The 288,358-nt window shown below is 31.3% G+C and overlaps 7 protein-coding genes across 7 annotated transcripts; all 7 read left to right on the top strand.

Moving 5' to 3' along the window:
- The first annotated feature begins 160,731 nt into the window (after positions 1-160,731).
- Positions 160,732-176,298, top strand: LOC139063877 (uncharacterized). The gene is made up of 54 exons (XM_070546797.1): positions 160,732-160,754; positions 160,997-161,128; positions 161,243-161,271; positions 161,355-161,370; positions 161,461-161,488; positions 161,664-161,736; positions 161,898-162,032; positions 162,248-162,438; positions 163,224-163,327; positions 163,420-163,538; positions 163,641-163,808; positions 164,042-164,241; positions 164,321-164,433; positions 164,910-165,016; positions 165,159-165,335; positions 165,643-165,851; positions 165,933-166,027; positions 166,155-166,180; positions 166,332-166,353; positions 166,447-166,474; positions 166,569-166,653; positions 166,775-166,918; positions 167,005-167,213; positions 167,306-167,409; positions 167,502-167,620; positions 167,716-167,883; positions 168,117-168,316; positions 168,396-168,508; positions 168,982-169,088; positions 169,231-169,407; positions 169,707-169,915; positions 169,997-170,091; positions 170,219-170,244; positions 170,396-170,417; positions 170,511-170,538; positions 170,633-170,717; positions 170,839-171,278; positions 171,371-171,474; positions 171,567-171,685; positions 171,779-171,946; positions 172,180-172,379; positions 172,459-172,571; positions 173,045-173,151; positions 173,294-173,470; positions 173,778-173,986; positions 174,068-174,162; positions 174,290-174,315; positions 174,467-174,488; positions 174,582-174,609; positions 174,704-174,788; positions 174,910-175,349; positions 175,442-175,545; positions 175,638-175,756; positions 175,850-176,298. Exons 2-54 carry the CDS (start codon positions 161,077-161,079, stop codon positions 176,156-176,158), a joined length of 6,648 nt encoding a protein of 2,215 aa, XP_070402898.1. The 5' UTR covers positions 160,732-160,754; positions 160,997-161,076; the 3' UTR covers positions 176,159-176,298.
- LOC139063846 (uncharacterized) lies at positions 176,061-180,369 on the top strand. Its single transcript, XM_070546746.1, has 15 exons — positions 176,061-176,450; positions 176,530-176,642; positions 177,116-177,222; positions 177,365-177,541; positions 177,849-178,057; positions 178,139-178,233; positions 178,361-178,386; positions 178,538-178,559; positions 178,653-178,680; positions 178,775-178,859; positions 178,981-179,124; positions 179,212-179,420; positions 179,513-179,616; positions 179,709-179,827; positions 179,921-180,369. The coding sequence occupies exons 1-15, from the start codon at positions 176,284-176,286 to the stop codon at positions 180,227-180,229; spliced, it is 1,914 nt and encodes a 637-aa protein (XP_070402847.1). The 5' UTR covers positions 176,061-176,283; the 3' UTR covers positions 180,230-180,369.
- Positions 180,132-222,566, top strand: LOC139063876 (uncharacterized). Its single transcript, XM_070546796.1, has 147 exons — positions 180,132-180,521; positions 180,601-180,713; positions 181,187-181,293; positions 181,436-181,612; positions 181,920-182,128; positions 182,210-182,304; positions 182,432-182,457; positions 182,609-182,630; positions 182,724-182,751; positions 182,846-182,930; positions 183,052-183,491; positions 183,584-183,687; positions 183,780-183,898; positions 183,994-184,161; positions 184,395-184,594; positions 184,674-184,786; positions 185,260-185,366; positions 185,509-185,685; positions 185,985-186,193; positions 186,275-186,369; positions 186,497-186,522; positions 186,673-186,694; positions 186,788-186,815; positions 186,910-186,994; positions 187,116-187,555; positions 187,648-187,751; positions 187,844-187,962; positions 188,058-188,225; positions 188,459-188,658; positions 188,738-188,850; positions 189,324-189,430; positions 189,573-189,749; positions 190,057-190,265; positions 190,347-190,441; positions 190,569-190,594; positions 190,745-190,766; positions 190,860-190,887; positions 190,982-191,066; positions 191,188-191,627; positions 191,720-191,823; positions 191,916-192,034; positions 192,130-192,297; positions 192,531-192,730; positions 192,810-192,922; positions 193,399-193,505; positions 193,648-193,824; positions 194,132-194,340; positions 194,422-194,516; positions 194,644-194,669; positions 194,820-194,841; positions 194,935-194,962; positions 195,057-195,141; positions 195,263-195,406; positions 195,494-195,702; positions 195,795-195,898; positions 195,991-196,109; positions 196,205-196,372; positions 196,606-196,805; positions 196,885-196,997; positions 197,473-197,579; positions 197,722-197,898; positions 198,206-198,414; positions 198,496-198,590; positions 198,718-198,743; positions 198,895-198,916; positions 199,010-199,037; positions 199,132-199,216; positions 199,338-199,481; positions 199,569-199,777; positions 199,870-199,973; positions 200,066-200,184; positions 200,280-200,447; positions 200,681-200,880; positions 200,960-201,072; positions 201,549-201,655; positions 201,798-201,974; positions 202,282-202,490; positions 202,572-202,666; positions 202,794-202,819; positions 202,971-202,992; positions 203,086-203,113; positions 203,208-203,292; positions 203,414-203,853; positions 203,946-204,049; positions 204,142-204,260; positions 204,356-204,523; positions 204,757-204,956; positions 205,036-205,148; positions 205,622-205,728; positions 205,871-206,047; positions 206,355-206,563; positions 206,645-206,739; positions 206,867-206,892; positions 207,043-207,064; positions 207,158-207,185; positions 207,280-207,364; positions 207,486-207,629; positions 207,717-207,925; positions 208,018-208,121; positions 208,214-208,332; positions 208,428-208,595; positions 208,829-209,028; positions 209,108-209,220; positions 209,694-209,800; positions 209,943-210,119; positions 210,427-210,635; positions 210,717-210,811; positions 210,939-210,964; positions 211,115-211,136; positions 211,230-211,257; positions 211,352-211,436; positions 211,558-211,997; positions 212,090-212,193; positions 212,286-212,404; positions 212,500-212,667; positions 212,901-213,100; positions 213,180-213,292; positions 213,770-213,876; positions 214,019-214,195; positions 214,503-214,711; positions 214,793-214,887; positions 215,015-215,040; positions 215,191-215,212; positions 215,306-215,333; positions 215,428-215,512; positions 215,634-216,073; positions 216,166-216,269; positions 216,362-216,480; positions 216,576-216,743; positions 216,977-217,176; positions 217,256-217,368; positions 217,844-217,950; positions 218,093-218,269; positions 218,576-218,784; positions 218,866-218,960; positions 219,088-219,113; positions 219,264-219,285; positions 219,379-219,406; positions 219,501-219,585; positions 219,707-220,146; positions 220,239-220,342; positions 220,435-220,553; positions 220,649-220,816; positions 221,050-221,249; positions 221,329-221,441; positions 221,917-222,023; positions 222,166-222,566. The coding sequence occupies exons 1-147, from the start codon at positions 180,355-180,357 to the stop codon at positions 222,352-222,354; spliced, it is 19,245 nt and encodes a 6,414-aa protein (XP_070402897.1). The 5' UTR covers positions 180,132-180,354; the 3' UTR covers positions 222,355-222,566.
- On the top strand, positions 222,499-227,501 carry LOC139063875 (uncharacterized). The gene is made up of 19 exons (XM_070546795.1): positions 222,499-222,537; positions 222,650-222,858; positions 222,940-223,034; positions 223,162-223,187; positions 223,339-223,360; positions 223,454-223,481; positions 223,576-223,660; positions 223,782-223,925; positions 224,013-224,221; positions 224,314-224,417; positions 224,510-224,628; positions 224,724-224,891; positions 225,125-225,324; positions 225,404-225,516; positions 225,990-226,096; positions 226,238-226,414; positions 226,722-226,930; positions 227,012-227,106; positions 227,234-227,501. Exons 1-19 carry the CDS (start codon positions 222,499-222,501, stop codon positions 227,284-227,286), a joined length of 2,202 nt encoding a protein of 733 aa, XP_070402896.1. The 3' UTR covers positions 227,287-227,501.
- LOC139063874 (uncharacterized) lies at positions 227,387-231,573 on the top strand. Its single transcript, XM_070546794.1, has 15 exons — positions 227,387-227,432; positions 227,526-227,553; positions 227,648-227,732; positions 227,854-227,997; positions 228,085-228,293; positions 228,386-228,489; positions 228,582-228,700; positions 228,796-228,963; positions 229,197-229,396; positions 229,476-229,588; positions 230,062-230,168; positions 230,310-230,486; positions 230,794-231,002; positions 231,084-231,178; positions 231,306-231,573. Exons 1-15 carry the CDS (start codon positions 227,387-227,389, stop codon positions 231,356-231,358), a joined length of 1,857 nt encoding a protein of 618 aa, XP_070402895.1. The 3' UTR covers positions 231,359-231,573.
- LOC139063873 (uncharacterized) lies at positions 231,459-239,728 on the top strand. The gene is made up of 30 exons (XM_070546793.1): positions 231,459-231,504; positions 231,598-231,625; positions 231,720-231,804; positions 231,926-232,069; positions 232,157-232,365; positions 232,458-232,561; positions 232,654-232,772; positions 232,868-233,035; positions 233,269-233,468; positions 233,548-233,660; positions 234,134-234,240; positions 234,383-234,559; positions 234,867-235,075; positions 235,157-235,251; positions 235,379-235,404; positions 235,556-235,577; positions 235,671-235,698; positions 235,793-235,877; positions 235,999-236,142; positions 236,230-236,438; positions 236,531-236,634; positions 236,727-236,845; positions 236,941-237,108; positions 237,342-237,541; positions 237,621-237,733; positions 238,207-238,313; positions 238,455-238,631; positions 238,939-239,147; positions 239,229-239,323; positions 239,451-239,728. The coding sequence occupies exons 1-30, from the start codon at positions 231,459-231,461 to the stop codon at positions 239,501-239,503; spliced, it is 3,663 nt and encodes a 1,220-aa protein (XP_070402894.1). The 3' UTR covers positions 239,504-239,728.
- LOC139063872 (uncharacterized) lies at positions 239,604-264,961 on the top strand. The gene is made up of 43 exons (XM_070546792.1): positions 239,604-239,649; positions 239,743-239,770; positions 239,865-239,949; positions 240,071-240,214; positions 240,302-240,510; positions 240,603-240,706; positions 240,799-240,917; positions 241,013-241,180; positions 241,415-241,614; positions 242,044-242,156; positions 242,302-242,408; positions 242,501-242,671; positions 242,750-242,955; positions 243,033-243,133; positions 243,242-243,360; positions 245,168-245,323; positions 246,501-246,715; positions 246,833-246,918; positions 247,072-247,199; positions 247,323-247,445; positions 247,826-248,016; positions 248,101-248,192; positions 248,342-248,472; positions 248,913-249,037; positions 249,129-249,255; positions 249,864-250,076; positions 250,213-250,383; positions 254,372-254,518; positions 255,113-255,162; positions 255,246-255,378; positions 256,914-256,996; positions 257,087-257,213; positions 257,853-258,043; positions 258,141-258,231; positions 258,306-258,426; positions 258,560-258,741; positions 258,875-259,030; positions 259,126-259,259; positions 260,135-260,268; positions 260,350-260,444; positions 260,722-261,235; positions 264,359-264,397; positions 264,562-264,961. Exons 1-43 carry the CDS (start codon positions 239,604-239,606, stop codon positions 264,663-264,665), a joined length of 5,979 nt encoding a protein of 1,992 aa, XP_070402893.1. The 3' UTR covers positions 264,666-264,961.
- Positions 264,962-288,358: the final 23,397 nt, after the last annotated feature.

The following is a 288,358-nucleotide window of genomic DNA, read 5'->3' as shown; positions in this document are numbered from 1 at the left end:
TATTTATACATTTTTAGGACACATACCTTAGTATGATTTTATTTATACATTTTTAGGACACATACTATAGTATGATATTATTTATACATTTTTAGGACACATACCTTAGTATGATATTATTTATACATTTTTAGGACACATACTGTAGTATGATATAATTTATACATTTTTAGGACACATACTATAGTATGAAATTATTTTTTACATTTTTCAGGACACATACTATAGTATGATATAATTTATAAATTTTTAGGACACATACTATAGTATGATATTATTTTTACATTTTTTGGACACATACTAAAGTATGATATTATTTATACATTTTTAGGACACATAATATAGTATGATATTATTTATACGTTTTTAGGACACATACCTTAGTATGATATTATTTATACATTTTTAGGACACATACCTTAGTATGATATTATTTATACATTTTTAGGACACATACTGTAGTATGATATTATTTATACATTTTTAGGACACATACTATAGTAGGTAATTATTGTTACATTTTTAGGACACATACTATAGTATTAAATAATTTATACATTTTTAGGACACATACTATAGCATGATATTATTTTTACATTTTTTGGACACATACTAAAGTATGATTTTATTTATACATTTTTAGGACACATAATATAGTATGATATTATTCATAATTTTTAAGACACATACCTTAGTATGATATTATTCATACATTTTTACGACACATACCTTAGTATTATATTATTTATACATTTTTAGGACAAATACTATAGTATGATATTATTTATACATTTTTAGGACACATACTATAGTATGATATTATTTTTACATTTTTAGGACACATACTATAGTTTGCAATTATTTTTACATTTTTTAGGACACATACTATAGTATGATATTATTTATAAATTTTTAGGACACATTCTGTAGTATGATATTATTTTTACATTTTTTGACACATACTAAAGTATGATATTATTTATACATTTTTAGGACACATACTATAGTATGATATTATTTATACATTTTTAGGACAAATACCTTAGTATGATATTATTTATACATTTTTAGGACACATAATATAGTATGATATTATTTATACATTTTACGGACACATACCTGAGAATGATATTATTTATACATTTTTAGGACGCATACCTTAGTATGATATTATTTATACATTTTTAGGACACATACTGTAGTATGATATCATTTATACATTTTTAGGACACATACTATAGTATGCAATTAGTTTTACATTTTTAGGACACATACTATAGTATTAAATAATTTATACATTTTTAGGACACATACTAAAGTATGATATTATTTACACATTTTTAGGACACATAATATAGTATGATATTATTTACAAATTTTTAGGACACATACTCTAGTAGGATATAATTTATACATTATAAGGACACATACTATAGTATGATATTATTTTTACATTTTTTGGACACATACTAAAGTATGATATTATTTATACATTTTTAGGACACATACTATAGTATGATATTATTTTTACATTTTAGGACACATAATATAGTATGCAATTATTTTTACATTTTTTAGGACACATACTATAGTATGATATTATTTATAAATTTTTAGGACACATTCTGTAGTATGATATTATTTTTACATTTTTTGACACATACTAAAGTATGATATTATTTATACATTTTTAGGACACATACTATAGTATGATATTATTTATACATTTTTAGGACACATACCTTAGTATGATATTATTTATACATTTTTAGGACACATAATCTAGTATGATATTATTTATACATTTTACGGACACATACCTTAGTATGATATTATTTATACATTTTTAGGACACATACCTTAGTATGATATTATTTATACATTTTTAGGACACATACTATAGTATGCAATTAGTTTTACATTTTTAGGACACATACTATAGTATTAAATAATTTATACATTTTTAGGACACATACTAAAGTATGATATTATTTACACATTTTTAGGACACATAATATAGTATGATATTATTTATACATTTTTAGGACACATACCTTAGTATTATATTATTTATACATTTTTAGGACAAATACTATAGTATGCAATTATTTTTACATTTTTTAGGACACATACTATAGTATGATATTATTTATACATTTTTAGGACACATAGTATAGTTTGATATTATTTTTACATTTTTTTGGACACTTACTAAAGTATGATATTATTTATAAATGTTTAGGACACATACTACAGTATGATATTATTTATACATTTTTAGGACACACACCTTAGTATGATATTATTTATACATTTTTAGGACACATACTATAGTATGATATTATTTTTACATTTTTTGGACACATACTAAAGTATGATATTATTTATACATTTTTAGGACACATACTATAGTATGATATTATTTATACATTTTTAGGACACATACCTTAGTATGATATTATTTATACATTTTAGGACACATACTGTAGTATGACATTATTTATACATTTTTAGGACACATACTATAGTATGCAATTATTTTTACATTTTTTAGGACACATACTATAGTATGATATTATTTATAAATTTTGAGGACACATACTATAGTATGATATTATTTTTACATTTTTTGGACACATACTAAAGTATGATATTATTTATACATTTTTAGGACACATACTATAGTTTGATATTATTTATACATTTTTAGGACACATACCTTAGTATGATATTATTTATACATTTTTAAGACACATACTATAGTATGATATTATTTATACATTTTTAGGACACATACCTTAGTATGATATTCTTTAAACATTTTTAGGACACATACCTTAGTATTATATTATTTATACATTTTTAGGACAAATACCATAGTATGCAATTATTTTTACATTTTTTAGGACACATACTATAGTATTATATTATTTATAAATTTTAAGGACACATAGTATAGTTTTATATTATTTTTACATTTTTGGACACATACTAAAGTAGGATATTATTTATACATTTTTAGGACACATACTATAGTATGATATTATTTATACATTTTTAGGACACATAATCTAGTATGATATTATTTATACATTTTACGGACACATACCTTAGTATGATATTATTTATACATTTTTAGGACACATACCTTAGTATGATATTATTTATACATTTTTAGGACACATACTATAGTATGCAATTAGTTTTACATTTTTAGGACACATACTATAGTATTAAATAATTTATACATTTTTAGGACACATACTAAAGTATGATATTATTTACACATTTTTAGGACACATAATATAGTATGATATTATTTATACATTTTTAGGACACATACCTTAGTATGATATTATTTATACATTTTTAGGACACATACCTTAATATTATATTATTTATACATTTTTAGGACAAATACTATAGTATGCAATTATTTTTACATTTTTTAGGACACATACTATAGTATGATATTATTTATACATTTTTAGGACACATACTATAGTATGATATTATTTATACATTTTTAGGACACATACCTTAGTATGATATTATTTATACATTTTTAGGACACATACTGTAGTATGATATTATTTATACATTTTTAGGACACATACTATAGTATGATATTATTTATACATTTTTTGGACACATAATATAGTATGATATTATTTATACGTTTTTAGGACACATACCTTAGTACGATATTATTTATACATTTTTAGGACACATACCTTAGTATGATATTATTTATACATTTTTAGGACACATATTGTAGTATGATATTATTTATAAATTTTTAGGACACATACTATAGTATGCAATTATTTTTACATTTTTAGGACACATACTATAGTATTAAATAATTTATACATTTTTAGGACACATACTATAGCATGATATTATTTTTACATTTTTCGGACACATACTAAAGTATGATTTTATTTATACATTTTTAGGACACATAATTTAGTATGATATTATTTATAATTTTTAAGACACATACCTTAGTATGATATTATTTATACATTTTTAGGACACATACCTTAGTATTATATTATTTATACATTTTTAGGACAAATACTATAGAATGCAATAATTTTTACATTTTTAGGACACATACTATAGTATGATATTATTTATACATTTTTAGGACACATACTATAGTATGATATTATTTTTACATTTTTTGGACACATACTAAAGTATGATATTATTTATACATTTTTAGGACACATACCTTAGTATGATATTATTTATACATTTGTAGGACACATACTGTAGTATGATATTATTTATACATTTTTAGGACATATACTATAGTATGCAATTATTTTTACATTTTAGGACACATACTATAGTATGATATTATTTATAAATTTTTAGGACACATTCTGTAGTATGATATTATTTTTACATTTTTCTGGACACATACTAAAGTATGATATTATTTATACATTTTTAGGACACATACTGTAGTATGATATTATTTATACATTTTTAGGACACATACCTTAGTATTATATTATTTATACATTTTTAGGACACATACCTTAGTATGATATTATTTATACATTTTTAGGACACATAGTATAGTATGCAATTATTTTTACATTTTTAGGACAAATACTACAGTATGATATTATTTATACATTTTTAGGACACATACTATAGTATGATATTATTTTTACATTTTTTAGACACATACTAAAGTATGATATTATTTATACATTTTTAGGACACATACTATAGTATGATATTTATAAATTTTTAGGACACATACCTTAGTATGATATTATTTATACATTTTTAGGACACAAACTGTAGTATGATATTATTTATACATTTTTAGGTCACATACTATAGTAGGATATAATTTATACATTTTTAGGACACATACTATAGTATGATATTATTTTTACATTTTTTGGACACATACTAAAGTGTGATATTATTTATACATTTTTAGGACACATACTATAGTATGAAATTATTTGTACATTTTTAGGACACATACCTTAGTATGATATTATTTATACATTTTTAGGACACATACCTTAGTATTATATTATTTATACATTTTTAGGACAAATACTATAGTATGCAATTATTTTTACATTTTTAGGACACATACTATAGTATGTTATTATTTATACATTTTTTGGACACATAGTATAGTTTGATATTATTTTTACATTTTTTGGACACATACTAAAGTATGATATTATTTATACATTTTTAGGACACATACTACAGTATGATATTATTTATACATTTTTAGGACACATACCTTAGTATGATTTTATTTATACATTTTTAGGACACATACTATAGTATGATATTATTTATACATTTTTAGGACACATACCTTAGTATGATATTATTTATACATTTTTAGGACACATACTGTAGTATGATATAATTTATACATTTTTAGGACACATACTATAGTATGAAATTATTTTTTACATTTTTCAGGACACATACTATAGTATGATATAATTTATAAATTTTTAGGACACATACTATAGTATGATATTATTTTTACATTTTTTGGACACATACTAAAGTATGATATTATTTATACATTTTTAGGACACATAATATAGTATGATATTATTTATACGTTTTTAGGACACATACCTTAGTATGATATTATTTATACATTTTTAGGACACATACCTTAGTATGATATTATTTATACATTTTTAGGACACATACTGTAGTATGATATTATTTATACATTTTTAGGACACATACTATAGTAGGTAATTATTGTTACATTTTTAGGACACATACTATAGTATTAAATAATTTATACATTTTTAGGACACATACTATAGCATGATATTATTTTTACATTTTTTGGACACATACTAAAGTATGATTTTATTTATACATTTTTAGGACACATAATATAGTATGATATTATTCATAATTTTTAAGACACATACCTTAGTATGATATTATTCATACATTTTTACGACACATACCTTAGTATTATATTATTTATACATTTTTAGGACAAATACTATAGTATGATATTATTTATACATTTTTAGGACACATACTATAGTATGATATTATTTTTACATTTTTAGGACACATACTATAGTATGCAATTATTTTTACATTTTTTAGGACACATACTATAGTATGATATTATTTATAAATTTTTAGGACACATTCTGTAGTATGATATTATTTTTACATTTTTTGACACATACTAAAGTATGATATTATTTATACATTTTTAGGACACATACTATAGTATGATATTATTTATACATTTTTAGGACAAATACCTTAGTATGATATTATTTATACATTTTTAGGACACATAATATAGTATGATATTATTTATACATTTTACGGACACATACCTGAGTATGATATTATTTATACATTTTTAGGACGCATACCTTAGTATGATATTATTTATACATTTTTAGGACACATACTGTAGTATGATATCATTTATACATTTTTAGGACACATACTATAGTATGCAATTAGTTTTACATTTTTAGGACACATACTATAGTAATAAATAATTTATACATTTTTAGGACACATACTAAAGTATGATATTATTTACACATTTTTAGGACACATAATATAGTATGATATTATTTACAAATTTTTAGGACACATACTCTAGTAGGATATAATTTATACATTATAAGGACACATACTATAGTATGATATTATTTTTACATTTTTTGGACACATACTAAAGTATGATATTATTTATACATTTTTAGGACACATACTATAGTATGATATTATTTTTACATTTTTAGGACACATAATATAGTATGCAATTATTTTTACATTTTTTAGGACACATACTATAGTATGATATTATTTATAAATTTTTAGGACACATTCTGTAGTATGATATTATTTTTACATTTTTTGACACATACTAAAGTATGATATTATTTATACATTTTTAGGACACATACTATAGTATGATATTATTTATACATTTTTAGGACACATACCTTAGTATGATATTATTTATACATTTTTAGGACACATAATCTAGTATGATATTATTTATACATTTTACGGACACATACCTTAGTATGATATTATTTATACATTTTTAGGACACATACCTTAGTATGATATTATTTATACATTTTTAGGACACATACTATAGTATGCAATTAGTTTTACATTTTTAGGACACATACTATAGTATTAAATAATTTATACATTTTTAGGACACATACTAAAGTATGATATTATTTACACATTTTTAGGACACATAATATAGTATGATATTATTTATACATTTTTAGGACACATACCTTAGTATGATATTATTTATACATTTTTAGGACACATACCTTAATATTATATTATTTATACATTTTTAGGACAAATACTATAGTATGCAATTATTTTTACATTTTTTAGGACACATACTATAGTATGATATTATTTATACATTTTTAGGACACATACTATAGTATGATATTATTTATACATTTTTAGGACACATACCTTAGTATGATATTATTTATACATTTTTAGGACACATACTGTAGTATGATATTATTTATACATTTTTAGGACACATATATAGTATGATATTATTTATACATTTTTTGGACACATACTAAAGTATGATATTATTTATACATTTTTAGGACACATACTATAGTATGATATGATTTATACATTTTTAGGGCACATACTATAGTATGCAATTATTTTTACATTTTTTAGGACATATACTATAGTATGATATTATTTATACATTTTTAGGACACATACTATAGTATGATATTATTTTTACATTTTTTGGACACATACTAAAGTATGATATTATTTATACATTTTTAGGACACATACTACAGTATGATATTATTTATACATTTTTAGGACACATACCTTAGTATGATATTATTTATACATTTTTAGGACACATACCATAGTATGATATTATTTATACATTTTTAGGATACATACCTTAGTATGATATTATTTATACATTTTTAGGACACATACTGTAGTATGATATTATTTATATATTTTTAGGACACATACTATAGTATGCAATTATTTTTACATTTTTTAGGACACATACTATAGTATGATATTATTTATACATTTTTAGGACACATACTATAGTATGATATTATTTTTACATTTTTGGACACATACTAAAGTAGGATATTATTTATACATTTTTAGGACACATACCTTAGTATGATATTATTTATACATTTTTAGGACACATACCTTAGTATGATATTATTTATACATTTTTAGGACACATACCTTAGTATGATATTATTTATACATTTTTAGGACACATACCTTAGTATGATATTATTTATACATTTTTAGGACACATACTGTAGTATGATATTATTTATACATTTTTAGGACACATACTATAGTAGGCAATTATTGTTACATTTTTAGGACACATACTATAGTTTTAAATAATTTATACATTTTTAGGACACATACTATAGCATGATATTATTTTTACATTTTTAGGACACATACTGTAGTATGACATTATTTATACATTTTTAGGACACATACTACAGTATGATATTATTTATAAATTTTTAGAACACATACCTCAGTATGATATTATTTATACATTTTTAGGACACATACTATAGTATGATATTATTTATACATTTTTAGGACACTTACCTTAGTATGATATTATTTATATATTTTTAGGACACATATTGTAGTATGATATTATTTATACATTTTTAGGACACATACTGTAGTATGATATTATTTGTACATTTTTAGGACACATACTATAGTATGCAATTATTTTTACATTTTTAGTACACATACTATAGTATTAAATAATTTATAAATTTTTAGGACACATACTATAGTATGCAATTATTTTTACATTTTTTAGGACACATACTATAGTATGATATTATTTATACATTTTGAGGACACATACTATAGTATGATATTATTTTTACATTTTTTGGACACATACTAAAGTATGATATTATTTATACATTTTTAGGACACATACTATAGTTTGATATTATTTATACATTTTTAGGACACATACCTTAGTATGATATTATTTATACATTTTTAGGACACATACCTTAGTATTATATTATTTATACATTTTTAGGACAAATACTATAGTATGCAATTATTTTTACATTTTTTAGGACACATACTATAGTATGATATTATTTATACATTTTTAGGACACATAGTATAGTTTGATATTATTTTTACATTTTTTTGGACACATACTAAAGTATGATATTATTTATAAATGTTTAGGACACATACTACAGTATGATATTATTTATACATTTTTAGGACACACACCTTAGTATGATATTATTTATACATTTTTAGGACACATACTATAGTATGATATTATTTTTACATTTTTTGGACACATACTAAAGTATGATATTATTTATACATTTTTAGGACACATACTATAGTGTGATATTATTTATACATTTTTAGGACACATACCTTAGTATGATATTATTTATACATTTTAGGACACATACTGTAGTATGACATTATTTATACATTTTTAGGACACATACTATAGTATGCAATTATTTTTACATTTTTTAGGACACATACTATAGTATGATATTATTTATAAATTTTGAGGACACATACTATAGTATGATATTATTTTTACATTTTTTGGACACATACTAAAGTATGATATTATTTATACATTTTTAGGACACATACTATAGTTTGATATTATTTATACATTTTTAGGACACATACCTTAGTATGATATTATTTATACATTTTTAAGACACATACTATAGTATGATATTATTTATACATTTTTAGGACACATACCTTAGTATGATATTCTTTAAACATTTTTAGGACACATACCTTAGTATTATATTATTTATACATTTTTAGGACAAATACCATAGTATGCAATTATTTTTACATTTTTTAGGACACATACTATAGTATTATATTATTTATAAATTTTAAGGACACATAGTATAGTTTTATATTATTTTTACATTTTTGGACACATACTAAAGTAGGATATTATTTATACATTTTTAGGACACATACTATAGTATGATATTATTTATACATTTTTAGGACACATACCTTAGTATGATATTATTTATACATTTTTAGGACACATACCTTAGTATGATATTATTTATACATTTTTAGGACACATACCTTAGTATGATATTATTTATACATTTTTAGGACACATACCTTAGTATGATATTACTTATACATTTTTAGGACACATACTGTAGTATGATATTATTTATACATTTTTAGGACACATACTATAGTAGGCAATTATTGTTACATTTTTAGGACACATACTATAGTATTAAATAATTTATACATTTTTAGGACACATACTATAGCATGATATTATTTTTACATTTTTAGGACACATACTGTAGTATGACATTATTTATACATTTTTAGGACACATACTACAGTATGATATTATTTATAAATTTTTAGAACACATACCTTAGTATGATATTATTTATACATTTTTAGGACACATACCTTAGTATGATATTATTTATACATTTTTAGGACACATACCTTAGTATGATATTATTTATACATTTTTAGGACACATACTGTAGTATGATATTATTTATACATTTTTAGGACACATACTATAGTAGGCAATTATTGTTACATTTTTAGGACACATACTATAGTTTTAAATAATTTATACATTTTTAGGACACATACTATAGCATGATATTATTTTTACATTTTTAGGACACATACTGTAGTATGACATTATTTATACATTTTTAGGACACATACTACAGTATGATATTATTTATAAATTTTTAGAACACATACCTCAGTATGATATTATTTATACATTTTTAGGACACATACAATAGTATGATATTATTTATACATTTTTAGGACACTTACCTTAGTATGATATTATTTATATATTTTTAGGACACATATTGTAGTATGATATTATTTATACATTTTTAGGACACATACTGTAGTATGATATTATTTGTACATTTTTAGGACACATACTATAGTATGCAATTATTTTTACATTTTTAGTACACATACTATAGTATTAAATAATTTATAAATTTTTAGGACACATACTATAGTATGCAATTATTTTTACATTTTTTAGGACACATACTATAGTATGATATTATTTATACATTTTGAGGACACATACTATAGTATGATATTATTTTTACATTTTTTGGACACATACTAAAGTATGATATTATTTATACATTTTTAGGACACATACTATAGTTTGATATTATTTATACATTTTTAGGACACATACCTTAGTATGATATTATTTATACATTTTTAGGACACATACCTTAGTATTATATTATTTATACATTTTTAGGACAAATACTATAGTATGCAATTATTTTTACATTTTTTAGGACACATACTATAGTATGATATTATTTATACATTTTTAGGACACATAGTATAGTTTGATATTATTTTTACATTTTTTTGGACACATACTAAAGTATGATATTATTTATAAATGTTTAGGACACATACTACAGTATGATATTATTTATACATTTTTAGGACACACACCTTAGTATGATATTATTTATACATTTTTAGGACACATACTATAGTATGATATTATTTTTACATTTTTTGGACACATACTAAAGTATGATATTATTTATACATTTTTAGGACACATACTATAGTATGATATTATTTATACATTTTTAGGACACATACCTTAGTATGATATTATTTATACATTTTAGGACACATACTGTAGTATGACATTATTTATACATTTTTAGGACACATACTATAGTATGCAATTATTTTTACATTTTTTAGGACACATACTATAGTATGATATTATTTATAAATTTTGAGGACACATACTATAGTATGATATTATTTTTACATTTTTTGGACACATACTAAAGTATGATATTATTTATACATTTTTAGGACACATACTATAGTTTGATATTATTTATACATTTTTAGGACACATACCTTAGTATGATATTATTTATACATTTTTAAGACACATACTATAGTATGATATTATTTATACATTTTTAGGACACATACCTTAGTATGATATTCTTTAAACATTTTTAGGACACATACCTTAGTATTATATTATTTATACATTTTTAGGACAAATACCATAGTATGCAATTATTTTTACATTTTTTAGGACACATACTATAGTATTATATTATTTATAAATTTTAAGGACACATAGTATAGTTTTAAATTATTTTTACATTTTTGGACACATACTAAAGTAGGATATTATTTATACATTTTTAGGACACATACTATAGTATGATATTATTTATACATTTTTAGGACACATACCTTAGTATGATATTATTTATACATTTTTAGGACACATACCTTAGTATGATATTATTTATACATTTTTAGGACACATACCTTAGTATGATATTATTTATACATTTTAGGACACATACCTTAGTATGATATTATTTATACATTTTTAGGACACATACTGTAGTATGATATTATTTATACATTTTTAGGACACATACTATAGTAGGCAATTATTGTTACATTTTTAGGACACATACTATAGTATTAAATAATTTATACATTTTTAGGACACATACTGTAGTATGATATTATTTATACATTTTTAGGACACATACTATAGTAGGTAATTATTGTTACATTTTTAGGACACATACTATAGTATTAAATAATTTATACATTTTTAGGACACATACTATAGCATGATATTATTTTTACATTTTTTGGACACATACTAAAGTATGATTTTATTTATACATTTTTAGGACACATAATATAGTATGATATTATTCATAATTTTTAAGACACATACCTTAGTATGATATTATTCATACATTTTTACGACACATACCTTAGTATTATATTATTTATACATTTTTAGGACAAATACTATAGTATGATATTATTTATACATTTTTAGGACACATACTATAGTATGATATTATTTTTACATTTTTAGGACACATACTATAGTATGCAATTATTTTTACATTTTTTAGGACACATACTATAGTATGATATTATTTATAAATTTTTAGGACACATTCTGTAGTATGATATTATTTTTACATTTTTTGACACATACTAAAGTATGATATTATTTATACATTTTTAGGACACATACTATAGTATGATATTATTTATACATTTTTAGGACAAATACCTTAGTATGATATTATTTATACATTTTTAGGACACATAATATAGTATGATATTATTTATACATTTTACGGACACATACCTGAGTATGATATTATTTATACATTTTTAGGACGCATACCTTAGTATGATATTATTTATACATTTTTAGGACACATACTGTAGTATGATATCATTTATACATTTTTAGGACACATACTATAGTATGCAATTAGTTTTACATTTTTAGGACACATACTATAGTATTAAATAATTTATACATTTTTAGGACACATACTAAAGTATGATATTATTTACACATTTTTAGGACACATAATATAGTATGATATTATTTACAAATTTTTAGGACACATACTCTAGTAGGATATAATTTATACATTATAAGGACACATACTATAGTATGATATTATTTTTACATTTTTTGGACACATACTAAAGTATGATATTATTTATACATTTTTAGGACACATACTATAGTATGATATTATTTTTACATTTTTAGGACACATAATATAGTATGCAATTATTTTTACATTTTTTAGGACACATACTATAGTATGATATTATTTATAAATTTTTAGGACACATTCTGTAGTATGATATTATTTTTACATTTTTTGACACATACTAAAGTATGATATTATTTATACATTTTTAGGACACATACTATAGTATGATATTATTTATACATTTTTAGGACACATACCTTAGTATGATATTATTTATACATTTTTAGGACACATAATCTAGTATGATATTATTTATACATTTTACGGACACATACCTTAGTATGATATTATTTATACATTTTTAGGACACATACCTTAGTATGATATTATTTATACATTTTTAGGACACATACTATAGTATGCAATTAGTTTTACATTTTTAGGACACATACTATAGTATTAAATAATTTATACATTTTTAGGACACATACTAAAGTATGATATTATTTACACATTTTTAGGACACATAATATAGTATGATATTATTTATACATTTTTAGGACACATACCTTAGTATGATATTATTTATACATTTTTAGGACACATACCTTAATATTATATTATTTATACATTTTTAGGACAAATACTATAGTATGCAATTATTTTTACATTTTTTAGGACACATACTATAGTATGATATTATTTATACATTTTTAGGACACATACTATAGTATGATATTATTTATACATTTTTAGGACACATACCTTAGTATGATATTATTTATACATTTTTAGGACACATACTGTAGTATGATATTATTTATACATTTTTAGGACACATATATAGTATGATATTATTTATACATTTTTTGGACACATACTAAAGTATGATATTATTTATACATTTTTAGGACACATACTATAGTATGATATGATTTATACATTTTTAGGGCACATACTATAGTATGCAATTATTTTTACATTTTTTAGGACATATACTATAGTATGATATTATTTATACATTTTTAGGACACATACTATAGTATGATATTATTTTTACATTTTTTGGACACATACTAAAGTATGATATTATTTATACATTTTTAGGACACATACTACAGTATGATATTATTTATACATTTTTAGGACACATACCTTAGTATGATATTATTTATACATTTTTAGGACACATACCATAGTATGATATTATTTATACATTTTTAGGATACATACCTTAGTATGATATTATTTATACATTTTTAGGACACATACTGTAGTATGATATTATTTATATATTTTTAGGACACATACTATAGTATGCAATTATTTTTACATTTTTTAGGACACATACTATAGTATGATATTATTTATACATTTTTAGGACACATACTATAGTATGATATTATTTTTACATTTTTGGACACATACTAAAGTAGGATATTATTTATACATTTTTAGGACACATACCTTAGTATGATATTATTTATACATTTTTAGGACACATACCTTAGTATGATATTATTTATACATTTTTAGGACACATACCTTAGTATGATATTATTTATACATTTTTAGGACACATACCTTAGTATGATATTATTTATACATTTTTAGGACACATACTGTAGTATGATATTATTTATACATTTTTAGGACACATACTATAGTAGGCAATTATTGTTACATTTTTAGGACACATACTATAGTTTTAAATAATTTATACATTTTTAGGACACATACTATAGCATGATATTATTTTTACATTTTTAGGACACATACTGTAGTATGACATTATTTATACATTTTTAGGACACATACTACAGTATGATATTATTTATAAATTTTTAGAACACATACCTCAGTATGATATTATTTATACATTTTTAGGACACATACTATAGTATGATATTATTTATACATTTTTAGGACACTTACCTTAGTATGATATTATTTATATATTTTTAGGACACATATTGTAGTATGATATTATTTATACATTTTTAGGACACATACTGTAGTATGATATTATTTGTACATTTTTAGGACACATACTATAGTATGCAATTATTTTTACATTTTTAGTACACATACTATAGTATTAAATAATTTATAAATTTTTAGGACACATACTATAGTATGCAATTATTTTTACATTTTTTAGGACACATACTATAGTATGATATTATTTATACATTTTGAGGACACATACTATAGTATGATATTATTTTTACATTTTTTGGACACATACTAAAGTATGATATTATTTATACATTTTTAGGACACATACTATAGTTTGATATTATTTATACATTTTTAGGACACATACCTTAGTATGATATTATTTATACATTTTTAGGACACATACCTTAGTATTATATTATTTATACATTTTTAGGACAAATACTATAGTATGCAATTATTTTTACATTTTTTAGGACACATACTATAGTATGATATTATTTATACATTTTTAGGACACATAGTATAGTTTGATATTATTTTTACATTTTTTTGGACACATACTAAAGTATGATATTATTTATAAATGTTTAGGACACATACTACAGTATGATATTATTTATACATTTTTAGGACACACACCTTAGTATGATATTATTTATACATTTTTAGGACACATACTATAGTATGATATTATTTTTACATTTTTTGGACACATACTAAAGTATGATATTATTTATACATTTTTAGGACACATACTATAGTATGATATTATTTATACATTTTTAGGACACATACCTTAGTATGATATTATTTATACATTTTAGGACACATACTGTAGTATGACATTATTTATACATTTTTAGGACACATACTATAGTATGCAATTATTTTTACATTTTTTAGGACACATACTATAGTATGATATTATTTATAAATTTTGAGGACACATACTATAGTATGATATTATTTTTACATTTTTTGGACACATACTAAAGTATGATATTATTTATACATTTTTAGGACACATACTATAGTTTGATATTATTTATACATTTTTAGGACACATACCTTAGTATGATATTATTTATACATTTTTAAGACACATACTATAGTATGATATTATTTATACATTTTTAGGACACATACCTTAGTATGATATTCTTTAAACATTTTTAGGACACATACCTTAGTATTATATTATTTATACATTTTTAGGACAAATACCATAGTATGCAATTATTTTTACATTTTTTAGGACACATACTATAGTATTATATTATTTATAAATTTTAAGGACACATAGTATAGTTTTATATTATTTTTACATTTTTGGACACATACTAAAGTAGGATATTATTTATACATTTTTAGGACACATACTATAGTATGATATTATTTATACATTTTTAGGACACATACCTTAGTATGATATTATTTATACATTTTTAGGACACATACCTTAGTATGATATTATTTATACATTTTTAGGACACATACCTTAGTATGATATTATTTATACATTTTTAGGACACATACCTTAGTATGATATTATTTATACATTTTTAGGACACATACTGTAGTATGATATTATTTATACATTTTTAGGACACATACTATAGTAGGCAATTATTGTTACATTTTTAGGACACATACTATAGTATTAAATAATTTATACATTTTTAGGACACATACTATAGCATGATATTATTTTTACATTTTTAGGACACATACTGTAGTATGACATTATTTATACATTTTTAGGACACATACTACAGTATGATATTATTTATAAATTTTTAGAACACATACCTTAGTATGATATTATTTATACATTTTTAGGACACATACTATAGTATGATATTATTTATACATTTTTAGGACACTTACCTTAGTATGATATTATTTATATAATTTTAGGACACATATTGTAGTATGATATTATTTATACATTTTTAGGACACATACTGTAGTATGATATTATTTGTACATTTTTAGGACACATACTATAGTATGCAATTATTTTTACATTTTTAGTACACATACTATAGTATTAAATAATTTATAAATTTTTAGGACACATACTATAGTATGCAATTATTTTTACATTTTTTAGGACACATACTATAGTATGATATTATTTATACATTTTTAGGACACATACTATAGTTTGATATTATTTATACATTTTTAGGACACATACCTTAGTATGATATTATTTATACATTTTTAAGACACATACTATAGTATGATATTATTTATACATTTTTAGGACACATACCTTAGTATGATATTCTTTAAACATTTTTAGGACACATACCTTAGTATTATATTATTTATACATTTTTAGGACAAATACCATAGTATGCAATTATTTTTACATTTTTTAGGACACATACTATAGTATGATATTATTTATAAATTTTAAGGACACATAGTATAGTTTTATATTATTTTTACATTTTTGGACACATACTAAAGTAGGATATTATTTATACATTTTTAGGACACATACTATAGTATGATATTATTTATACATTTTTAGGACACATACCTTAGTATGATATTATTTATACATTTTTAGGACACATACCTTAGTATGATATTATTTATACATTTTTAGGACACATACCTTAGTATGATATTATTTATACATTTTTAGGACACATACCTTAGTATGATATTATTTATACATTTTTAGGACACATACTGTAGTATGATATTATTTATACATTTTTAGGACACATACTATAGTAGGCAATTATTGTTACATTTTTAGGACACATACTATAGTATTAAATAATTTATACATTTTTAGGACACATACTATAGCATGATATTATTTTTACATTTTTAGGACACATACTGTAGTATGACATTATTTATACATTTTTAGGACACATACTACAGTATGATATTATTTATAAATTTTTAGAACACATACCTTAGTATGATATTATTTATACATTTTTAGGACACATACTATAGTATGATATTATTTATACATTTTTAGGACACTTACCTTAGTATGATATTATTTATATATTTTTAGGACACATATTGTAGTATGATATTATTTATACATTTTTAGGACACATACTGTAGTATGATATTATTTGTACATTTTTAGGACACATACTATAGTATGCAATTATTTTTACATTTTTAGTACACATACTATAGTATTAAATAATTTATAAATTTTTAGGACACATACTATAGTATGCAATTATTTTTACATTTTTTAGGACACATACTATAGTATGATATTATTTATACATTTTGAGGACACATACTATAGTATGATATTATTTTTACATTTTTTGGACACATACTAAAGTATGATATTATTTATACATTTTTAGGACACATACTATAGTTTGATATTATTTATACATTTTTAGGACACATACCTTAGTATGATATTATTTATACATTTTTAGGACACATACCTTAGTATTATATTATTTATACATTTTTAGGACAAATACTATAGTATGCAATTATTTTTACATTTTTAGGACACATACTATAGTATGATATTATTTATACATTTTTAGGACACATAGTATAGTTTGATATTATTTTTACATTTTTTTGGACACATACTAAAGTATGATATTATTTATAAATGTTTAGGACACATACTACAGTATGATATTATTTATACATTTTTAGGACACACACCTTAGTATGATATTATTTATACATTTTTAGGACACATACTATAGTATGATATTATTTTTACATTTTTTGGACACATACTAAAGTATGATATTATTTATACATTTTTAGGACACATACTATAGTATGATATTATTTATACATTTTTAGGACACATACCTTAGTATGATATTATTTATACATTTTAGGACACATACTGTAGTATGACATTATTTATACATTTTTAGGACACATACTATAGTATGCAATTATTTTTACATTTTTTAGGACACATACTATAGTATGATATTATTTATAAATTTTGAGGACACATACTATAGTATGATATTATTTTTACATTTTTTGGACACATACTAAAGTATGATATTATTTATACATTTTTAGGACACATACTATAGTTTGATATTATTTATACATTTTTAGGACACATACCTTAGTATGATATTATTTATACATTTTTAAGACACATACTATAGTATGATATTATTTATACATTTTTAGGACACATACCTTAGTATGATATTCTTTAAACATTTTTAGGACACATACCTTAGTATTATATTATTTATACATTTTTAGGACAAATACTATAGTATGCAATTATTTTTACATTTTTTAGGACACATACTATAGTATGATATTATTTATAAATTTTTAGGACACATAGTATAGTTTGATATTATTTTTACATTTTTTTGGACACATAATAAAGTATGATATTATTTATACATTTTTAAGACACATACTATAGTATGATATTATTTATACATTTTTAGGACACATACCTTAGTATGATATTATTTATACATTTTTAGGACACATACCTTAGTATTATATTATTTATACATTTTTAGGACAAATACTATAGTATGCAATTATTTTTACATTTTTTAGGACACATAGTATAGTTTGATATTATTTTTACATTTTTTTGGACACATACTAAAGTATGATATTATTTATAAATTTTTAGGACACATACTACAGTATGATATTATTTATACATTTTTAGGACACACACCTTAGTATGCTATTATTTATACGTTTTTAGGACACATACTATAGTATGATATTATTTTTACATTTTTTGGACACATACTAAAGTATGATATTATTTATACATTTTTAGGACACATACTATAGTATGATATTATTTATACATTTTTAGGACACATACCTTAGTATGATATTATTTATACATTTTAGAACACATACTGTAGTATGACATTATTAATACATTTTTAGGACACATACTATAGTATGCAATTATTTTTACATTTTTTAGGACACATACTATAGTATGATATTATTTATAAATTTTGAGGACACATACTATAGTATGATATTATTTTTACATTTTTTGGACACATACTAAAGTATGATATTATTTATACATTTTTAGGACACATACTATAGTTTGATATTATTTATACATTTTTAGGACACATACCATAGTATGATATTATTTATACATTTTTAGGATACATACCTTAGTATGATATTATTTATACATTTTTAGGACACATACTGTAGTATGATATTATTTATACATTTTTAGGAAACATACTATAGTATGCAATTATTTTTACATTTTTTAGGACACATACTATAGTATGATATTATTTATACATTTTTAGGACACATACTATAGTATGATATTATTTTTACATTTTTGGACACATACTAAAGTAGGATATTATTTATACATTTTTAGGACACATACTATAGTATGATATTATTTATACATTTTTAGGACACATACCTTAGTATGATATTATTTATACATTTTTAGGACACATACCTTAGTATGATATTATTTATACATTTTTAGGACACATACCTTAGTATGATATTATTTATACATTTTTAGGACACATACTATAGTATGATATTATTTTTACATTTTTTGGACACATACTAAAATATGATATTATTTATACATTTTTAGGACACAAACTATAGTATGATATTATTTATACATTTTTAGGACACATACCTTAGTATGATATTATTTATACATTTTTAGGACACATACTGTAGTATGACATTATTTATACATTTTTAGGACACATACTCCAGTATGATATTATTTATAAATTTTTAGAACACATACCTTAGTATGATATTATTTATACATTTTTAGGACACATACTATAGTATGATATTATTTATACATTTTTAGGACACTTACCTTAGTATGATATTATTTATATATTTTTAGGACACATATTGTAGTATGATATTATTTATACATTTTTAGGACACATACTGTAGTATGATATTATTTGTACATTTTTAGGACACATACTATAGTATGCAATTATTTTTACATTTTTAGTACACATACTATAGTATTAAATAATTTATAAATTTTTAGGACTCATACTATAGTATGCAATTATTTTTACATTTTTTAGGACACATACTATAGAATGATATTATTTATACATTTTGAGGACACATACTATAGTATGATATTATTTTTACATTTTTTGGACACATACTAAAGTATGATATTATTTATACATTTTTAGGACACAAACTATAGTATGATATTATTTATACATTTTTAGGACACATACTACAGTATGATATTATTTATACATTTTTAGGACACACACCTTAGTATGATATTATTTATACATTTTTAGGACACATACTATAGTATGATATTATTTTACATTTTTTGGACACATACTAAAGTATGATATTATTTATACATTTTTAGGACACATACTATAGTATGATATTATTTATACATTTTTAGGACACATACCTTAGTATGACATTATTTATACATTTTAGGACACATACTGTAGTATGACATTATTTATACATTTTTAGGACACATACTATAGTATGCAATTATTTTTACATTTTTTAGGACACATACTATAGTATGATATTATTTATAAATTTTGAGGACACATACTATAGTATGATATTATTTTTACATGTTTTGGACACATACTAAAGTATGATATTATTTATACATTTTTAGGACACATACTATAGTTTGATATTATTTATACATTTTTAGGACACATACCTTAGTATGATATTATTTATACATTTTTAAGACACATACTATAGTATGATATTATTTATACATTTTTAGGACACATACCTTAGTATGATATTCTTTAAACATTTTTAGGACACATACCTTAGTATTATATTATTTATACATTTTTAGGACAAATACTATAGTATGCAATTATTTTTACATTTTTTAGGACACATACTATAGTATGATATTATTTATACATTTTTAGGACACATACTATAGTATGATATTATTTTTACATTTTTGGACACATACTAAAGTAGGATATTATTTATACATTTTTAGGACACATACTATAGTATGATATTATTTATACATTTTTAGGACACTTACCTTAGTATGATATTATTTATACATTTTTAGGACACATACCTTAGTATGATATTATTTATACATTTTTAGGACACATACCTTAGTATGATATTATGCATACATTTTTAGGACACATACTATAGTATGATATTATTTATACATTTTTAGGACACATACCTTAGTATGATATTATTTATACATTTTTAGGACACATACCTTAGTATGATATTATTTATACATTTTTAGGACACATACTGTAGTATGATATTATTTATACATTTTTAGGACACATACCTTAGTATGATATTATTTATATATTTTTAGGACACATATTGTAGTATGATATTATTTATACATTTTTAGGACACATACTGTAGTATGATATTATTTATACATTTTTAGGACACATACCTTAGTATGATATTATTTATATATTTTTAGGACACATATTGTAGTATGATATTATTTATACATTTTTAGGACACATACTGTAGTATGATATTATTTATACATTTTTAGGACACATACTATAGTATGATATTATTTTTACATTTTTGGACACATACTAAAGTAGGATATTATTTATACATTTTTAGGACACATACCTTAGTATGATATTATTTATACATTTTTAGGACACATACCTTAGTATGATATTATTTATACATTTTTAGGACACATACCTTAGTATGATATTATTTATACATTTTTAGGACACATACCTTAGTATGATATTATGCATACATTTTTAGGACACATACTATAGTATGATATTATTTATACATTTTTAGGACACATACCTTAGTATGATATTATTTATACATTTTTAGGACACATACCTTAGTATGATATTATTTATACATTTTTAGGACACATACTGTAGTATGATATTATTTATACATTTTTAGGACACATACCTTAGTATGATATTATTTATATATTTTTAGGACACATATTGTAGTATGATATTATTTATACATTTTTAGGACACATACTGTAGTATGATATTATTTATACATTTTTAGGACACATACCTTAGTATGATATTATTTATATATTTTTAGGACACATATTGTAGTATGATATTATTTATACATTTTTAGGACACATACTGTAGTATGATATTATTTGTACATTTTTAGGACACATACTATAGTATGCAATTATTTTTACATTTTTAGTACACATACTATAGTATTAAATAATTTATAAATTTTTAGGACACATACTATAGTATGCAATTATTTTTACATTTTTTAGGACACATACTATAGTATGATATTATTTATACATTTTGAGGACACATACTATAGTATGATATTATTTTTACATTTTTTGGACACATACTAAAGTATGATATTATTTATACATTTTTAGGACACATACTATAGTTTGATATTATTTATACATTTTTAGGACACATACCTTAGTATGATATTATTTATACATTTTTAGGACACATACCTTAGTATTATATTATTTATACATTTTTAGGACAAATACTATAGTATGCAATTATTTTTACATTTTTTAGGACACATACTATAGTATGATATTATTTATACATTTTTAGGACACATAGTATAGTTTGATATTATTTTTACATTTTTTTGGACACATACTAAAGTATGATATTATTTATAAATGTTTAGGACACATACTACAGTATGATATTATTTATACATTTTTTGGACACACACCTTAGTATGATATTATTTATACATTTTTAGGACACATACTATAGTATGATATTATTTTTACATTTTTTGGACACATACTAAAGTATGATATTATTTATACATTTTTAGGACACATACTATAGTATGATATTATTTATACATTTTTAGGACACATACCTTAGTATGATATTATTTATACATTTTAGGACACATACTGTAGTATGACATTATTTATACATTTTTAGGACACATACTATAGTATGCAATTATTTTTACATTTTTTAGGACACATACTATAGTATGATATTATTTATAAATTTTGAGGACACATATTATAGTATGATATTATTTTTACATTTTTTGGACACATACTAAAGTATGATATTATTTATACATTTTTAGGACACATACTATAGTTTGATATTATTTATACATTTTTAGGACACATACCTTAGTATGATATTATTTATACATTTTTAAGACACATACTATAGTATGATATTATTTATACATTTTTAGGACACATACCTTAGTATGATATTCTTTAAACATTTTTAGGACACATACCTTAGTATTATATTATTTATACATTTTTAGGACAAATACCATAGTATGCAATTATTTTTACATTTTTTAGGACACATACTATAGTATGATATTATTTATAAATTTTAAGGACACATAGTATAGTTTTATATTATTTTTACATTTTTGGACACATACTAAAGTAGGATATTATTTATACATTTTTAGGACACATACTATAGTATGATATTATTTATACATTTTTAGGACACATACCTTAGTATGATATTATTTATACATTTTTAGGACACATACCTTAGTATGATATTATTTATACATTTTTAGGACACATACCTTAGTATGATATTATTTATACATTTTTAGGACACATACTGTAGTATGATATTATTTATACATTTTTAGGACACATACTATAGTAGGCAATTATTGTTACATTTTTAGGACACATACTATAGTATTAAATAATTTATACATTTTTAGGACACATACTATAGCATGATATTATTTTTACATTTTTAGGACACATACTGTAGTATGACATTATTTATACATTTTTAGGACACATACTACAGTATGATATTATTTATAAATTTTTAGAACACATACCTTAGTATGATATTATTTATACATTTTTAGGACACATACTATAGTATGATATTATTTATACATTTTTAGGACACTTACCTTAGTATGATATTATTTATATATTTTTAGGACACATATTGTAGTATGATATTATTTATACATTTTTAAGACACATACTATAGTATGATATTATTTATACATTTTTAGGACACATACCTTAGTATGATATTATTTATACATTTTTAGGACACATACCTTAGTATTATATTATTTATACATTTTTAGGACAAATACTATAGTATGCAATTATTTTTACATTTTTTAGGACACATACTATAGTATGATATTATTTATACATTTTTAGGACACATAGTATAGTTTGATATTATTTTTACATTTTTTTGGACACATACTAAAGTATGATATTATTCATAAATTTTTAGGACACATACTACAGTATGATATTATTTATACATTTTTAGGACACACACCTTAGTATGCTATTATTTATACATTTTTAGGACACATACTATAGTATGATATTATTTTTACATTTTTTGGACACATACTAAAGTATGATATTATTTATACATTTTTAGGACACATACTATAGTATGATATTATTTATACATTTTTAGGACACATACCTTAGTATGATATTATTTATACATTTTAGGACACATACTGTAGTATGACATTATTTATACATTTTTAGGACACATACTATAGTATGCAATTATTTTTACATTTTTTAGGACACATACTATAGTATGATATTATTTATAAATTTTGAGGACACATACTATAGTATGATATTATTTTTACATTTTTTGGACACATACTAAAGTATGATATTATTTATACATTTTTAGGACACATACTATAGTTTGATATTATTTATACATTTTTAGGACACATACCTTAGTATGATATTATTTATACATATTTAGGACACATACCATAGTATGATATTATTTATACATTTTTAGGATACATACCTTAGTATGATATTATTTATACATTTTTAGGACACATACTGTAGTATGATATTATTTATACATTTTTAGGACACATACTATAGTATGCAATTATTTTTACATTTTTTAGGACACATACTATAGTATGATATTATTTATACATTTTTAGGACACATACTATAGTATGATATTATTTTTACATTTTTGGACACATACTAAAGTAGGATATTATTTATACATTTTTAGGACACATACTATAGTATGATATTATTTATACATTTTTAGGACACATACCTTAGTATGATATTATTTATACATTTTTAGGACACATACCTTAGTATGATATTATTTATACATTTTTAGGACACATACCTTAGTATGATATTATGTATACATTTTTAGGACACATACTATAGTATGATATTATTTATACATTTTTAGGACACATACCTTAGTATGATATTATTTATACATTTTTAGGACACATACCTTAGTATGATATTATTTATACATTTTTAGGACACATACTGTAGTATGATATTATTTATACATTTTTAGGACACATACCTTAGTATGATATTATTTATATATTTTTAGGACACATATTGTAGTATGATATTATTTATACATTTTTAGGACACATACTGTAGTATGATATTATTTATACATTTTTAGGACACATACCTTAGTATGATATTATTTATATATTTTTAGGACACATATTGTAGTATGATATTATTTATACATTTTTAGGACACATACTGTAGTATGATATTATTTATACATTTTTAGGACACATACCTTAGTATGATATTATTTATATATTTTTAGGACACATATTGTAGTATGATATTATTTATACATTTTTAGGACACATACTGTAGTATGATATTATTTGTACATTTTTAGGACACATACTATAGTATGCAATTATTTTTACATTTTTAGTACACATACTATAGTATTAAATAATTTATAAATTTTTAGGACACATACTATAGTATGCAATTATTTTTACATTTTTTAGGACACATACTATAGTATGATATTATTTATACATTTTGAGGACACATACTATAGTATGATATTATTTTTACATTTTTTGGACACATACTAAAGTATGATATTATTTATACATTTTTAGGACACATACTATAGTTTGATATTATTTATACATTTTTAGGACACATACCTTAGTATGATATTATTTATACATTTTTAGGACACATACCTTAGTATTATATTATTTATACATTTTTAGGACAAATACTATAGTATGCAATTATTTTTACATTTTTTAGGACACATACTATAGTATGATATTATTTATACATTTTTAGGACACATAGTATAGTTTGATATTATTTTTACATTTTTTTGGACACATACTAAAGTATGATATTATTTATAAATGTTTAGGACACATACTACAGTATGATATTATTTATACATTTTTAGGACACACACCTTAGTATGATATTATTTATACATTTTTAGGACACATACTATAGTATGATATTATTTTTACATTTTTTGGACACATACTAAAGTATGATATTATTTATACATTTTTAGGACACATACTATAGTATGATATTATTTATACATTTTTAGGACACATACCTTAGTATGATATTATTTATACATTTTAGGACACATACTGTAGTATGACATTATTTATACATTTTTAGGACACATACTATAGTATGCAATTATTTTTACATTTTTTAGGACACATACTATAGTATGATATTATTTATAAATTTTGAGGACACATACTATAGTATGATATTATTTTTACATTTTTTGGACACATACTAAAGTATGATATTATTTATACATTTTTAGGACACATACTATAGTTTGATATTATTTATACATTTTTAGGACACATACCTTAGTATGATATTATTTATACATTTTTAAGACACATACTATAGTATGATATTATTTATACATTTTTAGGACACATACCTTAGTATGATATTCTTTAAACATTTTTAGGACACATACCTTAGTATTATATTATTTATACATTTTTAGGACAAATACCATAGTATGCAATTATTTTTACATTTTTTAGGACACATACTATAGTATGATATTATTTATAAATTTTAAGGACACATAGTATAGTTTTATATTATTTTTACATTTTTGGACACATACTAAAGTAGGATATTATTTATACATTTTTAGGACACATACTATAGTATGATATTATTTATACATTTTTAGGACACATACCTTAGTATGATATTATTTATACATTTTTAGGACACATACCTTAGTATGATATTATTTATACATTTTTAGGACACATACCTTAGTATGATATTATTTATACATTTTTAGGACACATACTGTAGTATGATATTATTTATACATTTTTAGGACACATACTATAGTAGGCAATTATTGTTACATTTTTAGGACACATACTATAGTATTAAATAATTTATACATTTTTAGGACACATACTATAGCATGATATTATTTTTACATTTTTAGGACACATACTGTAGTATGACATTATTTATACATTTTTAGGACACATACTACAGTATGATATTATTTATAAATTTTTAGAACACATACCTTAGTATGATATTATTTATACATTTTTAGGACACATACTATAGTATGACATTATTTATACATTTTTAGGACACTTACCTTAGTATGATATTATTTATATATTTTTAGGACACATATTGTAGTATGATATTATTTATACATTTTTAGGACACATACTGTAGTATGATATTATTTGTACATTTTTAGGACACATACTATAGTATGCAATTATTTTTACATTTTTAGTACACATACTATAGTATTAAATAATTTATAAATTTTTAGGACACATACTATAGTATGCAATTATTTTTACATTTTTTAGGACACATACTATAGTATGATATTATTTATACATTTTTAGGACACATACTATAGTTTGATATTATTTATACATTTTTAGGACACATACCTTAGTATGATATTATTTATACATTTTTAAGACACATACTATAGTATGATATTATTTATACATTTTTAGGACACATACCTTAGTATGATATTCTTTAAACATTTTTAGGACACATACCTTAGTATTATATTATTTATACATTTTTAGGACAAATACCATAGTATGCAATTATTTTTACATTTTTTAGGACACATACTATAGTATGATATTTTTTATAAATTTTAAGGACACATAGTATAGTTTTATATTATTTTTACATTTTTGGACACATACTAAAGTAGGATATTATTTATACATTTTTAGGACACATACTATAGTATGATATTATTTATACATTTTTAGGACACATACCTTAGTATGATATTATTTATACATTTTTAGGACACATACCTTAGTATGATATTATTTATACATTTTTAGGACACATACCTTAGTATGATATTATTTATACATTTTTAGGACACATACCTTAGTATGATATTATTTATACATTTTTAGGACACATACTGTAGTATGATATTATTTATACATTTTTAGGACACATACTATAGTAGGCAATTATTGTTACATTTTTAGGACACATACTATAGTATTAAATAATTTATACATTTTTAGGACACATACTATAGCATGATATTATTTATAAATTTTTAGAACACATACCTTAGTATGATATTATTTATACATTTTTAGGACACATACTATAGTATGATATTATTTTTACATTTTTAGGACACATACTGTAGTATGACATTATTTATACATTTTTAGGACACATACTACAGTATGATATTATTTATAAATTTTTAGAACACATACCTTAGTATGATATTATTTATACATTTTTAGGACACATACTATAGTATGATATTATTTATACATTTTTAGGACACTTACCTTAGTATGATATTATTTATATATTTTTAGGACACATATTGTAGTATGATATTATTTATACATTTTTAGGACACATACTGTAGTATGATATTATTTGTACATTTTTAGGACACATACTATAGTATGCAATTATTTTTACATTTTTAGTACACATACTATAGTATTAAATAATTTATAAATTTTTAGGACACATACTATAGTATGCAATTATTTTTACATTTTTTAGGACACATACTATAGTATGATATTATTTATACATTTTGAGGACACATACTATAGTATGATATTATTTTTACATTTTTTGGACACATACTAAAGTATGATATTATTTATACATTTTTAGGACACATACTATAGTTTGATATTATTTATACATTTTTAGAACACATACCTTAGTATGATATTATTTATACATTTTTAGGACACATACCTTAGTATTATATTATTTATACATTTTTAGGACAAATACTATAGTATGATATTATTTATACATTTTTAGGACACATACCTTAGTATGATATTATTTATACATTTTTAAGACACATACTATAGTATGATATTATTTATACATTTTTAGGACACATACCTTAGTATGATATTCTTTAAACATTTTTAGGACACATACCTTAGTATTATATTATTTATACATTTTTAGGACAAATACTATAGTATGCAATTATTTTTACATTTTTTAGGACACATACTATAGTATGATATTTTTTATAAATTTTTCGGACACATAGTATAGTTTGATATTATTTTTACATTTTTTTGGACACATAATAAAGTATGATATTATTTATACATTTTTAAGACACATACCTTAGTATTATATTATTTATACATTTTTAGGACAAATACTATAGTATGCAATTATTTTTACATTTTTTAGGACACATACTATAGTATGATATTATTTATACATTTTTAGGACACATAGTATAGTTTGATATTATTTTTACATTTTTTTGGACACATACTAAAGTATGATATTATTCATAAATTTTTAGGACACATACTACAGTATGATATTATTTATACATTTTTAGGACACACACCTTAGTATGCTATTATTTATACATTTTTAGGACACATACTATAGTATGATATTATTTTTACATTTTTTGGACACATACTAAAGTATGATATTATTTATACATTTTTAGGACACATACTATAGTATGATATTATTTATACATTTTTAGGACACATACCTTAGTATGATATTATTTATACATTTTAGGACACATACTGTAGTATGACATTATTTATACATTTTTAGGACACATACTATAGTATGCAATTATTTTTACATTTTTTAGGACACATACTATAGTATGATATTATTTATAAATTTTGAGGACACATACTATAGTATGATATTATTTTTACATTTTTTGGACACATACTAAAGTATGATATTATTTATACATTTTTAGGACACATACTATAGTTTGATATTATTTATACATTTTTAGGACACATACCTTAGTATGATATTATTTATACATTTTTAGGACACATACCATAGTATGATATTATTTATACATTTTTAGGATACATACCTTAGTATGATATTATTTATACATTTTTAGGACACATACTGTAGTATGATATTATTTATACATTTTTAGGACACATACTATAGTATGCAATTATTTTTACATTTTTTAGGACACATACTATAGTATGATATTATTTATACATTTTTAGGACACATACTATAGTATGATATTATTTTTACATTTTTGGACACATACTAAAGTAGGATATTATTTATACATTTTTAGGACACATACTATAGTATGATATTATTTATACATTTTTAGGACACATACCTTAGTATGATATTATTTATACATTTTTAGGACACATACCTTAGTATGATATTATTTATACATTTTTAGGACACATACCTTAGTATGATATTATGTATACATTTTTAGGACACATACTATAGTATGATATTATTTATACATTTTTAGGACACATACCTTAGTATGATATTATTTATACATTTTTAGGACACATACCTTAGTATGATATTATTTATACATTTTTAGGACACATACTGTAGTATGATATTATTTATACATTTTTAGGACACATACCTTAGTATGATATTATTTATACATTTTTAGGACACATACTGTAGTATGATATTATTTATACATTTTTAGGACACATACCTTAGTATGATATTATTTATATATTTTTAGGACACATATTGTAGTATGATATTATTTATACATTTTTAGGACACATACTGTAGTATGATATTATTTGAACATTTTTAGGACACATACTGTAGTATGATATTATTTATACATTTTTAGGACACATACCTTAGTATGATATTATTTATATATTTTTAGGACACATATTGTAGTATGATATTATTTATACATTTTTAGGACACATACTGTAGTATGATATTATTTATACATTTTTAGGACACATACCTTAGTATGATATTATTTATATATTTTTAGGACACATATTGTAGTATGATATTATTTATACATTTTTAGGACACATACTGTAGTATGATATTATTTGTACATTTTTAGGACACATACTATAGTATGCAATTATTTTTACATTTTTAGTACACATACTATAGTATTAAATAATTTATAAATTTTTAGGACACATACTATAGTATGCAATTATTTTTACATTTTTTAGGACACATACTATAGTATGATATTATTTATACATTTTGAGGACACATACTATAGTATGATATTATTTTTACATTTTTTGGACACATACTAAAGTATGATATTATTTATACATTTTTAGGACACATACTATAGTTTGATATTATTTATACATTTTTAGGACACATACCTTAGTATGATATTATTTATACATTTTTAGGACACATACCTTAGTATTATATTATTTATACATTTTTAGGACAAATACTATAGTATGCAATTATTTTTACATTTTTTAGGACACATACTATAGTATGATATTATTTATACATTTTTAGGACACATAGTATAGTTTGATATTATTTTTACATTTTTTTGGACACATACTAAAGTATGATATTATTTATAAATGTTTAGGACACATACTACAGTATGATATTATTTATACATTTTTAGGACACACACCTTAGTATGATATTATTTATACATTTTTAGGACACATACTATAGTATGATATTATTTTTACATTTTTTGGACACATACTAAAGTATGATATTATTTATACATTTTTAGGACACATACTATAGTATGATATTATTTATACATTTTTAGGACACATACCTTAGTATGATATTATTTATACATTTTAGGACACATACTGTAGTATGACATTATTTATACATTTTTAGGACACATACTATAGTATGCAATTATTTTTACATTTTTTAGGACACATACTATAGTATGATATTATTTATAAATTTTGAGGACACATACTATAGTATGATATTATTTTTACATTTTTTGGACACATACTAAAGTATGATATTATTTATACATTTTTAGGACACATACTATAGTTTGATATTATTTATACATTTTTAGGACACATACCTTAGTATGATATTATTTATACATTTTTAAGACACATACTATAGTATGATATTATTTATACATTTTTAGGACACATACCTTAGTATGATATTCTTTAAACATTTTTAGGACACATACCTTAGTATTATATTATTTATACATTTTTAAGACAAATACCATAGTATGCAATTATTTTTACATTTTTTAGGACACATACTATAGTATGATATTATTTATAAATTTTAAGGACACATAGTATAGTTTTATATTATTTTTACATTTTTGGACACATACTAAAGTAGGATATTATTTATACATTTTTAGGACACATACTATAGTATGATATTATTTATACATTTTTAGGACACATACCTTAGTATGATATTATTTATACATTTTTAGGACACATACCTTAGTATGATATTATTTATACATTTTTAGGACACATACCTTAGTATGATATTATTTATACATTTTTAGGACACATACCTTAGTATGATATTATTTATACATTTTTAGGACACATACTGTAGTATGATATTATTTATACATTTTTAGGACACATACTATAGTAGGCAATTATTGTTACATTTTTAGGACACATACTATAGTATTAAATAATTTATACATTTTTAGGACACATACTATAGCATGATATTATTTTTACATTTTTAGGACACATACTGTAGTATGACATTATTTATACATTTTTAGGACACATACTACAGTATGATATTATTTATAAATTTTTAGAACACATACCTTAGTATGATATTATTTATACATTTTTAGGACACATACTATAGTATGATATTATTTATACATTTTTAGGACACTTACCTTAGTATGATATTATTTATATATTTTTAGGACACATATTGTAGTATGATATTATTTATACATTTTTAGGACACATACTGTAGTATGATATTATTTGTACATTTTTAGGACACATACTATAGTATGCAATTATTTTTACATTTTTAGTACACATACTATAGTATTAAATAATTTATAAATTTTTAGGACACATACTATAGTATGCAATTATTTTTACATTTTTTAGGACACATACTATAGTATGATATTATTTATACATTTTGAGGACACATACTATAGTATGATATTATTTTTACATTTTTTGGACACATACTAAAGTATGATATTATTTATACATTTTTAGGACACATACTATAGTTTGATATTATTTATACATTTTTAGGACACATACCTTAGTATGATATTATTTATACATTTTTAGGACACATACCTTAGTATTATATTATTTATACATTTTTAGGACAAATACTATAGTATGCAATTATTTTTACATTTTTAGGACACATACTATAGTATGATATTATTTATACATTTTTAGGACACATAGTATAGTTTGATATTATTTTTACATTTTTTTGGACACATACTAAAGTATGATATTATTTATAAATGTTTAGGACACATACTACAGTATGATATTATTTATACATTTTTAGGACACACACCTTAGTATGATATTATTTATACATTTTTAGGACACATACTATAGTATGATATTATTTATACATTTTTAGGACACATACCTTAGTATGATATTCTTTAAACATTTTTAGGACACATACCTTAGTATTATATTATTTATACATTTTTAGGACAAATACTATAGTATGCAATTATTTTTACATTTTTTAGGACACATACTATAGTATGATATTATTTATAAATTTTTAGGACACATAGTATAGTTTGATATTATTTTTACATTTTTTTGGACACATAATGAAGTATGATATTATTTATACATTTTTAAGACACATACTATAGTATGATATTATTTATACATTTTTAGGACACATACCTTAGTATGATATTATTTATACATTTTTAGGACACATACCTTAGTATTATATTATTTATACATTTTTAGGACAAATACTATAGTATGCAATTATTTTTACATTTTTTAGGACACATAGTATAGTTTGATATTATTTTTACATTTTTTTGGACACATAATAAAGTATGATATTATTTATAAATTTTTAGGACACATACTACAGTATGATATTATTTATACATTTTTAGGACACACACCTTAGTATGCTATTATTTATACGTTTTTAGGACACATACTATAGTATGATATTATTTTTACATTTTTTGGACACATACTAAAGTATGATATTATTTATACATTTTTAGGACACATACTATAGTATGATATTATTTATACATTTTTAGGCCACATACCTTAGTATGATATTATTTATACATTTTAGGACACATACTGTAGTATGACATTATTTATACATTTTTAGGACACATACTATAGTATGCAATTATTTTTACATTTTTTAGGACACATACTATAGTATGATATTATTTATAAATTTTGAGGACACATACTATAGTATGATATTATTTATACATATTTAGGACACATACCTTAGTATGATATTATTTATACATTTTAGGACACATACTGTAGTATGACATTATTTATACATTTTTAGGACACATACTATAGTATGCAATTATTTTTACATTTTTTAGGACACATACTATAGTATGATATTATTTATAAATTTTGAGGACACATACTATAGTATGATATTATTTTTACATTTTTTGGACACATACTAAAGTATGATATTATTTATACATTTTTAGGACACATACTATAGTTTGATATTATTTATACATTTTTAGGACACATACCATAGTATGATATTATTTATACATTTTTAGGATACATACCTTAGTATGATATTATTTATACATTTTTAGGACACATACTGTAGTATGATATTATTTATACATTTTTAGGAAACATACTATAGTATGCAATTATTTTTACATTTTTTAGGACACATACTATAGTATGATATTATTTATACATTTTTAGGACACATACTATAGTATGATATTATTTTTACATTTTTGGACACATACTAAAGTAGGATATTATTTATACATTTTTAGGACACATACTATAGTATGATATTATTTATACATTTTTAGGACACATACCTTAGTATGATATTATTTATACATTTTTAGGACACATACCTTAGTATGATATTATTTATACATTTTTAGGACACATACCTTAGTATGATATTATTTATACATTTTTAGGACACATACTATAGTATGATATTATTTTTACATTTTTTGGACACATACTAAAATATGATATTATTTATACATTTTTAGGACACATACTATAGTATGATATTATTTATACATTTTTAGGACACATACCTTAGTATGATATTATTTATACATTTTTAGGACACATACTGTAGTATGACATTATTTATACATTTTTAGGACACATACTCCAGTATGATATTATTTATAAATTTTTAGAACACATACCTTAGTATGATATTATTTATACATTTTTAGGACACATACTATAGTATGATATTATTTATACATTTTTAGGACACTTACCTTAGTATGATATTATTTATATATTTTTAGGACACATATTGTAGTATGATATTATTTATACATTTTTAGGACACATACTGTAGTATGATATTATTTGTACATTTTTAGGACACATACTATAGTATGCAATTATTTTTACATTTTTAGTACACATACTATAGTATTAAATAATTTATAAATTTTTAGGACTCATACTATAGTATGCAATTATTTTTACATTTTTTAGGACACATACTATAGAATGATATTATTTATACATTTTGAGGACACATACTATAGTATGATATTATTTTTACATTTTTTGGACACATACTAAAGTATGATATTATTTATACATTTTTAGGACACAAACTATAGTATGATATTATTTATATATTTTTAGGACACATACTACAGTATGATATTATTTATACATTTTTAGGACACACACCTTAGTATGATATTATTTATACATTTTTAGGACACATACTATAGTATGATATTATTTTACATTTTTTGGACACATACTAAAGTATGATATTATTTATACATTTTTAGGACACATACTATAGTATGATATTATTTATACATTTTTAGGACACATACCTTAGTATGACATTATTTATACATTTTAGGACACATACTGTAGTATGACATTATTTATACATTTTTAGGACACATACTATAGTATGCAATTATTTTTACATTTTTTAGGACACATACTATAGTATGATATTATTTATAAATTTTGAGGACACATACTATAGTATGATATTATTTTTACATGTTTTGGACATATACTAAAGTATGATATTATTTATACATTTTTAGGACACATACTATAGTTTGATATTATTTATACATTTTTAGGACACATACCTTAGTATGATATTATTTATACATTTTTAAGACACATACTATAGTATGATATTATTTATACATTTTTAGGACACATACCTTAGTATGATATTCTTTAAACATTTTTAGGACACATACCTTAGTATTATATTATTTATACATTTTTAGGACAAATACTATAGTATGCAATTATTTTTACATTTTTTAGGACACATACTATAGTATGATATTTTTTATAAATTTTTCGGACACATAGTATAGTTTGATATTATTTTTACATTTTTTTGGACACATAATAAAGTATGATATTATTTATACATTTTTAAGACACATACTATAGTATGATATTATTTATACATTTTTAGGACACATACCTTAGTATGATATTATTTATACATTTTTAGGACACATACCTTAGTATTATATTATTTATACATTTTTAGGACAAATACTATAGTATGCAATTATTTTTACATTTTTTAGGACACATACTATAGTATGATATTATTTATACATTTTTAGGACACATAGTATAGTTTGATATTATTTTTACATTTTTTTGGACACATACTAAAGTATGATATTATTCATAAATTTTTAGGACACATACTACAGTATGATATTATTTATACATTTTTAGGACACACACCTTAGTATGCTATTATTTATACATTTTTAGGACACATACTATAGTATGATATTATTTTTACATTTTTTGGACACATACTAAAGTATGATATTATTTATACATTTTTAGGACACATACTATAGTATGATATTATTTATACATTTTTAGGACACATACCTTAGTATGATATTATTTATACATTTTAGGACACATACTGTAGTATGACATTATTTATACATTTTTAGGACACATACTATAGTATGCAATTATTTTTACATTTTTTAGGACACATACTATAGTATGATATTATTTATAAATTTTGAGGACACATACTATAGTATGATATTATTTTTACATTTTTTGGACACATACTAAAGTATGATATTATTTATACATTTTTAGGACACATACCATAGTATGATATTATTTATACATTTTTAGGACACATACCTTAGTATGATATTATGTATACATTTTTAGGACACATACTATAGTATGATATTATTTATACATTTTTAGGACACATACCTTAGTATGATATTATTTATACATTTTAGGACACATACTGTAGTATGACATTATTTATACATTTTTAGGACACATACTATAGTATGCAATTATTTTTACATTTTTTAGGACACATACTATAGTATGATATTATTTATAAATTTTGAGGACACATACTATAGTATGATATTATTTTTACATTTTTTGGACACATACTAAAGTATGATATTATTTATACATTTTTAGGACACATACCATAGTATGATATTATTTATACATTTTTAGGACACATACCTTAGTATGATATTATGTATACATTTTTAGGACACATACTATAGTATGATATTATTTATACATTTTTAGGACACATACCTTAGTATGATATTATTTATACATTTTTAGGACACATACTGTAGTATGATATTATTTATACATTTTTAGGACACATACTATAGTATGCAATTAGTTTTACATTTTTAGGACACATACTATAGTATTAAATAATTTATACATTTTTAGGACACATACTAAAGTATGATATTATTTACACATTTTTAGGACACATAATATAGTATGATATTATTTATACATTTTTAGGACACATACCTTAGTATGATATTATTTATACATTTTTAGGACACATACCTTAATATTATATTATTTATACATTTTTAGGACAAATACTATAGTATGCAATTATTTTTACATTTTTTAGGACACATACTATAGTATGATATTATTTATACATTTTTAGGACACATACTATAGTATGATATTATTTATACATTTTTAGGACACATACCTTAGTATGATATTATGTATACATTTTTAGGACACATACTATAGTATGATATTATTTATACATTTTTAGGACACATACCTTAGTATGATATTATTTATACATTTTTAGGACACATACTGTAGTATGATATTATTTATACATTTTTAGGACACATACTATAGTATGCAATTAGTTTTACATTTTTAGGACACATACTATAGTATTAAATAATTTATACATTTTTAGGACACATACTAAAGTATGATATTATTTACACATTTTTAGGACACATAATATAGTATGATATTATTTATACATTTTTAGGACACATACCTTAGTATGATATTATTTATACATTTTTAGGACACATACCTTAATATTATATTATTTATACATTTTTAGGACAAATACTATAGTATGCAATTATTTTTACATTTTTTAGGACACATACTATAGTATGATATTATTTATACATTTTTAGGACACATACTATAGTATGATATTATTTATACATTTTTAGGACACATACCTTAGTATGATATTATTTATACATTTTTAGGACACATACTGTAGTATGATATTATTTATACATTTTTGGACACATACTAAAGTATGATATTATTTATACATTTTTAGGACACATACTATAGTATGATATGATTTATACATTTTTAGGACACATACTATAGTATGCAATTATTTTTACATTTTTTAGGACATATACTATAGTATGATATTATTTATACATTTTTAGGACACATACTATAGTATGATATTATTTTTACATTTTTTGGACACATACTAAAGTATGATATTATTTATACATTTTTAGGACACATACTACAGTATGATATTATTTATACATTTTTAGGACACATACCTTAGTATGATATTATTTATACATTTTTAGGACACATACCATAGTATGATATTATTTATACATTTTTAGGATACATACCTTAGTATGATATTATTTATACATTTTTAGGACACATACTGTAGTGAGATATTATTTATATATTTTTAGGACACATACTATAGTATGCAATTATTTTTACATTTTTTAGGACACATACTATAGTATGATATTATTTATACATTTTTAGGACACATACTATAGTATGATATTATTTTTACATTTTTGGACACATACTAAAGTAGGATATTATTTATACATTTTTAGGACACATACTATAGTATGATATTATTTATACATTTTTAGGACACATACCTTAGTATGATATTATTTATACATTTTTAGGACACATACCTTAGTATGATATTATTTATACATTTTTAGGACACATACCTTAGTATGATATTATTTATACATTTTTAGGACACATACCTTAGTATGATATTATTTATACATTTTTAGGACACATACTGTAGTATGATATTATTTATACATTTTTAGGACACATACTATAGTAGGCAATTATTGTTACATTTTTAGGACACATACTATAGTATTAAATAATTTATACATTTTTAGGACACATACTATAGCATGATATTATTTTTACATTTTTAGGACACATACTGTAGTATGACATTATTTATACATTTTTAGGACACATACTACAGTATGATATTATTTATAAATTTTTAGAACACATACCTTAGTATGATATTATTTATACATTTTTAGGACACATACTATAGTATGATATTATTTATACATTTTTAGGACACTTACCTTAGTATGATATTATTTATATATTTTTAGGACACATATTGTAGTATGATATTATTTATACATTTTTAGGACACATACTGTAGTATGATATTATTTGTACATTTTTAGGACACATACTATAGTATGCAATTATTTTTACATTTTTAGTACACATACTATAGTATTAAATAATTTATAAATTTTTAGGACACATACTATAGTATGCAATTATTTTTACATTTTTTAGGACACATACTATAGTATGATATTTTTTATACATTTTGAGGACACATACTATAGTATGATATTATTTTTACATTTTTTGGACACATACTAAAGTATGATATTATTTATACATTTTTAGGACACATACTATAGTTTGATATTATTTATACATTTTTAGGACACATACCTTAGTATGATATTATTTATACATTTTTAGGACACATACCTTAGTATTATATTATTTATACATTTTTAGGACAAATACTATAGTATGCAATTATTTTTACATTTTTTAGGACACATACTATAGTATGATATTATTTATACATTTTTAGGACACATAGTATAGTTTGATATTATTTTTACATTTTTTTGGACACATACTAAAGTATGATATTATTTATAAATGTTTAGGACACATACTACAGTATGATATTATTTATACATTTTTAGGACACACACCTTAGTATGATATTATTTATACATTTTTAGGACACATACTATAGTATGATATTATTTTTACATTTTTTGGACACATACTAAAGTATGATATTATTTATACATTTTTAGGACACATACTATAGTATGATATTATTTATACATTTTTAGGACACATACCTTAGTATGATATTATTTATACATTTTAGGACACATACTGTAGTATGACATTATTTATACATTTTTAGGACACATACTATAGTATGCAATTATTTTTACATTTTTTAGGACACATACTATAGTATGATATTATTTTTACATTTTTTGGACACATACTAAAGTATGATATTATTTATACATTTTTAGGACACATACCTTAGTATGATATTATTTATACATTTTTAGGACACATACCTTAGTATGATATTATGTATACATTTTTAGGACACATACTATAGTATGATATTATTTATACATTTTTAGGACACATACCTTAGTATGATATTATTTATACATTTTTAGGACACATACCTTAGTATGATATTATTTATACATTTTTAGGACACATACTGTAGTATGATATTATTTATACATTTTTAGGACACATACTATAGTATGCAATTAGTTTTACATTTTTAGGACACATACTATAGTATTAAATAATTTATACATTTTTAGGACACATACTAAAGTATGATATTATTTACACATTTTTAGGACACATAATATAGTATGATATTATTTATACATTTTTAGGACACATACCTTAGTATGATATTATTTATACATTTTTAGGACACATACCTTAATATTATATTATTTATACATTTTTAGGACAAATACTATAGTATGCAATTATTTTTACATTTTTTAGGACACATACTATAGTATGATATTATTTATACATTTTTAGGACACATACTATAGTATGATATTATTTATACATTTTTAGGACACATACCTTAGTATGATATTATTTATACATTTTTAGGACACATACTGTAGTATGATATTATTTATACATTTTTAGGACACATACTATAGTATGATATTATTTATACATTTTTTGGACACATACTAAAGTATGATATTATTTATACATTTTTAGGACACATACTATAGTATGATATGATTTATACATTTTTAGGACACATACTATAGTATGCAATTATTTTTACATTTTTTAGGACATATACTATAGTATGATATTATTTATACATTTTTAGGACACATACTATAGTATGATATTATTTTTACATTTTTTGGACACATACTAAAGTATGATATTATTTATACATTTTTAGGACACATACTACAGTATGATATTATTTATACATTTTTAGGACACATACCTTAGTATGATATTATTTATACATTTTTAGGACACATACCATAGTATGATATTATTTATACATTTTTAGGATACATACCTTAGTATGATATTATTTATACATTTTTAGGACACATACTGTAGTATGATATTATTTATATATTTTTAGGACACATACTATAGTATGCAATTATTTTTACATTTTTTAGGACACATACTATAGTATGATATTATTTATACATTTTTAGGACACATACTATAGTATGATATTATTTTTACATTTTTGGACACATACTAAAGTAGGATATTACTTATACATTTTTAGGACACACACTATAGTATGATATTATTTATACATTTTTAGGACACATACCTTAGTATGATATTATTTATACATTTTTAGGACACATACCTTAGTATGATATTATTTATACATTTTTAGGACACATACCTTAGTATGATATTATTTATACATTTTTAGGACACATACCTTAGTATGATATTATTTATACATTTTTAGGACACATACTGTAGTATGATATTATTTATACATTTTTAGGACACATACTATAGTAGGCAATTATTGTTACATTTTTAGGACACATACTATAGTATTAAATAATTTATACATTTTTAGGACACATACTATAGCATGATATTATTTTTACATTTTTAGGACACATACTGTAGTATGACATTATTTATACATTTTTAGGACACATACTACAGTATGATATTATTTATAAATTTTTAGAACACATACCTTAGTATGATATTATTTATACATTTTTAGGACACATACTATAGTATGATATTATTTATACATTTTTAGGACACTTACCTTAGTATGATATTATTTATATATTTTTAGGACACATATTGTAGTATGATATTATTTATACATTTTTAGGACACATACTGTAGTATGATATTATTTGTACATTTTTAGGACACATACTATAGTATGCAATTATTTTTACATTTTTAGTACACATACTATAGTATTAAATAATTTATAAATTTTTAGGACACATACTATAGTATGCAATTATTTTTACATTTTTTAGGACACATACTATAGTATGATATTTTTTATACATTTTGAGGACACATACAATAGTATGATATTATTTTTACATTTTTTGGACACATACTAAAGTATGATATTATTTATACATTTTTAGGACACATACTATAGTTTGATATTATTTATACATTTTTAGGACACATACCTTAGTATGATATTATTTATACATTTTTAGGACACATACCTTAGTATTATATTATTTATACATTTTTAGGACAAATACTATAGTATGCAATTATTTTTACATTTTTTAGGACACATACTATAGTATGATATTATTTATACATTTTTAGGACACATAGTATAGTTTGATATTATTTTTACATTTTTTTGGACACATACTAAAGTATGATATTATTTATAAATGTTTAGGACACATACTACAGTATGATATTATTTATACATTTTTAGGACACACACCTTAGTATGATATTATTTATACATTTTTAGGACACATACTATAGTATGATATTATTTTTACATTTTTTGGACACATACTAAAGTATGATATTATTTATACATTTTTAGGACACATACTATAGTATGATATTATTTATACATTTTTAGGACACATACCTTAGTATGATATTATTTATACATTTTAGGACACATACTGTAGTATGACATTATTTATACATTTTTAGGACACATACTATAGTATGCAATTATTTTTACATTTTTTAGGACACATACTATAGTATGATATTATTTTTACATTTTTTGGACACATACTAAAGTATGATATTATTTATACATTTTTAGGACACATACCTTAGTATGATATTATTTATACATTTTTAGGACACATACCTTAGTATGATATTATGTATACATTTTTAGGACACATACTATAGTATGATATTATTTATACATTTTTAGGACACATACCTTAGTATGATATTATTTATACATTTTTAGGACACATACCTTAGTATGATATTATTTATACATTTTTAGGACACATACTGTAGTATGATATTATTTATACATTTTTAGGACACATACTATAGTATGCAATTAGTTTTACATTTTTAGGACACATACTATAGTATTAAATAATTTATACATTTTTAGGACACATACTAAAGTATGATATTATTTACACATTTTTAGGACACATAATATAGTATGATATTATTTATACATTTTTAGGACACATACCTTAGTATGATATTATTTATACATTTTTAGGACACATACCTTAATATTATATTATTTATACATTTTTAGGACAAATACTATAGTATGCAATTATTTTTACATTTTTTAGGACAAATACTATAGTATGATATTATTTATACATTTTTAGGACACATACTATAGTATGATATTATTTATACATTTTTAGGACACATACCTTAGTATGATATTATTTATACATTTTTAGGACACATACTGTAGTATGATATTATTTATACATTTTTAGGACACATACTATAGTATATTATTTATACATTTTTTGGACACATACTAAAGTATGATATTATTTATACATTTTTAGGACACATACTATAGTATGATATGATTTATACATTTTTAGGACACATACTATAGTATGCAATTATTTTTACATTTTTTAGGACACATACTACAGTATGATATTATTTATACATTTTTAGGACACATACCTTAGTATGATATTATTTATACATTTTTAGGACACATACCATAGTATGATATTATTTATACATTTTTAGGATACATACCTTAGTATGATATTATTTATACATTTTTAGGACACATACTGTAGTATGATATTATTTATATATTTTTAGGACACATACTATAGTATGCAATTATTTTTACATTTTTTAGGACACATACTATAGTATGATATTATTTATACATTTTTAGGACACATACTATAGTATGATATTATTTTTACATTTTTGGACACATACTAAAGTAGGATATTATTTATACATTTTTAGGACACATACTATAGTATGATATTATTTATACATTTTTAGGACACATACCTTAGTATGATATTATTTATACATTTTTAGGACACATACCTTAGTATGATATTATTTATACATTTTTAGGACACATACCTTAGTATGATATTATTTATACATTTTTAGGACACATACCTTAGTATGATATTATTTATACATTTTTAGGACACATACTGTAGTATGATATTATTTATACATTTTTAGGACACATACTATAGTAGGCAATTATTGTTACATTTTTAGGACACATACTATAGTATTAAATAATTTATACATTTTTAGGACACATACTATAGCATGATATTATTTTTACATTTTTAGGACACATACTGTAGTATGACATTATTTATACATTTTTAGGACACATACTACAGTATGATATTATTTATAAATTTTTAGAACACATACCTTAGTATGATATTATTTATACATTTTTAGGACACATACTATAGTATGATATTATTTATACATTTTTAGGACACTTACCTTAGTATGATATTATTTATATATTTTTAGGACACATATTGTAGTATGATATTATTTATACATTTTTAGGACACATACTGTAGTATGATATTATTTGTACATTTTTAGGACACATACTATAGTATGCAATTATTTTTACATTTTTAGTACACATACTATAGTATTAAATAATTTATAAATTTTTAGGACACATACTATAGTATGCAATTATTTTTACATTTTTTAGGACACATACTATAGTATGGTATTTTTTATACATTTTGAGGACACATACTATAGTATGATATTATTTTTACATTTTTTGGACACATACTAAAGTATGATATTATTTATACATTTTTAGGACACATACTATAGTTTGATATTATTTATACATTTTTAGGACACATACCTTAGTATGATATTATTTATACATTTTTAGGACACATACCTTAGTATTATATTATTTATACATTTTTAGGACAAATACTATAGTATGCAATTATTTTTACATTTTTTAGGACACATACTATAGTATGATATTATTTATAAATGTTTAGGACACATACTACAGTATGATATTATTTATACATTTTTAGGGCACACACCTTAGTATGATATTATTTATACATTTTTAGGACACATACTGTAGTATGATATTATTTGTACATTTTTAGGACACATACTATAGTATGCAATTATTTTTACATTTTTAGTACACATACTATAGTATTAAATAATTTATAAATTTTTAGGACACATACTATAGTATGCAATTATTTTTACATTTTTTAGGACACATACTATAGTTTGATATTATTTATACAGTTTGAGGACACATACTATAGTATGATATTATTTTTACATTTTTTGGACACATACTAAAGTATGATATTATTTATACATTTTTAGGACACATACTATAGTTTGATATTATTTATACATTTTTAGGACACATACCTTAGTATGATATTATTTATACATTTTTAGGACACATACCTTAGTATTATATTATTTATACATTTTTAGGACAAATACTATAGTATGCAATTATTTTTACATTTTTAGGACACATACTATAGTATGATATTATTTATACATTTTTAGGACACATAGTATAGTTTGATATTATTTTTACATTTTTTTGGACACATACTAAAGTATGATATTATTTATAAATGTTTAGGACACATACTACAGTATGATATTATTTATACATTTTTAGGACACACACCTTAGTATGATATTATTTATACATTTTTAGGACACATACTATAGTATGATATTATTTTTACATTTTTTGGACACATACTAAAGTATGATATTATTTATACATTTTTAGGACACATACTATAGTATGATATTATTTATACATTTTTAGGACACATACCTTAGTATGATATTATTTATACATTTTAGGACACATACTGTAGTATGACATTATTTATACATTTTTAGGACACATACTATAGTATGCAATTATTTTTACATTTTTTAGGACACATACTATAGTATGATATTATTTATAAATTTTGAGGACACATACTATAGTATGATATTATTTATACATTTTTAGGACACATACTATAGTTTGATATTATTTATACATTTTTAGGACACATACCTTAGTATGATATCATTTATACATTTTTAGGACACATACCTTAGTATTATATTATTTATACATTTTTAGGACAAATACTATAGTATGCAATTATTTTTACATTTTTAGGACACATACTATAGTATGATATTATTTATACATTTTTAGGACACATAGTATAGTTTGATATTATTTTTACATTTTTTTGGACACATACTAAAGTATGATATTATTTATAAATGTTTAGGACACATACTACAGTATGATATTATTTATACATTTTTAGGACACACACCTTAGTATGATATTATTTATACATTTTTAGGACACATACTATAGTATGATATTATTTTTACATTTTTTGGACACATACTAAAGTATGATATTATTTATACATTTTAGGACACATACTATAGTATGATATTATTTATACATTTTTAGGACACATACCTTAGTATGATATTATTTATACATTTTAGGACACATACTGTAGTATGACATTATTTATACATTTTTAGGACACATACTATAGTATGCAATTATTTTTACATTTTTTAGGACACATACTATAGTATGATATTATTTATAAATTTTGAGGACACATACTATAGTATGATATTATTTTTACATTTTTTGGACACATACTAAAGTATGATATTATTTATACATTTTTAGGACACATACTATAGTTTGATATTATTTATACATTTTTAGGACACATACCTTAGTATGATATTATTTATACATTTTTAAGACACATACTATAGTATGATATTATTTATACATTTTTAGGACACATACCTTAGTATGATATTCTTTAAACATTTTTAGGACACATACCTTAGTATTATATTATTTATACATTTTAGGACACATACTGTAGTATGACATTATTTATACATTTTTAGGACACATACTATAGTATGCAATTATTTTTACAGTTTTTAGGACACATACTATAGTATGATATTATTTATAAATTTTGAGGACACATACTATAGTATGATATTATTTATACATTTTTAGGACACATACTATAGTTTGATATTATTTATACATTTTTAGGACACATACCTTAGTATGATATTATTTATACATTTTTAGGACACATACCTTAGTATTATATTATTTATACATTTTTAGGACAAATACTATAGTATGCAATTATTTTTACATTTTTAGGACACATACTATAGTATGATATTATTTATACATTTTTAGGACACATAGTATAGTTTGATATTATTTTTACATTTTTTTGGACACATACTAAAGTATGATATTATTTATAAATGTTTAGGACACATACTACAGTATGATATTATTTATACATTTTTAGGACACACACCTTAGTATGATATTATTTATACATTTTTAGGACACATACTATAGTATGATATTATTTTTACATTTTTTGGACACATACTAAAGTATGATATTATTTATACATTTTTAGGACACATACTATAGTATGATATTATTTATACATTTTTAGGACACATACCTTAGTATGATATTATTTATACATTTTAGGACACATACTGTAGTATGACATTATTTATACATTTTTAGGACACATACTATAGTATGCAATTATTTTTACATTTTTTAGGACACATACTATAGTATGATATTATTTATAAATTTTGAGGACACATACTATAGTATGATATTATTTTTACATTTTTTGGACACATACTAAAGTATGATATTATTTATACATTTTTAGGACACATACTATAGTTTGATATTATTTATACATTTTTAGGACACATACCTTAGTATGATATTATTTATACATTTTTAAGACACATACTATAGTATGATATTATTTATACATTTTTAGGACACATACCTTAGTATGATATTCTTTAAACATTTTTAGGACACATACCTTAGTATTATATTATTTATACATTTTTAGGACAAATACTATAGTATGCAATTATTTTTACATTTTTTAGGACACATACTATAGTATGATATTATTTATAAATTTTAAGGACACATAGTATAGTTTGATATTATTTTTACATTTTTGGACACATACTAAAGTAGGATATTATTTATACATTTTTAGGACACATACCTTAGTATGATATTATTTATACATTTTTAGGACACATACCTTAGTATGATATTATTTATACATTTTTAGGACACATACCTTAGTATGATATCATTTATACATTTTTAGGACACATACCTTAGTATGATATTATTTATACATTTTTAGGACACATACTGTAGTATGATATTATTTATACATTTTTAGGACACATACTATAGTAGGCAATTATTGTTACATTTTTAGGACACATACTATAGTATTAAATAATTTATACATTTTTAGGACACATACTATAGCATGATATTATTTTTACATTTTTAGGACACATACTGTAGTATGACATTATTTATACATTTTTAGGACACATACTACAGTATGATATTATTTATAAATTTTTAGAACACATACCTTAGTATGATATTATTTATACATTTTTAGGACACATACTATAGTATGATATTATTTATACATTTTTAGGACACTTACCTTAGTATGATATTATTTATATATTTTTAGGACACATATTGTAGTATGAAATTATTTATACATTTTTAGGACACATACTGTAGTATGATATTATTTGTACATTTTTAGGACACATACTATAGTATGCAATTATTTTTACATTTTTAGTACACATACTATAGTATTAAATAATTTATAAATTTTTAGGACACATACTATAGTATGCAATTATTTTTACATTTTTTAGGACACATACTATAGTTTGATATTATTTATACAGTTTGAGGACACATACTACAGTATGATATTATTTATACATTTTTAGGGCACACACCTTAGTATGATATTATTTATACATTTTTAGGACACATACTGTAGTATGATATTATTTGTACATTTTTAGGACACATACTATAGTATGCAATTATTTTTACATTTTTAGTACACATACTATAGTATTAAATAATTTATAAATTTTTAGGACACATACTATAGTATGCAATTATTTTTACATTTTTTAGGACACATACTATAGTTTGATATTATTTATACAGTTTGAGGACACATACTATAGTATGATATTATTTTTACATTTTTTGGACACATACTAAAGTATGATATTATTTATACATTTTTAGGACACATACTATAGTTTGATATTATTTATACATTTTTAGGACACATACCTTAGTATGATATTATTTATACATTTTTAGGACACATACCTTAGTATTATATTATTTATACATTTTTAGGACAAATACTATAGTATGCAATTATTTTTACATTTTTAGGACACATACTATAGTATGATATTATTTATACATTTTTAGGACACATAGTATAGTTTGATATTATTTTTACATTTTTTTGGACACATACTAAAGTATGATATTATTTATAAATGTTTAGGACACATACTACAGTATGATATTATTTATACATTTTTAGGACACACACCTTAGTATGATATTATTTATACATTTTTAGGACACATACTATAGTATGATATTATTTTTACATTTTTTGGACACATACTAAAGTATGATATTATTTATACATTTTTAGGACACATACTATAGTATGATATTATTTATACATTTTTAGGACACATACCTTAGTATGATATTATTTATACATTTTAGGACACATACTGTAGTATGACATTATTTATACATTTTTAGGACACATACTATAGTATGCAATTATTTTTACATTTTTTAGGACACATACTATAGTATGATATTATTTATAAATTTTGAGGACACATACTATAGTATGATATTATTTATACATTTTTAGGACACATACTATAGTTTGATATTATTTATACATTTTTAGGACACATACCTTAGTATGATATTATTTATACATTTTTAGGACACATACCGTAGTATTATATTATTTATACATTTTTAGGACAAATACTATAGTATGCAATTATTTTTACATTTTTAGGACACATACTATAGTATGATATTATTTATACATTTTTAGGACACATAGTATAGTTTGATATTATTTTTACATTGTTTTGGACACATACTAAAGTATGATATTATTTATAAATGTTTAGGACACATACTACAGTATGATATTATTTATACATTTTTAGGACACACACCTTAGTATGATATTATTTATACATTTTTAGGACACATACTATAGTATGATATTATTTTTACATTTTTTGGACACATACTAAAGTATGATATTATTTATACATTTTTAGGACACATACTATAGTATGATATTATTTATACATTTTTAGGACACATACCTTAGTATGATATTATTTATACATTTTAGGACACATACTGTAGTATGACATTATTTATACATTTTTAGGACACATACTATAGTATGCAATTATTTTTACATTTTTTAGGACACATACTATAGTATGATATTATTTATAAATTTTGAGGACACATACTATAGTATGATATTATTTTTACATTTTTTGGACACATACTAAAGTATGATATTATTTATACATTTTTAGGACACATACTATAGTTTGATATTATTTATACATTTTTAGGACACATACCTTAGTATGATATTATTTATACATTTTTAAGACACATACTATAGTATGATATTATTTATACATTTTTAGGACACATACCTTAGTATGATATTCTTTAAACATTTTTAGGACACATACCTTAGTATTATATTATTTATACATTTTTAGGACAAATACTATAGTATGCAATTATTTTTACATTTTTTAGGACACATACTATAGTATGATATTATTTATAAATTTTAAGGACACATAGTATAGTTTGATATTATTTTTACATTTTTGGACACATACTAAAGTAGGATATTATTTATACATTTTTAGGACACATACCTTAGTATGATATTATTTATACATTTTTAGGACACATACCTTAGTATGATATTATTTATACATTTTTAGGACACATACCTTAGTATGATATCATTTATACATTTTTAGGACACATACCTTAGTATGATATTATTTATACATTTTTAGGACACATACTGTAGTATGATATTATTTATACATTTTTAGGACACATACTATAGTAGGCAATTATTGTTACATTTTTAGGACACATACTATAGTATTAAATAATTTATACATTTTTAGGACACATACTATAGCATGATATTATTTTTACATTTTTAGGACACATACTGTAGTATGACATTATTTATACATTTTTAGGACACATACTACAGTATGATATTATTTATAAATTTTTAGAACACATACCTTAGTATGATATTATTTATACATTTTTAGGACACATACTATAGTATGATATTATTTATACATTTTTAGGACACTTACCTTAGTATGATATTATTTATATATTTTTAGGACACATATTGTAGTATGAAATTATTTATACATTTTTAGGACACATACTGTAGTATGATATTATTTGTACATTTTTAGGACACATACTATAGTATGCAATTATTTTTACATTTTTAGTACACATACTATAGTATTAAATAATTTATAAATTTTTAGGACACATACTATAGTATGCAATTATTTTTACATTTTTTAGGACACATACTATAGTTTGATATTATTTATACAGTTTGAGGACACATACTATAGTATGATATTATTTTTACATTTTTTGGACACATACTAAAGTATGATATTATTTATACATTTTTAGGGCACATACTATAGTTTGATATTATTTATACATTTTTAGGACACATACCTTAGTATGATATTATTTATACATTTTTAGGACACATACCTTAGTATTATATTATTTATACATTTTTAGGACAAATACTATAGTATGCAATTATTTTTACATTTTTAGGACACATACTATAGTATGATATTATTTATACATTTTTAGGACACATAGTATAGTTTGATATTATTTTTACATTTTTTTGGACACATACTAAAGTATGATATTATTTATAAATGTTTAGGACACATACTACAGTATGATATTATTTATACATTTTTAGGACACACACCTTAGTATGATATTATTTATACATTTTTAGGACACATACTATGGTATGATATTATTTTTACATTTTTTGGACACATACTAAAGTATGATATTATTTATACATTTTTAGGACACATACTATAGTATGATATTATTTATACATTTTTAGGACACATACCTTAGTATGATATTATTTATACATTTTAGGACACATACTGTAGTATGACATTATTTATACATTTTTAGGACACATACTATAGTATGCAATTATTTTTACATTTTTTAGGACACATACTATAGTATGATATTATTTATAAATTTTGAGGACACATACTATAGTATGATATTATTTATACATTTTTAGGACACATACTATAGTTTGATATTATTTATACATTTTTAGGACACATACCTTAGTATGATATTATTTATACATTTTTAAGACACATACTATAGTATGATATTATTTATACATTTTTAGGACACATACCTTAGTATGATATTCTTTAAACATTTTTAGGACACATACCTTAGTATTATATTATTTATACATTTTTAGGACAAATACTATAGTATGCAATTATTTTTACATTTTTTAGGACACATACTATAGTATGATATTATTTATAAATTTTTAGGACACATAGTATAGTTTGATATTATTTTTACATTTTTTTGGACACATAATAAAGTATGATATTATTTATACATTTTTAGGACACATACCTTAGTATGATATTATTTATACATTTTTAAGACACATACTATAGTATGATATTATTTATACATTTTTAGGACACATACCTTAGTATGATATTCTTTAAACATTTTTAGGACACATACCTTAGTATTATATTATTTATATATTTTTAGGACAAATACTATAGTATGCAATTATTTTTACATTTTTTAGGACACATACTATAGTATGATATTATTTATAAATTTTTAGGACACATAGTATAGTTTGATATTATTTTTACATTTTTTTGGACACATAATAAAGTATGATATTATTTATACATTTTTAAGACACATACTATAGTATGATATTATTTATACATTTTTAGGACACATACCTTAGTATGATATTATTTATACATTTTTAGGACACATACCTTAGTATTATATTATTTATACATTTTTAGGACAAATACTATAGTATGCAATTATTTTTACATTTTTTAGGACACATACTATAGTATGATATTATTTATACATTTTTAGGACACATAGTATAGTTTGATATTATTTTTACATTTTTTGGGACACATACTAAAGTATGATATTATTTATAAATTTTTAGGACACATACTACAGTATGATATTATTTATACATTTTTAGGACACACACCTTAGTATGCTATTATTTATACATTTTTAGGACACATACTATAGTATGATATTATTTTTACATTTTTTGGACACATACTAAAGTATGATATTATTTATACATTTTTAGGACACATACTATAGTATGATATTATTTATACATTTTTAGGACACATACCTTAGTATGATATTATTTATACATTTTAGGACACATACTGTAGTATGACATTATTTATACATTTTTAGGACACATACTATAGTATGCAATTATTTTTACATTTTTTAGGACACATACTATAGTATGATATTATTTATAAATTTTGAGGACACATACTATAGTATGATATTATTTTTACATTTTTTGGACACATACTAAAGTATGATATTATTTATACATTTTTAGGGCACATATTATAGTTTGATATTATTTATACATTTTTAGGACACATACCTTAGTATGATATTATTTATACATTTTTAGGACACATACCATAGTATGATATTATTTATACATTTTTAGGATACATACCTTAGTATGATATTATTTATACATTTTTAGGACACATACTGTAGTATGATATTATTTATACATTTTTAGGACACATACTATAGTATGCAATTATTTTTACATTTTTTAGGACACATACTATAGTATGATATTATTTATACATTTTTAGGACACATACTATAGTATGATATTATTTTTACATTTTTGGACACATACTAAAGTAGGATATTATTTATACATTTTTAGGACACATACTATAGTATGATATTATTTATACATTTTTAGGACACATACCTTAGTATGATATTATTTATACATTTTTAGGACACATACCTTAGTATGATATTATTTATACATTTTTAGGACACATACCTTAGTATGATATTATTTATACATTTTTAGGACACATACTATAGTATGATATTATTTTTACATTTTTTGGACACATACTAAAATATGATATTATTTATACATTTTTAGGACACATACTATAGTATGATATTATTTATACATTTTTAGGACACATACCTTAGTATGATATTATTTATACATTTTTAGGACACATACTGTAGTATGACATTATTTATACATTTTTAGGACACATACTACAGTATGATATTATTTATAAATTTTTAGAACACATACCTTAGTATGATATTATTTATACATTTTTAGGACACATACTATAGTATGATATTATTTATACATTTTTAGGACACTTACCTTAGTATGATATTATTTATATATTTTTAGGACACATATTGTAGTATGATATTATTTATACATTTTTAGGACACATACTGTAGTATGATATTATTTGTACATTTTTAGGACACATACTATAGTATGCAATTATTTTTACATTTTTAGTACACATACTATAGTATTAAATAATTTATAAATTTTTAGGACACATACTATAGTATGCAATTATTTTTACATTTTTTAGGACACATACTATAGTATGATATTATTTATACATTTTGAGGACACATACTATAGTATGATATTATTTATACATTTTTTGGACACATACTATAGTTTGATATTATTTATACATTTTTAGGACACATACCTTAGTATGATATTATTTATACATTTTTAGGACACATACCTTAGTATTATATTATTTATACATTTTTAGGACAAATACTATAGTATGCAATTATTTTTACATTTTTTAGGACACATACTATAGTATGATATTATTTACACATTTTTAGGACACCTAGTATAGTTTGATATTATTTTTACATTTTTTGGACACATACTAAAGTATGATATTATTTATAAATGTTTAGGACACATACTACAGTATGATATTATTTATACATTTTTAGGACACACACCTTAGTATGATATTATTTATACATTTTTAGGACACATACTATAGTATGATATTATTTTTACATTTTTTGGACACATACTAAAGTATGATATTATTTATACATTTTTAGGACACATACTATAGTATGATATTATTTATACATTTTTAGGACACATACTATAATAGGATATTATTTATACATTTTTAGGACACATACCATAGTATGATATTATTTATACATTTTTAGGATACATACCTTAGTATGATATTATTTATACATTTTTAGGACACATACTGTAGTATGATATTATTTATACATTTTTAGGACACATACTATAGTATGCAATTATTTTTACATTTTTTAGGACACATACTATAGTATGATATTATTTATACATTTTTAGGACACATACTATAGTATGATATTATTTTTACATTTTTGGACACATACTAAAGTAGGATATTATTTATACATTTTTAGGACACATACTATAGTATGATATTATTTATACATTTTTAGGACACATACCTTAGTATAATATTATTTATACATTTTTAGGACACATACCTTAGTATGATATTATTTATACATTTTTAGGACACATACCTTAGTATGATATTATTTATACATTTTTAGGACACATACTATAGTATGATATTATTTTTACATTTTTTGGACACATACTAAAATATGATATTATTTATACATTTTTAGGACACATACTATAGTATGATATTATTTATACATTTTTAGGACACATACCTTAGTATGATATTATTTATACATTTTTAGGACACATACTGTAGTATGACATTATTTATACATTTTTAGGACACATACTACAGTATGATATTATTTATAAATTTTTAGAACACATACCTTAGTATGATATTATTTATACATTTTTAGGACACATACTATAGTATGATATTATTTATACATTTTTAGGACACTTACCTTAGTATGATATTATTTATATATTTTTAGGACACATATTGTAGTATGATATTATTTATACATTTTTAGGACACATACTGTAGTATGATATTATTTGTACATTTTTAGGACACATACTATAGTATGCAATTATTTTTACATTTTTAGTACACATACTATAGTATTAAATAATTTATAAATTTTTAGGACACATACTATAGTATGCAATTATTTTTACATTTTTTAGGACACATACTATAGTATGATATTATTTATACATTTTGAGGACACATACTATAGTATGATATTATTTTTACATTTTTTGGACACATACTAAAGTATGATATTATTTATACATTTTTAGGACACATACTATAGTTTGATATTATTTATACATTTTTAGGACACATACCTTAGTATGATATTATTTATACATTTTTAGGACACATACCTTAGTATTATATTATTTATACATTTTTAGGACAAATACTATAGTATGCAATTATTTTTACATTTTTTAGGACACATACTATAGTATGATATTATTTACACATTTTTAGGACACATAGTATAGTTTGATATTATTTTTACATTTTTTGGACACATACTAAAGTATGATATTATTTATAAATGTTTAGGACACATACTACAGTATGATATTATTTATACATTTTTAGGACACACACCTTAGTATGATATTATTTATACATTTTTAGGACACATACTATAGTATGATATTATTTTTACATTTTTTGGACACATACTAAAGTATGATATTATTTATACATTTTTAGGACACATACTATAGTATGATATTATTTATACATTTTTAGGACACATACTATAATAGGATATTATTTATACATTTTTAGGACACATACCTTAGTATGATATTATTTATACATTTTTAGGACACATACTATAGTATGATATTATTTATACATTTTTAGGACACATACTATAGTATGATATTATTTATACATTTTTTGGACACATACTAAAGTATGATATTATTTATACATTTTTAGGACACATACTATAGTATGATATGATTTATACATTTTTAGGACACATACTATAGTATGCAATTATTTTTACATTTTTTAGGACATATACTATAGTATGATATTATTTATACATTTTTAGGACACATACTATAGTATGATATTATTTTTACATTTTTTGGACACATACTAAAGTATGATATTATTTATACATTTTTAGGACACATACTACAGTATGATATTATTTATACATTTTTAGGACACATACCTTAGTATGATATTATTTATACATTTTTAGGACACATACCATAGTATGATATTATTTATACATTTTTAGGATACATACCTTAGTATGATATTATTTATACATTTTTAGGACACATACTGTAGTATGATATTATTTATATATTTTTAGGACACATACTATAGTATGCAATTATTTTTACATTTTTTAGGACACATACTATAGTATGATATTATTTATACATTTTTAGGACACATACTATAGTATGATATTATTTTTACATTTTTGGACACATACTAAAGTAGGATATTATTTATACATTTTTAGGACACATACTATAGTATGATATTATTTATACATTTTTAGGACACATACCTTAGTATGATATTATTTATACATTTTTAGGACATATACCTTAGTATGATATTATTTATACATTTTTAGGACACATACCTTAGTATGATATTATTTATACATTTTTAGGACACATACCTTAGTATGATATTATTTATACATTTTTAGGACACATACTGTAGTATGATATTATTTATACATTTTTAGGACACATACTATAGTAGGCAATTATTGTTACATTTTTAGGACACATACTATAGTATTAAATAATTTATACATTTTTAGGACACATACTATAGCATGATATTATTTTTACATTTTTAGGACACATACTGTAGTATGACATTATTTATACATTTTTAGGACACATACTACAGTATGATATTATTTATAAATTTTTAGAACACATACCTTAGTATGATATTATTTATACATTTTTAGGACACATACTATAGTATGATATTATTTATACATTTTTAGGACACTTACCTTAGTATGATATTATTTATATATTTTTAGGACACATATTGTAGTATGATATTATTTATACATTTTTAGGACACATACTGTAGTATGATATTATTTGTACATTTTTAGGACACATACTATAGTATGCAATTATTTTTACATTTTTAGTACACATACTATAGTATTAAATAATTTATAAATTTTTAGGACACATACTATAGTATGCAATTGTTTTTACATTTTTTAGGACACATACTATAGTATGATATTATTTATACATTTTGAGGACACATACTATAGTATGATATTATTTTTACATTTTTTGGACACATACTAAAGTATGATATTATTTATACATTTTTAGGACACATACTATAGTTTGATATTATTTATACATTTTTAGGACACATACCTTAGTATGATATTATTTATACATTTTTAGGACACATACCTTAGTATTATATTATTTATACATTTTTAGGACAAATACTATAGTATGCAATTATTTTTACATTTTTTAGGACACATACTATAGTATGATATTATTTATACATTTTTAGGACACATAGTATAGTTTGATATTATTTTTACATTTTTTTGGACACATACTAAAGTATGATATTATTTATAAATGTTTAGGACACATACTACAGTATGATATTATTTATACATTTTTAGGACACACACCTTAGTATGATATTATTTATACATTTTTAGGACACATACTATAGTATGATATTATTTTTACATTTTTTGGACACATACTAAAGTATGATATTATTTATACATTTTTAGGACACATACCTTAGTATGATATTATTTATACATTTTTAGGACACATACCTTAGTATGATATTATTTATACATTTTAGGACACATACTGTAGTATGACATTATTTATACATTTTTAGGACACATACTATAGTATGCAATTATTTTTACATTTTTTAGGACACATACTATAGTATGATATTATTTATAAATTTTGAGGACACATACTATAGTATGATATTATTTTTACATTTTTTGGACACATACTAAAGTATGATATTATTTATACATTTTTAGGACACATACTATAGTTTGATATTATTTATACATTTTTAGGACACATACCTTAGTATGATATTATTTATACATTTTTAAGACACATACTATAGTATGATATTATTTATACATTTTTAGGACACATACCTTAGTATGATATTCTTTAAACATTTTTAGGACACATACCTTAGTATTATATTATTTATACATTTTTAGGACAAATACTATAGTATGCAATTATTTTTACATTTTTTAGGACACATACTATAGTATGTTATTATTTATAAATTTTAAGGACACATAGTATAGTTTGATATTATTTTTACATTTTTGGACACATACTAAAGTAGGATATTATTTATACATTTTTAGGACACATACCTTAGTATGATATTATTTATACATTTTTAGGACACATACCTTAGTATGATATTATTTATACATTTTTAGGACACATACCTTAGTATGATATTATTTATACATTTTTAGGACACATACCTTAGTATGATATTATTTATACATTTTTAGGACACATACTGTAGTATGATATTATTTATACATTTTTAGGACACATACTATAGTAGGCAATTATTGTTACATTTTTAGGACACATACTATAGTATTAAATAATTTATACATTTTTAGGACACATACTATAGCATGATATTATTTTTACATTTTTAGGACACATACTGTAGTATGACATTATTTATACATTTTTAGGACACATACTACAGTATATTATTTATAAATTTTTAGAACACATACCTTAGTATGATATTATTTATACATTTTTAGGACACATACCTTAGTATGATATTATTTATACATTTTTAGGACACATACCTTAGTATTATATTATTTATACATTTTTAGGACAAATACTATAGTATGCAATTATTTTTACATTTTTTAGGACACATACTATAGTATGATATTATTTATACATTTTTAGGACACATAGTATAGTTTGATATTATTTTTACATTTTTTTGGACACATACTAAAGTATGATATTATTTATAAATGTTTAGGACACATACTACAGTATGATATTATTTATACATTTTTAGGACACACACCTTAGTATGATATTATTTATACATTTTTAGGACACATACTATAGTATGATATTATTTTTACATTTTTTGGACACATACTAAAGTATGATATTATTTATACATTTTTAGGACACATACCTTAGTATGATATTATTTATACATTTTTAGGACACATACCTTAGTATGATATTATTTATACATTTTAGGACACATACTGTAGTATGACATTATTTATACATTTTTAGGACACATACTATAGTATGCAATTATTTTTACATTTTTTAGGACACATACTATAGTATGATATTATTTATAAATTTTGAGGACACATACTATAGTATGATATTATTTTTACATTTTTTGGACACATACTAAAGTATGATATTATTTATACATTTTTAGGACACATACTATAGTTTGATATTATTTATACATTTTTAGGACACATACCTTAGTATGATATTATTTATACATTTTTAAGACACATACTATAGTATGATATTATTTATACATTTTTAGGACACATACCTTAGTATGATATTCTTTAAACATTTTTAGGACACATACCTTAGTATTATATTATTTATACATTTTTAGGACAAATACTATAGTATGCAATTATTTTTACATTTTTTAGGACACATACTATAGTATGTTATTATTTATAAATTTTAAGGACACATAGTATAGTTTGATATTATTTTTACATTTTTGGACACATACTAAAGTAGGATATTATTTATACATTTTTAGGACACATACCTTAGTATGATATTATTTATACATTTTTAGGACACATACCTTAGTATGATATTATTTATACATTTTTAGGACACATACCTTAGTATGATATTATTTATACATTTTTAGGACACATACCTTAGTATGATATTATTTATACATTTTTAGGACACATACTGTAGTATGATATTATTTATACATTTTTAGGACACATACTATAGTAGGCAATTATTGTTACATTTTTAGGACACATACTATAGTATTAAATAATTTATACATTTTTAGGACACATACTATAGCATGATATTATTTTTACATTTTTAGGACACATACTGTAGTATGACATTATTTATACATTTTTAGGACACATACTACAGTATATTATTTATAAATTTTTAGAACACATACCTTAGTATGATATTATTTATACATTTTTAGGACACATACTATAGTATGATATTATTTATACATTTTTAGGACACTTACCTTAGTATGATATTATTTATATATTTTTAGGACACATATTGTAGTATGATATTATTTATACATTTTTAGGACACATACTGTAGTATGATATTATTTGTACATTTTTAGGACACATACTATAGTATGCAATTATTTTTACATTTTTAGTACACATACTATAGTATTAAATAATTTATAAATTTTTAGGACACATACTATAGTATGCAATTATTTTTACATTTTTTAGGACACATACTATAGTATGATATTATTTATACAGTTTGAGGACACATACTATAGTATGATATTATTTTTACATTTTTTGGACACATACTAAAGTATGATATTATTTATACATTTTTAGGACACATACTATAGTTTGATATTATTTATACATTTTTAGGACACATACCTTAGTATGATATTATTTATACATTTTTAGGACACATACCTTAGTATTATATTATTTATACATTTTTAGGACAAATACTATAGTATGCAATTATTTTTACATTTTTAGGACACATACTATAGTATGATATTATTTATACATTTTTAGGACACATAGTATAGTTTGATATTATTTTTACATTTTTTTGGACACATACTAAAGTATGATATTATTTATAAATGTTTAGGACACATACTACAGTATGATATTATTTATACATTTTTAGGACACACACCTTAGTATGATATTATTTATACATTTTTAGGACACATACTATAGTATGATATTATTTTTACATTTTTTGGACACATACTAAAGTATGATATTATTTATACATTTTTAGGACACATACTATAGTATGATATTATTTATACATTTTTAGGACACATACCTTAGTATGATATTATTTATACATTTTAGGACACATACTGTAGTATGACATTATTTATACATTTTTAGGACACATACTATAGTATGCAATTATTTTTACATTTTTTAGGACACATACTATAGTATGATATTATTTATAAATTTTGAGGACACATACTATAGTATGATATTATTTTTACATTTTTTGGACACATACTAAAGTATGATATTATTTATACATTTTTAGGACACATACTATAGTTTGATATTATTTATACATTTTTAGGACACATACCTTAGTATGATATTATTTATACATTTTTAAGACACATACTATAGTATGATATTATTTATACATTTTTAGGACACATACCTTAGTATGATATTCTTTAAACATTTTTAGGACACATACCTTAGTATTATATTATTTATATATTTTTAGGACAAATACTATAGTATGCAATTATTTTTACATTTTTTAGGACACATACTATAGTATGATATTATTTATAAATTTTTAGGACACATAGTATAGTTTGGTATTATTTTTACATTTTTTTGGACACATAATAAAGTATGATATTATTTATACATTTTTAAGACACATACTATAGTATGATATTATTTATACATTTTTAGGACACATACCTTAGTATGATATTATTTATACATTTTTAGGACACATACCTTAGTATTATATTATTTATACATTTTTAGGACAAATACTATAGTATGCAATTATTTTTACATTTTTTAGGACACATACTATAGTATGATATTATTTATACATTTTTAGGACACATAGTATAGTTTGATATTATTTTTACATTTTTTTGGACACATACTAAAGTATGATATTATTTATAAATTTTTAGGACACATACTACAGTATGATATTATTTATACATTTTTAGGACACTTACCTTAGTATGATATTATTTATATATTTTTAGGACACATATTGTAGTATGATATTATTTATACATTTTTAGGACACATACTGTAGTATGATATTATTTGTACATTTTTAGGACACATACTATAGTATGCAATTATTTTTACATTTTTAGTACACATACTATAGTATTAAATAATTTATAAATTTTTAGGACACATACTATAGTATGCAATTATTTTTACATTTTTTAGGACACATACTATAGTATGATATTATTTATACATTTTGAGGACACATACTATAGTATGATATTATTTTTACATTTTTTGGACACATACTAAAGTATGATATTATTTATACATTTTTAGGACACATACTATAGTTTGATATTATTTATACATTTTTAGGACACATACCTTAGTATGATATTATTTATACATTTTTAGGACACATACCTTAGTATTATATTATTTATACATTTTTAGGACAAATACTATAGTATGCAATTATTTTTACATTTTTTAGGACACATACTATAGTATGATATTATTTACACATTTTTAGGACACATAGTATAGTTTGATATTATTTTTACATTTTTTGGACACATACTAAAGTATGATATTATTTATAAATGTTTAGGACACATACTACAGTATGATATTATTTATACATTTTTAGGACACACACCTTAGTATGATATTATTTATACATTTTTAGGACACATACTATAGTATGATATTATTTTTACATTTTTTGGACACATACTAAAGTATGATATTATTTATACATTTTTAGGACACATACTATAGTATGATATTATTTATACATTTTTAGGACACATACTATAATAGGATATTATTTATACATTTTTAGGACACATACCTTAGTATGATATTATTTATACATTTTTAGGACACATACTATAGTATGATATTATTTATACATTTTTAGGACACATACTATAGTATGATATTATTTATACATTTTTTGGACACATACTAAAGTATGATATTATTTATACATTTTTAGGACACATACTATAGTATGATATGATTTATACATTTTTAGGACACATACTATAGTATGCAATTATTTTTACATTTTTTAGGACATATACTATAGTATGATATTATTTATACATTTTTAGGACACATACTATAGTATGATATTATTTTTACATTTTTTGGACACATACTAAAGTATGATATTATTTATACATTTTTAGGACACATACTACAGTATGATATTATTTATACATTTTTAGGACACATACCTTAGTATGATATTATTTATACATTTTTAGGACACATACCATAGTATGATATTATTTATACATTTTTAGGATACATACCTTAGTATGATATTATTTATACATTTTTAGGACACATACTGTAGTATGATATTATTTATATATTTTTAGGACACATACTATAGTATGCAATTATTTTTACATTTTTTAGGACACATACTATAGTATGATATTATTTATACATTTTTAGGACACATACTATAGTATGATATTATTTTTACATTTTTGGACACATACTAAAGTAGGATATTATTTATACATTTTTAGGACACATACTATAGTATGATATTATTTATACATTTTTAGGACACATACCTTAGTATGATATTATTTATACATTTTTAGGACACATACCTTAGTATGATATTATTTATACATTTTTAGGACACATACCTTAGTATGATATTATTTATACATTTTTAGGACACATACCTTAGTATGATATTATTTATACATTTTTAGGACACATACTGTAGTATGATATTATTTATACATTTTTAGGACACATACTATAGTAGGCAATTATTGTTACATTTTTAGGACACATACTATAGTATTAAATAATTTATACATTTTTAGGACACATACTATAGCATGATATTATTTTTACATTTTTAGGACACATACTGTAGTATGACATTATTTATACATTTTTAGGACACATACTACAGTATGATATTATTTATAAATTTTTAGAACACATACCTTAGTATGATATTATTTATACATTTTTAGGACACATACTATAGTATGATATTATTTATACATTTTTAGGACACTTACCTTAGTATGATATTATTTATATATTTTTAGGACACATATTGTAGTATGATATTATTTATACATTTTTAGGACACATACTGTAGTATGATATTATTTGTACATTTTTAGGACACATACTATAGTATGCAATTATTTTTACATTTTTAGTACACATACTATAGTATTAAATAATTTATAAATTTTTAGGACACATACTATAGTATGCAATTGTTTTTACATTTTTTAGGACACATACTATAGTATGATATTATTTATACATTTTGAGGACACATACTATAGTATGATATTATTTTTACATTTTTTGGACACATACTAAAGTATGATATTATTTATACATTTTTAGGACACATACTATAGTTTGATATTATTTATACATTTTTAGGACACATACCTTAGTATGATATTATTTATACATTTTTAGGACACATACCTTAGTATTATATTATTTATACATTTTTAGGACAAATACTATAGTATGCAATTATTTTTACATTTTTTAGGACACATACTATAGTATGATATTATTTATACATTTTTAGGACACATAGTATAGTTTGATATTATTTTTACATTTTTTTGGACACATACTAAAGTATGATATTATTTATAAATGTTTAGGACACATACTACAGTATGATATTATTTATACATTTTTAGGACACACACCTTAGTATGATATTATTTATACATTTTTAGGACACATACTATAGTATGATATTATTTTTACATTTTTTGGACACATACTAAAGTATGATATTATTTATACATTTTTAGGACACATACCTTAGTATGATATTATTTATACATTTTTAGGACACATACCTTAGTATGATATTATTTATACATTTTAGGACACATACTGTAGTATGACATTATTTATACATTTTTAGGACACATACTATAGTATGCAATTATTTTTACATTTTTTAGGACACATACTATAGTATGATATTATTTATAAATTTTGAGGACACATACTATAGTATGATATTATTTTTACATTTTTTGGACACATACTAAAGTATGATATTATTTATACATTTTTAGGACACATACTATAGTTTGATATTATTTATACATTTTTAGGACACATACCTTAGTATGATATTATTTATACATTTTTAAGACACATACTATAGTATGATATTATTTATACATTTTTAGGACACATACCTTAGTATGATATTCTTTAAACATTTTTAGGACACATACCTTAGTATTATATTATTTATACATTTTTAGGACAAATACTATAGTATGCAATTATTTTTACATTTTTTAGGACACATACTATAGTATGTTATTATTTATAAATTTTAAGGACACATAGTATAGTTTGATATTATTTTTACATTTTTGGACACATACTAAAGTAGGATATTATTTATACATTTTTAGGACACATACCTTAGTATGATATTATTTATACATTTTTAGGACACATACCTTAGTATGATATTATTTATACATTTTTAGGACACATACCTTAGTATGATATTATTTATACATTTTTAGGACACATACCTTAGTATGATATTATTTATACATTTTTAGGACACATACTGTAGTATGATATTATTTATACATTTTTAGGACACATACTATAGTAGGCAATTATTGTTACATTTTTAGGACACATACTATAGTATTAAATAATTTATACATTTTTAGGACACATACTATAGCATGATATTATTTTTACATTTTTAGGACACATACTGTAGTATGACATTATTTATACATTTTTAGGACACATACTACAGTATATTATTTATAAATTTTTAGAACACATACCTTAGTATGATATTATTTATACATTTTTAGGACACATACCTTAGTATGATATTATTTATACATTTTTAGGACACATACCTTAGTATTATATTATTTATACATTTTTAGGACAAATACTATAGTATGCAATTATTTTTACATTTTTTAGGACACATACTATAGTATGATATTATTTATACATTTTTAGGACACATAGTATAGTTTGATATTATTTTTACATTTTTTTGGACACATACTAAAGTATGATATTATTTATAAATGTTTAGGACACATACTACAGTATGATATTATTTATACATTTTTAGGACACACACCTTAGTATGATATTATTTATACATTTTTAGGACACATACTATAGTATGATATTATTTTTACATTTTTTGGACACATACTAAAGTATGATATTATTTATACATTTTTAGGACACATACCTTAGTATGATATTATTTATACATTTTTAGGACACATACCTTAGTATGATATTATTTATACATTTTAGGACACATACTGTAGTATGACATTATTTATACATTTTTAGGACACTTACTATAGTATGCAATTATTTTTACATTTTTTAGGACACATACTATAGTATGATATTATTTATAAATTTTGAGGACACATACTATAGTATGATATTATTTTTACATTTTTTGGACACATACTAAAGTATGATATTATTTATACATTTTTAGGACACATACTATAGTTTGATATTATTTATACATTTTTAGGACACATACCTTAGTATGATATTATTTATACATTTTTAAGACACATACTATAGTATGATATTATTTATACATTTTTAGGACACATACCTTAGTATGATATTCTTTAAACATTTTTAGGACACATACCTTAGTATTATATTATTTATACATTTTTAGGACAAATACTATAGTATGCAATTATTTTTACATTTTTTAGGACACATACTATAGTATGTTATTATTTATAAATTTTAAGGACACATAGTATAGTTTGATATTATTTTTACATTTTTGGACACATACTAAAGTAGGATATTATTTATACATTTTTAGGACACATACCTTAGTATGATATTATTTATACATTTTTAGGACACATACCTTAGTATGATATTATTTATACATTTTTAGGACACATACCTTAGTATGATATTATTTATACATTTTTAGGACACATACCTTAGTATGATATTATTTATACATTTTTAGGACACATACTGTAGTATGATATTATTTATACATTTTTAGGACACATACTATAGTAGGCAATTATTGTTACATTTTTAGGACACATACTATAGTATTAAATAATTTATACATTTTTAGGACACATACTATAGCATGATATTATTTTTACATTTTTAGGACACATACTGTAGTATGACATTATTTATACATTTTTAGGACACATACTACAGTATATTATTTATAAATTTTTAGAACACATACCTTAGTATGATATTATTTATACATTTTTAGGACACATACTATAGTATGATATTATTTATACATTTTTAGGACACTTACCTTAGTATGATATTATTTATATATTTTTAGGACACATATTGTAGTATGATATTATTTATACATTTTTAGGACACATACTGTAGTATGATATTATTTGTACATTTTTAGGACACATACTATAGTATGCAATTATTTTTACATTTTTAGTACACATACTATAGTATTAAATAATTTATAAATTTTTAGGACACATACTATAGTATGCAATTATTTTTACATTTTTTAGGACACATACTATAGTATGATATTATTTATACAGTTTGAGGACACATACTATAGTATGATATTATTTTTACATTTTTTGGACACATACTAAAGTATGATATTATTTATACATTTTTAGGACACATACTATAGTTTGATATTATTTATACATTTTTAGGACACATACCTTAGTATGATATTATTTATACATTTTTAGGACACATACCTTAGTATTATATTATTTATACATTTTTAGGACAAATACTATAGTATGCAATTATTTTTACATTTTTAGGACACATACTATAGTATGATATTATTTATACATTTTTAGGACACATAGTATAGTTTGATATTATTTTTACATTTTTTTGGACACATACTAAAGTATGATATTATTTATAAATGTTTAGGACACATACTACAGTATGATATTATTTATACATTTTTAGGACACACACCTTAGTATGATATTATTTATACATTTTTAGGACACATACTATAGTATGATATTATTTTTACATTTTTTGGACACATACTAAAGTATGATATTATTTATACATTTTTAGGACACATACTATAGTATGATATTATTTATACATTTTTAGGACACATACCTTAGTATGATATTATTTATACATTTTAGGACACATACTGTAGTATGACATTATTTATACATTTTTAGGACACATACTATAGTATGCAATTATTTTTACATTTTTTAGGACACATACTATAGTATGATATTATTTATAAATTTTGAGGACACATACTATAGTATGATATTATTTTTACATTTTTTGGACACATACTAAAGTATGATATTATTTATACATTTTTAGGACACATACTATAGTTTGATATTATTTATACATTTTTAGGACACATACCTTAGTATGATATTATTTATACATTTTTAAGACACATACTATAGTATGATATTATTTATACATTTTTAGGACACATACCTTAGTATGATATTCTTTAAACATTTTTAGGACACATACCTTAGTATTATATTATTTATATATTTTTAGGACAAATACTATAGTATGCAATTATTTTTACATTTTTTAGGACACATACTATAGTATGATATTATTTATAAATTTTTAGGACACATAGTATAGTTTGATATTATTTTTACATTTTTTTGGACACATAATAAAGTATGATATTATTTATACATTTTTAAGACACATACTATAGTATGATATTATTTATACATTTTTAGGACACATACCTTAGTATGATATTATTTATACATTTTTAGGACACATACCTTAGTATTATATTATTTATACATTTTTAGGACAAATACTATAGTATGCAATTATTTTTACATTTTTTAGGACACATACTATAGTATGATATTATTTATACATTTTTAGGACACATAGTATAGTTTGATATTATTTTTACATTTTTTTGGACACATACTAAAGTATGATATTATTTATAAATTTTTAGGACACATACTACAGTATGATATTATTTATACATTTTTAGGACACACACCTTAGTATGCTATTATTTATACATTTTTAGGACACATACTATAGTATGATATTATTTTTACATTTTTTGGACACATACTAAAGTATGATATTATTTATACATTTTTAGGACACATACTATAGTATGATATTATTTATACATTTTTAGGACACATACCTTAGTATGATATTATTTATACATTTTAGGACACATACTGTAGTATGACATTATTTATACATTTTTAGGACACATACTATAGTATGCAATTATTTTTACATTTTTTAGGACACATACTATAGTATGATATTATTTATAAATTTTGAGGACACATACTATAGTATGATATTATTTTTACATTTTTTGGACACATACTAAAGTATGATATTATTTATACATTTTTAGGACACATACTATAGTTTGATATTATTTATACATTTTTAGGACACATACCTTAGTATGATATTATTTATACATTTTTAGGACACATACCATAGTATGATATTATTTATACATTTTTAGGATACATACCTTGGTATGATATTATTTATACATTTTTAGGACACATACTGTAGTATGATATTATTTATACATTTTTAGGACACATACTATAGTATGCAATTATTTTTACATTTTTTAGGACACATACTATAGTATGATATTATTTATAAATTTTGAGGACACATACTATAGTATGATATTATTTTTACATTTTTTGGACACATACTAAAGTATGATATTATTTATACATTTTTAGGACACATACTATAGTTTGATATTATTTATACATTTTTAGGACACATACCTTAGTATGATATTATTTATACATTTTTAAGACACATACTATAGTATGATATTATTTATACATTTTTAGGACACATACCTTAGTATGATATTCTTTAAACATTTTTAGGACACATACCTTAGTATTATATTATTTATACATTTTTAGGACAAATACTATAGTATGCAATTATTTTTACATTTTTTAGGACACATACTATAGTATGTTATTATTTATAAATTTTAAGGACACATAGTAGAGTTTGATATTATTTTTACATTTTTGGACACATACTAAAGTAGGATATTATTTATACATTTTTAGGACACATACCTTAGTATGATATTATTTATACATTTTTAGGACACATACCTTAGTATGATATTATTTATACATTTTTAGGACACATACCTTAGTATGATATTATTTATACATTTTTAGGACACATACCTTAGTATGATATTATTTATACATTTTTAGGACACATACTGTAGTATGATATTATTTATACATTTTTAGGACACATACTATAGTAGGCAATTATTGTTACATTTTTAGGACACATACTATAGTATTAAATAATTTATACATTTTTAGGACACATACTATAGCATGATATTATTTTTACATTTTTAGGACACATACTGTAGTATGACATTATTTATACATTTTTAGGACACATACTACAGTATATTATTTATAAATTTTTAGAACACATACCTTAGTATGATATTATTTATACATTTTTAGGACACATACTATAGTATGATATTATTTATACATTTTTAGGACACTTACCTTAGTATGATATTATTTATATATTTTTAGGACACATATTGTAGTATGATATTATTTATACATTTTTAGGACACATACTGTAGTATGATATTATTTGTACATTTTTAGGACACATACTATAGTATGCAATTATTTTTACATTTTTAGTACACATACTATAGTATTAAATAATTTATAAATTTTTAGGACACATACTATAGTATGCAATTATTTTTACATTTTTTAGGACACATACTATAGTATGATATTATTTATACAGTTTGAGGACACATACTATAGTATGATATTATTTTTACATTTTTTGGACACATACTAAAGTATGATATTATTTATACATTTTTAGGACACATACTATAGTTTGATATTATTTATACATTTTTAGGACACATACCTTAGTATGATATTATTTATACATTTTTAGGACACATACCTTAGTATTATATTATTTATACATTTTTAGGACAAATACTATAGTATGCAATTATTTTTACATTTTTAGGACACATACTATAGTATGATATTATTTATACATTTTTAGGACACATAGTATAGTTTGATATTATTTTTACATTTTTTTGGACACATACTAAAGTATGATATTATTTATAAATGTTTAGGACACATACTACAGTATGATATTATTTATACATTTTTAGGACACACACCTTAGTATGATATTATTTATACATTTTTAGGACACATACTATAGTATGATATTATTTTTACATTTTTTGGACACATACTAAAGTATGATATTATTTATACATTTTTAGGACACATACTATAGTATGATATTATTTATACATTTTTAGGACACATACCTTAGTATGATATTATTTATACATTTTAGGACACATACTGTAGTATGACATTATTTATACATTTTTAGGACACATACTATAGTATGCAATTATTTTTACATTTTTTAGGACACATACTATAGTATGATATTATTTATAAATTTTGAGGACACATACTATAGTATGATATTATTTTTACATTTTTTGGACACATACTAAAGTATGATATTATTTATACATTTTTAGGACACATACTATAGTTTGATATTATTTATACATTTTTAGGACACATACCTTAGTATGATATTATTTATACATTTTTAAGACACATACTATAGTATGATATTATTTATACATTTTTAGGACACATACCTTAGTATGATATTCTTTAAACATTTTTAGGACACATACCTTAGTATTATATTATTTATACATTTTTAGGACAAATACTATAGTATGCAATTATTTTTACATTTTTTAGGACACATACTATAGTATGATATTATTTATAAATTTTTAGGACACATAGTATAGTTTGATATTATTTTTACATTTTTTTGGACACATAATAAAGTATGATATTATTTATACATTTTTAGGACACATACCTTAGTATGATATTATTTATACATTTTTAAGACACATACTATAGTATGATATTATTTATACATTTTTAGGACACATACCTTAGTATGATATTCTTTAAACATTTTTAGGACACATACCTTAGTATTATATTATTTATATATTTTTAGGACAAATACTATAGTATGCAATTATTTTTACATTTTTTAGGACACATACTATAGTATGATATTATTTATAAATTTTTAGGACAGATAGTATAGTTTGATATTATTTTTACATTTTTTTTGGACACATAATAAAGTATGATATTATTTATACATTTTTAAGACACATACTATAGTATGATATTATTTATACATTTTTAGGACACATACCTTAGTATGATATTATTTATACATTTTTAGGACACATACCTTAGTATTATATTATTTATACATTTTTAGGACAAATACTATAGTATGCAATTATTTTTACATTTTTTAGGACACATACTATAGTATGATATTATTTATACATTTTTAGGACACATAGTATAGTTTGATATTATTTTTACATTTTTTTGGACACATACTAAAGTATGATATTATTTATAAATTTTTAGGACACATACTACAGTATGATATTATTTATACATTTTTAGGACACACACCTTAGTATGCTATTATTTATACATTTTTAGGACACATACTATAGTATGATATTATTTTTACATTTTTTGGACACATACTAAAGTATGATATTATTTATACATTTTTAGGACACATACTATAGTATGATATTATTTATACATTTTTAGGACACATACCTTAGTATGATATTATTTATACATTTTAGGACACATACTGTAGTATGACATTATTTATACATTTTTAGGACACATACTATAGTATGCAATTATTTTTACATTTTTTAGGACACATACTATAGTATGATATTATTTATAAATTTTGAGGACACATACTATAGTATGATATTATTTTTACATTTTTTGGACACATACTAAAGTATGATATTATTTATACATTTTTAGGACACATACTATAGTTTGATATTATTTATACATTTTTAGGACACATACCTTAGTATGATATTATTTATACATTTTTAGGACACATACCATAGTATGATATTATTTATACATTTTTAGGATACATACCTTAGTATGATATTATTTATACATTTTTAGGACACATACTGTAGTATGATATTATTTATACATTTTTAGGACACATACTATAGTATGCAATTATTTTTACATTTTTTAGGACACATACTATAGTATGATATTATTTATACATTTTTAGGACACATACTATAGTATGATATTATTTTTACATTTTTGGACACATACTAAAGTAGGATATTATTTATACATTTTTAGGACACATACTATAGTATGATATTATTTATACATTTTTAGGACACATACCTTAGTATGATATTATTTTTACATTTTTAGGACACATACCTTAGTATGATATTATTTATACATTTTTAGGACACATACCTTAGTATGATATTATTTATACATTTTTAGGACACATACTATAGTATGATATTATTTTTAAATTTTTTGGACACATACTAAAATATGATATTATTTATACATTTTTAGGACACATACTATAGTATGATATTATTTATACATTTTTAGGACACATACCTTAGTATGATATTATTTATACATTTTTAGGACACATACTGTAGTATGACATTATTTATACATTTTTAGGACACATACTACAGTATGATATTATTTATAAATTTTTAGAACACATACCTTAGTATGATATTATTTATACATTTTTAGGACACATACTATAGTATGATATTATTTATACATTTTTAGGACACTTACCTTAGTATGATATTATTTATATATTTTTAGGACACATATTGTAGTATGATATTATTTGTACATTTTTAGGACACATACTATAGTATGCAATTATTTTTACATTTTTAGTACACATACTATAGTATTAAATAATTTATAAATTTTTTTTTTTTTTTTTTTTTTTTTTTTTTTTTAACGTGTCCTGTCTGGCTGTGAAGCAAGCAGAATTGATGTCTGAATGCTGGTAACAAGCCTTACAGTTTTACTCTCAGGTGGAGCATCAGAGCATCTGCTTTTAATGTCTCAGGTGGAGCATCAAAGAGTCTGCTTTTAATGTCGCACCTGATATTTAAAACTTTATTGTTATTGTTTTTGAATGCTTTGTAATTTCGACCAGACACGGAGACAGAGGTGAAAGAGAAAGGAAAAGAGAAAAGGTGGGGAGAGAGGGGGTTAGGTGGGGGGGGGATTCAACAAAAATAAACAATAATGAACAAGAGTCTGCTTCTAGACCTGCAAAATGAGACGAGAAAAAAGCAAAACATAACAAAAAAAAAGGGACACAACACCAATATAACAAAATCAAGCTATCACTGCGTCAACTTGATGAAGAAATATATAATCAATCATTGTTTAACTAAACAGTCACACGATAATATACCACAGTGCATTGAGTGCCCACCATAGTCTTAAGACATGTGTTGAACGTGCCCAAGCCCATACTTATGAGAGCACCATGTGAGCACCTGTGTGTGTACACGCGCTTGTTTATGTAAGGTTTATCTATAGGAGCGTCCAATAGAGAGTGTGAGGGACCACAGATCTGCCCCCCAAAGACGCGTAGGAGACGGGGGGGAGCCCCAAGTCCCAGAGATCCAGGCGCTGCCCCAGAACACAGGAACCCCAAGGAGCCCGCAACCAGAAAGGCCCCCGCCCCCCTCGAGAGGCACAGAGGATCGCCCCGGGGGGCCACAACCAGCAGCCGGCAGAGCCCCGGGAGATATCAGCGGCAAGTCCTCAGGCCTGCCCGCAGCCTCCCACCCCCTAGCCGGCCGAGTCCGGGACCCAGCGACCCGGGACCCAGGGGCGACCACCCCCGCCGGGGACCCAGCAGAGCCCAGGGACCCAGACCCCCCCAGGCCGCCACCGGGATTGATCAGGCAGATGCCAAAAATCTTAAACTCCCTGACCCGGGAGCCACGAACACTCAGGCAGACCAAGGCATCACACCCCCACCAGGTGTGACAGGGGGGAGGGGAGACGAAATCTATATCATCAAAGGAGGTCCCAGGAGAAGGGAGGAGTCAAAGGCCCCACCTGACATATACAGTCATACACAAACACAGTCACACACTCCCTCCCTCATGCTCACACATGCACATACAACCAAAGACTTACAAAAATACACGCCGGACACCCATTCATGCTCCCCATACACACCCTATTCACTCTGGTCCCGGTAATGCTGCACATGGGGTACAACCACCACCGGTTACCAGAGTTTGACCCTTTCTGCTGGGGTGCTGATGAGCAGGCTCCCCCGCCCACCGCCGAGCACAGCAACCCACCACCCCAGACCCCAACCAGACGGCCAGATCTCCCTCCTAGTCTCCAGCCCCAGGCAGCCAAGCAACAACAGAGGTGTGCTAAGACCCCCTGGTCTCCCTCCACCTGCTCCAACATAGTGTTGTGTGTTAATGAGGTGTATTCTATTGCTGTGGTGAGCGGGCAGTGCGGGCATTTTCTGGCCTATGCCAGCTGATGCCACTGCACCACCCTACTTGCACCCACAGCCCTTGGTGTCTAAATGCAGTTTAAAATTCGAAGTGGGCACCGGCACTCGGGAGGAGGCTGAGAACTCCCCCTGCCAAGTGCCGTTGAATGTGCTCACTCCCAAGGCCCTAAGTGTATGTTTGCGTGGAATGTCGTCGGTGGAAGTGCATAAGGTGCAAATAAAATTGGGGGGCAGGAAGCCACAGGAATGCGGAAATGGGGTCCATACCCGCACTCCTCGACTTGTCCACCCCCCAAGGTCCTATGTGCATGTTTGTGTGATGATGTGAGGGAGCAGGAGGAGAGAAATAAACGGGGATGGGGAGGAATGGCTGGTAGGGCTTAGCCCTCCAGGGAGCCAGCTCCCCCACTGACCCCAATAGGCACCTCCGTTGTCATACCGCCGCCCAGGGCATGGAGACCCCAGCCCATCCTGCCAGGGCCCAAAGCAGCAGCATCACAGAGCCCCACAGAGCCCGAGGGAGCCGACCCAGCCCCACCCCAGCAGAATATCTATGCCCATCCCTGCATTTGCACAACTTCCAGAATATATAAGACATAAGACATCCAGGTAAGGTTGGGTCCTCCCCCTCCTGGACCTCCCCCTCCCCTGTGATGGGACAACAGAGGAGCCAGGGCCTGCCCTACGCCCCCGAACCCGGGCCAGGTACTTCTGCGTATTCCTGCCTTCTTCCCGGCAGCGTACATGTAGGGACCCGACCCCCAAGGCCCAGCCCAGATCCCCACACGGGGCCGGCCACCCCAACACCCCGAGCCCCCAGGCCCCCACCCAGACCCACCCAGGGGCAATGCAGCCGCCAGGCAGTAACCCATGGCCGCCGCCAAGACCCCCAAGGGGCCCCACTCACAACCGCCAGCAGTACACCCCCCGAGGCAACCCAAGCACCTCCAGAGGGGGGGAACAGCCCCCCAGTGCCAGACATCCCCAGTGAACCCATCCCCAGGGAACATCCAGATACTCCAAACTCAGACCCTCCACCCCCCCACCCACATCATCCCGCAGGACATCATCAACGGCCCCCCATCACCGCTATGTGATGGAACCGATCAAAGGAGCCCAGAGAGATTTATTTGAAGTGGAAGCAGAGGCTAAATCAAGTGCAATATGATCTAACAAAAGATTTCTATACTGGTTAATGCAGAGATTTTCTCTATTTTTCCAATTCAAGAGGATAGTTTTCTTAGCGATGCATATGGCAGTCAGAACCACGTGAACCAAAGATTTTTCAATCGGGACATCATCCAGGTTTCCCAGTAAACAAAGAGAGGGGGTGATTGGGATATGACATTTCAGAGACTTTGACAGGTCTTCACATACTCTACCCCAAAATTCCTGGACAGGTGGACAGGACCACAGTGCATGAACGTAATTGTCAGGAATGTTGTTTGTGCAGTGTGTACAGATGTCAGACGACACAAACCCCATCTTGAACATCCGATGACCTGTATAGTGTACTCTGTGTAGAACTTTGTACTGAATTAATTGTAAATTGGGGTGTCTGATCATTTTAAAAGTTTTTAGACAAGTTTGGGACCAGAAGTTCTGGTCAAAGCTGACTGATAGATCCACCTCCCATTTTTCAATAGGGATTGCTATTCTATCGTCTATTTTGGACAGTGTCTTATATACTTTAGACAGTAGTTTAGGGGGTTTGAGATTGCAGAAGTCTAAAACCCTTGGCGGGGTTTGTAATTCTATTTTATTGAGCTTAAATTTTTGTTTGACTACAGATTTGATTTGGTGGTATTCTAAAAAGCTATTCTTTTCTATTCCAAATTGGGAGACTATTCTATTAAATGGGATGAAGTCCAATCCTTCATATATGTTTTCCAGGTATAGGATTCCTTTATTTTTCCAGTCCAGAAGGTTCATCATTTTATTATTTTGCAAAATATCAGGATTATTCCAGATAGGTGTGCGTCTGCATGGTACTAGTGAAGACTCTGTCATTTTAAGATACTCCCACCATGCTGTCAGAGAAGTGCTGATACTAATACTTTTGAAGCCTTCATGTTTTCTTACGCTTGAGCTAATAAATGGTAAGTCTGAAAGCTCTATCGTATTGCAAATTGTCTGTTCTATGTCTAACCAGGACTCATCTAGTGGGTTATCTTGCAACCATCTTGGTATATATTGCAGCCTGTTGGCTAAAAAATAATAATAAAAGTTGGGTAGATCCAGTCCTCCTCTGTCTTTGCTCTTCTGAAGCGTTTTTAAGCTAATTCGTGGAGGTTTATCCTGCCAGAGGAATTTGGTAATTGAGGAGTCCAGAGATCTAAACCAGTCAGCTGGTGGTTTGTTTGGGATCATTGAAAATAAGTAATTTATTCTGGGTAAGACCATCATTTTAATTGTAGCAACTCTTCCCATCAGTGATATTGGTAAGGATTTCCATCTAGCAAGATCATCCTCCACTTTCTTTAAAAGTGGGATGTAGTTTAATTTGGTTAGATCTGCTAACTTGGGAGAGACATTAATTCCCAGGTATGTGATATTACCTGACTCCAGTTGAGTATTAAGTAAATTGACAAAAGAGAAATTAATTGGTAGAACTGTTGATTTTAACCAGTTTATAGAGTAATCTGAAACTTTTGAAAAAGAGTTTATCAGTTCTATTGAATGAGACAGAGATGATTGAGAATTCTGGAGGAAGAGTAAAACATCATCTGCATAAAGACTGATCTTATGTTCTATTTTATTACACTTTATCCCTTTAATACCTGTTGTTTGCCTAATTGCTGCTGCTAGTGGTTCGATAAAGATAGCAAACAGTGAGGGGGAGAGTGGGCATCCCTGCCTGGTCCCCCTCTGAAGACAGAAGCTAGCTGATATTTGGTCGTTCGTCCTAACACGTGCAATTGGCGAACTGTATAATGTTTGTAGCCAGTTTATGAAGAAGTTCCCAAAACCAAATTTATGTAAAGTTGCAAATAAGAACTTCCAGTTAACTCTATCAAAAGCCTTTTCTGCATCTAGAGATAATATACTAGTTTCTATGTTTCTACTGTAAGAGAAATCTATCAAATTAAGTAATCTACGTGAGTTTGTGGATGACTGTCTACCTTTAATGAAACCAGTTTGGTCAGGGTGTATTAAGAAGGGGGTTACCTTCTCTAATCTTTTTGCCAGGGCTTTACAAATTATTTTGAGATCAACATTAATAAGAGAAATTGGGCGATAGCTGGTTGGAAATGCTGGGTCTTTGCCTGGTTTTAACAAGAGACTAATATTGGCTGAGTTCATGTTTGGCTGTAATCTGCCACTCTCTTCGATTTCCCTCACCATTCTGAAAAATGTTGGAGCCAAAATGGTCCAGAATTCTTTGTAGAACTCTGCTGGGAACCCGTCTGGACCTGGAGCTTTCCCATTAGTCATGGATTTAAGTGCTTCCTGGAGCTCTGCTGATGTTAGTGGCGAGTCCAGGACTGCAACTTGGCTGTCTGTTAATTTAGGAAGTGTTATCCTATCAAGGAACTCATCGATCTCGTCATCTGATGGGTTTATCTGTGGTGAGTACAAAGTTTGGTAAAAGTCTCTGAAAGTGTTGTTTATTCTTTCAGGGTCATAAACTATATTCCCAGTTGAGTCTTTAACAGCAGATATGGTAGTTTTCTCTTTATTAATTTTTAATTGGCTGGCCAGAAATTTACCGGATTTATTACTATGTTCAAAGTTTTCTATTCGTAGTCTTTGTGCTAAAAATTGTGTTTTTTTGTCAATAATTCCATGAAGTTCTAATTTAGCTTTACGTAATTTGCTCAGTAACTCTTCTTCTGTGGATGTCTCTAAAGACTTAATGATTTCTTCTAACTCCTGGATACGTTTATTTTCTGTTTTTTTCTTATGTGATGAGAAAGAGATTATTTTACCTCTCATCACTGCCTTTCCTGCCTCCCAGAGAATAGATGCTGATGTTCCAGGCAGGTCATTATGTTCTAAATATAAAGCCCACTCCTTTTTAAAAAATTCTATAAAACCTTCATCTTTAAGCAGTGATGTATTAAACCTCCAGTTTTTGCTTGGTGGGATTGCTTTCTTGTTTACTAGAGTTAAAGAAACCGGAGCATGGTCGCTGACAACAATAGGGTGTATCTCAGTGTCTGAAATGTCAGCCAGCAATGAGCTGCTGACTAGAAAATAATCCAAACGTGAGTGAGAGTGATGGACGTGTGAGAAAAAAGTATACTCTCTACGGTTAGGATGAAGAGATCGCCATGCATCACAAAGCCCATAATCACTCATGTACTGTTTAACTATATAAGTGGATTGCCAATTGCGCCGAGTCCCAGCTGTACTGAGCCTGTCTAAGGAATGCATCCAAAAATTAAAATCACCTCCAAGTATAAGTGGACAGTCCAAGTGTTCGGAGAGTACAGAGAAAAAATTATGAAAGAATGGAGGGTCATCAATATTTGGACAGTATATGCTCACAATACATAAGCGTTGGTTCTGTATAGTTATTTTTAACATTATAAATCTACCTTCTGGATCAGAAACTGTGTCCAGTACTGTGAAATTGATGTTTTTGTGTATTAAAATAGCTACCCCTCTTTGCCTAGAGTTATAGCAGGCAGAGAACATGCTGGGAAACTCAGGTGTTTTAAGTTCATCTGCCGATGTGGCAGATCTATGAGTCTCCTGTAATAATATTACGTCTGCTTGCATTCTTTTTAACTGATCAAAAATCTTTAATCTTTTATCTCTTGAGCCAGTTCCATGTACGTTCCATGAGACAAATCTTAGTGCACCCATAGATGTGTGTGTGAGTAGCTAAAATATGACGCCTTCATGTGAATAAGATGGAATAAGTATCTAAATGTATAAAATAGTATGTTAATAAATAACAGAAAAGTAAATAATAATAAGGATTCAACAGTGTTTGTGGTTGTATTATTTGACGCATAAATTATGATATTGTGTTGTGACTTAAATATATCCATGTGTGTGTGTGTGTGTGTGTGTGTGTGTGTGTGTGTGTGTGTGTGTGTGTGCGTGTTCCTGTGTGTGTGTGTGTGGGTCTGTGTGTGCATGTGTGTGTATGTGTGTGTGCGTGCGTGTGCGTGTGTGTGTGTGTGTGTGGAGTCTGACGCAGTGTTGGAAAGTTGTGTGGTTGTGCCATACAGGTGCAATTATTTTTACATTTTTTAGGACACATACTATAGTATGATATTATTTATACATTTTTAGGACACATAGTATAGTTTGATATTATTTTTACATTTTTTGGACACATACTAAAGTATGATATTATTTATAAATGTTTAGGACACATACTACAGTATGATATTATTTATACATTTTTAGGACACACACCTTAGTATGATATTATTTATACATTTTTAGGACACATACTATAGTATGATATTATTTTTACATTTTTTGGACACATACTAAAGTATGATATTATTTATACATTTTTAGGACACATACTATAGTATGATATTATTTATACATTTTTAGGACACATACCTTAGTATGATATTATTTATACATTTTATAACACATACTGTAGTATGACATTATTTATACATTTTTAGGACACATACTATAGTATGCAATTATTTTTACATTTTTTAGGACACATACTATAGTATGATATTATTTATAAATTTTGAGGACACATACTATAGTATGATATTATTTTTACATTTTTTGGACACATACTAAAGTATGATATTATTTATACATTTTTAGGACACATACTATAGTTTGATATTATTTATACATTTTTAGGACACATACCTTAGTATGATATTATTTATACATTTTTAAGACACATACTATAGTATGATATTATTTATACATTTTTAGGACACATACCTTAGTATGATATTTTAAACATTTTTAGGACACATACCTTAGTATTATATTATTTATACATTTTTAGGACAAATACTATAGTATGCAATTATTTTTACATTTTTTAGGACACATACTATAGTATGATATTATTTATACATTTTTAGGACACATAGTAAAGTTTGATATTATTTTTACATTTTTTTGGACACATAATAAAGTATGATATTATTTATACATTTTTAAGACACATACTATAGTATGATATTATTTATACATTTTTAGGACACATACCTTAGTATGATATTATTTATACATTTTTAGGACACTTACCTTAGTATTATATTATTTATACATTTTTAGGACAAATACTATAGTATGCAATTATTTTTACATTTTTTAGGACACATACTATAGTATGATATTATTTATACATTTTTAGGACACATAGTATAGTTTGATATTATTTTTACATTTTTTTGGACACATACTAAAGTATGATATTATTTATAAATTTTTAGGACACATACTACAGTATGATATTATTTATACATTTTTAGGACACACACCTTAGTATGCTATTATTTATACATTTTTAGGACACATACTATAGTATGATATTATTTTTACATTTTTTGGGCACATACTAAAGTATGATATTATTTATACATTTTTAGGACACATACTATAGTATGATATTATTTATACATTTTTAGGACACATACTGTAGTATGACATTATTTATACATTTTTAGGACACATACTATAGTATGCAATTATTTTTACATTTTTTTAGGACACATACTATAGTATGATATTATTTATACATTTTGAGGACACATACTATAGTATGATATTATTTTTACATTTTTTGGACACATACTAAAGTATGATATTATTTATACATTTTTAGGACACATACTATAGTTTGATATTATTTATACATTTTTAGGACACATACCTTAGTATGATATTATTTATACATTTTTAGGACACATACCTTAGTATTATATTATTTATACATTTTTAGGACAAATACTATAGTATGCAATTATTTTTACATTTTTTAGGACACATACTATAGTATGATATTATTTATACATTTTTAGGACACATAGTATAGTTTGATATTATTTTTACATTTTTTGGACACATACTAAAGTATGAAATTATTTATAAATGTTTAGGACACATACTACAGTATGATATTATTTATACATTTTTAGGACACACACCTTAGTATGATATTATTTATACATTTTAGGACACATACTATAGTATGATATTATTTTTACATTTTTTGGACACATACTAAAGTATGATATTATTTATACATTTTTAGGACACATACTATAGTATGATATTATTTATACATTTTTACGACACATACCTTAGTATGATATTATTTATACATTTTATAACACATACTGTAGTATGACATTATTTATACATTTTTAGGACACATACTATAGTATGCAATTATTTTTACATTTTTTAGGACACATACTATAGTATGATATTATTTATAAATTTTGAGGACACATACTATAGTATGATATTATTTTTACATTTTTTGGACACATACTAAAGTATGATATTATTTATACATTTTTAGGACACATACTATAGTTTGATATTATTTATACATTTTTAGGACACATACCTTAGTATGATATTATTTATACATTTTTAAGACACATACTATAGTATGATATTATTTATATATTTTTAGGACACATACCTTAGTATGATATTTTAAACATTTTTAGGACACATACCTTAGTATTATATTATTTATACACTTTTAGGACAAATACTATAGTATGCAATTATTTTTACATTTTTTAGGACACATACTATAGTATGATATTATTTATACATTTTTAGGACACATAGTAAAGTTTGATATTATTTTTACATTTTTTGGACACATAATAAAGTATGATATTATTTATACATTTTTAAGACACATACTATAGTATGATATTATTTATACATTTTTAGGACACATACCTTAGTATGATATTATTTATACATTTTTAGGACACTTACCTTAGTATTATATTATTTATACATTTTTAGGACAAATACTATAGTATGCAATTATTTTTACATTTTTTAGGACACATACTATAGTATGATATTATTTATACATTTTTAGGACACATAGTATAGTTTGATATTATTTTTACATTTTTTTGGACACATACTAAAGTATGATATTATTTATAAATTTTTAGGACACATACTACAGTATGATATTATTTATACATTTTTAGGACACACACCTTAGTATGCTATTATTTATACATTTTTAGGACACATACTATAGTATGATATTAATTTTACATTTTTTGGGCACATACTAAAGTATGATATAATTTATACATTTTTAGGACACATACTATAGTATGATATTATTTATACATTTTTAGGACACATACCTTAGTATGATATTATTTATACATTTTTAGGACACATACCTTAGTATGATATTATTTATACATTTTTAGGACACATACCTTAGTATGATATTATTTATACATTTTTAGGACACATACTATAGTATGATATTATTTTTACATTTTTTGGACACATACTAAAATATGATATTATTTATACATTTTTAGGACACATACTATAGTATGATATTATTTATACATTTTTAGGACACATACTGTAGTATGACATTATTTATACATTTTTAGGACACATATTATAGTATGATATTATTTATACATTTTTAGGACACTTACCTTGGTATGATATTATTTATATATTTTTAGGACACATATTGTAGTATGATATTATTTATACATTTTTAGGACACATACTGTAGTATGATATTATTTGTACATTTTTAGGACACATACTATAGTATGCAATTATTTTTACATTTTTAGTACACATACTATAGTATTAAATAATTTATAAATTTTTAGGACTCATACTATAGTATGCAATTATTTTTACTTTTCTTAGGACACATACTATAGAATGATATTATTTATACATTTTGAGGACACATACTTTAGTATGATATTATTTTTACATTTTTTGGACACATACTAAAGTATGATATTATTTATACATTTTTAGGACACATACTATAGTTTGATATTATTTATACATTTTTAGGACACATACCTTAGTATGATATTATTTATACATTTTTAGGACACATACCATAGTATGATATTATTTATACATTTTTAGGATACATACCTTAGTATGATATTATTTTACATTTTTAGGACACATACAGTAGTATGATATTATTTATACATTTTTAGGACACATACTATAGTATGCAATTATTTTTACATTTTTTAGGACACATACTATAGTATGATATTATTTATACATTTTTAGGACACATACTATAGTATGATATTATTTTTACATTTTTGGACACATACTAAAGTAGGATATTATTTATACATTTTAGGACACATACCTTAGTATGATATTATTTATACATTTTATAACACATACTGTAGTATGACATTATTTATACATTTTTAGGACACATACTATAGTTTGATATTATTTATACATTTTTAGGACACATACCTTAGTATGATATTATTTATACATTTTTAAGACACATACTATAGTATGATATTATTTATATATTTTTAGGACACATACCTTAGTATGATATTTTAAACATTTTTAGGACACATACCTTAGTATTATATTATTTATACACTTTTAGGACAAATACTATAGTATGCAATTATTTTTACATTTTTTAGGACACATACTATAGTATGATATTATTTATACATTTTTAGGACACATAGTAAAGTTTGATATTATTTTTACATTTTTTGGACACATAATAAAGTATGATATTTTTTATACATTTTTAAGACACATACTATAGTATGATATTATTTATACATTTTTAGGACACATACCTTAGTATGATATTATTTATACATTTTTAGGACACTTACCTTAGTATTATATTATTTATACATTTTTAGGACAAATACTATAGTATGCAATTATTTTTACATTTTTTAGGACACATACTATAGTATGATATTATTTATACATTTTTAGGACACATAGTATAGTTTGATATTATTTTTACATTTTTTTGGACACATACTAAAGTATGATATTATTTATAAATTTTTAGGACACATACTACAGTATGATATTATTTATACATTTTTAGGACACACACCTTAGTATGCTATTATTTATACATTTTTAGGACACATACTATAGTATGATATTAATTTTACATTTTTTGGGCACATACTAAAGTATGATATTATTTATACATTTTTAGGACACATACTATAGTATGATATTATTTATACATTTTTAGGACACATACCTTAGTATGATATTATTTATACATTTTTAGGACACATACCTTAGTATGATATTTTTTATACATTTTTAGGACACATACCTTAGTATGATATTATTTATACATTTTTAGGACACATACTATAGTATGATATTATTTTTACATTTTTTGGACACATACTAAAATATGATATTATTTATACATTTTTAGGACACATACTATAGTATGATATTATTTATACATTTTTAGGACACATACTGTAGTATGACATTATTTATACATTTTTAGGACACATACTATAGTATGATATTATTTATACATTTTTAGGACACTTACCTTGGTATGATATTATTTATATATTTTTAGGACACATATTGTAGTATGATATTATTTATACATTTTTAGGACACATACTGTAGTATGATATTATTTGTACATTTTTAGGACACATACTATAGTATGCAATTATTTTTACATTTTTAGTACACATACTATAGTATTAAATAATTTATAAATTTTTAGGACTCATACTATAGTATGCAATTATTTTTACTTTTCTTAGGACACATACTATAGAATGATATTATTTATACATTTTGAGGACACATACTTTAGTATGATATTATTTTTACATTTTTTGGACACATACTAAAGTATGATATTATTTATACATTTTTAGGACACATACTATAGTTTGATATTATTTATACATTTTTAGGACACATACCTTAGTATGATATTATTTATACATTTTTAGGACACATACCATAGTATGATATTATTTATACATTTTTAGGATACATACCTTAGTATGATATTATTTTACATTTTTAGGACACATACAGTAGTATGATATTATTTATACATTTTTAGGACACATACTATAGTATGCAATTATTTTTACATTTTTTAGGACACATACTATAGTATGATATTATTTATACATTTTTAGGACACATACTATAGTATGATATTATTTTTACATTTTTGGACACATACTAAAGTAGGATATTATTTATACATTTTAGGACACATACTATAGTATGATATTATTTATACATTTTTAGGACACATACCTTAGTATGATATTATTTATACATTTTTAGGACACATACCTTAGTATGATATTATTTATACATTTTTAGGACACATACCTTAGTATGATATTATTTATACATTTTTAGGACACATACTATAGTATGATATTATTTTTACATTTTTTGGACACATACTAAAATATGATATTATTTATACATTTTTAGGACACATACCTTAGTATGATATTATTTATACATTTTTAGGACACATACTGTAGTATGATATTATTTATACATTTTTAGGACACATACTATAGTATGCAATTATTTTTACATTTTTTAGGACACATACTATAGTATGATATTATTTATACATTTTTAGGACACATACTATAGTATGATATTATTTTTACATTTTTGGACACATACTAAAGTAGGATATTATTTATACATTTTTAGGACACATACTATAGTATGATATTATTTATACATTTTTAGGACACATACCTTAGTATGATATTATTTATACATTTTTAGGACACATACCTTAGTATGATATTATTTATACATTTTTAGGACACATACCTTAGTATGATATTATTTATACATTTTTAGGACACATACTATAGTATGATATTATTTTTACATTTTTTGGACACATACTAAAATATGATATTATTTATACATTTTTAGGACACATACTATAGTATGATATTATTTATACATTTTTAGGACACATACTGTAGTATGACATTATTTATACATTTTTAGGACACATACTACAGTATGATATTATTTATAAATTTTTAGGACACATACTATAGTTTGATATTATTTATACATTTTTAGGACACATACCTTAGTATGATATTATTTATACATTTTTAGGACACATACCTTAGTATTATATTATTTATACATTTTTAGGACAAATACTATAGTATGCAATTATTTTTACATTTTTTAGGACACATACTATAGTATGATATTATTTATACATTTTTAGGACACATAGTATAGTTTGATATTATTTTTACATTTTTTGGACACATACTAAAGTATGATATTATTTATAAATGTTTAGGACACATACTACAGTATGATATTATTTATACATTTTTAGGACACACACCTTAGTATGATATTATTTATACATTTTAGGACACATACTATAGTATGATATTATTTTTACATTTTTTGGACACATACTAAAGTATGATATTATTTATACATTTTTAGGACACATACTATAGTATGATATTATTTATACATTTTTAGGACACATACCTTAGTATGATATTATTTATACATTTTATAACACATACTGTAGTATGACATTATTTATACATTTTTAGGACACATACTATAGTATGCAATTATTTTTACATTTTTTAGGACACATACTATAGTATGATATTATTTATAAATTTTGAGGACACATACTATAGTATGATATTATTTTTACATTTTTTGGACACATACTAAAGTATGATATTATTTATACATTTTTAGGACACATACTATAGTTTGATATTATTTATACATTTTTAGGACACATACCTTAGTATGATATTATTTATACATTTTTAAGACACATACTATAGTATGATATTATTTATATATTTTTAGGACACATACCTTAGTATGATATTTTAAACATTTTTAGGACACATACCTTAGTATTATATTATTTATACATTTTTAGGACAAATACTATAGTATGCAATTATTTTTACATTTTTTAGGACACATACTATAGTATGATATTATTTATACATTTTTAGGACACATAGTAAAGTTTGATATTATTTTTACATTTTTTGGACACATAATAAAGTATGATATTATTTATACATTTTTAAGACACATACTATAGTATGATATTATTTATACATTTTTAGGACACATACCTTAGTATGATATTATTTATACATTTTTAGGACACTTACCTTAGTATTATATTATTTATACATTTTTAGGACAAATACTAGAGTATGCAATTATTTTTACATTTTTTAGGACACATACTATAGTATGATATTATTTATACATTTTTAGGACACATAGTATAGTTTGATATTATTTTTACATTTTTTTGGACACATAATAAAGTATGATATTATTTATACATTTTTAAGACACATACTATAGTATGATATTATTTATACATTTTTAGGACACATACCTTAGTATGATATTATTTATACATTTTTAGGACACATACCTTAGTATTATAATATTTATACATTTTTAGGACAAATACTATAGTATGCAATTATTTTTACATTTTTTAGGACACATACTATAGTATGATATTATTTATACATTTTTAGGACACATCGTATAGTTTGATATTATTTTTACATTTTTTTGGACACATACTAAAGTATGATGTTATTTATAAATTTTTAGGACACATACTACAGTATGATATTATTTATACATTCTTAGGACACACACCTTAGTATGCTATTATTTATACATTTTTAGGACACATACTATAGTATGATATTATTTATACATTTTTAGGACACATAGTATAGTTTGATATTATTTTTACATTTTTTTGGACACATACTAAAGTATGATATTATTTATACATTTTAGGACACATACTGTAGTATGACATTATTTATACATTTTTAGGACAAATACTATAGTATGCAATTATTTTTACATTTTTTAGGACACATACTATAGTATGATATTATTTATACATTTTTAGGACACATCGTATAGTTTGATATTATTTTTACATTTTTTTGGACACATACTAAAGTATGATGTTATTTATAAATTTTTAGGACACATACTACAGTATGATATTATTTATACATTTTTAGGACACACACCTTAGTATGCTATTATTTATACATTTTTAGGACACATACTATAGTATGATATTATTTATACATTTTTAGGACACATAGTATAGTTTGATATTATTTTTACATTTTTTGGACACATACTAAAGTATGATATTATTTATAAATTTTTAGGACACATACTACAGTATGATATTATTTATACATTTTTAGGACACACACCTTAGTATGCTATTATTTATACATTTTTAGGACACATACTATAGTATGATATTATTTATACATTTTTAGGACACATACCTTAGTATGATATTATTTATACATTTTAGGACACATACTGTAGTATGACATTATTTATACATTTTTAGGACACATACTATAGTATGCAATTATTTTTACATTTTTTAGGACACATACTATAGTATGATATTATTTATAAATTTTGAGGACACATACTATAGTATGATATTATTTTTACATTTTTTGGACACATACTAAAGTATGATATTATTTATACATTTTTAGGACACATACTGTAGTATGATATTATTTGTACATTTTTAGGACACATACTATAGTATGCAATTATTTTTACATTTTTAGTACACATACTATAGTATTAAATAATTTATAAATTTTTAGGACACATACTATAGTATGCAATTATTTTTACATTTTTTAGGACACTTACTATAGTATGATATTATTTATACATTTTGAGGACACATACTATAGTATGATATTATTTTTACATTTTTTGGACACATACTAAAGTATGATATTATTTATACATTTTTAGGACACATACTATAGTTTGATATTATTTATACATTTTTAGGACACATACCTTAGTATGATATTATTTATACATTTTTAGGACACATACCTTAGTATTATATTATTTATACATTTTTAGGACAAATACTATAGTATGCAATTATTTTTACATTTTTTAGGACACATACTATAGTATGATATTATTTATACATTTTTAGGACACATAGTATAGTTTGATATTATTTTTACATTTTTTTGGACACATACTAAAGTATGATATTATTTATAAATTTTTAGGACACATACTACAGTATGATATTATTTATACATTTTTAGGACACATACCTTAGTATGATATTATTTATACATTTTTAAGACACATACTATAGTATGATATTATTTATACATTTTAGGACACATACCTTAGTATGATATTCTTTATACATTTTTAGGACACATACCTTAGTATTATATTATTTATACATTTTTAGGACAAATACTATAGTATGCAATTATTTTTACATTTTTTAGGACACATACTATAGTATGATATTATTTATACATTTTTAGGACACATAGTATAGTTTGATATTATTTTTACATTTTTTTGGACACATAATAAAGTATGATATTATTTATACATTTTTAAGACACATACTATAGTATGATATTATTTATACATTTTTAGGACACATACCTTAGTATGATATTATTTATACATTTTTAGGACACATACCTTAGTATTATAATATTTATACATTTTTAGGACAAATACTATAGTATGCAATTATTTTTACATTTTTTAGGACACATACTATAGTATGATATTATTTATACATTTTTAGGACACATCGTATAGTTTGATATTATTTTTACATTTTTTGGACACATACTAAAGTATGATGTTATTTATAAATTTTTAGGACACATACTACAGTATGATATTATTTATACATTCTTAGGACACACACCTTAGTATGCTATTATTTATACATTTTTAGGACACATACTATAGTATGATATTATTTATACATTTTTAGGACACATAGTATAGTTTGATATTATTTTTACATTTTTTTGGACACATACTAAAGTATGATATTATTTATAAATTTTTAGGACACATACTACAGTATGATATTATTTATACATTTTTAGGACACACGCCTTAGTATGCTATTATTTATACATTTTTAGGACACATACTATAGTATGATATTATTTATACATTTTTAGGACACATACCTTAGTATGATATTATTTATACATTTTAGGACACATACTGTAGTATGACATTATTTATACATTTTTAGGACACATACTATAGTATGATATTATTTATAAATTTTGAGGACACATACTATAGTATGATATTATTTTTACATTTTTTGGACACATACTAAAGTATGATATTATTTATACATTTTTAGGACACATACTGTAGTATGATATTATTTGTACATTTTTAGGACACATACTATAGTATGCAATTATTTTTACATTTTTAGTACAAATACTATAGTATTAAATAATTTATAAATTTTTAGGACACATACTATAGTATGCAATTATTTTAATATTTTTTAGGACACTTACTATAGTATGATATTATTTATACATTTTGAGGACACATACTATAGTATGATATTATTTTTACATTTTTTGGACACATACTAAAGTATGATATTATTTATACATTTTTAGGACACATACTATAGTTTGATATTATTTATACATTTTTAGGACACATACCTTAGTATGATATTATTTATACATTTTTAGGACACATACCTTAGTATTATATTATTTATACATTTTTAGGACAAATACTATAGTATGCAATTATTTTTACATTTTTTAGGACACATACTATAGTATGATATTATTTATACATTTTTAGGACACATAGTATAGTTTGATATTATTTTTACATTTTTTTGGACACATACTAAAGTATGATATTATTTATAAATTTTTAGGACACATACTACAGTATGATATTATTTATACATTTTTAGGACACATACCTTAGTATGATATTATTTATACATTTTAGGACACATACTGTAGTATGACATTATTTATACATTTTTAGGACACATACTATAGTATGCAATTATTTTTACATTTTTTAGGACACATACTATAGTATGATATTATTTATAAATTTTGAGGACACATACTATAGTATGATATTATTTTTACATTTTTTGGACACATACTAAAGTATGATATTATTTATACATTTTTAGGACACATACTGTAGTATGATATTATTTGTACATTTTTAGGACACATACTATAGTATGCAATTATTTTTACATTTTTAGTACACATACTATAGTATTAAATAATTTATAAATTTTTAGGACACATACTATAGTATGCAATTATTTTTACATTTTTTAGGACACTTACTATAGTATGATATTATTTATACATTTTGAGGACACATACTATAGTATGATATTATTTTTACATTTTTTGGACACATACTAAAGTATGATATTATTTATACATTTTTAGGACACATACTATAGTTTGATATTATTTATACATTTTTAGGACACATACCTTAGTATGATATTATTTATACATTTTTAGGACACATACCTTAGTATTATATTATTTATACATTTTTAGGACAAATACTATAGTATGCAATTATTTTTACATTTTTTAGGACACATACTATAGTATGATATTATTTATACATTTTTAGGACACATAGTATAGTTTGATATTATTTTTACATTTTTTTGGACACATACTAAAGTATGATATTATTTATAAATTTTTAGAACACATACTACAGTATGATATTATTTATACATTTTTAGGACACACACCTTAGTATGATATTATTTATACATTTTTAGGACACATACTATAGTATGATATTATTTTTACATTTTTTGGACACATACTAAAGTAATATATTTTTTATACATTTTTAGGACACATAATATAGTATGATATTATTTATACATTTTTAGGACACATACCTTGGTATGATATTATTTATACATTTTAGGACACATACTGTAGTATGACATTATTTATACATTTTTAGGACACATACTATAGTATGCAATTATTTTTACATTTTTTAGGACACATACTATAGTATGATATTATTTATAAATTTTGAGGACACATACTATAGTATGATATTATTTTTACATTTTTTGGACACATACTAAAGTATGATATTATTTATACATTTTTAGGACAAATACTATAGTATGCAATTATTTTTACATTTTTTAGGACACATACTATAGTATGATATTATTTATACATTTTTAGGACACATAGTATAGTTTGATATTATTTTTACATTTTTTTGGACACATAATAAAGTATGATATTATTTATACATTTTTAAGACACATACTATAGTATGATATTATTTATACATTTTTAGGACACATACCTTAGTATGATATTATTTATACATTTTTAGGACACATACCTTAGTATGATATTATTTATACATTTTTAGGACACATACCTTAGTATGATATTATTTATACATTTTTAGGACACATACTATAGTATGATATTATTTTTACATTTTTTGGACACATACTAAAATATGATATTATTTATACATTTTTAGGACACATACTATAGTATGATATTATTTATACATTTTTAGGACACATACCTTAGTATGAAATTATTTATACATTTTTTAGGACACATACTGTAGTATGACATTATTTATACATTTTTAGGACACACACTACAGTATGAAATTATTTATAAATTTTTAGAACACATACCTTAGTATGATATTATTTATACATTTTTAAGACACATTCTATAGTATGATATTATTTATACATTTTTATGACACTTACCTTAGTATGATATTATTTATATATTTTTAGGACACATATTGTAGTTTGATATTATTTATACATTTTTAGGACACATACCTTAGTATGATATTATTTATACATTTTTAAGACACATACTATAGTATGATATTATTTATACATTTTTAGGACACATACCTTAGTATGATATTCTTTATACATTTTTAGGACACATACCTTAGTATTATATTATTTATACATTTTTAGGACAAATACTATAGTATGCAATTATTTTTACATTTTTTAGGACACATACTATAGTATGATATTATTTATACATTTTTAGGACACATAGTATAGTTTGATATTATTTTTACATTTTTTTGGACACATAATAAAGTATGATATTATTTATACATTTTTAAGACACATACTATAGTATGATATTATTTATACATTTTTAGGACACATACCTTAGTATGATATTATTTATACATTTTTAGGACACATACCTTAGTATTATAATATTTATACATTTTTAGGACAAATACTATAGTATGCAATTATTTTTACATTTTTTAGGACACATACTATAGTATGATATTATTTATACATTTTTAGGACACATCGTATAGTTTGATATTATTTTTACATTTTTTTGGACACATACTAAAGTATGATGTTATTTATAAATTTTTAGGACACATACTACAGTATGATATTATTTATACATTCTTAGGACACACACCTTAGTATGCTATTATTTATACATTTTTAGGACACATACTATAGTATGATATTATTTATACATTTTTAGGACACATAGTATAGTTTGATATTATTTTTACATTTTTTTGGACACATACTAAAGTATGATATTATTTATAAATTTTTAGGACACATACTACAGTATGATATTATTTATACATTTTTAGGACACACACCTTATTATGCTATTATTTATACATTTTTAGGACACATACTATAGTATGATATTATTTATACATTTTTAGAACACATACCTTAGTATGATATTATTTATACATTTTAGGACACATACTGTAGTATGACATTATTTATACATTTTTAGGACACATACTATAGTATGCAATTATTTTTACATTTTTTAGGACACATACTATAGTATGATATTATTTATAAATTTTTAGGACACATACTACAGTATGATATTATTTGTACATTTTTAGGACACATACTATAGTATGCAATTATTTTTACATTTTTAGTACACATACTATAGTATTAAATAATTTATAAATTTTTAGGACACATACTATAGTATGCAATTATTTTTACATTTTTTAGGACACTTACTATAGTATGATATTATTTATACATTTTGAGGACACATACTATAGTATGATATTATTTTTACATTTTTTGGACACATACTAAAGTATGATATTATTTATACATTTTTAGGACACATACTATAGTTTGATATTATTTATACATTTTTAGGACACATACCTTAGTATGATATTATTTATACATTTTTAGGACACATACCTTAGTATTATATTATTTATACATTTTTAGGACAAATACTATAGTATGCAATTATTTTTACATTTTTTAGGACACATACTATAGTATGATATTATTTATACATTTTTAGGACACATAGTATAGTTTGATATTATTTTTACATTTTTTTGGACGCATACTAAAGTATGATATTATTTATAAATTTTTAGGACACATACTACAGTATGATATTATTTATACATTTTTAGGACACATACCTTAGTATGATATTATTTATACATTTTTAAGACACATACTATAGTATGATATTATTTATACATTTTAGGACACATACCTTAGTATGATATTCTTTATACATTTTTAGGACACATACCTTAGTATTATATTATTTATACATTTTTAGGACAAATACTATAGTATGCAATTATTTTTACATTTTTTAGGACACATACTATAGTATGATATTATTTATACATTTTTAGGACACATCGTATAGTTTGATATTATTTTTACATTTTTTTGGACACATACTAAAGTATGATGTTATTTATAAATTTTTAGGACACATACTACAGTATGATATTATTTATACATTCTTAGGACACACACCTTAGTATGCTATTATTTATACATTTTTAGGACACATACTATAGTATGATATTATTTATACATTTTTAGGACACATAGTATAGTTTGATATTATTTTTACATTTTTTTGGACACATACTAAAGTATGATATTATTTATAAATTTTTAGGACACATACTACAGTATGATATTATTTATACATTTTTAGGACACACACCTTAGTATGCTATTATTTATACATTTTTAGGACACATACTATAGTATGATATTATTTATACATTTTTAGGACACATACCTTAGTATGATATTATTTATACATTTTAGGACACATACTGTAGTATGACATTATTTATACATTTTTAGGACACATACTATAGTATGATATTATTTATAAATTTTGAGGACACATACTATAGTATGATATTATTTTTACATTTTTTGGACACATACTAAAGTATGATATTATTTATACATTTTTAGGACACATACTGTAGTATGATATTATTTGTACATTTTTAGGACACATACTATAGTATGCAATTATTTTTACATTTTTAGTACACATACTATAGTATTAAATAATTTATAAATTTTTAGGACACATACTATAGTATGCAATTATTTTAACATTTTTTAGGACACTTACTATAGTATGATATTATTTATACATTTTGAGGACACATACTATAGTATGATATTATTTTTACATTTTTTGGACACATACTAAAGTATGATATTATTTATACATTTTTAGGACACATACTATAGTTTGATATTACTTATACATTTTTAGGACACATACCTTAGTATGATATTATTTATACATTTTTAGGACACATACCTTAGTATTATATTATTTATACATTTTTAGGACAAATACTATAGTATGCAATTATTTTTACATTTTTTAGGACACATACTATAGTATGATATTATTTATACATTTTTAGGACACATAGTATAGTTTGATATTATTTTTACATTTTTTTGGACACATACTAAAGTATGATATTATTTATAAATTTTTAGGACACATACTACAGTATGATATTATTTATACATTTTTAGGACACATACCTTAGTATGATATTATTTATACATTTTAGGACACATACTGTAGTATGACATTATTTATACATTTTTAGGACACATACTATAGTATGCAATTATTTTTACATTTTTTAGGACACATACTATAGTATGATATTATTTATAAATTTTGAGGACACATACTATAGTATGATATTATTTTTACATTTTTTGGACACATACTAAAGTATGATATTATTTATACATTTTTAGGACACATACTGTAGTATGATATTATTTGTACATTTTTAGGACACATACTATAGTATGCAATTATTTTTACATTTTTAGTACACATACTATAGTATTAAATAATTTATAAATTTTTAGGACACATACTATAGTATGCAATTATTTTTACATTTTTTAGGACACTTACTATAGTATGATATTATTTATACATTTTGAGGACACATACTATAGTATGATATTATTTTTACATTTTTTGGACACATACTAAAGTATGATATTATTTATACATTTTTAGGACACATACTATAGTTTGATATTATTTATACATTTTTAGGACACATACCTTAGTATGATATTATTTATACATTTTTAGAACACATACCTTAGTATTATATTATTTATACATTTTTAGGACAAATACTATAGTATGCAATTATTTTTACATTTTTTAGGACACATACTATAGTATGATATTATTTATACATTTTTAGGACACATAGTATAGTTTGATATTATTTTTACATTTTTTTGGACACATACTAAAGTATGATATTATTTATACATTTTTAGAACACATACTACAGTATGATATTATTTATACATTTTTAGGACACACACCTTAGTATGATATTACTTATACATTTTTAGGACACATACTATAGTATGATATTATTTTTACATTTTTTGGACACATAATTAAGTAATATATTTTTTATACATTTTTAGGACATATAATATAGTATGATATTATTTATACATTTTTAGGACACATACCTTGGTATGATATTATTTATACATTTTAGGACACATACTGTAGTATGACATTATTTATACATTTTTAGGACACATACTATAGTATGCAATTATTTTTACATTTTTTAGGACACATACTATAGTATGATATTATTTATAAATTTTGAGGACACATACTATAGTATGATATTATTTTTACATTTTTTGGACACATACTAAAGTATGATATTATTTATACATTTTTAGGACAAATACTATAGTATGCAATTATTTTTACATTTTTTAGGACACATACTATAGTATGATATTATTTATACATTTTTAGGACACATAGTATAGTTTGATATTATTTTTACATTTTTTGGGACACATAATAAAGTATGATATTATTTATACATTTTTAAGACACATACTATAGTATGATATTATTTATACATTTTTAGGACACATACCTTAGTATGATATTATTTATACATTTTTAGGACACATACCTTAGTATGATATTATTTATACATTTTTAGGACACATACCTTAGTATGATATTATTTATACATTTTTAGGACACATACTATAGTATGATATTATTTTTACATTTTTTGGACACATACTAAAATATGATATTATTTATACATTTTTAGGACACATACTATAGTATGATATTATTTATACATTTTTAGGACACATACCTTAGTATGAAATTATTTATACATTTTTTAGGACACATACTGTAGTATGACATTATTTATACATTTTTAGGACACACACTACAGTATGAAATTATTTATAAATTTTTAGAACACATACCTTAGTATGATATTATTTATACATTTTTAAGACACATTCTATAGTATGATATTATTTATACATTTTTTTGACACTTACCTTAGTATGATATTATTTATATATTTTTAGGACACATATTGTAGTATGATATTATTTATACATTTTTAGGACACATACTGTAGTATGATATTATTTGTACATTTTTAGGACACATACTATAGTATGCAATTATTTTTACATTTTTAGTACACATACTATAGTATTAAATAATTTATAAATTTTTAGGACTCATACTATAGTATGCAATTATTTTTACATTTTTTAGGACACATACTATAGAATGATATTATTTATACATTTTGAGGACACATACTATAGTATGATATTATTTTTACATTTTTTGGACACATACTAAAGTATGATATTATTTATACATTTTTAGGACACATACTATAGTTTGATATTATTTATACATTTTTAGGACACATACCTTAGTATGATATTATTTATACATTTTTAGGACACATACCTTAGTATTATATTATTTATACATTTTTAGGACAAATACTATAGTATGCAATTATTTTTACATTTTTTAGGACACATACTATAGTATGATATTATTTATACATTTTTAGGACACATAGTATAGTTTGATATTATTTTTACATTTTTTTGGACGCATACTAAAGTATGATATTATTTATAAATTTTTAGGACACATACTACAGTATGATATTATTTATACATTTTTAGGACACATACCTTAGTATGATATTATTTATACATTTTTAAGACACATACTATAGTATGATATTATTTATACATTTTAGGACACATACCTTAGTATGATATTCTTTATACATTTTTAGGACACATACCTTAGTATTATATTATTTATACATTTTTAGGACAAATACTATAGTATGCAATTATTTTTACATTTTTTAGGACACATACTATAGTATGATATTATTTATACATTTTTAGGACACATCGTATAGTTTGATATTATTTTTACATTTTTTTGGACACATACTAAAGTATGATGTTATTTATAAATTTTTAGGACACATACTACAGTATGATATTATTTATACATTCTTAGGACACACACCTTAGTATGCTATTATTTATACATTTTTAGGACACATACTATAGTATGATATTATTTATACATTTTTAGGACACATAGTATAGTTTGATATTATTTTTACATTTTTTTGGACACATACTAAAGTATGATATTATTTATAAATTTTTAGGACACATACTACAGTATGATATTATTTATACATTTTTAGGACACACACCTTAGTATGCTATTATTTATACATTTTTAGGACACATACTATAGTATGATATTATTTATACATTTTTAGGACACATACCTTAGTATGATATTATTTATACATTTTAGGACACATACTGTAGTATGACATTATTTATACATTTTTAGGACACATACTATAGTATGATATTATTTATAAATTTTGAGGACACATACTATAGTATGATATTATTTTTACATTTTTTGGACACATACTAAAGTATGATATTATTTATACATTTTTAGGACACATACTGTAGTATGATATTATTTGTACATTTTTAGGACACATACTATAGTATGCAATTATTTTTACATTTTTAGTACACATACTATAGTATTAAATAATTTATAAATTTTTAGGACACATACTATAGTATGCAATTATTTTAACATTTTTTAGGACACTTACTATAGTATGATATTATTTATACATTTTGAGGACACATACTATAGTATGATATTATTTTTACATTTTTTGGACACATACTAAAGTATGATATTATTTATACATTTTTAGGACACATACTATAGTTTGATATTACTTATACATTTTTAGGACACATACCTTAGTATGATATTATTTATACATTTTTAGGACACATACCTTAGTATTATATTATTTATACATTTTTAGGACAAATACTATAGTATGCAATTATTTTTACATTTTTTAGGACACATACTATAGTATGATATTATTTATACATTTTTAGGACACATAGTATAGTTTGATATTATTTTTACATTTTTTTGGACACATACTAAAGTATGATATTATTTATAAATTTTTAGGACACATACTACAGTATGATATTATTTATACATTTTTAGGACACATACCTTAGTATGATATTATTTATACATTTTAGGACACATACTGTAGTATGACATTATTTATACATTTTTAGGACACATACTATAGTATGCAATTATTTTTACATTTTTTAGGACACATACTATAGTATGATATTATTTATAAATTTTGAGGACACATACTATAGTATGATATTATTTTTACATTTTTTGGACACATACTAAAGTATGATATTATTTATACATTTTTAGGACACATACTGTAGTATGATATTATTTGTACATTTTTAGGACACATACTATAGTATGCAATTATTTTTACATTTTTAGTACACATACTATAGTATTAAATAATTTATAAATTTTTAGGACACATACTATAGTATGCAATTATTTTTACATTTTTTAGGACACTTACTATAGTATGATATTATTTATACATTTTGAGGACACATACTATAGTATGATATTATTTTTACATTTTTTGGACACATACTAAAGTATGATATTATTTATACATTTTTAGGACACATACTATAGTTTGATATTATTTATACATTTTTAGGACACATACCTTAGTATGATATTATTTATACATTTTTAGAACACATACCTTAGTATTATATTATTTATACATTTTTAGGACAAATACTATAGTATGCAATTATTTTTACATTTTTTAGGACACATACTATAGTATGATATTATTTATACATTTTTAGGACACATAGTATAGTTTGATATTATTTTTACATTTTTTTGGACACATACTAAAGTATGATATTATTTATACATTTTTAGAACACATACTACAGTATGATATTATTTATACATTTTTAGGACACACACCTTAGTATGATATTACTTATACATTTTTAGGACACATACTATAGTATGATATTATTTTTACATTTTTTGGACACATAATTAAGTAATATATTTTTTATACATTTTTAGGACATATAATATAGTATGATATTATTTATACATTTTTAGGACACATACCTTGGTATGATATTATTTATACATTTTAGGACACATACTGTAGTATGACATTATTTATACATTTTTAGGACACATACTATAGTATGCAATTATTTTTACATTTTTTAGGACACATACTATAGTATGATATTATTTATAAATTTTGAGGACACATACTATAGTATGATATTATTTTTACATTTTTTGGACACATACTAAAGTATGATATTATTTATACATTTTTAGGACAAATACTATAGTATGCAATTATTTTTACATTTTTTAGGACACATACTATAGTATGATATTATTTATACATTTTTAGGACACATAGTATAGTTTGATATTATTTTTACATTTTTTGGGACACATAATAAAGTATGATATTATTTATACATTTTTAAGACACATACTATAGTATGATATTATTTATACATTTTTAGGACACATACCTTAGTATGATATTATTTATACATTTTTAGGACACATACCTTAGTATGATATTATTTATACATTTTTAGGACACATACCTTAGTATGATATTATTTATACATTTTTAGGACACATACTATAGTATGATATTATTTTTACATTTTTTGGACACATACTAAAATATGATATTATTTATACATTTTTAGGACACATACTATAGTATGATATTATTTATACATTTTTAGGACACATACCTTAGTATGAAATTATTTATACATTTTTTAGGACACATACTGTAGTATGACATTATTTATACATTTTTAGGACACACACTACAGTATGAAATTATTTATAAATTTTTAGAACACATACCTTAGTATGATATTATTTATACATTTTTAAGACACATTCTATAGTATGATATTATTTATACATTTTTTTGACACTTACCTTAGTATGATATTATTTATATATTTTTAGGACACATATTGTAGTATGATATTATTTATACATTTTTAGGACACATACTGTAGTATGATATTATTTGTACATTTTTAGGACACATACTATAGTATGCAATTATTTTTACATTTTTAGTACACATACTATAGTATTAAATAATTTATAAATTTTTAGGACTCATACTATAGTATGCAATTATTTTTACATTTTTTAGGACACATACTATAGAATGATATTATTTATACATTTTGAGGACACATACTATAGTATGATATTATTTTTACATTTTTTGGACACATACTAAAGAATGATATTATTTATACATTTTTAGGACACAAACTATAGTTTGATATTATTTATACATTTTTAGGACACATACCTTAGTATGATATTATTTGTACATTTTTAGGACACATACCTTAGTATTATATTATTTATACATTTTTAGGACAAATACTATAGTATGCAATTATTTTTACATTTTTTAGGACACATACTATAGTATGATATTATTTATACATTTTTAGGACACATAGTATAGTTTGATATTATTTTTACATTTTTTTGGACACATACTAAAGTATGATATTATTTATAAATTTTTAGGACACATACTACAGTATGATATTATTTATACATTTTTAGGACACACACCTTAGTATGATATTATTTATACATTTTTAGGACACATACTATAGTATGATATTATTTTTACATTTTTTGGACACATACTAAAGTATGATATTATTTATACATTTTTAGGACACATACTATAGTATGATATTATTTATACATTTTTAGGACACATACCTTAGTATGATATTATTTATACATTTTAGGACACATACTGTAGTATGACATTATTTATACATTTTTAGGACACATACTATAGTATGCAATTATTTTTACATTTTTTAGGACACATATTATAGTATGATATTATTTATAAATTTTGAGGACACATACTATAGTATGATATTATTTTTACATTTTTTGGACACATACTAAAGTATGATATTATTTATACATTTTTAGGACACATACTATAGTTTGATATTATTTATACATTTTTAGGACACATACCTTAGTATGATATTATTTATACATTTTTAAGACACATACTATAGTATGATATTATTTATACATTTTTAGGACACATACCTTAGTATGATATTCTTTATACATTTTTAGGACACATACCTTAGTATTATATTATTTATACATTTTTAGGACAAATACTATAGTATGCAATTATTTTTACATTTTTAGGACACATACTATAGTATGATATTATTTATACATTTTTAGGACACATAGTATAGTTTGATATTATTTTTACATTTTTTGGACACATACTAAAGTATGATATTATTTATACATTTTTAGGACAATACTATAGTATGATATTATTTATACATTTTTAGGACACATACCTTAGTATGATATTATTTATACATTTTAGGACACATACTGTAGTATGACATTATTTATACATTTTTAGGACACATACTATAGTATGCAATTATTTTTACATTTTTTAGGACACATACTATAGTATGATATTATTTATAAATTTTGAGGACACATACTATAGTATGATATTATTTTTACATTTTTTGGACACATACTAAAGTATGATATTATTTATACATTTTTAGGACACATACTATAGTTTGATATTATTTATACATTTTTAGGACACATACCTTAGTATGATATTATTTATACATTTTTAAGACACATACTATAGTATGATATTATTTATACATTTTAGGACACATACCTTAGTATGATATTCTTTATACATTTTTAGGACACATACCTTAGTATTATATTATTTATACATTTTCAGGACAAATACTATAGTATGCAATTATTTTTACATTTTTTAGGACACATACTATAGTATGATATTATTTATACATTTTTAGGACACATAGTATAGTTTGATATTATTTTTACATTTTTTTGGACACATAATAAAGTATGATATTATTTATACATTTTTAAGACACATACTATAGTATGATATTATTTATACATTTTTAGGACACATACCTTAGTATGATATTATTTATACATTTTTAGGACACATACCTTAGTATTATATTATTTATACATTTTAAGGACAAATACTATAGTATGCAATTATTTTTACATTTTTTAGGACACATACTATAGTATGATATTATTTATACATTTTTAGGACACATAGTATAGTTTGATATTATTTTTACATTTTTTTGGACACATACTAAAGTATGATATTATTTATAAATTTTTAGGACACATACTACAGTATGATATTATTTATACATTTTTAGGACACACACCTTAGTATGCTATTATTTATACATTTTTAGGACACATACTATAGTATGATATTATTTATACATTTTTAGGACACATACCTTAGTATGATATTATTTATACATTTTAGGACACATACTGTAGTATGACATTATTTATACATTTTTAGGACACATACTATAGTATGCAATTATTTTTACATTTTTTAGGACACATACTATAGTATGATATTATTTATAAATTTTGAGGACACATACTATAGTATGATATTATTTTTACATTTTTTGGACACATACTAAAGTATGATATTATTTATACATTTTTAGGACCCATACTGTAGTATGATATTATTTGTACATTTTTAGGACACATACTATAGTATGCAATTATTTTTACATTTTTAGTACACATACTATAGTATTAAATAATTTATAAATTTTTAGGACAAATACTATAGTATGCAATTATTTTTTACATTTTTTAGGACACATACTATAGTATGATATTATTTATACATTTTGAGGACACATACTATAGTATGATATTATTTTTACATTTTTTGGACACATACTAAAGTATGATATTATTTATACATTTTTAGGACACATACTATAGTTTGATATTATTTATACATTTTTAGGACACATACCTTAGTATGATATTATTTATACATTTTTAGGACACATACCTTAGTATTATATTATTTATACATTTTTAGGACAAATACTATAGTATGCAATTATTTTTACATTTTTTAGGACACATACTATAGTATGATATTATTTATACATTTTTAGGACACATAGTATAGTTTGATATTATTTTTACATTTTTTTGGACACATACTAAAGTATGATATTATTTATAAATTTTTAGGACACATACTACAGTATGATATTATTTATACATTTTTAGGACACATACTATAGTATGATATTATTTTTACATTTTTTGGACACATACTAAAGTAATATATTTTTTATACATTTTTAGGACACATACTATAGTATGATATTATTTATACATTTTTAGGACACATACCTTGGTATGACATTATTTATACATTTTTAGGACACATACTATAGTATGCAATTATTTTTACATTTTTTAGGCCACATACTATAGTATGATATTATTTATAAATTTTGAGGACACATACTATAGTATGATATTATTTATACATTTTTAGGACACATACTATAGTATGATATTATTTTTACATTTTTTGGACACATACTAAAGTAATATATTTTTTATACATTTTTAGGACACATACTATAGTATGATATTATTTATACATTTTTAGGACACATACCTTGGTATGATATTATTTATACATTTTAGGACACATACTGTAGTATGACATTATTTATACATTTTTAGGACACATACTATAGTATGCAATTATTTTTACATTTTTTAGGCCACATACTATAGTATGATATTATTTATAAATTTTGAGGACACATACTATAGTATGATATTATTTTTACATTTTTTGGACACATACTAAAGTATGATATTATTTATACATTTTTAGGACAAATACTATAGTATGCAATTATTTTTACATTTTTTAGGACACATACTATAGTATGATATTATTTATACATTTTTAGGACACAGTATAGTTTGATATTATTTTTACATTTTTTTGGACACATAATAAAGTATGATATTATTTATACATTTTTAAGACACATACTATAGTATGATATTATTTATACATTTTTAGGACACATACCTTAGTATGATATTATTTATACATTTTTAGGACACATACCTTAGTATGATATTATTTATACATTTTTAGGACACATACCTTAGTATGATATTATTTATACATTTTTAGGACACATACTATAGTATGATATTATTTTTACATTTTTTGGACACATACTAAAATATGATATTATTTATACATTTTTAGGACACATACTATAGTATGATATTATTTATACATTTTTAGGACACATACCTTAGTATGATATTATTTATACATTTTTAGGACACATACTGTAGTATGACATTATTTATACATTTTTAGGACACACACTACAGTATGATATTATTTATAAATTTTTAGAACACATACCTTAGTATGATATTATTTATACATTTTTAAGACACATACTATAGTATGATATTATTTATACATTTTTATGACACTTACCTTAGTATAATATTATTTATATATTTTTAGGACACATATTGTAGTATGATATTATTTATACATTTTTAGGACACATACTGTAGTATGATATTATTTGTACATTTTTAGGACACATACTATAGTATGCAATTATTTTTACATTTTTAGTACACATACTATAGTATTAAATAATTTATAAATTTTTAGGACTCATACTATAGTATGCAATTATTTTTACATTTTTTAGGACACATACTATAGAATGATATTATTTATACATTTTGAGGACACATACTATAGTATGATATTATTTTTACATTTTTTGGACACATACTAAAGAATGATATTATTTATACATTTTTAGGACACAAACTATAGTTTGATATTATTTATACATTTTTAGGACACATACCTTAGTATGATATTATTTGTACATTTTTAGGACACACACCTTAGTATTATATTATTTATACATTTTTAGGACAAATACTATAGTATGCAATTATTTTTACATTTTTTAGGACACATACTATAGTATGATATTATTTATACATTTTTAGGACACATAGTATAGTTTGATATTATTTTTACATTTTTTTGGACACATACTAAAGTATGATATTATTTATAAATTTTTAGGACACATACTACAGTATGATATTATTTATACATTTTTAGGACACACACCTTAGTATGATATTATTTATACATTTTTAGGACACATACTATAGTATGATATTATTTTTACATTTTTTAGACACATACTAAAGTATGATATTATTTATACATTTTTAGGACACATACTATAGTATGATATTATTTATACATTTTTAGGACACATACCTTAGTATGATATTATTTATACATTTTAGGACACATACTGTAGTATGACATTATTTATACATTTTTAGGACACATACTATAGTATGCAATTATTTTTACATTTTTTAGGACACATACTATAGTATGATATTATTTATAAATTTTGAGGACACATACTATAGTATGATATTATTTTTACATTTTTTGGACACATACTAAAGTATGATATTATTTATACATTTTTAGGACACATACTATAGTTTGATATTATTTATACATTTTTAGGACAAATACCTTAGTATGATATTATTTATACATTTTTAAGACACATACTATAGTATGATATTATTTATACATTTTTAGGACACATACCTTAGTATGATATTCTTTATACATTTTTAGGACACATACCTTAGTATTATATTATTTATACATTTTTAGGACAAATACTATAGTATGCAATTAGTTTTACTTTTTTTAGGACACATACTATAGTATGATATTATTTATACATTTTTAGGACACATAGTATAGTTTGATATTATTTTTACATTTTTTGGACACATAATAAAGTATGATATTATTTATACATTTTTAAGACACATACTATAGTATGATATTATTTATACATTTTTAGGACACATACATTAGTATGATATTATTTATACATTTTTAGGACACATACCTTAGTATTATATTATTTATACATTTTTAGGACAAATACCATAGTATGCAATTATTTTTACATTTTTTAGGACACATACTATAGTATGATATTATTTATACATTTTTAGGACACATAGTATAGTTTGATATTATTTTTACATTTTTTTGGACACATACTAAAGTATGATATTATTTATAAATTTTTAGGACACATACTACAGTATGATATTATTTATACATTTTTAGGACACACGCCTTAGTATGCTATTATTTATACATTTTTAGGACACATACTATAGTATGATATTATTTATACATTTTTAGGACACATACCTTAGTATGATATTATTTATACATTTTAGGACACATACTGTAGTATGACATTATTTATACATTTTTAGGACACATACTATAGTATGCAATTATTTTTACATTTTTTAGGACACATACTATAGTATGATATTATTTATAAATTTTGAGGACACATACTATAGTATGATATTATTTTTACATTTTTTGGACACATACTAAAGTATGATATTATTTATACATTTTTAGGACACATACTGTAGTATGATATTATTTGTACATTTTTAGGACACATACTATAGTATGCAATTATTTTTACATTTTTAGTACACATACTATAGTATTAAATAATTTATAAATTTTTAGGACACATACTATAGTATGCAATTATTTTTACATTTTTTAGGACACATACTATAGTATGATATTATTTATACATTTTGAGGACACATACTATAGTATGATATTATTTTTACATTTTTTGGACACATACTAAAGTATGATATTATTTTTACATTTTTAGGACACATACTATAGTTTGATATTATTTATACATTTTTAGGACACTTACCTTAGTATGATATTATTTATACATTTTTAGGACACATACCTTAGTATTATATTATTTATACATTTTTAGGACAAATACTATAGTATGCAATTATTTTTACATTTTTTAGGACACATACTATAGTATGATATTATTTATACATTTTTAGGACACATAGTATAGTTTGATATTATTTTTACATTTTTTTGGACACATACTAAAGTATGATATTATTTATAAATTTTTAGGACACATACTACAGTATGATATTATTTATACATTTTTAGGACACACACCTTAGTATGATATTATTTATACATTTTTAGGACACATACTATAGTATGATATTATTTTTACATTTTTTGGACACATACTAAAGTAATATATTTTTTATACATTTTTAGGACACATACTATAGTATGATATTATTTATACATTTTTAGGACACATACCTTAGTATGATATTATTTATACATTTTAGGACACATACTGTAGTATGACATTATTTATACATTTTTAGGACACATACTATAGTATGCAATTATTTTTACATTTTTTAGGACACATACTATAGTATGATATTATTTATAAATTTTGAGGACACATACTATAGTATGATATTATTTTTACATTTTTTGGACACATACTAAAGTATGATATTATTTATACATTTTTAGGACAAATACTATAGTATGCAATTATTTTTACATTTTTTAGGACACATACTATAGTATGATATTATTTATACATTTTTAGGACACATAGTATAGTTTGATATTATTTTTACATTTTTTTGGACACATAATAAAGTATGATATTATTTATACATTTTTAAGACACATACTATAGTATGATATTATTTATACATTTTTAGGACACATACCTTAGTATGATATTATTTATACATTTTTAGGACACATACCTTAGTATTATATTATTTAGACATTTTTAGGACAAATACTATAGTATGCAATTATTTTTACATTTTTTAGGACACATACTATAGTATGATATTATTTATACATTTTTAGGACACATAGTATAGTTTGATATTATTTTTACATTTTTTTGGACACATACTAAAGTATGATATTATTTATAAATTTTTAGGACACATACTACAGTATGATATTATTTATACATTTTTAGGACACACACCTTAGTATGCTATTATTTATACATTTTTAGGACACATACAATAGTATGATATTATTTATACATTTTTAGGACACATACCTTAGTATGATATTATTTATACATTTTAGGACACATACTGTAGTATGACATTATTTATACATTTTTAGGACACACACTATAGTATGCAATTATTTTTACATTTTTTAGGACACATACTATAGTATGATATTATTTATAAATTTTGAGGACACATACTATAGTATGATATTATTTTTACATTTTTTGGACACATACTAAAGTATGATATTATTTATACATTTTTAGGACACATACTATAGTTTGATATTTTTTATACATTTTTAGGACACATACCTTAGTATGATATTATTTATACATTTTTAAGACACATACTATAGTATGATATTATTTATACATTTTTAGGACACATACCTTAGTATGATATTCTTTATACATTTTTAGGACACATACCTTAGTATTATATTATTTATACATTTTTAGGACAAATACTATAGTATGCAATTATTTTTACATTTTTTAGGACACATACTATAGTATGATATTATTTATACATTTATAGGGCACATAGTATAGTTTGATATTATTTTTACATTTTTTTGGACACATAATAAAGTATGATATTATTTATACATTTTTAGGACACATACTACAGTATGATATTATTTATACATTTTTAGGACACACACCTTAGTATGATATTATTTATACATTTTTAGGACACATACTATAGTATGATATTATTTTTACATTTTTAGGACACATACTATAGTGTGATATTATTTATACATTTTTAGGACACATACCTTAGTATGATATTATTTACACATTTTTAGGACACATACTGTAGTATGACATTATTTATACATTTTTAGGACACATACTATAGTATGCAATTATTTTTACATTTTTTAGGACACATACTATAGTATGATATTATTTATAAATTTTGAGGACACATACTATAGTATGATATTATTTTTACATTTTTTGGACACATACTAAAGTATGATATTATTTATATATTTTTAGGACACATACTATAGTTTGATATTATTCATACATTTTTAGGACACATACCTTACTATGATATTATTTATACATTTTTAAGACACATACTATAGTATGATAATATTAATACATTTTTAGGACACATACCTTAGTATGATATTCTTTATACATTTTTAGGACACATACCTTAGTATTATATTATTTATACATTTTTAGGACAAATACTATAGTATGCAATTATTTTTACATTTTTTAGGACACATACTATAGTATGATATTATTTATACATTTTTAGGACACATAGTATAGTTTGATATTATTTTTACTTTTTCTGGACACATAATAAAGTATGATATTATTTATACATTTTTAGGACACATACTATAGTATGATATTATGAATACATTTTTAGGACACATACCTTAGTATGATATTATTTATACATTTTTAGGACACATACCTTAGTATTATATTATTTATACATTTTTAGGACAAATACTACAGTATGCAATTATTTTTACATTTTTTAGGACACATACTATAGTATGATATTATTTATACATTTTTAGGACACATACTATAGTATGATATTATTTTTACATTTTTTGGACACATAATAAAGTATGATATTATTTATACATTTTTAGGACACATACTATAGTATGATATTATTTATACATTTTTAGGACACATACCTTAGTATGATATTATTTATACATTTTTAGGACACATACTGTAGTATGATATTATTTATACATTTTTAGGACACCTACTATAGTATGCAATTATTTTAACATTTTTTAGGACACATACTATAGTATGATATTATTTATACATTTTTAGGACACATACCTTAGTATGATATTATTTATAAATTTTTAGGACACATACTGTAGTATGATATTATTTATAAATTTTTAGGACACATACTCTAGTAGGATATAATTTATACATTATTAGGACACATACTATAGTATGATATTATTTATACATTTTTAGGACACATACCTTAGTATGATATTATTTATACATTTTTAGGACACATACTGTAGTATGATATTATTTTTACATTTTTTGGAAACATACTATAGTATGATATTATTTATACATTTTTAGGACACATACAATAGTATGATATTATTTATACATTTTTAGGACACATACATTAGTATGATATTTATACATTTTTAGGACACATACCTTAGTATTATATTATTTATACATTTTTAGGCCAAATACTATAGTATGCAATTATTTTTACATTTTTTAGGACACATACTATAGTATATTATTTATACATTTTTAGGACACATACTATAGTATGATATTATTTTTACATTTTTTGGACACATACTAAAGTATGATATTTTTTATACATTTTTAGGACACATAATATAGTATTATATTATTTATACGTTTTTAGGACACATACCTTAGTATGATATTATTTATACATTTTTAGGACACATACCTTAGTGTGATATTATTTATACATTTTTAGGACACATACTGTAGTATGATATTATTTATACATTTTTAGGACACATACTATAGTGTGCAATTATTTTTACATTTTTAGGACACATACTATAGTATTAAATAATTTCTACATTTTTAGGACACATACTATAGCATGATATTATTTCTACATTTTTTCGACACATACTAAAGTATGATTTTATTTATACATTTTTAGGACACATACTGTAGTATGATATTATTTATACATTTTTAGGACACATACTATAGTGTGCAATTATTTTTACATTTTTAGGACACATACTATAGTATTAAATAATTTCTACATTTTTAGGACACATACTATAGCATGATATTATTTCTACATTTTTTCGACACATACTAAAGTATGATTTTATTTATACATTTTTAGGACACATAATATAGTATGATATTATTTATACATTTTTAGGACACATACCTTAGTATGATATTATTTATACATTTTTAGGACACATACATTAGTATTTTCTTATTTATACATTTTTAGGACAAATACTATAGTATGATAATATTTATACATTTTTAGGACACATACTATAGTATGATATTATTTTTACATTTTTTGGACACATACTAAAGTATGATATTATTTATACATTTTTAGGACACATACTATAGTATGCAATTATTTTCACATTTTTTAGGACACATACTATAGTATGATATTATTTATAAATTTTTAGGACGCATTCTATAGTATGATATTATTTTTACATTTTTAGGACACATACCTTAGTATGATAATATTTATACATTTTTAGGACACATACCTTAGTATGATATTATTTATACATTTTTAGGACACTTACTGTAGTATGACATTATTTATACATTTTTAGGACACATACTATAGTATGCAATTATTTTTACATTTTTAGGACACATACTATAGTATTAGATAATTTATACATTTTTAGGACACATACTGTAGTATGATATTATTTATACATTTTTAGGACACATACTATAGTATGCAATTATTTTTACATTTTTAGGACACATACTATAGTATTAAATAATTTCTACATTTTTAGGACACATACTATAGCATGATATTATTTCTACATTTTTTTGACACATACTAAAGTATGATTTTATTTATACATTTTTAGGACACATAATGTAGTATGATATTATTTATACATTTTTAGGACACATACCTTAGTATGATAATATTTATACATTTTTAGGACACATACATTAGTATTATCTTATTTATACATTTTTAGGACAAATACTATAGTATGCAATTATTTTTACATTTTTAGGACACATACTATAGTATGATAATATTTATACATTTTTAGGACACATACTATAGTATGATATTATTTTTACATTTTTTGGACACATACTAAAGTATGATATTATTTATACATTTTTAGGACACATACTACAGTATGATATTATGAATACATTTTTAGGACACATACCTTAGTATGATATTATTTATACATTTTTAGGACACATACTGTAGTATGATATTATTTATACATTGTTAGGACACATACTATAGTATGCAATTATTTTCACATTTTTAGGACACATACTATAGTATGATATTATTTATAAATTTTAGGACACATTCTATAGTATGATATTATTTATACATTTTTAGGACACATACTATAGTATGATTTATTTATACATTTTTTGGACACATACCTTAGTATGATATTATTTATACATTTTTAGGACACATAATATAGTATGATATTATTTATACATTTTTAGGACACATACCTTAATATGATATTATTTATACATTTTTAGGACACATACCTTAGTATGATATTATTTATACATTTTTAGGACACTTACTGTAGTATGACATTATTTATACATTTTTAGGACACATACTATAGTATGCAATTATTTTTACATTTTTAGGACACATACTATAGTATGATATTATTTTTAAATTTTTTGGACACATACTAAAGTATGATATTATTTATACATTTTTAGGACACATACCTTAGTATGATATTATTTATACATTTTTAGGACACATACCTTAGTATTATATTATTTAGACATTTTTAGGACAAATACTATAGTATGCAAATATTTTTACATTTTTTAGGACACATACTATAGAATGATATTATTTATACATTTTTAGGACACATACTATAGTATGATATTATTTTTACATTTTTTGGACACATACTAAAGTATGATATTATTTATACATTTTTAGGACACATACTATAGTATGATATTATTTATACATTTTTCGGACACATACTGTAGTATGATATTATTTATACATTTTTAGGACACATACTATAGTATGCAATTATTTTTACATTTTTTAGGACACATACTATAGTATGATATTATTTATACATTTTTAGGACACATACTATAGTATGATATTATTTATACATTTTTTGGACACATACTAAAGTATGATATTATTTATACATTTTTAGGACACATAAAATAGTATGATATCATTTATACGTTTTTAGGACACATACCTTAGTATGATATTATTTATACATTTTTAGGACACATACCTTAGTATGATATTATTTATACATTTTTAGGACACATACTGTAGTATGATATTATTTATACATTTTTAGGACACATACTATAGTATGCAATTATTTTTACATTTTTTAGGACACATACTGTAGTATGATATTATTTATACATTTTTAGGACACTTACTGTAGTATGACATTATTTATACATTTTTAGGACACATACTATAGTATGATATTATTTATAAATTTTTAGGACACATTATATAGTATGATATTATTTTTACATTTTTTTGGACACATACTAAAGTATGATATTATTTATACATTTTTAGGACACATACTATAGTATGATATTATTTATACATTTTTAGGACACATAACTTAGTATGATATTATTTATACATTTTTAGGACACATAATATAGTATGATATTATTTATACATTTTTAGGACACATACCTTAGTATGATATTATTTATACATTTTTAGGACACATACCTTAGTATGATATTATTTATACATTTTTAGGACACTTACTGTAGTATGACATTATTTATACATTTTTAGGACACATACTATAGTATGCAATTATTTTTACATTTTTAGGACACATACTATAGTATTAGATAATTTATACATTTTTAGGACACATACTGTAGTATGATATTATTTATACATTTTTAGGACACATACTATAGTATGCAATTATTTTTACATTTTTAGGACACATACTATAGTATTAAATAATTTCTACATTTTTAGGACACATACTATAGCATGATATTATTTCTACATTTTTTTGACACATACTAAAGTATGATTTTATTTATACATTTTTAGGACACATAATATAGTATGATATTATTTATACATTTTTAGGACACATACCTTAGTCTGATATTATTTATACATTTTTAGGACACATACATTAGTATTATCTTATTTATACATTTTTAGGACAAATACTATAGTATGCAATTATTTTTACATTTTTAGGACACATACTATAGTATGATAATATTTATACATTTTTAGGACACATACTATAGTATGATATTATTTTTACATTTTTTGGACACATACTAAAGTATGATATTATTTATACATTTTTTAGGACACATACTATAGTATGATATTATTTATAAATTTTTAGGACACATTCTATAGTATGATATTATTTTTACATTTTTTTGGACACATACTAAAGTATGATATTATTTATACATTTTTAGGACACATACTATAGTATGATATTATGAATACATTTTTAGGACACATACCTTAGTATGATATTATTTATACATTTTTAGGACACATACTGTAATATGATATTATTTATACATTTTTAGGACACATACTATAGTATGCAATTATTTTCACATTTTTTAGGACACATACTATAGTATGATATTATTTATAAATTTTTAGGACACATTCTATAGTATGATATTATTTTTACATTTTTTTGGACACATACTAAAGTATGATATTATTTATACATTTTTAGGACACATACTATAGTATGATATTATTTATACATTTTTAGGACACATACCTTAGTATGACATTATTTATACATTTTTAGGACACATAATATAGTATGATATTATTTATACATTTTTAGGACACATACCTTAGTATGATATTATTTATACATTTTTAGGACACATACCTTAGTATGATATTATTTATACATTTTTAGGACACTTACTGTAGTATGACATTATTTATACATTTTTAGGACACATACTATAGTATGCAATTATTTTTACATTTTTAGGACACATACTATAGTATTAGATAATTTATACATTTTTAGGACACATACTATAGTATGATATTATTTTTAAATTTTTTGGACACATACTAAAGTATGATATTATTTACACATTTTTAGGACACATAATATAGTATGATATTATTTATACATTTTTAGGACACATACCTTAGTATGATATTATTTATACATTTTTAGGACACATACCTTAGTATTATATTATTTATACATTTTTAGGACAAATACTATAGTATGCAATTATTTTTACATTTTTTAGGACACATACTATAGTATGATATTATTTATACATTTTTAGGACACATACTATAGTATGATATTATTTTTACATTTTTTGGACACATACTAAAGTATGATATTATTTATACATTTTTAGGACACATACTATAGTATGATATTATTTATACATTTTTAGGACACATACCTTAGTATGATATCATTTATACATTTTTCGGACACATACTGTAGTATGATATTATTTATACATTTTTAGGACACATACTATAGTATGCAATTATTTTTACATTTTTTAGGACACATACTGTAGTATGATATTATTTATACATTTTTAGGACACATACTATAGTATGATATTATTTATACATTTTTGGACACATACTAAAGTATGATATTGTTTATACATTTTTAGGACACATAAAATAGTATGATATTATTTATACGTTTTTAGGACACATACCTTAGTATGATATTATTTATACATTTTTAGGACACATACCTTAGTATAATATTATTTATACATTTTTAGGACACATACAGTAGTATGATATTATTTATACATTTTTAGGACACATACTATAGTATGCAATTATTTTTACATTTTTTAGGACACATACTATAGTATGATATTATTTATACATTTTTAGGACACATTCTATAGTATGATATTATTTTTACATTTTTTTGATCGCATACGAAAGTATGATATTATTTATGCATTTTTAGGACACATACTATAGTATGATATTATTTATACATTTTTAGGACACATACCTTAGTATGATATTATTTATACATTTTTAGGACACATAATATAGTATGATATTATTTATACATTTTTAGGACACATACCTTAGTATGATATTATTTATACATTTGTAGGACACATACCTTAGTATGATATTATTTATACATTTTTAGGACACTTACTGTAGTATGACATTATTTATACATTTTTAGGACACATACTATAGTATGCAATTATTTTTACATTTTTAGGACACATACTATAGTATTAGATAATTTATACATTTTAGGACACATACTATAGTATGATATTATTTTTAAATTTTTTGGACACATACTAAAGTATGATATTATTTACACATTTTTAGGACACATAATATAGTATGATATTATTTATACATTTTTAGGACACATACCTTAGTATGATATTATTTATACATTTTTAGGACACATACCTTAGTCTGATATTATTTATACATTTTTAGGACACATACATTAGTATTATCTTATTTATACATTTTTAGGACAAATACTATAGTATGCAATTATTTTTACATTTTTAGGACACATACTATAGTATGATAATATTTATACATTTTTAGGACACATACTATAGTATGATATTATTTTTACATTTTTTGGACACATACTAAAGTATGATATTATTTATACATTTTTAGGACACATACTATAGTATGATATTATGAATACATTTTTAGGACACATACCTTAGTATGATATTATTTATACATTTTTAGGACACATACTGTAGTATGATATTATTTATACATTTTTAGGACACATACTATAGTATGCAATTATTTTCACATTTTTTAGGACACATACTATAGTATGATATTATTTATAAATTTTTAGGACACATTCTATAGTATGATATTATTTTTACATTTTTTTGGACACATACTAAAGTATGATATTATTTATACATTTTTAGGACACATACTATAGTATGATATTATTTATACATTTTAAAGACACATACCTTAGTATGATATTATTTATACATTTTTAGGACACATAATATAGTATGATATTATTTATACATTTTTAGGACACATACCTTAGTATGATATTATTTATACATTTTTAGGACACATACCTTAGTATGATATTATTTATACATTTTTAGGACACTTACTGTAGTATGACATTATTTATACATTTTTAGGACACATACTATAGTATGCAATTATTTTTACATTTTTAGGACACATACTATAGTATTAGATAATTTATACATTTTTAGGACACATACTATAGTATGATATTATTTTTAAAGTTTTTGGACACATACTAAAGTATGATATTATTTACACATTTTTAGGACACATAATATAGTATGATATTATTTATACATTTTTGGGACACATACCTTAGTATGATATTATTTATACATTTTTAGGACACATACCTTAGTATTATATGATTTATACATTTTTAGGACAAATACTATAGTATGCAATTATTTTTACATTTTTTAGGACACATACTATAGTATGATATTATTTATACATTTTTAGGACACATACTATAGTATGATATTATTTTTACATTTTTTGGAGACATACTAAAGTATGATATTATTTATACATTTTTAGGACACATACTATAGTATGATATTATTTATACATTTTTAGGACACATACCTTAGTATGATATCATTTATACATTTTTCGGACACATACTGTAGTATGATATTATTTATACATTTTTAGGACACATACTATAGTATGCAATTATTTTTACATTTTTTAGGACACATACTATAGTATGATATTATTTATACATTTTTAGGACACATACTATAGTATGATATTATTTATACATTTTTGGACACATACTAAAGTATGATATTGTTTATACATTTTTAGGACACATAAAATAGTATGATATTATTTATACGTTTTTAGGACACATACCTTAGTATGATATTATTTATACATTTTTAGGACACATACCTTAGTATGATATTATTTATACATTTTTAGGACACATACTGTAGTATGATATTATTTATACATTTTTAGGACACATACTATAGTATGCAATTATTTTTACATTTTTTAGGACACATACTATAGTATGATATTATTTATACATTTTTAGGACACATTCTATAGTATGATATTATTTTTACATTTTTTTGATCACATACGAAAGTATGATATTATTTATGCATTTTTAGGACACATACTATAGTATGATATTATTTATACATTTTTAGGACACATACCTTAGTATGATATTATTTATACATTTTTAGGCCACATAATATAGTATGATATTATTTATACATTTTTAGGACACATACCTTAGTATGATATTATTTATACATTTTTAGGACACATACCTTAGTATGATATTATTTATACATTTTTAGGACACTTACTGTAGTATGACATTATTTATACATTTTTAGGACACATACTATAGTATGCAATTATTTTTACATTTTTAAGACACATACTATAGTATTAGATAATTTATACATTTTAGGACACATACTATAGTATGATATTATTTTTAAATTTTTTGGACACATACTAAAGTATGATATTATTTACACATTTTTAGGACACATAATATAGTATGATATTATTTATACATTTTTAGGACACATACCTTAGTATGATATTATTTATACATTTTTAGGACACATACCTTAGTATGATATTATTTATACATTTTTAGGACACATACCTTAGTATTATCTTATTTATACATTTTTAGGACAAATACTATAGTATGCAATTATTTTTACATTTTTAGGACACATACTATAGTATGATAATATTTATACATTTTTAGGACACATACTATAGTATGATATTATTTTTACATTTTTTGGACACATACTAAAGTATGATATTATTTATACATTTTTAGGACACATACTATAGTATGATATTATGAATACATTTTTAGGACACATACCTTAGTATGATATTATTTATACATTTTTAGGACACATACTGTAGTATGATATTATTTATACATTTTTAGGACACATACTATAGTATGCAATTATTTTCACATTTTTTAGGACACATACTATAGTATGATATTATTTATAAATTTTTAGGACACATTCTATAGTATGATATTATTTTTACATTTTTTTGGACACATACTAAAGTATGATATTATTTATACATTTTTAGGACACATAATATAGTATGATATTATTTATACATTTTTAGGACACATACCTTAGTATGATATTATTTATACATTTTTAGGACACATAATATAGTATGATATTATTTATACATTTTTAGGACACATACCTTAGTATGATATTATTTATACATTTTTAGGACACATACCTTAGTATGATATTATTTATACATGTTTAGGACACTTACTGTAGTATGACATTATTTATACATTTTTAGGACACATACTATAGTATGCAATTATTTTTACATTTTTAGGACACATACTATAGTATTAGATAATTTATACATTTTTAGGACACATACTATAGTATGATATTATTTTTAAATTTTTTGGACACATACTAAAGTATGATATTATTTACACATTTTTAGGACACATAATATAGTATGATATTATTTATACATTTTTAGGACACATACCTTAGTATGATATTATTTATACATTTTTAGGACACATACCTTAGTATGATATTATTTATACATTTTTAGGACACATACCTTAGTATTATCTTATTTATACATTTTTAGGACAAATACTATAGTATGCAATTATTTTTACATTTTTAGGACACATACTATAGTATGATAATATTTATACATTTTTAGGACACATACTATAGTATGATATTATTTTTACATTTTTTGGACACATACTAAAGTATGATATTATTTATACATTTTTAGGACACATACTATAGTATGATATTATGAATACATTTTTAGGACACATACCTTAGTATGATATTATTTATACATTTTTAGGACACATACTGTAGTATGATATTATTTATACATTTTTAGGACACATACTATAGTATGCAATTATTTTCACATTTTTTAGGACACATACTATAGTATGATATTATTTATAAATTTTTAGGACACATTCTATAGTATGATATTATTTTTACATTTTTTTGGACACATACTAAAGTATGATATTATTTATACATTTTTAGGACACATACTATAGTATGATATTATTTATACATTTTTAGGACACATACCTTAGTATGATATTATTTATACATTTTTAGGACACATAATATAGTATGATATTATTTATACATTTTTAGGACACATACATTAGTATTATTTTATTTATACATTTTTAGGACAAATACTATAGTATGATAATATTTATACATTTTTAGGACACATACTATAGTATGATATTATTTATACATTTTTAGGACACATACCTTAGTATGATATTATTTATACATTTTTAGGACACATAATATAGTATGATATTATTTATACATTTTTAGGACACATACATTAGTATTATCTTATTTATACATTTTTAGGACAAATACTATAGTATGATAATATTTATACATTTTTAGGACACATACTATAGTATGATATTATTTTTACATTTTTTGGACACATACTAAAGTATGATATTATTTATACATTTTTAGGACACATACTATAGTATGCAATTATTTTCACATTTTTTAGGACACATACTATAGTATGATATTATTTATAAATTTTTAGGACGCATTCTATAGTATGATATTATTTTTACATTTTTAGGACACATACCTTAGTATGATAATATTTATACATTTTTAGGACACATACCTTAGTATGATATTATTTATACATTTTTAGGACACTTACTGTAGTATGACATTATTTATACATTTTTAGGACACATACTATAGTATGCAATTATTTTTACATTTTTAGGACACATACTATAGTATTAGATAATTTATACATTTTTAGGACACATACTGTAGTATGATATTATTTATACATTTTTAGGACACATACTATAGTATGCAATTATTTTTACATTTTTAGGACACATACTATAGTATTAAATAATTTCTACATTTTTAGGACACATACTATAGCATGATATTATTTCTACATTTTTTTGACACATACTAAAGTATGATTTTATTTATACATTTTTAGGACACATAATGTAGTATGATATTATTTATACATTTTTAGGACACATACCTTAGTATGATAATATTTATACATTTTTAGGACACATACATTAGTATTATCTTATTTATACATTTTTAGGACAAATACTATAGTATGCAATTATTTTTACATTTTTAGGACACATACTATAGTATGATAATATTTATACATTTTTAGGACACATACTATAGTATGATATTATTTTTACATTTTTTGGACACATACTAAAGTATGATATTATTTATACATTTTTAGGACACATACTACAGTATGATATTATGAATACATTTTTAGGACACATACCTTAGTATGATATTATTTATACATTTTTAGGACACATACTGTAGTATGATATTATTTATACATTGTTAGGACACATACTATAGTATGCAATTATTTTCACATTTTTAGGACACATACTATAGTATGATATTATTTATAAATTTTAGGACACATTCTATAGTATGATATTATTTATACATTTTTAGGACACATACTATAGTATGATTTATTTATACATTTTTTGGACACATACCTTAGTATGATATTATTTATACATTTTTAGGACACATAATATAGTATGATATTATTTATACATTTTTAGGACACATACCTTAATATGATATTATTTATACATTTTTAGGACACATACCTTAGTATGATATTATTTATACATTTTTAGGACACTTACTGTAGTATGACATTATTTATACATTTTTAGGACACATACTATAGTATGCAATTATTTTTACATTTTTAGGACACATACTATAGTATGATATTATTTTTAAATTTTTTGGACACATACTAAAGTATGATATTATTTATACATTTTTAGGACACATACCTTAGTATGATATTATTTATACATTTTTAGGACACATACCTTAGTATTATATTATTTAGACATTTTTAGGACAAATACTATAGTATGCAAATATTTTTACATTTTTTAGGACACATACTATAGAATGATATTATTTATACATTTTTAGGACACATACTATAGTATGATATTATTTTTACATTTTTTGGACACATACTAAAGTATGATATTATTTATACATTTTTAGGACACATACTATAGTATGATATTATTTATACATTTTTCGGACACATACTGTAGTATGATATTATTTATACATTTTTAGGACACATACTATAGTATGCAATTATTTTTACATTTTTTAGGACACATACTATAGTATGATATTATTTATACATTTTTAGGACACATACTATAGTATGATATTATTTATACATTTTTTGGACACATACTAAAGTATGATATTATTTATACATTTTTAGGACACATAAAATAGTATGATATCATTTATACGTTTTTAGGACACATACCTTAGTATGATATTATTTATACATTTTTAGGACACATACCTTAGTATGATATTATTTATACATTTTTAGGACACATACTGTAGTATGATATTATTTATACATTTTTAGGACACATACTATAGTATGCAATTATTTTTACATTTTTTAGGACACATACTGTAGTATGATATTATTTATACATTTTTAGGACACTTACTGTAGTATGACATTATTTATACATTTTTAGGACACATACTATAGTATGATATTATTTATAAATTTTTAGGACACATTATATAGTATGATATTATTTTTACATTTTTTTGGACACATACTAAAGTATGATATTATTTATACATTTTTAGGACACATACTATAGTATGATATTATTTATACATTTTTAGGACACATAACTTAGTATGATATTATTTATACATTTTTAGGACACATAATATAGTATGATATTATTTATACATTTTTAGGACACATACCTTAGTATGATATTATTTATACATTTTTAGGACACATACCTTAGTATGATATTATTTATACATTTTTAGGACACTTACTGTAGTATGACATTATTTATACATTTTTAGGACACATACTATAGTATGCAATTATTTTTACATTTTTAGGACACATACTATAGTATTAGATAATTTATACATTTTTAGGACACATACTGTAGTATGATATTATTTATACATTTTTAGGACACATACTATAGTATGCAATTATTTTTACATTTTTAGGACACATACTATAGTATTAAATAATTTCTACATTTTTAGGACACATACTATAGCATGATATTATTTCTACATTTTTTTGACACATACTAAAGTATGATTTTATTTATACATTTTTAGGACACATAATATAGTATGATATTATTTATACATTTTTAGGACACATACCTTAGTCTGATATTATTTATACATTTTTAGGACACATACATTAGTATTATCTTATTTATACATTTTTAGGACAAATACTATAGTATGCAATTATTTTTACATTTTTAGGACACATACTATAGTATGATAATATTTATACATTTTTAGGACACATACTATAGTATGATATTATTTTTACATTTTTTGGACACATACTAAAGTATGATATTATTTATACATTTTTAGGACACATACTATAGTATGATATTATGAATACATTTTTAGGACACATACCTTAGTATGATATTATTTATACATTTTTAGGACACATACTGTAATATGATATTATTTATACATTTTTAGGACACATACTATAGTATGCAATTATTTTCACATTTTTTAGGACACATACTATAGTATGATATTATTTATAAATTTTTAGGACACATTCTATAGTATGATATTATTTTTACATTTTTTTGGACACATACTAAAGTATGATATTATTTATACATTTTTAGGACACATACTATAGTATGATATTATTTATACATTTTTAGGACACATACCTTAGTATGACATTATTTATACATTTTTAGGACACATAATATAGTATGATATTATTTATACATTTTTAGGACACATACCTTAGTATGATATTATTTATACATTTTTAGGACACATACCTTAGTATGATATTATTTATACATTTTTAGGACACATACCTTAGTATGATATTATTTATACATTTTTAGGACACTTACTGTAGTATGACATTATTTATACATTTTTAGGACACATACTATAGTATGCAATTATTTTTACATTTTTAGGACACATACTATAGTATTAGATAATTTATACATTTTTAGGACACATACTATAGTATGATATTATTTTTAAATTTTTTGGACACATACTAAAGTATGATATTATTTACACATTTTTAGGACACATAATATAGTATGATATTATTTATACATTTTTAGGACACATACCTTAGTATGATATTATTTATACATTTTTAGGACACATACCTTAGTATTATATTATTTATACATTTTTAGGACAAATACTATAGTATGCAATTATTTTTACATTTTTTAGGACACATACTATAGTATGATATTATTTATACATTTTTAGGACACATACTATAGTATGATATTATTTTTACATTTTTTGGACACATACTAAAGTATGATATTATTTATACATTTTTAGGACACATACTATAGTATGATATTATTTATACATTTTTAGGACACATACCTTAGTATGATATCATTTATACATTTTTCGGACACATACTGTAGTATGATATTATTTATACATTTTTAGGACACATACTATAGTATGCAATTATTTTTACATTTTTTAGGACACATACTGTAGTATGATATTATTTATACATTTTTAGGACACATACTATAGTATGATATTATTTATACATTTTTGGACACATACTAAAGTATGATATTGTTTATACATTTTTAGGACACATAAAATAGTATGATATTATTTATACGTTTTTAGGACACATACCTTAGTATGATATTATTTATACATTTTTAGGACACATACCTTAGTATAATATTATTTATACATTTTTAGGACACATACAGTAGTATGATATTATTTATACATTTTTAGGACACATACTATAGTATGCAATTATTTTTACATTTTTTAGGACACATAATATAGTATGATATTATTTATACATTTTTAGGACACATTCTATAGTATGATATTATTTTTACATTTTTTTGATCGCATACGAAAGTATGATATTATTTATGCATTTTTAGGACACATACTATAGTATGATATTATTTATACATTTTTAGGACACATACCTTAGTATGATATTATTTATACATTTTTAGGACACATAATATAGTATGATATTATTTATACATTTTTAGGACACATACCTTAGTATGATATTATTTATACATTTGTAGGACACATACCTTAGTATGATATTATTTATACATTTTTAGGACACTTACTGTAGTATGACATTATTTATACATTTTTAGGACACATACTATAGTATGCAATTATTTTTACATTTTTAGGACACATACTATAGTATTAGATAATTTATACATTTTAGGACACATACTATAGTATGATATTATTTTTAAATTTTTTGGACACATACTAAAGTATGATATTATTTACACATTTTTAGGACACATAATATAGTATGATATTATTTATACATTTTTAGGACACATACCTTAGTATGATATTATTTATACATTTTTAGGACACATACCTTAGTCTGATATTATTTATACATTTTTAGGACACATACATTAGTATTATCTTATTTATACATTTTTAGGACAAATACTATAGTATGCAATTATTTTTACATTTTTAGGACACATACTATAGTATGATAATATTTATACATTTTTAGGACACATACTATAGTATGATATTATTTTTACATTTTTTGGACACATACTAAAGTATGATATTATTTATACATTTTTAGGACACATACTATAGTATGATATTATGAATACATTTTTAGGACACATACCTTAGTATGATATTATTTATACATTTTTAGGACACATACTGTAGTATGATATTATTTATACATTTTTAGGACACATACTATAGTATGCAATTATTTTCACATTTTTTAGGACACATACTATAGTATGATATTATTTATAAATTTTTAGGACACATTCTATAGTATGATATTATTTTTACATTTTTTTGGACACATACTAAAGTATGATATTATTTATACATTTTTAGGACACATACTATAGTATGATATTATTTATACATTTTAAAGACACATACCTTAGTATGATATTATTTATACATTTTTAGGACACATAATATAGTATGATATTATTTATACATTTTTAGGACACATACCTTAGTATGATATTATTTATACATTTTTAGGACACATACCTTAGTATGATATTATTTATACATTTTTAGGACACTTACTGTAGTATGACATTATTTATACATTTTTAGGACACATACTATAGTATGCAATTATTTTTACATTTTTAGGACACATACTATAGTATTAGATAATTTATACATTTTTAGGACACATACTATAGTATGATATTATTTTTAAAGTTTTTGGACACATACTAAAGTATGATATTATTTACACATTTTTAGGACACATAATATAGTATGATATTATTTATACATTTTTAGGACACATACCTTAGTATGATATTATTTATACATTTTTAGGACACATACCTTAGTATTATATGATTTATACATTTTTAGGACAAATACTATAGTATGCAATTATTTTTACATTTTTTAGGACACATACTATAGTATGATATTATTTATACATTTTTAGGACACATACTATAGTATGATATTATTTTTACATTTTTTGGACACATACTAAAGTATGATATTATTTATACATTTTTAGGACACATACTATAGTATGATATTATTTATACATTTTTAGGACACATACCTTAGTATGATATCATTTATACATTTTTCGGACACATACTGTAGTATGATATTATTTATACATTTTTAGGACACATACTATAGTATGCAATTATTTTTACATTTTTTAGGACACATACTATAGTATGATATTATTTATACATTTTTAGGACACATACTATAGTATGATATTATTTATACATTTTTGGACACATACTAAAGTATGATATTGTTTATACATTTTTAGGACACATAAAATAGTATGATATTATTTATACGTTTTTAGGACACATACCTTAGTATGATATTATTTATACATTTTTAGGACACATACCTTAGTATGATATTATTTATACATTTTTAGGACACATACTGTAGTATGATATTATTTATACATTTTTAGGACACATACTATAGTATGCAATTATTTTTACATTTTTTTAGGACACATACTATAGTATGATATTATTTATACATTTTTAGGACACATTCTATAGTATGATATTATTTTTACATTTTTTTGATCACATACGAAAGTATGATATTATTTATGCATTTTTAGGACACATACTATAGTATGATATTATTTATACATTTTTAGGACACATACCTTAGTATGATATTATTTATACATTTTTAGGCCACATAATATAGTATGATATTATTTATACATTTTTAGGACACATACCTTAGTATGATATTATTTATACATTTTTAGGACACATACCTTAGTATGATATTATTTATACATTTTTAGGACACTTACTGTAGTATGACATTATTTATACATTTTTAGGACACATACTATAGTATGCAATTATTTTTACATTTTTAGGACACATACTATAGTATTAGATAATTTATACATTTTAGGACACATACTATAGTATGATATTATTTTTAAATTTTTTGGACACATACTAAAGTATGATATTATTTACACATTTTTAGGACACATAATATAGTATGATATTATTTATACATTTTTAGGACACATACCTTAGTATGATATTATTTATACATTTTTAGGACACATACCTTAGTATGATATTATTTATACATTTTTAGGACACATACCTTAGTATTATCTTATTTATACATTTTTAGGACAAATACTATAGTATGCAATTATTTTTACATTTTTAGGACACATACTATAGTATGATAATATTTATACATTTTTAGGACACATACTATAGTATGATATTATTTTTACATTTTTTGGACACATACTAAAGTATGATATTATTTATACATTTTTAGGACACATACTATAGTATGATATTATGAATACATTTTTAGGACACATACCTTAGTATGATATTATTTATACATTTTTAGGACACATACTGTAGTATGATATTATTTATACATTTTTAGGACACATACTATAGTATGCAATTATTTTCACATTTTTTAGGACACATACTATAGTATGATATTATTTATACATTTTTAGGACACATTCTATAGTATGATATTATTTTTACATTTTTTTGGACACATACTAAAGTATGATATTATTTATACATTTTTAGGACACATACTATAGTATGATATTATTTATACATTTTTAGGACACATACCTTAGTATGATATTATTTATACATTTTTAGGACACATAATATAGTATGATATTATTTATACATTTTTAGGACACATACCTTAGTATGATATTATTTATACATTTTTAGGACACATACCTTAGTATGATATTATTTATACATGTTTAGGACACTTACTGTAGTATGACATTATTTATACATTTTTAGGACACATACTATAGTATGCAATTATTTTTACATTTTTAGGACACATACTATAGTATTAGATAATTTATACATTTTTAGGACACATACTATAGTATGATATTATTTTTAAATTTTTTGGACACATACTAAAGTATGATATTATTTACACATTTTTAGGACACATAATATAGTATGATATTATTTATACATTTTTAGGACACATACCTTAGTATGATATTATTTATACATTTTTAGGACACATACCTTAGTATGATATTATTTATACATTTTTAGGACACATACCTTAGTATTATCTTATTTATACATTTTTAGGACAAATACTATAGTATGCAATTATTTTTACATTTTTAGGACACATACTATAGTATGATAATATTTATACATTTTTAGGACACATACTATAGTATGATATTATTTTTACATTTTTTGGACACATACTAAAGTATGATATTATTTATACATTTTTAGGACACATACTATAGTATGATATTATGAATACATTTTTAGGACACATACCTTAGTATGATATTATTTATACATTTTTAGGACACATACTGTAGTATGATATTATTTATACATTTTTAGGACACATACTATAGTATGCAATTATTTTCACATTTTTTAGGACACATACTATAGTATGATATTATTTATAAATTTTTAGGACACATTCTATAGTATGATATTATTTTTACATTTTTTTGGACACATACTAAAGTATGATATTATTATACATTTTTAGGACACATACTATAGTATGATATTATTTATACATTTTTAGGACACATACCTTAGTATGATATTATTTATACATTTTTAGGACACATAATATAGTATGATATTATTTATACATTTTTAGGACACATACCTTAGTATGATATTATTTATACATTTTTAGGACACATACCTTAGTATGATATTATTTATACATGTTTAGGACACTTACTGTAGTATGACATTATTTATACATTTTTAGGACACATACTATAGTATGCAATTATTTTTACATTTTTAGGACACATACTATAGTATTAGATAATTTATACATTTTTAGGACACATACTATAGTATGATATTATTTTTAAATTTTTTGGACACATACTAAAGTATGATATTATTTACACATTTTTAGGACACATAATATAGTATGATATTATTTATACATTTTTAGGACACATACCTTAGTATGATATTATTTATACATTTTTAGGACACATACCTTAGTATTATATTATTTATACATTTTTAGGACAAATACTATAGTATGCAATTATTTTTACATTTTTTAGGACACATACTATAGTATGATATTATTTATACATTTTTAGGACACATACTATAGTATGATATTATTTTTACATTTTTTGGACACATACTAAAGTATGATATTATTTATACATTTTTAGGACACATACTATAGTATGATATTATTTATACATTTTTAGGACACATACCTTAGTATGATATTATTTATACATTTTTCGGACACATACTGTAGTATGATATTATTTATACATTTTTAGGACACATACTATAGTATGCAATTATTTTTACATTTTTTAGGACACATACTATAGTATGATATTATTTATACATTTTTAGGACACATACTATAGTATGATATTATTTATACATTTTTTGGACACATACTAAAGTATGATATTATTTATACATTTTTAGGACACATAAAATAGTATGATATTATTTATACGTTTTTAGGACACATACCTTAGTATGATATTATTTATACATTTTTAGGACACATACCTTAGTTTGATATTATTTATACATTTTTAGGACACATACTGTAGTATGATATTATTTATACATTTTTAGGACACATACTATAGTATGCAATTATTTTTACATTTTTTTAGGACACATACTATAGTATGATATTATTTATAAATTTTTAGGACACATTCTATAGTATGATATTATTTTTACTTTTTTTTGATCACATACTAAAGTATGATATTATTTATACATTTTAGGACACATACTATAGTATGATATTATTTATACATTTTTAGGACACATACCTTAGTATGATATTATTTATACATTTTTAGGACACATAATATAGTATGATATTATTTATACATTTTTAGGACACATACCTTAGTATGATATTATTTATACATTTTTAGGACACATACCTTAGTATGATATTATTTATACATTTTTAGGACACTTACTGTAGTATGACATTATTTATACATTTTTAGGACACATACTATAGTATGCAATTATTTTTACATTTTTAGGACACATACTATAGTATTAGATAATTTATACATTTTTAGGACACATACTATAGTATTAGATAATTTATACATTTTTAGGACACATACTATAGTATGATATTATTTTTAAATTTTTTGGACACATACTAAAGTATGATATTATTTACACATTTTTAGGACACATAATATAGTATGATATTATTTATACATTTTTAGGACACATACCTTAGTATGATATTATTTATACATTTTTAGGACACTTACTGTAGTATGACATTATTTATACATTTTTAGGACACATACTATAGTATGCAATTATTTTTACATTTTTAGGACACATGCTATAGTATTAGATAATGTATACATTTTAAGGACACATACTATAGTATGATATTATTTTTACATTTTTTGGACACATACTAAAGTATGATATTATTTACACATTTGTAGGACACATAATATAGTATGATATTATTTATGCATTTTTAGGACACATACCTTAGTATGATATTATTTATACATTTTTAGGACACATACCTTAGTATTATATTATTTATACATTTTTAGGACAAATACTATAGTATGCAATAATTTTTACATTTTTTAGGACACATACTATAGTATGATATTATTTATACATTTTTAGGACACATACTATAGTATGATATTATTTTTACATTTTTTGGACACATACTATAGTATTAGATAATTTATACATTTTTAGGACACATACTATAGTATTAGATAATTTATACATTTTTAGGACACATACCTTAGTATGATATTATTTATACATTTTTAGGACACATACTGTAGTATGATATTATTTATACATTTTTAGGACACATACTATAGTATGCAATTATTTTTACATTTTTTAGGACACATACTATAGTATGATATTATTTATACATTTTTAGGACACATACTATAGTATGATATTATTTATACATTTTTTGGACACATACTAAAGTATGATATTATTTATACATTTTTAGGACACATACTATAGTATGATATTATTTATACATTTTTAGGACACATACCTTAGTATGATATTATTTATACATTTTTAGGACACATACTGTAGTATGATATTATTTATAAATTTTTAGGACACATACTCTAGTAGGATATAATTTATACATTATTAGGACACATACTATAGTATGATATTATTTTTACCTTTTTTGGACACATACTAAAGTATGATATTATTTATACATTTTTAGGACACATACTATAGTATGATATTATTTATACATTTTTAGGACACATACCTTAGTATGATACTATTTATACATTTTTAGGACACGTACCTTATTATTAGATTATTTATACATTTTTAGGCCAAATACTATAGTATGCAATTATTTTTACATTTTTTAGGACACATACTATAGTATGATATTATTTATACATTTTTAGGACACATACTATAGTATGATATTATTTTTACATTTTTTGGACACATACTAAATTATGATATTATTTATACATTTTTAGGACACATAATATAGTATGATATTATTTATACGTTTTTTAGGACACATACCTTAGTATGATATTATTTATACATTTTTAGGACACGTACCTTAGTATTATATTATTTATACATTTTAGGCCAAATACTATAGTATGCAATTATTTTTACATTTTTTAGGACACATACTATAGTATGATATTATTTATACATTTTTAGGACACATACTATAGTATGATATTATTTTTACATTTTTTGGACACATACTAAATTATGATATTATTTATACATTTTTAGGACACATAATATAGTATGATATTATTTATACGTTTTTTAGGAAACATACCTTAGTATGATATTATTTATACATTTTTAGGACACATACCTTAGTATGATATTATTTATACATTTTTAGGACACATACTGTAGTATGATATTATTTATACATTTTTAGGACACATACTATAGTATGCAATTATTTTTACATTTTTAGGACACATACTATAGTATTAAATAATTTATACATTTTTAGGACACATACTATAGCATGATATTATTTTTACATTTTTTGGACACGTACTAAAGTATGATTTTATTTATACATTTTTAGTACACATAATATAGTATGATATTATTTATACATTTTTAGGACACATACCTTAGTATGATATTATTTATACATTTTTAGGACACATACCTTAGTATTATATTATTTATACATTTTTAGGACAAATACTATAGTATGCAATTATTTTTAAATTTTTTAGGACACATACTATAGTATGATATTATTTATACATTTTTAGGACACATACTATAGTATGATATTATTTTTACATTTTTTGGACACATACTAAAGTATGATATTATTTATACATTTTTAGGACACATACTATAGTATGATATTATTTATACATTTTTAGGACACATACCTTAGTATGATATTATTTATACATTTTTAGGACACATACTGTAGTATGATATTATTTATACTTTTTAGGACACATACTATAGTATGCAATTATTTTTACATTTTTTAGGACACATACTAATGTATGATGTTATTTATACATTTTTAGGACACATACTATAGTATGATATTATTTATACATTTTTTGGACAAATACTAAAGTATGATATTATTTATACATTTTTAGGACACAAACTATAGTATGTTATTATTTATACATTTTTAGGACACATACCTTAGTATGATATTATTTATACATTTTTAGGACACATACTATAGTATGCAATTATTTTTACATTTTTTAGGACACATACTATAGTATGATATTATTTATACATTTTTAGGACACATACTGTAGTATGATATTATTTATACATTTTTAGGACACATCCTATAGTATGCAATTATTTTTACATTTTTAGGACACATAATATAGTATTAAATAATTTATACATTTTTAGGACACATACTATAGCATGATATTATTTTTACATTTTTTGGACACGTACTAAAGTATGATTTTATTTATACATTTTTAGGACACATAATATAGTATGATATTATTTATACATTTTTAGGACACATACCTTAGTATGATATTATTTATACATTTTTAGGACACATACCTTAGTATTATATTATTTATACATTTTTAGGACAAATACTATAGTATGCAATTATTTTTACATTTTTTAGGACACATACTAATGTATGATGTTATTTATAAATTTTTAGGACACATACTATAGTATGATATTATTTATACATTTTTTGGACAAATACTAAAGTATGATATTATTTATACATTTTTAGGACACAAACTATAGTATGCTATTATTTATACATTTTTAGGACACATACCTTAGTATGATATTATTTATACATTTTTAGGACACATACTGTAGTATGATATTATTTATACATTTTTAGGACACATACTATAGTATGCAATTATTTTTACATTTTTTAGGACACATACTATAGTATGATATTATTTATACATTTTTAGGACAAATACTATAGTATGATATTATTTATACATTTTTTGGACACATAGTAAAGTATGATATTAGTTATACATTTTTAGGACACATACTATAGTATGACATTATTTATACATTTTTAGGACACATACCTTAGTATGATATTATTTATACATTTTTAGGACACATACTGTAGTATGATATTATTTTTACATTTTTTGGACACATACTAAAGTATGATATTATTTACACATTTTTAGGACACATAATATAGTATGATATTATTTATACATTTTTAGGACACATACCTTAGTATGATATTATTTATACATTTTTAGGACACATACCTTAGTATTATATTATTTATACATTTTTAGGACAAATACTATAGTATGCAATTATTTTTACATTTTTTAGGACACATACTATAGTATACTATTATTTATACATTTTTAGGACACATAGTATAGTTTGATATTATTTTTACATTATTTTGGACACATACTAAAGTATGATATTATTTATACATTTTTAGGACACATACTACAGTATGATATTATTTATACATTTTTAGGACACATACCTTAGTATGATATTATTTATACATTTTTAGGACACATACTGTAGTATGATATTATTAATACATTTTTAGGACACATACTAAAGTATGATATTATTTATACATTTTTAGGACACATACTATAGTATGATATTATTTATACATTTTTAGGACACATACTGTAGTATGCTATTATTTATACATTTTTTAGGACACATACTATAGTATGATATTATTTATACATTTTTAGGACACATACTAAAGTATGATATTATTTATTCATTTTTAGGACACATACTATAGTATGATATTATTTATACATTTTTAGGACACATACCTTAGTATGATATTATTTATACATTTTTAGGACACATACTATAGTATGCAATTATTTTTACATTTTTAGGACACATACTATAGTATTAGATAATTTATACATTTTTAGGACACATACTATAGTATGATATTATTTTTAAATTTTTTGGACACATACTAAAGTATGATATTATTTACACATTTTTAGGACACATAATATAGTATGATATTATTTATACATTTTTAGGACACAAACCTTAGTATGATATTATTTATACATTTTTAGGACACATACCTTAGTATGATATTATTTATACATTTTTAGGACACATACCTTAGTATTATCTTATTTATACATTTTTAGGACAAATACTATAGTATACAATTATTTTTACATTTTTAGGACACATACTATAGTATGATAATATTTATACATTTTTAGGACACATACTATAGTATGATATTATTTTTACATTTTTTGGACACATACTAAAGTATGATATTATTTATACATTTTTAGGACACATACTATAATATGATATTATGAATACATTTTTAGGACACATACCTTAGTATGATATTATTTATACATTTTTAGGACACATACTGTAGTATGATATTATTTATACATTTTGAGGACACATACTATAGTATGCAATTATTTTCACATTTTTTAGGACACATACTATAGTATGATATTATTTATAAATTTTTAGGACACATTCTATAGTATGATATTATTTTTACATTTTTTTGGACACATACTAAAGTATGATATTATTTATACATTTTTAGGACACATACTATAGTATGATATTATTTATACATTTTTAGGACACATACCTTAGTATGATATTATTTATACATTTTTAGGACACATAATATAGTATGATATTATTTATACATTTTTAGGACACATACTGTAGTATGATATTATTTATACATTTTTAGGACACATACTATAGTATGCAATTATTTTTACATTTTTTAGGACACATACTATAGTATGATATTATTTATACATTTTTAGGACACATACTATAGTATGATATTATTCATACATTTTTTGGACACATACTAAAGTATGATATTATTTATACATGTTTAGGACACATAATATAGTATGATATTATTTATACGTTTTTAGGACACATACCTTAGTATGATATTATTTATACATTTTTAGGACACATACCTTAGTATGATATTATTTATACATTTTTAGGACACATACTGTAGTATGATATTATTTATACATTTTTAGGACACATACTATAGTATGCAATTATTTTTACATTTTTAGGACACATACTATAGTATTAAATAATTTATACATTTTTAGGACACATACTATAGCATGATATTATTTTTACATTTTTTGGACACATACTAAAGTATGATTTTATTTATACATTTTTAGGACACATAATATAGTATGATATTATTTATACATTTTTAGGACACATACCTTAGTATTATATTATTTATACATTTTTAGGACAAATACTATAGTATGCAATTATTTTTACATTTTAAGGCCACATACTATAGTATGATATTATATATACATTTTTAGGACACATACTATAGTATGATATTATTTTTACATTTTTTGGACACATACTAAAGTATGATATTATTTATACATTTTTAGGACACATACTATAGTATGATATTATTATAAATTTTTAGGACACATACTATAGTATGATATTATTTTTACATATTTTGGACACATACTAAAGTATGATAATATTTATACATTTTTAGGACACATACTATAGTATGATATTATTTATACATTTTTAGGACACATACCTTAGTATGATATTATTTATACATTTTTAGGACACATACTGTAGTATGATATTATTTATACATTTTTAGGACACATACTATAGTATGCAATTATTTTTACATTTTTTAGGACACATACTATAGTATGATATTATTTATAAAATTTTAGGACACATTCTATAGTATGATATTATTTTTACATTTTTTTTGGACACATACTAAAGTATGATATTATTTATACATTTTTAGGACACATACTATAATATGATATTATTTATACATTTTTAGGACACATACCTTAGCATGATATCATTTATACATTTTTAGGACACATAATATAGTATGATATTATTTAAACATTTTTAGGACACATACCTTAGTATGATATTATTTATACATTTTTAGGACACATACCTTAGTATGATATTATTTATACATTTTTAGGACACATACTGTAGTATGATATGATTTGTACATTTTTAGGACACATACTATAGTATGCAATTATTTTAACATTTTTAGGACACATACTATAGTATTAAATAATTTATAAATTTTTAGGACACATACTATAGTATGATATTATTTTTACATTTTTTGGACACATACTAAAGTATGATATTATTTACACATTTTTAGGACACATAATATAGTATGATATTATTTATACATTTTTAGGACACATACCTTAGTATGATATTATTTATACATTTTTAGGACACATACCTTAGTATTATATTATTTATACATTTTTAGGACAAATACTACAGTATGCAATTATTTTTACATTTTTTAGGACACATACTATAGTATGATATTATTTATACATTTTTAGGACACATACTATAGTAGGATATAATTTATACATTATTAGGACACATACTATAGTATGATATTATTTATACATTTTTAGGACACATACATTAGTATTATATTATTTATACATTTTTAGGCCAAATACTATAGTATGCAATTATTTTTACATTTTTTAGGACACATACTATAGTATGATATTATTTATACATTTTTAGGACACATACTATAGTATGATATTATTTTTACATTTTTTGGACACATACTAAAGTATGATATTATTTATACATTTTTAGGACACATAATATAGTATGATATTATTTATACGTTTTTAGGAAACATACCTTAGTATGATATTATTTATACATTTTTAGGACACATACCTTAGTATGATATTATTTATACATTTTTAGGACACATACCTTAGTATGATATTATTTATACATTTTTAGGACACATACATTAGTATGATATTATTTATACATTTTTAGGACACATACATTAGTATGATATTTATACATTTTTAGGACACATACCTTAGTATTATATTATTTATACATTTTTAGGCCAAATACTATAGTATGCAATTATTTTTACATTTTTTAGGACACATACTATAGTATATTATTTATACATTTTTAGGACACATACTATAGTATGATATTATTTATACATTTTTAGGACACATAATATAGTATGATATTATTTATACGTTTTTAGGACACATACCTTAGAATGATATTATTTATACATTTTTAGGACACATACCTTTGTGTGATATTATTTATACATTTTTAGGACACATACTGTAGTATGATATTATTTATACATTTTTAGGACACATACCTTAGTATTATCTTATTTATACATTTTTAGGACAAATACTATAGTATGCAATTATTTTTACATTTTTAGGACACATACTATAGTATGATAATATTTATACATTTTTAGGACACATACTATAGTATGATATTATTTTTACATTTTTTGGACACATACTAAAGTATGATATTATTTATACATTTTTAGGACACATACTATAGTATGATATTATGAATACATTTTTAGGACACATACTATAGTATGATATTATTTTTACATTTTTTGGACACATACCAAAGTATGATAATATTTATACATTTTTAGGACACATACTATAGTATGATAATATTTATACATTTTTAGGACAAATACTACAGTATGCAATTATTTTTACATTTTTTAGGACACATACTATAGTATGATATTATTTATACATTTTTAGGACACATACTATAGTATGATATTATTTTTACATTTTTTGGACACATAATAAAGTATGATATTATTTATAAATTTTTAGGAAACATACTATAGTATGATATTATTTATACATTTTTAGGACACATACCTTAGTATGATATTATCTATACATTTTTAGGACACATACTGTAGTATGATATTATTTATACATTTTTAGGACACCTACTATAGTATGCAATTATTTTTACATTTTTTAGGACACATACTATAGTATGATATTATTTATACATTTTTAGGACACTTACTATAGTATGATATTATTTATACATTTTTTGGACACATATTAAAGTATGATATTATTTATACATTTTTAGGACACATACTATAGTATGATATTATTTATACATTTTTAGGACACATAATATAGTATGATATTATTTATACGTTTTTAGGAAACATACCTTAGTATGATATTATTTATACATTTTTAGGACACATACCTTAGTATGATATTATTTATACATTTTTAGGACACATACTGTAGTATGATATTATTTTTACATTTTTTGGACACATACTATAGTATGATATTATTTATAAATTTTTAGGACACATACTCTAGTAGGATATAATTTATACATTATTAGGACACATACTATAGTATGATATTATTTATACATTTTTAGGACACATACCTTAGTATTATATTATTTATACATTTTTAGGCCAAATACTATAGTATGCAATTATTTTTACACCCTCATTTGCGGGGGGGGGGGCCTCCCACAGTCACTCCAAAGGGATTAGCGGGGCTGATGCACGTTTAGCCGTCAGAGGCGAGGGGCTCATGCGGCAATATTACTACGAGGCTTAGCGCATCAGAATCGAGTTTTATCACCTTTCCCTTTGCTTCTTGCCACATTTACGAGACCCACAAATTTGGATTTATCACTCTGTAATGGTGCGATGGTCTGTCTTATAAGAGAGGTTTCAGTCTAGAGCAGGGGTGAGCAATCCTGGTCTGTAATGGAACATAAATATTTGATGGAATGGTTACCTGCGGGGTCTATAGTGGAAACACAGCTAAAGTGGCTCATCACCAGCAGCCTGTGTGGAAGAGAATGACTGCTCTGTTGTAAAGTGCCTTTGGGGTTTTTAGGAGTATGTAAATACAGGACTTTTACCACTTTAACTCATTCACTGCCAGCCGTTTCCTGATCAGAAAAGTCCTTCGCTGCCAGCGTTTTTCAGCGTTTTCGCTGTTTTTTTAAGAGTCACAGAATGTTGCGCACTTGGATGATGTCAACAACAAAACTTCCAAAACTAAGAGTAGAGTCACCTCTTACCACAGGAAGAATACGCGTGTTTCAAGTGCTATCCATTCTTTCATAATCCGTTGTCGAATTGTGATCGTTAGAAGCTTTTCCGGTTTGTGCCTCACTTTTTTTTACAGCAGCACCCCAAAACGATCTCCTAATACATAGATTGTATGCTTCCTGATCACATGACGTGTGACGTACGCAGATGAAGATCGGCTTTAGAGCTGGGATGTTTGTTCTCAAAGTGCGGGGACTCCTTCCGACTCCCAAACAGTAAAAAAAAATGCCAATGAAGACTTTAGTTGTCAATGTTGGTGAATAAGTTAATATATATATATTTTTTATCTGTTTACATAATAAATGTTCTTGAATCAAACAAAAATTCAGATTCCATTCATTATGTTTTTCATTTTCAGCTGCAACAAGTGGTGGAAGTGAATTGAAAAGATGGTGGATATTTTCGTCTGTTCTGCAGACAGTCGTACTGCAAAGGATGCAACAACATGCCTGAACAGCAGCTTTAAGCAATAATTATTCACAGAAGACAGCCCTCCACCATGAAACTAAATATATATGTTTTATGCTGATGGAGGTGATGGATACCCTCTGCATCATTTTGACTACTTGAGCAGTCAGATGAACAGAACAGGAAGCTCTTTTAAATCGTGGTTTGATGCAACCAAAGAGGGGATTAAATGCTGGGAAGTTGAACCACATTACTGAACTGTAATCCATCCATGGTTATCACCTTACATCTCCTCTGGGTCTGACCAAACCTATAACAAATGTGTGATCCTGTAACAGGAGTTCTCAGACGGATTATTCAAAGGCCCAAATCAGGTTTTGTGTTAAGGTCAAAGGTTCAGAACAACTAGTTATAAATCAATCCCTTTTGTTAATTTGACTTTACACCAACCGATGGTTCACTCTGAGGTGTCCCAACGTCTTGGCTGGAAGAGACCAAGCCTTGGACGGAAGGTGGGCTCTGTTTAAAATATTATGATCTTCAGTTTGGGGAATTCTCTGCCATTTCACCAAATGTAGAGTAAGGAAGATTTTGTTTTGTTCCACTGTAGATCTGATGAATGATCGAGTCACATAAATGTTTTGCTTAATTATCGTCTCCGTTAGTCTTTAAACTTAGTCCCTTTAAGACATGTTTTTCAATAAACGAAAACACTTTAATGCTGTTAAAATGTGACAGAACCAGAAATGAGTCATAATGGAGATCAGGATGTTTTGTTTCTCTTTTCTGATTCTGCTGATTTAAACTTTCTCCCACCTCCTGTAAGGATTATAGTCAGGTGGAGTTTTGTTCAGGTAAAGTTAGATTAAGATACTCTCCAATGGTTGTGAACTCAATGTCTTTTTGTCCTATTTTTTATTTATATGCTTATATTTGTCTTTATTGTGCTTTAATGCAATGTCAAACAACTAAATAAGATAAACAAATCAGTGATTGGCAGGTTGATAATTTAAATTCTTGACTGGAATGTGTGATGCACATAATAAGAGGAACACAATAGCTGAATGCAGGTGCAGGTCATAAAATTACAACATGACAAACATGATTTATTTCAGTAATTCCATTCTGATGAACTGAGACTGATCTCAGACTTGTTAATTATACAAAATCAGCTCTGGATTAGCTCTCAGTTATTGTGAAACCAATTCATGCTTGCTGCTTTTCCTTTGTCTAAAATTGTGTGCGTGTGTGTCACTGACAACTTGTTTCTCACCCTGAGGTCGTAAATATTCTGAGCTGTTTCGGTCTCACGGTTCTGTGGTAACCTTTTGACCTCCAGAGAAGTGGAGTATGCAAGGAGGCTTATCCTGGAGAAAGTCCAGGTGCTCTAGCTAATAGTTATAAAAACAAATCATGTACTCTTAAAATCGATAAGTCCACTAACTAGCATGAAGGAGAAGATTTACTGTTCCTCCCCAAGGCAGAGAGAGGAAGAAAAGGAGTAGAGGGAGGGGCAACGTTGCGCTAAGGTCACCAGAGGCCAAGAAGAGACGAGAGGGGCAGACTCTAGCAATGCCTGCCGAAGATGATGATGTAATCACAAGAAGAGGATACACGTGACCTGACGTTGAGCTCCAGAAGCAGGATGGGGGTGTTGCCATGGAGATGCAACCCCTGAAGAATAGACCCTTTTACTACCTAAGTCATCAAAAGTTGCGTGCGCAGCCTGGCAACAAGAGTGAAGGCTTCCTCATTCACGCTCGATACTAAAACAGCGTTTTAAACCCTTTGTTTTGAAGTTCTGAGCACATAAAAATGTCGGGTTGTTGCGTGTATGGATGCCAGAATCGCTTCTCTTCAAGCAGTGGACTGAAACTTTACTGAATTCCGAAGGGAGCACATCCATTTCAACAAAATCGGAGGCGTCTGTGGCTGCAGGCCATCAATAGGGTCGATGAAAACTGGATTGAAAACACGATCCGAAATGCTCGAGTTTGTAGCGCCCATTTTATATCAGGTAAGGTAATTATGTACTAAGATTACATATAAATTTATACGCTTTATTTCATGCTTCAAATTAACATTTCATTCTAATTCATCTGTATTTTCCCACTGCATATTAGTATAAACTGTATTTCTCTACAATTAACACGATTGTACTCTGAGCACGCTAAAAAAAGAAACCTATGCTATACTCACCCTGCCATGCAGGTACAGTTGGCTGTGAAGACGTAGTTCTCTGGTTTGTTTACTATGACCCAAGCCTCGTACATAGCAGTCTTGTGTCCTTGTCTTTGGCTAGGAAGGACTTCTGCCTTCAAGACGCAAAACTCAGAGTCTATGTCGTGATATTTTACTTTCTGTACGTGGCCACAGACAACATAGTTGTATGCATCTAACGATTTGTATGCCCGTAGCTTCTCACGTGTGTACTTACTGGGCCTCTCCACTAAAAACGTATATATATCGGGCCACTGGATATCTGGCCACGCACCTACATCTTCCACCCATTCCGTAATGCCACAGGGATCCATCTGTTGCCATTCGTTAGTGAGTTTAATAATATAACATTCAAGATTTGCCGGTGATAACCCTGCAGCATAGCTTGATAAAGCCTGAAACAACGCCATTCTCTGTTGCCAAGCCGCGCGCGCATTCTCGCTGACGTCATATTGTTTACAAACAGTAAAAGGGTCTATGCAGAGCGGAGGAGGACAGAGTAAATAAAAAGGAGCTACTGGGTCTGTAAAGGAGCCTTTGATGGGAAGAGCTTTTGGGTAAAGAAATGGGGAGAGAAATGGAGTAAGAACTGCTGAGGCTGCAGAGAAAGGCCCGTCTCTTGGGCTGTGTGTTTCTGTGAGATTCTGACCAGGGTCATTTTTTCAGAGCTCATTCAGCTCAAACTTTGCTATGACTCGGTTTATTGGTAAAGAATTATTTCACTTTTTAACCCGCTGCAATGGGAGATGCTACATGGACTATATTTTTCTTTTTCATCTGTGTGCTCAACTCTCCCACTGTCTTTATGGGTGACCCCACGAGGAAAGTTGACCATTGAGCAGGACTGATGGTTTATCCCTTGAGGTCCATGTGGTAGGGGTGAGGTGGTGCTCACTCCTCACCCCTGCCACATGGACCCAATATATAAACTATCAACTATGCTCATTGGTCAACTTTCCTCGTGGGGTCACACCCATTAGGACAGTGGGAGGGTTAAAGCAAGCCAAAACTGCCAAGGTTTCCTTTAAAAGGTGGCTATGTTTGATGCACCTAGACTTAGTTTCTCCTGTGGGATCAATCATCTGCAGTCCTTATTTCTGACGGAGAGGCTACATGGTTTAAAGCAACAGTTAATAGCTTTTAATACGTTAGGCTTGTCTTTTAAAAGTGGGTTTCCGTGATTGTGTAGGTTAAAACTTTACCAACTTGATATTTTACAGAACTCTGCGGCCCTCTACTCACCCAAAACTGCATTTATCAGTTCTTTTGAACGGGTGGGTGCTCTAGGGCCCATGTGTCAAACTCAGGCCCTAGGGTCAAATTTAGCCTGCGGTCTGTTTATTTGGCTCTCAAGATCAAATATCAAATATATATTAAAACAGGCCTGCCAACCAATTTTGATACAAAGACTACAAAACCCATAGTGCTATTCGGCGTTAGCACATCTGATGAAGCGCCCCCTCCTTTCTGTTTACATTCATTAGCATCCACGCTACTATCAGCGTCTGCAGCGTTACCTCCTCAGTCTCAGACAAACTGAAAACACTCCTCTCACTCAGCAATTAGCCAACTTTGAAGTCCAGAAATGGCTTTTAACTGCTCAGTAATCTGTTTGCAGCTGACAAGGGAAGCGTACCAACCAACTTCCTGACTGAGATGATTTAACATCAGTTAAGTGACATGCTCCGGTCAGAAAGACTCAGCAGCACAAACCTGTGCGAGCACCTTTTCTCTATGATGAAGATGAGCAGAACACAGGAGGCTCACTGAAGAACTTCCTCAGCCCAGAGCCCAACCCCAGAGATGCAGGTGTCTAGCTGGAACAGGTGAGCATAAAGCTGAATGGAGCAAACTGAGCTTGAAATATTGTGGTTTTTATGCACTGTTTTTCCCTCCAAAGCATGAAAGTTAATAGGTGAGATTGCATTTTCATTCCAGATAATTACTGTTTGTTCATTTAAATTTTTGGCCCGTAAAAAAATAGATGAACAAAACTGAAATGGAATAGAAAATCCCTTTATTTGTCCCTCAGATGGTGTAATGACTACCACTGATGTGTGTTTTATTTAAAATCGATATGCTTAAGTGTAATTTGGTTATTCCACATTCAGTGTTACTGCAAAAATAAGTTTATTTCCAAATGAAAAGGTTCAACAGCACATACTGTAGAAGAAGGAAAATGTGCACATTTGTCGTCACTTTTTCAAAAAGTATCAAGTCTGGCCTGCGTCTGTTCATCCCAGTTTTTTATTTCGACCCAGTGTGGATTTGAGTTTCTCTAGGGTGAGCTCTCCAACTGCTTTTTGGCAATGGGTGTTTACTGCGCCAGTAGCTAATATGAAGGCTATCGGTTAGCTTTTTCAATTTACTGATCAAAAATGAAGAGCCGAAAATGAAAAAGAAGAGTTTTCCTTTTTTTGTTGGCCTCACAGGGAACTAATCTCGTTGGAGGCAAAACAACGAGCTAAAGCCAGAGTGAACATCGGCACAAACTACTCATTTGAAAAGCCCCTGAATCTGTTGTTTTACTCCAGTAAAAAACGCTAGAGGCTAACATGGAGCTAAAAATTAGATTTTTAGGCAAATAGTCGACTCTAAATATATCTAAGGCTACATTTTCCATTACAAACAACTCTATTACAGTGAAATGTGTGTGTGAAGTGAATGGGTCAACCGTGGTGTTTTACTTTCTTTAATATAACAGCAAACTAACCCTAATGAATTTATCTACTCATCAGCTTTCTGTGTATGACTTGTCTTTGCTTGTCGTCCCTGAAAACCTTGAAACTCATGGAACGGCAGTAAGAAAGTACATTTTTGCTTAGAAAAATGGCCTGCAGTAGCCAAATTTGACCACAGGATGTCAGTCTTACATTGCATACCATACCATACCATACCATTTTATTTATAAAGCGCATTCAACATGGCATTACAACCAGACAAGGCGCTGTACATTAAAAGATTACAGTTAAATTAACACGTTCAGAATGACATTTAAAGCATAGTTTATAAGAAAGGTTGGGAGCTGAGCAGACACGCAGCCGGTCATGGGCGCCATCTTGGTCAGTATTTGATTTGCATGTTCAACAGTAACACATTATTGATAAGTTTAGCTGTTCAGCAGTACCAAACATACTCGTTGAGTTGCCAGAACAAACTGGGACAAAGATGTTTTGTGTGAAATAAGTCATGATGAATCACTTCTGGAATCCAAGCAGCAAATCTACAAATTGCTGCAGAGCAGGTTTGAACTCTGGGTGTCAACTTCAAATCTGTATGAGAAACAACTTTCTCTTTACTTAATATCTCAACTGATCATTATCAGCCATTTCAAGAGTGAAAGTCTAAATTAAATTGATTTAATATTTTGATACAACCATTTAATGTCCCTGCTTTGGCCTTCTGGTACCATAATCTGGTAAAAATTCTGACCTCATTTCAAAGCAAAAATATTTACAGCTGTCATATTTCATGGAAGAAAAACACAGGGGAGTTGGAAGCTGATGGGTACCTACCGGATCAGAACATTCTCCATGTGGAAATTTGCCCCAAAAAATTATGCAACATATTCCAGAAATGACTGGCATGAGAACGGCTGCAGGTCCTCCTCCTGCATGCCGTTAATCATGTTTCTGTGAAACTTTATTTGTGTGCAAATAAAAGCATTGTGTTCTTTTCTTGTATGGTAAAACTGTTCTGAAGATACTTGATGAGTCAGTCTGATGAAATTCAGAGGATGTATTTTAATTTCTCACAGTATCTGTTCTCCACCTTCAACCATCACAATACTCTGAAGAAGGCCTTCGAACGTAAATGATAAAGACCTGCGTCAGCCTCATACCTGGCGTTTTCCCATCAGCTATTGACGTTGTTGTTCAATGTTGTTATTTTAATATGAAGTTGTATTTGAATACCAAGTTTAGACTGTAGCAGAGGTGAAAAGAAACCCTGTCATTAGCATGATGCTAATACATTATTTTACTGCTAATAGCATCAGCATGTTTTTAAAATAATTTATCAACCAAAAAAACAGGGATTAACGTGTGGAAATGAAGTCATGTTAACCGACATGTGACGAGCTTTGTACAAGTCGGAAAAATGAGAAATAGTCTGTAAATAAATGGCACAAAGCCATCTGACAGAAAACAAGCATATATGCTTGCTTGCTTGCCTTGCCTTGCCTTGACTTGCCTTGCCTTGACTTGCCTTGCCTTGCCTGGCCTTGCCTTGCCTGGCCTTGCCTTGCCTTGCAGGCCTGGCCTGGCCTGGCCTTGCCTTGCAGGCCTGGCCTGGCCTGGCCTGGCCTGCCTTGAACTGAACTGAACTGAACTGAACTGGTCACCTACTTGTGCATAATCAAATGTCTATAGGGGAAAAGATAGAAAAGCTATAGCCATGAGGTTCACTTCTGCCTCAGACCGACGTATTGCTGTTTTATGGTGTGGCTGAATCTGTGATCCGCTGCCAAGCAGACTGGAATAACAAATGCTGCAGTAACATGAGTTGTCGTCAGGTTCATGACTGGCTCCACTGGCTGGAGCAATGTCAGAACACCTGCTTGAGACAGGGTGTTAATTACAATCTGCCAGAATGACTCACCACCTTCAGATTTCTCCAACACCGATAAAAATGATCAAATACTGAACATATCTTGCTATTAACAGCGTGTGCAGGTCAGAGTGCTGAAGCTCGGAGCGCATTATTATTATGAAGCTAGGGCACATGCGGAGGACACACACACGAGCAAAATATACTTGTCTTCAATTGCATTTATTGGGCCCACTTACTTTTTCCTAGGCCCACCCACAAATGAGTTTCTGGCTACGCTAATGGTGACATATGACAGACTTCTCTGAGCTCCGCAGCCATTACACTTTTCACCTCGCGCACCCCCTAGCGGCCACACTTAGGGAATCCCTGAGCTAGAGGATAGCAAACCATGTAGCTCTTTGGTGTAATGTTTATGTCTCTACAGTAAGAAAAATGTTCCACAATCCTGATTAGAATCACAGCTGGTCCTGTTTAAAAAGGTTCATTGGTGTTTGCGGCTTTTGTGAATAATAATGGAGCCAACTGGAGGTCACTGAGAAGTAAAATAAGTGTTTTATTTCTATAAATATGCAACTTTTGATTTGTTGTTATTTATGTAAATGGCATGTTTATTCCTTTTAATGTCAGCTTTGAGCTTAATAATAGGTTAAACCACACCTGGACAAGTATATAATAATGATAATAACTATCATTATCATCAGTACAACAATAATAAAATGCCTTTGCATACCCTAACCCGTAAAGAGCCAAACACAGATGTTTTAAGTGATTTTATTACACAGTTCAGGTTAATATTACCAGAAATCCAGATCGATTGCAGGAGGCTTGGTTAAGTGGATGTCTGGGTTTTAAAATCAGTCTGACTGTATGGTTTAACAAGCTGTCAATTATTCAGATAACCATCTCATGCCAGGTTGTCGAGTCTACGAACCCGTGTGTGAAGGTCCTTATGCGATCCAGGGGGTCCAGAAAAATGTGTAAGGACAGACCGCGGGTGGCGTTGACTTCTGTGGTATTGGAACCCATAGCTCAGCTCCAGATACGACCTGTCTGGTCTAAGATACCTTCCAGGTGACTGCAGGGAGCTGGCGGACCAATTTTGTGTCTGATGCAGCTTACAAAGGCTTTGAGAAAAAAAAAAAGAGAGAATTTAAACTTAAGTTTCAAATGGGTTGGGGTTATAAACTTATGCTTCTGCCTGTACCCATTTTTTGGATTGTCGAAGTTGTGTGTTTACTTGTAAAGCCACCATTAAAGAGGATGGTTCCTTGTGCTTTGCTTACCCAGTTGGCCGAACCGGGAAAGCTCACTAGAACTAGCTTGTTCAGGAAGTGAATAGCTTTCATTAACTATTGTTTATCAATTTGGACAAATCAGAATTTGACAAGTTAAAGTAGGCAAAATACTTCAGACACCCCTCCTTTCTCTAACACTTAGAGAGGTTATATTTCCTAAAGTGAAGTAAAATGTCAAACATTTATGTGAAGTGAATATATTAAACATTAACAATAATATGGTAATATCAATATGTGAACACACTGATAGATTAACATTAAATTCAACAAATATACTCATCTGGTGTAAAGATATGGAATAAATAATTATAGAAATAAACATTCATGTTAACTCATCATTTGCTGCTGTGGCCCCTAGACTCTGGACCTCTCTCCCCCTGAGCCTGAGATCAGTGGACTCAGTGGTCTCCTTCAAAAAGCAGCTGAAGACTCACTTGTTCAAGCTGGCTTTTGTATGACCTTCTTCACCACTCTCTCTTTATTCTGCTCTCCCACCTATTCCACCTTCCTCAGGATCCACTGATTTCCCTCTTTCCTAGTCACTCTCTCTCTTAACATTTGTTATCACAATTGTCTAACTTTTGCTCATTTTAAATTTAGTTTTAACCATTTTCTAAATTCTTTTTTATATTTTTAATTTTTTTGTTTTTGTGAAGCGCCTCATGGTTTTTATCTTGAGCGGCGCTATAACTTGGTATTTATGAGGCTCTGGCCTTCCCCACTTAGACGATGATGTTTGAGTGACGTGAGTTACATGTTCTCCAGAACAGGAAAGTTTACCTTTGTGCCCTTTGCAGTCAACAGGCTGAAATGGCACAATCACATATTTTAAGATAAATTTACATTTATTTCTTTTTGGATTATACTGTAAAAGATGATTGAATTACAATAGTACAGTTTTATTGTGGTCCACAAAATCTGTATCTCTGGAGTTCCCCACCCCTCGTCTACAACCTCCCGTGGGAGAAAACCCTGGATCCCTGATTTTTATATCTTCAAAAATGAAATCCATTATTTTCCCATCAGGGCTTCGATGATTAACTTGTGGTGAGGAGGAATACATTTAAACCGATTTAGAGACAACCACAAGCAAATGTTGCTGCTGCAGCAGAAAGGGATCTGGCTCGGCTGAAGCTTTATTGTTTGGGAGTGTCGCCTGCACATTCATTGCAATTATCAAGCAAAGGTGCGGCTGACAGGTGTGCTTAGTGTTGACTGGCAGGTGACATGCAGCTGATTATGTGAGTCTTTTCTTTGGCAATACATAACATTGTTTTTAACACAAGCTTTCTCAGGTGTGAATTTAAAAGGTGAATGTAAACAGATTAATAATGGCACAGGTGAATGAATGAATGAATGAACGAATGAAAACCAAAACATAACATTTAACAAACACCAGTATTAAATACTTGAGATTTGCAGCTGCAGCTCAGGAGTGTTTGGCCTTTGATGTGAACTTGCTTCTGAGAATGAAGCACCTGGAACTTCGCACCCTGTTGCACCAGTGTTTCCTGTACAAGCTATACACATTTCCTGGAGCCAAATTCCCATAAACACCAGTTGTGAATTTTTAGGACTGCTCAAGAGACAGAGATGCATTCAGGAGAATAAGTCAGAGAAAACTAACTTTAAACTCAGTGAAAAAAGACAGATTAAGTTTGTACCTTACCTTCAGTTGAAGATGCTATTTTTAGATATTTGACTGTCTTAAAATAATATTGATGGCATTGTACACTGTCTGAATGTTGTCTTCAACTTGAATCAAGCTCCCTTCCATGAACATATTCAGTTGATAAAATAAATATGTCAAAAGTGCTGCTTTATTTTGCACAACTTCATGTATTTTGATTGTTTTTGTAAATATTCTTCAGTGTTGATTGCATTCATAAATCTGAAGTTTGGCCTGGAGGTGCAGAGCAAAATCAACTAAACGTTGGATGAATGGATAAGACGTAGTAAAAAAACAACACAGAAGACCACATTTAGCCATTTCAAGCCTAGAATTGTTTAATGCAGCAAAAGGGATAAATGCCTCCATAGATAATTTAAACATCTTTAGAAAAATCAGCTGTGGAATATTTTGGTGTCAGACTGAACTTGTCCTTGTCAGCTTGATGTGCAGGTGAACTGTTGTCCGCTCTGGTTTCTTTTAGCTGGGTGGCCAAGCTAAGATTCTAACCAGAAATGCAGCACACACATTTACAATTTGGTCTAAATATACTGAACCAGCTAAAGGTCAGTGAATCTACAGTAGTAAATATAGTCAGTAAGAGTACTTTGGGCTGTTCTAACCTGTATGTATTACCTATTGGAAGGATCGAAGACGGAACAAGAAAGGATTTTTATTATGTGGTGTCTCAAGATAAATATCATGAGGTGCTTAACAAATAAAATGAATAAAATACTTTTAAAAGGTCCTAATAAAAATAGGGGTGGTATAAAAAATATGCAAAGAAAGATTGTTAAGAAAATTGAAAAAAGATAACAACGGGATCTGGAAAAATACTGAATATACTGAAGCACCAGCTTGAAAAGAAGTTGGCAAAGGAGAAGATGGACAGGTGATCACACCAAAGCCTGAACAGGCGAGTTTAAAGTAGACCAGAGTCCACTGAGCTCAGGCTCAGGGGGAGAGAGGCCCAGAGTCTGGGGGCTACAGAAGCAAATAATCTGTCGCCTTTGACCTTTAGCCTGGTGCGCTGCACAACCAGTAGGCTTTGGTCACTGGACCTCAAGGACCTGCTGGGGGTGTAGGGACTGAGAAGATCACTAATGTATGATGGTGCTTGACCATGTAAGGCCCTAACGACCAGAACCAGGATCTTGAAATGAACACAAAAAAGATTTGTTGTGAGGGCGTTTTGGGCAGTCTGACGTTTAACTGATGTAGTTTCATATTTTGTTTTTACAAATCAAAGCCAATAGGATGTTTTTTTATTCAAATTACTGTTCTAAAGAAAACATTTAGATGGTAAGAGCCATATATTTAATAATAAACCTGTTAAATTATTTCCCACAAAAGATGCGACGAAACAGGTGCAATGAGTTTTGTCTTTGCCATAGTGTGATGTCATTGACAGGCTTAGGCCCTCAAGCCGATCTGGCAACCAGAGCAGATCCAGAACTGACACCAGCAGCCAGTGAAGCTGGAAGAGGAGTAGGGGTGACCTGAATGTGTTTGGAGGACTTGTTCAGAAACCAAGCACGGGTATTCTGAACCACCTGTAAATTATAGAGGGAGAATTTTCTCACACAATGAAAAGCCAGTTGCAGTAGTCCAAGTGTGAGGAGCAGGGCTTAATTTGAGCTGGATCTTGCCGGAACAAGATCTGGGAACTATTTTATTTTGAAAGGACCGTGCCGGCAACTGTCTGCTAGGATCCGGCAACTCACGCGGCCAACTTGTGCTATATGCAGGATTCCTCGAATTACAGGTAAGCTAAAGGGAGCTCCTGGAAGCCCTCAACACACCCAGGGGGAGCCCCAAAACGATCCTGGTTCTACTTATATTAAATTATCTATGTGGGCTCTCCAGGGATTATTTGGAGCTGAGAGGTGCAGAGCTCTGATCGTTGACGCGCTCCAGACAAATGCGTCCTGAGCACGGCCACAGTAACATCAAAGCGTCGCCACCTCAAAAACAAATTCAACACGCGATCGTTTATGTCGGCTCATATCCTTTTATGCTTTCTGTCTTTTGTTTGGGTCTGATGCGTTTCCCTGCTGCGTAGTGGGGCGGAGCACATCACCTGTTTCGTCCTTCGGTGACCTCACTGCACCAGTGCGGTCTGCTCGCGGCGCGCACTCTGCTATATGTGCGGTCGGTAGATCTTTTTGAAATATATGATGCCAGGTAGCAGTTTTTCTTTTGGATTGAGTGGAGATGCAGGAAGATAATAGACAGAGACAGGACAGAAAAATGGTAAAATAAAAACAAGTTAGTTTTTGTACCTGGTGGTTGCAACAGACACCATTAAAGGTAATCAGAAGTGAGGAACAGAAAATGAAACTATACTTACAATGTTTAGAGCAGCAGAAACTCAGAGGTTGCAGGAACACCAGTGAGTTTGCTGCTGCTGTGTAGGGGGAGGGGGGGAGAGGGCTGAAGCAGGCGTACAGTAAAGATGCAAAAACTACCATTGTTAAAAGAGTGTGTGTTAACTTAGAAAATGTGGGCACAATTTTAATCCAAATGAAAATGTATTATCAAAACTGAACATCTAAAATAATCAAAAAACAAAATGTGGAAAACCCCAGACTATGAATTGATCAATTATGTCCCTTGATTTGAATTATTTCCACATGTTTTAGTTAAGGGGAAAACTGTTAGAAAAGTTTGTTGTTGAAAAGAATAATGAATCCATGCTTGTCGTATATAGTCTAAACAAATCACGTTGTTGGTTTATGCTCTTTAACAAGAATGATCCATTGAACATGTTTATTAAGTCTAGAAAAGTCAGTTGCAAACTTAATGTATGCTGTTTAGAACTATTTGAAATGGAATCATACATTTGAGTGAGGAGCTTTGGTTCTGATTTCATCTAAATGGAATCTAACAGAACACGCTGAGCTTACTTTGCGTGCTTTTGCTTCTACAATTAGTTAGCTCCACCCAACATTGTTCAGTGCATCTTTACTTTTAAGTATTCATATTCCTCTGAAGGACCAAGGGAGATAAACAGGTGAGCTCAGTCTACAGTATTTTATTTTAATTTAATTTTATTTCTTTTCTTTGGAATTAATCTTTACTGAAAAAGAAAATTTTTATAAATTAAGAAGTTGCAATATGAACACCAGTTGAAAAATAAGGTACACAGGGGTTTTAACTGCACAGTGTAGCTTTGTTTTAACTTAAACAAAAGTAACATTTTTATTAAGAAGCAGAGCATCTTAAATATTTAAAACATTTTTTCAACAACTCTAGAATTTCAGAACTCATGTTGGCATAAAAAGCCAATTGTGTAGAGCGGGGATCAATCAGGTGAGCAACGCTGCGCTCGCACCATGGGTGCCTTCAGAAGTTCTTCAGGTCTGCTTCTCTCTGTGGCTGGGATCGGTGAGTGTTACCAAAATTTAGAGCAAAATATTTATTTTCTATTTGTTTTCATCAGTAGATAAAAAATGTAACTCTAAAGTCAATGTTTTAAATAATTACTTTTTTTCTCTTCAGTATTTGTGTTGTCACTGGTTTCTGTAAAAGTAAGTTTCCATCTTTGCTTTAGTTACATAAACATTTGAAAAGTACTGAATTAATCTTATTTAACATAAATTTTCCATAACAGTCAAACACAACACAAGGTGAGAATGACCCTCTTTAGGAAACAGATGCTGATTACACTTTAACTGAATAAGCTCATGCAAATTTTTCCTTTTTTCCTCTTATTTCAGGTCCTGGTTTTCTAACAACTGGAGAAAGGTCAGAATCAAGATTTACCACAGGTTTTCCAAACCTTTTACCAAGAAATTTATGTATAGCTAAAAAAGTATTCTCTTTATAAATTATATTTTATTTTATAAGGTAACTCTTGTAAAGTGTTAATTAGCACTTTTCACAAATATAATTGACAGAACAAGTAATTTTGTTCTTGCAGCATCGCCTCCACACCAAGCAACAGTTTCCAAGAATCTTGTCAGGGAGGATATCTGCAAAATAACAGCCAAAGTGTAAGCAGTTAAGAACTCAAATTTCTATAAATTTTTAAAAGTTCCTTCATTGTGCTTCTCTGCACAATGTCTGAAAGTCACCACTGAGTCATTCTGATGATCAACACCCTCTTGTGTACAAATGCTGTCATTAACACTCAATGTGATGTCAATTATTTCAGATAACTGCATCAGTGGACATCTTTCTGGGGGAGCTATTGTGTAAAAATGATGGCTTACCTCAAAATGTTTCTGTTGAGGTGGAACAAAACCTCAAATTGATAGTAGAGTTATCTTTAAAAGTCTACCTGAAACTGGTGAGTACAGCGTTTCTACATATTAATCAGGATCGACTAGACTACACTAGAAAATCTCTATACTGAACCTCAGCGAGGAAATTTTGATGTCACATTAGCAATCACATCCATAAGAGATTCACAAATTAACACACTGACGTAACATTTAAAATATATCCACTTGACGAAAAATGTAATAAAGCTTTGAGCAGTCTAATTACAATTTCACTCATCAGGTTAACAATGGAACTGGTGTTCTGGAGGCATTTGGAGTGCTGAACAGCCTGAATCTAGGAAACCTGAGTGATCCAACATTTGTCCAACTGTGGTTCTCACTAAAGATGGCTCCATTTTTGCCCTACATAAGTCAAAGCTTCCTAATCCAACTGGGGAACGAGAACTTCAGCTGCAGTTCTTTCCAAAAGCTGTAAGTGAATGACAGTTTCCAAGCTTTGCTCTGGCGCTAACTGGCTGAAAGAGATGTGAATGGAAAGCTTTAACTGCAGGGCATGTAAAACAAAAACTGCTAGAACATGCAGCTGTTATCCCAAAACTAAATGGGCACATTTGAAAAATTGTAAAATGAAGAGAGTTGTTGGTGGTCATCTTGGCAGGAGATGCAATCACGTGTTTGAAAGAAATCTGACCAGGGAATCACGAGCAGATTATAAGTAACAAATTGACTAACTTCTATTGTTTGTGAGGGAGACTGTAAATAAATCAGAAAACAAAAGCCACAGTAAAGATTGTTCTTGAAAGAGAAAAAAGAAACAACAGAAGAAGGTAGTGATCTCAAAATTTACAATCTCCCAGGGTTGACATCAGTTTCTTGAAACATGTGCATAGGTAACAATTTAAGTGAAAACCTAACAAATAAAAAACTGGTATAAAACTCATGAAATCTTGCAAAGGACTCGAGAGATCAATGAAGATATCAAGATAGAAAATAATTCAACGACTTATTCAAAATCTTATGAAGTAAAAAGAATAGCTCATTTCCTGAATTGATTACAGTGGAGCCAAAAGATATGCAAATATTTTCTATTAAAACTAACAAATATAATGTTAAACCCTGTTTTGAATTATGAATTTCTGCTCTGGTCAAAAACTTCTGCTGCCAAATTTGGCAGAGTGTGGTGAATAGAAATTAATTGCTTAACTGTAATAAATGTGCAGATTTATTAAAATTTTAGGTCTTCTCTATATTTTTAGCATTGTAGCGTTCAGCATCGAAAGATGGTTCATACAAAGCAAGCAACAGCAAGCAGTCTATACTCATTTCATCAAATCATTCCTGTCCAGGAAAGATTTGCCAGGTAAAGCTAATCTCTCCGGCCACCCCTGTAATTTGTTGATTGCGTGTGGTGTAACCACATAGCCAGTACCTGAACTTCTCTGTCATTGGCAGACCCTGGCTGTGTCTCTTCTGTCAATGATAGTCAACAGTGGCTACAAGCAAACTTTGGAAGCTTTTCCAGTTTTGCAACTATTCAGGATTTGCAAGTGTTCAATCCAAATTTCTCCATCGTAAGTCCCTCCTTTACTTTCTGATATTCTCTGTCAAAAGACATACTTTTTGTCTTAGATTTATTTCTATTTGATTTTAAAACCATTATTATTTATCCCTAGAATGTGATCTTGACACAACTGGCACCATCTCAAGTGGCAGAGTTACTACTGAGCTCAAACATAACCGTTGACGTCAACCTGATCAATCAGGTCTTTGATCGTTTAGTTGCTGGCAACGCATTGGAAAACGTGGATGAGTTTCTCACTAAGCTCACAACAGAAGGACAGGTAGGCTACACTCTGAAGCAGCAAATAAAATCATTGTACAATACTGAAATAGTCAAGCAAATGAAACCACAGACCATCTATACATCTTCAAAGCTCCTCATACCTATGTATCTTTTAAGGAGATGTTTCACAACATATTAATGATTTACAGCATTTAAAAAATACTGCATTGGATACTAACATCATAGCAAGTGCATGATAATTGGTTTTCTCCATTTGTCAATATTTCACAGGTCCCACAGTTCCAACCTGTTGTGAGAGATCGCATGATGAACAGGACCTTTGACATCATCAGTCCACACTTCATAAGCTTCCAAAGAAAGGACTATTCTCTTTGGTTCCGAGTCAAACTGTTCCCTATCCTTGCAAGTTTCACTCCAGAGATGCTCCAAAATGTAACCTCAACCATCAACTGCACAAACTATCAGATCATGTGAGTTGTGAGCAACACTTGACTTCATCAAAGTGCTTTTGAGCGACCATGTAGGAAAGTAATCTTTCCGTCTTCGCAGTGTGAGTGGGATGGCCGATGTTTCCTCCGCCATGCCCCAGTATAGACAACAAGAAATTGCAGCAGTTCTGCTCAGCTACATGACCAAATCTGTCAACATCATCAACCAGCCAGGTAGGTCTGACGCACTGAAAGTGATTATTTGCTGTACTGCTTGAAATCATGTGCAAACATATTTAGAAAAATAGTGGATTCATTATAGGGGTAGCAGTAGCTCAACAGGTCGAGGGGGTTGCCCAGTAATCGGAGGGTTGCAGTTTCGATTCCAGCTCCGAACAGAGAATTCTGCTGTTGTGTCCTTGGGCAAGACACTTAACCCACCTTGCCTGCTGGTGGTGGTCGGAGGGACCGGTGGCGCCTGTGCTGGGAAGCGTGGCCTCTGTCAGCGCGCCCCAGGGCAGCTGTGGCTACATCGTAGCTCATCCCCACCAGTGTGTGAATGTGTGTGTGTGAATGAGTGAATGATACACTGTAGTATAAAGCGCTTTGGAGTCCTTACTCTGAGAGAAGCTATACAAGTGCGGGTCAATTATCAATTATCATTTACGAGAAAACCTGTCCTTGTATTAATATGCGTCTATGTGCCTTAGTTTGCAGGCAAAATGGTGAAAGCGACGCCGTGTGGATCAAAACAAACCTGGGTCCATTTGCTGAATACGTAACATACTCTAAACTCCAAATCTTCAACCTTTCCCAGGTAAGTCATGCATTTCATTGCCATTCTCCTTTAAAGACAAATCTAAACAAGTTCCACCAGTGAGAAGGCTTGTAAGGAGAGCACTGTGGTTCTATTACGATGCAGAAAAAAAATCATTCATTCTCTCTGTTTGCATTGTCAGGAAGCCGTTTTGGGTGTCCTCTCACCACAAGAAAAGGTTCAGCTGCTACTGGATCCAAAAAGTGGGGCGCTGAAGGATCCCACCCTTGTAAAGGCAGTGCTCTCAAATTTGACAGAGTCTGGCAGTGTTGAGCAACTGCGTCAATTTTTCCAAACGTTTGCTGAGGTCACATTGCAGGTGAACACATAATGCTAATATTTTGACCTTTTCTTTTTCTTCGAATAGAAATGTTTTGCATCCAGCTCACAACAATCTTGTCGTGGACTTGAGCACTCAATGACAGGGACAAGCTTGAATACCAATCAGGCAGTTTTTCTAGAATTTCTCTCTAGTATGTCGATTAAAGATTCCTCAGTTCCTCAGTTGCATACAGTATGGCACAAAGATGTACTCAAAGTCTTTTCAGTCAATACAACATTAAACAAGTGAACCTTCACCAGCACAAGGTTTCTTTGGTCAATTTGTTGAATCTTTGTCTTTACAGGAAAACATAACCTTTATCAAAGATCCATCAGTGAGAGAGACTATCTTGAATGTGACCTTGACAGCCCTTGCTCCTGAATTTGACAATTTTACAACCCATGATTTTGTACTGTGGTTCCAAATCTACTTGAGACCTGTTATAGCAAGCCTCCAACCTGACAGCTTGCAGGTGATACCAAACAACATCAGCTGTGATGCCTACTCAGCAATGTAAGAAAGAAATACTTTGGTTTGGAAGACATCAAACTTTGGTTTCAGACTAGTCACATTAATTATTCTCATTATCTTCAGAGTCGATGCTCTTGAAAATAGTTTGACATTCTTGCCACTGGTCATTTCCATGGATGTAAGATCCAGTTTGGAATCGATGCAGATCAACTTCCCAAGTACGTGACAATGTTGTATGCATTGCATACAAATGATTTGTCTACCAGTGTTAAAAAAAGATTAAACAACCACTACAGCAGGGAAACGTATTGACGTTATGCCTAATTTCATTCTTCTCTTTGACAGTTTGTGCAGCTAAGGATTCCTTTGTGGTAAGTTTGTTGTTAAAGGTGTATTAGATTGTACAGCATTCCATCTCTTATTACAAGCACGCGCATGGACTTTGTATTGGAGGCAATGCCATGCTGTCATCATTTCTGTGACATTTACTACTAAATAATGTGCTGCTTTGTTTTTCTCCAGTGCAAGGAGACACAGGTTGTTGGTAAGTCTGACACATCTCTCTCATATCCATATAGTTGGCACTTTTGTTTGTTAAGTACCAATAATTGATGCAAAATATGGTCTGCATTTACAGAAACACTCATCTGTGCTGCAGTTGACAGGTAGATGAATTAATTTCTTAGAATCACTGCATAGTGAACAAGTACTGTCTCACAATGTAACTTAAGCAAGGCCTTTTTGATTCCTTCTGTTCAGCTCTCAAGTCCAGCAAACCTTGGCGACTGACAATTCCTCTTTGACCAAATGCACTTTTGACATCACTGAAATAGCTTGTTCTTTGGTAAGAATGTTGCCTTAAAATTATGTCATAAAATCCTATTTTGCTTGCTGTGGTATGAAGACAAGTCCACAAACATTCTGCTAAGTTGGCTTAATTTCTTGTCATTTACCCCCAATCGTAGCCATCAAATCTCACACAAGACAAAGCAGTTATACTGTTGCAATGCTCTCTGAAAGAACAAACGACATACCCAGTTGAAGTCTGGAAGCTTTTCTTCCAAAGAACATCTGGTCTGGACCAAGCTCTAGAGTTATTCAGAACCACGGTAAATTCACCAACACAAACCATTTCAACATGTTGGCAGTTTTATTTGCCTATTCTATATCCGATTCTTTTTTCCTCAAACGTCAGGCCCTGAACAGCAGTAAAGTCATACTGACAAATGCTCTGGAAGCTCTTGGAGAAATTCAGCGCAACAAAGTCACTCAGCAAGAGCTACAAAACAAGGACTTTGTCCACAGCTGGTTCCAGAAGATCAGTCCATTCCTGGCTTCCACATCTGATAACTTCCTCATCTGCCTTAGCGGCAAAAACTTCAGCTGCCCAACTTACCAGATTGTGTAAATACACAAAAAAGTGCTTGACTGTACCTAAATAGTGCCAAAATCCTTCAGATTGCTATCATGTTAAAAGTCTTGTCTTAATCTTTTAGCATTGAGACACTAAACAACCAAAAGGCCTCCATGGACAACAAACAACAGCAAGCAGTTTATACTCATTTCATCAAATCATTCCTGTCCAGGAAAGATTTGCCAGGTAAAGCTAATCTCTCCGGCCACCCCTGTAATTTGTTGATTGCGTGTGGTGTAACCACACAGCCAGTACCTGAACTTCTCTGTCATTGGCAGACCCTGGCTGTGTCTCTTCTGTCAATGATAGTCAACAGTGGCTACAAGCAAACTTTGGAAGCTTTTCCAGTTTTGCAACTATTCAGGATTTGCAAGTGCTCAATCAAAATTTCTCCATCGTAAGCCCCTCCTTTACTTTCTGATATTCTCTGTCAAAAGACATGTCTTAGATTTATTTCTATTTGATTTTAAAACCATTATTATTTATCCCTAGAATGTGACCTTGTCACAACTGGCGCCATCTCAAGTGGCAGAGTTACTACTGAGCTCAAACATAACAGTTGACGTCAACCTGATCAATCAGGTCTTTGAACGTTTAGCTGCTGGCAACGCATTGGAAAACGTGGATGAGTTTCTCACTCAGCTCACAGCAGAAGGACAGGTAGGCTACACTCTGAAGCAGCAAATAAAATCATTGTACAATACGGAAATATTCAAGCAAATGAAACCACAGACCATCTATACATCTTCAAAGCTCCTCATAACTACGTATCTTTTAAGGAGATGTTTCACAACATATTAGTGATTTACAGCATTTAAAAAATACTGCATTGGATACTAACATCACAGCAAGTGAGTGATAATTGGTTTTCTCCATTTGTCAATATTTCACAGGTCCCACAGTTCCAACCTGTTGTGAGGGATCGCATGATGAACAGGACCTTTGACATCATCAGTCCACACTTCATAAGCTTCCAAAGAAACGACTATTCTCTTTGGTTCCGAGTCAAGCTGCTCCCTATCCTTGCAAGTTTCACTCCAGAGATGCTCCAAAATGTAACCTCAACCATCAACTGCACAAACTATCAGATCATGTGAGTTGTGAGCAACACTTGACTTCATCAAAGTGCTTTTGAGCGACCATGTAGGAAAGTAGTCTTTCCGTCTTCGCAGTGTGAGTGGGATGGCCGATGTTTCCTCCGCCATGCCCCAGTATAGACAACAAGAAATTGCAGCAGTTCTGCTCAGCTACATGACCAAATCTGTCAACATCATCAACCAGCCAGGTAGGTCTGACGCACTGAAAGTGATTTGCTGTACTGCTTGAAATCATGTGCAAACATATTTAGAACAATAGTGGATTCATTATAGGGGTAGCAGTAGCTTAACAGGTCGAGGGGGTTGCCCCGTAATCGGAAGGTTGCAGGTTCGATCCCGGCTCTGAACAGAGAATTCTGCTGTTGTGTCCTTGGGCAAGACACTTAACCCACCTTGCCTGCTGGTGGTGGTCGGAGGGACCGGTGGCGCCTGTGCTGGGCAGCCTGGCCTCTGTCAGTGCGCCCCAGGGCGGCCGTGGCTACATCGTAGCTCATCCCCACCAGTGTGTGAATGTGTGTGTGTGAATGGGTGAATGATACACTGTAGTGTAAAGCGCTTTGGAGTCCTTACTCTGAGAGGCGCTATACAAGTGCGGGTCAATTATCATTTATCATTTACGAGAAAACCTGTCCTTGTTTTAATATGCGTCTATGTGCCTTAGTTTGCAGGCCAAATGGTGAAAGTGACGCCGTGTGGATCGAAACAAACCTGGGTCCATTTGCTGAATACGTAACATACTCTAAACTCCAAATCTTCAACCTTTCCCAGGTAAGTCATGCATTTCACTGCCATTCTCCTTTAAAGACAAATCTAAACAAGTTCCACCAGTGAGAAGGCTTGTAAGGAGAGCACTGTGGTTCTATTACGATGCAGAAAAAAAATCATTCATTCTCTTTGTTTGCATTGTCAGGAAGCCGTTTTGGGTGTCCTCTCACCACAAGAAAAGGTTCAGCTGCTACTGGATCCAAAAAGTGGGGCGCTGAAGGATCCCACCCTTGTAAAGGCAGTGCTCTCAAATTTGACAGAGTCTGGCAGTGTTGAGCAACTGCGTCAATTTTTCCAAACGTTTGCTGAGGTCACATTGCAGGTGAACACATAATGCTAATATTTTGACCTTTTCTTTTTCTTCGAATAGAAATGTTTTGCATCCAGCTCACAACAATCTTGTCGTGGACTCGAGCACTCAATGACAGGGACAAGCTTGAATACCAATCAGGCAGTTTTTCTAGAATTTCTCTCTAGTATGTCGATTAAAGATTCCTCAGTTGCATACAGTATGGCACAAAGATGTACTCAAAGTCTTTTCAATCAATACAACATTAAACAAGTGAACCTTCACCAGCACAAGGTTTCTTTGGTCAATTTGTTGAATCTTTGTCTTTACAGGAAAACATAACCTTTATCAAAGATCCATCAGTGAGAGAGACTATCTTGAATGTGACCTTGACAGCCCTTGCTCCTGAATTTGACAATTTTACAACCCATGATTTTGTACTGTGGTTCCAAATCTACTTGAGACCTGTTATAGCAAGCCTCCAACCTGACAGCTTGCAGGTGATACCAAACAACATCAGCTGTGATGCCTACTCAGCAATGTAAGAAAGAAATACTTTGGTTTGGAAGACATCAAACTTTGGTTTCAGACTAGTCACATTAATTATTCTCATTATCTTCAGAGTCGATGCTCTTGAGAATAGTTTGACATTCTTGCCACTGGTCATTTCCATGGATGTAAGATCCAGTTTGGAATCGATGCAGATCAACTTCCCAAGTACGTGACAATGTTGTATGCATTGCATACAAATGATTTGTCTACCAGTGTTAAAAAAAGATTAAACAACCACTACAGCAGGGAAACGTATTGACGTTATGCCTAATTTCATTCTTCTCTTTGACAGTTTGTGCAGCTAAGGATTCCTTTGTGGTAAGTTTGTTGTTAAAGGTGTATTAGATTGTACAGCATTCCATCTCTTATTACAAGCACGCGCATGGACTTTGTATTGGAGGCAATGCCATGCTGTCATCATTTCTGTGACATTTACTACTAAATAATGTGCTGCTTTGTTTTTCTCCAGTGCAAGGAGACACAGGTTGTTGGTAAGTCTGACACATCGCTCTCATATCCATATAGTTGGCACTTTTGTTTGTTAAGTACCAATAATTGATGCAAAATATGGTCTGCATTTACAGAAACACTCATCTGTGCTGCAGTTGACAGGTAGATGAATTAATTTCTTAGAATCACTGCATAGTGAACAAGTACTGTCTCACAATGTAACTTAAGCAAGGCCTTTTTGATTCCTTCTGTTCAGCTCTCAAGTCCAGCAAACCTTGGCGACTGACAATTCCTCTTTGACCAAATGCACTTTTGACATCACTGAAATAGCTTGTTCTTTGGTAAGAATGTTGCCTTAAAATTATGTCATAAAATCCTATTTTGCTTGCTGTGGTATGAAGACAAGTCCACAAACATTCTGCTAAGTTGGCTTAATTTCTTGTCATTTACCCCCAATCGTAGCCATCAAATCTCACACAAGACAAAGCAGTTATACTGTTGCAATGCTCTCTGAAAGAACAAACGACATACCCAGTTGAAGTCTGGAAGCTTTTCTTCCAAAGAACATCTGGTCTGGACCAAGCTCTAGAGTTATTCAGAACCACGGTAAATTCACCAACACAAACCATTTCAACATGTTGGCAGTTTTTATTTGCCTATTCTATATCCGATTCTTTTTTCCTCAAACGTCAGGCCCTGAACAGCAGTAAAGTCATACTGACAAATGCTCTGGAAGCTCTTGGAGAAATTCAGCGCAACAAAGTCACTCAGCAAGAGCTACAAAACAAGGACTTTGTCCACAGCTGGTTCCAGAAGATCAGTCCATTCCTGGCTTCCACATCTGATAACTTCCTCATCTGCCTTAGCGGCAAAAACTTCAGCTGCCCAACTTACCAGATTGTGTAAATACACAAAAAAGTGCTTGACTGTACCTAAATAGTGCCAAAATCCTTCAGATTGCTATCATGTTAAAAGTCTTGTCTTAATCTTTTAGCATTGAGACACTAAACAACCAAAAGGCCTCCATGGACAACAAGCAACAGCAAGCAGTTTATACTCATTTCATCAAATCATTCCTGTCCAGGAAAGATTTGCCAGGTAAAGCTAATCTCTCCGGCCACCCCTGTAATTTGTTGATTGCGTGTGGTGTAACCACACAGCCAGTACCTGAACTTCTCTGTCATTGGCAGACCCTGGCTGTGTCTCTTCTGTCAATGATAGTCAACAGTGGCTACAAGCAAACTTTGGAAGCTTTTCCAGTTTTGCAACTATTCAGGATTTGCAAGTGCTCAATCAAAATTTCTCCATCGTAAGCCCCTCCTTTACTTTCTGATATTCTCTGTCAAGACATGTCTTAGATTTATTTCTATTTGATTTTAAAACCATTATTATTTATCCCTAGAATGTGACCTTGTCACAACTGGCGCCATCTCAAGTGGCAGAGTTACTACTGAGCTCAAACATAACAGTTGACGTCAACCTGATCAATCAGGTCTTTGAACGTTTAGCTGCTGGCAACGCATTGGAAAACGTGGATGAGTTTCTCACTCAGCTCACAGCAGAAGGACAGGTAGGCTACACTCTGAAGCAGCAAATAAAATCATTGTACAATACGGAAATATTCAAGCAAATGAAACCACAGACCATCTATACATCTTCAAAGCTCCTCATAACTACGTATCTTTTAAGGAGATGTTTCACAACATATTAGTGATTTACAGCATTTAAAAAATACTGCATTGGATACTAACATCACAGCAAGTGCGTGATAATTGGTTTTCTCCATTTGTCAATATTTCACAGGTCCCACAGTTCCAACCTGTTGTGAGGGATCGCATGATGAACAGGACCTTTGACATCATCAGTCCACACTTCATAAGCTTCCAAAGAAACGACTATTCTCTTTGGTTCCGAGTCAAGCTGCTCCCTATCCTTGCAAGTTTCACTCCAGAGATGCTCCAAAATGTAACCTCAACCATCAACTGCACAAACTATCAGATCATGTGAGTTGTGAGCAACACTTGACTTCATCAAAGTGCTTTTGAGCGACCATGTAGGAAAGTAGTCTTTCCGTCTTCGCAGTGTGAGTGGGATGGCCGATGTTTCCTCCGCCATGCCCCAGTATAGACAACAAGAAATTGCAGCAGTTCTGCTCAGCTACATGACCAAATCTGTCAACATCATCAACCAGCCAGGTAGGTCTGACGCACTGAAAGTGATTTGCTGTACTGCTTGAAATCATGTGCAAACATATTTAGAACAATAGTGGATTCATTATAGGGGTAGCAGTAGCCTAACAGGTCGAGGGGGTTGCCCCGTAATCGGAAGGTTGCAGGTTCGATCCCGGATCTGAACAGAGAATTCTGCTGTTGTGTCCTTGGGCAAGACACTTAACCCACCTTGCCTGCTGGTGGTGGTCGGAGGGACCGGTGGCGCCTGTGCTGGGCAGCCTGGCCTCTGCCAGTGCGCCCCAGGGCGGCCGTGGCTACATCGTAGCTCATCCCCACCAGTGTGTGAATGTGTGTGTGTGAATGGGTGAATGATACACTGTAGTGTAAAGCGCTTTGGAGTCCTTACTCTGAGAGGCGCTATACAAGTGCGGGTCAATTATCATTTATCATTTACGAGAAAACCTGTCCTTGTTTTAATATGCGTCTATGTGCCTTAGTTTGCAGGCCAAATGGTGAAAGTGACGCCGTGTGGATCGAAACAAACCTGGGTCCATTTGCTGAATACGTAACATACTCTAAACTCCAAATCTTCAACCTTTCCCAGGTAAGTCATGCATTTCACTGCCATTCTCCTTTAAAGACAAATCTAAACAAGTTCCACCAGTGAGAAGGCTTGTAAGGAGAGCACTGTGGTTCTATTACGATGCAGAAAAAAAATCATTCATTCTCTTTGTTTGCATTGTCAGGAAGCCGTTTTGGGTGTCCTCTCACCACAAGAAAAGGTTCAGCTGCTACTGGATCCAAAAAGTGGGGCGCTGAAGGATCCCACCCTTGTAAAGGCAGTGCTCTCAAATTTGACAGAGTCTGGCAGTGTTGAGCAACTGCGTCAATTTTTCCAAACGTTTGCTGAGGTCACATTGCAGGTGAACACATAATGCTAATATTTTGACCTTTTCTTTTTCTTCGAATAGAAATGTTTTGCATCCAGCTCACAACAATCTTGTCGTGGACTCGAGCACTCAATGACAGGGACAAGCTTGAATACCAATCAGGCAGTTTTTCTAGAATTTCTCTCTAGTATGTCGATTAAAGATTCCTCAGTTCCTCAGTTGCATACAGTATGGCACAAAGATGTACTCAAAGTCTTTTCAATCAATACAACATTAAACAAGTGAACCTTCACCAGCACAAGGTTTCTTTGGTCAATTTGTTGAATCTTTGTCTTTACAGGAAAACATAACCTTTATCAAAGATCCATCAGTGAGAGAGACTATCTTGAATGTGACCTTGACAGCCCTTGCTCCTGAATTTGACAATTTTACAACCCATGATTTTGTACTGTGGTTCCAAATCTACTTGAGACCTGTTATAGCAAGCCTCCAACCTGACAGCTTGCAGGTGATACCAAACAACATCAGCTGTGATGCCTACTCAGCAATGTAAGAAAGAAATACTTTGGTTTGGAAGACATCAAACTTTGGTTTCAGACTAGTCACGTTAATTATTCTCATTATCTTCAGAGTCGATGCTCTTGAGAATAGTTTGACATTCTTGCCACTGGTCATTTCCATGGATGTAAGATCCAGTTTGGAATCGATGCAGATCAACTTCCCAAGTACGTGACAATGTTGTATGCATTGCATACAAATGATTTGTCTACCAGTGTTAAAAAAAGATTAAACAACCACTACAGCAGGGAAACGTATTGACGTTATGCCTAATTTCATTCTTCTCTTTGACAGTTTGTGCAGCTAAGGATTCCTTTGTGGTAAGTTTGTTGTTAAAGGTGTATTAGATTGTACAGCATTCCATCTCTTATTACAAGCACGCGCATGGACTTTGTATTGGAGGCAATGCCATGCTGTCATCATTTCTGTGACATTTACTACTAAATAATGTGCTGCTTTGTTTTTCTCCAGTGCAAGGAGACACAGGATGTTGGTAAGTCTGACACATCGCTCTCATATCCATATAGTTGGCACTTTTGTTTGTTAAGTACCAATAATTGATGCAAAATATGGTCTGCATTTACAGAAACACTCATCTGTGCTGCAGTTGACAGGTAGATGAATTAATTTCTTAGAATCACTGCATAGTGAACAAGTACTGTCTCACAATGTAACTTAAGCAAGGCCTTTTTGATTCCTTCTGTTCAGCTCTCAAGTCCAGCAAACCTTGGCGACTGACAATTCCTCTTTGACCAAATGCACTTTTGACATCACTGAAATAGCTTGTTCTTTGGTAAGAATGTTGCCTTAAAATTATGTCATAAAATCCTATTTTGCTTGCTGTGGTATGAAGACAAGTCCACAAACATTCTGCTAAGTTGGCTTAATTTCTTGTCATTTACCCCCAATCGTAGCCATCAAATCTCACACAAGACAAAGCAGTTATACTGTTGCAATGCTCTCTGAAAGAACAAACGACATACCCAGTTGAAGTCTGGAAGCTTTTCTTCCAAAGAACATCTGGTCTGGACCAAGCTCTAGAGTTATTCAGAACCACGGTAAATTCACCAACACAAACCATTTCAACATGTTGGCAGTTTTTATTTGCCTATTCTATATCCGATTCTTTTTTCCTCAAACGTCAGGCCCTGAACAGCAGTAAAGTCATACTGACAAATGCTCTGGAAGCTCTTGGAGAAATTCAGCGCAACAAAGTCACTCAGCAAGAGCTACAAAACAAGGACTTTGTCCACAGCTGGTTCCAGAAGATCAGTCCATTCCTGGCTTCCACATCTGATAACTTCCTCATCTGCCTTAGCGGCAAAAACTTCAGCTGCCCAACTTACCAGATTGTGTAAATACACAAAAAAGTGCTTGACTGTACCTAAATAGTGCCAAAATCCTTCAGATTGCTATCATGTTAAAAGTCTTGTCTTAATCTTTTAGCATTGAGACACTAAACAACCAAAAGGCCTCCATGGACAACAAGCAACAGCAAGCAGTTTATACTCATTTCATCAAATCATTCCTGTCCAGGAAAGATTTGCCAGGTAAAGCTAATCTCTCCGGCCACCCCTGTAATTTGTTGATTGCGTGTGGTGTAACCACACAGCCAGTACCTGAACTTCTCTGTCATTGGCAGACCCTGGCTGTGTCTCTTCTGTCAATGATAGTCAACAGTGGCTACAAGCAAACTTTGGAAGCTTTTCCAGTTTTGCAACTATTCAGGATTTGCAAGTGCTCAATCAAAATTTCTCCATCGTAAGCCCCTCCTTTACTTTCTGATATTCTCTGTCAAGACATGTCTTAGATTTATTTCTATTTGATTTTAAAACCATTATTATTTATCCCTAGAATGTGACCTTGTCACAACTGGCGCCATCTCAAGTGGCAGAGTTACTACTGAGCTCAAACATAACAGTTGACGTCAACCTGATCAATCAGGTCTTTGAACGTTTAGCTGCTGGCAACGCATTGGAAAACGTGGATGAGTTTCTCACTCAGCTCACAGCAGAAGGACAGGTAGGCTACACTCTGAAGCAGCAAATAAAATCATTGTACAATACGGAAATATTCAAGCAAATGAAACCACAGACCATCTATACATCTTCAAAGCTCCTCATAACTACGTATCTTTTAAGGAGATGTTTCACAACATATTAGTGATTTACAGCATTTAAAAAATACTGCATTGGATACTAACATCACAGCAAGTGCGTGATAATTGGTTTTCTCCATTTGTCAATATTTCACAGGTTCCACAGTTCCAACCTGTTGTGAGGGATCGCATGATGAACAGGACCTTTGACATCATCAGTCCACACTTCATAAGCTTCCAAAGAAACGACTATTCTCTTTGGTTCCGAGTCAAGCTGCTCCCTATCCTTGCAAGTTTCACTCCAGAGATGCTCCAAAATGTAACCTCAACCATCAACTGCACAAACTATCAGATCATGTGAGTTGTGAGCAACACTTGACTTCATCAAAGTGCTTTTGAGCGACCATGTAGGAAAGTAGTCTTTCCGTCTTCACAGTGTGAGTGGGATGGCCGATGTTTCCTCCGCCATGCCCCAGTATAGACAACAAGAAATTGCAGCAGTTCTGCTCAGCTACATGACCAAATCTGTCAACATCATCAACCAGCCAGGTAGGTCTGACGCACTGAAAGTGATTTGCTGTACTGCTTGAAATCATGTGCAAACATATTTAGAACAATAGTGGATTCATTATAGGGGTAGCAGTAGCCTAACAGGTCGAGGGGGTTGCCCCGTAATCGGAAGGTTGCAGGTTCGATCCCGGCTCCGAACAGAGAATTCTGCTGTTGTGTCCTTGGGCAAGACACTTAACCCACCTTGCCTGCTGGTGGTGGTCGGAGGGACCGGTGGCGCCTGTGCTGGGCAGCCTGGCCTCTGTCAGTGCGCCCCAGGGCGGCCGTGGCTACATCGTAGCTCATCCCCACCAGTGTGTGAATGTGTGTGTGTGAATGGGTGAATGATACACTGTAGTGTAAAGCGCTTTGGAGTCCTTACTCTGAGAGGCGCTATACAAGTGCGGGTCAATTATCATTTATCATTTACGAGAAAACCTGTCCTTGTTTTAATATGCGTCTATGTGCCTTAGTTTGCAGGCCAAATGGTGAAAGTGACGCCGTGTGGATCGAAACAAACCTGGGTCCATTTGCTGAATACGTAACATACTCTAAACTCCAAATCTTCAACCTTTCCCAGGTAAGTCATGCATTTCACTGCCATTCTCCTTTAAAGACAAATCTAAACAAGTTCCACCAGTGAGAAGGCTTGTAAGGAGAGCACTGTGGTTCTATTACGATGCAGAAAAAAAATCATTCATTCTCTTTGTTTGCATTGTCAGGAAGCCGTTTTGGGTGTCCTCTCACCACAAGAAAAGGTTCAGCTGCTACTGGATCCAAAAAGTGGGGCGCTGAAGGATCCCACCCTTGTAAAGGCAGTGCTCTCAAATTTGACAGAGTCTGGCAGTGTTGAGCAACTGCGTCAATTTTTCCAAACGTTTGCTGAGGTCACATTGCAGGTGAACACATAATGCTAATATTTTGACCTTTTCTTTTTCTTCGAATAGAAATGTTTTGCATCCAGCTCACAACAATCTTGTCGTGGACTCGAGCACTCAATGACAGGGACAAGCTTGAATACCAATCAGGCAGTTTTTCTAGAATTTCTCTCTAGTATGTCGATTAAAGATTCCTCAGTTCCTCAGTTGCATACAGTATGGCACAAAGATGTACTCAAAGTCTTTTCAATCAATACAACATTAAACAAGTGAACCTTCACCAGCACAAGGTTTCTTTGGTCAATTTGTTGAATCTTTGTCTTTACAGGAAAACATAACCTTTATCAAAGATCCATCAGTGAGAGAGACTATCTTGAATGTGACCTTGACAGCCCTTGCTCCTGAATTTGACAATTTTACAACCCATGATTTTGTACTGTGGTTCCAAATCTACTTGAGACCTGTTATAGCAAGCCTCCAACCTGACAGCTTGCAGGTGATACCAAACAACATCAGCTGTGATGCCTACTCAGCAATGTAAGAAAGAAATACTTTGGTTTGGAAGACATCAAACTTTGGTTTCAGACTAGTCACGTTAATTATTCTCATTATCTTCAGAGTCGATGCTCTTGAGAATAGTTTGACATTCTTGCCACTGGTCATTTCCATGGATGTAAGATCCAGTTTGGAATCGATGCAGATCAACTTCCCAAGTACGTGACAATGTTGTATGCATTGCATACAAATGATTTGTCTACCAGTGTTAAAAAAAGATTAAACAACCACTACAGCAGGGAAACGTATTGACGTTATGCCTAATTTCATTCTTCTCTTTGACAGTTTGTGCAGCTAAGGATTCCTTTGTGGTAAGTTTGTTGTTAAAGGTGTATTAGATTGTACAGCATTCCATCTCTTATTACAAGCACGCGCATGGACTTTGTATTGGAGGCAATGCCATGCTGTCATCATTTCTGTGACATTTACTACTAAATAATGTGCTGCTTTGTTTTTCTCCAGTGCAAGGAGACACAGGATGTTGGTAAGTCTGACACATCGCTCTCATATCCATATAGTTGGCACTTTTGTTTGTTAAGTACCAATAATTGATGCAAAATATGGTCTGCATTTACAGAAACACTCATCTGTGCTGCAGTTGACAGGTAGATGAATTAATTTCTTAGAATCACTGCATAGTGAACAAGTACTGTCTCACAATGTAACTTAAGCAAGGCCTTTTTGATTCCTTCTGTTCAGCTCTCAAGTCCAGCAAACCTTGGCGACTGACAATTCCTCTTTGACCAAATGCACTTTTGACATCACTGAAATAGCTTGTTCTTTGGTAAGAATGTTGCCTTAAAATTATGTCATAAAATCCTATTTTGCTTGCTGTGGTATGAAGACAAGTCCACAAACATTCTGCTAAGTTGGCTTAATTTCTTGTCATTTACCCCCAATCGTAGCCATCAAATCTCACACAAGACAAAGCAGTTATACTGTTGCAATGCTCTCTGAAAGAACAAACGACATACCCAGTTGAAGTCTGGAAGCTTTTCTTCCAAAGAACATCTGGTCTGGACCAAGCTCTAGAGTTATTCAGAACCACGGTAAATTCACCAACACAAACCATTTCAACATGTTGGCAGTTTTTATTTGCCTATTCTATATCCGATTCTTTTTTCCTCAAACGTCAGGCCCTGAACAGCAGTAAAGTCATACTGACAAATGCTCTGGAAGCTCTTGGAGAAATTCAGCGCAACAAAGTCACTCAGCAAGAGCTACAAAACAAGGACTTTGTCCACAGCTGGTTCCAGAAGATCAGTCCATTCCTGGCTTCCACATCTGATAACTTCCTCATCTGCCTTAGCGGCAAAAACTTCAGCTGCCCAACTTACCAGATTGTGTAAATACACAAAAAAGTGCTTGACTGTACCTAAATAGTGCCAAAATCCTTCAGATTGCTATCATGTTAAAAGTCTTGTCTTAATCTTTTAGCATTGAGACACTAAACAACCAAAAGGCCTCCATGGACAACAAGCAACAGCAAGCAGTTTATACTCATTTCATCAAATCATTCCTGTCCAGGAAAGATTTGCCAGGTAAAGCTAATCTCTCCGGCCACCCCTGTAATTTGTTGATTGCGTGTGGTGTAACCACACAGCCAGTACCTGAACTTCTCTGTCATTGGCAGACCCTGGCTGTGTCTCTTCTGTCAATGATAGTCAACAGTGGCTACAAGCAAACTTTGGAAGCTTTTCCAGTTTTGCAACTATTCAGGATTTGCAAGTGCTCAATCAAAATTTCTCCATCGTAAGCCCCTCCTTTACTTTCTGATATTCTCTGTCAAGACATGTCTTAGATTTATTTCTATTTGATTTTAAAACCATTATTATTTATCCCTAGAATGTGACCTTGTCACAACTGGCGCCATCTCAAGTGGCAGAGTTACTACTGAGCTCAAACATAACAGTTGACGTCAACCTGATCAATCAGGTCTTTGAACGTTTAGCTGCTGGCAACGCATTGGAAAACGTGGATGAGTTTCTCACTCAGCTCACAGCAGAAGGACAGGTAGGCTACACTCTGAAGCAGCAAATAAAATCATTGTACAATACGGAAATATTCAAGCAAATGAAACCACAGACCATCTATACATCTTCAAAGCTCCTCATAACTACGTATCTTTTAAGGAGATGTTTCACAACATATTAGTGATTTACAGCATTTAAAAAATACTGCATTGGATACTAACATCACAGCAAGTGCGTGATAATTGGTTTTCTCCATTTGTCAATATTTCACAGGTTCCACAGTTCCAACCTGTTGTGAGGGATCGCATGATGAACAGGACCTTTGACATCATCAGTCCACACTTCATAAGCTTCCAAAGAAACGACTATTCTCTTTGGTTCCGAGTCAAGCTGCTCCCTATCCTTGCAAGTTTCACTCCAGAGATGCTCCAAAATGTAACCTCAACCATCAACTGCACAAACTATCAGATCATGTGAGTTGTGAGCAACACTTGACTTCATCAAAGTGCTTTTGAGCGACCATGTAGGAAAGTAGTCTTTCCGTCTTCACAGTGTGAGTGGGATGGCCGATGTTTCCTCCGCCATGCCCCAGTATAGACAACAAGAAATTGCAGCAGTTCTGCTCAGCTACATGACCAAATCTGTCAACATCATCAACCAGCCAGGTAGGTCTGACGCACTGAAAGTGATTTGCTGTACTGCTTGAAATCATGTGCAAACATATTTAGAACAATAGTGGATTCATTATAGGGGTAGCAGTAGCCTAACAGGTCGAGGGGGTTGCCCCGTAATCGGAAGGTTGCAGGTTCGATCCCGGCTCCGAACAGAGAATTCTGCTGTTGTGTCCTTGGGCAAGACACTTAACCCACCTTGCCTGCTGGTGGTGGTCGGAGGGACCGGTGGCGCCTGTGCTGGGCAGCCTGGCCTCTGTCAGTGCGCCCCAGGGCGGCCGTGGCTACATCGTAGCTCATCCCCACCAGTGTGTGAATGTGTGTGTGTGAATGGGTGAATGATACACTGTAGTGTAAAGCGCTTTGGAGTCCTTACTCTGAGAGGCGCTATACAAGTGCGGGTCAATTATCATTTATCATTTACGAGAAAACCTGTCCTTGTTTTAATATGCGTCTATGTGCCTTAGTTTGCAGGCCAAATGGTGAAAGTGACGCCGTGTGGATCGAAACAAACCTGGGTCCATTTGCTGAATACGTAACATACTCTAAACTCCAAATCTTCAACCTTTCCCAGGTAAGTCATGCATTTCACTGCCATTCTCCTTTAAAGACAAATCTAAACAAGTTCCACCAGTGAGAAGGCTTGTAAGGAGAGCACTGTGGTTCTATTACGATGCAGAAAAAAAATCATTCATTCTCTTTGTTTGCATTGTCAGGAAGCCGTTTTGGGTGTCCTCTCACCACAAGAAAAGGTTCAGCTGCTACTGGATCCAAAAAGTGGGGCGCTGAAGGATCCCACCCTTGTAAAGGCAGTGCTCTCAAATTTGACAGAGTCTGGCAGTGTTGAGCAACTGCGTCAATTTTTCCAAACGTTTGCTGAGGTCACATTGCAGGTGAACACATAATGCTAATATTTTGACCTTTTCTTTTTCTTCGAATAGAAATGTTTTGCATCCAGCTCACAACAATCTTGTCGTGGACTCGAGCACTCAATGACAGGGACAAGCTTGAATACCAATCAGGCAGTTTTTCTAGAATTTCTCTCTAGTATGTCGATTAAAGATTCCTCAGTTCCTCAGTTGCATACAGTATGGCACAAAGATGTACTCAAAGTCTTTTCAATCAATACAACATTAAACAAGTGAACCTTCACCAGCACAAGGTTTCTTTGGTCAATTTGTTGAATCTTTGTCTTTACAGGAAAACATAACCTTTATCAAAGATCCATCAGTGAGAGAGACTATCTTGAATGTGACCTTGACAGCCCTTGCTCCTGAATTTGACAATTTTACAACCCATGATTTTGTACTGTGGTTCCAAATCTACTTGAGACCTGTTATAGCAAGCCTCCAACCTGACAGCTTGCAGGTGATACCAAACAACATCAGCTGTGATGCCTACTCAGCAATGTAAGAAAGAAATACTTTGGTTTGGAAGACATCAAACTTTGGTTTCAGACTAGTCACGTTAATTATTCTCATTATCTTCAGAGTCGATGCTCTTGAGAATAGTTTGACATTCTTGCCACTGGTCATTTCCATGGATGTAAGATCCAGTTTGGAATCGATGCAGATCAACTTCCCAAGTACGTGACAATGTTGTATGCATTGCATACAAATGATTTGTCTACCAGTGTTAAAAAAAGATTAAACAACCACTACAGCAGGGAAACGTATTGACGTTATGCCTAATTTCATTCTTCTCTTTGACAGTTTGTGCAGCTAAGGATTCCTTTGTGGTAAGTTTGTTGTTAAAGGTGTATTAGATTGTACAGCATTCCATCTCTTATTACAAGCACGCGCATGGACTTTGTATTGGAGGCAATGCCATGCTGTCATCATTTCTGTGACATTTACTACTAAATAATGTGCTGCTTTGTTTTTCTCCAGTGCAAGGAGACACAGGATGTTGGTAAGTCTGACACATCGCTCTCATATCCATATAGTTGGCACTTTTGTTTGTTAAGTACCAATAATTGATGCAAAATATGGTCTGCATTTACAGAAACACTCATCTGTGCTGCAGTTGACAGGTAGATGAATTAATTTCTTAGAATCACTGCATAGTGAACAAGTACTGTCTCACAATGTAACTTATGCAAGGCCTTTTTGATTCCTTCTGTTCAGCTCTCAAGTCCAGCAAACCTTGGCGACTGACAATTCCTCTTTGACCAAATGCACTTTTGACATCACTGAAATAGCTTGTTCTTTGGTAAGAATGTTGCCTTAAAATTATGTCATAAAATCCTATTTTGCTTGCTGTGGTATGAAGACAAGTCCACAAACATTCTGCTAAGTTGGCTTAATTTCTTGTCATTTACCCCCAATCGTAGCCATCAAATCTCACACAAGACAAAGCAGTTATACTGTTGCAATGCTCTCTGAAAGAACAAACGACATACCCAGTTGAAGTCTGGAAGCTTTTCTTCCAAAGAACATCTGGTCTGGACCAAGCTCTAGAGTTATTCAGAACCACGGTAAATTCACCAACACAAACCATTTCAACATGTTGGCAGTTTTTATTTGCCTATTCTATATCCGATTCTTTTTTCCTCAAACGTCAGGCCCTGAACAGCAGTAAAGTCATACTGACAAATGCTCTGGAAGCTCTTGGAGAAATTCAGCGCAACAAAGTCACTCAGCAAGAGCTACAAAACAAGGACTTTGTCCACAGCTGGTTCCAGAAGATCAGTCCATTCCTGGCTTCCACATCTGATAACTTCCTCATCTGCCTTAGCGGCAAAAACTTCAGCTGCCCAACTTACCAGATTGTGTAAATACACAAAAAAGTGCTTGACTGTACCTAAATAGTGCCAGAATCCTTCAGATTGCTATCATGTTAAAAGTCTTGTCTTAATCTTTTAGCATTGAGACACTAAACAACCAAAAGGCCTCCATGGACAACAAGCAACAGCAAGCAGTTTATACTCATTTCATCAAATCATTCCTGTCCAGGAAAGATTTGCCAGGTAAAGCTAATCTCTCCGGCCACCCCTGTAATTTGTTGATTGCGTGTGGTGTAACCACACAGCCAGTACCTGAACTTCTCTGTCATTGGCAGACCCTGGCTGTGTCTCTTCTGTCAATGATAGCCAACAGTGGCTACAAGCAAACTTTGGAAGCTTTTCCAGTTTTGCAACTATTCAGGATTTGCAAGTGCTCAATCAAAATTTCTCCATCGTAAGCCCCTCCTTTACTTTCTGATATTCTCTGTCAAAAGACATGTCTTAGATTTATTTCTATTTGATTTTAAAACCATTATTATTTATCCCTAGAATGTGACCTTGTCACAACTGGCGCCATCTCAAGTGGCAGAGTTACTACTGAGCTCAAACATAACAGTTGACGTCAACCTGATCAATCAGGTCTTTGAACGTTTAGCTGCTGGCAACGCATTGGAAAACGTGGATAAGTTTCTCACTCAGCTCACAGCAGAAGGACAGGTAGGCTACACTCTGAAGCAGCAAATAAAATCATTGTACAATACGGAAATATTCAAGCAAATGAAACCACAGACCATCTATACATCTTCAAAGCTCCTCATAACTACGTATCTTTTAAGGAGATGTTTCACAACATATTAGTGATTTACAGCATTTAAAAAATACTGCATTGGATACTAACATCACAGCAAGTGCGTGATAATTGGTTTTCTCCATTTGTCAATATTTCACAGGTCCCACAGTTCCAACCTGTTGTGAGGGATCGCATGATGAACAGGACCTTTGACATCATCAGTCCACACTTCATAAGCTTCCAAAGAAACGACTATTCTCTTTGGTTCCGAGTCAAGCTGCTCCCTATCCTTGCAAGTTTCACTCCAGAGATGCTCCAAAATGTAACCTCAACCATCAACTGCACAAACTATCAGATCATGTGAGTTGTGAGCAACACTTGACTTCATCAAAGTGCTTTTGAGCGACCATGTAGGAAAGTAGTCTTTCCGTCTTCGCAGTGTGAGTGGGATGGCCGATGTTTCCTCCGCCATGCCCCAGTATAGACAACAAGAAATTGCAGCAGTTCTGCTCAGCTACATGACCAAATCTGTCAACATCATCAACCAGCCAGGTAGGTCTGACGCACTGAAAGTGATTTGCTGTACTGCTTGAAATCATGTGCAAACATATTTAGAACAATAGTGGATTCATTATAGGGGTAGCAGTAGCTTAACAGGTCGAGGGGGTTGCCCCGTAATCGGAAGGTTGCAGGTTCGATCCCGGCTCTGAACAGAGAATTCTGCTGTTGTGTCCTTGGGCAAGACACTTAACCCACCTTGCCTGCTGGTGGTGGTCGGAGGGACCGGTGGCGCCTGTGCTGGGCAGCCTGGCCTCTGTCAGTGCGCCCCAGGGCGGCCGTGGCTACATCGTAGCTCATCCCCACCAGTGTGTGAATGTGTGTGTGTGAATGGGTGAATGATACACTGTAGTGTAAAGCGCTTTGGAGTCCTTACTCTGAGAGGCGCTATACAAGTGCGGGTCAATTATCATTTATCATTTACGAGAAAACCTGTCCTTGTTTTAATATGCGTCTATGTGCCTTAGTTTGCAGGCCAAATGGTGAAAGTGACGCCGTGTGGATCGAAACAAACCTGGGTCCATTTGCTGAATACGTAACATACTCTAAACTCCAAATCTTCAACCTTTCCCAGGTAAGTCATGCATTTCACTGCCATTCTCCTTTAAAGACAAATCTAAACAAGTTCCACCAGTGAGAAGGCTTGTAAGGAGAGCACTGTGGTTCTATTACGATGCAGAAAAAAAATCATTCATTCTCTTTGTTTGCATTGTCAGGAAGCCGTTTTGGGTGTCCTCTCACCACAAGAAAAGGTTCAGCTGCTACTGGATCCAAAAAGTGGGGCGCTGAAGGATCCCACCCTTGTAAAGGCAGTGCTCTCAAATTTGACAGAGTCTGGCAGTGTTGAGCAACTGCGTCAATTTTTCCAAACGTTTGCTGAGGTCACATTGCAGGTGAACACATAATGCTAATATTTTGACCTTTTCTTTTTCTTCGAATAGAAATGTTTTGCATCCAGCTCACAACAATCTTGTCGTGGACTCGAGCACTCAATGACAGGGACAAGCTTGAATACCAATCAGGCAGTTTTTCTAGAATTTCTCTCTAGTATGTCGATTAAAGATTCCTCAGTTGCATACAGTATGGCACAAAGATGTACTCAAAGTCTTTTCAATCAATACAACATTAAACAAGTGAACCTTCACCAGCACAAGGTTTCTTTGGTCAATTTGTTGAATCTTTGTCTTTACAGGAAAACATAACCTTTATCAAAGATCCATCAGTGAGAGAGACTATCTTGAATGTGACCTTGACAGCCCTTGCTCCTGAATTTGACAATTTTACAACCCATGATTTTGTACTGTGGTTCCAAATCTACTTGAGACCTGTTATAGCAAGCCTCCAACCTGACAGCTTGCAGGTGATACCAAACAACATCAGCTGTGATGCCTACTCAGCAATGTAAGAAAGAAATACTTTGGTTTGGAAGACATCAAACTTTGGTTTCAGACTAGTCACGTTAATTATTCTCATTATCTTCAGAGTCGATGCTCTTGAGAATAGTTTGACATTCTTGCCACTGGTCATTTCCATGGATGTAAGATCCAGTTTGGAATCGATGCAGATCAACTTCCCAAGTACGTGACAATGTTGTATGCATTGCATACAAATGATTTGTCTACCAGTGTTAAAAAAAGATTAAACAACCACTACAGCAGGGAAACGTATTGACGTTATGCCTAATTTCATTCTTCTCTTTGACAGTTTGTGCAGCTAAGGATTCCTTTGTGGTAAGTTTGTTGTTAAGGTGTATTAGATTGTACAGCATTCCATCTCTTATTACAAGCACGCGCATGGACTTTGTATTGGAGGCAATGCCATGCTGTCATCATTTCTGTGACATTTACTACTAAATAATGTGCTGCTTTGTTTTTCTCCAGTGCAAGGAGACACAGGTTGTTGGTAAGTCTGACACATCGCTCTCATATCCATATAGTTGGCACTTTTGTTTGTTAAGTACCAATAATTGATGCAAAATATGGTCTGCATTTACAGAAACACTCATCTGTGCTGCAGTTGACAGGTAGATGAATTAATTTCTTAGAATCACTGCATAGTGAACAAGTACTGTCTCACAATGTAACTTAAGCAAGGCCTTTTTGATTCCTTCTGTTCAGCTCTCAAGTCCAGCAAACCTTGGCGACTGACAATTCCTCTTTGACCAAATGCACTTTTGACATCACTGAAATAGCTTGTTCTTTGGTAAGAATGTTGCCTTAAAATTATGTTATAAAATCCTATTTTGCTTGCTGTGGTATGAAGACAAGTCCACAAACATTCTGCTAAGTTGGCTTAATTTCTTGTCATTTACCCCCAATCGTAGCCATCAAATCTCACACAAGACAAAGCAGTTATACTGTTGCAATGCTCTCTGAAAGAACAAACGACATACCCAGTTGAAGTCTGGAAGCTTTTCTTCCAAAGAACATCTGGTCTGGACCAAGCTCTAGAGTTATTCAGAACCACGGTAAATTCACCAACACAAACCATTTCAACATGTTGGCAGTTTTTATTTGCCTATTCTATATCCGATTCTTTTTTCCTCAAACGTCAGGCCCTGAACAGCAGTAAAGTCATACTGACAAATGCTCTGGAAGCTCTTGGAGAAATTCAGCGCAACAAAGTCACTCAGCAAGAGCTACAAAACAAGGACTTTGTCCACAGCTGGTTCCAGAAGATCAGTCCATTCCTGGCTTCCACATCTGATAACTTCCTCATCTGCCTTAGCGGCAAAAACTTCAGCTGCCCAACTTACCAGATTGTGTAAATACACAAAAAAGTGCTTGACTGTACCTAAATAGTGCCAAAATCCTTCAGATTGCTATCATGTTAAAAGTCTTGTCTTAATCTTTTAGCATTGAGACACTAAACAACCAAAAGGCCTCCATGGACAACAAGCAACAGCAAGCAGTTTATACTCATTTCATCAAATCATTCCTGTCCAGGAAAGATTTGCCAGGTAAAGCTAATCTCTCCGGCCACCCCTGTAATTTGTTGATTGCGTGTGGTGTAACCACACAGCCAGTACCTGAACTTCTCTGTCATTGGCAGACCCTGGCTGTGTCTCTTCTGTCAATGATAGTCAACAGTGGCTACAAGCAAACTTTGGAAGCTTTTCCAGTTTTGCAACTATTCAGGATTTGCAAGTGCTCAATCAAAATTTCTCCATCGTAAGCCCCTCCTTTACTTTCTGATATTCTCTGTCAAAAGACATGTCTTAGATTTATTTCTATTTGATTTTAAAACCATTATTATTTATCCCTAGAATGTGACCTTGTCACAACTGGCGCCATCTCAAGTGGCAGAGTTACTACTGAGCTCAAACATAACAGTTGACGTCAACCTGATCAATCAGGTCTTTGAACGTTTAGCTGCTGGCAACGCATTGGAAAACGTGGATGAGTTTCTCACTCAGCTCACAGCAGAAGGACAGGTAGGCTACACTCTGAAGCAGCAAATAAAATCATTGTACAATACGGAAATATTCAAGCAAATGAAACCACAGACCATCTATACATCTTCAAAGCTCCTCATAACTACGTATCTTTTAAGGAGATGTTTCACAACATATTAGTGATTTACAGCATTTAAAAAATACTGCATTGGATACTAACATCACAGCAAGTGCGTGATAATTGGTTTTCTCCATTTGTCAATATTTCACAGGTCCCACAGTTCCAACCTGTTGTGAGGGATCGCATGATGAACAGGACCTTTGACATCATCAGTCCACACTTCATAAGCTTCCAAAGAAACGACTATTCTCTTTGGTTCCGAGTCAAGCTGCTCCCTATCCTTGCAAGTTTCACTCCAGAGATGCTCCAAAATGTAACCTCAACCATCAACTGCACAAACTATCAGATCATGTGAGTTGTGAGCAACACTTGACTTCATCAAAGTGCTTTTGAGCGACCATGTAGGAAAGTAGTCTTTCCGTCTTCGCAGTGTGAGTGGGATGGCCGATGTTTCCTCCGCCATGCCCCAGTATAGACAACAAGAAATTGCAGCAGTTCTGCTCAGCTACATGACCAAATCTGTCAACATCATCAACCAGCCAGGTAGGTCTGACGCACTGAAAGTGATTTGCTGTACTGCTTGAAATCATGTGCAAACATATTTAGAACAATAGTGGATTCATTATAGGGGTAGCAGTAGCTTAACAGGTCGAGGGGGTTGCCCCGTAATCGGAAGGTTGCAGGTTCGATCCCGGCTCTGAACAGAGAATTCTGCTGTTGTGTCCTTGGGCAAGACACTTAACCCACCTTGCCTGCTGGTGGTGGTCGGAGGGACCGGTGGCGCCTGTGCTGGGCAGCCTGGCCTCTGTCAGTGCGCCCCAGGGCGGCCGTGGCTACATCGTAGCTCATCCCCACCAGTGTGTGAATGTGTGTGTGTGAATGGGTGAATGATACACTGTAGTGTAAAGCGCTTTGGAGTCCTTACTCTGAGAGGCGCTATACAAGTGCGGGTCAATTATCATTTATCATTTACGAGAAAACCTGTCCTTGTTTTAATATGCGTCTATGTGCCTTAGTTTGCAGGCCAAATGGTGAAAGTGACGCCGTGTGGATCGAAACAAACCTGGGTCCATTTGCTGAATACGTAACATACTCTAAACTCCAAATCTTCAACCTTTCCCAGGTAAGTCATGCATTTCACTGCCATTCTCCTTTAAAGACAAATCTAAACAAGTTCCACCAGTGAGAAGGCTTGTAAGGAGAGCACTGTGGTTCTATTACGATGCAGAAAAAAAATCATTCATTCTCTTTGTTTGCATTGTCAGGAAGCCGTTTTGGGTGTCCTCTCACCACAAGAAAAGGTTCAGCTGCTACTGGATCCAAAAAGTGGGGCGCTGAAGGATCCCACCCTTGTAAAGGCAGTGCTCTCAAATTTGACAGAGTCTGGCAGTGTTGAGCAACTGCGTCAATTTTTCCAAACGTTTGCTGAGGTCACATTGCAGGTGAACACATAATGCTAATATTTTGACCTTTTCTTTTTCTTCGAATAGAAATGTTTTGCATCCAGCTCACAACAATCTTGTCGTGGACTCGAGCACTCAATGACAGGGACAAGCTTGAATACCAATCAGGCAGTTTTTCTAGAATTTCTCTCTAGTATGTCGATTAAAGATTCCTCAGTTCCTCAGTTGCATACAGTATGGCACAAAGATGTACTCAAAGTCTTTTCAATCAATACAACATTAAACAAGTGAACCTTCACCAGCACAAGGTTTCTTTGGTCAATTTGTTGAATCTTTGTCTTTACAGGAAAACATAACCTTTATCAAAGATCCATCAGTGAGAGAGACTATCTTGAATGTGACCTTGACAGCCCTTGCTCCTGAATTTGACAATTTTACAACCCATGATTTTGTACTGTGGTTCCAAATCTACTTGAGACCTGTTATAGCAAGCCTCCAACCTGACAGCTTGCAGGTGATACCAAACAACATCAGCTGTGATGCCTACTCAGCAATGTAAGAAAGAAATACTTTGGTTTGGAAGACATCAAACTTTGGTTTCAGACTAGTCACGTTAATTATTCTCATTATCTTCAGAGTCGATGCTCTTGAGAATAGTTTGACATTCTTGCCACTGGTCATTTCCATGGATGTAAGATCCAGTTTGGAATCGATGCAGATCAACTTCCCAAGTACGTGACAATGTTGTATGCATTGCATACAAATGATTTGTCTACCAGTGTTAAAAAAAGATTAAACAACCACTACAGCAGGGAAACGTATTGACGTTATGCCTAATTTCATTCTTCTCTTTGACAGTTTGTGCAGCTAAGGATTCCTTTGTGGTAAGTTTGTTGTTAAGGTGTATTAGATTGTACAGCATTCCATCTCTTATTACAAGCACGCGCATGGACTTTGTATTGGAGGCAATGCCATGCTGTCATCATTTCTGTGACATTTACTACTAAATAATGTGCTGCTTTGTTTTTCTCCAGTGCAAGGAGACACAGGTTGTTGGTAAGTCTGACACATCGCTCTCATATCCATATAGTTGGCACTTTTGTTTGTTAAGTACCAATAATTGATGCAAAATATGGTCTGCATTTACAGAAACACTCATCTGTGCTGCAGTTGACTGGTAGATGAATTAATTTCTTAGAATCACTGCATAGTGAACAAGTACTGTCTCACAATGTAACTTAAGCAAGGCCTTTTTGATTCCTTCTGTTCAGCTCTCAAGTCCAGCAAACCTTGGCGACTGACAATTCCTCTTTGACCAAATGCACTTTTGACATCACTGAAATAGCTTGTTCTTTGGTAAGAATGTTGCCTTAAAATTATGTCATAAAATCCTATTTTGCTTGCTGTGGTATGAAGACAAGTCCACAAACATTCTGCTAAGTTGGCTTAATTTCTTGTCATTTACCCCCAATCGTAGCCATCAAATCTCACACAAGACAAAGCAGTTATACTGTTGCAATGCTCTCTGAAAGAACAAACGACATACCCAGTTGAAGTCTGGAAGCTTTTCTTCCAAAGAACATCTGGTCTGGACCAAGCTCTAGAGTTATTCAGAACCACGGTAAATTCACCAACACAAACCATTTCAACATGTTGGCAGTTTTTATTTGCCTATTCTATATCCGATTCTTTTTTCCTCAAACGTCAGGCCCTGAACAGCAGTAAAGTCATACTGACAAATGCTCTGGAAGCTCTTGGAGAAATTCAGCGCAACAAAGTCACTCAGCAAGAGCTACAAAACAAGGACTTTGTCCACAGCTGGTTCCAGAAGATCAGTCCATTCCTGGCTTCCACATCTGATAACTTCCTCATCTGCCTTAGCGGCAAAAACTTCAGCTGCCCAACTTACCAGATTGTGTAAATACACAAAAAAGTGCTTGACTGTACCTAAATAGTGCCAAAATCCTTCAGATTGCTATCATGTTAAAAGTCTTGTCTTAATCTTTTAGCATTGAGACACTAAACAACCAAAAGGCCTCCATGGACAACAAGCAACAGCAAGCAGTTTATACTCATTTCATCAAATCATTCCTGTCCAGGAAAGATTTGCCAGGTAAAGCTAATCTCTCCGGCCACCCCTGTAATTTGTTGATTGCGTGTGGTGTAACCACACAGCCAGTACCTGAACTTCTCTGTCATTGGCAGACCCTGGCTGTGTCTCTTCTGTCAATGATAGTCAACAGTGGCTACAAGCAAACTTTGGAAGCTTTTCCAGTTTTGCAACTATTCAGGATTTGCAAGTGCTCAATCAAAATTTCTCCATCGTAAGCCCCTCCTTTACTTTCTGATATTCTCTGTCAAAAGACATGTCTTAGATTTATTTCTATTTGATTTTAAAACCATTATTATTTATCCCTAGAATGTGACCTTGTCACAACTGGCGCCATCTCAAGTGGCAGAGTTACTACTGAGCTCAAACATAACAGTTGACGTCAACCTGATCAATCAGGTCTTTGAACGTTTAGCTGCTGGCAACGCATTGGAAAACGTGGATGAGTTTCTCACTCAGCTCACAGCAGAAGGACAGGTAGGCTACACTCTGAAGCAGCAAATAAAATCATTGTACAATACGGAAATATTCAAGCAAATGAAACCACAGACCATCTATACATCTTCAAAGCTCCTCATAACTACGTATCTTTTAAGGAGATGTTTCACAACATATTAGTGATTTACAGCATTTAAAAAATACTGCATTGGATACTAACATCACAGCAAGTGCGTGATAATTGGTTTTCTCCATTTGTCAATATTTCACAGGTCCCACAGTTCCAACCTGTTGTGAGAGATCGCATGATGAACAGGACCTTTGACATCATCAGTCCACACTTCATAAGCTTCCAAAGAAACGACTATTCTCTTTGGTTCCGAGTCAAGCTGCTCCCTATCCTTGCAAGTTTCACTCCAGAGATGCTCCAAAATGTAACCTCAACCATCAACTGCACAAACTATCAGATCATGTGAGTTGTGAGCAACACTTGACTTCATCAAAGTGCTTTTGAGCGACCATGTAGGAAAGTAGTCTTTCCGTCTTCGCAGTGTGAGTGGGATGGCCGATGTTTCCTCCGCCATGCCCCAGTATAGACAACAAGAAATTGCAGCAGTTCTGCTCAGCTACATGACCAAATCTGTCAACATCATCAACCAGCCAGGTAGGTCTGACGCACTGAAAGTGATTATTTGCTGTACTGCTTGAAATCATGTGCAAACATATTTAGAACAATAGTGGATTCATTATAGGGGTAGCAGTAGCTTAACAGGTCGAGGGGGTTGCCCCGTAATCGGAAGGTTGCAGGTTCGATCCCGGCTCCGAACAGAGAATTCTGCTGTTGTGTCCTTGGGCAAGACACTTAACCCACCTTGCCTGCTGGTGGTGGTCGGAGGGACCGGTGGCGCCTGTGCTGGGCAGCCTGGCCTCTGTCAGTGCGCCCGAGGGCAGCCGTGGCTACATCGTAGCTCATCCCCACCAGTGTGTGAATGTGTGTGTGTGAATGGGTGAATGATACACTGTAGTGTAAAGCGCTTTGGAGTCCTTACTCTGAGAGGCGCTATACAAGTGCAGGTCAATAATCATTTATCATTTACGAGAAAACCTGTCCTTGTTTTAATATGCGTCTATGTGCCTTAGTTTGCAGGCCAAATGGTGAAAGTGACGCCGTGTGGATCGAAACAAACCTGGGTCCATTTGCTGAATACGTAACATACTCTAAACTCCAAATCTTCAACCTTTCCCAGGTAAGTCATGCATTTCATTGCCATTCTCCTTTAAAGACAAATCTAAACAAGTTCCACCAGTGAGAAGGCTTGTAAGGAGAGCACTGTGGTTCTATTACGATGCAGAAAAAAAATCATTCATTCTCTTTGTTTGCATTGTCAGGAAGCCGTTTTGGGTGTCCTCTCACCACAAGAAAAGGTTCAGCTGCTACTGGATCCAAAAAGTGGGGCGCTGAAGGATCCCACCCTTGTAAAGGCAGTGCTCTCAAATTTGACAGAGTCTGGCAGTGTTGAGCAACTGCGTCAATTTTTCCAAACGTTTGCTGAGGTCACATTGCAGGTGAACACATAATGCTAATATTTTGACCTTTTCTTTTTCTTCGAATAGAAATGTTTTGCATCCAGCTCACAACAATCTTGTCGTGGACTCGAGCACTCAATGACAGGGACAAGCTTGAATACCAATCAGGCAGTTTTTCTAGAATTTCTCTCTAGTATGTCGATTAAAGATTCCTCAGTTCCTCAGTTGCATACAGTATGGCACAAAGATGTACTCAAAGTCTTTTCAATCAATACAACATTAAACAAGTGAACCTTCACCAGCACAAGGTTTCTTTGGTCAATTTGTTGAATCTTTGTCTTTACAGGAAAACATAACCTTTATCAAAGATCCATCAGTGAGAGAGACTATCTTGAATGTGACCTTGACAGCCCTTGCTCCTGAATTTGACAATTTTACAACCCATGATTTTGTACTGTGGTTCCAAATCTACTTGAGACCTGTTATAGCAAGCCTCCAACCTGACAGCTTGCAGGTGATACCAAACAACATCAGCTGTGATGCCTACTCAGCAATGTAAGAAAGAAATACTTTGGTTTGGAAGACATCAAACTTTGGTTTCAGACTAGTCACGTTAATTATTCTCATTATCTTCAGAGTCGATGCTCTTGAGAATAGTTTGACATTCTTGCCACTGGTCATTTCCATGGATGTAAGATCCAGTTTGGAATCGATGCAGATCAACTTCCCAAGTACGTGACAATGTTGTATGCATTGCATACAAATGATTTGTCTACCAGTGTTAAAAAAAGATTAAACAACCACTACAGCAGGGAAACGTATTGACGTTATGCCTAATTTCATTCTTCTCTTTGACAGTTTGTGCAGCTAAGGATTCCTTTGTGGTAAGTTTGTTGTTAAGGTGTATTAGATTGTACAGCATTCCATCTCTTATTACAAGCACGCGCATGGACTTTGTATTGGAGGCAATGCCATGCTGTCATCATTTCTGTGACATTTACTACTAAATAATGTGCTGCTTTGTTTTTCTCCAGTGCAAGGAGACACAGGTTGTTGGTAAGTCTGACACATCGCTCTCATATCCATATAGTTGGCACTTTTGTTTGTTAAGTACCAATAATTGATGCAAAATATGGTCTGCATTTACAGAAACACTCATCTGTGCTGCAGTTGACAGGTAGATGAATTAATTTCTTAGAATCACTGCATAGTGAACAAGTACTGTCTCACAATGTAACTTAAGCAAGGCCTTTTTGATTCCTTCTGTTCAGCTCTCAAGTCCAGCAAACCTTGGCGACTGACAATTCCTCTTTGACCAAATGCACTTTTGACATCACTGAAATAGCTTGTTCTTTGGTAAGAATGTTGCCTTAAAATTATGTCATAAAATCCTATTTTGCTTGCTGTGGTATGAAGACAAGTCCACAAACATTCTGCTAAGTTGGCTTAATTTCTTGTCATTTACCCCCAATCGTAGCCATCAAATCTCACACAAGACAAAGCAGTTATACTGTTGCAATGCTCTCTGAAAGAACAAACGACATACCCAGTTGAAGTCTGGAAGCTTTTCTTCCAAAGAACATCTGGTCTGGACCAAGCTCTAGAGTTATTCAGAACCACGGTAAATTCACCAACACAAACCATTTCAACATGTTGGCAGTTTTTATTTGCCTATTCTATATCCGATTCTTTTTTCCTCAAACGTCAGGCCCTGAACAGCAGTAAAGTCATACTGACAAATGCTCTGGAAGCTCTTGGAGAAATTCAGCGCAACAAAGTCACTCAGCAAGAGCTACAAAACAAGGACTTTGTCCACAGCTGGTTCCAGAAGATCAGTCCATTCCTGGCTTCCACATCTGATAACTTCCTCATCTGCCTTAGCGGCAAAAACTTCAGCTGCCCAACTTACCAGATTGTGTAAATACACAAAAAAGTGCTTGACTGTACCTAAATAGTGCCAAAATCCTTCAGATTGCTATCATGTTAAAAGTCTTGTCTTAATCTTTTAGCATTGAGACACTAAACAACCAAAAGGCCTCCATGGACAACAAGCAACAGCAAGCAGTTTATACTCATTTCATCAAATCATTCCTGTCCAGGAAAGATTTGCCAGGTAAAGCTAATCTCTCCGGCCACCCCTGTAATTTGTTGATTGCGTGTGGTGTAACCACACAGCCAGTACCTGAACTTCTCTGTCATTGGCAGACCCTGGCTGTGTCTCTTCTGTCAATGATAGTCAACAGTGGCTACAAGCAAACTTTGGAAGCTTTTCCAGTTTTGCAACTATTCAGGATTTGCAAGTGCTCAATCAAAATTTCTCCATCGTAAGCCCCTCCTTTACTTTCTGATATTCTCTGTCAAAAGACATGTCTTAGATTTATTTCTATTTGATTTTAAAACCATTATTATTTATCCCTAGAATGTGACCTTGTCACAACTGGCGCCATCTCAAGTGGCAGAGTTACTACTGAGCTCAAACATAACAGTTGACGTCAACCTGATCAATCAGGTCTTTGAACGTTTAGCTGCTGGCAACGCATTGGAAAACGTGGATGAGTTTCTCACTCAGCTCACAGCAGAAGGACAGGTAGGCTACACTCTGAAGCAGCAAATAAAATCATTGTACAATACGGAAATATTCAAGCAAATGAAACCACAGACCATCTATACATCTTCAAAGCTCCTCATAACTACGTATCTTTTAAGGAGATGTTTCACAACATATTAGTGATTTACAGCATTTAAAAAATACTGCATTGGATACTAACATCACAGCAAGTGCGTGATAATTGGTTTTCTCCATTTGTCAATATTTCACAGGTCCCACAGTTCCAACCTGTTGTGAGGGATCGCATGATGAACAGGACCTTTGACATCATCAGTCCACACTTCATAAGCTTCCAAAGAAACGACTATTCTCTTTGGTTCCGAGTCAAGCTGCTCCCTATCCTTGCAAGTTTCACTCCAGAGATGCTCCAAAATGTAACCTCAACCATCAACTGCACAAACTATCAGATCATGTGAGTTGTGAGCAACACTTGACTTCATCAAAGTGCTTTTGAGCGACCATGTAGGAAAGTAGTCTTTCCGTCTTCGCAGTGTGAGTGGGATGGCCGATGTTTCCTCCGCCATGCCCCAGTATAGACAACAAGAAATTGCAGCAGTTCTGCTCAGCTACATGACCAAATCTGTCAACATCATCAACCAGCCAGGTAGGTCTGACGCACTGAAAGTGATTTGCTGTACTGCTTGTAATCATGTGCAAACATATTTAGAACAATAGTGGATTCATTATAGGGGTAGCAGTAGCTTAACAGGTCGAGGGGGTTGCCCCGTAATCGGAAGGTTGCAGGTTCGATCCCGGCTCTGAACAGAGAATTCTGCTGTTGTGTCCTTGGGCAAGACACTTAACCCACCTTGCCTGCTGGTGGTGGTCGGAGGGACCGGTGGCGCCTGTGCTGGGCAGCCTGGCCTCTGTCAGTGCGCCCCAGGGCGGCCGTGGCTACATCGTAGCTCATCCCCACCAGTGTGTGAATGTGTGTGTGTGTGAATGGGTGAATGATACACTGTAGTGTAAAGCGCTTTGGAGTCCTTACTCTGAGAGGCGCTATACAAGTGCGGGTCAATTATCATTTATCATTTACGAGAAAACCTGTCCTTGTTTTAATATGCGTCTATGTGCCTTAGTTTGCAGGCCAAATGGTGAAAGTGACGCCGTGTGGATCGAAACAAACCTGGGTCCATTTGCTGAATACGTAACATACTCTAAACTCCAAATCTTCAACCTTTCCCAGGTAAGTCATGCATTTCACTGCCATTCTCCTTTAAAGACAAATCTAAACATGTTCCACCAGTGAGAAGGCTTGTAAGGAGAGCACTGTGGTTCTATTACGATGCAGAAAAAAAATCATTCATTCTCTTTGTTTGCATTGTCAGGAAGCCGTTTTGGGTGTCCTCTCACCACAAGAAAAGGTTCAGCTGCTACTGGATCCAAAAAGTGGGGCGCTGAAGGATCCCACCCTTGTAAAGGCAGTGCTCTCAAATTTGACAGAGTCTGGCAGTGTTGAGCAACTGCGTCAATTTTTCCAAACGTTTGCTGAGGTCACATTGCAGGTGAACACATAATGCTAATATTTTGACCTTTTCTTTTTCTTCGAATAGAAATGTTTTGCATCCAGCTCACAACAATCTTGTCGTGGACTCGAGCACTCAATGACAGGGACAAGCTTGAATACCAATCAGGCAGTTTTTCTAGAATTTCTCTCTAGTATGTCAATTAAAGATTCCTCAGTTCCTCAGTTGCATACAGTATGGCACAAAGATGTACTCAAAGTCTTTTCAATCAATACAAAATTAAACAAGTGAACCTTCACCAGCACAAGGTTTCTTTGGTCAATTTGTTGAATCTTTGTCTTTACAGGAAAACATAACCTTTATCAAAGATCCATCAGTGAGAGAGACTATCTTGAATGTGACCTTGACAGCCCTTGCTCCTGAATTTGACAATTTTACAACCCATGATTTTGTACTGTGGTTCCAAATCTACTTGAGACCTGTTATAGCAAGCCTCCAACCTGACAGCTTGCAGGTGATACCAAACAACATCAGCTGTGATGCCTACTCAGCAATGTAAGAAAGAAATACTTTGGTTTGGAAGACATCAAACTTTGGTTTCAGACTAGTCACGTTAATTATTCTCATTATCTTCAGAGTCGATGCTCTTGAGAATAGTTTGACATTCTTGCCACTGGTCATTTCCATGGATGTAAGATCCAGTTTGGAATCGATGCAGATCAACTTCCCAAGTACGTGACAATGTTGTATGCATTGCATACAAATGATTTGTCTACCAGTGTTAAAAAAAGATTAAACAACCACTACAGCAGGGAAACGTATTGACGTTATGCCTAATTTCATTCTTCTCTTTGACAGTTTGTGCAGCTAAGGATTCCTTTGTGGTAAGTTTGTTATTAAAGGTGTATTAGATTGTACAGCATTCCATCTCTTATTACAAGCACGCTCATGGACTTTGTATTGGAGGCAATGCCATGCTGTCATCATTTCTGTGACATTTACTACTAAATAATGTGCTGCTTTGTTTTTCTCCAGTGCAAGGAGACACAGGTTGTTGGTAAGTCTGACACATCGCTCTCATATCCATATAGTTGGCACTTTTGTTTGTTAAGTACCAATAATTGATGCAAAATATGGTCTGCATTTACAGAAACACTCATCTGTGCTGCAGTTGACAGGTAGATGAATTAATTTCTTAGAATCACTGCATAGTGAACAAGTACTGTCTCACAATGTAACTTAAGCAAGGCCTTTTTGATTCCTTCTGTTCAGCTCTCAAGTCCAGCAAACCTTGGCGACTGACAATTCCTCTTTGACCAAATGCACTTTTGACATCACTGAAATAGCTTGTTCTTTGGTAAGAATGTTGCCTTAAAATTATGTCATAAAATCCTATTTTGCTTGCTGTGGTATGAAGACAAGTCCACAAACATTCTGCTAAGTTGGCTTAATTTCTTGTCATTTACCCCCAATCGTAGCCATCACATCTCACACAAGACAAAGCAGTTATACTGTTGCAATGCTCTCTGAAAGAACAAACGACATACCCAGTTGAAGTCTGGAAGCTTTTCTTCCAAAGAACATCTGGTCTGGACCAAGCTCTAGAGTTATTCAGAACCACGGTAAATTCACCAACACAAACCATTTCAACATGTTGGCAGTTTTTATTTGCCTATTCTATATCCGATTCTTTTTTCCTCAAACGTCAGGCCCTGAACAGCAGTAAAGTCATACTGACAAATGCTCTGGAAGCTCTTGGAGAAATTCAGCGCAACAAAGTCACTCAGCAAGAGCTACAAAACAAGGACTTTGTCCACAGCTGGTTCCAGAAGATCAGTCCATTCCTGGCTTCCACATCTGATAACTTCCTCATCTGCCTTAGCGGCAAAAACTTCAGCTGCCCAACTTACCAGATTGTGTAAATACACAAAAAAGTGCTTGACTGTACCTAAATAGTGCCAAAATCCTTCAGATTGCTATCATGTTAAAAGGCTTGTCTTAATCTTTTAGCATTGAGACACTAAACAACCAAAAGGCCTCCATGGACAACAAGCAACAGCAAGCAGTTTATACTCATTTCATCAAATCATTCCTGTCCAGGAAAGATTTGCCAGGTAAAGCTAATCTCTCCGGCCACCCCTGTAATTTGTTGATTGCGTGTGGTGTAACCACACAGCCAGTACCTGAACTTCTCTGTCATTGGCAGACCCTGGCTGTGTCTCTTCTGTCAATGATAGTCAACAGTGGCTACAAGCAAACTTTGGAAGCTTTTCCAGTTTTGCAACTATTCAGGATTTGCAAGTGCTCAATCAAAATTTCTCCATCGTAAGCCCCTCCTTTACTTTCTGATATTCTCTGTCAAAAGACATGTCTTAGATTTATTTCTATTTGATTTTAAAACCATTATTATTTATCCCTAGAATGTGACCTTGTCACAACTGGCGCCATCTCAAGTGGCAGAGTTACTACTGAGCTCAAACATAACAGTTGACGTCAACCTGATCAATCAGGTCTTTGATCGTTTAGTTGCTGGCAACGCATTGGAAAACGTGGATGAGTTTCTCACTCAGCTCACAGCAGAAGGACAGGTAGGCTACACTCTGAAGCAGCAAATAAAATCATTGTACAATACGGAAATATTCAAGCAAATGAAACCACAGACCATCTATACATCTTCAAAGCTCCTCATACCTACGTATCTTTTAAGGAGATGTTTCACAACATATTACTGATTTACAGCATTTAAAAAATACTGCATTGGATACTAACATCACAGCAAGTGCGTGATAATTGGTTTTCTCCATTTGTCAATATTTCACAGGTCCCACAGTTCCAACCTGTTGTGAGAGATCGCATGATGAACAGGACCTTTGACATCATCAGTCCACACTTCATAAGCTTCCAAAGAAACGACTATTCTCTTTGGTTCCGAGTCAAGCTGCTCCCTATCCTTGCAAGTTTCACTCCAGAGATGCTCCAAAATGTAACCTCAACCATCAACTGCACAAACTATCAGATCATGTGAGTTGTGAGCAACACTTGACTTCATCAAAGTGCTTTTGAGCGACCATGTAGGAAAGTAGTCTTTCCGTCTTCGCAGTGTGAGTGGGATGGCCGATGTTTCCTCCGCCATGCCCCAGTATAGACAACAAGAAATTGCAGCAGTTCTGCTCAGCTACATGACCAAATCTGTCAACATCATCAACCAGCCAGGTAGGTCTGACGCACTGAAAGTGATTATTTGCTGTACTGCTTGAAATCATGTGCAAACATATTTAGAACAATAGTGGATTCATTATAGGGGTAGCAGTAGCTTAACAGGTCGAGGGGGTTGCCCCGTAATCGGAAGGTTGCAGGTTCGATCCCGGCTCCGAACAGAGAATTCTGCTGTTGTGTCCTTGGGCAAGACACTTAACCCACCTTGCCTGCTGGTGGTGGTCGGAGGGACCGGTGGCGCCTGTGCTGGGCAGCCTGGCCTCTGTCAGTGCGCCCGAGGGCAGCCGTGGCTACATCGTAGCTCATCCCCACCAGTGTGTGAATGTGTGTGTGTGAATGGGTGAATGATACACTGTAGTGTAAAGCGCTTTGGAGTCCTTACTCTGAGAGGCGCTATACAAGTGCGGGTCAATAATCATTTATCATTTACGAGAAAACCTGTCCTTGTTTTAATATGCGTCTATGTGCCTTAGTTTGCAGGCCAAATGGTGAAAGTGACGCCGTGTGGATCGAAACAAACCTGGGTCCATTTGCTGAATACGTAACATACTCTAAACTCCAAATCTTCAACCTTTCCCAGGTAAGTCATGCATTTCATTGCCATTCTCCTTTAAAGACAAATCTAAACAAGTTCCACCAGTGAGAAGGCTTGTAAGGAGAGCACTGTGGTTCTATTACGATGCAGAAAAAAAAGCATTCATTCTCTTTGTTTGCATTGTCAGGAAGCCGTTTTGGGTGTCCTCTCACCACAAGAAAAGGTTCAGCTGCTACTGGATCCAAAAAGTGGGGCGCTGAAGGATCCCACCCTTGTAAAGGCAGTGCTCTCAAATTTGACAGAGTCTGGCAGTGTTGAGCAACTGCGTCAATTTTTCCAAACGTTTGCTGAGGTCACATTGCAGGTGAACACATAATGCTAATATTTTGACCTTTTCTTTTTCTTCGAATAGAAATGTTTTGCATCCAGCTCACAACAATCTTGTCGTGGACTCGAGCACTCAATGACAGGGACAAGCTTGAATACCAATCAGGCAGTTTTTCTAGAATTTCTCTCTAGTATGTCGATTAAAGATTCCTCAGTTCCTCAGTTGCATACAGTATGGCACAAAGATGTACTCAAAGTCTTTTCAATCAATACAACATTAAACAAGTGAACCTTCACCAGCACAAGGTTTCTTTGGTCAATTTGTTGAATCTTTGTCTTTACAGGAAAACATAACCTTTATCAAAGATCCATCAGTGAGAGAGACTATCTTGAATGTGACCTTGACAGCCCTTGCTCCTGAATTTGACAATTTTACAACCCATGATTTTGTACTGTGGTTCCAAATCTACTTGAGACCTGTTATAGCAAGCCTCCAACCTGACAGCTTGCAGGTGATACCAAACAACATCAGCTGTGATGCCTACTCAGCAATGTAAGAAAGAAATACTTTGGTTTGGAAGACATCAAACTTTGGTTTCAGACTAGTCACGTTAATTATTCTCATTATCTTCAGAGTCGATGCTCTTGAGAATAGTTTGACATTCTTGCCACTGGTCATTTCCATGGATGTAAGATCCAGTTTGGAATCGATGCAGATCAACTTCCCAAGTACGTGACAATGTTGTATGCATTGCATACAAATGATTTGTCTACCAGTGTTAAAAAAAGATTAAACAACCACTACAGCAGGGAAACGTATTGACGTTATGCCTAATTTCATTCTTCTCTTTGACAGTTTGTGCAGCTAAGGATTCCTTTGTGGTAAGTTTGTTGTTAAAGGTGTATTAGATTGTACAGCATTCCATCTCTTATTACAAGCACGCGCATGGACTTTGTATTGGAGGCAATGCCATGCTGTCATCATTTCTGTGACATTTACTACTAAATAATGTGCTGCTTTGTTTTTCTCCAGTGCAAGGAGACACAGGATGTTGGTAAGTCTGACACATCGCTCTCATATCCATATAGTTGGCACTTTTGTTTGTTAAGTACCAATAATTGATGCAAAATATGGTCTGCATTTACAGAAACACTCATCTGTGCTGCAGTTGACAGGTAGATGAATTAATTTCTTAGAATCACTGCATAGTGAACAAGTACTGTCTCACAATGTAACTTAAGCAAGGCCTTTTTGATTCCTTCTGTTCAGCTCTCAAGTCCAGCAAACCTTGGCGACTGACAATTCCTCTTTGACCAAATGCACTTTTGACATCACTGAAATAGCTTGTTCTTTGGTAAGAATGTTGCCTTAAAATTATGTCATAAAATCCTATTTTGCTTGCTGTGGTATGAAGACAAGTCCACAAACATTCTGCTAAGTTGGCTTAATTTCTTGTCATTTACCCCCAATCGTAGCCATCAAATCTCACACAAGACAAAGCAGTTATACTGTTGCAATGCTCTCTGAAAGAACAAACGACATACCCAGTTGAAGTCTGGAAGCTTTTCTTCCAAAGAACATCTGGTCTGGACCAAGCTCTAGAGTTATTCAGAACCACGGTAAATTCACCAACACAAACCATTTCAACATGTTGGCAGTTTTTATTTGCCTATTCTATATCCGATTCTTTTTTCCTCAAACGTCAGGCCCTGAACAGCAGTAAAGTCATACTGACAAATGCTCTGGAAGCTCTTGGAGAAATTCAGCGCAACAAAGTCACTCAGCAAGAGCTACAAAACAAGGACTTTGTCCACAGCTGGTTCCAGAAGATCAGTCCATTCCTGGCTTCCACATCTGATAACTTCCTCATCTGCCTTAGCGGCAAAAACTTCAGCTGCCCAACTTACCAGATTGTGTAAATACACAAAAAAGTGCTTGACTGTACCTAAACAGTGCCAGAATCCTTCAGATTGCTATCATGTTAAAAGTCTTGTCTTAATCTTTTAGCATTGAGACACTAAACAACCAAAAGGCCTCCATGGACAACAAGCAACAGCAAGCAGTTTATACTCATTTCATCAAATCATTCCTGTCCAGGAAAGATTTGCCAGGTAAAGCTAATCTCTCCGGCCACCCCTGTAATTTGTTGATTGCGTGTGGTGTAACCACACAGCCAGTACCTGAACTTCTCTGTCATTGGCAGACCCTGGCTGTGTCTCTTCTGTCAATGATAGCCAACAGTGGCTACAAGCAAACTTTGGAAGCTTTTCCAGTTTTGCAACTATTCAGGATTTGCAAGTGCTCAATCAAAATTTCTCCATCGTAAGCCCCTCCTTTACTTTCTGATATTCTCTGTCAAAAGACATGTCTTAGATTTATTTCTATTTGATTTTAAAACCATTATTATTTATCCCTAGAATGTGACCTTGTCACAACTGGCGCCATCTCAAGTGGCAGAGTTACTACTGAGCTCAAACATAACAGTTGACGTCAACCTGATCAATCAGGTCTTTGAACGTTTAGCTGCTGGCAACGCATTGGAAAACGTGGATAAGTTTCTCACTCAGCTCACAGCAGAAGGACAGGTAGGCTACACTCTGAAGCAGCAAATAAAATCATTGTACAATACGGAAATATTCAAGCAAATGAAACCACAGACCATCTATACATCTTCAAAGCTCCTCATAACTACGTATCTTTTAAGGAGATGTTTCACAACATATTAGTGATTTACAGCATTTAAAAAATACTGCATTGGATACTAACATCACAGCAAGTGCGTGATAATTGGTTTTCTCCATTTGTCAATATTTCACAGGTCCCACAGTTCCAACCTGTTGTGAGGGATCGCATGATGAACAGGACCTTTGACATCATCAGTCCACACTTCATAAGCTTCCAAAGAAACGACTATTCTCTTTGGTTCCGAGTCAAGCTGCTCCCTATCCTTGCAAGTTTCACTCCAGAGATGCTCCAAAATGTAACCTCAACCATCAACTGCACAAACTATCAGATCATGTGAGTTGTGAGCAACACTTGACTTCATCAAAGTGCTTTTGAGCGACCATGTAGGAAAGTAGTCTTTCCGTCTTCGCAGTGTGAGTGGGATGGCCGATGTTTCCTCCGCCATGCCCCAGTATAGACAACAAGAAATTGCAGCAGTTCTGCTCAGCTACATGACCAAATCTGTCAACATCATCAACCAGCCAGGTAGGTCTGACGCACTGAAAGTGATTTGCTGTACTGCTTGAAATCATGTGCAAACATATTTAGAACAATAGTGGATTCATTATAGGGGTAGCAGTAGCTTAACAGGTCGAGGGGGTTGCCCCGTAATCGGAAGGTTGCAGGTTCGATCCCGGCTCTGAACAGAGAATTCTGCTGTTGTGTCCTTGGGCAAGACACTTAACCCACCTTGCCTGCTGGTGGTGGTCGGAGGGACCGGTGGCGCCTGTGCTGGGCAGCCTGGCCTCTGTCAGTGCGCCCCAGGGCGGCCGTGGCTACATCGTAGCTCATCCCCACCAGTGTGTGAATGTGTGTGTGTGAATGGGTGAATGATACACTGTAGTGTAAAGCGCTTTGGAGTCCTTACTCTGAGAGGCGCTATACAAGTGCGGGTCAATTATCATTTATCATTTACGAGAAAACCTGTCCTTGTTTTAATATGCGTCTATGTGCCTTAGTTTGCAGGCCAAATGGTGAAAGTGACGCCGTGTGGATCGAAACAAACCTGGGTCCATTTGCTGAATACGTAACATACTCTAAACTCCAAATCTTCAACCTTTCCCAGGTAAGTCATGCATTTCACTGCCATTCTCCTTTAAAGACAAATCTAAACAAGTTCCACCAGTGAGAAGGCTTGTAAGGAGAGCACTGTGGTTCTATTACGATGCAGAAAAAAAATCATTCATTCTCTTTGTTTGCATTGTCAGGAAGCCGTTTTGGGTGTCCTCTCACCACAAGAAAAGGTTCAGCTGCTACTGGATCCAAAAAGTGGGGCGCTGAAGGATCCCACCCTTGTAAAGGCAGTGCTCTCAAATTTGACAGAGTCTGGCAGTGTTGAGCAACTGCGTCAATTTTTCCAAACGTTTGCTGAGGTCACATTGCAGGTGAACACATAATGCTAATATTTTGACCTTTTCTTTTTCTTCGAATAGAAATGTTTTGCATCCAGCTCACAACAATCTTGTCGTGGACTCGAGCACTCAATGACAGGGACAAGCTTGAATACCAATCAGGCAGTTTTTCTAGAATTTCTCTCTAGTATGTCGATTAAAGATTCCTCAGTTCCTCAGTTGCATACAGTATGGCACAAAGATGTACTCAAAGTCTTTTCAATCAATACAACATTAAACAAGTGAACCTTCACCAGCACAAGGTTTCTTTGGTCAATTTGTTGAATCTTTGACTTTACAGGAAAACATAACCTTTATCAAAGATCCATCAGTGAGAGAGACTATCTTGAATGTGACCTTGACAGCCCTTGCTCCTGAATTTGACAATTTTACAACCCATGATTTTGTACTGTGGTTCCAAATCTACTTGAGACCTGTTATAGCAAGCCTCCAACCTGACAGCTTGCAGGTGATACCAAACAACATCAGCTGTGATGCCTACTCAGCAATGTAAGAAAGAAATACTTTGGTTTGGAAGACATCAAACTTTGGTTTCAGACTAGTCACGTTAATTATTCTCATTATCTTCAGAGTCGATGCTCTTGAGAATAGTTTGACATTCTTGCCACTGGTCATTTCCATGGATGTAAGATCCAGTTTGGAATCGATGCAGATCAACTTCCCAAGTACGTGACAATGTTGTATGCATTGCATACAAATGATTTGTCTACCAGTGTTAAAAAAAGATTAAACAACCACTACAGCAGGGAAACGTATTGACGTTATGCCTAATTTCATTCTTCTCTTTGACAGTTTGTGCAGCTAAGGATTCCTTTGTGGTAAGTTTGTTGTTAAGGTGTATTAGATTGTACAGCATTCCATCTCTTATTACAAGCACGCGCATGGACTTTGTATTGGAGGCAATGCCATGCTGTCATCATTTCTGTGACATTTACTACTAAATAATGTGCTGCTTTGTTTTTCTCCAGTGCAAGGAGACACAGGTTGTTGGTAAGTCTGACACATCGCTCTCATATCCATATAGTTGGCACTTTTGTTTGTTAAGTACCAATAATTGATGCAAAATATGGTCTGCATTTACAGAAACACTCATCTGTGCTGCAGTTGACAGGTAGATGAATTAATTTCTTAGAATCACTGCATAGTGAACAAGTACTGTCTCACAATGTAACTTAAGCAAGGCCTTTTTGATTCCTTCTGTTCAGCTCTCAAGTCCAGCAAACCTTGGCGACTGACAATTCCTCTTTGACCAAATGCACTTTTGACATCACTGAAATAGCTTGTTCTTTGGTAAGAATGTTGCCTTAAAATTATGTCATAAAATCCTATTTTGCTTGCTGTGGTATGAAGACAAGTCCACAAACATTCTGCTAAGTTGGCTTAATTTCTTGTCATTTACCCCCAATCGTAGCCATCAAATCTCACACAAGACAAAGCAGTTATACTGTTGCAATGCTCTCTGAAAGAACAAACGACATACCCAGTTGAAGTCTGGAAGCTTTTCTTCCAAAGAACATCTGGTCTGGACCAAGCTCTAGAGTTATTCAGAACCACGGTAAATTCACCAACACAAACCATTTCAACATGTTGGCAGTTTTTATTTGCCTATTCTATATCCGATTCTTTTTTCCTCAAACGTCAGGCCCTGAACAGCAGTAAAGTCATACTGACAAATGCTCTGGAAGCTCTTGGAGAAATTCAGCGCAACAAAGTCACTCAGCAAGAGCTACAAAACAAGGACTTTGTCCACAGCTGGTTCCAGAAGATCAGTCCATTCCTGGCTTCCACATCTGATAACTTCCTCATCTGCCTTAGCGGCAAAAACTTCAGCTGCCCAACTTACCAGATTGTGTAAATACACAAAAAAGTGCTTGACTGTACCTAAATAGTGCCAGAATCCTTCAGATTGCTATCATGTTAAAAGTCTTGTCTTAATCTTTTAGCATTGAGACACTAAACAACCAAAAGGCCTCCATGGACAACAAGCAACAGCAAGCAGTTTATACTCATTTCATCAAATCATTCCTGTCCAGGAAAGATTTGCCAGGTAAAGCTAATCTCTCCGGCCACCCCTGTAATTTGTTGATTGCGTGTGGTGTAACCACACAGCCAGTACCTGAACTTCTCTGTCATTGGCAGACCCTGGCTGTGTCTCTTCTGTCAATGATAGCCAACAGTGGCTACAAGCAAACTTTGGAAGCTTTTCCAGTTTTGCAACTATTCAGGATTTGCAAGTGCTCAATCAAAATTTCTCCATCGTAAGCCCCTCCTTTACTTTCTGATATTCTCTGTCAAAAGACATGTCTTAGATTTATTTCTATTTGATTTTAAAACCATTATTATTTATCCCTAGAATGTGACCTTGTCACAACTGGCGCCATCTCAAGTGGCAGAGTTACTACTGAGCTCAAACATAACAGTTGACGTCAACCTGATCAATCAGGTCTTTGAACGTTTAGCTGCTGGCAACGCATTGGAAAACGTGGATAAGTTTCTCACTCAGCTCACAGCAGAAGGACAGGTAGGCTACACTCTGAAGCAGCAAATAAAATCATTGTACAATACGGAAATATTCAAGCAAATGAAACCACAGACCATCTATACATCTTCAAAGCTCCTCATAACTACGTATCTTTTAAGGAGATGTTTCACAACATATTAGTGATTTACAGCATTTAAAAAATACTGCATTGGATACTAACATCACAGCAAGTGCGTGATAATTGGTTTTCTCCATTTGTCAATATTTCACAGGTCCCACAGTTCCAACCTGTTGTGAGGGATCGCATGATGAACAGGACCTTTGACATCATCAGTCCACACTTCATAAGCTTCCAAAGAAACGACTATTCTCTTTGGTTCCGAGTCAAGCTGCTCCCTATCCTTGCAAGTTTCACTCCAGAGATGCTCCAAAATGTAACCTCAACCATCAACTGCACAAACTATCAGATCATGTGAGTTGTGAGCAACACTTGACTTCATCAAAGTGCTTTTGAGCGACCATGTAGGAAAGTAGTCTTTCCGTCTTCGCAGTGTGAGTGGGATGGCCGATGTTTCCTCCGCCATGCCCCAGTATAGACAACAAGAAATTGCAGCAGTTCTGCTCAGCTACATGACCAAATCTGTCAACATCATCAACCAGCCAGGTAGGTCTGACGCACTGAAAGTGATTTGCTGTACTGCTTGAAATCATGTGCAAACATATTTAGAACAATAGTGGATTCATTATAGGGGTAGCAGTAGCTTAACAGGTCGAGGGGGTTGCCCCGTAATCGGAAGGTTGCAGGTTCGATCCCGGCTCTGAACAGAGAATTCTGCTGTTGTGTCCTTGGGCAAGACACTTAACCCACCTTGCCTGCTGGTGGTGGTCGGAGGGACCGGTGGCGCCTGTGCTGGGCAGCCTGGCCTCTGTCAGTGCGCCCCAGGGCGGCCGTGGCTACATCGTAGCTCATCCCCACCAGTGTGTGAATGTGTGTGTGTGAATGGGTGAATGATACACTGTAGTGTAAAGCGCTTTGGAGTCCTTACTCTGAGAGGCGCTATACAAGTGCGGGTCAATTATCATTTATCATTTACGAGAAAACCTGTCCTTGTTTTAATATGCGTCTATGTGCCTTAGTTTGCAGGCCAAATGGTGAAAGTGACGCCGTGTGGATCGAAACAAACCTGGGTCCATTTGCTGAATACGTAACATACTCTAAACTCCAAATCTTCAACCTTTCCCAGGTAAGTCATGCATTTCACTGCCATTCTCCTTTAAAGACAAATCTAAACAAGTTCCACCAGTGAGAAGGCTTGTAAGGAGAGCACTGTGGTTCTATTACGATGCAGAAAAAAAATCATTCATTCTCTTTGTTTGCATTGTCAGGAAGCCGTTTTGGGTGTCCTCTCACCACAAGAAAAGGTTCAGCTGCTACTGGATCCAAAAAGTGGGGCGCTGAAGGATCCCACCCTTGTAAAGGCAGTGCTCTCAAATTTGACAGAGTCTGGCAGTGTTGAGCAACTGCGTCAATTTTTCCAAACGTTTGCTGAGGTCACATTGCAGGTGAACACATAATGCTAATATTTTGACCTTTTCTTTTTCTTCGAATAGAAATGTTTTGCATCCAGCTCACAACAATCTTGTCGTGGACTCGAGCACTCAATGACAGGGACAAGCTTGAATACCAATCAGGCAGTTTTTCTAGAATTTCTCTCTAGTATGTCGATTAAAGATTCCTCAGTTCCTCAGTTGCATACAGTATGGCACAAAGATGTACTCAAAGTCTTTTCAATCAATACAACATTAAACAAGTGAACCTTCACCAGCACAAGGTTTCTTTGGTCAATTTGTTGAATCTTTGACTTTACAGGAAAACATAACCTTTATCAAAGATCCATCAGTGAGAGAGACTATCTTGAATGTGACCTTGACAGCCCTTGCTCCTGAATTTGACAATTTTACAACCCATGATTTTGTACTGTGGTTCCAAATCTACTTGAGACCTGTTATAGCAAGCCTCCAACCTGACAGCTTGCAGGTGATACCAAACAACATCAGCTGTGATGCCTACTCAGCAATGTAAGAAAGAAATACTTTGGTTTGGAAGACATCAAACTTTGGTTTCAGACTAGTCACGTTAATTATTCTCATTATCTTCAGAGTCGATGCTCTTGAGAATAGTTTGACATTCTTGCCACTGGTCATTTCCATGGATGTAAGATCCAGTTTGGAATCGATGCAGATCAACTTCCCAAGTACGTGACAATGTTGTATGCATTGCATACAAATGATTTGTCTACCAGTGTTAAAAAAAGATTAAACAACCACTACAGCAGGGAAACGTATTGACGTTATGCCTAATTTCATTCTTCTCTTTGACAGTTTGTGCAGCTAAGGATTCCTTTGTGGTAAGTTTGTTGTTAAGGTGTATTAGATTGTACAGCATTCCATCTCTTATTACAAGCACGCGCATGGACTTTGTATTGGAGGCAATGCCATGCTGTCATCATTTCTGTGACATTTACTACTAAATAATGTGCTGCTTTGTTTTTCTCCAGTGCAAGGAGACACAGGTTGTTGGTAAGTCTGACACATCGCTCTCATATCCATATAGTTGGCACTTTTGTTTGTTAAGTACCAATAATTGATGCAAAATATGGTCTGCATTTACAGAAACACTCATCTGTGCTGCAGTTGACAGGTAGATGAATTAATTTCTTAGAATCACTGCATAGTGAACAAGTACTGTCTCACAATGTAACTTAAGCAAGGCCTTTTTGATTCCTTCTGTTCAGCTCTCAAGTCCAGCAAACCTTGGCGACTGACAATTCCTCTTTGACCAAATGCACTTTTGACATCACTGAAATAGCTTGTTCTTTGGTAAGAATGTTGCCTTAAAATTATGTCATAAAATCCTATTTTGCTTGCTGTGGTATGAAGACAAGTCCACAAACATTCTGCTAAGTTGGCTTAATTTCTTGTCATTTACCCCCAATCGTAGCCATCAAATCTCACACAAGACAAAGCAGTTATACTGTTGCAATGCTCTCTGAAAGAACAAACGACATACCCAGTTGAAGTCTGGAAGCTTTTCTTCCAAAGAACATCTGGTCTGGACCAAGCTCTAGAGTTATTCAGAACCACGGTAAATTCACCAACACAAACCATTTCAACATGTTGGCAGTTTTTATTTGCCTATTCTATATCCGATTCTTTTTTCCTCAAACGTCAGGCCCTGAACAGCAGTAAAGTCATACTGACAAATGCTCTGGAAGCTCTTGGAGAAATTCAGCGCAACAAAGTCACTCAGCAAGAGCTACAAAACAAGGACTTTGTCCACAGCTGGTTCCAGAAGATCAGTCCATTCCTGGCTTCCACATCTGATAACTTCCTCATCTGCCTTAGCGGCAAAAACTTCAGCTGCCCAACTTACCAGATTGTGTAAATACACAAAAAAGTGCTTGACTGTACCTAAATAGTGCCAAAATCCTTCAGATTGCTATCATGTTAAAAGTCTTGTCTTAATCTTTTAGCATTGAGACACTAAACAACCAAAAGGCCTCCATGGACAACAAGCAACAGCAAGCAGTTTATACTCATTTCATCAAATCATTCCTGTCCAGGAAAGATTTGCCAGGTAAAGCTAATCTCTCCGGCCACCCCTGTAATTTGTTGATTGCGTGTGGTGTAACCACACAGCCAGTACCTGAACTTCTCTGTCATTGGCAGACCCTGGCTGTGTCTCTTCTGTCAATGATAGTCAACAGTGGCTACAAGCAAACTTTGGAAGCTTTTCCAGTTTTGCAACTATTCAGGATTTGCAAGTGCTCAATCAAAATTTCTCCATCGTAAGCCCCTCCTTTACTTTCTGATATTCTCTGTCAAAAGACATGTCTTAGATTTATTTCTATTTGATTTTAAAACCATTATTATTTATCCCTAGAATGTGACCTTGTCACAACTGGCGCCATCTCAAGTGGCAGAGTTACTACTGAGCTCAAACATAACAGTTGACGTCAACCTGATCAATCAGGTCTTTGAACGTTTAGCTGCTGGCAACGCATTGGAAAACGTGGATGAGTTTCTCACTCAGCTCACAGCAGAAGGACAGGTAGGCTACACTCTGAAGCAGCAAATAAAATCATTGTACAATACGGAAATATTCAAGCAAATGAAACCACAGACCATCTATACATCTTCAAAGCTCCTCATAACTACGTATCTTTTAAGGAGATGTTTCACAACATATTAGTGATTTACAGCATTTAAAAAATACTGCATTGGATACTAACATCACAGCAAGTGCGTGATAATTGGTTTTCTCCATTTGTCAATATTTCACAGGTCCCACAGTTCCAACCTGTTGTGAGGGATCGCATGATGAACAGGACCTTTGACATCATCAGTCCACACTTCATAAGCTTCCAAAGAAACGACTATTCTCTTTGGTTCCGAGTCAAGCTGCTCCCTATCCTTGCAAGTTTCACTCCAGAGATGCTCCAAAATGTAACCTCAACCATCAACTGCACAAACTATCAGATCATGTGAGTTGTGAGCAACACTTGACTTCATCAAAGTGCTTTTGAGCGACCATGTAGGAAAGTAGTCTTTCCGTCTTCGCAGTGTGAGTGGGATGGCCGATGTTTCCTCCGCCATGCCCCAGTATAGACAACAAGAAATTGCAGCAGTTCTGCTCAGCTACATGACCAAATCTGTCAACATCATCAACCAGCCAGGTAGGTCTGACGCACTGAAAGTGATTTGCTGTACTGCTTGTAATCATGTGCAAACATATTTAGAACAATAGTGGATTCATTATAGGGGTAGCAGTAGCTTAACAGGTCGAGGGGGTTGCCCCGTAATCGGAAGGTTGCAGGTTCGATCCCGGCTCTGAACAGAGAATTCTGCTGTTGTGTCCTTGGGCAAGACACTTAACCCACCTTGCCTGCTGGTGGTGGTCGGAGGGACCGGTGGCGCCTGTGCTGGGCAGCCTGGCCTCTGTCAGTGCGCCCCAGGGCGGCCGTGGCTACATCGTAGCTCATCCCCACCAGTGTGTGAATGTGTGTGTGTGTGTGAATGGGTGAATGATACACTGTAGTGTAAAGCGCTTTGGAGTCCTTACTCTGAGAGGCGCTATACAAGTGCGGGTCAATTATCATTTATCATTTACGAGAAAACCTGTCCTTGTTTTAATATGCGTCTATGTGCCTTAGTTTGCAGGCCAAATGGTGAAAGTGACGCCGTGTGGATCGAAACAAACCTGGGTCCATTTGCTGAATACGTAACATACTCTAAACTCCAAATCTTCAACCTTTCCCAGGTAAGTCATGCATTTCATTGCCATTCTCCTTTAAAGACAAATCTAAACAAGTTCCACCAGTGAGAAGGCTTGTAAGGAGAGCACTGTGGTTCTATTACGATGCAGAAAAAAAAGCATTCATTCTCTTTGTTTGCATTGTCAGGAAGCCGTTTTGGGTGTCCTCTCACCACAAGAAAAGGTTCAGCTGCTACTGGATCCAAAAAGTGGGGCGCTGAAGGATCCCACCCTTGTAAAGGCAGTGCTCTCAAATTTGACAGAGTCTGGCAGTGTTGAGCAACTGCGTCAATTTTTCCAAACGTTTGCTGAGGTCACATTGCAGGTGAACACATAATGCTAATATTTTGACCTTTTCTTTTTCTTCGAATAGAAATGTTTTGCATCCAGCTCACAACAATCTTGTCGTGGACTCGAGCACTCAATGACAGGGACAAGCTTGAATACCAATCAGGCAGTTTTTCTAGAATTTCTCTCTAGTATGTCGATTAAAGATTCCTCAGTTCCTCAGTTGCATACAGTATGGCACAAAGATGTACTCAAAGTCTTTTCAATCAATACAACATTAAACAAGTGAACCTTCACCAGCACAAGGTTTCTTTGGTCAATTTGTTGAATCTTTGACTTTACAGGAAAACATAACCTTTATCAAAGATCCATCAGTGAGAGAGACTATCTTGAATGTGACCTTGACAGCCCTTGCTCCTGAATTTGACAATTTTACAACCCATGATTTTGTACTGTGGTTCCAAATCTACTTGAGACCTGTTATAGCAAGCCTCCAACCTGACAGCTTGCAGGTGATACCAAACAACATCAGCTGTGATGCCTACTCAGCAATGTAAGAAAGAAATACTTTGGTTTGGAAGACATCAAACTTTGGTTTCAGACTAGTCACGTTAATTATTCTCATTATCTTCAGAGTCGATGCTCTTGAGAATAGTTTGACATTCTTGCCACTGGTCATTTCCATGGATGTAAGATCCAGTTTGGAATCGATGCAGATCAACTTCCCAAGTACGTGACAATGTTGTATGCATTGCATACAAATGATTTGTCTACCAGTGTTAAAAAAAGATTAAACAACCACTACAGCAGGGAAACGTATTGACGTTATGCCTAATTTCATTCTTCTCTTTGACAGTTTGTGCAGCTAAGGATTCCTTTGTGGTAAGTTTGTTGTTAAGGTGTATTAGATTGTACAGCATTCCATCTCTTATTACAAGCACGCGCATGGACTTTGTATTGGAGGCAATGCCATGCTGTCATCATTTCTGTGACATTTACTACTAAATAATGTGCTGCTTTGTTTTTCTCCAGTGCAAGGAGACACAGGTTGTTGGTAAGTCTGACACATCGCTCTCATATCCATATAGTTGGCACTTTTGTTTGTTAAGTACCAATAATTGATGCAAAATATGGTCTGCATTTACAGAAACACTCATCTGTGCTGCAGTTGACAGGTAGATGAATTAATTTCTTAGAATCACTGCATAGTGAACAAGTACTGTCTCACAATGTAACTTAAGCAAGGCCTTTTTGATTCCTTCTGTTCAGCTCTCAAGTCCAGCAAACCTTGGCGACTGACAATTCCTCTTTGACCAAATGCACTTTTGACATCACTGAAATAGCTTGTTCTTTGGTAAGAATGTTGCCTTAAAATTATGTCATAAAATCCTATTTTGCTTGCTGTGGTATGAAGACAAGTCCACAAACATTCTGCTAAGTTGGCTTAATTTCTTGTCATTTACCCCCAATCGTAGCCATCAAATCTCACACAAGACAAAGCAGTTATACTGTTGCAATGCTCTCTGAAAGAACAAACGACATACCCAGTTGAAGTCTGGAAGCTTTTCTTCCAAAGAACATCTGGTCTGGACCAAGCTCTAGAGTTATTCAGAACCACGGTAAATTCACCAACACAAACCATTTCAACATGTTGGCAGTTTTTATTTGCCTATTCTATATCCGATTCTTTTTTCCTCAAACGTCAGGCCCTGAACAGCAGTAAAGTCATACTGACAAATGCTCTGGAAGCTCTTGGAGAAATTCAGCGCAACAAAGTCACTCAGCAAGAGCTACAAAACAAGGACTTTGTCCACAGCTGGTTCCAGAAGATCAGTCCATTCCTGGCTTCCACATCTGATAACTTCCTCATCTGCCTTAGCGGCAAAAACTTCAGCTGCCCAACTTACCAGATTGTGTAAATACACAAAAAAGTGCTTGACTGTACCTAAATAGTGCCAAAATCCTTCAGATTGCTATCATGTTAAAAGTCTTGTCTTAATCTTTTAGCATTGAGACACTAAACAACCAAAAGGCCTCCATGGACAACAAGCAACAGCAAGCAGTTTATACTCATTTCATCAAATCATTCCTGTCCAGGAAAGATTTGCCAGGTAAAGCTAATCTCTCCGGCCACCCCTGTAATTTGTTGATTGCGTGTGGTGTAACCACACAGCCAGTACCTGAACTTCTCTGTCATTGGCAGACCCTGGCTGTGTCTCTTCTGTCAATGATAGTCAACAGTGGCTACAAGCAAACTTTGGAAGCTTTTCCAGTTTTGCAACTATTCAGGATTTGCAAGTGCTCAATCAAAATTTCTCCATCGTAAGCCCCTCCTTTACTTTCTGATATTCTCTGTCAAAAGACATGTCTTAGATTTATTTCTATTTGATTTTAAAACCATTATTATTTATCCCTAGAATGTGACCTTGTCACAACTGGCGCCATCTCAAGTGGCAGAGTTACTACTGAGCTCAAACATAACAGTTGACGTCAACCTGATCAATCAGGTCTTTGAACGTTTAGCTGCTGGCAACGCATTGGAAAACGTGGATGAGTTTCTCACTCAGCTCACAGCAGAAGGACAGGTAGGCTACACTCTGAAGCAGCAAATAAAATCATTGTACAATACGGAAATATTCAAGCAAATGAAACCACAGACCATCTATACATCTTCAAAGCTCCTCATAACTACGTATCTTTTAAGGAGATGTTTCACAACATATTAGTGATTTACAGCATTTAAAAAATACTGCATTGGATACTAACATCACAGCAAGTGCGTGATAATTGGTTTTCTCCATTTGTCAATATTTCACAGGTCCCACAGTTCCAACCTGTTGTGAGGGATCGCATGATGAACAGGACCTTTGACATCATCAGTCCACACTTCATAAGCTTCCAAAGAAACGACTATTCTCTTTGGTTCCGAGTCAAGCTGCTCCCTATCCTTGCAAGTTTCACTCCAGAGATGCTCCAAAATGTAACCTCAACCATCAACTGCACAAACTATCAGATCATGTGAGTTGTGAGCAACACTTGACTTCATCAAAGTGCTTTTGAGCGACCATGTAGGAAAGTAGTCTTTCCGTCTTCGCAGTGTGAGTGGGATGGCCGATGTTTCCTCCGACATGCCCCAGTATAGACAACAAGAAATTGCAGCAGTTCTGCTCAGCTACATGACCAAATCTGTCAACATCATCAACCAGCCAGGTAGGTCTGACGCACTGAAAGTGATTTGCTGTACTGCTTGTAATCATGTGCAAACATATTTAGAACAATAGTGGATTCATTATAGGGGTAGCAGTAGCTTAACAGGTCGAGGGGGTTGCCCCGTAATCGGAAGGTTGCAGGTTCGATCCCGGCTCTGAACAGAGAATTCTGCTGTTGTGTCCTTGGGCAAGACACTTAACCCACCTTGCCTGCTGGTGGTGGTCGGAGGGACCGGTGGCGCCTGTGCTGGGCAGCCTGGCCTCTGTCAGTGCGCCCCAGGGCGGCCGTGGCTACATCGTAGCTCATCCCCACCAGTGTGTGAATGTGTGTGTGTGTGAATGGGTGAATGATACACTGTAGTGTAAAGCGCTTTGGAGTCCTTACTCTGAGAGGCGCTATACAAGTGCGGGTCAATTATCATTTATCATTTACGAGAAAACCTGTCCTTGTTTTAATATGCGTCTATGTGCCTTAGTTTGCAGGCCAAATGGTGAAAGTGACGCCGTGTGGATCGAAACAAACCTGGGTCCATTTGCTGAATACGTAACATACTCTAAACTCCAAATCTTCAACCTTTCCCAGGTAAGTCATGCATTTCATTGCCATTCTCCTTTAAAGACAAATCTAAACAAGTTCCACCAGTGAGAAGGCTTGTAAGGAGAGCACTGTGGTTCTATTACGATGCAGAAAAAAAAGCATTCATTCTCTTTGTTTGCATTGTCAGGAAGCCGTTTTGGGTGTCCTCTCACCACAAGAAAAGGTTCAGCTGCTACTGGATCCAAAAAGTGGGGCGCTGAAGGATCCCACCCTTGTAAAGGCAGTGCTCTCAAATTTGACAGAGTCTGGCAGTGTTGAGCAACTGCGTCAATTTTTCCAAACGTTTGCTGAGGTCACATTGCAGGTGAACACATAATGCTAATATTTTGACCTTTTCTTTTTCTTCGAATAGAAATGTTTTGCATCCAGCTCACAACAATCTTGTCGTGGACTCGAGCACTCATGACAGGGACAAGCTTGAATACCAATCAGGCAGTTTTTCTAGAATTTCTCTCTAGTATGTCGATTAAAGATTCCTCAGTTCCTCAGTTGCATACAGTATGGCACAAAGATGTACTCAAAGTCTTTTCAATCAATACAACATTAAACAAGTGAACCTTCACCAGCACAAGGTTTCTTTGGTCAATTTGTTGAATCTTTGACTTTACAGGAAAACATAACCTTTATCAAAGATCCATCAGTGAGAGAGACTATCTTGAATGTGACCTTGACAGCCCTTGCTCCTGAATTTGACAATTTTACAACCCATGATTTTGTACTGTGGTTCCAAATCTACTTGAGACCTGTTATAGCAAGCCTCCAACCTGACAGCTTGCAGGTGATACCAAACAACATCAGCTGTGATGCCTACTCAGCAATGTAAGAAAGAAATACTTTGGTTTGGAAGACATCAAACTTTGGTTTCAGACTAGTCACGTTAATTATTCTCATTATCTTCAGAGTCGATGCTCTTGAGAATAGTTTGACATTCTTGCCACTGGTCATTTCCATGGATGTAAGATCCAGTTTGGAATCGATGCAGATCAACTTCCCAAGTACGTGACAATGTTGTATGCATTGCATACAAATGATTTGTCTACCAGTGTTAAAAAAAGATTAAACAACCACTACAGCAGGGAAACGTATTGACGTTATGCCTAATTTCATTCTTCTCTTTGACAGTTTGTGCAGCTAAGGATTCCTTTGTGGTAAGTTTGTTGTTAAGGTGTATTAGATTGTACAGCATTCCATCTCTTATTACAAGCACGCGCATGGACTTTGTATTGGAGGCAATGCCATGCTGTCATCATTTCTGTGACATTTACTACTAAATAATGTGCTGCTTTGTTTTTCTCCAGTGCAAGGAGACACAGGTTGTTGGTAAGTCTGACACATCGCTCTCATATCCATATAGTTGGCACTTTTGTTTGTTAAGTACCAATAATTGATGCAAAATATGGTCTGCATTTACAGAAACACTCATCTGTGCTGCAGTTGACAGGTAGATGAATTAATTTCTTAGAATCACTGCATAGTGAACAAGTACTGTCTCACAATGTAACTTAAGCAAGGCCTTTTTGATTCCTTCTGTTCAGCTCTCAAGTCCAGCAAACCTTGGCGACTGACAATTCCTCTTTGACCAAATGCACTTTTGACATCACTGAAATAGCTTGTTCTTTGGTAAGAATGTTGCCTTAAAATTATGTCATAAAATCCTATTTTGCTTGCTGTGGTATGAAGACAAGTCCACAAACATTCTGCTAAGTTGGCTTAATTTCTTGTCATTTACCCCCAATCGTAGCCATCAAATCTCACACAAGACAAAGCAGTTATACTGTTGCAATGCTCTCTGAAAGAACAAACGACATACCCAGTTGAAGTCTGGAAGCTTTTCTTCCAAAGAACATCTGGTCTGGACCAAGCTCTAGAGTTATTCAGAACCACGGTAAATTCACCAACACAAACCATTTCAACATGTTGGCAGTTTTTATTTGCCTATTCTATATCCGATTCTTTTTTCCTCAAACGTCAGGCCCTGAACAGCAGTAAAGTCATACTGACAAATGCTCTGGAAGCTCTTGGAGAAATTCAGCGCAACAAAGTCACTCAGCAAGAGCTACAAAACAAGGACTTTGTCCACAGCTGGTTCCAGAAGATCAGTCCATTCCTGGCTTCCACATCTGATAACTTCCTCATCTGCCTTAGCGGCAAAAACTTCAGCTGCCCAACTTACCAGATTGTGTAAATACACAAAAAAGTGCTTGACTGTACCTAAATAGTGCCAAAATCCTTCAGATTGCTATCATGTTAAAAGTCTTGTCTTAATCTTTTAGCATTGAGACACTAAACAACCAAAAGGCCTCCATGGACAACAAGCAACAGCAAGCAGTTTATACTCATTTCATCAAATCATTCCTGTCCAGGAAAGATTTGCCAGGTAAAGCTAATCTCTCCGGCCACCCCTGTAATTTGTTGATTGCGTGTGGTGTAACCACACAGCCAGTACCTGAACTTCTCTGTCATTGGCAGACCCTGGCTGTGTCTCTTCTGTCAATGATAGTCAACAGTGGCTACAAGCAAACTTTGGAAGCTTTTCCAGTTTTGCAACTATTCAGGATTTGCAAGTGCTCAATCAAAATTTCTCCATCGTAAGCCCCTCCTTTACTTTCTGATATTCTCTGTCAAAAGACATGTCTTAGATTTATTTCTATTTGATTTTAAAACCATTATTATTTATCCCTAGAATGTGACCTTGTCACAACTGGCGCCATCTCAAGTGGCAGAGTTACTACTGAGCTCAAACATAACAGTTGACGTCAACCTGATCAATCAGGTCTTTGAACGTTTAGCTGCTGGCAACGCATTGGAAAACGTGGATGAGTTTCTCACTCAGCTCACAGCAGAAGGACAGGTAGGCTACACTCTGAAGCAGCAAATAAAATCATTGTACAATACGGAAATATTCAAGCAAATGAAACCACAGACCATCTATACATCTTCAAAGCTCCTCATAACTACGTATCTTTTAAGGAGATGTTTCACAACATATTAGTGATTTACAGCATTTAAAAAATACTGCATTGGATACTAACATCACAGCAAGTGCGTGATAATTGGTTTTCTCCATTTGTCAATATTTCACAGGTCCCACAGTTCCAACCTGTTGTGAGGGATCGCATGATGAACAGGACCTTTGACATCATCAGTCCACACTTCATAAGCTTCCAAAGAAACGACTATTCTCTTTGGTTCCGAGTCAAGCTGCTCCCTATCCTTGCAAGTTTCACTCCAGAGATGCTCCAAAATGTAACCTCAACCATCAACTGCACAAACTATCAGATCATGTGAGTTGTGAGCAACACTTGACTTCATCAAAGTGCTTTTGAGCGACCATGTAGGAAAGTAGTCTTTCCGTCTTCGCAGTGTGAGTGGGATGGCCGATGTTTCCTCCGCCATGCCCCAGTATAGACAACAAGAAATTGCAGCAGTTCTGCTCAGCTACATGACCAAATCTGTCAACATCATCAACCAGCCAGGTAGGTCTGACGCACTGAAAGTGATTTGCTGTACTGCTTGTAATCATGTGCAAACATATTTAGAACAATAGTGGATTCATTATAGGGGTAGCAGTAGCTTAACAGGTCGAGGGGGTTGCCCCGTAATCGGAAGGTTGCAGGTTCGATCCCGGCTCTGAACAGAGAATTCTGCTGTTGTGTCCTTGGGCAAGACACTTAACCCACCTTGCCTGCTGGTGGTGGTCGGAGGGACCGGTGGCGCCTGTGCTGGGCAGCCTGGCCTCTGTCAGTGCGCCCCAGGGCGGCCGTGGCTACATCGTAGCTCATCCCCACCAGTGTGTGAATGTGTGTGTGTGTGAATGGGTGAATGATACACTGTAGTGTAAAGCGCTTTGGAGTCCTTACTCTGAGAGGCGCTATACAAGTGCGGGTCAATTATCATTTATCATTTACGAGAAAACCTGTCCTTGTTTTAATATGCGTCTATGTGCCTTAGTTTGCAGGCCAAATGGTGAAAGTGACGCCGTGTGGATCGAAACAAACCTGGGTCCATTTGCTGAATACGTAACATACTCTAAACTCCAAATCTTCAACCTTTCCCAGGTAAGTCATGCATTTCACTGCCATTCTCCTTTAAAGACAAATCTAAACATGTTCCACCAGTGAGAAGGCTTGTAAGGAGAGCACTGTGGTTCTATTACGATGCAGAAAAAAAATCATTCATTCTCTTTGTTTGCATTGTCAGGAAGCCGTTTTGGGTGTCCTCTCACCACAAGAAAAGGTTCAGCTGCTACTGGATCCAAAAAGTGGGGCGCTGAAGGATCCCACCCTTGTAAAGGCAGTGCTCTCAAATTTGACAGAGTCTGGCAGTGTTGAGCAACTGCGTCAATTTTTCCAAACTTTTGCTGAGGTCACATTGCAGGTGAACACATAATGCTAATATTTTGACCTTTTCTTTTTCTTCGAATAGAAATGTTTTGCATCCAGCTCACAACAATCTTGTCGTGGACTCGAGCACTCAATGACAGGGACAAGCTTGAATACCAATCAGGCAGTTTTTCTAGAATTTCTCTCTAGTATGTCGATTAAAGATTCCTCAGTTCCTCAGTTGCATACAGTATGGCACAAAGATGTACTCAAAGTCTTTTCAATCAATACAACATTAAACAAGTGAACCTTCACCAGCACAAGGTTTCTTTGGTCAATTTGTTGAATCTTTGTCTTTACAGGAAAACATAACCTTTATCAAAGATCCATCAGTGAGAGAGACTATCTTGAATGTGACCTTGACAGCCCTTGCTCCTGAATTTGACAATTTTACAACCCATGATTTTGTACTGTGGTTCCAAATCTACTTGAGACCTGTTATAGCAAGCCTCCAACCTGACAGCTTGCAGGTGATACCAAACAACATCAGCTGTGATGCCTACTCAGCAATGTAAGAAAGAAATACTTTGGTTTGGAAGACATCAAACTTTGGTTTCAGACTAGTCACATTAATTATTCTCATTATCTTCAGAGTCGATGCTCTTGAGAATAGTTTGACATTCTTGCCACTGGTCATTTCCATGGATGTAAGATCCAGTTTGGAATCGATGCAGATCAACTTCCCAAGTACGTGACAATGTTGTATGCATTGCATACAAATGATTTGTCTACCAGTGTTAAAAAAAGATTAAACAATCTCTACAGCAGGGAAACGTATTGACGTTATGCCTAATTTCATTCTTCTCTTTGACAGTTTGTGCAGCTAAGGATTCCTTTGTGGTAAGTTTGTTGTTAAAGGTGTATTAGATTGTACAGCATTCCATCTCTTATTACAAGCACGCGCATGGACTTTGTATTGGAGGCAATGCCATGCTGTCATCATTTCTGTGACATTTACTACTAAATAATCTGCTGCTTTGTTTTTCTCCAGTGCAAGGAGACACAGGTTGTTGGTAAGTCTGACACATCTCTCTCATATCCATATAGTTGGCACTTTTGTTTGTTAAGTACCAATAATTGATGCAAAATATGGTCTGCATTTACAGAAACACTCATCTGTGCTGCAGTTGACAGGTAGATGAATTAATTTCTTAGAATCACTGCATAGTGAACAAGTACTGTCTCACAATGTAACTTAAGCAAGGCCTTTTTGATTCCTTCTGTTCAGCTCTCAAGTCCAGCAAACCTTGGCGACTGACAATTCCTCTTTGACCAAATGCACTTTTGACATCACTGAAATAGCTTGTTCTTTGGTAAGAATGTTGCCTTAAAATTATGTCATAAAATCCTATTTTGCTTGCTGTGGTATGAAGACAAGTCCACAAACATTCTGCTAAGTTGGCTTAATTTCTTGTCATTTACCCCCAATCGTAGCCATCAAATCTCACACAAGACAAAGCAGTTATACTGTTGCAATGCTCTCTGAAAGAACAAACGACATACCCAGTTGAAGTCTGGAAGCTTTTCTTCCAAAGAACATCTGGTCTGGACCAAGCTCTAGAGTTATTCAGAACCACGGTAAATTCACCAACACAAACCATTTCAACATGTTGGCAGTTTTTATTTGCCTATTCTATATCCGATTCTTTTTTCCTCAAACGTCAGGCCCTGAACAGCAGTAAAGTCATACTGACAAATGCTCTGGAAGCTCTTGGAGAAATTCAGCGCAACAAAGTCACTCAGCAAGAGCTACAAAACAAGGACTTTGTCCACAGCTGGTTCCAGAAGATCAGTCCATTCCTGGCTTCCACATCTGATAACTTCCTCATCTGCCTTAGCGGCAAAAACTTCAGCTGCCCAACTTACCAGATTGTGTAAATACACAAAAAAGTGCTTGACTGTACCTAAATAGTGCCAAAATCCTTCAGATTGCTATCATGTTAAAAGTCTTGTCTTAATCTTTTAGCATTGAGACACTAAACAACCAAAAGGCCTCCATGGACAACAAGCAACAGCAAGCAGTTTATACTCATTTCATCAAATCATTCCTGTCCAGGAAAGATTTGCCAGGTAAAGCTAATCTCTCCGGCCACCCCTGTAATTTGTTGATTGCGTGTGGTGTGACCACACAGCCAGTACCTGAACTTCTCTGTCATTGGCAGACCCTGGCTGTGTCTCTTCTGTCAATGATAGTCAACAGTGGCTACAAGCAAACTTTGGAAGCTTTTCCAGTTTTGCAACTATTCAGGATTTGCAAGTGCTCAATCAAAATTTCTCCATCGTAAGCCCCTCCTTTACTTTCTGATATTCTCTGTCAAAAGACATGTCTTAGATTTATTTCTATTTGATTTTAAAACCATTATTATTTATCCCTAGAATGTGACCTTGTCACAACTGGCGCCATCTCAAGTGGCAGAGTTACTACTGAGCTCAAACATAACAGTTGACGTCAACCTGATCAATCAGGTCTTTGAACGTTTAGCTGCTGGCAACGCATTGGAAAACGTGGATGAGTTTCTCACTCAGCTCACAGCAGAAGGACAGGTAGGCTACACTCTGAAGCAGCAAATAAAATCATTGTACAATACGGAAATATTCAAGCAAATGAAACCACAGACCATCTATACATCTTCAAAGCTCCTCATAACTACGTATCTTTTAAGGAGATGTTTCACAACATATTAGTGATTTACAGCATTTAAAAAATACTGCATTGGATACTAACATCACAGCAAGTGCGTGATAATTGGTTTTCTCCATTTGTCAATATTTCACAGGTCCCACAGTTCCAACCTGTTGTGAGGGATCGCATGATGAACAGGACCTTTGACATCATCAGTCCACACTTCATAAGCTTCCAAAGAAACGACTATTCTCTTTGGTTCCGAGTCAAGCTGCTCCCTATCCTTGCAAGTTTCACTCCAGAGATGCTCCAAAATGTAACCTCAACCATCAACTGCACAAACTATCAGATCATGTGAGTTGTGAGCAACACTTGACTTCATCAAAGTGCTTTTGAGCAACCATGTAGGAAAGTAGTCTTTCCGTCTTCGCAGTGTGAGTGGGATGGCCGATGTTTCCTCCGCCATGCCCCAGTATAGACAACAAGAAATTGCAGCAGTTCTGCTCAGCTACATGACCAAATCTGTCAACATCATCAACCAGCCAGGTAGGTCTGACGCACTGAAAGTGATTTGCTGTACTGCTTGAAATCATGTGCAAACATATTTAGAACAATAGTGGATTCATTATAGGGGTAGCAGTAGCCTAACAGGTCGAGGGGGTTGCCCCGTAATCGGAAGGTTGCAGGTTCGATCCCGGCTCTGAACAGAGAATTCTGCTGTTGTGTCCTTGGGCAAGACACTTAACCCACCTTGCCTGCTGGTGGTGGTCGGAGGGACCGGTGGCGCCTGTGCTGGGCAGCCTGGCCTCTGTCAGTGCGCCCCAGGGCGGCCGTGGCTACATCGTAGCTCATCCCCACCAGTGTGTGAATGTGTGTGTGTGAATGGGTGAATGATACACTGTAGTGTAAAAAGCTTTGGAGTCCTTACTCTGAGAGGCGCTATACAAGTGCGGGTCAATTATCATTTATCATTTACGAGAAAACCTGTCCTTGTTTTAATATGCGTCTATGTGCCTTAGTTTGCAGGCCAAATGGTGAAAGTGACGCCGTGTGGATCGAAACAAACCTGGGTCCATTTGCTGAATACGTAACATACTCTAAACTCCAAATCTTCAACCTTTCCCAGGTAAGTCATGCATTTCACTGCCATTCTCCTTTAAAGACAAATCTAAACAAGTTCCACCAGTGAGAAGGCTTGTAAGGAGAGCACTGTGGTTCTATTACGATGCAGAAAAAAATCATTCATTCTCTTTGTTTGCATTGTCAGGAAGCCGTTTTGGGTGTCCTCTCACCACAAGAAAAGGTTCAGCTGCTACTGGATCCAAAAAGTGGGGCGCTGAAGGATCCCACCCTTGTAAAGGCAGTGCTCTCAAATTTGACAGAGTCTGGCAGTGTTGAGCAACTGCGTCAATTTTTCCAAACATTTGCTGAGGTCACATTGCAGGTGAACACATAATGCTAATATTTTGACCTTTTCTTTTTCTTCGAATAGAAATGTTTTGCATCCAGCTCACAACAATCTTGTCGTGGACTCGAGCACTCAATGACCGGGACAAGCTTGAATACCAATCAGGCAGTTTTTCTAGAATTTCTCTCTAGTATGTCGATTAAAGATTCCTCAGTTCCTCAGTTGCATACAGTATGGCACAAAGATGTACTCAAAGTCTTTTTAATCAATACAACATTAAACAAGTGAACCTTCACCAGCACAAGGTTTCTTTGGTCAATTTGTTGAATCTTTGTCTTTACAGGAAAAAATAACCTTTATCAAAGATCCATCAGTGAGAGAGACTATCTTGAATGTGACCTTGACAGCCCTTGCTCCTGAATTTGACAATTTTACAACCCATGATTTTGTACTGTGGTTCCAAATCTACTTGAGACCTGTTATAGCAAGCCTCCAACCTGACAGCTTGCAGGTGATACCAAACAACATCAGCTGTGATGCCTACTCAGCAATGTAAGAAAGAAATACTTTGGTTTGGAAGACATCAAACTTTGGTTTCAGACTAGTCACATTAATTATTCTCATTATCTTCAGAGTCGATGCTCTTGAGAATAGTTTGACATTCTTGCCACTGGTCATTTCCATGGATGTAAGATCCAGTTTGGAATCGATACAGATCAACTTCCCAAGTACGTGACAATGTTGTATGCATTGCATACAAATGATTTGTCTACCAGTGTTAAAAAAAGATTAAACAACCACTACAGCAGGGAAACGTATTGACGTTATGCCTAATTTCATTCTTCTCTTTGACAGTTTGTGCAGCTAAGGATTCCTTTGTGGTAAGTTTGTTGTTAAAGGTGTATTAGATTGTACAGCATTCCATCTCTTATTACAAGCACACGCATGGACTTTGTATTGGAGGCAATGCCATGCTGTCATCATTTCTGTGACATTTACTACTAAATAATGTGCTGCTTTGTTTTTCTCCAGTGCAAGGAGACACAGGTTGTTGGTAAGTCTGACACATCTCTCTCATATCCATATAGTTGGCACTTTTGTTTGTTAAGTACCAATAATTGATGCAAAATATGGTCTGCATTTACAGAAACACTCATCTGTGCTGCAGTTGACAGGTAGATGAATTAATTTCTTAGAATCACTGCATAGTGAACAAGTACTGTCTCACAATGTAACTTAAGCAAGGCCTTTTTGATTCCTTCTGTTCAGCTCTCAAGTCCAGCAAACCTTGGCGACTGACAATTCCTCTTTGACCAAATGCACTTTTGACATCACTGAAATAGCTTGTTCTTTGGTAAGAATGTTGCCTTAAAATTATGTCATAAAATCCTATTTTGCTTGCTGTGGTATGAAGACAAGTCCACAAACATTCTGCTAAGTTGGCTTAATTTCTTGTCATTTACCCCCAATTGTAGCCATCAAATCTCACACAAGACAAAGCAGTTATACTGTTGCAATGCTCTCTGAAAGAACAAACAACATACCCAATTGAAGTCTGGAAGCTTTTCTTCCAAAGAACATCTAGTCTGGACCAAGCTCTAGAGTTATTCAGAACCACGGTAAATTCACCAACACAAACCATTTCAACATGTTGGCAGTTTTTATTTGCCTATTCTATATCCGATTCTTTTTTCCTCAAACGTCAGGCCCTGAACAGCAGTAAAGTCATACTGACAAATGCTCTGGAAGCTCTTGGAGAAATTCAGCGCAACAAAGTCACTCAGCAAGAGCTACAAAACAAGGACTTTGTCCACAGCTGGTTCCAGAAGATCAGTCCATTCCTGGCTTCCACATCTGATAACTTCCTCATCTGCCTTAGCGGCAAAAACTTCAGCTGCCCAACTTACCAGATTGTGTAAATACACAAAAAAGTGCTTGACTGTACCTAAATAGTGCCAAAATCCGTCAGATTGCTATCATGTTAAAAGTCTTGTCTTAATCTTTTAGCATTGAGACACTAAACAACCAAAAGGCCTCCATGGACAACAAGCAACAGCAAGCAGTTTATACTCATTTCATCAAATCATTCCTGTCCAGGAAAGATTTGCCAGGTAAAGCTAATCTCTCCGGCCACCCCTGTAATTTGTTGATTGCGTGTGGTGTAACCACACAGCCAGTACCTGAACTTCTCTGTCATTGGCAGACCCTGGCTGTGTCTCTTCTGTCAATGATAGTCAACAGTGGCTACAAGCAAACTTTGGAAGCTTTTCCAGTTTTGCAACTATTCAGGATTTGCAAGTGCTCAATCAAAATTTCTCCATCGTAAGCCCCTCCTTTACTTTCTGATATTCTCTGTCAAAAGACATGTCTTAGATTTATTTCTATTTGATTTTAAAACCATTATTATTTATCCCTAGAATATGACCTTGTCACAACTGGCGCCATCTCAAGTGGCAGAGTTACTGCTGAGCTCAAACATAACAGTTGACGTCAACCTGATCAATCAGGTCTTTGATCGTTTAGTTGCTGGCAACGCATTGGAAAACGTGGATGAGTTTCTCACTCAGCTCACAGCAGAAGGACAGGTAGGCTACACTCTGAAGCAGCAAATAAAATCATTGTACAATACGGAAATATTCAAGCAAATGAAACCACAGACAATCTATACATCTTCAAAGCTCCTCATACCTACGTATCTTTTAAGGAGATTTTTCACAACATATTACTGATTTACAGCATTTAAAAAATACTGCATTGGATACTAACATCACAGCAAGTGCGTGATAATTGGTTTTCTCCATTTGTCAATATTTCACAGGTCCCACAGTTCCAACCTGTTGTGAGAGATCGCATGATGAACAGGACCTTTGACATCATCAGTCCACACTTCATAAGCTTCCAAAGAAACGACTATTCTCTTTGGTTCCGAGTCAAGCTGCTCCCTATCCTTGCAAGTTTCACTCCAGAGATGCTCCAAAATGTAACCTCAACCATCAACTGCACAAACTATCAGATCATGTGAGTTGTGAGCAACACTTGACTTCATCAAAGTGCTTTTGAGCGACCATGTAGGAAAGTAGTCTTTCCGTCTTCGCAGTGTGAGTGGGATGGCCGATGTTTCCTCCGCCATGCCCCAGTATAGACAACAAGAAATTGCAGCAGTTCTGCTCAGCTACATGACCAAATCTGTCAACATCATCAACCAGCCAGGTAGGTCTGACACACTGAAAGTGATTTGCTGTACTGCTTGAAATCATGTGCAAACATATTTAGAACAATAGTGGATTCATTATAGGGGTAGCAGTAGCTTAACAGGTCGAGGGGGTTGCCCCGTAATCGGAAGGTTGCAGGTTCGATTCCGGCTCCGAACAGAGAATTCTGCTGTTGTGTCCTTGGGCAAGACACTTAACCCACCTTGCCTGCTGGTGGTGGTCGGAGGGACCGGTGACGCCTGTGCTGGGCAGCCTGGCCTCTGTCAGTGCGCCCCAGGGCGGCCGTGGCTACATCGTAGCTCATCCCCACCAGTGTGTGAATGTGTGTGTGTGAATGGGTGAATGATACACTGTAGTGTAAAGCGCTTTGGAGTCCTTCCTCTGAGAGGCGCTATACAAGTGCGGGTCAATTATCATTTATCATTTACGAGAAAACCTGTCCTTGTTTTAATATGCGTCTATGTGCCTTAGTTTGCAGGCCAAATGGTGAAAGTGACGCCGTGTGGATCGAAACAAACCTGGGTCCATTTGCTGAATACGTAACATACTCTAAACTCCAAATCTTCAACCTTTCCCAGGTAAGTCATGCATTTCACTGCCATTCTCCTTTAAAGACAAATCTAAACAAGTTCCACCAGTGAGAAGGCTTGTAAGGAGAGCACTGTGGTTCTATTACGATGCAGAAAAAAATCATTCATTCTCTTTGTTTGCATTGTCAGGAAGCCGTTTTGGGTGTCCTCTCACCACAAGAAAAGGTTCAGCTGCTACTGGATCCAAAAAGTGGGGCGCTGAAGGATCCCACCCTTGTAAAGGCAGTGCTCTCAAATTTGACAGAGTCTGGCAGTGTTGAGCAACTGCGTCAATTTTTCCAAACATTTGCTGAGGTCACATTGCAGGTGAACACATAATGCTAATATTTTGACCTTTTCTTTTTCTTCGAATAGAAATGTTTTGCATCCAGCTCACAACAATCTTGTCGTGGACTCGAGCACTCAATGACCGGGACAAGCTTGAATACCAATCAGGCAGTTTTTCTAGAATTTCTCTCTAGTATGTCGATTAAAGATTCCTCAGTTCCTCAGTTGCATACAGTATGGCACAAAGATGTACTCAAAGTCTTTTTAATCAATACAACATTAAACAAGTGAACCTTCACCAGCACAAGGTTTCTTTGGTCAATTTGTTGAATCTTTGTCTTTACAGGAAAAAATAACCTTTATCAAAGATCCATCAGTGAGAGAGACTATCTTGAATGTGACCTTGACAGCCCTTGCTCCTGAATTTGACAATTTTACAACCCATGATTTTGTACTGTGGTTCCAAATCTACTTGAGACCTGTTATAGCAAGCCTCCAACCTGACAGCTTGCAGGTGATACCAAACAACATCAGCTGTGATGCCTACTCAGCAATGTAAGAAAGAAATACTTTGGTTTGGAAGACATCAAACTTTGGTTTCAGACTAGTCACATTAATTATTCTCATTATCTTCAGAGTCGATGCTCTTGAGAATAGTTTGACATTCTTGCCACTGGTCATTTCCATGGATGTAAGATCCAGTTTGGAATCGATACAGATCAACTTCCCAAGTACGTGACAATGTTGTATGCATTGCATACAAATGATTTGTCTACCAGTGTTAAAAAAAGATTAAACAACCACTACAGCAGGGAAACGTATTGACGTTATGCCTAATTTCATTCTTCTCTTTGACAGTTTGTGCAGCTAAGGATTCCTTTGTGGTAAGTTTGTTGTTAAAGGTGTATTAGATTGTACAGCATTCCATCTCTTATTACAAGCACACGCATGGACTTTGTATTGGAGGCAATGCCATGCTGTCATCATTTCTGTGACATTTACTACTAAATAATGTGCTGCTTTGTTTTTCTCCAGTGCAAGGAGACACAGGTTGTTGGTAAGTCTGACACATCTCTCTCATATCCATATAGTTGGCACTTTTGTTTGTTAAGTACCAATAATTGATGCAAAATATGGTCTGCATTTACAGAAACACTCATCTGTGCTGCAGTTGACAGGTAGATGAATTAATTTCTTAGAATCACTGCATAGTGAACAAGTACTGTCTCACAATGTAACTTAAGCAAGGCCTTTTTGATTCCTTCTGTTCAGCTCTCAAGTCCAGCAAACCTTGGCGACTGACAATTCCTCTTTGACCAAATGCACTTTTGACATCACTGAAATAGCTTGTTCTTTGGTAAGAATGTTGCCTTAAAATTATGTCATAAAATCCTATTTTGCTTGCTGTGGTATGAAGACAAGTCCACAAACATTCTGCTAAGTTGGCTTAATTTCTTGTCATTTACCCCCAATTGTAGCCATCAAATCTCACACAAGACAAAGCAGTTATACTGTTGCAATGCTCTCTGAAAGAACAAACAACATACCCAATTGAAGTCTGGAAGCTTTTCTTCCAAAGAACATCTAGTCTGGACCAAGCTCTAGAGTTATTCAGAACCACGGTAAATTCACCAACACAAACCATTTCAACATGTTGGCAGTTTTTATTTGCCTATTCTATATCCGATTCTTTTTTCCTCAAACGTCAGGCCCTGAACAGCAGTAAAGTCATACTGACAAATGCTCTGGAAGCTCTTGGAGAAATTCAGCGCAACAAAGTCACTCAGCAAGAGCTACAAAACAAGGACTTTGTCCACAGCTGGTTCCAGAAGATCAGTCCATTCCTGGCTTCCACATCTGATAACTTCCTCATCTGCCTTAGCGGCAAAAACTTCAGCTGCCCAACTTACCAGATTGTGTAAATACACAAAAAAGTGCTTGACTGTACCTAAATAGTGCCAAAATCCGTCAGATTGCTATCATGTTAAAAGTCTTGTCTTAATCTTTTAGCATTGAGACACTAAACAACCAAAAGGCCTCCATGGACAACAAGCAACAGCAAGCAGTTTATACTCATTTCATCAAATCATTCCTGTCCAGGAAAGATTTGCCAGGTAAAGCTAATCTCTCCGGCCACCCCTGTAATTTGTTGATTGCGTGTGGTGTGACCACACAGCCAGTACCTGAACTTCTCTGTCATTGGCAGACCCTGGCTGTGTCTCTTCTGTCAATGATAGTCAACAGTGGCTACAAGCAAACTTTGGAAGCTTTTCCAGTTTTGCAACTATTCAGGATTTGCAAGTGCTCAATCAAAATTTCTCCATCGTAAGCCCCTCCTTTACTTTCTGATATTCTCTGTCAAAAGACATGTCTTAGATTTATTTCTATTTGATTTTAAAACCATTATTATTTATCCCTAGAATGTGACCTTGTCACAACTGGCGCCATCTCAAGTGGCAGAGTTACTACTGAGCTCAAACATAACAGTTGACGTCAACCTGATCAATCAGGTCTTTGAACGTTTAGCTGCTGGCAACGCATTGGAAAACGTGGATGAGTTTCTCACTCAGCTCACAGCAGAAGGACAGGTAGGCTACACTCTGAAGCAGCAAATAAAATCATTGTACAATACGGAAATATTCAAGCAAATGAAACCACAGACCATCTATACATCTTCAAAGCTCCTCATAACTACGTATCTTTTAAGGAGATGTTTCACAACATATTAGTGATTTACAGCATTTAAAAAATACTGCATTGGATACTAACATCACAGCAAGTGCGTGATAATTGGTTTTCTCCATTTGTCAATATTTCACAGGTCCCACAGTTCCAACCTGTTGTGAGGGATCGCATGATGAACAGGACCTTTGACATCATCAGTCCACACTTCATAAGCTTCCAAAGAAACGACTATTCTCTTTGGTTCCGAGTCAAGCTGCTCCCTATCCTTGCAAGTTTCACTCCAGAGATGCTCCAAAATGTAACCTCAACCATCAACTGCACAAACTATCAGATCATGTGAGTTGTAAGCAACACTTGACTTCATCAAAGTGCTTTTGAGCGACCATGTAGGAAAGTAGTCTTTCCGTCTTCGCAGTGTGAGTGGGATGGCCGATGTTTCCTCCGCCATGCCCCAGTATAGACAACAAGAAATTGCAGCAGTTCTGCTCAGCTACATGACCAAATCTGTCAACATCATCAACCAGCCAGGTAGGTCTGATGCACTGAAAGTGATTTGCTGTACTGCTTGAAATCATGTGCAAACATATTTAGAACAATAGTGGATTCATTATAGGGGTAGCAGTAGCTTAACAGATCGAGGGGGTTGCCCCGTAATAGGAAGGTTGCAGGTTCGATCCCGGCTCTGAACAGAGAATTCTGCTGTTGTGTCCTTGGGCAAGACACTTAACCCACCTTGCCTGCTGGTGGTGGTCGGAGGGACCGGTGGCGCCTGTGCTGGGCAGCCTGGCCTCTGTCAGTGCGCCCCAGGGCGGCCGTGGCTACATCGTAGCTCATCCCCACCAGTGTGTGAATGTGTGTGTGTGAATGGGTGAATGATACACTGTAGTGTAAAGCGCTTTGGAGTCCTTACTCTGAGAGGCGCTATACAAGTGCGGGTCAATTATCATTTATCATTTACGAGAAAACCTGTCCTTGTTTTAATATGCGTCTATGTGCCTTAGTTTGCAGGCCAAATGGTGAAAGTGACACCGTGTGGATCGAAACAAACCTGGGTCCATTTGCTGAATACGTAACATACTCTAAACTCCAAATCTTCAACCTTTCCCAGGTAAGTCATGCATTTCACTGCCATTCTCCTTTAAAGGCAAATCTAAACAAGTTCCACCAGTGAGAAGGCTTGTAAGGAGAGCACTGTGGTTCTATTACGATGCAGAAAAAAAATCATTCATTCTCTTTGTTTGCATTGTCAGGAAGCCGTTTTGGGTGTCCTCTCACCACAAGAAAAGGTTCAGCTGCTACTGGATCCAAAAAGTGGGGCGCTGAAGGATCCCACCCTTGTAAAGGCAGTGCTCTCAAATTTGACAGAGTCTGGCAGTGTTGAGCAACTGCGTCAATTTTTCCAAACGTTTGCTGAGGTCACATTGCAGGTGAACACATAATGCTAATATTTTGACCTTTTCTTTTTCTTCGAATAGAAATGTTTTGCATCCAGCTCACAACAATCTTGTCGTGGACTCGAGCACTCAATGACAGGGACAAGCTTGAATACCAATCAGGCAGTTTTTCTAGAATTTCTCTCTAGTATGTCGATTAAAGATTCCTCAGTTCCTCAGTTGCATACAGTATGGCACAAAGATGTACTCAAAGTCTTTTCAATCAATACAACATTAAACAAGTGAACCTTCACCAGCACAAGGTTTCTTTGGTCAATTTGTTGAATCTTTGTCTTTACAGGAAAACATAACCTTTATCAAAGATCCATCAGTGAGAGAGACTATCTTGAATGTGACCTTGACAGCCCTTGCTCCTGAATTTGACAATTTTACAACCCATGATTTTGTACTGTGGTTCCAAATCTACTTGAGACCTGTTATAGCAAGCCTCCAACCTGACAGCTTGCAGGTGATACCAAACAACATCAGCTGTGATGCCTACTCAGCAATGTAAGAAAGAAATACTTTGGTTTGGAAGACATCAAACTTTGGTTTCAGACTAGTCACGTTAATTATTCTCATTATCTTCAGAGTCGATGCTCTTGAGAATAGTTTGACATTCTTGCCACTGGTCATTTCCATGGATGTAAGATCCAGTTTGGAATCGATGCAGATCAACTTCCCAAGTACGTGACAATGTTGTATGCATTGCATACAAATGATTTGTCTACCAGTGTTAAAAAAAGATTAAACAACCACTACAGCAGGGAAACGTATTGACGTTATGCCTAATTTCATTCTTCTCTTTGACAGTTTGTGCAGCTAAGGATTCCTTTGTGGTAAGTTTGTTGTTAAAGGTGTATTAGATTGTACAGCATTCCATCTCTTATTACAAGCACGCGCATGGACTTTGTATTGGAGGCAATGCCATGCTGTCATCATTTCTGTGACATTTACTACTAAATAATGTGCTGCTTTGTTTTTCTCCAGTGCAAGGAGACACAGGTTGTTGGTAAGTCTGACACATCTCTCTCATATCCATATAGTTGGCACTTTTGTTTGTTAAGTACCAATAATTGATGCAAAATATGGTCTGCATTTACAGAAACACTCATCTGTGCTGCAGTTGACAGGTAGATGAATTAATTTCTTAGAATCACTGCATAGTGAACAAGTACTGTCTCACAATGTAACTTAAGCAAGGCCTTTTTGATTCCTTCTGTTCAGCTCTCAAGTCCAGCAAACCTTGGCGACTGACAATTCCTCTTTGACCAAATGCACTTTTGACATCACTGAAATAGCTTGTTCTTTGGTAAGAATGTTGCCTTAAAATTATGTCATAAAATCCTATTTTGCTTGCTGTGGTATGAAGACAAGTCCACAAACATTCTGCTAAGTTGGCTTAATTTCTTGTCATTTACCCCCAATCGTAGCCATCAAATCTCACACAAGACAAAGCAGTTATACTGTTGCAATGCTCTCTGAAAGAACAAACGACATACCCAGTTGAAGTCTGGAAGCTTTTCTTCCAAAGAACATCTGGTCTGGACCAAGCTCTAGAGTTATTCAGAACCACGGTAAATTCACCAACACAAACCATTTCAACATGTTGGCAGTTTTTATTTGCCTATTCTATATCCGATTCTTTTTTCCTCAAACGTCAGGCCCTGAACAGCAGTAAAGTCATACTGACAAATGCTCTGGAAGCTCTTGGAGAAATTCAGCGCAACAAAGTCACTCAGCAAGAGCTACAAAACAAGGACTTTGTCCACAGCTGGTTCCAGAAGATCAGTCCATTCCTGGCTTCCACATCTGATAACTTCCTCATCTGCCTTAGCGGCAAAAACTTCAGCTGCCCAACTTACCAGATTGTGTAAATACACAAAAAAGTGCTTGACTGTACCTAAATAGTGCCAAAATCCTTCAGATTGCTATCATGTTAAAAGTCTTGTCTTAATCTTTTAGCATTGAGACACTAAACAACCAAAAGGCCTCCATGGACAACAAGCAACAGCAAGCAGTTTATACTCATTTCATCAAATCATTCCTGTCCAGGAAAGATTTGCCAGGTAAAGCTAATCTCTCCGGCCACCCCTGTAATTTGTTGATTGCGTGTGGTGTAACCACACAGCCAGTACCTGAACTTCTCTGTCATTGGCAGACCCTGGCTGTGTCTCTTCTGTCAATGATAGTCAACAGTGGCTACAAGCAAACTTTGGAAGCTTTTCCAGTTTTGCAACTATTCAGGATTTGCAAGTGCTCAATCAAAATTTCTCCATCGTAAGCCCCTCCTTTACTTTCTGATATTCTCTGTCAAAAGACATGTCTTAGATTTATTTCTATTTGATTTTAAAACCATTATTATTTATCCCTAGAATATGACCTTGTCACAACTGGCGCCATCTCAAGTGGCAGAGTTACTGCTGAGCTCAAACATAACAGTTGACGTCAACCTGATCAATCAGGTCTTTGATCGTTTAGTTGCTGGCAACGCATTGGAAAACGTGGATGAGTTTCTCACTCAGCTCACAGCAGAAGGACAGGTAGGCTACACTCTGAAGCAGCAAATAAAATCATTGTACAATACGGAAATATTCAAGCAAATGAAACCACAGACCATCTATACATCTTCAAAGCTCCTCATACCTACGTATCTTTTAAGGAGATTTTTCACAACATATTACTGATTTACAGCATTTAAAAAATACTGCATTGGATACTAACATCACAGCAAGTGCGTGATAATTGGTTTTCTCCATTTGTCAATATTTCACAGGTCCCACAGTTCCAACCTGTTGTGAGAGATCGCATGATGAACAGGACCTTTGACATCATCAGTCCACACTTCATAAGCTTCCAAAGAAACGACTATTCTCTTTGGTTCCGAGTCAAGCTGCTCCCTATCCTTGCAAGTTTCACTCCAGAGATGCTCCAAAATGTAACCTCAACCATCAACTGCACAAACTATCAGATCATGTGAGTTGTGAGCAACACTTGACTTCATCAAAGTGCTTTTGAGCGACCATGTAGGAAAGTAGTCTTTCCGTCTTCGCAGTGTGAGTGGGATGGCCGATGTTTCCTCCGCCATGCCCCAGTATAGACAACAAGAAATTGCAGCAGTTCTGCTCAGCTACATGACCAAATCTGTCAACATCATCAACCAGCCAGGTAGGTCTGACACACTGAAAGTGATTTGCTGTACTGCTTGAAATCATGTGCAAACATATTTAGAACAATAGTGGATTCATTATAGGGGTAGCAGTAGCTTAACAGGTCGAGGGGGTTGCCCCGTAATCGGAAGGTTGCAGGTTCGATTCCGGCTCCGAACAGAGAATTCTGCTGTTGTGTCCTTGGGCAAGACACTTAACCCACCTTGCCTGCTGGTGGTGGTCGGAGGGACCGGTGGCGCCTGTGCTGGGCAGCCTGGCCTCTGTCAGTGCGCCCCAGGGCGGCCGTGGCTACATCGTAGCTCATCCCCACCAGTGTGTGAATGTGTGTGTGTGAATGGGTGAATGATACACTGTAGTGTAAAGCGCTTTGGAGTCCTTACTCTGAGAGGCGCTATACAAGTGCGGGTCAATTATCATTTATCATTTACGAGAAAACCTGTCCTTGTTTTAATATGCGTCTATGTGCCTTAGTTTGCAGGCCAAATGGTGAAAGTGACGCCGTGTGGATCGAAACAAACCTGGGTCCATTTGCTGAATACGTAACATACTCTAAACTCCAAATCTTCAACCTTTCCCAGGTAAGTCATGCATTTCACTGCCATTCTCCTTTAAAGACAAATCTAAACAAGTTCCACCAGTGAGAAGGCTTGTAAGGAGAGCACTGTGGTTCTATTACGATGCAGAAAAAAATCATTCATTCTCTTTGTTTGCATTGTCAGGAAGCCGTTTTGGGTGTCCTCTCACCACAAGAAAAGGTTCAGCTGCTACTGGATCCAAAAAGTGGGGCGCTGAAGGATCCCACCCTTGTAAAGGCAGTGCTCTCAAATTTGACAGAGTCTGGCAGTGTTGAGCAACTGCGTCAATTTTTCCAAACGTTTGCTGAGGTCACATTGCAGGTGAACACATAATGCTAATATTTTGACCTTTTCTTTTTCTTCGAATAGAAATGTTTTGCATCCAGCTCACAACAATCTTGTCGTGGACTCGAGCACTCAATGACCGGGACAAGCTTGAATACCAATCAGGCAGTTTTTCTAGAATTTCTCTCTAGTATGTCGATTAAAGATTCCTCAGTTCCTCAGTTGCATACAGTATGGCACAAAGATGTACTCAAAGTCTTTTTAATCAATACAACATTAAACAAGTGAACCTTCACCAGCACAAGGTTTCTTTGGTCAATTTGTTGAATCTTTGTCTTTACAGGAAAACATAACCTTTATCAAAGATCCATCAGTGAGAGAGACTATCTTGAATGTGACCTTGACAGCCCTTGCTCCTGAATTTGACAATTTTACAACCCATGATTTTGTACTGTGGTTCCAAATCTACTTGAGACCTGTTATAGCAAGCCTCCAACCTGACAGCTTGCAGGTGATACCAAACAACATCAGCTGTGATGCCTACTCAGCAATGTAAGAAAGAAATACTTTGGTTTGGAAGACATCAAACTTTGGTTTCAGACTAGTCACAATAATTATTCTCATTATCTTCAGAGTCGATGCTCTTGAGAATAGTTTGACATTCTTGCCACTGGTCATTTCCATGGATGTAAGATCCAGTTTGGAATCGATACAGATCAACTTCCCAAGTACGTGACAATGTTGTATGCATTGCATACAAATGATTTGTCTACCAGTGTTAAAAAAAGATTAAACAACCACTACAGCAGGGAAACGTATTGACGTTATGCCTAATTTCATTCTTCTCTTTGACAGTTTGTGCAGCTAAGGATTCCTTTGTGGTAAGTTTGTTGTTAAAGGTGTATTAGATTGTACAGCATTCCATCTCTTATTACAAGCACATGCATGGACTTTGTATTGGAGGCAATGCCATGCTGTCATCATTTCTGTGACATTTACTACTAAATAATGTGCTGCTTTGTTTTTCTCCAGTGCAAGGAGACACAGGTTGTTGGTAAGTCTGACACATCTCTCTCATATCCATATAGTTGGCACTTTTGTTTGTTAAGTACCAATAATTGATGCAAAATATGGTCTGCATTTACAGAAACACTCATCTGTGCTGCAGTTGACAGGTAGATGAATTAATTTCTTAGAATCACTGCATAGTGAACAAGTACTGTCTCACAATGTAACTTAAGCAAGGCCTTTTTGATTCCTTCTGTTCAGCTCTCAAGTCCAGCAAACCTTGGCGACTGACAATTCCTCTTTGACCAAATGCACTTTTGACATCACTGAAATAGCTTGTTCTTTGGTAAGAATGTTGCCTTAAAATTATGTCATAAAATCCTATTTTGCTTGCTGTGGTATGAAGACAAGTCCACAAACATTCTGCTAAGTTGGCTTAATTTCTTGTCATTTACCCCCAATTGTAGCCATCAAATCTCACACAAGACAAAGCAGTTATACTGTTGCAATGCTCTCTGAAAGAACAAACAACATACCCAGTTGAAGTCTGGAAGCTTTTCTTCCAAAGAACATCTAGTCTGGACCAAGCTCTAGAGTTATTCAGAACCACGGTAAATTCACCAACACAAACCATTTCAACATGTTGGCAGTTTTTATTTGCCTATTCTATATCCGATTCTTTTTTCCTCAAACGTCAGGCCCTGAACAGCAGTAAAGTCATACTGACAAATGCTCTGGAAGCTCTTGGAGAAATTCAGCGCAACAAAGTCACTCAGCAAGAGCTACAAAACAAGGACTTTGTCCACAGCTGGTTCCAGAAGATCAGTCCATTCCTGGCTTCCACATCTGATAACTTCCTCATCTGCCTTAGCGGCAAAAACTTCAGCTGCCCAACTTACCAGATTGTGTAAATACACAAAAAAGTGCTTGACTGTACCTAAATAGTGCCAAAATCCTTCAGATTGCTATCATGTTAAAAGTCTTGTCTTAATCTTTTAGCATTGAGACACTAAACAACCAAAAGGCCTCCATGGACAACAAGCAACAGCAAGCAGTTTATACTCATTTCATCAAATCATTCCTGTCCAGGAAAGATTTGCCAGGTAAAGCTAATCTCTCCGGCCACCCCTGTAATTTGTTGATTGCGTGTGGTGTGACCACACAGCCAGTACCTGAACTTCTCTGTCATTGGCAGACCCTGGCTGTGTCTCTTCTGTCAATGATAGTCAACAGTGGCTACAAGCAAACTTTGGAAGCTTTTCCAGTTTTGCAACTATTCAGGATTTGCAAGTGCTCAATCAAAATTTCTCCATCGTAAGCCCCTCCTTTACTTTCTGATATTCTCTGTCAAAAGACATGTCTTAGATTTATTTCTATTTGATTTTAAAACCATTATTATTTATCCCTAGAATGTGACCTTGTCACAACTGGCGCCATCTCAAGTGGCAGAGTTACTACTGAGCTCAAACATAACAGTTGACGTCAACCTGATCAATCAGGTCTTTGATCGTTTAGTTGCTGGCAACGCATTGGAAAACGTGGATGAGTTTCTCACTCATCTCACAGCAGAAGGACAGGTAGGTTACACTCTGAAGCAGCAAATAAAATCATTGTACAATACGGAAATATTCAAGCAAATGAAACCACAGACCATCTATACATCTTCAAAGCTCCTCATACCTACGTATCCTTTTAAGGAGATGTTTCACAACATATTACTGATTTACAGCATTTAAAAAATACTGCAGTGGATACTAACATCATAGCAAGTGTAAGGGAATTGGTTTTCTCCATTTGTCAATATTTCACAGGTCCCACAGTTCCAACCTGTTGTGAGAGATCGCATGATGAACAGGACCTTTGACATCATCAGTCCACACTTCATAAGCTTCCAAAGAAACGACTATTCTCTTTGGTTCCAAGTCAAACTGCTCCCTATCCTTGCAAGTTTCACTCCAGAGATGCTCCAAAATGTAACCTCAACCATCAACTGCACAAACTATCAGATCATGTGAGTTGTGACTCAACTTCAACCAAGTGCTCTTAAGGGACCATGTACGAAAGGCAGGGTAGCTGTATTTATATAGCACATAATATTACCACATAGTACTTTGAAATCAAGTCTGTAGTTTACTGGTAACCACTTTAGGCCTTTACAAACAGGAGTTATATGCTGTAGTTGCTTTACAGCTTTTTTAGGAAAGACCAGTCAAAAGACCATTGCAATTGTCCAGCCTGTTGGAGATAAACAAAGAATGAGTTTCTCTAGGTCTTGTCTGGATAAGCGACCTCTGAGTCATACTATTTCATGAAGATGATAAAACCCTGATCTAGTTATAGTTTTAATGGGACCAGCGAAGGTCAGGTCTGAATCTCAATTTTGACAACAAGTTTTCTAGATAGAAAGATGTTAATTTTTTATGTTTGTTTGTTTTTGCAGTGTGAGTGGAATGGCCAAAGTGTCTTCTGCCATGCCCCAGTTTAGAAAACAAGAAATTGCAGCAGTTTTGCTCAGCTACATGACCAAATCTGTCAACATCATCAACCAGCCAGGTAGGTGTGACACACTGAAAAATCATTATTTGCTGTACTGCTTGAATTTGTGTGGGAAAATATCTAAAACAATAGTGCATATGTTGACATGAAGAAGGATGTACGTGAAACCTTTTCCTTGTTTTAATGTGTCTATGTGCCTTAGTTTGCAGGCCAAAAGTTGAAAGTGATGCCATGTGGATCGACACAAACCTGGGTCCATTTGCTGAATACATTACATTCTCTGAACTCAAATTCTTTAACTTGTCTCAGGTAATTAATTTTTTTGTACAAAACTATTCCTGCAAATAATCTCATTATTCTTAATTTCCCCTATTGTTTATCACAATATTTTTTTTTCCTAGATCGCAATAATCGACTTAATTTCTGCAGAAGAAAAAGCTAAGTTCCTTTTGCAAGCTAACAACCTTGCCAATGAAACTCTTGTAGTGCTTGTTTTTACAAGTCTCACCATGAACTCTCCCCTGGACAACCTTCAATCATTCTTTGAAATATTTGTAGATGGTTTTATAAAGGTAGGTTGTTTGTATGTTTGTTTTCTTTCCTTAGTTAAAATTTTATTCGTTTAACAATTACTCCTTTATTTATTTCAGCAAAACCTAACATCGCTGAATCCTAGAGTGCGTGACACCATCCTCAATCTGACGTTAACAGCGATTGGTCCAAATCTTTCGCTGCTGAGTGTAGAGCAAGTAAAACTGTGGTTCCAGATTTACCTCCCTTTGTTTCTCCCGAGCCTTGACTCAAGAACCTTTGAAGTGATTTCAAGAAACATCTCATGTAGCTCCTATCAACAGATGTGTGTGAAAACTACACTATTCCTAATACGTGCATAGATTTTACAGTTTGGTAAAATGACCTGTTTTGTGTTTTCAGTATTAAAGGATTTGATAACATTATCAGTCAACTCTTTGTGGGACAAAATCAGACGGTGTTTACCTTCATACTGGACTATCTGAATGGACAACTGTCCTCGGGTAATCTCATTATTTGAACACTTAAACACCAGATATCCTTGTCAATGGTTTGACAATCTTTAAATTCCAGTTTGTTTGTTTGCCTAAAATTTTCTTTCAATTTTGTAGGTTTTTCGTGTGTTCAGACTGAAAATGATGACAGAAGTTGGCTTGAAAGTAATTTTGGTTCATTCTGTTCTCAAGCCTCCTTACATGATTTCCTGTCCTTGAAGAGAAATTTTAAAGGAGTGAGTGTTTCTTTACCTTTTTTTTTTTTTTTTTTTTTGGTTCCTACATTTCTTTAATCAAAGGAGTCAATTTCGCATTGCTGGCAGTAAGTCGGGCTCGTTCCCTGTGAGAGTTGGACTCCGCCAAGGCTGCCCTTTGTCACCGATTCTGTTCATAACCTTTATGGACAGGATTTCTAGGAGCAGCCAAGGTGTTGAGGGCATCCATTTTGGTGGCCTGAGGATTGGATCTCTGCTTTTTGCAGATGATGTGGTCCTGTTGGCTTCATCAGAGTGTGATATTCAGCTTCCGCTGGAGCGGTTCGCAGCCGAGTGTGAAGCAGCTGGAATGAGAATCAGCTCCTCTAATTCTAAGACCATGATCTTGATTCGGAAAAGGGTAGAATGCCTTCTCCGGGTCAGGGACGAGGCCCTGCCTCAAGTGGAGGATTTGAAGTATCTCTGGGTCTTGTTCATGAGTGAGAGAAAGCTGGAGCTTGAGATTGATAGACGGATTGGTGCTGCATCTGCTGTGATGCGGGTGTTGTACTGGTTTGTTGTGGTGAAGAGAAAGCTGAGCCAGAAGGTGAATCTCTCGATTTACCAGTCAATCTGCGTTCCTACCCTTACCTATGGTCACGAGTGACTGAAAGAACAAGATCGCGGATACATGTGGCTGAAATGAGTTTTGTCCGCAGGGTGGCTGGGCTCTCCCTTAGAGATAGGGTGAGAAGCTTGGTCATCTGTGAGAAGCTCAGAGTAGGTCCGCTGCTCCTCCACATCGAAAGGAGCCAGTTAAGGTGGCTCAGGCATCTGGTCAGGATGCACGTCCAACCGGGAGGAGACCTAAAGGGAGACCCAGGACATGTTGGAGGGACTATATCTCTCACCTGACCAGGGAACGCCTTGAGATTACCTCGGAAGAGCTGGCCCAAGTGGCTGGGGGAGGGAAGTCTGGGCCTTTCGACTTAAGTCTGCTGCCCCACGACCCGACTCCGGATAAACGGAAGAAAATGGATGAAGTCAATAAAGCAACTCACTTGAACCATTGGATAATATTTTGCTTCTTGATATCATGCATTGGTGACCAGATAATCTTTTAAATGCTCTGAATTAAGGAGACAAGTCAGAAATACTGATGAGATATTAAGTCATGATTCAATCAAGATATGACGTAAACATATTTTTAGAGTTAACAGGAAGAAAAAATTACAAATTTTATAACCCTCCCACTGTCCTAATGGGTGACCCCACGAGGAAAGTTGACCATTGAGCAGGATTGATGGTTTATCCCTTGAGGTCCACGTGGCAGGGGTGAGGTGATGCTCACTCCTCACCCCTGCCACGTGGACCCAAGGGATAAACCATCAATCCTGCTCAATGGTCAACTTTCCTCGCAGGGTGACACCCATTAGGATAGTGGGAGGGTTAAAATACGATACTTCACCAAAAAAAATATTTAAGAGTGAAGGGTTTTGTCTAAAGGGGTTATTCTAAAGATCTAACACTATTAACACTTGTCAGTTCTTTATCTCATGAAAACAGATTATTTTAACATTAACCAAAAAAAACTTTGTGATTTACATGTAATAAATATGAATAATGGTTTTCATAGTTTTATTTTATTTTTGTTTATCACTGATTTCTTTTATATCTATGAAGTGTTTTAGAACAAATGTTAGAATTAGTTACACAAAATAATATTTTACAGGTTATATTTCTAATACTACATTGGGGTTTGAAGTTTATTTAAGTTAAAGAGTAAAGTCTGCTGCATAAAGTTAAACTTCACAGTTTCAGTTGTTCTCTTATGGCTCATATTTTCTAGGTGGATGTTGCAGATCTTCTCACATTCAATCAGCTTAGAGAACTTGCAACTATCCCCTCTCAGCTGAACGGGACACAAGATGTGACAAAAATCATGACTTACATCAACGCTTCTTACTTTGGTGCTTTCTTTGACAAAGTCTCACCAGCCATCGAGGTAAACGGAATAGCAGTATCCATTTTTTTCTCTTTGATGAACCTCTAATCATGCCTTAGAAGTGGCAGTTTGTTTACCTGTGATGAAGAGTTGGTAAAAAGTTGGCATATTCATCAATAAACTCGGAAAATGAAAGATTATTTCCTTCTGTAAACCATCTCTGCACACAGTTAACGAGTCTACATCATTGAAAAAGAAGCAAATACATTTTTTTTCTAAATAATGGACTTAAATGCCACTATCTGATCATGTGTCACAGAAAAGCTCAAGTCTAAATTGTCCAGTTGATGCTAAAGCCGTTTCAAACGAGCTCCGTTCCGGAGCAGGTGCCATTTTTATTGTCGCTTCGCCAGCGTTGAGCCTGCCTAAATGTACAGTGTTGTGATTGGCTAGACACTAAAATGTTTGGGCCAGTGGTAGACCTGCTGAGGCTTCAATGGAGTGTGGCTAGAGCAACCTGCAGTGCAAAATCGGTTTACTACTATAGTAAGTCTAGATTTCTAGGCTATAACAAAGAGGCATTTAAAGCTAATACTTGATTTTTTTTTTGTCTAATTGGACTGTTTGTAAAACTCATAAAACATTTCGGACTTTATTCAGAGTAAATGCATTAAGTCTACTCAACAAATGGCAATCCAAGACAAACAAGACTGTTTAAAAAAAGATAGATTTAGCAAGTTGTCTCTTTTGCCGCTTGAATTTCTACAATAAGTTAAAGAAGAATGCAAATTTAGTTCCAGTCATTTCAAGCCAGAATTTTATCACTTAGCAATGGTGTAAATAAATATTGACTGCATTAGAGTAGAAAATATATTAGAATGAGGATAGTGAATGATGAAAATACATTTGACTGAACTAAACATTTGCCAAAATTAAAAAGATGCTGAAGGACAAAATGCTCCAATCAAATTATTTGAAAAGGAAAATACAGACCATTAGTCTATTTCATGAAAAATGTTTATCTTTACTATCTACACTGTACTTTTACAGGCTCTGGGCCTGCTGTGATTATATTTCAATAAGTAGAAAAATAATTTATAACTTCAGTTTAGATTTAGAAAACGGATTATTTTTTCTATTTTTTCTACAACGAAAAATACTTGAAAATTGAATAATTAATATTTCTTATCATTCTAAAGCCTTCCTTATTTTTCATGCTGATAACATTTCTGCACAGGCCCAGTCTTCGAACTACACACAGGAGGTAAAATCTGCCTTCCTCCAGGAAATTTTGGACAGAGCTGGTCTCTCCTCCCCAGCCGTCAGCGAAGAAGCATTCCAGCTGTGGCTGAGGCTTTGGCTGAAGCCATTACTGGTCAATCTTTCTCCAAGTTTGGTGAAACCCTTTGTCATGATCGGAGCAAACAGGAGCTGCAACAGCAACCAACAAATGTAAGAGTTTATACATTTAGATTTTCGCTGTGAATGGTTTTTTTTTTTCAGTTTGGAAACAAGATTTTAGATAAAATATGATCAAAGTATTTATACACTGACTAAAATGTTTTTAAGGTATGCACTGCTGGGCACAGTTAAGCTGACACTAAGCAATGATACCCAAACAGAGATCTTCAACAATATTGTCCTTGCACTCCAAGGTTGGTGTAAAAGCTGTTTTCTATGACATCACAAATACAAATAATAAATTCATACGTTTTATTAATGCCATATAAATAATTAGAAATGGGTAATAGTTTTTTGTTTAACTTGATTTTTGTATTACAAGTAATGCATTTTATCTTGTATAACAGGTCCACCTCCACTGAAATGTTACAACGGTGGTAGCTTTTATGCCTTCCTGAAAGACAGTTTCCTCAGCTTTGGCTTTCTCGATGTGACAACATTCATATCTCTTCTACCACCGACACGCCAGTCAGAGGTGAAAAGAAAAAAGATGGAGCAAGTGCCCACACTTAAACTTAGAGGGATACAAATTCTGTCAAAGTTGACAGATTTTAGCTGAGACCCTGCTTCTATGTGAACATGTTTTTTCCCTCCTCAGCTCTTAAGCACCATCAACCCCTCAGAACTACTTCAGTTCCTCATTCAGCCTGGTGTGATAAATAACAATTCAGATGTCTGTGTAATCCTTGACAACTATAACAGCACCTCAATCTTCATACGTGTATGTAACTCAACCCAAATTATAATGAAATGTTTTTTTTAATTGTACATGTTAAAATTGGCTACACTTAAGTTTAAGTTGATTCTTTCTCACTACGTTCTCTTCATGCTGCTGTTTCTACCCAATCTGTCTTTCTCGGGATCCCATGTTTATCTTTGTTGTTCTTTTTTTTCCTTCACATTTGAATCTACATTTATCCTTTCCCCCATTTTTTATTTAGATATATTTTTTATTTAATCTTTTTTTTTATATTTTTTGTTCTTGTGAAGTGCCTGGTGATTTTTATCTTGAGGTGCTACATAAAAAAAATTCTTTTTCAAATCTGATTGTATATGTTTACCATGTCCTTAAACATGTTGCATTTCTATGACCCCCTATAGGAAGTTGTTCCTGATGAGATGAAGAAGGTGATCCTCCCCTGTGTTTGGAAAATGGCTCTGAGTAGCAACGTGACATCTGAGGTGAATTTGTGGTTTGATGTACTGTTGAAGAACTACCTGAGATTCCTCACAAGGAACCTCATCAGCCCCATCGAAGTGCAGAGCGCCTCATGTCAGGCCTTCCAAAAACTGTGAGTATTTCTCTTCACAGAGTGATCAAATTAAACAGAAGGACTGAAGGTAACTCAGTTTACATGATCTTTTTCTTTCAATAGGGTGTTTTATATGGGAAACAATTTCACATACAACAGTACAGAATTTGGACCGGAGGATGTGTACAACACCATAAGGAGCTACTTGAGCACTGGTATGATATATATATATGTTTTTATTATTATTAGTGCAATGTTGGATAGATGTGTGACAAATTATGTTGTCATCAGACATGATTATGGCTATAAACTATAAAAGAAGAAACCCTCTTACTTATGATGCTAGCCATTTCTTTCTCCATAGGCTCTGGAGCCAGATGCTACAATCCCAGCGACCCAGAACTCAACTCTACCTCCTGGTTTTTCAACTATATTGGAAGCTTTGTGAAATTTATCACTCTGAATGACCTCACCAGCTTTATCTCCACATCCCAGGTTTGTGTTCACATCATCTTTAATATAACACTTTTGAAAGTTTATACTCCAACACAGGACACAAGTTAACAAGTCACTTCCCAGTTTCAAATCTATTTGCAAAGCTGTTCAGACATCCCTCAAACCATAATCCTTCCAAGAGCTGACACAAGGGGCAGCAGAAATCAATAAAATAAAATAAAAAGATTAAGTCTAATCAATGATATAGAGTATCCTTGTAGCCAATGATGTTCAATTGTTTGTTACAAGGCTTCAAAGAGACTGGTTATAAATTCATTTCAAATACTCTGTTAAGCAACGTGCAAGGTACATTGACACAATTTAACTCTTACCTTATTATGCTCTTGGTTTTATCAGTTATTTTCACAAAACCACGACCCTTAACATGGTTAAACGTGTTGGTGCTTACCTCTTCTTTTACTATGCACTTGTGTATAAAGGCTGAGGTGTTTTGGGAAGACCAAGCTAATCTGGAGCTTTTCAACAACTCGACAATTGCTGTAGATATAAGAAATTACTACATCACTCAGCTGTTCACAGTCAACCCAAGCTTCAGCCTGTTCAAGTAAGTACCCAGCACTGGATAGAAAAACAAGACACTTCTTCTGTTAAAAATATCTGTGTGCATAGAGTTGAATGTGTCTCTCTCCATCTAGGCTTTTGGGTGTTTTGTTGTGCTCAACTGCCATCCCAAGTTCAGTGTATTTGTCTCTAAACGAAGCTAACACCGTGGCCATCGTGGACATGAGGAGCAGATTTTGCTATGGAATCGAGGACCCTCAGGTGTCAACTAAAAGAGTTCCTACACTTAACTTCCACTAAGTATAAAAGTTCTAGGACCTCATTTATGAAGTGTGCCCCCTCTGACCTTACAGTTGCAATGCCAGTGATCTTACCCACAACCACTTTGATTTAATTTTCGGTGAAATTGTGTTTTCTAGACCTTTGTTCTCATAGTTACCCATGAAATGCCACCACTCAGCTGGCTTTTGAATATACAGAGCGGTGCTTTGCATTGGTTATTTATGCAGATAGTGGGTGTGTAGGAGGCAAGATTTGATCCACAATCACCTGAGCACTTTTCTAGAAAAGTGTGATCTAAAAAACTGAAATTGAATGTGCTGTGTGTAAACAGAGTTTTAAAGATTTCAAAGTTCTTTTGCATGAGTAGGCTTTATTTGAAGAGCTCAAGTAGATTTCTAGTAAGGATTTTATGCAAAGATTTTATGAAGGAGGGCCCCCTACTCAGTGGTTGACTTCATTAACTTGGGAAGTGGTGCTCTCCTGAGGCTGAAGCATCCACAACAATCCATGCAATCTCCTCATTAATAAAAGTGATTGTTATGCCATAATCAGCGGTTTTCACAATGTTTTTAAATTGTACTTTATAGGCATCTGCTGCTTTGGCATCCAACATCAAGAACATCACAGCCCAAACGATTGTTACCTTAGGGGGAGCTGCTTCAGGCCTGAGCAACACTCAGATCACTTCAGTACCTCCAGCGGTGCTGATTTCCTCGTTGTCCACTTTGGGTTCAGTGACAACCTGGGGCCAGGATCAGGCCAACATCATTATTCAAAGCATAACTTCCTCAGGCTACCAGGTAGAAGCTGTGGACCATGATAACCATTTGAAATAGTTTATGCTTGCTGGGCGAAGAAATAACTGTTTTTAATTTTCTACAAATTTTATATAAAAATCAGCCTGAAACAATTTTTTAATGAATGTCCATTTGACAGGTTAACAATTCAGCATCCCTGGAGTCTCTCGGCAGTCTTGTTGTTGGAGTATCTTCAAGACTGCTAGAGAAAATCCCATCTTCTGAACTTCTCAGCGCCTCAAAGAACCCTACTTTTCTTTCCAACATGCTACAAGCTCCAGCAGTTCTCCAAGAGATCTTTGTTGAAAAGGTACAAAGTTAGTCCACCATCACAAATTTGACATTGTGCGGTCAAAGTCTTGATCATACAGAGTTGTATTTCGATCGAAATAAAAAACTACAATAAAAAAAAAAAGTTGAAAAATAATGGAAAAAATAAATAAAAGAAACACGGGGTAGGTGGTTATGAAACAGCTGGAACTAATTAAGGTCAGTGCGCGTGTCGCTCCACGTCTCAGTACATCATCGCGCATTTCCTGAAATATTTTATGTAGGACATGTCAGGAAAGAAAACTTGTTGTGAACGTTCCTAGAGGAAGCACCAAGGTGGTGATCCTCCAAGGCGGTGCTAACGAGCTTCATCTGAAGTCTGGAGAGGCAGCCGGTAAGACGCCAATTTGTAACGCATGTGTGCGATGCCGATCAGCTGAAGGTTGATAAGCGCAGGTCGGAGCTGGCACTGTGGACTCCGGTGCGCATAATAAATGTTTGGGTTGGGTGTTTAGAAATCAACTTGGTGTTTGATTGTTAATAAGCTATTTCAGATCTGCTAATTATTTAATGTTGTGATGTAAAATTCAAACATAAATAGCTGAAGTGATGAATTTAAGTGAGTATCACGCATTTACCTATTTTATGAATTGTAGTTTATATAGGGATAATAATAATTTACACAATTACACTGTTTTTGTTTAGGTTTTTCACCTGCTCGTAGGCTTTGCCTTGCTTCGTGCTTTGCCATCTCCTATTTCCGTCTTGAATAATATGAAATGGAAATGAAAAAATGGAAAATGAAAAGTGAAGCCATGAAGTCCTGAGTGGAATCCTGCGCATATTTCTCCAGCTAGATGATCCCTGTCAAGTGGGGATTGTGTACCACACAAGAACTTGACAGACATTAATTAATTTTAATAAAAAATTTGAACATTAATATATTTTATATATTTTTTAAATGAAGTACAAACAGCTTTCCTGAAAGCAAGTTAAAGATGTAATTTACTCTGTATAAAAGCGTTTTGATCCCCACTTGTTTTGTAAAAAATTCTAAATAAATTTTTTATGTTGTTTAAATCTTTGATATAAATCCACTTCTTCACATCTTGTATTGGCATGTCAGGCACAGACATGAAAATGAGACAATAACATGGTGAGGGATCAGACAAAGAGCAGCCCAAAGACCTTTTATGATGAATAATATAACTATGTTCCCTCGCCCGGACGTGGGTTACTGGGGCCCCCCCCTCTGGAGCCAGACCTGGAGGTGGGGCACGTTGGAGAACGCCTGGTGGCCGGGTTTTCACCCATGAAGCCCGGCTGAGCACAGCCCGAAGAGGAAACGTGGGTCCCCCTTACCATGGGCTCACCACTCGTGGGAGGGGCCAAAGGGGCAGGTGCAGTGTGTGACGGGTGTTAGTCGAGGGCGGGGACCTTGGCGGTCTGATCCTCGGCTACAGAAGCTGGCTATTGGCACATGGAATGTCACCTCTCTGGTGGGGAAGGAGCCTGAGTTGGTGTGTGAGGTTGAGACTAGATACAGTCGGACTCACCTCAACACATGGCTCTGCAAACTAGTTAAACATAAAGGACAACTGCTTGCCTTTCCTAGATTGCGCTGTGCACTTTGAAGAAAATGGCAACCTCAACATTGAAGTGTACCGGAAGCCCACACACACAGACCAGTACCTCCTCTTCAACTCACATCACCCTCTGGAACACAAACTTGAAGTAATCAAGACCCTACACCACCGGGCACAACATGTTCCCTCTAAGCCGGAAGGGAAAAAGAAGGAACACACACATATAAAGGAATCACTTAAAACATGTGGCTATCCTAATTGGGCGTTTATAAAGTCAGCAAAGATGCACAGAAAAGAAGACCAGACACCAGCGAGGGAGGAAAAGAAAGACAGACGCAACAACCTTGTCATCCCCTATGTAGCCGGTGTATCAGAGAAACTAGGGAGGGTTTTCTCCAAACACAACATACCAGTGTACTTCAGACCCAGCAACACACTCAGACAGAAACTGGTTCACCCGAAAGACAAAACTCCTAAACACAAACTGAACAATGTGATGTATGCTGTACAGTGCAGCGAGGAATGCCCAGACCTCTACATTGGGGAAACCAAACAGCCACTTCACAAGCGCATAGCACAACATAGAAGAGCCACCTCCATGGGACAGGACTCAGCAGTTCATTTGCATCTAAAGGACAAAGGTCACTCTTTCGAGGATGCCAACGTTCACATTTTGGACAGAGAGGACAGATGGTTTGAAAGAGGAGTAAAGAAAGCCATTTATGTCCACTGTGAGCAACCATCTTTGAACAGAGGCGGTGGTTTACGACACCAACTGTCTGCCATCTATAATCCAGTTTTGAGATCCCTTCCCAGATGCCTCAACGCCCACGCATATCCTGGGCCATCTGACCTCAGGAATTCACATGATAGGGTGGGGCCAGGCTTCACAATGAGCTCACCCGAAACTCTGGCTGAATAGGACCCACACCCACCCTCATACCTTGGCTCATGTGTTTATGTACAAGATCATCAGGGGGTCTTTTGTTCCCACTTCGGGGGGAAACTCCCACTGGGTTTGAATCCGGGACTCTCCACCATCTGACCTTAGAACTGAAGAAGCCTCTTGGATGAGAGGTGAAACGTCTTCAAGCAACTCAAAGAAGTCCAGACGCTTTTTTTTTCAAAGCTCCTTAGACGACATATATATATATATATATATATATATATATATATATATATATATATATATATATATATATATATAATTATACATATGTAAACATGCAAGATTATAGCAAAGGCTAATTTCCATCTTTAGTCTCTCAGCAGGTTGATAGCTGCTACACATGTGTGAATACAAACAATCAGGAAAACAAATACAAAACAATGTTGTGATCCTAAAATTAAACACATACAAAAAAAGATAAAAAATTTCATAATACACCCTAATTTGTAAAATTAACTGCTTCCGTTTACCTAAGTAGCTGCACAAGTAAAACATTTTCCATATATACATATAAAATCTAATCATTCACTATTTAGCAGCAAGACAATATAATAGTCCCTACCTCAGTGGAAAAACACTCTTTACCTTGTCCTTGAATTTACTGTTATGTATTCTATTTATGATTGATTGTGTGAATAGATTTGAGTATCTAATATCCACAATTTAAGTTCTTTGCTAAAAGAATTCACAGTATTACGTTCACGGATCGCTGCTGGAATTGTATTCCATGTTTTTGAGGCGTGATACGAAAACACCGTCTGTCGAAAGGTACTTCTTCTGAAGCGGATCAGACAGTCACCCCTGGAAATCGCCCTGGTCGATATATTGGGGTTTACCCCGGTGAGAGGTTGCCTCCCTCCGCGTATGTGTGGGGCAACGGGTTCTGGCCAGGGAAAGCCTTGGGAAAGCCTTGGGATTGCCCTGGAGGAGCTGGCCCAAGTGCCTGGAGAGAGGGAAGTCTGGTCTCTCGACTTAGGCTACTGCCCCAGCGACCCGACTCCGGTTAAGCGGAGGAAAATGGATAGATGGATGGATATCAGTTGTGTCTCTGAGAAGAAACAAGCAAACAAGAAGAAAACATCTAACTCAAAAGGCAGATTAAAGTTTCCTTAAGGTTGAATTTATCAAAATAGCTTGTACTAGCTGAGATGTTCTCTGCTGTTTCCTAAACTTGAAATACCAACAACAGCCTTCCCCGTTATGAGTCAAGATGGGTGAGTTCATGTGTGTTAAGTGACATTGTGATGCAGATCTGTCAGGATTTAATAATCCTGGAGTTTTACCGTTGATTTTATATCAGAAGCTAATGCAGGAGATCGGTGTAGGAGACTATTTTCATGTTCGGCCTGTGTGAAAAACTCAGTGACTTATTATAATCAGAAATAATAATTTTAAAACATTTTTTCTGTGATCCACACCTTTTATAATGTTATTACTTAATAGTTATCCTGCACTTTCTACATAGACAAACAAGGAAATGTTTCTTCTTCCAGATAATTTCTGTGGACACCAAACCAGCTGACGTGGTGCAGAATGTCCCTGATGCTTTAGCGGTACAGATCCCACCATCAATGCTGGTATTTTCTGATGCCAGTGCAAACATAACTGTGATAAACAAGAAGATGTGGACAACAGATCAGGTCAGTACTGGAATTACATTTCTGTGCGGAAAACAGTTCAATAATGAAATATCCTAAGTCGAGGTGGATATGTTTCTAAACTCAATAATAATGGTGCATAATGTGTAATACTGTTAACACACTTAGATCTGTGATTGACACCATTTGGCCAGCTAAAAATACAGTAATGTTGCAAAATCTAAGGTTTGACCTTGTAAAATTTTCATAAGTTTGATCAACAAAACCCGTTTTTTCCCATCAATATTGTAGCTCTACACATTATATACACATTAAGGTGTCAAGTATTAGATGTTTATGTTCACAACTTCTTTTTGGAAGCTCTGTTTACTGTCAGCTCTAAAGTAGCCACTTATTCATACTCCCCAACGAGGCTGAATAATTCAAAGGATTTAAGGGCCTGGCTTGAGACAAAAAATATATCCTTTCACACTATTAAAGTTAAAGCCAGCAAAAAGCAAGATAGTGTTCATAATAGTGGGGATTAGCCTGCTCAAGGAGCATTATTTTAATATCTTTTGCATTAGTGTTTGGCCCTAAATATGTTTCTTCTGAGTTCTATTCTTTTTATTTACATGTTTATTTCTTGTTCTTCAGGCTGTCATGTTTTTTGGAACCGTGGCTGAGACAAACTTTGACACTGAGCAGTGAGTAAACATTGTACATTTATTCATTTGTTTTTGCACATATTTGTTAAGAATTATTTTACCCTCCTTCTCATTCCATACAGGCTTTCTCCATCTGTGCTCCAAGGCTTCACATGTACAACAGTAAAGACATTACCACGAAATCAAATTAAGAAGCTGATACATGCTTGTAGACCAAGGACTGCCAGGGCCAAAGTAGAACTGAAAGAAGCACAGGTAAAACCTAATAATCTAACTAAGAAGAACTGCATGACTTAGCAGAAATACGTTAACTGGGGTAGGGCTGAAAAAGTTCAGGTAAAGATTGAATTTTGCTTATCTAGAAGAAATTATGATTTCAGTTCATATCACGACATTAATAATAAATTATAATCTTACCTAAAAAAACATTTAAAGCTATTCTTTTTTTTTCACCCATTATCTATTCAACTTGTGATTTTTATCTAGAGAGGTGCTTTATAAAAACCATGTTCTTTTTGTTTTACTCTAATGATACAACGATGCATACAGAGTTTTTCCTGCACTTTTACAAAGGCAGGCTGCCTGAACATTTTTTTCTGAGCCATTTGAGCCATCTTCTCACTAAAACACAGCTCCAACCCCGAACTCTGACATGTTTAACATGCTTGTTTTAATTTCTGTGTGGCATCAGAAAAATTCAAAAAAAATTTAAAAGAAGAGAAGTTGCGCTTTGACTGCACTCACGGCAGTGACAGATAGCCACAGCCATTACTATTGGCTGTTGTAGAGTTGTATAAGAAAAAATAAAATGTAAATGTAAAATCTCTTAGCTGAGTGATTGGGCTCAGCTCCAGTACCCCCACCCAACCCACCACCTGATTTGCACCGCTGTAATACAGGAAACAACTCTGGATGTCTAACAAAGTTGTCAAAATAAATCCTGGACCTAGTAGCATTTCAAAATAATTGCAGCTATGATGATCATGTGATTGTGTTGTTTGAAATCGCAATTTTTGTCCAAAAACGATAGGTCGGTCAGCCCTAATGCCGAGCGCAGGACACATTTGCTAAAAACTGCAGAACAGGCTAGCTTAAGATGAGTCGTCAGATGTAGCTGAATTGATGTGATAACTTGTAGTTAAAGCAGAAACCATGATTTAGAAACCATAGTGTCTGTTCTAAATAAAAGCATTGCATTCTTCCATCTTGGATGAGAAGCAAAAATATCAAAAGTTCAATCATACCATGCACACAGACAGATGATTCGCTGTAGCTACCCCAAAGGGAAAAGCCAAAAGAGAGGGATGAAGATGAAAGAAAGCTCTAAGTGTTAAGGGAGAAGGGAGGAGGAGCAGTTAACTTTTAAAGAGAACAAAGTTTGAAATGTTTAAAAAATGAAACCGCTAAGATACTAAATTCATTTCCCAAAGAGTTCACTAAAAGCCGATAAACTTAAAAAGCAGAAAACAGTGAAAGTTTCTTCCTGAAATTACTGAAAAAAAAGTAACGTGTTTATGTATAATTTGTTGAAATAACTGAAATAACCGAAATAACTGAAATAACTGAAAATGCATTAGGTTTAAAATACATAAAAAAAAGAAAAGCTTACCTCATCATTATTAACTATTTTTCTAAAGGTGCAAATAAAGATGACTAAATTATAAATACAAAGACATTCAACAGAACAGTTACAAGTTATGAATTTGCCTGAAATTTGTTTATTTACATAGTGTATTGACAATAATTATTTACTTGTATAACATTGTGTGTTCTTACTTTACTACCTGCAGCTGACCTGCATGTACAACCTGCTCCAAGGAGACCTCTCGCAGAACTTCACAGATTATCCTACAGACATGCTTCTATACTTCAAGTAAGTTCTTTTCCAACCATCGTGCAGATTATTGCTGAAAAAACAAAACAAAAGTATTTTCCAACACTTTTTCTAATGAATTTAAAACAGGTCCCAGGACGTGCAGAAAAGCCATTGCAGGTCCTACTTTTCTGCACTGGGTGCTGCAGATTTTTCTGTGGCCTCCAACATTTTGAACAAGGCGCAGCAGCTGTTCAGTGAAGCTAAGACCTGCTTGGTGAGTGCCAGTAGGATGAAGAGTCAATGTGACACATTTTAAAATAATGGTAATAAAATATATATAAAGCACCTTCAAAGTGTTTTACACACAGTCAGCAGGAGAGAAAGTAAAATAAAAACATTAAAACAAAGTACATTAGAGAACAGTTGAGCGAGGTGCACAAAAAAGACATATTAAAACTATTCATAACCATTTCGCCATTAAAAGGTTTTATGTTTAAAAAATTAGGTTTTCAATTTAGCTTTAAAATTGTCACCCAAGCACAGAAGTCTGATGACCTTAGGTTGATAGTTCAATAGAAACGAAGCATGAATGCAAAAGCACACCCACCCAATTTTTTCTGTTTGACTTTATGGATGCGTAGGAGTCCAGTACCCTGTGAGTGCAAGAGTCTGGACCATTTGTTTTCTAAGACTAAAGTGGAATGTCTAAAATTTTGTTTTAGTTTGTAAAATAAGAATGAGTCAATTCAGTTCAGACGTGCAGGGAAACGGAGACCATGCAGATGCATTCACACATAGTAATTGTCGTTTATTTACAACAATAGATAAAATGATCCAATGTTATAAATGTGTGTCGCTACTTATATTACCATTTATCAGAAACATTTAACAAATTGTATTTTCACCACTTTAGGGTATAAACGGGTTTAACTTGAGCAGAGAAAACGTGGCCATTTTGGGGAACATGGTCTGCACTCTGGACAGCTCTTACATCCAGAACTCTGATCCGTTGATTCTGGAAAACCTCAAAGCCTGCACAGACCTCTCTGCCAGCCAAGTAGCTGCCATGGAGACTCTGTTGCTCTCTGGAAAAACACAATACGGGTACAGGAACCTGATATTTTAAATCATTGCAATTTAAGTTTTTTTTTTATCAAAGCACCAGGCCAGTTTTATTAATTATTTCGTGTTGTATTTTTAGACCTGTGGCTACCTGGACTCAACAAACACTGGATAACCTCGGGAATCTTCCTATGTATCTAACAAGAAACATTTGGGGAACATTCAGACATGTATGTTTTTATATCTTCTCTCTTCATCAACCAAAAAATCATTATAGTGTTAAAATCTTATGTTCCTTTTTCAGACAACAAAAAGGAGTTTTCTGCAACGTTTTCTGCCAAGTCTAAGAAAAAGGCATACTCCGAAGACAAAGCTCAAGAATTTGTTCAACCAGGTTACTCCCCCTGTAGCAAAACGAGGAGCAGGTATATTTTAAAACCAGTCACTCACACTAGAACTAATATCCTTTATAATTGCGAAATACAATACACTGCCTTTGGTTTTCATGTATAACTGAAGTCATAAAATGAAAAATTCTCATTCTTTCATTTTCATTAGGCTGCACAACAGGCAACATCACCCAGGTGACTGTCAGTGACCCCGCCTTTCCATTTGGCTACATTGTGACTCAGTTTGACTACTGCCTGGACATTCCTGTTCTGAAAGAAAACCTCTTTACCATCTGCTCGAAAGTGGATGACAATGACTTCCAGAAGATTATTCTGAATAAACTCAGCCAGGTAAGGAGGGGATATGTGGCAATGGATAAATGTAGATAAGGTCCTTATTTATTGACCTCTCTTACCTATACTTTGTTTTTCAGTAACATGTCAAAACTTTTTATATGTTCCCAATTATGTTCTTTACTTCCAGGCTTACCCATCTGGAATCTCTGATCAGGATGTCCAACTACTTGGTTCAGTGTCTCGTGTAGCAACACTTTCTGACATATCTAACTGGAACATCACTAAAATTGACACGTTGGCAGCTCTTATGAAAACTGAAGATGGAACATGGACAACAGCTCAGGTGAATGTTTCAGAATAAAAACTAGAAAAGCTCTGAGTTATTCATAATTATGACTATAACCTGGTTACATAATGTGTTTTCGTCATGTCATTTAGAGCAAAGAAATAATCACCAAGTACCTGAATACATCTGGAAACTCCCTCAACACCATTGTGCTGAACAGTATTGGATCTAACGTGTGTTCACTGGACCCCAACACACTAAGCACCATCACACCAGACAGTCTCAGGTCAGATCCAGTATGACAACATGTACTTATTGCCACTGTGTATTAAGGAGACACTGATAAGGTGTACATTTTAGGACAGTCTCGTGTGTCAGACATGAGATGATAGAGGAAAAAAACATCAGAAGCATCAGACTAAAAGGTCTCAGGAAAAAGTTTGTAACAAAAAAGATCTTAGGAAACCTCAGTCAAACTAAGTTTCAGGAAAATGATAGTATATTATAGAGCGGGTTGTATGTAATTGGAAGGTTGCAAGTTCGATCCTGGCTCTGACCAGAGAATGCTGCTATTGTGTCCTTGGGCAAGACACTTAACCCGCGTTGTCTGCTGATCGTAATCGGAGAGACTGGTGGCGCCAGCGTTCGGTAGGCCTTGCCTCCTTTCAATGTTCCCCAGGGCACCTGTGGCTCCATCGTTGCTCATCCCCACTAGCATGTGAATGTGTGAATGACTGATTGTGTTGTGAAGCGCCTTGAGGGGCTGTAGAATCCTAAGAAGGCACTATACAAATAGAGACCATTTACTATTTAAAATGTCTAAGGAAAAATTCCTTCAGACTAAAAGGTCAGAAAAAGATTTGTCAGAAAATAAGATCTCGGGAAAATGTCTGTCAAGCTCAAAGGTCTCAGGAAAAGGTTTGTCGGACTAAAGGGTCTGACTTTTTCCTGATACCATTTAGTTCGACAAATTTTTTACTGAAAACTTTTGGTCTAACAAACATTTTCCTGAGATCATTTTGTCTAATCCTATTTAATCAGGTGTCTGAATTTTTGAATGAAACCTGTTTTTTCATGGTGTGATGTCTGCCACCTAGGAACCAATGATGTCCTAAAATGTAGACCATACATTGAATGGCATGTTGTTTTTTCCTTTGGCAGGAATGCCCTACCTCTGAACGTGGCATCATGTTCCGCTGAGCAGAAGAGAATCCTATATGGGATCAGCAACTCCTCCTTTGGTTTATATCATTCCAGTTCAACTATCTTTTACAACCTAATTAAGAGCTACTTAGGTAAGAATATGCAGTTTTTTTTATTTGTAGCTATTTATTTATAGACTTTTCTATTATTTACCTTTTCTATCATGTTGGTAGGTGGAGCACCTCTGATGGACATTGTTGCGTTATCAGAACAGAACATCAGCACAGATGTTGCCATTTTCAGAAGTCTGGATATAAATGTTATAGCTGTAAGTATATGTAAAACTAACTAAAAACTGAAAATTTATAATTATCTATGAAATCAGTTTGGTGATTAAAAAAATAACATAATAACTTGAAACTTGAGTTTTCATCAGCCATAGTATTTTGGATTGAAATTAGCAGGATTGTTTCCAAATATTCCTTAACTGAGCCAATTTACATCTATATAAATATTTTTTGTCTCAATTACATCCATGTAAAACTTCCAAATTATTCACACACACACCCTAAATTTTAACTCACTGTTCAATTTTAAATGCACAGAATTTGACTGTTACCAACGTCAGAGGCCTCATGGGTAACCAGCTTCCGGATCTGAAGTTGTTTGAAAATGACACTGTGATTCAGACCTGGGTGAATATGCAAACCCAATCAGACCTCAACACGCTGGGTATAGGCCTCGTCACCACCAGGATTGATCAAGTCCCTCTAGCATCCACCACGATCAACACTGCAACCAGTGAAGTGATGGCAATCCAAAATACTACAACTATCCCTTTGCCAGCGACTCAGAACAGCACAGCCAGCTCTGGGCCAGCGATTCAGAACAGCACAGCCAGCTCTGGGCCGGTGATTCAGACCAGCACAGCAAGCTCTGGGCCGGTGATTCAGAACAGCACAGCCAGCTCTGGGCCAGCGATTCAGACCAGCACAGCCAGCTCTGGGCCGGTGATTCAGAACAGCACAGCCAGCTCTGGGCCAGCGATTCAGACCAGCACAGCAAGCTCTGGGCCAGCGATTCAGAACACTACAAATGGCACTGCAACAGAAACAATGGGTAAGATGCATATTTGCCCTACACTTTATAGTTTCTTATTTAAGGCAGTGAAGTACTGCTGGAACACACTGGATTAAAACTAATTTCTTTGTAAAAAAAAATAAAAATAAAAAAAAAGTTTGAGTATTGAAGCATATTGCATTCAGCCACAAAAAAAATAAAAAACTCTGTTTTTCCAAATTAATGATATAATCTGTACAAGAATGTTATTCAAAAATGTGTTTTTCTGAATTAACGAAATCAATTTTCACTGAAAAAAAACATGATATTCTCTCTGCAGTGCTAATGATGCATTATTGACGGGCTAATAGATGAATTCTAAGATGTCTCGTTTGCTGAATTTAATTCCTTTCCACTTTGTTTTGGGATTGAGACACTGTGTAAAATAACTTCCGTCTCTGAACTGAATGGTCAGGATTGATAATTCAGCCAAGGGCCTCATTTATCAGCCGTACTTTCAAACAGATCTGTGCGTATATCATGCCTAGGAACAAATGTATGCATTGTGTGGTATTCATCCTTTTGTACCTGTGCGTGAAAATGTTCCTAAATATAAGAAAACTTCAGAACATGCGTAGGAACAACATCTAGTGGTAGAATGGGAGAACCTCAACACCGAAGGTCTCAGTCATCCACACATTCCTCATCCACATTTTACCCCTTAAATAAATATTTCGGTGGAAAAACAGCTGAGTCACATAATTTGTGCTACAACACCCGATGGGAATTTGACATTGTTAAATGGCTGTCGTGTTTTTGTTATCACAATTTTTTCGGTTCCCATTTTTAATAAGTTTTTGATTGTTTTAATTCATTACTATTATTTTTAATATTATTTTTAATATAATTTTATTATATTATATTTTTGTCCTTGTGAAATGCCTCGTGATTTTGCTTGAGATGCGTTAGATAAATGAAAGTTTCTATATTGGCCATGCAGAGATGGTGGGCGAGGTTTTGAAAAACTCTTCTGATAGTAGCAGGCCTCAGTTAGTGAGCTGATTATCAACAAAGTGCTGCAGATATTAAGAGGCTGATTTCCTCTATCAGAGAGGTTTTCTCTTGCTGATGACGCAGTTGCCTGTCACCATCCATCGGTATTTGGACATGAACAAACCTGTTACCACTATGGGCATGTCATTCCTGTCTGCTGTCAAAGAAATCTAATGAATGAAGTTCTCCAAAAGAGGTGATGCTGGATGTCACTGCAGTCTGTTCGATCTTATGACTTAACAATGACTTTGCCATATGTATGCTGATCAAACAGCTCCCCCGAACGTAGCAGAGGTTTAAAAGAATGCACATATACGTGCATGCGCATAAATGACATATGGTGCTCTGTCAGGAAACCCCAGTAGCCATCACAGCTACATCTGACCATCTCTCCTAACAGTTTATTCAGTCTCTTGGATGCTCCTCGATCTTCAGGTCCAACTGAACTCATGTTAAAAAACATGCCTCCTCTGTGTCTGCCGCCTGTATATGTAGAGGAGGACGTCTGATTATTGATGCGCTTCACCCGCTGTTGCGCACACTCCTGCTGCCCCGTCTTCTTATCCCATTGCACCGCCACAGATGCATTCTCTCTAAATGCGCAAAAAGGGCATTATTGCCATGAGACGCGCCACACTTACAGCATCGTCAAGAGGAGAGAAAAACGAAGACACATGTTCTTTGTGTCACGTTCAAAATGGTCTATTTTTCACCATTTAATTGACACAACATAACCTTTCATGGCAACACCCTCTGGACTCCCAAAACAACCCTTTGCTCACTTATTGTTCCTCAAAGCAGACATAAACACTCTGTCCCAAGGTCTGATGCAGGAACCTGGCTGCTGCATTCCTTACCTACTTGGAAGCTCCTAGGACTTAACAGTTATAAGTTACAATAAGCATATGTGTTGAATGAATATGTTTAAATCAAATGTTTGAATAATCTATGCTTAAATAAATTAATTTAACCCTTTGATGCATGAATAATGAAATCTTCAACCATGATTTTTTTTAACAATTTTTTTCATTCATCTTTAGGTGTGAATGAAACAAATTTCGACAAATATTTTTTGTAACATTTAATAATTTACAAACTATTTATTACATGTCCACCTGAGTTGACAGCGTGCATTATGAACATGAAATATGTTGGCTTGACTTACTGAAGAACAAATGGAAGGGCTCAAATGCAATAAACTCTTCAACAGCTGTGCTTAATAGCAATAAATAAAAAAATAGATAAATAACAATTTTGAGTACCTGTCCACAGTAGTGACCATTATGTATCAAAGGGTTCAAATGAATATTGTTCTTACAGAGTTCCATTTATTTCACAAATCAGTATGTGTTTGATTTAACAAGTTAATCAAATGAATTGAATGAACAAGATGTTTAAATCAAATGTTTGATTAACTTGTTGAATCAAACACATACTGATTTGTGAAATAAATGGATCATTGTAAGAACAATATTTATTTTAAATTAATTGATTTAAGCACAGGCTATTCAAACATTTGATTTAAACATCTTGTTCATTCAACACATATGATTATTGTAACTTATAACTGTTAAGTCCTGTAGGAGCTTCAAGTAGGTAGTGAGGAATGCAGTAGCCAGGTTCTTGCATCAGACCTTGAGACAGAGTGTTCGTCTGTTTTGAGGAACAATGAGTGAGCAAAGGGTTATTTTGGGAGTCCAGATGGTGTTGCCATGAAAGGTGCATGAACAGTTATACTGAGTCAATTAGATGGTGAAAAATAGACCCTTTTGTACGTCTGACACCATGCATATTACGGCAATGATTGACGGCAGTTGGATTCATAGCTGCATGTATCACACAGAAATATTGAGCAAGCACATAAACATCCCCGCTGCTGTTCATAAGACAGAAGAGATAATTGTTGTCTAGATGTGGAGATTCAGTTTTACAGCATCCCTCAATGTCATTTATTAGATGTCTTGTTAAATGCATAAACCTTCACCTCTATCTTTTATTGTCTATGGTTCATATAGCCTTTCAAAACTATCAATATTATAAATATGTAGGAAAACATTGCTACAGTTTTTTAAAACCACAAAAATGTATATAAATCTGCATGACTCTAACGTATCTTAATTTTATTTACAGGACACACAACCCTGACTACTGCAAGTACAGCATTGCAAGGTTAGTACCCTTTACTTACAGTGAAAATAATATCATTATTTAGAGAGGATTTGAATGATTTTTCATAACTGGAAGAATATTGAAATATCATTGGATCAGGTACAGAAACAGAAAACAGAAATATAAAATTTGTTGTAATTATATCATGTGTGCTTCATTTCCAGGCTCAACCACAAGTGGAGTACTAGAGCTTGGAAAAACTCCAGCTTCTATTTTCCTGGTTGTTCTGCTAACAACTGTTCAACAAATTCTAATACAACCCTTTTAAAAATGTAAATCTTTAATAGTTCTTATTTTCTTCTAAATGGTTTTCAGTTTGAGTATAACTGTCTGATTTTAAGCTAATATAACTGCGTAATATGTTTCTTGATTATGTAATTAATTCACTTATTAATAATCAATATACAAGTTAACCAGATATTTGTGTGAACCTAATCATGTAATGTTGAAAATTAATCAAGATAAAAATTAAGATGTCAAAGTATTTATTCAAATGTCACTTTCTGTAGTTATGTGTATTATTCTCTAACTAATCAATTTTTGTATCCATGTGTGAAAATGATGTCTCATGCTCCCTGAACCACTCTCACAGTTTGAGTATGATTGAATCCTGGCATTATCATCTTGGAATATGCTTGTGCCATCAGGGAAGAAAAAAATAAACCCATTTAGTCATTCTGTATATTCAGGTTGTCAGCTGACCTCTTTCTTGGAGCACATCCTGTTGATGAACCTAAACCTGACCAACTGCAGCAACCCCAATGCATAGCCGTGCTCCCACAGGCTTGTACAGTAGGCATGATGGGTGCATCACTTCATCTGCCTCTCTTCTTACCTTGATGCACCCATCACTCTGGAACAGGGTGCATCTGGACTGATTAGATCAGTTTTTATTAAAGCATTGGATAGTTCTTAACCCAGTTGTATTTGTTTCTGCAATCTCCTTAGATGTTTTCTCTGCTTGATGCCTGCCAATGATCTTTTCCACAACCACAAGATGTGTCTGTCCACATGGTTGTTTAAAAAAGAGAAGAAACTCATTGCATCAGTCGGGGTTAAATAACTTGTTGCCAGCCAAAAGATGATTGCCCATCAATAATTCTTTGATGTGATGGGGGGTCAGATGCATTTGTCACAATCGGTACATGAAAGTTGACTGTTGGGGCTTTGTAGTTAACTTATTTTCTGATCCTGGTTTGATATGTCCCATGGATTTTACATATTTTGTCCATGAATTTTAAATACACATTTTCATGCTGACAAAGTGCCTATTTCTGACATGTGGCAAAAGTTATTTTAGGTTTTGTGTGAAAAGACAGAGAACTTGAACTAAACAATGTAAATAAATACACAAATAGCGTGACTCTGACTAGTGTTTTCAGGTTCAGCATTTTTGTTAAATTAATCTTTTTTTAATACTGATTTTAACTGTCAAGTCCTCCATGTCCCCTAGAGAAGTGTTTCCCAACCGAGGGGCCTCATTTGTCAACCGCACTTACGCACAAAAGACACATGTGGCCGACAGAAATCTGACATATCATGACTAATCTGTGCTATTTGAAGATTTAACAGTGTGCACACTGGAGGGAACGTGTTCTCTGTGAGGAAGAAATCCTTCTGCTTTGCTGTGATTTGGGACCCTTTGTGATGCGGCAGACAAACCTCGCAAATCCAATTTCAGTTCATATTTTATTTTACAACTATGAGAACCCCCCAGAACCACCCGGATCACACACGCAACCAGACTGAATGACAGCTCAGAAGAGGATGAATTCTCAGACAACATTTCCAAATGAAACTCCACACAGAACGACTCATTAAATGTAAATGAGAACCTGTTACTCTACGATTTGTCAAATTCATTATTTAATTTATTTCTGACAGGAACCTCTCCTCTATCCCGACTGCGTTTATAATCTCTGCAACTTGTGTTGTTTTTTGCGCTTCGGCAGCCAGTGTCTCGATCTCACTGTCAATAAAGTTATTTTTTCTGAAAAAAAAATAAAAATAAAACAGGGAATTCCCTCTTGCGCTGAGGACCAAATATGGTAATTGAGGATGTTTCTGTATGTAAATGATGAAAGGACATGAGCACCTGGGTACGCACAGGTGGGATTTATCATAAGATGATTACGGAGGAACATGATTACGAGATGCCACCGCATGTTTCATAAATCAGGAGTACACACATCCTAAATTTCATTTGTAGAAAGGAATATAGGAACGTTTGTATGAACATTTTGATAAATAGGCCCCTGGTCTTCAAGGCACACTGTCCTGCATGTTTTCCATGTTGCTCTTTTAAATATCAGTTTCCCTGCTGTCAAGCACATGACTTAAATGAATGAGTGAATAACAGGCAGCTGCAGCACTTGATGTCCTCCTGAGGAGGCAATGTAAATCAGGTGTGCTGAAGCAGAGACATGAAAATTATGCAGGTCAGAGTGCCTTGAAGACCAGAGTTGGGAAACATTGCCCTAGACGCCTGGGTTGTAATGACGAGAACAGTTAGGAATGTTAACCAGGTCTTCCCTTTTGATATTTTTTAGGACATATCCAACAAGAAAGTTAACTATGAATAAAGAACCTTCTCAATGGTCTAGTGCAGGGCTATTCAATTCCGGGCCTTGGAGGCTGGTATCCAGCACATTTAGCTTTTAATCCTGCTACAACACACCTGATTTCATTTAGCAGGTGATTAACAGGCTTCTGCAGAGCCTGATGAGCTGCTGCACAGGTGATGCAACCACTGAATCAAGTGTGTTGGACCAGCAAAACCACTAAAATGTGCTGGCTACTGGCCCTCAAGGCCAAGAATAGAATAGTCCTGGCTATGGGACTGGGAGATTGGGTTAAAATCTGGTATGGGTCATACCAAAGACTTAGAAAATGGGATCAAATTCTTGACTGCTTTAAGGGGTTGGATTGGGTAGTTAAACCACTAAATAATTCTTGAGCGCAGTCACTGTTGCAGCTCACCAATCCCCACAAGTATGGGTCAAATGAGGAGATGTTATTTCACGAGTGTGTGATGATGGTCAATGGGACTTTAACTTTAACCACTAGATGCCACTGTAATTCCAAGATCCTTTGTTTTTGGCTCCGAACAACACATTTAAAACTTTTTCAACAACTAGCCTGGCTGGTAGAACTACATAATAACATTCCTGTGTCACAGTTGTAAAGCTTGCAAATAAAATATGTTTTAAAACTGATAAGTTAGTGATGCTCAGCCAAAACAAACTGCTTTAGGTTTTAATGTTGAAAAATGTAGCTGTGACACTAAGACTGTCTTAAAATATGCATAGTCCAATTATTTAAAAAAAATTTTATGTAAACAATGAAGCAACTTCAACCAACAATTTTATGAAAATTATTTCACAAATGATGACTAAACCTACAAGATTTAGACAAGTAACTGTCTTTTTTTTTGTTCCATGGTCTTTCTATTATTTTTGCAAAGAGGTTTATCAATTCAAAGTAATAAGTATGGTAGTCCAATATTTTAACTAGAATGAGTGCACTGTTCAGGTGTTTATTAACAAGTTCGTCCCAAGACTTCCGGTTATGGCTGCCATGTGAGAGGACGGGCGCATCACGGCTCCGCCACCAATTCTTCTTTAAAGCACTGACAACAGCTCCACTCAGACAAGAATAACAGAGGTTGAAGTTCTTTATGATGCCAACAACACGTAAGACAGACCCAGCGGTTAAGTCAGCAACCAAACAGCCTAAACTGACAGACCTCCGGATCAGCAACGACACACCGAAAGTTAAGGAAATGGCTACGAGTGACGGAGCAACGGTGGTAATGAACGAAGAGAAAGCAAACGAGATTCTAGCAGCGATTAACTCATTAAAATCTGAATTCTCAGCGAGACTGGATAATGTCATGGAGGCAATTGAAAAGGTACGGAAAGAAACAAATGACTGTGTTGAACGAGTGACCCGGGCCGAGCAGCGTATATCAGGAGTAGAGGACGAGCTGCAAAGCCTGCAGGCCGACGTTAAGGATCTAAAAGAACACAAAGCAGCACTGGAAGATAAAATCCTCGACCTGGAAACTAGGACCAGGCTGAATAATCTCAGACTGATTAACCTTCCCAGAGGGGGCAGAGGGACCGGACCCTTGTGTTTTCCTGGAAAAGTGGATCCCGGAGGTGCTGGGTTTGGAAACACAGAGCTGCAGCGTAGCACTGGAGAGGGCGCACCGCATCGGTCCAAAGGGGGACGCGGAGACACGGCCCAGAACTCTCATCATGAGGTTCCTTAGCTACAAAAGTAAAGTGGCAGTCATCACGGCAGCACGGAACAAGAAAGAAATCCGGTACAAAAACCAGCAGGTGTGGTTCTATCAAGATCTGGCGACAGGAGTCCATCAGAAGAGGAAACAATTCGACCCAATACGCCAGGAGCTGCGCAGGCTGGGAGTCAGACATGGAATAGTTTACCCCGCAAAGATGTTGGTTACTTACAAGGGTCAGGTCCATGCCTTCAAGAGCCCCGCTGAAGCGAAACAACTACTAAAAATAATCCAGGAGGAATCACCCAGAGCTAAGTGATAGTTAAAAAGGGGAAAAAAAGAGGAAGAAGCTAATTGACTGGGAGGGATATAAAGAGAGAACTAAACCTGCTTAAATAATAGAATCAAATGGAGCGCTAATAATGTGGTGGATAGTGGTGAGGCTGAATTTCTTTGTTTGTTTCCTTTTACTTAGGTTCTGTATTTGGAAAGTGGTTGGACTTTTCCTCACTGAGGACAGGTCCCAGCGTAGCGGGAGACAGAGATGGGTACAGTTGCTCCTAAGCGAGCGAGGGAGAAAAAGAGTGTTATGAAAGTTCTGATTGTTCAAATGTTCCAGTTGGTTGTGCTTTTCAGGCAAAAGAACGGCAATCCAAAACAACAAACAAGTATTACATAAAATGAACATAGATATAATGTCCTGGAATTGCAGAGGCTTACAACAACCTATAAAAATAAAACAGGTAATGAATAAGATTAAAGATAAAAACTCAAAAGTTGTTTTTTTACAGGAAACACATCTTCCAGATGAAGACATTTTGAAAATCAAAAGGAGGTGGCGGGGCATGGTTTGGTTGGCCTCAATTTCATCTCGGACCAGTGGGGTAATGATACTAATTCATAATGCAATTCCTATTCAGGCTAAAAAGATTATCAGAGATAAAAGGGGAAGGTATCTAATTATTCAAGGTAGACTGCTAGAAGAGGAGTTGGTGTTAGTAAACTTATATGGACCCAATGCAGATGATCCCGAATTTTTCGAGGAATTATTTATGAATCTTTCCACATTGACAGGGCAATTCATAATTGCAGGAGATTTTAACTGCACTTTAAATCCTAGTCAGGACAGATCCACGGGAATAGATCAATCTCATATTAAAACAAGGAGTATCTTACAATATTATATGAAAGAGCTAAATCTAATTGATATATGGAGAGAAAGAAATCCACAGACTAAAACATATTCCTGCTACTCTTCAGTCTTCAAAACATACTCCCGAATTGACTATATTTTAATATCATCTACCCTGCAACACAAGATTCAAAGCTGTGAATATGATGTAATAGCCATATCAGATCATGCACCATGTTGCATGATATACAAAGAGGATAGACTCTCAAAAGACCCAACAAGATGGCATTTCCAGAATAAGTGGCTACTAGAGGAGGGTTTTATAAAATATTTAGGGACCCAGATCGATATATTTTTTGAAATTAACACAACACAAACATCAGCCGGTATTAGATGGGAAGCATTTAAAGCTTATATAAGGGGGCATATTATAAGTTATACTAGCACGAACCAAAAGAAAAAGAGGGAGACACAATTAAATATGGAAAATAGACTAAAGAATCTGCAAAAAAAAGTAAATGAAAGATACAATCCAACAAGCGAAAAATAATTGCTGATTTTAAAGGCGGAATATGAGAAATTGTCAACATTAAGAGCAGCAGCGAGCCTACAGAGATTACGACAGAGCTTTTACGAACAAGGAGAAAAACCTGGAAAGCTTCTAGCATGGCAAATAAAAATATTAGAAACAAAAATACCAATTACAAATCTGCGGTCGCAAGGTAACAATATAATAGAACCATCTGAAATAAATAATATAATTAGAGATTATTATGAGAAGTTGTATAGCCCTAAAACAGTTAAGATGCAGGATATTACAGAGTTTCTAGAAAAATTACAAATACCAAAAATACAGAGAGAAGAAAGAGAGGAATTAGAAATGGAGATCAGTATTACGGAACTAGAATCTGCCATGGATAGTATAAAATCTGGGAAAAAAGCGGGACCTGATGGCATCACAATTGAGATATATAAAAAATTTAAATCTAAGTTAAGTAAACCACTTCTGGAAATGTTTAAAGAGGCCTTTCAGGAAAATAACTTACCACCACTCATGAATAGAACTCTAATAACATTGCTTCCCAAACCTGGAAAATCGTTTGACGAATGCGGTAATATGAGACCTATAAGCCTATTAAATGTAGATCTAAAGATTATGTGCAAACTGCTTGCAAAACGACTACAAACAATTCTACCCAATATCATTAATAGGGACCAAAATGGTTTTATCTTAGGAAGACAAGGGCTACATAATGTAAGGAGGGTGTTAAATATTATTCATTATAATACAGAAAAACCAGACACGGCGATATTGTCCTTGGATGCAGAAAAGGCATTTGACCAAGTAGAATGGCCTTTTCTTTTCAAAGTCTTGGAAAAGTTTGGTTGTGGTGAAAATTTCATAAAATGGGTCAAACTACTATATAAAAATGCGGAGGCTGAGGTTTTGTCAAACAGGAATGTCTCAAAGCCAATATCAATAGGAAGAGGGTGTAGACAGGGTTGTCCCCTGTCGCCGCTGCTTTTTATTATGGTAATTGAGCCTCTGGCCATAGCGATCAGGTCAAATCCCCAAATCAAAGGAATTACAGTTGCGAATAGTGAACACAAAATAGCACTATACGCAGATGACACACTGCTATTTCTCACTAATCTTAAAAAATCGATCCCAGTATTATTAGAAGTAATTAAAAAAATAGGTGACATCTCGGGATATAAAATTAATAAAAATAAATCCTCAATCCTGATGCTTAATGATGATGAGAGAAGAAATCCCCTGTTAGAAATAACTCAATTTAAAATAACTGACAAAATAGAATACTTAGGAATACAAATCATGCCTCGGCTAGAACGGATAGCAGAAGCAAACTATGCAACGGAGCTAAAAGAAATTAGTGAACAAATGGAGAGATGGGCCCATCTACCACTATCATTGATTGGAAGAATAAATATTTTAAAAATGAATGTACTCCCAAAACTGCTCTACCTGTTCCAGAACATCCCCCTGCCACCCCCCACGGAACTATTCCCCAGGCTGGAGAAAGAATTCATTAGATTTATCTGGAAGAACAAACGGGCAAGACTTAGACTCTCCTTAATGTATCTACCCTATGAGAGAGGGGGGCTGAAATGCCCCAACTTAAAATTCTATTACTGGGCCGCACAGTTAAGGACTATTACATACTGCTTTTCAGCCACAAACCCCACACGCTGGGCGGAATTAGAATCACAAGATCTAAAGTTGCCATTCTTCTTGTATGTGTACTCTGACTCACAAAAGAAATTATTAAAACCTATAAAGAATCCGATAGTGAAAAATATGATAAAAGTTTGGTTCTCAGTGAAAAAGCATCTTACAGAAGAACAAGAATTGTCTTGTTTCAGTCCCATATGGGGTAACCAGCAATTTACACCAGGAAGAGCTGATGCCGTGTTTAAAAGCTGGTATTTACAGGGAATTAAATCAGTTAAGGACTTATATTTGCAAAATTCTGATCATTTGATGTCCTTTGAGCAGTTAAGGGCTAAATATGGAATAGAAAGGAAATATTTTTTTAAATACCTCCAGCTCAGAAGTTTTCTAAAGTCTAAGCAAAAAAATGGGGACTCCAAACCCTCCATCACCATGTTGGAAGAAATGATGACAAAGGACTTCACACGAAGAGGAATAGTCTCGGACTGTTATCGGATAATCGTGGAACATCATTCAGATGGAGCGAACGATAGAAGAGCAGCATGGCAAGACGACCTTAGGCAAGAACTGAGTAAAGAGGACTGGGAGAAGGCCTGTGGAGGAGCTCATACCAAGTTCATTAATGCAAGGTTAAGATTAATTCAGCATAAATATTTAATGCGGACACATGTCACCCCAGAGAGACTGAAGAAATACAATAGCAATATACCAGATACATGTGTTAAATGTGCTGTTCATAAAGGGACATTGTATCATTGTGTTTGGGAGTGTACAGAAATCAAAAAGTTCTGGGAGGATGTAAGAATTTCTACTGAAAAAATTTTCAAAAAGGAGGTACCATTGGATGCTAAATTGTTTCTAATAGGACTTTGCCCTAATGAGTATGCTTATAGCAAGTGTCAGCGTGTCTTTTTGGATCTTAGTTTAATGGTAACAAAAAAGTGTATAGCTATGGCATGGAAATCGCTCCATAGGCCCACTGTGAAGGATTGGATGAAACAGATGTTACAGGTGATGCCGCTGGAACGGATTACCTATATCTTAAAGGCCAAGCAACATTTATTTGACGAAATATGGACACCTTTTCTAACATATATTAAGAGGATGGACATAAAAAGCTAAGGACTTATAAAGTGGGAGAGTAGGAAAATAATCGGTCTTCTGACCAGCATTTAGACTGTAATGGGAGAAGCAAAAGTAAGGTGTAATTCGGGGACTTCTTACTCAAAGTTTTATTAAACATGTCTATGTGAATATTGCCTTCAATACTATAAATGCACTAACGTTGGAGAGGATCGCCAGAAGCACAACCAAAATTGTTAAAATGTTCTGTTGTTCTGTTGTTCCATTAAGATTTTAAACAGAATGTACTTTCAGTATACAACATGATAATGTGTGAAAGGTGTACAGTAAACTGAAAATGCAATAAAATATACTTTTTGAAAAAAAAAAAAAACAAGTTTGTCCCCCTCCCTTTTTTCCTAAGGGATGTTAGTCTTTGTTGCCTCACCAAGCACACACCCTGGACTTGATTTTCTTGATTATGTAGCATTGGCAAACTGACACTTCAGCTTGACAACTTCTGCTCTCTGTAGTGAGGAGAGTTGGTCGTTGTAAAAAGCTGAGGTCTGATTGATGAATTAGGTACCTCTGGACTTAATGCAACTCTCTCTGGGATTATGCTCACTCAAGAGGTCCTTCACCAGCATATCACTCAAGAGGCTTTAAGGAGGTAAAGGTGATAAATTTGCATGGTTCCTCCAGACCACCTCTCAAGATAAAAATCATGAAGCGCTTCACAAAAACCAAAAAAATTAGAATAGAAAAAATATTTTTCTAAAATGATTAAAATGTTTTAAATGAGAAAAATAAATCGACTTCAAATTGGGATTAAAGGCAGGGTCCGTAAGATGACACCGAACGGCTGTTGCTCACTCCCCCGCCCTTCCTGAAAGAGCCGAAAGCCACACCTCCTAATGTGCAAGCGCAGGAAAAGCCGAGTCAACATCGGAGCATTGCTACTTCGTAATAGAGGAGCTGAGGTAGTGTTAGCAATGGAGTTATGAGGTAAGACAGTTGTTTTAAAACAGCACATTAAACACTTACTGTTTACAAAAGGCATTTTATAAAGAATATCTATAAATATATATATTTTAAAATACCAGTAACAATTGACAATCTATATTGTAAATAAAATTAATCCTATCAAATTGTTAGCATTTTATTACGAGTAATTAGCTTATTTTTTATTGCTTTGCCATTCAAGATGGGATGAATATATCAAAGCATATAAATAATTTATGTGGAAATCATGAATAAACACTGCATTCTGTGTAGTCCTCCTATAATCATGGTTGTTTTCATAGTTTCTGTTTATTGTTGGTTTAGCCCAAATTTGGACTAGATGTAAACCTGATCTGTGTCAAAATTGATTTAATATGCAAGAGTACTTTTTATATTGGTATAATTTTTTTTATTCTAATACAATTTAGAGTTCAGTGATTGAGGAATCCTCTGAGGAAGAGTTTGAACCTCCCTTTGCATCCTCAAGATGTGGTGCAAAAAGGAGATGCCCACCATCATCTCAAAACCGTGGTGCATCCTGAGGCCGTGGTGCGTCTAGACGCCGCGGTGCATCCAGAGGCCGAAGAAGTGCGAGACACTCAGCTGTGGACCTTGGAGATGAAGATATCACTCGGGTTTGGAATCTTCGTTCCGAGCGAATAGACTTTGAACGTGTAAGCATAACAACATTACACTAAATGATCCTAAAAACGTGCTGTAGCATCTCTTTCCACCTTTGTAGCAACACATACAGAACCTGAAACCTCAGCAGGCTATTGACATCCTTACCATAGTGCTGGACAGAGACCCTGGTGTTCTCTTTGATGTACTTGCCCTCTCTGGTCCACCTTCCATAACACCTCCAACATCCAATCAACCTTCATGGTGTGTATGCTCCCACTGCAGAGAGATGCCAACTGATTTGGAAAGGAAATGCTGCCAACAGCCTCCCCAAACATGTATTTCAACAGTCCCCGCACATGGAGGAGTTTATTCTGCAAAATGGTTGTCTTCGCCTGGCCAGAACATTGAAGAATGAGTTTCGAGCAGTTTATGATGACCCGGACCCTGGTGAGGACAACAGACAGTTCCGCCATGCCGCTTACAGACAGTTTGTAGCATGGCAGCATGGAAAACTCTGGAGGGCACAGGGTAGTAATCCCAAGCTGTGTTGTCTGGAGGATAAGGGAAAAATTCCCTGACCCCAATGGTAATTACATTGGTTTTCTTCCAAGATGATTGTAAATAAATGTTTATATTTAATATTTTACATCAGTTTGTTTTTTTATATTTTTTTGTTTGATGCTCTAAAGCATAACTCTGTGTTGCATTTGTAAAAATACAGTAAATGTTAAAACTCCTGCACAACAACAAAAACGTATGTCTACCTCCAGCATTTTACATACATTTTTCAATTATTAGTCCTTATTTTCCAAAAAAATCTTTATTTTCAAAAAAAAAAAAAAAATCAAAAGGAAACACAAAATTAAAGAAGATTTTGGGTTTTCTCTTGCCTCCCCCAAAACCTATGTCTTTGGCAAAGTTTTACCTGTAAATAAAAAATAAACTCAGTTAGCAATGGACTATTGTGTGGAAGATGTAAGGCAGATAATGTTTTATTTTACCATCACCACGAGTCCGTAGGTGTTGTAGAAGTTCCTCTGTTGATGGTGCCGGAACTCCGGACAGCAAACTGTAACGCCTTGGATCCTCAGGCCTTAGCTTGTAGCGTCGAGGAAGACCTTTCTTGCTTGGTTGACGATCATGGTTTGGATCTCTGGGATGTAGGAGTAGTCTTTTGCCACCTTCTCAGAATACAGCCTCCAGCATCTAGATTTTTTGTTGAATATTTTATGGTATCTGAAATGACACATGCCTTAACTTGTAGTGTCCAACAAATTAGCTGAAAAAGTGTTTTAAATTAAAAGTAAATAAGGTAAGCCCCACCTGGAGGCGCTATTATTGAAAACGTGAGGTTTCTGTTATTCTACAGTTGGCCACTTGACAGCATGTTGTTAAACCAATATGTAGCAGTTTGGAGCGTTGTGGTTGTTCATCTGAGGAAGTTGTTAATAAAAACTGACTAAAACTGGACCAGTGAATTTTGAATCCATGAGTGTATATGTTTTATTAAAAAAAAAAAATAAATGCGTACTGTATCGACCCATCTGGTCTCCTCTTCACTTCTCTATGTGAGTGGTGATTGTAGTCCAACGCAGCAAGCAGTATCCGTGCCTCGTAAACAGGTGGGATGTAACTGAATCTTTTGCTTGCATACATTAGATGGTTGTGAAACGCCTCCAAATTTGCTGTAGTTCTTTATTTGCTGTAGTTTTATTTATTTATTTCTATACATTTTTTATAGTCATTCATTATCCCATTTCCAGAATTTCTTAAAAAAATCGACCACTAACTTAAAAAAAACAGAGGCAAAATTATAATATTCCTGGTAGAGGTTTTTAGGCAGCTATTTACCTTTCAGATGATTCTCCATGATAGGCACTGGTGTTGAAGAAATAAACAGTTGGCGTTTCAATGGTGTTGATGCTGATGCTTCATATTTGGACTGATGACTGTAAAAACAAAGCCCATATTAAAAATAAAAAGTAGTGATCACAGGCTAAACAAGTAAAAGAAACACACACTGTTATGTTACATAGCCATCTCTTAGTTTACACATCTATGTTATTGTAAGATATAATGAAATGAAGGTCAGAGAAACTACTAAATAATTGACTGTAGCATGAAGAGCATGCAAATCACATTATATTTTTACATTTTCCTGCTAAGACAAATCTGATTGTAATGGATAAAGTATCTCCTCAGGCAACTGAGTTCAACATGAGCTGCTAATCACTCATTTTGATATGATTTAATTTTTCAAAACAGGGAAACCTAATAAAATACTTGAATTTGGCACTCGATTATTGCTATGACTGCAACAGGCTAAATAATGTGACAGTGTGACCGTGTTTTGGATAGGTTTGTGGTCAGATACGTCTTTTTCCAACAGCTAATGTTTCTCCCCAGCCTTCACAGATTTCTGCACGAGCTGATTATCATTCCTTTTATTTTAATATGGAGTATTCACGTAGGTAAAACCCAAAATCAGACAGTAATCTGTACACGTGGCCCTCCCAGGTTAGCACAATATGTCTTTCAGTGCTAATGGAAACATAAGGTTTTGGATACGTTCCTGATCAATCACACCTAATTCTAACTGCTGAATCATCTCCTCAGACTTCAACAAGTACTACATGAGCTGCTAATTACTAATTTTAATCAAACATGCAGCTCAGGAAAGTGTAAACCTCTAATACAGCGTTCAAGATGCTAACTGAACCCCGCTAACGCTCAAGTTATTTACAAGAGCTTAAAACAATACACTGATATGGCCTATAGTTAAACACCACACTAATCATTAGCTCCCATACAAATAAAACTAAAATCCCCTTTCGTTACTCAAACTTCTTCCAAATATAGCAAAAATAGTTCAACGACTAACATCGATTCATGTCGACATTATTCAAGCTAATGCTACATTAGCCAATTGGACACCAAGCATACAAAGCTTGATTGCTCTATTACTTCTTTCAGTGAAAGAAAGATTTTAAGTCAATTTATCCAAAAAACAATAAATAACTTACCTGTCCAAAAGATACTTTGCCAACTCTTCATCTGTTTTCATGCCGCGTAGATCACGAAAATCTCTTCATCGTGTAAATTCGACTCAACTGTCTTAAACGTCTTACAGCCACTTTTGAAAAAGACCTTTTAAACTTTTTAAATGTTTTTTGAGATGTGGAAGGCAGTCGAGGAATCTGTAATTTGGGGGTTTGTTGCTCCATTGTTTCTGCAGTCCTCTCTAAGCCGAGTTCGGCGCGTGACACTGTTGTACACGCTTAGATCTAATGCTCGTTCTCGATGATTGACAGCTACCCCTGGTGGTAATGCAGCCCTATTGGTCAACGCGTTAGGCTTGCAGAAATATTGGCTGAGCTCTACAGGGCAGGGGAGGGACTTAGAAGAAAATTCAAATATTAAAGATGATTTACTTTTTTTAATAAAAGTGGGTCAGATGGTCAAAATTAAACATTTTTAAAGTTATTTCACATTTAAAACGTACGTACCCTGCCTTTAAACAAATGTAAGGCAAGGGAGAGAAAAAGTGAATAGGAAAGATGGAAATCAGTGGATCCCGGGAAAAGCGGAATAAAAGCAAAATAAGGAAAGGGTGATGACGAAGGTCACACAAAAGCCTGAACAGGTGAGTTATCAGCTGCTTTTTGAAGGAGCCTACTGAGTCCACTGATCTCAGGCTCAGAGGGAGAGAGTTCCAGAGTCTGTGGACCACAGCAGCAAATGATCTGTCATATTTCTTAGGTGTGTTCTTGTTGTGTCATATTTCTAACTCCATGCTGTATTTCTTTATTTAAACACAGAACAGTTTTGTTACCTGTTTTCCCGCTACGTTTCGTTTGCGGCTGCAAACTTCCTCAGGCTGACGCTGATGGTGGCGTCACTTCCTTCTCCGTTTATCCGCGGGCAGCAGAGGACGTTGTCGCCCTCTGCTGCCCACTCTGTCATATTTGACCTTTAACCTGGTTTGCTGCACTACCTGTAGGCTTTGGTCACTGGACCTCACAATCTGCTGGGGGTGTAAGGACTGAGAAGATCACAAATGTATGATGATGCTTGTCCACTTAAGGCCCTAAATACCAGAACCAGGATCTTAAAATGAACCCTGAAGCTGGAGAAGTGTGGTGTTTGATAGCCTCCTCAGTGATTGAAGCCTTGGTCTCAAGTTCAGAACATACTGAACTTTATTTATGCTGGGGCTCATACTGCCATTCCCATCTTCATTTGTTCAGGTCCAGAATCTCTTGGGGTATTCTGCCAAAGAGCAGTCCAAAGGGGGAAATCCCTGGGGCAACCTGGGTAGTTTGCCACACTGCACATAACAAAGGTCCAGCCATTTGTTCCAATGACATTCATCTTTGTGTATGAACTTACAGATCATTAACTTTAGAGTCTTGTTGAACCGCTGTACTAGCCAGCTGATTTGAGGGTGGTAAACTCTGATTAAAGTGGACCTATTGCCCAATAACCTGTACAGTTCACCCAGTGGACGTAGCATTTTATTACATCCCATATGGCCCATAATAAGCAATGGGGTTAAAATGAGTTTCATGGTATAACTGCCAGGGGTTACAGGGACATCTTCAAACATTGTAAAATGTATGGCAGGCTCACCTCAGTCAGTGTGCCCTGGAAAGCTGTGGCAACAATGTAGCTTGTCATTATGTGAATTTGTGTGGATGAATGACTGGTTGGTTGTAAAGTACCTTGAGGGGTTGTAGAACCCTACAAGGTCCTATATAAATGAGAGCCATTTACGAATTTTACCAAGTAATCTTGATTTAATTTGAATATTTAAAGATTCAGACATGTTTCATTTCATTGATCATGAGGAGGAGCTCCTTTTTTTGGTCTTTAATAACGCTGGGATTCATTTTGGACCATCTTTTGTATTTGTAGTTTCTTTTCAGCTCTGCTCTGTTTTTCTGAAGTTAAGGAAGTGATGTAATGGGGGGGGGGCTGCATCCAGGTGAGGGAACACTGTTTCCATTTGTCTTATTCATCATAAGGCACCTGTGAACTGCTCTTTGCCTGATCTGTCACCTAGGACCTGTTTGCCATGGTTGACCCTACCAGAGTCATAAAGCCTCAGACCACTTAGCTCCTAGGATCACTGGGACACTCAAACCCCTCCACCTGGGTGGCAGCCCAGGGAGGGGAGGAGCTAGCAAACCACTAAAACAAAAACAAGGATATTCACCCAAGGTTTGCTTTTCTGAAATGAAGATCGTTATAGATGCTTTATCATCGTAGCTGAAATATACAGGAAATAAAATATACATTACTAAAATACACATCTTAGCATCATGCTTAGTATGTAGTAGGAGAGTATTTCCTCCCCTGATTAGTGGAATAGGTTGTCAGTTAGTGCCAGTGACCAATCATTAGCTAGATGTAAAGGGCCAATCGAAAGCCTAATTCATGCCTATTAACTTCTGGACCATGGGTCCCCTGAAGTAAGAAAAATTGAATGCAAGTCAATGGAGCTAATAAAGCTATTTTTATTCCCATTTGTAATGTGCCATGGATTTCATATAATATGTACACAAATTTTAAAGACACATTCTAATATCAAGAATGTGCTTATTTTCAAATGAGGGCAAAAGTTATTTTAGGGTTTGTGTGAAAAGACTTGTACGACTCCAATTCTATTCAGTTTGTTTATATAGCGCCAAATCAAGACAAGAGACATCTCAAGGCACTTCACAAAGTAAACATTCCAATACAGTTCAGTTCATTAAACCAATCTGTTAAAAAATTCCTATATAAGGAACCCAGCAAATTGCACAGAGTCACTGACTAGTGTCAGAGTCTTTACAACAATCCGCATGCATGTAGCAACAGTGGAGAGAAAAACTCCCTTTTAACAGGAAGAAACCTCCAGAGGATGCTGGCTCAGTATAAGCAGGGTCGCATGAAGGTATTTGGGGGCCTAGCCATCTGCCATGACTCACTGGGGGTCAAGAAGACAGAGCTGACACACGCACATACACATCCACACACACATCCACATATTAGGGTGACCAGATCCCAACTTGCCAAATGTGGGAGAGAGACTACTCAGTGTGGGACAATGTGAAGTTCCAATGTAATGAGAAAAAAAAACCCATATATTCTGCCTTTTGGCCCTAACATCACTGTTACATATACATAAAATTATTATTCTTATTATCATCATATATTTCTTGTATATATTTTATTTGAATTCAACATGAACACGCATACAGCAAAGGCTTTACTATTTCACAGTTCCTCTCAAGTTACCATAACATAACTCAGGCTCTTTGGGCCTTCTGTAGTGGCTCTGATCATTTTAATAATATAGATAGGCCCACAAAAATAAAATAATGCAGGTTTGAGCAGCTTTTCTGAGTTTTCATTGAATGTTTTCCACAACAGAATGACAGTAAAATTACCAGTAATATTTTTAGATCTATTTATGTTTGTTTTTAATTAATTTTCCACAAAAATCTGCATCTCACAGAAAAAATTTCCATACCTTTTTGCTATATTTTTCATAATTCAGAGACAAAACAATTTTTTTAACATAACAAATCTCTTGTAGATTTGAGGTGAGAGAACAAACGTCAGATTCTAATCTCTAAAAAACTTTGGATCTAATCTAATAATAGTTTCTTACAGTTACTTTTTGCCTCAAATTTCTGAGAATAAGTGATCAAAGCTTCCATTTATTCTCAAATTATTTCTTCACTGGGCTTTAAGGGGCTCAGCATGTAGGCAGGTATCTGAAACCGCAGCACCTTGTCAGTGTTAGAACCTCCATTGTGTTTTATCATGGACCTCTCTAATTACTGGAAAACCTGCTTTTGACCGCTTAATATCACACTCTGCACAAAGACATGAAAAAATGACTCAGAAACAACAAAGACTCTGTCAAGAGTGTCTCTGAAGACGTTTCATTTATGAATTTACAGCATTTTCTCCTCCGTGCTCATTCGTGCTTGTTTTGGTGGCTCAGGTGCGTGCTCCACACACGCTCCGGATCTGCAATAAAGTCCCGCCTCCATTTGATTGACAGCAACTGGCAGTTTTATCCACAGTTTCTTCTATAAGATTGAAACTCGAAACGGGAAACTGTCAATAATGTGGAACATGAGTCTCAATTAGAGGGACACGTGAAAACTAATGAAAATGCGGGACTGTCCCTCACAAAGCAGGACATCTGGTCGCTCTACCACATACCCCTACACCCACCCACACCCACCCACCCACACACACACACACACACACACACACACAGGCAATAATCAAAATTCAATTCAGAAAAGTTACAATGTAGCCACAGCAAGGCTGCCGCACAATGAGTGTCACAAGTCCCTCTGACCATCATCAGTTGGCAAGGTGACCCAAGTGTCTTGCCCAAGTGCATAATTACTGTCACAGACTGAGTTGGAAGCCAACCTGCAATGCTCTGGTTATGCAGTGAGCACTTAAATCCTTTGCCACCATCCACCTACACCATCATGACTGCAGTTTGAATACTTGAGATTTTTCATTTCATGAAGAAAATGGAAGCACTCTTGCTTGTTCACTGTTGTGGAATTGTATGCCAAATGAAACCCTGAGAACTCTGTAAATTAAACTCTTTCAGGAAAGGAATTACAGATTATGAGAAAAGGGTGGTGGTTTGATTTTGTGCATCTAAAGTCTACAGTGATCTCTTTGACTTTGTGTTGAGGGTGAGGTTACAGATTTGGCACAAAATTTTAAGTCACTCCACCTCATTCCTTTAAGCTAACTCATGCTTCATGCTGATCGGGTATAGTATTGTAGAATCGTGTGAACTTCATGCGGTTAACATAAATATTGAACACAACATCACTGGCAAATATTCAGACGACACATTCATTATGGACACTACCAACACAGATGGGACTACTACAAATCACACTGGGCTCATTTTCACGGTGGTCTACAGTAGGGATGTCCAGAGCCGATCATGAGATTGGAAATCTGTCCCGATCACGTGGTTTCTGACTCGATCTGGACTGGGCGTTACTTCAGTCAGGCATTACTTCAGTTCCACACCCACTGCCGATCCAAAAAAAAAAGTCATCAACAAAAAAGGTCATTCACTTTAATATTTTTTAAATAAGCTTCTGCAATGGAACACCATTTATTTCCATCCACACATCTGTTTTTTGCTGTTTATCTGGGGTGGGGCCACGAGTGCAGTAGTCTAAGCAGGAAGGCCCAGCCACCTGGGTCAGCTCCTCCGGAGGAATCCTACTGCGCTGGCCTTCTCCCGGTCAGACATGCCCAGAAAACCGGGGGTGTTCAGGAGGCAACTTAACTAGATGCCAGAGCTACCTTAACTGGCTCCTCTCATTGTGGGGGAGCAGCGGGTCTACTCAAAGCTCCTCCTGGATGACCAAGCTTCTCACTCTATCTCTAAGGGAAAGCCCAGACACACTGTGGAGAAAACTAATTTCGGCCGCTTGTATCCACAATCTCATTCTTTCAGTCACTACCCAAAGCTTGTGACCATAGGTGAGGGTAGGAACGTAGATCGACCGGTAAATCGAGAACTTCGCCATCTGACTCAGCTCTCTCTTCACCACGGCAGATCGGTACAATGCCCACGTCACTGCAAATGCCGCACCAATCCGCCTGTCGATCTTGTGTTCCATCTTTCCCTTTCTTGTGAACAAGACCCAGAGATACTTAAACTCCTCCACTTGGGGCAGGACCTCATCCAGTGAGAGCTGGAGAATAAGTTCTGATGAAGCCAGCAGGACCATATCATCTGCAAAAAGTAGATACTCAATCCTTAGGCCACCAAAACGGATCCCCTCAACACCTTGGCTGCACCTAGAAATCCTGTCCATTTACAGTTATGAATGGTGACAAAGGTCAGCCTTTCCATCCAGTGTTGAATTAATGTTTCACCAAAATCTTATGTTGAATATGGTAGTCTTACCACTACACAAAGCCTTCACTCCTTCAGAGTGGTTTTGAGACGCTTGGTTTCTTCCAGTCCACCTGTGTTACCTGGAGTGATCCTGGACCGACCTGGTCGTACTAGGAGTTAGTCTACGGACTTCTGTACCTGGGGTCCCCAACCCCCTGACATCTCGGATCCACAAGGGCGTCTCCACTTGGGTACGTAGAACACAGTGAGATAGCGTCTGTATAGAGTTTGATAAGAACAGCTTACAGCTCAGATGCAAACCAAATTCTTTTATTATCCAGAACTCAACTCTCTCTGAGATGCAGAGATTTTGACTCTGAAATACTATATTCACACCTAGTTCCAGACACCCAACTCTTAGTTCGCATCCACTCACAGTAAATAATAGTTTCAACCATTTGTCAAGGATTAAAATTGTTTGTAAAATAAATTCTTATTTGTTTGCAAACACTGACTGGTTCTTGAATCAAAGCGAAGTGGGACGATCCCTTAATAATTAAAAGAATCCTAGAACCTTCTTATTAATCATCCTAAGACCAAGCAAGATGATATTCTCTAATAATAGAGTATTACAGCTATCGGTCACAAAGTAATGAGAATAGAAATAAATAGCTCTTAAGCAATTTATTTAATCCAATTTACCCTCTATTGACTTCATTACACAATGATCTGGTAAGGTCTGGACTCTGTGGTGACCAATCCATGTTTGTAAATTATGTCTCATGCTCCCTGAATCACTCTTTCACTATTTGACCCCAATGAAATTGTAAATGGCCTGTTTGTGATATAGCACCTTCTAGAGTCCTGGAACCCCAAGGCGCTTTACAACACAATCAGTCATTCGCTTATTCACATACACATTCACACACTGGTGGGGATGAGCTACGATGTAGCCACAGCTGCCCTGGGGCGCACTGACAGAGGTGAGGCTGCCAAGCACTGGTGCCACCAGTGCCTCCGACCACCACCAGGCTGGCAAAAGGGGTTAAGTGTCTTGCCCAAGGACACAATGACAGTGGCAAACTGAGAGGGCCTCGAACCTGCAACCTTCCGATTACGAGGTGAGCACTTAACTCCTGTGCCACCGTCAGCCCAATGAATCCTGGCATTGTCATCTTGAAATATGCCCGTGGCACATCCATTGATGGAGTAACCTGGTTATTCATTACATTCAGGTAGTCAGCTGACCTCATTCTAGGAGCACATAATGTTGATGAACCTAGACCTGATCAACTGGAGCAACCCCAGATCATAGCACTGTCCCCACAGGCTTGTACAGTAGGCACTAGGCATGATGGGTGCTTCACTTCATGTGCTCTTATTCTTACCCTGATGCACCATCACTCTGGAACAGGGTCCATATGCATTAATCACACCAGTTTTTAATAATGCACTAGAAAGTTTTTCTCTGCTTGATGCATGCCAAACAGACTAAAGAATTTTGTAAAACAATTCACTATTTCAACAGATTATTGTCTTAGTAAAAATATTATCTAAATAATATTTTAAGGTCAGAGATCACTTCAAAATCCAATTTTAAAGAGAAACAAATCTGAAGACCACAAGGACATTGTCCTACTGTACGTGGTTCTGCATATGGTATATATAAGCATATTGCATATATATATATATATATATATATATATATATATATATATATATATATATATATATATATATATATATACATACATACATACATACAGGATTTTATATTCATTTTATTTAGTTATTTTATATTTTTGTTCTTGTGAAGTGCCTTGTGATTTTTTTTTATCTTGAGAGGTGCAAAATAGAAGATTGTTTCTTCTTCTTCGTCTTCTTCTATATTGGTACTGATATGCCTCTGAGCTTTTAAGATTGTTTATTGCCTCATCATCGGACGTGAGAGAAAGTAGCTAAAATGCTACTACACTGAACAAAAATATAAATGCAACACTTTTGTCTTTGCTCCCATTTTTCATGAGCTGAACTCAAACATCAGAACTTTTTTCTACATGCACAAAACACCCATGGTTCTCAAATATTGTTCTGCAATCTTCCTACATGTGTATTAGAGAGCACTTTTCCTTTTCCAAAATAATCCATCCCACCTCACAGGTGTGGCATATCAAGGGGCTGATTAGACAGCATAAATATTGTACAGGTGTGCCTTAGACTGCCTGAAATGTGCAGTTTGGTCAAACAGCACAATGCCCCAGATGTTGCAATCTTTGATGAAGCGTGCAATTGGCATGTTGACTGCAGGAATGTCTACAGGGCTGCTGCCCATGAAATTAATTTTCATTTCTCTACCCTAAGCCATCTCCAAAGAGAATTTGGCAGGGCATACAACTGGCCTCACAACCGCAGACCATGTGAGACCACACCAGCCCAGAACCTTCACATCCAAACCAACATTTGATTGGGCCTATGATTAAATTCTGACGTTAGCCCAGATCTGGACAAGTGGGAGAATTGAGGGAGGTGGAGTGTACAGTGGTGTATACAGCCAGTAATGTCAGCTCTCCCTTGCCCTGCCTCCAACATGCTTCCATCTAAATGTTAGGTTATCCAGAGTTATCTCTGTAGTTATGCTGCTATAGGCTTAGACTGCTGGAGGATAGACTGACCACTTTCCACACTTTTCTACTTTCCTCTACAATTTCTCTCTTAATTGCATAATTTCCTGCTATTTCAGCTGTTAAATTTAGTTTTCTCCAAGTGTTTTTCTCCTCAGAAGAAGCTGCAATGGTGTTCTGCTGAGCTGTGGTAGCCTCATGGAGGGTCCATCACCTTGCACACTGCTGCTAACCACTTAACGTTCTCCCTCTCCTGACAATAACATTTTATTCTCCTTGACATAAAATGTGCTGCTACCAGGTCACCTGCTGAATTAATTATATATTCACTAAGATAAAGATAATACAGTTGATCTCTTACTAAATAGAATATTTACTAAGAAATTACAATGTAGCCATAGTAACACTACTTGGTATGTATGTATGGTGTGTGTGTGTGTGTGTGTGTGTGTGTGTGTGTGTGTGTGTGTGTGTGTGTGTGTGTGTGTGTGTGTGTGTGTGTGTGTGTGTGTGTGTGTGTGTGTGTGCGTGCTATGCCTTCTCAATCCCCAGTGAGTCGTGGTAGATGGCTGATTATACTGAGCCAGGATCCTCTGGAGATTTCTTCCTGTCAAAAGGGAGTTTTCCTCTCCACTGTCGCTGCATGCTTGCTTAGTATGAGGATTGCTGTTAAGACTGACACGTCAGTGACTCGATGTAATTTGCTGGGTTCCTTATATAGGAAACTTTTTACTGATTGGCTTAATGAACTGACCTGAATTAGAATGTTTACTTTGTGAAGTGTCAAGAGACGACTCGTGATTTGGCACTATATAAATAAACGTGAATTGAATTTAAATGACTATACATAGATCCATAAAACTTTACTAAAATTTGGACTAACCAGAAGACATCCTGTCAGCAAAATGTTCAAGAGTTTTAAAGCAAAATATAGTGCTTTGCCAAGAATGCTGCCTGACTGATCTAAAGCGTTTTACTGAAAAGGATTGGGAAACCCCAAACCAAAAATATGCCAATGAAGTAAGCCAGATATTTGTTCAACACAAGTTATTTCACTTTGGTGGTGAAGTTAAAGCACAACTGGAATAAATGATAAAGATCTTAAGAAAATGTAATAGTAACTTTTAATAGTTTTCAGCTTATTTTCATCATAACACCACTGATGATAATTTATGGTATCTAACTAAAAGTACTAAAATAAAAAATAATGTTGTGATCAAAGGAAAGAGGACCGCTAAAAGGTCTACCCTTCCTCCCTCCTATATATTGATTTGGGGTGAGAGATCAAACCAACACCAGTGTCATCTGCAAACTTTAAAATATGAAAGCCTGAATATCTCTCAGAACAATTATATGTGAGAACAGGACAGATCTCTGGAGACACCCCTGTAGAGACCAAGTCTGTACAGACTGGGTTTTTTTTTTTTTTGGGAAGTCTAAAGCCCAAGTTAAAATTAAGTTAAGCATTATTATTAAAACTTTAGTCCTATCAACAGCAGTTGCTTGGTGAGCCAAATCACAGTGGTAAACTCAGAACTGGAATCCAGAATGAGCAGTCTGACAGTAATCGCAGGACTCTGCATGAGTCAGAGGTGGGTGGATAACAAGTGACGCTAAAACAGAAATGGACAGGTTCTTTTTTCATGCATTCAGTTCTGCATCCACAGTGATGTCAATAATGAATAAACAATAGACTTATTATGTTATAACCTCTGCAATATTTTCTTGTTTTTACTATTTAGGGAAACTAAATACATCAGCATTTGCAATCTGGCTTCACTGATATTTTAACAACTTTTTCATTGGCTGAACTAAATATATTACAGTGAAAAATATGTCTCGTACAAGAGGGGTTGCAAAATGGCAGTATGAACAAATTGTATGTACAAATGACCATGAAAATAACTTAGTAGTAAAGTTAATTAGTTAAACCACTTGTGAACTACTTGGACTTTTTTGTGGGTGTATGAAATATACATCAATCACAAGAACAAAAAATGGGTGCAACTGACAGGTGTTGACTGGCACGTAACGTGAAACTAAACCATTTCTCATAACTCACATGCAGGGTTTTGTTTTCACATGGTGCATTAAAGTATGGGAGGTAGTATAAATACTTTTATAACATTGTTTTGCTTTTCTTAAAGTCTGGTTATTTATTTATTTTTTTTGTTTGTGTCAATATAAAATTGAGCA

This window comes from Nothobranchius furzeri, chromosome 18 (genome assembly GCF_043380555.1).
Source record: "Nothobranchius furzeri strain GRZ-AD chromosome 18, NfurGRZ-RIMD1, whole genome shotgun sequence".
In the NCBI taxonomy this organism is placed as follows: domain Eukaryota; kingdom Metazoa; phylum Chordata; class Actinopteri; order Cyprinodontiformes; family Nothobranchiidae; genus Nothobranchius; species Nothobranchius furzeri.
This window is presented reverse-complemented; position numbering and strand designations above follow the sequence as displayed.

Excerpts from the sequence above, each read along its gene's own strand:
- LOC139063873 (XM_070546793.1), top strand. The coding sequence starts at position 231,459 with ATGTGCTGCTTTGTTTTTCTCCAGTGCAAGGAGACACAGGTTGTTG. Across the intron at positions 232,773-232,867 it reads TCAATCAAAATTTCTCCATC|AATGTGACCTTGTCACAACT; the intron begins GTAAGCCCCTCC and ends ATTTATCCCTAG. Across the intron at positions 236,143-236,229 it reads TAGAGTTATTCAGAACCACG|GCCCTGAACAGCAGTAAAGT; the intron begins GTAAATTCACCA and ends CTCAAACGTCAG.
- LOC139063875 (XM_070546795.1), top strand. The coding sequence starts at position 222,499 with ATGTCGATTAAAGATTCCTCAGTTCCTCAGTTGCATACA. Across the intron at positions 222,859-222,939 it reads TGTGATGCCTACTCAGCAAT|AGTCGATGCTCTTGAGAATA; the intron begins GTAAGAAAGAAA and ends CATTATCTTCAG. Across the intron at positions 224,222-224,313 it reads TGCCCAACTTACCAGATTGT|CATTGAGACACTAAACAACC; the intron begins GTAAATACACAA and ends TTAATCTTTTAG.
- LOC139063872 (XM_070546792.1), top strand. The coding sequence starts at position 239,604 with ATGTGCTGCTTTGTTTTTCTCCAGTGCAAGGAGACACAGGTTGTTG. Across the intron at positions 240,918-241,012 it reads TCAATCAAAATTTCTCCATC|AATGTGACCTTGTCACAACT; the intron begins GTAAGCCCCTCC and ends ATTTATCCCTAG. Across the intron at positions 250,384-254,371 it reads AAGAGATCTTTGTTGAAAAG|ATAATTTCTGTGGACACCAA; the intron begins GTACAAAGTTAG and ends TTCTTCTTCCAG.
- LOC139063876 (XM_070546796.1), top strand. The coding sequence starts at position 180,355 with ATGATGAACAGGACCTTTGACATCATCAGTCCACACTTCATAAGCTTC. Across the intron at positions 209,801-209,942 it reads AAATCTTCAACCTTTCCCAG|GAAGCCGTTTTGGGTGTCCT; the intron begins GTAAGTCATGCA and ends TTGCATTGTCAG. Across the intron at positions 220,147-220,238 it reads TGCCCAACTTACCAGATTGT|CATTGAGACACTAAACAACC; the intron begins GTAAATACACAA and ends TTAATCTTTTAG.
- LOC139063846 (XM_070546746.1), top strand. The coding sequence starts at position 176,284 with ATGATGAACAGGACCTTTGACATCATCAGTCCACACTTCATAAGCTTC. Across the intron at positions 176,643-177,115 it reads CAACATCATCAACCAGCCAG|TTTGCAGGCCAAATGGTGAA; the intron begins GTAGGTCTGACG and ends TATGTGCCTTAG. Across the intron at positions 179,617-179,708 it reads GTCCAGGAAAGATTTGCCAG|ACCCTGGCTGTGTCTCTTCT; the intron begins GTAAAGCTAATC and ends TGTCATTGGCAG.
- LOC139063874 (XM_070546794.1), top strand. The coding sequence starts at position 227,387 with ATGTGCTGCTTTGTTTTTCTCCAGTGCAAGGAGACACAGGTTGTTG. Across the intron at positions 227,554-227,647 it reads ATCTGTGCTGCAGTTGACAG|CTCTCAAGTCCAGCAAACCT; the intron begins GTAGATGAATTA and ends CCTTCTGTTCAG. Across the intron at positions 231,179-231,305 it reads GATACAGATCAACTTCCCAA|TTTGTGCAGCTAAGGATTCC; the intron begins GTACGTGACAAT and ends TCTCTTTGACAG.
- LOC139063877 (XM_070546797.1), top strand. The coding sequence starts at position 161,077 with ATGGGTGCCTTCAGAAGTTCTTCAGGTCTGCTTCTCTCTGTGGCTGGG. Across the intron at positions 166,181-166,331 it reads CAGCTAAGGATTCCTTTGTG|TGCAAGGAGACACAGGTTGT; the intron begins GTAAGTTTGTTG and ends GTTTTTCTCCAG. Across the intron at positions 170,245-170,395 it reads CAGCTAAGGATTCCTTTGTG|TGCAAGGAGACACAGGTTGT; the intron begins GTAAGTTTGTTG and ends GTTTTTCTCCAG.